The sequence below is a fragment of the Carassius carassius genome, chromosome 37, assembly GCF_963082965.1.
Source record: "Carassius carassius chromosome 37, fCarCar2.1, whole genome shotgun sequence".
In the NCBI taxonomy this organism is placed as follows: Eukaryota; Metazoa; Chordata; class Actinopteri; order Cypriniformes; family Cyprinidae; genus Carassius; species Carassius carassius.
In genome coordinates, this window is record NC_081791.1 from 12,386,816 (window position 1) to 12,675,173 (window position 288,358).

General features: G+C 38.3%; 9 protein-coding genes and 2 long non-coding RNA genes across 12 annotated transcripts in view; 5 read left to right on the top strand and 6 right to left on the bottom strand.

The window, feature by feature from the left end:
• myt1b (myelin transcription factor 1b) overlaps positions 1 to 21,196 on the top strand; it is a 37,365-nt gene extending 16,169 nt beyond the window's left edge. Inside the window, exons 3-23 of the mRNA XM_059527495.1 lie at positions 1,151 to 1,205; positions 2,343 to 2,373; positions 3,362 to 3,424; positions 4,075 to 4,352; positions 5,163 to 6,026; positions 8,142 to 8,276; positions 8,497 to 8,587; positions 8,890 to 9,009; positions 11,021 to 11,235; positions 11,473 to 11,663; positions 14,468 to 14,725; positions 14,814 to 14,968; positions 15,069 to 15,131; positions 15,340 to 15,408; positions 15,606 to 15,668; positions 16,318 to 16,401; positions 17,322 to 17,543; positions 19,806 to 19,897; positions 19,987 to 20,090; positions 20,215 to 20,358; positions 20,494 to 21,196. Coding sequence (XP_059383478.1) covers positions 1,151 to 1,205; positions 2,343 to 2,373; positions 3,362 to 3,424; positions 4,075 to 4,352; positions 5,163 to 6,026; positions 8,142 to 8,276; positions 8,497 to 8,587; positions 8,890 to 9,009; positions 11,021 to 11,235; positions 11,473 to 11,663; positions 14,468 to 14,725; positions 14,814 to 14,968; positions 15,069 to 15,131; positions 15,340 to 15,408; positions 15,606 to 15,668; positions 16,318 to 16,401; positions 17,322 to 17,543; positions 19,806 to 19,897; positions 19,987 to 20,090; positions 20,215 to 20,358; positions 20,494 to 20,637 — 3,441 coding nt within the window. The 3' untranslated portion in view covers positions 20,638 to 21,196. The remainder of the gene's footprint in view (positions 1 to 1,150; positions 1,206 to 2,342; positions 2,374 to 3,361; positions 3,425 to 4,074; positions 4,353 to 5,162; positions 6,027 to 8,141; positions 8,277 to 8,496; positions 8,588 to 8,889; positions 9,010 to 11,020; positions 11,236 to 11,472; positions 11,664 to 14,467; positions 14,726 to 14,813; positions 14,969 to 15,068; positions 15,132 to 15,339; positions 15,409 to 15,605; positions 15,669 to 16,317; positions 16,402 to 17,321; positions 17,544 to 19,805; positions 19,898 to 19,986; positions 20,091 to 20,214; positions 20,359 to 20,493) is intronic.
• A 5,475-nt stretch (positions 21,197 to 26,671) lies between these two features.
• Positions 26,672 to 34,170, top strand: LOC132118022 (protein-L-isoaspartate O-methyltransferase domain-containing protein 2). The gene is made up of 6 exons (XM_059527496.1): positions 26,672 to 26,842; positions 28,758 to 29,116; positions 30,218 to 30,320; positions 30,423 to 30,594; positions 30,967 to 31,090; positions 32,180 to 34,170. Exons 2-6 carry the CDS (start codon positions 28,810 to 28,812, stop codon positions 32,662 to 32,664), a joined length of 1,191 nt encoding a protein of 396 aa, XP_059383479.1. The 5' UTR covers positions 26,672 to 26,842; positions 28,758 to 28,809; the 3' UTR covers positions 32,665 to 34,170.
• Positions 34,171 to 34,573: 403 nt separating this feature from the next.
• kif3b (kinesin family member 3B) lies at positions 34,574 to 49,954 on the bottom strand. Its single transcript, XM_059527497.1, has 9 exons — positions 49,713 to 49,954; positions 46,224 to 47,734; positions 43,450 to 43,551; positions 42,935 to 43,057; positions 42,530 to 42,648; positions 36,969 to 37,085; positions 36,769 to 36,874; positions 36,411 to 36,628; positions 34,574 to 36,320 (listed from the first exon to the last, which is right to left on the bottom strand). The coding sequence occupies exons 2-9, from the start codon at positions 47,649 to 47,651 to the stop codon at positions 36,212 to 36,214; spliced, it is 2,322 nt and encodes a 773-aa protein (XP_059383480.1). The 5' UTR covers positions 47,652 to 47,734; positions 49,713 to 49,954; the 3' UTR covers positions 34,574 to 36,211.
• A 759-nt stretch (positions 49,955 to 50,713) lies between these two features.
• pofut1 (protein O-fucosyltransferase 1) lies at positions 50,714 to 56,661 on the bottom strand. The gene is made up of 7 exons (XM_059527498.1): positions 56,483 to 56,661; positions 56,192 to 56,313; positions 55,083 to 55,265; positions 54,807 to 54,919; positions 54,510 to 54,702; positions 51,530 to 51,772; positions 50,714 to 51,463 (listed from the first exon to the last, which is right to left on the bottom strand). The coding sequence occupies exons 1-7, from the start codon at positions 56,619 to 56,621 to the stop codon at positions 51,269 to 51,271; spliced, it is 1,188 nt and encodes a 395-aa protein (XP_059383481.1). The 5' UTR covers positions 56,622 to 56,661; the 3' UTR covers positions 50,714 to 51,268.
• A 10,436-nt stretch (positions 56,662 to 67,097) lies between these two features.
• On the top strand, positions 67,098 to 110,262 carry plagl2 (pleiomorphic adenoma gene-like 2). Its single transcript, XM_059527499.1, has 4 exons — positions 67,098 to 67,260; positions 104,721 to 104,797; positions 104,891 to 105,315; positions 106,224 to 110,262. Exons 3-4 carry the CDS (start codon positions 105,008 to 105,010, stop codon positions 107,695 to 107,697), a joined length of 1,782 nt encoding a protein of 593 aa, XP_059383482.1. The 5' UTR covers positions 67,098 to 67,260; positions 104,721 to 104,797; positions 104,891 to 105,007; the 3' UTR covers positions 107,698 to 110,262.
• A 2,659-nt stretch (positions 110,263 to 112,921) lies between these two features.
• tm9sf4 (transmembrane 9 superfamily protein member 4) lies at positions 112,922 to 122,793 on the bottom strand. The gene is made up of 18 exons (XM_059527500.1): positions 122,652 to 122,793; positions 121,296 to 121,403; positions 120,892 to 120,991; positions 120,580 to 120,748; positions 119,660 to 119,804; positions 119,260 to 119,383; positions 118,220 to 118,338; positions 118,013 to 118,124; positions 117,856 to 117,926; positions 117,627 to 117,759; positions 117,340 to 117,421; positions 117,189 to 117,264; positions 116,999 to 117,082; positions 116,280 to 116,455; positions 116,119 to 116,182; positions 115,918 to 116,037; positions 115,377 to 115,466; positions 112,922 to 113,631 (listed from the first exon to the last, which is right to left on the bottom strand). Exons 1-18 carry the CDS (start codon positions 122,682 to 122,684, stop codon positions 113,482 to 113,484), a joined length of 1,956 nt encoding a protein of 651 aa, XP_059383483.1. The 5' UTR covers positions 122,685 to 122,793; the 3' UTR covers positions 112,922 to 113,481.
• A 1,602-nt stretch (positions 122,794 to 124,395) lies between these two features.
• hck (HCK proto-oncogene, Src family tyrosine kinase) lies at positions 124,396 to 135,875 on the bottom strand. The gene is made up of 13 exons (XM_059527503.1): positions 135,733 to 135,875; positions 132,811 to 132,935; positions 132,175 to 132,211; positions 131,625 to 131,721; positions 131,424 to 131,519; positions 130,366 to 130,469; positions 130,060 to 130,206; positions 129,752 to 129,904; positions 128,524 to 128,706; positions 128,364 to 128,440; positions 127,237 to 127,390; positions 126,974 to 127,105; positions 124,396 to 125,122 (listed from the first exon to the last, which is right to left on the bottom strand). Exons 2-13 carry the CDS (start codon positions 132,925 to 132,927, stop codon positions 124,920 to 124,922), a joined length of 1,500 nt encoding a protein of 499 aa, XP_059383486.1. The 5' UTR covers positions 132,928 to 132,935; positions 135,733 to 135,875; the 3' UTR covers positions 124,396 to 124,919.
• LOC132118030 (uncharacterized) lies at positions 128,701 to 129,313 on the top strand. Its single transcript, XR_009425875.1, has 2 exons — positions 128,701 to 128,820; positions 129,028 to 129,313. It is a non-coding gene; the product is annotated as an uncharacterized LOC132118030 (long non-coding RNA).
• Positions 135,876 to 136,807: 932 nt separating the features above from the next.
• LOC132118027 (RBBP8 N-terminal-like protein) lies at positions 136,808 to 146,622 on the bottom strand. Of its 2 annotated transcripts, XM_059527502.1 has the most exons (15): positions 146,402 to 146,621; positions 143,921 to 144,025; positions 142,483 to 142,525; positions 142,293 to 142,388; positions 141,981 to 142,093; positions 141,569 to 141,644; positions 141,116 to 141,288; positions 140,891 to 140,943; positions 140,733 to 140,794; positions 139,602 to 140,307; positions 138,682 to 138,808; positions 138,570 to 138,604; positions 138,381 to 138,474; positions 138,208 to 138,286; positions 136,808 to 138,106 (listed from the first exon to the last, which is right to left on the bottom strand). In XM_059527502.1, the coding sequence occupies exons 2-14, from the start codon at positions 143,985 to 143,987 to the stop codon at positions 138,210 to 138,212; spliced, it is 1,722 nt and encodes a 573-aa protein (XP_059383485.1). In that variant the 5' UTR covers positions 143,988 to 144,025; positions 146,402 to 146,621; the 3' UTR covers positions 136,808 to 138,106; positions 138,208 to 138,209. The 2 variants fall into 2 exon arrangements, with proteins under 2 accessions (XP_059383485.1, XP_059383484.1); XM_059527501.1 differs by lacking the exons at positions 136,808 to 138,106; positions 138,208 to 138,286 and having other exon boundaries at positions 138,290 to 138,474; positions 143,921 to 144,021; positions 146,402 to 146,622.
• Positions 146,623 to 180,487: 33,865 nt separating this feature from the next.
• On the bottom strand, positions 180,488 to 187,623 carry gata5 (GATA binding protein 5). The gene is made up of 7 exons (XM_059527504.1): positions 187,321 to 187,623; positions 186,063 to 186,752; positions 184,125 to 184,294; positions 182,807 to 182,935; positions 182,310 to 182,394; positions 181,831 to 181,958; positions 180,488 to 181,320 (listed from the first exon to the last, which is right to left on the bottom strand). The coding sequence occupies exons 2-7, from the start codon at positions 186,580 to 186,582 to the stop codon at positions 181,201 to 181,203; spliced, it is 1,152 nt and encodes a 383-aa protein (XP_059383487.1). The 5' UTR covers positions 186,583 to 186,752; positions 187,321 to 187,623; the 3' UTR covers positions 180,488 to 181,200.
• Positions 187,624 to 282,076: 94,453 nt separating this feature from the next.
• The window catches only part of LOC132117696 (uncharacterized), a 21,807-nt gene continuing 15,525 nt past the window's right edge, over positions 282,077 to 288,358 (top strand). The window contains exon 1 of the long non-coding RNA XR_009425826.1: positions 282,077 to 282,819. This is a non-coding gene — a long non-coding RNA (uncharacterized LOC132117696). The remainder of the gene's footprint in view (positions 282,820 to 288,358) is intronic.

Here is a 288,358-nt window from a genome sequence, read left to right on the forward strand (position 1 = left end):
GTGCTGAAAAGTCGGCAATCAACAGGAAGTGGCACTGCCAGAGAGAGTGCGCAGAGATAAAAAAGAAAGAGAAAGGGAGCGTGTGAAAGAGAAACTCCTCTGTGAAAGTGCAGTGTGCCCTTGCCAGCTCCAGCGCTGTATTAAAGGCGGCAGCTGGGAGCGGGGTGAGCAGCGCTCGCCGAGGGTCAAAAGGAGAGAGTTTCGTGGATTTTCAAGGATTCCGTTCCATTTAAATCTCAGTAAAGTAATCAAAGCTAATGGCGCCATTGTGCCGCCAGAAAAGATCCAATGGCTTTACAGTGAGCAGACTTCCCTGAGTATGTGTGTGTGTGTTAGAGCGAGATTGAGAGGATTGACACCTGCTCCTTTTGTGCCAGAAAGCGCAGCGAGTGTTGCAATCGGGGACTCAGTGCGGGAGGAATTACAGTGATTTGGAGTGCCTGTGTTTGTCTTATTTCTGTCACTGCGGTTAATATTGCTATTGTAATTACCACTCGAGCTTGCCATGGGGCCGTGAACACAAATGGGCTCCTCTGGCAGATGCCATGCTCTGCTGTGTCCGTCCAATCAGAATGATTGTTCAGGGCCTCCAAATTATAAACTGATGAGGGGTACAGAAGGGTTAGGGGGAAGAAAACAATGAAAACGTACTGAGATTTAAAGGTTGTTCCATTCATCCATCCATCTATCTATCTATCTATGGCTGTCCATTTATCTATCTATCCATCCATCCATCCTTCCTTCCTTCCTTCCTTCCATCCATCCATCCGTGTCTTGTCTGTCATTTTTTCTCTCTCTTTTATTCTCTCTGTCTGTCTATCCATCTCTTTGTTATTTTGTCTCTCTTAATGTATTAGTGTTTGCAGTATAAAAGAGCAAAAGTTCTCAGTGAGTATTTACAGTATGAAAGTGTGCTTCTCATACATTATTCATGACTTCATTATCCCGAATGTATGGTGTGTATGTGTGATTCTCTGTGTGTGTGTGTGTGTGTGTGTGTGTGTGTGTGTGTGTGTGTATGTGTGACTCTGTGTGTGTGTGTGTGTGTGTGTGTGTGCGCGCGCACGTTCGTGCATGTGTTAGTTTGTCTCACTCTCTTTCTCTTCCATATATCGCTCTAGTCCTGACTCTCTCCATTTCTCTCTGACAGATGAGTTTGGATACTGATGACAAGCGCACTCGCTCACGGTCCAAAACAGGAAAAGGTCAGTGAACCCTCTCTCTTTCTCTTGCTCTGTCTTTCTCTTTTTCTCTCACCTCTAAAACTCATTTTTTTCACTGGTCAGCTGAGCATGTCTTATATGTTCGCTCTAGGCATATCTAATATTTTAGCTTCTCTCAAATAATCCTGCTCTTGGAGTCTCTAGAGGTCCTTTTGCAAGAAAATCCTATTCACTATGTAGCATTCAGTAAGCTGAATAGAGCTTTGTGTGAGAAAAAAAAAGAGCATTTCTCCAAATGCAATGTTAAAAGTTAAAGAAATGCTTTGAAATGTTGAAATTTTATTTGCTTGACCAGATTACCCAACTGTTTGTTTATGAGAGGAATGATCTGGGTTCAGTAAAAGTTCAGCTCTATGGACAGCATCTCCAACATACTGTCAGATCATCAGTAATTCTGACTCATCCTTCAGTTTGTAAGAAATTGTTTATAATACACATGCAAGAAAAAGCCTATGGGTTAAGCCATCCAGGAAGGTTAAAGCACTTTATTTCTGCCATACACAAGTGTGTTATTGAGCTGTAAATCATCCTTTCAGCATAGGGACTTTTATTATAGTCAGCAGAACCTATTGTAAAGTGGGAGGAGTTTCAAAAACTAGTTCCATACTATATAGTACTTTACAAAATAGTAATGCCACATTCACTTACATTCATGAATAGAGGTGTGCTGGTTTTAGAAATTCTAAATGCACTGAACCCAACATTTCTCTATAGATAATATATTGCATTTATTTCTTCTTTGCATTACTTTTCTCTGACAGTTTTTATTGCTTTAAAATAAATTGATTAGAGAAAGGCTGTTTTTAACCATCTGCAGTTATGTTCTGATTTCACCAATAAACTAAACTGTGATGATTAATCATATTTTTGTGCTGATTTGTGCATATTGTGCTTTTTTTCATCATCAAAGCGTGATGTTTTGGCTGAATCAGGTGTTTGTGTCTATGTATATATATGTACTGCATGTGTGTGTGTTTTCTCTTGGTAATGCAGTCATGAGTCTTACTGCATATGGCCTCCTGGGCTCTGTATATATTTGTGATTTATTGATTGTGGTTCTGTGCAATTATTAGATTTTTCTGCTTAATTTTATGTTCTTGATTGTCTCTCCCTCTGCAGTTCCCTCAGAGATTGTGGGACAGGAGCTGAGGTAAGACAAATTAGTTCTGTAAAGTTAAATATGCCATTTTGTTCCTCTGCAGCAATTTTTTCTTTATTGTTCAAATCCACGTTTGATCATGTTTTGGTTTGCAATGCACGCCACTTTACAAACAAAACCCATTTTAATGTAACAACCAAACCCATTTTCAACAGTTCTTATCATCAACAAATTTACTGACAACAATAGAAATCTACATGTATGGAGACCATGCTTTTTCTTTGCCTGATCAAGCATTTGTTTCAGATGGCCAGCGTCTGCTAGTTCCAATAGACCCAACAACACAAAATCTGTACCCTCATATTCTCAGCTTGTCAAGTTATTCTCCACATTTTCCACTAACGGTCAAGTGCACTATGTAGTTTACAAGATTGTAATTTATAACAGAATCAAAACACTCGCTAGCCATCAGGGTCACTGAAGCTCCTCACAGATCTTAAACAGCTTAAAAAAAAAACGACCTCAAAATATGCATTCATACTGCAGCAGAACAGAATAATAAATACTTCAAGACGTGATATGTTATGTATATAATTGGATTTGTTAGCCATAATATTCTATTATTGATCTTGTGTGTAGTATGTCTAGTACATTCAAGATCGATATTATGTTAGTATTTAATATTATACATTATATTATCCATATATTAAAATGCATGTGAACACAAGTTGAAATCTCAACCCTCTTTGCTGATAATAAACGAGAATTCCAATGAAACAAATGTACAAAATATTAGGGATTTCTGCGAAAGACGGAAGGTATTTCATGAAACGAAAGAAGAGCCGCCACAGCAAACAAAAATCAATCGCAGCTCCATCGTATTGACGAAACAATTGTTTTGCTAAATTTAAAAATCTATGTTTGTTTGTCCTGTCCTGGCTGTGGAAATGCGGCTCCTGATGAACTATTTAGCACACAAGCACCACGAAATAACAAAAGCTATAAAGCATCTCTAATTTGACCCCCTCTATCTGTTCAGCTGCCCTACTCCAGGATGCAATGGCTCAGGCCATATCAGTGGCAAATATGCCCGACACAGAAGGTACGACAGATGACATGCCCGTGTGGTGCTCCGTAGCCCCTGATTCACCTCCCTCTGTGGCCACATAGCCTTTCCTGATCCCAAACGCTGTTTAGCCCATAGACTAGATCATCTTAATCTTCATCTCTTCCTCTGATAATGACAATCTCTCTCTCTTACTCTCCCTAATAGAGGTCTTTAGGCAGGGTATTGATTATTGGAAAGATATTACAGTTATGTTTATTTACACGTGTATACATTCAGGAAGCCATTTGAGATGCTTCATGTTTATAGATCTATCTCCGCTGCCCGTCCGATAGCGAGACTTTCTAGGTGAGGGCTTTATTGAATTCCACCCTCCCTTGCTCCCTCCTCTCTCTATCTCTTTCTCTCTCTGTTTCTTATTTTATTGTGGTATAATTAAGTATTCCAGTCAACTGGCTGTGATTTATAAAGGCTAAATTTACCAAGCACACTGCCCCCTACAGGTCAATATCCAACACTGTTCCATTCCACATCTGAGTTTCCATAGACTGTTTAGCATGGCATGCATGGCTTGCATGTGTGTAGTGTGCATGTTTTCATTATTTTTACACTAGTACTGTAAAAGTCCTTAATGTTGTATTTCTTATCGAGTTTTCTAATTAATGCTCTTTCTTCTTCTCTTATAGTGCTTTGAGTTGCCCATTGGCCAGAAAGAGGCGCTTACAGGAAGCAGAGTCAGAGCAAACTGCTTCCAAGAGGAAATCTCACCCGTTAAAGCTGACGATGGATGAAGGATTCAATGCAGAGAGTGAGGGGAGCGGAGAGGAGACGGAGTTGAGGGAAGAAGAGGAGGAGGATGAAGAACAGGTGAAACAGAAACCTTGTGATCAAGTACGTGTTGAAGAGGAGCAAGTGAAACAGAACACAGAAACTGCCAATACAGAGGAGGAAGATGCTGATGAAGGTGAGTGATCAAAAATGGCCAAACAAATCTGAATATGTTTAACAGTCTTGTTTTGGGTGATAAATACAGTTATATTCATACACTGATTTGTTACACGCTCTGTGCCCGAAGTGACTGCTGTACATTTTTAGAAGTCACAGCCTGATTTATAAAGCAAATTTCATTCAAAGGAATTGCACTCAACAGCTAGTTGACTGTCACATCATTGACAATGACACACAAGCATTACACCCTTTCTGGGTTATTCTTTGATGTCAATGTTGGAGCTCCAAACTCTCTCAGGTGACACTAAATGTTAGAAAATAAGGTGTTGTGCATTCCTGTTAAACATTGAATGAAAGGAAAAAAAAACTGAACCAAAAACGGAGTTTTTACAGATTTCCTGAAAGTATAAAAGCAGTTGTCAAAAACAGTTTAGAATAGAATCTAAAAAGTCTTGAAAATATATACCTTCTTTCTTCTGTGAAACAGGAAAGAAGATATTTTGAAAAATGTCTGTTTATTTTATTTTTATTTATTTTTTGTATATACAATGAAATACAACATTGGACCCCTATCACTTTTATTACATGGAAGAAAACATTTAGACATCAAAATAACTTATTTTATGTTCCACAGAAGAAAGACATTCTGGTTTAGAACGACATGAGGGTGAGTAAATAATGACAACATTTTATTTTTTCATTACTTATAATATCTAGGCTTTACTTTGGACTCTTGTCCGTACAGACAGTATTCAATCTACTTGATGCTGTAGTATGTACTGTACAATTTGAGAGTCAATCCAAAACATTTGTGTCTCTCACACAGAGGAGTGCATCATAATTGAGGCGTCCAGCACAGAGAAGCCCAAGCTCTCATCCTCTGAGGATCTCTCTAACTATCAGCACATAGTGTCCAACTCAATGACGCACCTCAACAACCACAACAACGGTGCCATGTCACCCCAACAACAACAGTCCATCACAGTGGAAGAGAAAGAAGGAAATGAAACAGAGGAAATAAGGAACCAAGGAGTTCTGATGTCTAAAGAGAATGGAGTGATGAAAGGTGAAGAAGAGGACATGCACACTGAGAGTCAGAGGGAGTCAGACCATCAGTATTTTACTGAGGAGATGGAGACACAACACGCCGAAGAAGAAGAAGATGATGATGATGATGATGAAGAAGATGATGATGATGATGATGAGGTGTTGAGATCTGAGATTAAAAGAGAAGGGACATACAAGGAAGTTAAGTCTGAAGAGGAAGTGGAGAGAGAAACCAGCCCTTCGGTTGTCACTGCCACTCAGGGATGTCACGTAAGGGAAGACTATGTTTCTCACAAACTTACATTGCCAGAAAGCTACAGCTTTAGTAAAGCTGCCACGGCATCTCCTGTGGTTATCGAACTGCAGTCTGAGGAGTCAGAGAGGGATGCTGACTTGGAAGGTAACGATGACGATGGGGATGACGACAGTTTGTCTCAACGATCGACGGTTGCGGACGAGTCTGAGATGTTCGACATCATGCGGGGGAACTTGGGGTTGCTGGAGCAGGCCATTGCTTTGAAAGCCCAACAGGTCAAAGCTCATCGTGAGCTCAGCCGCATTCCCGAACACCACCGTTTCTTTCCTCTCGACGACCGGTCCGGCAAACACATGGAACATATCCGCAAGAGCTGCTTTGGAAAAGGTCAGATATTTGTCACTTTACCTACCAACCCCTACGGAATTTCTGTGTAGTTTTCTTAGAAATTCAATTGTGACTATTTTAGTAATAATGTTTTTACAAAATCTTTACAAAGTCTTCACATCATTTTTTGTCTAAAACTATTCTTACGCAGACTGCCGTGTCAATGCGACTATTTGAGCAAGCATGATTGTATGAAGACTTTACAGTTACAAAACATATTTTACATTAAATGTTGCATAAAGTTATGTTAAAATAGTTTTACATAAAAACAATATAAGGACAACAGTTCTTTCATAAACTCTTGCAGTAATGTGACTATTTGCATAAAAAATATATTTTTTAAAACCATGTAAACGGTCTTACCCGAAACTGGCTCATCAGTTGAATTCAAGTTTACAATTCACACTGAAATTCATTCTTACATAAATGGATTCACATTGGAAGATCCGAAGGAATCCTAGGTTAGTACAGGATAGGAAAAAAAAAACTTTTGTAAAGTTTATATAATCTGATGCAATTTATATAAGAATGCTTATGCAAAGTCTTTGCATAGTATCTTAATAGTTTTTAGAGGAAGAATGTAAACTGATGTATCACCGTGATTGTAAAGTTATGTAAAAATGCTTTGCACTACCATCCTTACATACATTTTTGCAGTAATGTGATAATTTATCTGCAAATGATTTTTTCATGAAAAACTATGTAAAGATGTTGCACAACCACTACTGCATCAGTTAAATTAAAGTCTATGAACAATTTGCACGAAACTAGATTTCTTACGACTTAACTATTTAAACAATATTCTTGTGTAAATTGTATTAACTGTAATTTTACACAGTTCCTATATAGACTTCTCATAGTATATTCATGAATTAAAAAAAGGACATTGTTGCATTAATGAGACAATTTGCATAATAATGGTTGTATGAATTAGATTGTTGTATTCAGTTGAGTCCAGTTGATTAAAGAATCACATCTTGAAAATGTCCACAACACTCATTTTGGGTACAGAAATTCCTCCTCCTTGTGTCTGAGCAATGAATTTATACACACTCTAATGCCACAAACCATTTCATAAATGCACTCAGAGTGCTTTTTAAACGTCGCACATATGCATTTTTCAACACACCCTACACAAGTACTCAAATATCAACAAATTCTCATAAATAAACATCCACACATGATTAATCAGAAAGCAGATTAAAATGGCAAGCTCTCGCTCAGGCAAAGAACTGCAAGATTAATAATGGGGGAAGCAGTCTGGAGAGTATAAATGGGTCAAATGAATTGGTTTCCATAGATAAACTCCAGCCTTAGTCTATAATTACTGAAGCACTTAGAAAGAGAGAGAGAGATTGTGAGAGAGTTGAAGGGGAGAGAGGGTGTGTGTAATTAGATTGGTTTGGCACGTGTTTATTTGTTTATTGGTTTTGTTTGTGGTGTTGTTCTGCTCTGGGTTGGCACCGTGCCCGGTCCGTGTGGCACTGGATTCAGCCGAGCGCTTGGTAGGGCTCCACACCCCGTCTATAACTGGCCTCCTCACGCTCCGACCAGTTTTAATTAGGAGGTACATGTCTCGTTAACATTTCAACATTTAATTAAGGAGCCACTGGAGCGCACATGCAAGCTCTTTCTCTCTCTACGTCTCTCACTTTCTCTCCTTTTTCTTTTTTTCTATCTGCCGTCTGTTTTTCATGTTTTTCACTTCTGCCTTTGTCCTTGCACTTTTGTTCATTTACCTCGGACCCCGCACACTTATTTACTCTTTTCTCCTGTCTAATATGGGGGTGTGCTTTGCCAATGGTAAAGTCTGTTTAATGAGCTCCATTTTTCAGTAAATAGTCCAATAAACCCCAGTGCACCCTCACTGAAGATAATAATCCTGTATGGAAACATCCACCTGCCCAAACGCATAATGACCGTAATTATCATCGTAAATGTGCCTTCTCATGGGTCCAGAGGCAACTTTAACAACTTCCAGCGAGCATGAAACCGTAGAGCGTGTTTGTGCACAATGTGTGTGGTAATATGCCCGTCTTTTGTACGTTTCTGTCCTGACAGAAGTGATAATGTCTTCAGATAGGGTTTGACTGACAGGTGTTTTGCTGCCCACAGAGAGTTCTAGATCAGAGAAGCGAGAGATCAAATGCCCAACCCCCGGGTGTGATGGAACGGGTCACGTGACAGGACTCTATCCCCACCACCGCAGTCTGTCAGGCTGCCCACACAAAGATCGGATCCCTCCAGAGAGTGAGTCGACATCAAACTACAGCCACATCTTTTGATTGTGTGATAATCTGCAGCTGAAAAGACAAAACACTCTACTTTAAACATCTAGTATTGTGTCCCTTCCTAAACCTCTCATCTCTTAGTTCACAATCGATGCTGGTAGAATTCGTTTTTTGGGGGGTCAAGAAGTCTTTTCATTGGCTGACATGTTCCTTTGTGTTCTGTGATTGGTTGTTCTCAGTTTTGGCCATGCACGAGAATGTCTTGAAGTGCCCAACACCAGGCTGCACTGGTCAGGGTCATGTCAACAGCAACCGAAACACACATCGCAGGTACGGAGTCTCCTTTTTCAGGATGGTTTTTTTTATGACCACGTGTTAGATCCCCAAATACATTTGGTCCACATAATGACAATAAAGGTTCCGAAAGGTGTTTTTTGTAGCGAAGCAAAAGAAGAACCTTTTTGGATTCCCCAAAGAACCTTTCGGTGAACCATTTTCCACTATAAAAAATGGAAATGTTTCATGAATGTTAAAGGCTCTTCATAAAACCATCAATGCCGATAATGAAGCTCTGTTTTAAAAAGTGTAGTGTATTTTCCTCACAAATTCTTTCACATTTCCTCTTCTATCAGTTTGTCCGGATGTCCCATCGCTGCTGCCGAAAAACTTTCAAAGACTCACGACAAGCAACACCTGCCCCAGCCTATGGCCGAGCACATCAAGGGCAGCCCAAACTCTGACCGTATTCTCAGGTGAGGCCTAAACCCCAACAAAACAAACCCAGGAACTGAAAACATCAGCGTTTATTCCTGTTTTTCCCAGCAACAGCAAACTTACCCCCTGTTCAGTCTCCTCCTGTCCTTCAGCTTCTTTGTCAGCAGTATGTGTCCGTCAAAAGTACATGCTGTGGTTGGTTAGCATAGCTGTCAGTCACCATAGGACTGAACTCACTTACGCAGCAGCACGATTGGTCAGGCGTTTTGGAATGTCGGTCCTCCCTTTCCTTTGCCCTTCTAACAAAGCACAGCCTGCCATTTCATGCAGGGATCGGGCCTCAAACCTGCTAGTCTAATTATGCCACTGATAAGCTAATTATGGGACTTACAGGGCATGGAGTATTGGAAAAATAATTACTTTCCTTCAGGAAGCATGTCTGTGGTCAGACAAAGCAATGCGGATTATGAAAATAATAAGCAGTCCTCTCTTATTAATGTTATTCTGATTTAAATGAGCGTCAGTTCACTGAGAAAGCCCATTAAGGGAAGATGTCGACAATGAGAAGTCACTAGAGAGACCTTTGACGGCTCTGCATCGCACCCCTGCTAATGGGATGCACTGACTAATAAAGAGACAGGAAGCAGAGGGTAATATACTTTACATGCCATTGTCATGCAGATCATAACGTGAGTGTGTGTTTTCCTTCAAACCACATCTGGTTCATGCCTGAAATCCGTTAATGATGTTAAATACAGAACACAGTGTCATAGTCCACAATGACATGCACACCCACATGCTAGCATTCTTTAGCTAGTTTCCAAAACCTAGCAAGCCGCCTACAACATTTGGAGCGTTCTATATGAGCAGCACTCTACACTGCAGCCTTAACTCACAATTGAGTTTGACCAAAGAAGGTAATTTCAGGATTGCAAGACCAGTTCCTACCTACTTGAATAAGGTGCATTACAAAATCTTAAAAACTGCTTGCCAAATTAACATTTCAAATACCTTATTCTGAATTAGCAACAAAGTCTGATAGGAAATATTCCACAAACTTATTTTTTTCAGTCAAATAATGTTAAAAATGCATATTTGAAGATGGTCCAGCCAATGCGCATGTACTGTCTCAAGTGTACGTTTCAGGAGACTGTCTGATTTTATGGAAATCGGAGCTTCTAATGGAAGCTGCAGTGAAGCAATTACTTTATCAATTGGCAATTGGCTCTTTTATTAGAAGGCAGAACTTATTTCTCCGTATTTCTTTCTCATTCATAGTACTATGAGTAAACCGTCTTGGTATAGTTGCTAAGTTAATTATTCTAATAAGCATAGAACTGCACAGCATAGAAATATTGAGTAAAATAATCAATTTTAATTACATTGAATAATATTCCTCGCATTATCTACCAATGCAATTCCTTTTGGGATTGCCTTCTCTGTGAAGGACACTGCAGCCTTAGAATTTAGTTCAAATGTGACATATTAGGAAGCTACTTACATTTTTTAAACAGTGTTCACATTGGGAGCATCTATGATGCTTTAAAATGCCGCCTCAGTAGGCAGCTCACTAGTTTCTAGAGCACAGCAAATGTCTTTTCAGAGGTTTTCTTTAGAACAGAGAAAGGGCCGCAAGGGCTCATGGTTCTTCAGGAAAAGGAGTCGGTTTTAGGGCTTCAATTCCATGCTATACGATATTCTAATGTGCTCAGTGCTGATAAGACACTATTTAATCCTCTTCTCCTTCTGTCACCCTGCTTTAAAATACTCTCTCTCTCTCATTTACTCTTTTACCAGCTATTTATCTGTGGGACTTTTCCTTCCTTTTTCTTTTTCGCTGTATCTTTGGCTCATTGTCAGTATTTCAATTCCACTTCTCTTCTGCTGTCTAATTCCAGCCCACTCTTTCACTCTTGATCTTTTATGCTCGCTTACACTTATCCTTTTATGCTTCTTTTTTCTTCACTGCAGGGATATTGATTCTTTTGTGGAGGGAAAAAAATGATGGAACCTTCTCTCTCTCTCTCTCGCGCTACTTATTTTTTGCAGGCCCATGTGTTTTGTGAAGCAGTTGGAGATTCCTCCGCACGGCAGCTACAGGCCTAGCCTCGTACCCACCACACCGCGCGCTAATCTGGCAAAGGAGCTGGAGAAGTACTCCAAGGTGTCCTTCGATTATGCAAGCTTCGACGTGCAGGTGTTCGGCAAGCGCATGCTCGCCCCAAAGATGCACACCAGCGAAACTTCACCCAAAGCCTTGAAATGTGAGCAGGATTAGTCATGGTTTATGACTGCTATGTATAATACACTCCTTGCAGGCAGAAATCCGGGTAAATGGTGTGCTTTGTGAATAGTACGGCTAAGGTTTGAGATTCTTTATTGTTGTACATCAAGGTTATCAGTAAGTGAGTTTGGTAGAGTGCACTTCAATGAAAGGATCAAGTACTATTTATAATACTAAAATTATTATTAACTACAGCAATGTTCTCTTTTCCCCATAGCTAAACCTCCATTCCCCAGGGCCTCCCCCCCAAGTCCCAGCTTGCATGGTGGTTATGGAAAAAGCTCCTCCAGCAGCTACGATTATTCCCATGATGCCGAAGCTGCTCACATGGCCGCCACTGCAATCCTCAACCTGTCCACACGCTGCTGGGAGAGACCAGAGAACCTCAGCATCAGACACCAAGATAAGGTACAGAACATTATCTCATGTAACAGACGAATCCAATCAGAGTTATATTAAAAAATGTCCTGGGTCTTCCAAGCTTTATAATGGCAGTTAACTGTGGATGTGATTTTGAAACCCAAAAAAGTGCATCCATCCATCATAAAAAAAGTGCTCCACATGACTTTGGTGGTTAATAAAGGCCTTCTGAACTGTAGCAATGCAGTTGTAAGAAAAATATTAATATTTAAAACTTTCTAAAAACTGTAATCTTTAGCTTCCACTAACTGTCGTACGTGCTTTCACGAGAGAGTGGCATTCAAGCGGATGATGTAGGACGTAATAGGATACAGTTTACTTCTACTGAAACTTCTTTCATTTAGCAAAATAACTCATTTACAAATGACAGCACTTACTAGCTAAAAACAAACAGTTGACAAACACTACCCAGACATTTCCAGTGCTTATAGATTAGAGTTTCTTGTAATTAACTGAAAGTAGTGATTCTAATAACTAAACAGAAAAAATGTAACGTTAGTAGCTTAGCTATTTTGATAATAGAGCAGGTATTAGCTAACAATCTTATTTTCCATACAAGGATTGGGTTTGGAATTTTCCATACAAAGGGTTGCTTTGACAAAACACAAGGCAATAATCAAACTTTTTCTCTCAAGTAGCATTAGGAAGTCATTTGAGCAATTTTGTTCATTTGGATTAATTTTCATTTCATTGCAATATACTGACTAAAAAAAAATCACAAATTCTTTTGATCTAAGTCTTTGATCAACAGTGTTCTCAGAAGTCTCTATAAAGAATGGTACATCTCTTTTGTAGTGAAATAAAATGTAGCTTAATGGAGCTGTTTTTTTATTCATTTATTCAAATTAGGCTTAATTCTAGTCTTATTAGCTACATTTAGTTTAGTATCTGTTCAAGTGTGATGCTGGTACTCTAATTAAGATCCTTATTGTTTCTATTGTGCCAGATGAATGCTGCTCTGATTTACTCTGATCTACTTTAAATTATGAGTAGCTTAGCAGGCTACAGTTTCAAAATTGCTTCTACAAGGTCACACCACGTGTAGATGTATAATAGTTAATAAAAGTGGTTGGTAATGGTTAGCATCCATCGACTGAAGTAAGTCCATCTCTATGTGTGATTGATCTTCAGCAGGGTTTGTATAAGATGAACGTAGCGTTAGCGAGAATGCGTTTGCTTGCTGTTGGGATCTTATTGCGTCATCTCTCCTCCCTTTCACCTGTCCCTCCGTTCGTTTCATCCTTGTCTCCTCTTCATGTTGTTATTGCATTAAGTTGATAGTGAGCTCCCTAGATAGGGCAGGACCAGGTGCTGCATGTTCTTTTATTCAATAATTCCATGGTTAATGCAAATGAGGGCATCTCTCTCTCATTCCCTCAATTTCCTGTCCCTTTTTTCTTTCTTTTATTTCCCTGTGCCTTTGCACACCCAAAAGTACAATCTATCAGCCTCTCACCCCCCTCCTCTGTCTGAGAACTCTGGGATCTATACTGTAATTGGAGAAGCTCTGTCCCCGATATTGTGATTTTTTTTTAAAAAAAAAAAAGCTTTCTCCTCAGCCCAGGGAGTGACTACTTCATCATTTTTCGATTTCCTGACATGTTTTTAGCAGAAGGGGATAAAATGTGAAGATTAATGGGCAGAAAGACCTAGTGTCTCAACGCTAATCAGACTGGGACTGCTCTGGGATCAGTGCCTACTGTGTGTGCACATCTCCGACTTCATATTCACACACAAATATGTAAACATGCTTATTTTAGCACTAATCCATGCATAATCCATCTACATACAATAGGAAAGTATGTAATGAATGTTTTAAAATGTATACTTTGTTGTTAAGCTTTATTCAGTGTTTGTTTGTTTTACTCAGATTTCATAATTGTAATTTTTTAAAGTTCATAATTTTACTTTTCTAAGCAATAGCATTACAGTTCCTTAGCCTACAAACACCCACTGCATTAAAAAAAACACCCACAACATCCTACAAGCACCCAATGTATTTACAAACACCCACCGCATTTACAAACACCCACAACACCTAACAAATAACCACATTTACAAATTCAAACAAACACCCACTGCATTTATAAACACCCACAAAACCCTTCAAACACCAATAAACACCCTACAAACACACACTGCATTTACAAACCCCCTTTAAACACCCACTGCATTTACAAACAGCCATAAAACTCACCTAAATAACAAACACTCACCACACCTTAGAAACACGCACCGCATTTACAAACACCCCACAAACACCAACCGTATTTACAAACACCCACTGCATTTACAAATATCCACATCCTACAAACACCAACTGCATTTACAAGCACCCACAAAACCCTTCAAACACCAACAAACAGCCACCTCATTTACAAACACACACAACAACCTACAAACATGCACCACGTTTACAACCAACCTACAAAATCCCACAACACCTTAACAATCACAGCAAATTGATAAAAAAAAATAAATAAATACAACACACCCAAGTATCTTCATAGCAACACCTTGGTAACTACCCACAACATGCTAACAACCAGTAATGCATTTACAAATACCTACAAACACCCACTGTATTTACAAACACCCTAAGCAGCTGCATAGCAACACCTTGGCAGCCACCCACAACATCCGAGCATTGTGACAAGGAGTTTTGTACTACGCAGATTATTTTGTGAAATGTAAAATAAGATTTAAATTCTGTAAAAATTTGCATCTTTTTCTTTACAAATCATCATAGCGAACCCAGTTATCAATTAAATTATTTTCTTTTTCTGTTGTAGAGTATGGAAATTGAGGTGGATGAGAATGGCACCTTGGACTTAAGCATGAAGAAGCCCATAAAGAGAGAAACGGGCATGTCTTGTGCCAGCCCTGAAGTGCGTTCCCCTGATCTGTCTTCATCATCTTCATCATCATCTTTTCACCATGGCAACAGCAGCATCTCACCCCACTCTTTACACACCCACAAACAAGAAGAGTGGGAGGGGCCTCTGGACTACACCAAACCCAATCGACAGAGAGAAGAGGAGCTAGAAGAGGTACAACCATTTTCTATTTCATTTAAATGAGGCCCGATCTATCTATTGTTGTACAAACCAGCATAATATTTATTGTATCTTCACACAGATGGACCACAGCACTCAGTCATTTGCTTCTTCTGACCCTGAGGATTGCGACATGATGCAGGACAGCCTTGAGGACAGGAAGTACCCCGGAGAGGTCACAACCCCCAGCTTTAAGGTCAGGTTCCAGCCCAAGGACAACAAGAAAGAGGTCCTGCTGTAAGTCACATCTAATTTGCATCCATTTACGTGCACAAATTGATATTCAGCACAATGGAATCATTTCACTCAGTCAGGCTTTTGTGTTTGTCCCCTGCAGGTGTCCCACTCCAGGCTGTGACGGCAGCGGACACATCACCGGAAACTATGCATCGCATCGCAGGTATACATGTTCGGGGGTCACCTCTCTGTTCTTATTTTGCCTTTAAATGGGAAATATCAAATAAAACAAGACATCACATAGATGTTATCTTTCGCTTGCTTAACTCTTGCCTGCTCTTTGCTTTTTACACTGACTTGGGACATTCTGGGTTCTTTCACTTTATCTTCTTCTTCTCTCTTTTTCCCTCGTTTCTTTTCAACATTTTTAGCCTGTCTGGGTGTCCTCTCGCTGATAAGAGTCTTCGGTCCCTCATGGCAGCACACTCAGCTGAACTTAAGTATGTCTGCTCTACTTCTGATCTTGTCCTCTGTTCTTGCTAAATGCTGCTTTAACTCTTTTCTTGATATGAAAACAGTACAGTACTTAAGACTCAACTTAACATTATTCTAAAATTCCACCGTGGCCCTGCTCTTGGTCAAGTTAATTTCAGGTATTATAAACCAACACATTTAACGTTTGACTTTACTTTCCCAGATGTCCAACTCCAGGATGTGATGGTTCAGGCCATATCACTGGTAACTACGCATCTCACAGAAGGTATGGCCCATTGAACAATCCCTCCCACATGCATACCAATACACAAACAGGACAGAGAAGTTTAGTGATAGCTGTATGTTAGACACACAAGCATATGCCACACTTAATTTATTACTCGTCCCCATTACTGAATAATATTTAAGATAGGAATCAAAGCCCGGATCTTGTGTAGTTTCTTTCTTCTCTGTTTTTCTAAAAGCTTGCTGAGGTCACTGTTTCCTAACCAGGCACGCAATATCAAGCGGTAAATCTCATGTCTTGTATATGTTGTGCTCAGTAGCCCTGCCTACACTGAATTATCATAGGCTCAAACTATCCTACTCCACATAGCTATTGAGAGATTCAGGTAAATTTGGCCACTTTTTGCCATCTCAATGAGGAAAATTGTCCCAATTTACCTAAATTTACCTTATATTACATATCAAATATGTTTCGATTGGCTGTGATTTTGTTCCATCATCACTTTCAGCATGGAATTGCTGGAGATTCGTTGCATCGTGCCTGGTTAGGATATGGTGTATGCTTGCATCTTTCTTGATACTATTTGAGTTTGGTTTCTCCTGCATTGCTTTGGGTCAGTAGTGCTGGATCCTTATTGTTCTGAGTTTCTAGCTCCTCTGATCATGAGCTGCATACTCTCTATTTTCAGTTTGTCTGGGTGTCCACGGGCCAAGAAAGGTGGAATAAAAACAACTCCCATCAAGGACGACAAGGAGGACTCCGAGCTCTTAAAGTTCGTACTGCATAGAAAGCCCAAGGCTTTTCCCCCTTTCTTACTGTACGGTAAAAAAAGACACAATTTAGGCGGGATATTGTAATGGAATGATCAAATGTTGGATAATAGGTTTGTCCAACCACACAGTCATTTAACAACAGTGTAAAGCAGTTTAGAAAACCTCTCTTTATTCAAACAGAAGTGATTTAATCAAACATTTCCATCTAGAACCACTTGTGATCCCAAAATACTGCTTGCGTTCTACTTTGTTAAATATCACCTTGGCAACCTTCCAAATAACTCACTCGTACATGAGCTTATGAGTCAGTGCATGGAGCCCCGCATGGCCAACTAGCACTAGTAATGTTCAAATTCTTTTGGGTAAAGGCCTTGTGTGTTTTATCCCATTGTACAACTTCTAAAAGCAAGAAAACAAAGACGCCTAGTTACACTGCTGGGGAAATAAAAACTGTGAACAATATATTACAGCACAGATGGCTCATGGGGTATTGAAATATTGCGCATGTTTTTGTTAGTAAGTCATCTGCAGTGCAATGTGTGGGTTTTTGTCTTCTTGTTTTTTTCTTGGTTTGTTTATTTTATTTTTTTTTGTGACTGCCAAGTGTAGAAGCTTTTTATCCACATGATTCCACTCCAGTCAATGAGCAGCCGGCATATGGCGGCACTCAAGCTCCCCAAAGTGTAAAAATGTCTTTTTTTCAGTTTATTTGAATGTTGTAATATTCACAGTCACTGTTGGGCAAAGTATGTAGCTAAATATGAACCTCTTTACAAAACTGAATATAAACTCGAGTGAAACAGAGAGTAAACAGATGGTGACTGTAGTCAATAGCAAGGTGATATTTCTGCTCTCACAAACTCTAACCACACTCATATGTTTTATTCCCTCTATCTTCATTTTTTTCCTTCTCTCACAGATGCCCAGTGCCAGGTTGTGACAGCCTAGGTCACATCAGTGGGAAGTATGCCACTCACCGCAGTGCGTATGGATGCCCGTTGGCGGCCAGGCGACAGAAGGAGGGTTTGCTGAACGGGTCTCCATTCTCATGGAAGGCCTTTAAGACAGAAGGCCCAACCTGTCCCACACCAGGATGTGACGGATCAGGACACGCCAACGGCAGCTTCCTCACACACCGCAGGTAATTGAAAGCTAGACAGCTATGTTGAATTTCAAATGCATTCGAAATTTACAACCAGTGGAGTGAGTTTGGGTGCGAAACATGTTTGGAAACAGCAGTGTTAATTTCGTTAACGAAGACGACGACGAAAAATATTCGTTAACAAACATTTTTTCTTTGACTAAGACTAGACGTTGACGAGCTAAAAATAAAATAATCTGATTACGAAATTATGCCGCGTTTTTGTTAACTAGACGAGACTGGACTATAATATTATTTGAGGACTACAGGACATTTAAAATGCATCCTATAGACTTTTGTCTTTCAAAATGTGTGTCCCTGTCATTGGATTGCGATCGGAAAAGGGCAGTTTGCATATCTAGTCAGCATAGCAGCCGCAGTGGATGGATAGACTAATAAAACGCGAACTGGCGATCTGAAACAATGGCCTCAGCACCCGAAGGGGTAGGGATAAGGTAACCAGACGTCTATTTTTTCCCGGGAATCACAATTCGTTGTCAATTAACTTAAAGTTAGTGAAGGCGGGATAGGCGAAATCACGCTGATAGAAGTGTTCTCTCGCGCATGCGTGCTCCACTTCCACAGTTGTCACATACAGCGCGCGATCAGTTCTCAGCGTTCAAATACACACACAACAGTCCAAATGTTTATCGTGTAGAGTATTGCACGTAAATACAGTAGGTTATGGATTAAGTGAACGTGAACAGGTGAGTGAAAACTGAACATGTGTCAGTATTTCATGGATGCCTTCCGTCTTAAAGGGACAGCATTCCAAATTAAATATCTTAAATATTGTATTTGTCTTATTGTGCTTCTTTAAATATATATATATACATTATATATGCTGCTTTTTCACTTTGTCATTGTCATATTGTCAATTTTCATAATTTATTCAAGATTTCCCAAATTCAGTCCTTGATTTAAGTTTTTCATAAGCTTAATTGATTTGGTCTAAAGAGAGAAAAATGTATGATTATTTTAATTTGAAAACTACATATAAAATAGCTAACAAAATAAATTTTGGTAACTACAGTTTGGCAAAAACTATTGACTAAAAGTAGTGACTAAAAGTTGACTATCTGAAATCTAATCCAGTCCAAATGCATACATCTGTGATTGTTGTTCTCATCTGTACTTTTCATGTCTTTCACACACACACACACACACACACATATATATATATATATATATATACTCTGAGGAGAATCAATATTTTAACGTATCTGTTACTGCATTCCTCTGTATTATTACCGTTCCAAAACTGTAAATAATACTTAATAATGTTATTTATATATATATAAAAAATTGCCAGACTATAATAGGCCTAATAATAATAATATTAATAATAAGAAAGTACACTGTTTTCTTTAGAAAAAAAAACTGGAAGAGATCTGGTATCGTTAGCCTTTAACCCACCGTGCTTAGTAACAGTCAATACATCATCATCTTTTCTAGATTATGGCCAGAAAGAAAAATCTATCAACACTTTAAAGACATTAAAGTATTTGTAAGGTATTAAAAAATGTTTGCTGCATTGCTAAAAAATGCTGCTTGTATAAGATTGCATTTTGAGAGTGAAAAAATATTTGAGAGTGTGTAGGCTCACGGAAATGACTTGAACTGTAATTCGTCAACTGGCCACTAGAGGCTGGATGCAAAAGGGAATCAATCCAATCAAAAACGTTCTTCAGATACCTATGGGTGACGTCACAGACTCTACGTTTTTTTATACAGTCTATTATCTAGATAATAAAATATTATTTATTAGGCTTTAGGGCTGGGCGATATATCTAACAATGTGATCATATGCATCTGGTCAGTAAATCTGGTTCCGTGATTACGGCTAAATCGCTATCACCTGCTTATAATTTGAGCAGCATTTAATAGACAGAGCCGTAGATCACTGACAAGCTATGTAGTATTGCGTTCATTATTGCCTTTGATGAATACACAATATGAACGCAATATTGCATAGCAATAAAAAATCATCCTTTACATCAGCTATATCAGTACAGTGAGGCATCACGCTGAATGCAACAGATTGAAAAACGAAGCAGTGTAACTTTTTATTAGTTTCTTTAACTGTATTTTATTTTGATAATGAACAGGCTGCAATGTCACAAAAATGTGTTGTGTGTGCGCATGAGATGATGGTTATACCAACACTGGTTGGTTATACAGATAGAAGCAAGACATTATTCAAAACTGTCGAGTGCTGTCGTGTTTTGTGTATAATAATTAATCAGTTGTGTTTGGCCCCAGTCTCTCAGGCTGCCCCAGAGCCTCCCTCAACAAGAAGAAAGCCAAGTTCCCCGGAGAAGAGTATCTCAGCACTAAGTTCAGAGCCAGTGATGGTGAGACATTCTACATTTTACCTCCAACCTCACTTCTGTAATATTTTGTGAGACACTAAATGTGACAACATTTCTCGTTCTCTTTACAGTGTTAGACAATGACGAAGACATCAAGCAACTAAATAAAGAAATCAGCGAGCTCAATGAATCCAACAATGAGATGGAGGCAGATATGGTCAACCTTCAAACACAGGTTAGCCACACAATCTAAAAGATGTGAGACTAAAGACCACATAAAAAAGCAACATCATAGTACAATGTTTTTTTTTTTTTTTTGGAATATGAAGTTTAAATAATTTACTTCTTTGCTTATTTAGATTACATCCATGGAAAAGAACCTGAAAAACATCGAGCAAGAGAATAAGGTGATTGAAGAACAGAATGAGGCATTGTTTATGGAGCTGTCTGGACTCAGTCAAGCTCTTATACGGAGTTTGGCCAACATCCGTCTGCCTCACATGGTAAGTTACACACTCCTACAGCAGTAAGTTACACAAGTTACACACTCCTACAGCAGCTTCCATAATTTTCCTCTCCTACATGAATTAGACACACCTTTTTAAATCCACCGTCCCCATTTCCGTTTACCTTTGCAGCAGGAGCCAATCACAGAGCAGAATTTTGAGAGCTACGTGAGCACCCTGACCGACATGTACACCAATAAGGACTGCTACCAAAACCCAGAGAACAAGGCCCTTCTGGAGACCATCAACAAGGCAGTGAAAGGCATTAAGGTCTGACTAAGCCAAAAGACGAGGATGAGAAGCAGAAGCGTGGAATAGAAATAGAAACGTGGAGCCATTGAGAAGAGCATACAAATGACACACAAAAAGGGCATTCAGGTTTTTTTGAACAACAATCCTAAACCTTCATCCCAGGGAGCATTCTGTGAGTTCAAAAAGAGGTATATAATATATAATACTGTGAGGACCAAAATCCACAAAAGCTGCTGGATTGGAAGGCGAAGATGGAACCAAATCCTTTATTTACGGAGGAAAGGAGACACACAAACATAGTTTTCTTTACAGTTTAAGTTGTTTTACATTCAAACAGTGGGAAGTTTTGGAAGAAGAGGAATCTGGGAATAGAACATCCAGAAGATGTGCAGCCCTGGCTTTAGGCGAAAGAGAGTCTTTTACTCATTTGTGAGGACGCTGCTCCTCTGAAAACAACAAAAGTGACGCTCTAAATACAAGTGATCCCTACGTGAGCCCCAGCAGAACAGACATATGTAGTGTTTGCTCCTCTTTCCTTCTTTTCCAGAAGAAAACCGAAGCGTTTTTGGGTCGTGGTGAAATGAGAAAAATGCGTGTGCAACCTTATCAGTGCCATGCGGTTGACTCTGTAAATTTCACCTGTTGAAACACTACTTTATCTTGGCAGCCATTTTTTTGTTTATTGGTGTGTTTTGTTTTAGAGCTACAGGCAGGAGCATTAGCTTGCTTTCATTTATTTGTAGTACTTACACTGTAGGAATATATACCCAGCATAGTCATATCTCGTACATATGAACAATGAGTTGCACTTCATTTCAGTCCATTCAACATCAGACAAGATGTTGGATTGTCACTGAACTACATAAATTATACAAAACTTGTCCAGACACTGCTGTAATTTATTAATATTTTGTTATAATTTAATTTTAACTGTATTATTTATTTGAATTCACCTATTTAAATATTCACAGCCCTTCTGTTTATAAAAGGTCATGAAAATGTGACAAGAAACTTGCCACATCAATATTTGGAAAGAAAAAAAATAAATGTACAACTGATTTTTATATCTTCATTTCATTTGACAGTAGAGTTTTTAAACATTTTTTAAGTGCAAATATTTTTAACCAACGTTTTGATAATTTTGTAAATTTTCTTTGTCTTTCTCTCTACCTGTATATCTATTTCTATTTGCATTTGTTTTCCCGAGTTTCCAACACAGCTGAAGGAGAAGTATCATCTCTATTTATTATTTATTTAATATTTATGATGAAATTATGAACTGTGATACGGTTGTAATGTATATTTATTTTGTAACGTCTCGGTGTGTTTGTGAAGTCATAGTAGCTTGAAGAAACTTTGGCGATATAAAAAAATAAAGACAAAAAACATGTTTTGGACTACAGAATAAAACATGATGATTATCAAGGTTTTCCTTATACCAGCATTACTTCCTATAGGAATGTAAAGAGAAAAAAAAGCAATTCCAGTACTGTGGAACCTACAGCTTTGACTCTTACCCTGTCCGTCTCGACAGGAGGAAGACGTTCCTCTGGATCCTCTTGTGTTTGTTTTTTCTTTTTTTCTTTATACCTCCTCAAGCTCTCAGTAGTGGCCAAAAACTGTTTCCACTGAACAACCCTAATGAATTGCAAATGGATTATTTTTGCTTTCTTGCTAAATTTATCTTTGTCGGACCATGGGAAGCGGCGGTCATTTTTGCGGCGGAGCACAGAAGACGAATACCAACCATCCTGACAGAAACTCTTGAACCACAATGCCCTTACTCGACTAGTATCAGACAAGCATATACCCATGTAGCCTTATACTAGATTTTTATTTCTTCGATGCACAAAGTGCCACTGACCTGTGCTTTCGTTACCGACTCCGCCCATTCAGCAACCACACTACCCTCGGGTCATGTGACCATGGCATAAGTGGGGATTGTTACAGATGCCTTTAGTCCTTTGCCGTGATGGCCATACCTACACAATATATCCATTCTGTATTTAAAAGAAAAAAAAGAAGACAAAAAAACTATATATAGTATATAAACATACATATATTTTTACAGTGTAATTGTTAACTCTTTTTCTCTTATAATAGCTAAACAAAAACAATATCTTTCCAAAAGCTGTGAGTACTACTACTGATAGAAGACTAAATAATATAAAAAAGACAGACCCAGTTTACTGTGGTTGCAGGATACGATGTGTTTTATGATATGTAAACATCCATTTCTAAAGCGAAGAATACGAGGATGTTTGTAGAGTTTCCTATTTTCTGGTCCAAACTCGCTGGGCCTCTGTATGTAAGTCAGCTGCATTAATGGGACAATGGTTAACAGATTAGTCTTAGGCTGTAATCGTTTAGACGCATTGTACTGTGCTGAAAGTTCTCCTCGGTGGATCTGTCTTTAATATTGTATGGTGTTGTGCAGTTCTGGTGGGACAAGCCACACTTAGATACGTGTGTAAAATGCCAATCATCGCAATGACATCTGTATGACTCATAATAGCAAGTTGTGAAATGAACATTGTGCCTCTATTCAGCCGGTCGTTTCGTTAAGTAGTACACAGCCCTCATGTTGTTCATTTGCTATTAAGGCAGGAATATTGTGATGGACAGAACATGTGTGCACTTTTCAGAAATCTTGAATGCCAACTAATGACCTTTCAAGCAAAAGGTTTTTCTTTATGTGCACTCGGGTGTGTGGGTGTATGTTAGTGGATTATTTTTCATTTGAAAAAAAGGTACAAATGGCTAACAGACAACCGTTTATTGCACCAACAGGACTGGGATCGAATATAACAAATGTCTTTGACTTGTTTGTTGTTGTTTAATGTGAACCTGTATCCTGTCTGAAATGTCAAATGCCCTTTGACCGACATGTTTTTGCCTTGTCGCCACTACAAAAAAGTCCAAAATGCGGATGTGCGGTATCAGATCTGTAAGCTTTCTGCAAAAAGCCCTTCGTTAAAATGAAAAAAAGAAAAAAGATGTGGTTTGAGTTCTGAGATTGTCATTGGCGTGTCCTCGCGCACGGAGAAAACGAAGGAGACGCTAGATGCATAAATCTTTGTCCATTTCCACAGAATGTCAGATCGGCCTCATTCGCCTCGTTCTGTGTAACCTTTCCGCAGGAAAGATATGTGCGTTGCATTTCAATACCACAGCATTTCCTTTGCTTTAAGAGCAATCTGAAGACGTTGTCTATCCGTAACGTCAGAGTTTTCATTAGCGTTCTTCCTTCTATTAAATTGCGTAGAGGGAAAACTCACTACAGATGTCATATCGTCTTATTACGATGGGAGAAACATTTCTATCTGCTTATAACTACTGACGTGAGATAGCCTAAAGCATGTGTGAATTATTCTTCCTCGATGCATGCTTCTTAAACGCCTGCTGTCGGTGATGATGAGCAGCTACGAATGTTGCGCAGCGAGGTCGAGTGTGTTGAATCTGCCTAATAATGTAGCATGTTCTCTGAAGCAGTGTAGCATCTGCAAATGCAAGTTTAAGCATATGTAACCCCTCCCCATGGAACCAAATAAGGCTTGATTTAGCACCTTGTACTTGAAAGTCTCGCCTTTCGGAGACTTGTGCCAACTGTAGGTCAATTAAAACGGTTCCTCTGTCATTTCATGAGAAACGATAACAGCTAAAAAGTCAGAAGGCACTGTTTGTCCCATTAAGCTGATAGAACCAAAACGGCCCTCATTCTGTAGGTACTGTAGCTTACAGCTCTGTGGTTTTCTCATGTGTGCCTTTTCTCGCTTCTGTCCGCTGCAGGAAAGGGTGTGTTTACATTTAAGGATGGGTTCAAATCCCACTCAGGATGCCAACTTTTTCTCCTTTTTTTCTTTCCTTCCTTGTTTTTAGGGGGGAGAGGTAATAGGAATTCAGCAAAGTGGTGAACATCAAGAACGGATCGCATTGAAATCGATATTCAGCTTGTTGTCCGATATGAAATAAACCACAAAACGTAACACTATTCTTCCCAAAACTGTGATTCTGATTCAGGTATGAAATTGTGTGGTGGGTCATTTCATCGAGTCTGAAATAATCATGGACCGCATCACAGATGAAGCATTTATGCACAGGGCATTATTCTGACAACAATGGGATTCTGTACATTTGTAATAAAGGACATTGTTGTTGTATTAAAGAATATTTCCAAGTAAATGCAAAAAGAAAAAAAAACCTTGTATTTTAACCCACGGCCAGGGCTTGTCCTCTTGTGTCCTTTTTACAGAGATCAGCTATTTTTACTGGTGATTTGTAGCCACAAAATTATTCTCCTTTAGAAAATGACAAAAAAAGAGAAGATTAATAATAATAATAAGCACTTTCACAGTGATAGACTACATGTTTTAGTCACTTTTGTAGCAGTGGTAGTTTCCTTATCGAGGTTTTGTTTCTGTAAAGCAGGACAAGCTATGGCTGTGCGTGATTCGAGCTAACTTTGGAAATGAAGTGTGTAGCTGGTTTTGGATTGTGACCGTGTTTGTGTATCCTTGTACCCGTGCTCATTGATATCAGTGTTAAAAGAGAACAATAATGTCTGTTTTGTGGAGGTATCGCTCATTTCAGTGTTATATATGGAAAACATAAATAAAAAGTCAATAATGTGATCTTTCTGAGTATACACTTCCTACATCATCTGCGTGCTGTGTTTGTTTTTTGCTTGTTAATGTCAGAAGTTCAGATACAAACGCAACTTCGATTTTTTTGTTTCACATTTTTTAGTCAATGCATGATTCCATCCGTCTTGATTCATGATTTGATAAATGAAATTCAGAAAATAGTAAGTGCATCCCAATTGACTAGTATTTTATATATTTCATCTTTGTCAGCATCATGTTGATGAGGGATTTGTACAGTCTGCTTGGCTTATAAATTAGTCTTTTTATAGAGTGACAACAAACAAATGGAAGTGATTCACAGTTTGTAAATCTAAGCTTTTTAGATCCTGACCCCTGCTGGAGACAAAGAAACACTACCACACTCAAAACAATACTATCTCAGCATAAGAAAGATGCATATGAAACTAGAGCGGTGTCTAATAACGAACCTGTTTTAGAAGTGGGATGAAATGATATCCGCATTTTCTAATCACAGTAGCCTACCTTACAGATATATTTGGGTTACTGCATTTAGATAAATCAGGTTGAATCTACAGGTTATTAAAAAGTCTGGAAGCCTCGCTTATTTGCGCCAAATGATTTCAGTTTCATTTAACCATTATTGTTCATAACAAGGAGAAAGATATACAAATAACCGTCGTTTGAGTGCACTGACATGAATGTGTGTGAGGGATTTTAATCTTGTAATTTAGCCATGTAAGTTAATCATGTAACGTTAGCTGATTTTTCGTTCGTGGATGTAGTTGAATAAGACTTTTTAGTAAACGAAACGTTACTGTTTCGTGCAGTGGTCGCATTTTATTCACTGTTGTGTCCTACCTTCGACAGAGAGCGACATGTGAGAAGCAGTAATCAGGTCGACGAGTCTGTGTTTGGACTGGAGTCTGACTCTGAACAAGATTCGGATCGGCACTGAACGAGGCATCTTTGGATCTGTTGACCGACTGAACGAGTCTTTGTTGTCTTGTTGGATAAAATGGAGAAATACAATTGTACAGTAGATATTCTACTATCAGAAAACGCGTAAAATACTTTTCCTAAGTTTTAATAAAGCATAAGACCCTTGGAACGAATGACAGAATTGAATGAATCTTTTAACGAATCGATTGAATTAATGATTCATTGACTCACAACACAAAGTCAAAACTCTCTGATTGCATCAATCGAAACACTGAACGACTACTCAACCACTAATATTTTTTCTCCTTTTTTCTTGTATTTGTAAATACCATGTGTGTGTTTGGTATGTGCAAATATGTGTTTATGTGTTTTTTTTTTTAAATCGATTTTTTTAAACACGCCAACGCTCGAATCTAAATTTAAACAAATACTTTTGGTGAAAAGATTTAAAAGAATCGATTCACTAAGATTAATCGAATCTCCACGAAATGCGGCGACAATGCATTCGTCGTCTTCGTGCGTGTGACGTCAGTGCGTCAGCTGGTTTATGTTTACTTCGCATCATTTTTTTCGCAGTCAAGTTAGACCTTATTGTGCCCGGATCCAAATACACGACAAACGCGTTAATGTAATCGATGGACATTGCTGGTTTGCATGACACAACCGCTGAGGTCCGAGATCACAGGGTAAGATGTAGACTCCACCGCGTCAATGAGTGTCAGTGTGGCGGAGACTCTTTTGTTTATGTCTTTCGGTGGTTGTGTAAAGCTTCTCATCGTGCATAGACAGACTGCAGTTAACTAGTACATGCATAATACGTGACCTACATATGACTGTTACTGGGTTACAACACGCGCGAATACATTTACGTTTTCTCGCTGCTTTGTGTTTACAGATGTGTTTTTCTCCAGTCATGTAACGCGATTGCTTTGCTACTGTTTTGCTGATAATGTGATGATCGGTTCCAAACACAGTGCTGTGGTGTCACATGTTACACGGTTGTTCGTTATAAATAGATAATGGATGACATCACGACCTCAATAGTTCATTGTAAGATTACATGACAAAAAGATAGACTTTGTGATATGATGTACATTTTATAACGAGTTCGATTTTAAAGTCTCATTGAAACTTATCTGACAAGTAAAAGCAGCGACCAGACCACCATTTTGCATTCCTGATAGTCTGTGGTGCTTTTGTTTTTACCTAAATTGTCCTATAAGTCATATTCAACATATTTGTAGATTGTTAACATGTCCTGCTATTGTTTTGTTAAAATCTATATTAAACCAAACAATACTGAACAATGCCATTTTTTAATTGTTATGCATGTATCTTTTAAAAGCTCATATTTTTCCAGCACATATTTAATTTATATATTTATTTTACTCCATAGCCCCAGTTGAAACAAATAAACAAACAAAAAAGTAGCCTATTTATATTTCTGGTCGCAATTGTAACTGTATGGAAGAGTCAATAATTACTGTGTTGCTCACTGCTCACAAAAGTTGCAAACAAAGTCATTTTTCCCATCAGGTAGTTGTAGGGAAAGGGTAAGCCTAACCCATATTTGTTTTTACTGTTGATTTGTTTCATTTATTGTAACAATACAATAAATTGTTAGTCAGTCAGTTATTTATTAAAAGTCTGACGTTTCCTGCAGTTTACAAATGTGACCATTGACATGTTAGCATGTGCTGTGATCATGGTTTTCCTTACTTATTACGTATTATGGCTTACATTTTTATTATTAATAACACATTAATAATAGTAACTTCAATATTAAATGTAGGGAAAATGCAACAAAAGATGGGGTAAGCCTTAGTTTTTTAATAAAGAAATCAATACTTTTATTCAGCAAGGACATTTCAAATAAATGTTTTTATTATTATTATTATTATTCTATTCATCAAATAATCATGGAATAAGATTTAAAAATAATTGAATAAAATGTTTGCAAAGGTAAAAAACAGCACCAAAAATGTACACTTTCACATATGCATTCATCTCAATTTGAGCCTAATTTCTGGATTTTTTTTTTTTAAGTCCATAGACATGTAATGTGTGGGCTACCCATGTGCTTTGTCTGCTTGGCCAAAATGAGCAAAAAAAAATCATATTTTAAAATGGAGGCGTTTCCAAGAGTTCAAGTCGGGACACAACAGTGTGCCACTTTTTACTTGGCATTGTCTGACCTCTTAAAATTGAGTGTGAGAGACGTTGAAGCCGAGTGCAATGAGTCTTATTGTCAAGTATGTCGGCATATCAGATCAGATATCCGACATGCTGGGACTCATTAAAGATTTAGCTGTCTTCATTATCATTCTCTGTTTCTTCTCACCTGCTAGACAACTTCTGTCGGAGGTGTCATTTACGAATAAATAAAACATGGTCCTAAAACAGTTTCATATATATATGAATATATGTATGTACATATGTATATATATATGTGTGTTGTTCAATTAGGAATTGTTCATGTTTGTTATTTAATATATCAGATTCTGTGTTTGTTTATACGTATAAAGCTCAATAAGAACGTTCTACTATTTTATTGTCAGCTTACTCTGGGTTTGATCTGAGATGCTTTGCTTTTCCCTCCAGACTGTGACAGGCACACCTCGGTACGGTCCTTAGAAGCTCTCCTGCTGTCATCATGGGTGGAGCCGTGAGCGCGGGTGAGGATAACGATGAGCTGATTGACAACCTGAAGGAGGCCCATTACATCCGCTCAGATCTGGTGGAGAGGGCCTTCAGAGCCATTGACAGAGCTGACTATTATCTGGAGGAGTACCGTGACAATGCGTATAAAGACCTGGCCTGGAGGCATGGAAACCTCCATCTGTCTGCTCCTTGTATCTACTCGGAGGTGATGGAGGCCTTGGACCTGCAGCCAGGGCTGTCTTTTCTCAATCTGGGCAGTGGGACAGGTTATCTCAGCACCATGGTGGGCCTTATACTGGGTGAGTGTACTTGCACTACAAAAAAAATATTGGTATTTTTGTCTTGTTTTTAAGTAAAAATATTGAAACATCTTTAAAAGGATAAATTTAGTTGAGAAGCGAATTTGTGTATTATAGGGCCCTATGATTTCCGCAATGCAGAAAACGTGGACGGAATGTCACGGAATTTGTCAAATTTTGAATGAATTAATCAAAAGTAGGTAATTGCACTTACATCAAATCGTGATATGGACTAATATCTGTAAAAAATTAGTCAGAAAAGTCTATTTAAATATGAATCCTGCATGTCTGTGTTAATGAAAGGTGCAGAAGCGGAAGCACGCGTGACACTCATGGTGATTTCAGCGTCTGCTGTCTTACTAATGAACAACATCTCCAGAACTACACTGAGAGTCACTTTATGAGCATTTGACCATTTGATTGAAGTAAAACTAGTGTCATATCACATACACAGAACTGTAAAGGTATTCATATTATTACAATTTTACATTTATTTAAATGTAATCAGAGTTCAGATTCACACAATCCTTCAGAAACTGTTCTAATATATTGATTTGATGCTCAAGAAACATTTATTGTTATTATCAGGGTTATTTGATTAATAGAATGTTCAAAAGAACAGTAATTATTGGAGGGTGTGTGTGTGTGTGTGTGTGTGTGTGTGTGTGTGTGTGTGTGTTTATAGTAATTTAGCAGATGCTTCTATCCAAACCAACTTACAAATGAGGACAAAGGAAGCAATCAGAATCAATTAAGAGCAACGATATTCTAGTGCTATTACAAGTGTGAATGCCTGCACTGACACTTTTATCACATTTTCGATGCCCTTGTGGACTGCAAATAATAATTTCTTTAAAAACTGACTTACTGACCCTAATTTTTATTTTATTTTTTTTTTTTTTGTTGATCTTGAATTTATATATTTCTTAACCAATTCACGATGTTTTTTCTTTGGTTATCCTTTTATTTTAGTTTTACTTACTTTAGTTTTACTTTTACTTTTTTGTTTGTTTGTTTGTTTTTTACCTAAAAGTAGTTAAGAGAGTCTACCAAAAAATACATATTTAATATAAAAATACATATCTGTCATTCTGTCGCCAGGTCCGTTTGGTGTGAATCACGGTGTGGAACTGCATGCGGATGTGGTTGATTATGCATATGAGAAACTTGACCACTTTATCAAAACCAGTGACAGCTTTGACAAGTGAGCCATTTCCTGTGATATAGCTTTACATATGCCTTTAGTTGTCCATTTTTTTTTTTTTTTTTTTTTTTTTAATGACTTGATTTTGTTTAATGGCCACAGGTTTGAGTTCTGTGAGCCGACGTTTGTGGTGGGGAACTGTCTGGAGATCCCTCCGGAGAGCCGGCAGTATGACAGGGTGTACTGTGGAGCAGGAGTTCAGAAAGAGTACGAGAACTACATGAAGAACCTGCTAAAGATTGGCGGGATCTTAGTCCTCCCCCTGGAGGAGAAGGTGGGTACATGTCTACTCATCAAGTTCATGTGCTCTTATTGCAGTGCAGGTTTTTTCGAGAGACTTTAAAGGGGTTTGATGAATTTAGTTGTATTTTTTGTGTTGACATTTCCTGACACAGAGAATGGCTTTAGGCTCACTTTATTGGAAAAGACCATGTGTGCAAGATGAGCTTTTAATATTTTTGGCGAATACTGCATTTGGCAAAAAAGAATACTTTGATTTCGTGGTGTCCTAAAGTCAATTTGTTTTATTTAAATCTCTTTGCTATTTTACTCACACAAAATCAAAGTTCACAGTACACACAAGTGTAATTAGTATTCACATGTGATGATGTGTAATTAGTGTAATTAAGTAGAAACTCTTTTGCAGTTGACCAAGATCACCCGCACAGGTCAGAGCTCCTGGGAGAACAAGAAAATCATCGCTGTGACCTTTGCCCCGCTCGTCCAGCCCAAACAGAATGTCAATGGCAGACCTAGGAGTGTTCCTCTACGTGAGTCCAGTACAAGCAAGGACACTAATTGCAAATTATTTTTTACACCAAAACTATTTACACCAAGGCCAGTGAGTTTTTGTATATCCAAATTAAAGCAAATCTCTGATCATTTACATGCTGTCATACAAAATACAACCCGTAACTACAGTGTAAAGGGTCATTTACACCTATACCTATAACGATAAGAGTTTTAATAACCATGCTAAGAGAATAGTGAAGTCCAGACCACAACTATAATATTAACAGCACATAGATACGATATTGTTGGAATCAATTTCATAATTTTTCTCCAGCTATTGAATGATAAAAAAACATTGACAATCAGATGCCAATCAGAATTCAACTTTTAAGAGTTCCAGCATTTAAAGCAGTCGACAACAAAAGCACAGTTCACGTTTATAATAAATATAATGTTATTATCTGTTGGTGTGGACGCCTATATAGTGATAGTTGATGTAAACAAGCCCTATTTGAGAATTTCCGCTTTTTTATTTTTAATTTTTTTTATCTCAAAATATTTTTTCCCTTTGTGAATCCTTTATATTTTTACACTAAAACTTATCCCCTGTTCTGGAAAAAAAAGGATATTACTTTTGTGAAAAACAGAGTGATCACATTACAAAATGACCTATATATATTATTTACAATAATTACTGCATTGCTGCAGTAATTCAGGCAAAAGGAGCCCCAACTAAGTATTGAGAGCTGTACATGCTCATACTTTTCATGTTCATACTTTTTAGTTGGACAAGATTTCTAAAAATCCTTTCTTTGTATCGGTCTTAAGTAATATTCTAGTTATCTGAGATACTGAATTTGGGGTTTTCCTTAGTTGTCAGTTATAATCATCAAAATTAAAAGAAATAAACATTTGAAATATATCAGTCTGTGTGTAATGAATGAATATAATATACAAGTTTCACTTTTTTAATGGAATTAATGAAATAAACTTTTTTATGATATTCTAATTATATGACCAGCACCTGTGTGTGTGTATATATATATATATATATATATATATATATATATAACTGTGCATTGACAAAAATAAGATCTCTGCTTTCCTCCTCATTTTCTACTTTGCAGCCATTTTTGAGGTGCGGACATTGCAGGACCTGTCCCGGATTGCTATTCGCCACACTCTGCGGCAGCCCATAGCTATGGGGGAAGGACACACAAAGAGACGGGTGTCTTTCCCAGGGGCCCGTGCCATGCAACGCTACGGGCCCCGCTTCGAACGCCGCCGCTTCTGCCGCCGTTTCTACCGCCAGTGTGTCAACTCCGTGGTTCTCCACGACTCCATGATTCCCACAGCCATGGACGACTGCAACTACCCCGGTGGAGTGGAAGAGGAAGACGAGGAAGTGGAGGAGGAAGAGGAAAGGGGTTGTCGCCGAGTGAGAGAAGACCTGCCCGAGGAGGACGAGGAAGGATGTGGCACCGAAGAGGAGAAAAGCAGAATTGGCTGCGCTCGTGCAGAGCCTCCCGTTAATATTCTGAGGGAGAAGATTCTAAGACTCCCGCTACCTGAACCCCTGAAGATGTATCTGCTGTATTACAGGGAGAAATGAGATGTGGCGAGGGATAATACGTGCAGTGTAGCACGTGATGAAATGCCTTTCTCTTCTTTCTCCTCCTCTCACCTGGATTGGCATGACAATTAAGTCCTCAGTTAATGACATCATGATATCCATATCCCTTTGAGAAGCAAAGCTCCTTGATTGGGGATGTACAGAGATGGAACAGAAGGACTGAGCTCATTTCCCGAATAATCAACGTCGCCCGAGCTCATGCAGCTCTTTTTGAATTCAGTCTTCCCCTCGATTGAGATGATCAAAGTGTACGATACGATACATTGTCCCTGTGGGAAATGCTTGTTGCTGTGAGCTCTTTTAGAGTAGCGCCACTTTGGGAAGTGGCATAGTTTGACTCTTTCATAGCTTTAAGGTGCGGTCACATTTTCCCTAGTTTGGTGAAATTCAGTCATTTCAATAGGATTCTGTGCGACTGGGAGTTTCGCGCAAGAATGGAAAAGTTCCTCACGAAGATTTCGCTCAAGCGAATTCCCCACAACCTAAAGTGAGCTGCTTGGTTTGAAGCGGTCGCTCTCGTGAGAAAAGTTTCTCGTGCAGATTCCATGTCAAAGCTGGTTACGCGAGTTTGCCATGTTCACTTAAAAAACTGCTTTGTTTGAAAGTGACTTCTGTTCTGACAATGGACTGTCTTTGCGAAATTTTGCTAATTGCTAACCTTTACACGAGACCCTAAAGTTGGCCCTCCACTGTTGAACTCTTTACCTTGCCTCTACTGTGTTCTCCAAAATAATGAATAACGTCTGCATGTGTACTGCCATAGTGCAGCTGCATTTTGTCAATATTGGATAATAATATTGTCAGTATTATCATGTAAATTTGATAACTGTTGCTGGTAGCATTGTAACTTTATTCCACGCTCGTATGATGGCAGACATTGTTCTTGCACACAATATTACTTGTCATTGTGTCATATTGCAAGCTTTACAAATAATACTGTAAAAGTTGTGTGAAAATAATGAGAAACATCTTTAGTAAAATTCTGTTTATTGGTAATCCACAAAAATTCAAGGTGTATGAAGCACTTGGGTATTTTTTACGAATTCCAATCGTTTTGCTAAGATTCTTTGCCCCTGCTCAGGAATACTTTAGAAAAACGTATACTTTTTAACTCCTTCATAGAACAAAAAGACCAAAATGTTAGGACCATTCAATTTTTTGACCAAAAATGTTGAAAATGATCTGTTTTTTTTATATCCCAGTGGTGGTAAAACGACCTCTGTACAGGAAAACTATTCTAAGCATACAATGGTGGGATCTGGTAATTCTATGATCCCAGGTTCGATTTCTACATTTCTTCAGGAGCATTGTTCTTTAGTTCTCCTTGATGAGACCAATGCTTCGGAGGCCCATAAAATTCAGGATATTATTACAAAAATGTCTTTACTCATCTGACGTACAAGCATATCTACCAGGTTTTGCTTGAAATGATTGTGTGTTTGTAGGTGACAGAATCTTTAATAAAGTTTAAGTTTGCACACTGGACAGCACATTACTTCTGTTTCTGTTCACTCAATATGTATTCTGTATTTGCAGTGTGTAACAAATTCCAAAACTTGTTTTATTTAGTGGAAATAATACTTAATTTGAACACTGGCATTTACAGTAAGTTGAGAAACCAGAATCAGGACGTTTAACCAAGGGGCACTGCTATGGTTTCCAGGCCCCCTGAACATCATATTGACTCATCAAAAAATACTATGATTTATCGCAACCAGAATTGGAAGCTAATGCTTCAGATTACAAGATCATTATGCTACCATAACATGGAACAGGACAAGGTTCAGGTGACACGTTATTTGTTGTGATCATTCATATTGTGATCTGGGTGGAATAAAAATCCAAGCAAAAATTTTGGGTGAAAAAACAGCTCTTACTCTTACCTTTAATTAAAATATGGTTAACACATTGAGGACATTTGCATTCTAAACAAATACAAATTCAAAAACATTTCCGTACAAAACAAAATCTGTGTGAACATTAAAATGATTTTCTCAGCATGGTTATTACCACTGAACTGTTCTGCATCACATGGAAGAATGTGAAAGTGGAATATTAGACTGCAGACATACAATTTTATTTTGCCTATAATGTTTTAGATGTTCTTATGTCATGCTTAAACCTCAAAAATAACGTAACAGCAACTAATGACTTATGCATTAATACAGCCAGGAGTGGCAGCATCAATATTGATTAGATAATGCATATTTACTGATTTCAATGACCAGCATCAGGATTTGCAGTACACATTCTGACAACCTGAAGGGTGTATGTTTACTAAATGACGACGTCTTCCGCTCTAAACAAAAGAACCCGGTGAATCACATGAAAATGATACTTAAATCTCATATGCAAAAATAAATTTGTACACAACTTTAAATAATATATATTCAAAAATAAACCATATAAATCTAAGCAAAGAAAATACGACTGTTAAAAAGTATCTACAATTGCGTGATTATAAAACTTACTAGTACGGTAATAACTTAGCCTTTTAATTATTATTTTGCATTTTAATACAACTGCAATAATGATGCAGATTTATTTACTAACATGTCTCTATATACATAAACCCTATGCTATGACAGAAGGGGTAAAAGAACCCTACAGTAGCAGCAGGCAATGGTATTACCTTCACTAGTTCAAGGTTTGACAGTTCAACATAAATAAGACTTACTCATATCAAACTATTGTTTACTGATCCCCGTGAACATTAAAAACAAGTCTGCCCAACACAACAGACTTCTAGTGTGATTCAAAGCATTCAGGAACCATCCAAAAGGGGTTTTGGTGTAGATTACAGGTTCTACTGTCCAGCTATCAGGTCAAGGGACTCTCAGACCAAACTTCTGTATGTAAAGAGAATCTAAGGCACCTTGGAACCCTGATATTTTTAGTATGTAATGACCTTTAAACCCCCAACTCCTTTCCTTACTGGATGTATACAGTGCTGACTGCAATGACAACCCGGTCAAGTGTGTGTTTCTGTCCCCTTCCCCCAGCCAAAGAGACTCAAAGAGTCTTCGAGAAAGGCTTAGAGGTTGTTTTGGGTCTTGGCCAATGACGTAATGTGCTTACTCTCTCGTCAAACAACAATACAGTGCTTTTGTGGCCCAAACCAGCATAAATCTCATCTCCAGCTACTTTATGTGAGAAATGTGTTAATCCTACAACTGGACACAGACAAAAACATTCCCACAATTACGTAACTAACACCATCTGCTGTCTAAATGACCTCACACACAAACACAAAACTAAAATAAATAAAATTTAGCTTGAGTGCAAACTAAATCTGTGGAACTTTATCTTGCGGTGAGCTTTAAGACTTTAAAGATCGCCATATCTAACTTTTTTGTGCTATAAACGAGATGTTGAAGCGATATCTAAAAACAAAATAGTATTAGGTCTGATTGGTGGGTTCAAATAAAACACCAAGATGTTCCACCTTTGTAAATCTTTCTAAAACTGACAACTTTAATGCCAAAGCCGGTCAGTTTATATGAAGCAGTGAAGCTTTTCACTATTTTCACTTTGGCACGAGGCCTCGGGATTGTGGGTAAAGAGGGGACCCTGAGCCGGACAAAGGGCTGTGAGCTGAAGTTGGAGTGCTCACCTTCTTGCCAGTTTTTGGCCGGCTGAAAAAACGAAAAAGTATATTAACCAAGGATAAACAAAGAAGTGAAAACTAAACAAAAGAGAAGAGGTTGGAAGGGTTGATTTCTCACCCTGACTTTGGTTTCTTGGACAACCCAGCAGCTGAGGCACTGAGGCCTGGACTGGAGCCCAGGCTGGCACGAAGACCAGAGGCGTCCACCTGGATCTCGTCCTCCTCCCTCAGAGCGTCCTCCAGAGCCGCAGCCACTTTAGGCGCGATCATCGGCCCTTCGTAGTCTTTTGTGGTCCGTGTGGGCAGGTCCAACTCCAGCAGCAAGATATTCTCAGACTGGAAGACGGACAGGGAGAATATAAAAAGATGAAGGCAAAATATTCTCCTGAGCTCTCACTGTAAAGAGTGAGGGAGCGCTGTAACTGAATCCTTTGTGTGGTGCCATGCAGGGGATTATGGGAACACTGTCAGCATACCTTGTATCTGACATCAGGCTGCATCAACATGGCAATACGGGCATGCTGACTCAGAGGCCGTCTGTAGCCCACTGCAGAAACAGGCCTTTTCATCATCTGCTGATCACTAAGAAAAAAAGAAAGAGAAAGAAGAAACATTATAGTGAGGATGTTAATGGCCATAAACTCCAGCTTCAATTTTCCAAAATAAGAATTTGTACTTTTGAATACGAGTGATGGGGGTCATTTTCCAAAGGTCATCTTCTTCATCAAAAGTAGCTCTTGTCACAATCTTGTTCTTCTCCTCCAGTGGGATGAAGTTCTCTATGATCAGATGTCTGGGGGGTACAACACAAATGTTAAAGGGTCAATGATGTAAACTTTTGTCAAAAAAAGATTTGTCAGGCTCTTTTGATTTACTCTAAAGGGATAATTCACCTAAAAATTAAAAGTCTTATTTTTTATGAAATCCAAGAGCTTTCTGACCCTCCATAGACCGCAATGGAACTACCACATTCAAAGCCCAGAAAGGTAGTAAAGACGTCGTTAAAATAGTCCATTTGACATCAGTGATTCAACTGTTTTATTAAGTTACAAGAATACTTTTTGTTTTGCGCAAGAAAACAAAAATAAGGACTTTATTTAACAATTTGACAGTATTGGTCGCACGTTCAGGAGAGTACCACAACCCATGCTGACGCAGAAGATGGTGTTCTGATGTACAGTGGGAAAAAAGTTGATTCCCTGCTGATTTTGTAAGTTAGCCCACTTACAAAAAAATGAAGGGTCTGTAACTTTTTATGGTAGGTTTATTTTAACGTATAGAGACACCAACCAAAAAATCCAGAAAAAAAAAATTATATAAAGGTTAGAAATTGATTTGCATTTCAGTGAGTGAAATTAGTATTTTGAAAATAAATATTTTCCCCACTGTAGAACACGGATGTGCTTTGGCTTGTTTACAAGCAAGGGAAAGACACATGCATGCATCATGATATTGTCATGAACACATATCATAGGACTGTCCCAAAGGAGAAGAAACATTACGGTTAAAGCAACGATGTCACATGGACTATTTTAACAATGTCTTTACTACCTTTCTGGGCCTTGAACATATCAGTTGCGTTGCTGTCTATGCAGGGTCAGAAAGCTCTCAGATTTCATCAAAAATAAAGGTAACACTTTATTTTGATGGTCCCTTTTGAGCATTCTGTTGACTGTAAGCAACTTTGCACCTACATGGCAACTAACTCTCATTAGAGTATTAATCGACTGTCTGCTTAATATCTGCTAACTCTTTATTGTGATGGTGTCCCAACAGACATTCTACTGACTATAAGTACATGTCAACTTATTCTAACCCTAACCCTACCAGTCTACTAATACACTATTAAGTTAACAGATATGCAGGTGCAATGTTACTTATAGTCAACTGAATGTGTTAAAGGGACCATCAAAATAAAGTGAAACCAAAATAACTTAATTTGTGTTCTGAAGATGATCGAAGGTCTTACGGCTTTGGAACGACATGAAGGGGAGTAATTGATAAGAGAATTTTCATTTTTTAAATGAACTCTCTCTTTAAAAAGCAATTTATACATAGAACAAAATCTTATATGAACATGCTTTAAAAAAATAATAATAATAAATTGCAGCATAAATTCCAAAAGGTCAGAGTGATACAATTTGTCCTCATTCACATTAAAAAAAATTTATTTAAAACAAAAATCTTAAAGCAGAAAACCTTGACATAAATATTTATTATTATTATTAAAAATAGTGAAGTCATTTTGATAAAATACTAATATATTAAAATACTAATAACTCCTGAAGACCCTCATAAACTTAAACTTGAGTCTTAAGTCGCTGGGGTATATTTTTAGCAATAGCCCAGAAAATATTGTATGGGTCAAAATTATCGATTTTTCTTTTATGCCAAAAAATCATTAGGATATTAAGCAAAGATCATGTTCCATGAAGATATTTTTTAAAATTCCTACAATAAAATTTATGAAAACTTAATTTTTGATTAGTAATATGCATTGTTAAGAACTTCATCTGGACAACTTTAAAGGTAATTTTCTGAGTAATTACATTTTTTGCACCCTCAGATTCCAGATTTTCAAATAGTTGTATTCTCAGCCAAATACTGTCCAATCCTAACAAACCACAGATCAAGGAAAGTATATTTAATCACATTTCAGAAGATGTATAAATTAAACATTTAGAAAAATTGACACAAGGTTTTGTGGTCCATGGTCATATATATATATATATATATATATATATATATATATATATAAACTGCGCTGTCCAGTTAGCATATGTCTTCAACAACATCTTCAACCTCTCTTTGAGACTAACAGTGATCCCCACATGCTTCTAGCAAACCACCATCATCCCACCCTGAACCCATTCGAATTTGCTTACCGCTCAAACAGATCCACTGATGATGCCATTGCAATGGCCATACACTCTGCCCTGGAACACTTGGAGGGAAGAAACACCTATGTGCGGATGCTGTTCGTTGATTACAGCTCTGCATTTAACACCATCATCCCTACCAACTTTTTAGCCAAACTGAAAGATCTGGGTCTTAACAGTCACTTATGTACCTGGGTCCTGGACTTCCTGACCGGCAGACCCCAGGTAGTTAGGATTGGCAATCACACATCCTCCTCACTCACCCTCAGCACTGGTGCCCCACAGGGATGTGTACTCAGTCTTCTCTTGTAATCCCTGTTCACTTACGACTGCTCTGCTAAGCATAGCTACAACATCACCCTCAAATTTGCTGACGATACTACTATCCTAGGACTCACCACTAAAGGCAATGAGACATCCTACAGAGATGAAGTTAATGCACTCACAGCATGGTATGCTGATAACAATTACAAACATCTAAACAATCTAAACATCAGCAAGACTAAGGAGATGATCGCGGACTACAGGAAGTCACAGAGAGAGAGTCACATTCCCATTCACATCTATCAGACTCGCTGCTTGAGATAGGTCGCAGCATCATCAAGGACTGCACTCACCCTGCTCATCACCTGTTTGCCACACTACCATCGGGCAGATGCTTACGATCCATCCGATCACAGAAAACCAGACTGAAGAACAGCTTCCATCTTCAAGCAATCAGACTCCTTAACAGCCAGCTATCCTTCACATAAAACCGTATAAATATAATTTATTTTAAAGTATTTTATACTTTTTACCTTGAAAAATAAAATAATACTTTCGATTTAGATGTGTACATTCACATGTACTGATTTGTATAAGGAAAATATGTTATTGCTACTACTTGACAGTAGGGGTGAGCACGGATAGTCGAACATTCGAATATTCGTTCTGCTCTAATTATTCGATAAATTAAAAAAAAAAAGTTCACAATAAAACCTAATTTGGTCACTTTCTGTGATTCTCCACGGCATATTTGATGATGTATGCAAGCAAAAAATAAGTAATTAATGAATAAGGGGCCGTTGACATATCGCGCCTAAAAACGCGTGGAAAACGCTAGGCGCGCCGCTTTCTCCTTCTTTCCAAAGCGCTCGGGCAGAAGCGCTTCTGAGGCGACGTGTTCTCTCCATGAAGACGCGGAAATTTCAGCAAAGGATAAATGGATTTGCAGCACAAAAAATTGCTTTCAGTAGCTCTGCTACTAAATTTATTCTAAAATGGCAATCCATATACAGCTATGATCAGCTGTTCCTTCATCTTGGCTGAGCTTTCAACGTTGTTAAGGGAAAGGATGAAGCTGAATGTTTAGTTGACCTGCGGTGCGCTTGCGGCATTCTGAAAAGTTGAGATGTTTTTAACTCGATGCTGTGAGGACGCGCCTGGAAAAAACGGGCGCATCGCACCGCGTGCGCATCGCGACCACGTCGCTTCCATTATGAGCGTGCATATTGCGCGCCTACATTGGAAATAACGAATTTGAGCGCGCAAAAGACGTGATATGTGAACGGCCCCTAAGAACTGCGGTCTTCTACAGTACTTCAAATATGCTGTGGAGAATCACAGAAAGTGACCGAATTCAAGAACATTGTTGCGGCATCTCTCAAGCAACGAATAAATACCGCTAACTTGGATAATGCAGTGAAAACTCCTCTTCTTGTTTCTCGATGAAAACATGAGAGAAGTAAGAAAAAAAAATAACTTTTTTGAGCATTATCAGAACATTTTCCTTGATGCGAGTGGTGCGGATGCAGCCGCCGTCACCGACAATGAAGAGGATGCAATGCCCACTCGTCGGAAAAGGCTGAGCCAGTTCTTCAGCGATGATTACAGAGAGTCCAGCCAAGACGAGTGGGAACAGTTCTTGCTGGAGCCATGTATTCCACCAGATGAGGATCCCATTCAGTGGTGAAACGAAAACACGAAGCGCTTCACAAAACGTATTCGCTTAGCACACCGTTATTTGTGAGTCCCGACCACGTCTGTCTCGTCAGAGTCCGTTTTCTCTGCGGCCAGCCTAGTCTTGTTAACAGACTAAGGAGCCGACTTTCCCCCGATCATGTTTACATGCCTGTGTTTCTTAACAAGAACATGTAAAACAATAGAAAAAAATAAAAAAAAGATTTGCTGACAGTTTAAAAGTTTCAAAGTTAAGTGTAGGCTACGTTCTACAATAGCCTAATTGCTGCAGGCTGCACTACGTTTTTTCTTTGTTCACTTTTTTTTTTTTTGCTTTTAATCTGTACTTTTGTTTGTTTGCACGCATTGTTAAAGGTTTTCAGCTACAAAACACGATGTGTTATGTTCAAGCTTGTTCAAAATGACGGAAACAATAAATGTTGCTGAAAAATAACGTCTGTCTCATTTAACTTAATTTAAATAAACGAATATTCGAATATTCGTTTTTTGTGAGCTCAAATATTCGAATGTGATATTTGCTGAAAACGCCCATCCCTACTTGACAGTTGCATACTACATTTTTAAAGTTGTTAAATTTCAATTTATCTTGAAAATGGTACAACAAAACCTTATGAAACTAACATACAAAAAGTACATTTCTAAAAACTTGCAAACTAGCAAATGTCTTCCCATTTACTTTTTTCTTTATTTTGAATCTTGAAAGATATTTGCCATTCACATCTATTCTGCTTTCTGGACTCAAAAGCAGCCTGTCAGATAAATCTTCCCTTAATGGACACTCTACCTCAGAGACTGAGTCTTAGTGTGTGTGTGTGTGTGTGTGTGTGTGTGTGTGTGTTGTGTGTGTGTGTGTGTGTGTGTGTGTGTGTGTGTTAAACAGTTAACATCCGTAACACAGTAGTGCTGTGTCTAGATTTCCAAGCAGTCAGACCAACACAACTTAATTAGGTCAGAATGCCTTTAGTGGTATTTTTTTTTTTAATTCAGCCTCCACACTAAACCAAACACTGACCACTGCACCCATATATGACAAAACATGCTGATTTTACAGTGGCAATGTAGAAATAATGGGAACTATCCAATAGCTAGAGGAACACGTATGTGTATCAAATGAAGTGACAACTGATTCAGGATTCACTGGATTCTCTTTCGATTCAAAAGCGATTCAGAGTGATTTAACCTGACTCGATTCAATTAACCAGCAATATGAATCAGTACATTTTAAAATGCATTTGTAGCAAAGATTCAAGAAATACTGGTGATTCTATGGATTATCAGCGGATATATTGGATTTATCTGTATTTATGAATTAATCACTGATATTGAATATATCCATTTTTTATTTAGTTCATTATAATGTTTTGATGCCTTCTGGTTATGGTTATAATGATTGGCATACTTAAGTTTGAGTTCTCTGGTCAGCTCATTCTGCGTCTGCTCCAGCTCCTGCCTGTATTTGACATGTTCATCCTGGGCGTCCTGAATCTCCGCCTTCACAGACTGCAGCTTGGAAAAGAGCTACGCAAGGGAAGAGACAGAAACAGAAGGCTCATTAAAAAAAATATGAGGCTCTTTACAGGAATAGGTAAGGCATTTGCTCTATAAACTCAAACAAAACTAGGTCAAATTCAGTCATATGCAGATGATTCTCAACAGGGAGGATGGAGATCTGCCAGGAGAGCTGTCCTACTACTAATGACCCCAGAGAATACAGCTGGACTTTAAAAATACATCTGATCACATGCACACACAGCCTTCCTAAAATCATTTTAACAGCAGCCTATCTAGACAGACAGACAGATACCTTTTTCAATTTCTTGGTCTTAATGTCAACTTCCTGCTGCAGGGAGCTGTACGTCTCCTTCAGCTCCAATGTCTCTTCGTCACGACACTCCATCTCCTGCTGCATCTCCCTTTCCCGCCTTTTCTGCTCACACACACACACACCCACACATTATGAATGTTTTAAACATCTCTGCATTTCAGACGCCTAAGTGGTACTGCTCATATAATGTTTATAATGTCCTAACAGTGAGAAATTGATATACATATTTCTGCCCTATCACCGTCTAGATAGAAATGAATTGTTGAACACAATGCCAGGTCACAAAATGAATCAGAATTTATTTGTAGATAGGACTGCTGAGTTATAAAAAAAAAAGCTTTAATCAGCACTTTTTTCTCCATTTAGAATCCAGATTCCCAAAATATCCACATAAACTAAAAGGAGGCTCAAATAACATGTCTCCTTAAAAAAACCTTGAGGACTGAAACACAGTCCAGCTCAATCTCTCTACAGTGTGTTATTTGAAACTGTACCTGTTCGGCTATCTCCTGTCTCTTCAGCTCCAGAATCCTCTGCTGCTCATTGGTGTGGTCCACAATGTTCTTTCCTCCCACCAGCAGCTTGCTCTCCATGGCCTGAAAGTGAAAAACTGCTTATCAGATAAGTCAAATGCATTAATTTATCCTGAAAACACAATAACACGATATTAGCCAAGCCAAGAGCTGGATTGCTAATGATATTTGTTTCTGAAACTAATTTCTAATCTTCAATATATTTCATTAAATCTGAGAGTTTGCAGTGTACATCAAACATGAGGAGAGAAAACAAATGAGTAATAAAATGAGGATAAACGTGTTTTTCTATTGTGCTGCAATAACAACATACAGTGCAATCAGTGTAGTCCAATTAAAAACAAATGACTTACAAGCTGGTTCTTTTAATGAATCAGTCAAAAAAAAAAAAAACACATGAATTCACAAAAGGACTCAACAAATAAATGTTTCTTTCCAGAATGACTAGTCAGGTTAACTGTTGTCACTGGCCCAAATAAAAAAATTAAATTATGAATTTAAATGTATATTTTTATTTTATTATATTTTATATATATAACAATTTTATGTTTTCAATTTTTAAATGTATCATGTAAATTGTATAATGTTTAAGATTTTAAAAGTATATGTTTTACATATATATATATATTTTTTTTATTATTTACAAAAAAAAATTACACGTTTTTTTTTTCTCATCACAGTATATTTGCAAAAAATTTAACTATATTTGTTTTACCAATTTGTTTACTACCATTAAAAAGTTTGGGGTGAGATTTTTTTTTTTAAGAAACTGATACCTTTATTCAGAAATGGACAGGAAGACATTTTTAATGTTACAACAAAAACTATTTAAAACAAAACAGATTTTTTTTTCTAATTACTAAGATTCCTAATATATATATATATATATATATATATATATATATATATATATATATATATATATATATATATATATATATGGATGGGTATCGTTAAGGTTTTAACGGTATTACTACTCTTACCGATACTGCTTAACGGTCCGGTACTTTAAAGGTATTGTTATTGGTACTTTGTGTTGAGTTACTTTTTAGGCAGTCGAAAACTTTGCATTTCTCTGTCTGCACATAATGCACTTTTGAAAGATGCTTTGACAGATTGCTTGTGTTTCCGCCCTTACATACAAAAATTTTGTTGCACTTATGACAACCATCGTTGTCTGCATCAACTCTAGTGAAGTATAACCACACTTTGGAACGTTTTGCTGTCTCCGCCATCGTCACTCTTTGTGTTAAGCAGGAGTTTTCGTACTGTAAGGGGCCGTTCACATATCGTGTCTAAAAACGCGTGGAAAACACTAGACACGCCGCTTTCTGATTTTTTTCCCCCAAAGCCTTCGGGCACTTACGCTCCTGAGGAGTCTGCCGTTGCTAAGCAACCATGTCCTGCTCTCTCCATGAAGACGCGGAAATTTCAGCAATGGATAAATGGATTTGCAGCACTAAAAACTGCTTGCAGTAGCACTGCTACTAAAATAATTAAAAAATCCACATACAGCTATCAGCTGTTCCTTCATCTTGGCTTAGCTTTCAACGTTGTTACGGAAAAGGTTAGGAAGTTACATGACCTGCGGTGCGCTTGCGGCATTCTGAAAAGTTGAGATGTTTTTAACTCGATGCGGTGCGGACGCGCCTGGAAAAAACTAGCTCGTCGCACCGCATACCGCGCACCTACATTTGAAATAACGGACTTGAGCGCGCAAAAGACCCGATATGTGAACGGCCCCTTATGCGTATGTGTGCGCCGCGCTCGGTCTTGTTATGTGTGTGACTGACAGACAGCCTCCGCGGCGCGCATGAGAGACCTCGCAGATTTCACAGACAAACGTCTTTATATGATCGCAAATTAGAAATGTTTGGTAAGATAAAATGTGCACGATAACATAATTAAGCAAATCTCTTCGCCATCGTCACTCTTTATTAAGTGGGAGTTTTCATACTGTTATGTCTGTGCGTGCGCCGCGCTCATTGTGGTGTGTGTGTGACTGACAGACAGCCTCCGCGGCGCGCATGAGAGAACTTGCAGATATATATATATATATATATATATATATATATATATATCATGGTTATCAACCGTTATCGACATTGAAAATAATAAGCATGTTCTTAAGCACCAAATCAACATATTAGAATGATTTCTGAAGGATCATGTGACAATAAAGATTGGAGTAATGATGCTGAAAATTCAGCTTTGACATCACAGGAATAAATACAATTTTTATAATATATTAAAATTGAGTTATTTTAATTTGCAATAATGTTTCTAGGATTGGGACGATAAATCGATGCAGAATTGATTTGTGTATCGATTCTTAGATTTTCAGAATGTATCGTGATTCCTCTGGAATCGATTCTGAGCTTAGATTTTAACAGCAGATGGCGCTCTAATCTAGTTTTTATCCGCACACTCAAATGCTCATGAAGAAGAGGGCTAAAGAGTGCTAATGCATTTGGCATATCATGTAATTTCACCTCAGTTTAGAATGATTTTATGCTTTTCAGAATCGATCCTAGAAAGAATAGCAATGCATTCAGAAAATAATTTCTCGAATCACGATGCATTGATTTATTTTCCCGGCCCTAAATGTTTCACAATACTAAAAAATTAATTTTTTATCAAATAAATACAGACTTGTTGAGCAAAAGATATTTTTTTTCATAAACATGAAAAATCTTTTGACCCCAAACTTTAACCTGAGATCTTCACTTTCTAACCTTAACTTTGGCCGCCAGCATCTCTGACGCTTCCTTCTCTTTGTGAAGATCATCCATTTTCTTCTCTTTCTCTTTCAGCAGCCGCTGCTTCTCCTCCGCCACCAGGCTGTGGTCCTCCATGATGGCCTTTCTCTCCTTCTCCAGCTTCTCTTGTTGTTCACGCCAATAATCCGTGGCGTTCTTATCGGCATCCATTCCTTCCTCTTCGTCGTCATCCTCCTCATCATCATCATCCTCCTCCCCATCTTCTAACTCCTCTCCTGCTTCTCCAACCCTCCTTCTCCTCCTCTTTCTCCTCTTCTTGCCAGACCTTTTCTCCAACTGTTCTTTTAAGCGGGCAATCTCCTCCTGAAACTCCCGAAGCAGTGCATCCTTGGGGTCTTCATTGACACGGGGTTTGTTCTTGATGTTTTTTGCGCGATTTGCATAGCGTAGCGTGGTCAGCGTCTCCTCCAAATTGTAGGAAGCAGGTCCGATGTTGGCCACCATAACCGTACGGGCATTCCCGCCCAAGGAATCCTGAAGCAGCCTTGTAAGTTTAGAGTCACGGTACGGGATGTGGGTGCTTCTCCCGTCCACCAGCGCTGAGATGACGTTACCCAAAGCTGACAAAGAGAGGTTGATTTTGGTGGCCTCTTTCAAACGCTCGCCCTGAGCACCAGTTTTGGTCTGTCTTTCACTTCCTGCCAGGTCAACAAGGTTGAGTTTCCCAACCCGAATATGGTTCTCTCCATCAGGACCCAACTCACTGCACTCAATGGTGATGACGAAGATCGCGTGAGAGCGAGAGCTGTGCTCGTTCATGTTAGTCGCACCAACCGAGCGGTTCTGATTCCCCACGTTCATCACATGCTCAATCTCACGAACACTTTTTGTGACGAATGAGGAGAGGTCTTTAACGTAGACACCCGTATCCGGCCTCTCTTTGAGCTCCAGACGGCGTGATTGGTCTTTCGATAGAAGGTCCTTGATCTCTTCTTGATAAATCTCTAAGTATGAAGCCCTGACCAAGTACTGCTGGTTCTGAGAGCGGGAGATGTGTGTGAAAATGTGTTCGAAGGAGTTCGGAATGACACCCCTCCTGTCGGGGTCGTTTCGTACCCCTTCCATCGTGAAAGTTTTTCCGGTGCCTGTCTGGCCGTATGCAAAGATGGTCCCATTGAAGCCAAACAGTACAGAGTCCACCAATGGCCGGAAAGTCTCATCGTAGAGCTCCATCTGCTTTGAATTCCAGTCATAGACTGAATCGAAGGTGAACACTTTTGGGTGCTCATGGGAGGACGCACCTCGAGAGTTGCGCACGGCCACTTGCCCAAACTTCACATCCACTGAGACCACCCTCTCGAAATTGGCGGCTCGCTCTTTCTCATTCATGGGGCGACAGCGCACCACTACCTTAACGGATTCAGAGCTTTTGCTTTTAGACATTTTGATGGCTCTGGCGTTTCTGCTGGCTTCTCCTAATAAGACTGTAGTTTATTTCACAATGTTGGTGCTGCCAGCATCACAGCCTGCAAAACATTATGCAACTCAAAGTCAATGTCAAAGTCAAGAGAAAAACCTGTGTTATGATGATACCAAACAAACACAGAACATATTTATCTAGGCAAGCAAATCTTTAGTAACCTTTTTCATAAAAACACTGAATAAGTACATATTTTGTAAACAATAAAACAGAATAAGCACATTTCTAGCTTACAATAAATATACAAAATCCCATTTTCATGATGAGTACATCATAAAGAGAAAATTAAAATTATTAAAACAGAAAAACTTTTTTTACGAATTATTTTATAACTATGAAACCAAATCATAATTATGAGACTATGTCATTGACAAAAACAATTAAAAAAAATGTAAACTGAGAATTTTAAAATAAACTTTTTATTTTATAATACTTTTTTACTTAAGAAATAATTATGACTTAGTATCTCATACTTTTATCTCTCTATCTAATACCATCATACTGTTGATGATTTTGGTGAATTATTATTTTTTTTTATTTCATAGCTATGAAACAAAGTCATAATTATGAGATACTATGTCACATAGATAAAAAGTTGAAATTGACCAAAAGAAAAAAAAACAATATTTACAAAAAGTTAAAATTAGAGACACCTTTTAAATTACCTTATCTCCTATACCATAAGTATGACTTAGTATCTCATAATCAGTCTCTTTATCTCACACCATCATACTATGAATGATTTTATATTTTTTGAATTATTTCATAATGAAACCAAGTCATAATTATGAGATACTGTCAAAATAATTATGAGATAAACAGCTGAAATTGACACACACAAACATTTTTTTTAATTAGATTTACATTTTTAAACCACTTTTATATCTCATAATTCTCATACTTTTGATTTAAGCTATAATTATTACTATCTCATAATTTTGTCTCTTTATCTCATACCATTATACTATTGATGTATTGATGGAATAGCAAAACAGTTCAACTTTTTCTTCTTAGGTTAGAAATAATGTCAGTTGGATGGAACAGTATATTGCAATATGTTTTACTTTTTTCAACTTTACAACTATTTAAACAAAGTATAGAGCTAAATTAAAGTGATATGCTTTAATTGGTTGCAAAGTAGGTACAGACATTTAGTTCCTTCTTTTTAATCTTTTGCTTCATGTTTTATATTTCACCTATATATATATATATATATATATATATATATATATATATATATATATATATATATATATATTACATTTTGCTCTTGTATTTTAATGTGCTTATTTCTATTTTGTATTTGGTGTATTCTACTGTTTTTGTATTGAATTCCTTTTTGTTTGTAAAGCACTTTTGAACTGCATTAACTAGTTTGGAAGAATGCTATATAAATAAACATTTGCTTGCTTGCTAGAGACATTTACAAGTCCAGACATGTAGAGTCGTTTATGACACTCCTAAATAATCATTTTCATAAGCAAACCTGTACTCAGTATTACATATTAAGTTTGTAGACATAACGTTACATACGTCTAAAGTAGCTTGTTATTCCCAAATTATCATCTTTAAAAGACTGATCATAACAATTTACACACACAGAAACACAATCTACTAACTACTAAATTAGCTGTAGCAGCAAAGCTAATATAACGTACACACGAGCCCATCCGAAATCATTTAATCTCAAACATCTCTGTAATTCTGTTTTAACTGAGTTAGTCTCAGGCTCAGCTGTTATATCATAATATAGCGAGAGATAACGGCGATAAACAGACTAAAGACTCAACTACGAGACAATAATTGTCTGTTCTCCTGAAAATTAATATGTTTGTTTCATCGGAAATTATGGTATTTTTATAGTTTGATACTATAATTTTGCTCATATTAGCTTGTAAAGATATATAAACGTATCTATGAGGATGGAGCTCCTCAGAGACTCAAACAAGCGGCCTGGCAACGGCAAACAAACCGTGTCATAGATACAGCACAGACTGTAGAAATACACACATAATGTAACTCACCTCTCCCCTCACGAACAACTGAACCTGTAAATTACGCCGAAGATCACCGTCGCCTTCATATCAGTCAGAAGCACATAGCTCTCAAATCTCTAAGCACTGAAGTATATGAAATCACCCGCATCTCTCGTCACGAGCTCCGTCAGCCATGACTGTCCCAGAGAGGAGAGAGAGAGAGAGAGAGAGAGAGGAGAGCTGTGCTGTGATCCCCCTGCAGGCCGGGATGGATCTGCTCCTGCTGCTGGATCGAGCCAGACTCGAGGTGCACATTCCCAAGCCATTTCAAATGGACACTATAGATTTGTATGTAGTTTGTATGTTTTGTTTTTAAAGCGATGAAATAACAACAAAGTACCACTAATAATAAAATTATGGAATGACTTAGGGTTTAATTAATAAAAAAAAATATATATTTTCAAAATGACAAATTAAAATTCAGTTGTTTTCCATACACAAAAATAATAAATATTGTATTTCATTCATTATTTATATTCATTTATTTTTTTTAAAGAAATTAATACTTTTACCTAGCAGTGATGCTTCAAATTTATCAAAGTTAATAGCAAAGTCATTTATTATGCTACGAAACATTTCTATTTCTATATATATATATATATATATATATATATATATATATATATACACACACACATATACTAACATTAGATTCACCTAAATTTGATTTTAAAAAAAAATGGTTTCCACAAGAAATTGAAAGCAGCATAACGGTTTCAACACTGATAATGAGAAATATTTATTGATCAGAAAATCAGATAAATAGCTTGGACGAGCATAAGAGACTTCTTTCAATTACATTAAAAAGTTTAGAAATGTGAAAATTTGAAATTGAACTGTAGGGCATTAACCATTCCATTTAAAGTTTTATTTATTCATTCATATCTTTTTTTTTAATGCATATATACTCATTTGGTTTAAATTTTAAAAGAAAGCCTTTTTAAATAGATCATAAAACCGAAGAACAAACATAAAACATACACACAAAATACTGCTTGTAATATTTTTAATTGTAAACTACCTTGAGGAATGTCTTTTAAAGTTGTACAAAATTACTAATAAGTACATCTTAAAACATTTATAAAACATTTCTGCAATTTGATTTGATGCAGACATTCTTGTCATACAGTGACACAAATGTTCATTTTCAGCAATCACTAGAGCACTGCACATCTGGATGCCTCTGGAGGTCTGAAATGGCCTTCAACTATAAAAAGTGCAATTTCCAACAACTAAAGCTTGAATTGTCTCTCTAGCAGAATTTCTCAACCCTCACAGGGGGCAGTTTTTACATCCTCAAAAATGCAAATGAGCCAGTACAAAAATCTCAATGATATCATGGTTGCTCACAGTAAATGTAGTAGTGCAACATGGGAGAAATGCAGCATCCAGAGAAATTATTAAGGAACTAACTCTTGTTCTCCCTTCATTTAATTACGTGAACCCTATATCCAAATGTTCTTGTTGAAAATATCACCAAACACCTGAAACATGCAAAACGTCAACCAGCTTACCAGTTACAAAAACGTAACTCTGTCATTTTATTAGAGTTCCTCTTTTCCTTTCCTTTTTCCTAGGTAGTCCATTCCAAAGAATGAAGAGGGTCTCCCGTGAACATCTCTCTCCCTTTTAACAAAGGCTGAGAAGGACGAAACACAGTTGCCGATGAAGTGATCGGCCTGACCAAGGACATACAGGTCAATCTGAGCAGTGTCCGGCTGCAAGCTCACGACCTTCACCTGCACAAAATCTGTCATCAGCTTTATTTTCTGCAACATCTGTAATGTTAAACTGTTAATCCTCACCTTGCCCTTGAAGAGTTTCTGAATCTCCGCGGTGTGTGATTCAGAGTCGGTGGCTATGTAAACTGACTGAGCGTTGGTGTTCTTCACCCAGAGCTTCACCGCACGGCGGATCTCAGACAGATCCGGTAAACACATGGTCATGGTCAGCGGCAGGGCAGTCTGCCGGTCATATCCCACACACTGTGGAGATGCCATGAAGTGAGGACCGGTATCACCGGACTTCAGAAGCTTGCAGGCATTTTGCTGGAATGGTAAAAAAAAAAGAAAAAATTGTTAGGAGGATGATGTGTATGATCCAGTTCAGGCCTAAAATTCTGCATTTTGTATTGGTACTTCAGGAATAAAACCATCAAAAATATATCAGTTATAACTTTGGAGCACAAATGTTATGATGAGATCATATAATTTACTGGAATTTTTATATCATATCCAGTAGGATCTATTTATTTAAATCTTTGTTTGTTATGCCATGTCTAAGACTATTTTAACCAATAACAAAGATATATTTATTATATATATATACAGTACAGTCCAAAAGTTTGGACACACCTTCTCATTCAAAGGGTTTTCTTTATTTTCATGACTATGAAAATTGTAGAGTCACACTGAAGGCATCAAAACTATGAATTAACACATGTGGAATTATATATGGAATTATATACATAACAAAAAAGTGTGAAACAACTGAAAATATGTCATATTCTAGGTTCTTCAAAGTAGCCACCTTTTGCTTTGATTACTGCTTTGCACACTCTTGGCATTCTCTTGATGAGCTTCAAGAAGTAGTCACCTGAAATGGTCTTCCAACAGTCTTGAAGGAGTTCCCCGAGAGATGCTTAGCACTTGTTGTCCCTTTTGCCTTCTGTCTGCGGTCCAGCTCACCCCTAAACCCCTAAACCATCTCGATTGGGTTCAGGTCCGGTGACTGTGGAGGCCAGGTCATCTGGCGCAGCACCCCATCACTCTCCTTCTTGGTCAAATAGCCCTTACACAGCCTGGAGGTGTGTTTGGGGTCATTGTCCTGTTGAAAAATAAATGATGGTCCAACTAAACGCAAACCGGATGGAAAAGCATGCTGTGGTAGCCATGCTGGTTCAGTATGCCTTCAATTTTGAATAAATCCCCAACAGTGTCACCAGCAAAGCACCCCCACACCATCACACCTCCTCCTCCTCCATGCTTCACGGTGGGAACCAGGCATGTAGAGTCCATCTGTTCACCTTTTCTGAGATCTCAAATTTGGACTCATCAGACTAAAGCACAGATTTCCACTGGTCTAATGTCCATTCCTTGTGTTCTTTAGCCCAAACAAGTCTCTGGGAAGTCGTGGCCTAATGGTTAGAGAGTCGGACTCCCAATCGAAAGGTTGTGAGTTCGAGTCCCGGGCCGGCAGGAATTGTGGGTGGGGGAGTGCATGTACAGTTCTCTCTCCACCTTCAATACCATGTCTTAGGTGCCCTTGAGCAAGGCATTGAACCCCCAACTGCTCCCCGGGCGCCGTAGCATAAATGGCTGCCCACTGCTCCGGGTTGTGTGCTCACAGTGTGCGTTCACCCATACTCAGAATTTGTGCTCTGCATTTAACCCATCCGAAGTACATACACACAGAGCACAAATTCTGAGTATGGGTCACCATACTTGGCTGAATGTCACGTCACGTCACTCTTCTGCTTGTTGCCATTCTTTAGCAGTGGTTTCCTAGCAGATATTCTACCATGAAGGCCTGATTCACACGGTCTCCACTTAACAGTTGTTCTAGAGATGTGTCTGCTGCTAGAACTCCATGTGCCATTGACCTGGTCTCTAATCTGAGCTGCTGTTAACCTGCGATTTCTGAGGCTGGTGACTCGGATGAACTTATCCTCCACAGCAGAGGTGACTCTTGGTCTTCCTTTCCTGGGGCGGTCTGCATGTGAGCCAGTTTCTTAGTAGCGCTTGACGGTTTTTGTGACTGCACTTGGGGACACTTTCAAAGTTTTCCCAATTTTTCGGCCTGACTGACCTTCATTTCTTAAAGTAATGATGGCCACTCGTTTTCCTGTACTTAGCTGCTTTTTTCTTGCCATAATACAAACTCTAACAGTCTATTCAGTAGGACTATCAGCTGTGTATCCACCTGACTTCTGCACAACACAACTGATGGTCCCAACCCCATTTATAAGGCAAGAAATCACACTTGTTAAACCTGACAGGGCACACCTGTGAAGTGAAAACCATTTCAGGTGACTACCTCTTGAAGCTCATCAAGAGAATGCCAAGAGTGTGCAAAGCAGTAATCAAAGCAAAAGGTGGCTACTTTGAAGAACCTAGAATATGACATATTTTCAGTTGTTTCACACTTTTTTGTTATGTATATAATTCCATATATAATTCCACATGTGTTAATTCATAGTTTTGATGCCTTCAGTGTGAATCTACAATTTTCATAGTCATGAAAATAAAGAAAACTCTTTGAATGAGAAGGTGTGTCCAAACTTTTGGACTTTTGGTCTGTACTGTATATATATATATATATATATATATATATATATATATATATATATATATATATATATATATATATATATATATATATAATTCATAATTTTTAAAATTGATAAAATATTTTCAATTATAGTAAAGACATTGTGAAATATTTTAACATTAAAAATTTCTGCTTAGATGTGTCTTAAAATGTAATTCATGTATTAATTGTCAGCTTTCAAAATTCAAAACAGCAGAATTTATTTGAAATAAATATTTTGTAACATTATAAAAGTCATCAATTTAACACACTGTTAATAAATTTATTTAACAGTTAGTTCCTCTTTCGTAAGTCGATTTGTATAAAAGCGTCTGCTGCCAAGTATTATTTTCATTCAAAAATAAATATTGAAAGGCATTATAATATTTTGTAAGTGCACTTCTGATAATAAAAAAAAAACATTTGCCATTTGAATCTGAATTATGGGAAATTCACATCAGGACACACAAAGCTCACCCAATCTGAGCCAATCCTCAGATGAATTCCTACGTAGGGTCGGTTTAGCAGGCTTCTGATGTGACTTTCTCCTTCCTGCACCATTTTTTCAGACCACACCACATACTCCTGCAGTCCAATGTGCTCCTCTAGAATGGGGAACTGCGCTGGGGCTCCTGGAAGAGCGAGAACTGGATGCTCTTTTGGGGGAAACCTGAAGAAATAGAGAAACACAGAGATTGAGAGTGAGAAAAGTAGGGTAGAGGGAGTCTGAGTGCTATAGTTTACATTCATGTGAGCCTTTCAGCTCAAACGTACCTTTTAATCCAGTGCGGCTGGTAGTAGGAACTGAATGACAGTCCTCCAAAAAGAACAGAGCGATCAAAGTCGACTCCGATATGATCCCAAAATGGACCGAATGGATTTCCGTCCTGCATCGGAATCGACAGGCTACATTACAAGTGCACTGTTATGTTATCAGATCTGCTAGAAGTCCAATAGATGGCAGTGTTTCCATAGCATGGGGCATAATAGTTTAGAAAAAAAAAGTTTTATGTCTGCCAAAGGTCCTTGAAGAACGAACAGTCATATTACCTTCATCGGACAGCTCTTTTTGTCTATGCTCCTGTGAGCTGCGGACTCAAAGCAGTAGGCCACTCTCTGACCAAGGGGCCAGTGCTTAGGAGCCAAGTGCTCCATGAAGTCCTCTAGACTCACCACACGGTGGTACTGCTTCACTGGCTCCAACTGGAAATACTCACTGTAGGGAACATGCACCTGTTCCAGAGAAACACAGAAGCCTACTGTACCTTATCAATTTATTTGTCCTTTCTCCTATTGATCTACTAGTGTGACAGCTAGTCATTAGTTTGATCAGCCTCTACGTTTCAAAACTAGCTGGTCGCTGGTGGTTTTCCAGCTTGGAACAACTTGTGATAAGTCTGGACTATCTAATGACCAATATGAACCAACCAATGATCAGTCTGAACCAATGTTGCTATTGTAACTAAACTAAACTAGTGTAAAATACTAAAACTATTCAAAACTGTTACTGGATGAAATATAAATATTAAATGAAACACATCAAATTAAAGGGGGGGGGAATAGAAAATTAGACAACTTGCCTTGGCAACTATCTAAAATAAATTTAAAGCTAAACAGAATTGTGTGTGTGTGTGTGTTTGTGTGACAAAAGCACATAACAAAAGGACTAAAACAAACTCAAATTAAAATGAAAACAAAGTTAATAATATTAAATAAAAGCTATAATAATATAAAATACAATAATAAATTAATATAATTCTAAAGCAACACTGGTTAGGGACCGCTAATGACCATCTTTGCCCAATGTTTGTTACAAATCATTTTTGACAAGTGAAATAAAGCTGAAATTAAATAAAAATAGAATTATGGAAAAACTTGGGTAAATCAAATGAAAATGAGTAAAATTACTATAAGCAAATTAAAAATAAAGCCAAATTGAAATATTATTTATCAAAATATATTAAAATATTACATTTTAAACTACAAATGAAAACAAAACAAAAATAAAACAATCCAAAGTATTAATAAAGACTATGAGTTTATATAAATAATACTAAAATAACTCTGGTTTGGAGCAGTTATAAAGCAGGCAGCTACTGTGCTCCAAACACTATCAGTTAAGTGTGATTTCCTGCTCGAGTGACAGGTGTAGTGTTTACATTTGTAAAAGGCGGCGAGTGATGGCGGTAAACAATCCACGGCGGAACCGCGAGTGTTCGGTTCAGCATTTTAGCAAAAGCCAGTGATCCGAGAAAATGATCCACTTGGTTTCCAAACCGACCTGAAGAAGAACATATAGGAGAAACGTGTTTATCATCCCAATACAACTCATACAATGCAGACGCTTTTTAACTGTACAGTCCTGGCTTCTGGTTTACACGCTTCATTTAACTGTCATTGAAGACTTTGAGCTAATGAGTAAACGTCTCAGAAGCGTCCTGCTCTCATACCCATGCACGGACAGTACAGGATGTATCCGTTTTCATCCCACGTCACGTCTGCGGCGTCGATAAATACGTGCAAAGAAAGGAATGTTAAATGCAATAAAGTTACAATGAAAAGTTTCAGATGCTTTGGTCTGGCCGCCATCGCTGATCATTCGCTATCCCACAATGCACTGCGAAGGGAAGGTTAACCCTTCACATCCTGCTGAGTTTTGCCACAAGAGTCTTTTAAAAACATTATATATATATATATATATAAATATATATATATATAAATGACACATATTTACAGATTTACAAGCATACAATAAAATGGTTAAATATATGAAAGAAAAAAAAATTAAATGTTTTTGTTTGCACAACACTTCTTCCCAGAGGTTTTCTGTCGATTTGAATGTTTTTATTTTTTTCTATTCAAGGGTCTGTGTTTCAGTAACACATTTGTGACCCTGTACCACATAACCAGTCATAAAGCTCAATTTTCTAATAATACATAAGCTTTCCACTGATGTATGTTTTGTTAGGATAGGATAATATTTGGAATACAACTATTTGAATATCTAGAATCTGAGGGTGCAAAAACATCTAAATACTGTGAAAATTGCCTTTAAAGTTGTCCAAATGAAGTCCTTAGCAATGCATAGTACTACTCAAAAATTAATTTTTTATATATTTACGGTAGGAAATTTATAAAATATCTTCAGGTAACATGATCTTTACTTAATATCCTAATGATTTTTGGCATAATATATATATATATATATATATATATATATATATATATATATATATATATATATATATATATATTTCACTCATACAATGTATAGTTGGTTACTGCTACAAGTATATCTGTGTTACTTATGACTGTTTTTTTGGTCCAGGGTATATACATATGCTTTGCATGACCTGACTTGATTCGACCAGCTTTGTTTCAGCACTTAAATGGTGCAGATGGCATTTCAAATAACCTTACATTTTGTTGAACAGTGTGCATTTTCTTAATTGCACGTCTTCTTGATTATAACCTAAAGTGAAAAGACTATAACTTGTCCTGTGTCTCCATTGCACTTTTCTTTTGCTATGTTTGATATGTATTGTCCGTTCTTTTGTTCAACTCTAAAATCAACTCAGACTGTGTCGAGCTGCTCATCTGAGGAACTCTTTGAACTCTTTTAATAACTTTGCAGAAGAAACTGATTAATTTCTGTCAGAAGAATTTGTTATTTACTCAAGAGTGACTCATGTGTGAGCCATTGATTGCACTGAATGGATGTCACATGTTGAATGTTGCAGTCTGAACTAGAACATGAAGCTTTCACTGCTGCTATGCATCTCAATACATATTAATTTAAAGAGAATAAACGTACAAATACAAAAGAATAAACATACACTTCTACCCCATGGACAATTTCACATGTAGTACAAACAATGTCAAAAAACGTTGGTATCTTAGTTCGTTTTCTCATCTACAGTAAGAACCATGTGTTTAAAGTGTATGTTCATAATTTATACATTAGAGAGGTTTTATGTTTATGGACCTGGACATATCTGGGGAAAAGAAGAGTGCTTAATTGTATTAAATGTGCAATGATGTGTTGTGTATTTTCAATCGTTATAAGTACAACTGCAGATGATATAATTAATTAAATAAAAGCTTTTAAGAGTGTAGACTTTCATGACTACATTTTTTAATACACTTTTAAAAAAATTACCTTTTCATAATGTCAAATTAAAGGTTTTACTTTAAAGAACATTTTAAATTGTTTCAATAATCTTGTCATGCATTAAAGAAGTTCACTCATTTGAATGCGTTGACTAACATACTAAAGCATATGTAAAGATGTTACACTTAAAGTTCATATATTTTAACTGTACTAAAATGCGACTTCATCATTGCAAATGATACAAATATATTTAAATACCTGTTTCAATAAAAATGGCATTAAAGTATCATACACACATTTCAAGCACATTTCAAAGACAGCAGATGTAATTACATATGAAGATGTACTTAAGCAGGTCGAAAACTTTTTTTTAAATATACATTTAAACTAAAACACATTTTAATTTATTGTATATATATATCAATATATGATGATATTAAGTGTTTGAAAGCATTGCATTTAAGTATATTCTTTAAAAAATATATTATTTCCTTTTTTTTAAGTATGCTAAAGTGTACTTGTTTTTCATAAGGGAATGAATTATTCTGGTTAATCTTCCTCATACATCTCTATTTTCTGAAGAAATTCTCTGACAGCACAACTAAGGGAAGCACATTTCCGCCAATGTAGCTCAACTGTTGAGTGCTGGTGATATTCAATGATGATAAAGTGATATACCATAAATGAAAAAGAGTTTGTGCCTAATCCAAAGCTCTTTTATCAAAACCCATCATTAAAAGCAACATGTGTGTGCAACATGGTTGCTCCACTCCAGCCCCCTCCATGGGAATTCACACACGCACTCCACATGGCTAAAAATGGCCCTGGCATGTAGTGATAAATTTGAGTGGATATGCACATGTAGTATCACCATTGTATCAATATAAAACATGTAAATCTGACACTTACACTATTGTGAGTATCAAAACACAGTAAAGTGATGTACCTGGTACCTATAAATTCACTGAGTGATAATGGTCAATCAAGTTATCACTGATGCAACATGGTCAAGGATATCAGGAGTGACTTCTGCAGGAAATATGATAATGTCCAGCTGAAAAGGGTCTGGTCAATAGATCGCTAGCATTGAACGACCATTGAAAAATGTCCAGATACTTTCTCCTTTTATCTTAATACGTAAAAAGAGCTAAAAGTAAATCCTTTCTGGATATATTTACCTTAAAAAAAAAAAAAAAAAAAAAAAAACTGCTGCCCTGTTGCTGTATCAAAACATTACTCTTGTTTGTTTGAGAACCTAACCTGCCCAGCAACAGCAACACTGGTTCAACTAATAGTGTTAATTTAGGGGCGTGGCTTTGTTTCTGACCAACCACTGAAAAACTCTTTGAGAAACCAGTTGGAAACCAGTCATTATTTTTCATGTTAAAGTTTTTTTTTTTTTTTTTTACTTGAACAAAATCATTTAATTTAGAAATTACCACATGAAGCACATTTTGAAGAATTACGTAATATTTTTTATAAGGTTGCTGGTACCTAAAAGTTCACTGAGTGAAGATTGCCAATCAAGTTATCACCAACGCAGCATGTTCAAGCATATCAGGAGTGACTTCTGAAGGAAATGTGATAATGTCCAACCGAAAAAGGTCTGGTCAATAGATTGCTATCACCGAATGTCCAGTAGGTTTCGGTGGGCAAGCCGTTAAGACCACAGGGTATATATATATATAACTCTGTTGTCTCGTCATATCTCTCAACGTTTCCTCTTGCACTCTGTCAACATGTTTCTCTGTTTCCTGTGCCTACTGCCCTCCCTTTATCCCTGCTCTCTAATGACCTGGCCCATCCCCCCTCCATTGAAATGTTCACATGTGCACACAGCAGACAGTGTTTTTCATTGTTAGAGATGACTGCGATGATAACAAAGCGGAGCGAGACTGGGTTGCTCTCGCTTTCTAACTGTGCAGAGTTCTGAAACTTCCTTCAGGTGAGGAAGCGAATCACATCTTCAAAGGCCATGAGATAGAGGTTAAAACAATCGGTTCTCATTCTCATTGTGTGCTCGAGCAAAGCCTGCGCTTATGATGAGAGAGGGGAACAGCAACTCCGAGAGAACAAATGTTTCCTCTAAATGTGAATGTAAAAAAACCGAGCTCATCCCTTCCTGTACGTAATTTCACACTCAAAGACGTGTTAGTGGCTTCGTAACCGCGAGGGAAAAAACATGGTGCATCAACCAGTTCACGGAGGACATGATCAGGATCATCTTACGGACGTCATGTTATCTGTTTCTGAAGATTAATAAGAAGGAGTGTGTGATGCATGTGCACAGCTCTGCTAGGTCCACCCAAGAGTCTTATCAGTGCTGAACAGAGCCACTGCAATGACGGCCTGACGGGTGAAATAGCAGGTTGTTGCTGTTACCTTAGGGCTCAGGCTAACCTACCTTCCCACACACTTTCCTCTTGCTTTCTGGACTTTATCTTAGAGCCATTAAAAAGTCAAATTATGACATTGAAACATTTCTAAAAATGGAACAATAAATAGTTATGTAAAAAGTGATAACATGGAGCAATGTCTACCTCCTCTAACCCTTAAATGAACTGGTGCAATCTAATGTAGTCAGGTTGATTTGGTCGTGTGTGAGTATATATATATATAAAGCTTAGAATTTTATTTTGTATGATTATTTAATTGTATTTGTCTACAGACATCCACAGGGAAATCTATAGTTCACCCAAAAATGTAATGAAAGCAGTGAATATGTCATGGCTTTTTATTTACCCATACTGTATAGTTTTACATTTCCTACCAAAATAAATAAAAAATAAAATAATAAGTAGAAAATATAATTAGTTTTTTCATAAACTGCTTTGCTTTAAATAATAAAATAAAAGTTGTTTTTATGCAATACAAAATTAATAAAATAGGTCGGTTCATCCTCAAATAGTCAATTTAAAAAAAATGTCCAAAACACATTTGAATCATCAGATTTTTATTTTATTTTATTTTATTTTGACATCTGCAGATTTAGACATCCTCGGTGAAATCTTAAAGGAATAATTCACCCTAAAAATAAAATTCTTCATTATTTACTTACCCAAAAAAAAAACATATTCCAAACCATAAGACTTTTGTGTTCTGTGTATCAGTGTTTATGTTTTTTGTCCATACAATATATGTGTAATTGACTTTCACTGTATGAGCAGCAGTTGAAACATTCACAAAACATGTTCTTATGATAAAAAGAAAGCCAAAGAATAGTAGGTCCGAATGTATGACATTTATTTAACATTACAGGTGAAAAGTACCCATGCCACAGTCTCTGAACACAGAGCTCGGGCTTCCAGGATCACTCTATTGGTGATTTGACAGTGCGTCAAAGATGTTTATCACCTTCCTGAGCTAATATAAACCAACCATCTGCTTTTAACCAAACAAAAAAAAAAACATGCTCCCCTTGACCCAATACAGTCCCCAATTTAGCAGCGCAGAGGGGGGAGAAGGCAACTGTAGAGCTGATTTTGTGTGGACTGTTCTGGTGAGAAAATCCACTCCAGATGTGTACAAAATCACCCCCTGCTTAATTGCCTTTGTTTTCATAGATGTTTTTTTATTTTATTTGTTATGCATGGCATTGGTAACTTTTATAGGATGTCTAGGATGTCACAGGATCCTTTGAATAAATGTGCTGGATTTTGTATAAATCAAGCTAACATTACATTTACATTTATTCACTTAGCTGACGCTTTTATCCAAAGCAACTTACAATTGCCACATATGTCAGAGGTCGCACACCTCTGGAGCAACTAGGGGTTAAGTGTCTTGCTCAGGGACACATTGGTGTCTCACAGTGGATTCGAACCCGGGTCTCTCACACCAAAGACATGTGTCTTATCCACTGCGCTAGCACCACCCCTAACAGAGCATCAAGATGCAAACAGGAGGAATTAGGATGACACCTGAACCTGTTAGAGCTTTGAATACTGGCTACTTACTCCTAAACAGCCACAGATGTTCCCCACTGCCCTTCTAACAACATCGGTCGGGCTTTTTTTAGTGTGCATTTCCCCCATTCTGTTTCCTGTCATCATGGCATAATAAAGAGCCAAATATTGGCTTTGTGAGTCCCATGGTTAATCACAGAGTAATTAGGAGCTGGTCCTGAAGGAATGGAGGGTTGACTTTGCTTTGAAACTCACTCTCCCCTTGTTCCTCATAATAGGTTTTTTTACAAGCACTTTTGAGGTGGAGAGAGAGGAGAGGTTTTACTGGGCCGGCAGTGTGGTGTGTGGCGTTTCACAGAGCACTTTAAAATCAATCTGGAGCATCTAAATGACAGACCACCACTCCACTGTAATCAACCTGAATGAAGCCCAGCCGCAAAGTCCGGGAAATAAAAAAAAAGAAGAACAAATAAACAAACAAGCAGATAATGACTCCTCAGCTAGCTTCTTTTTAAATGGGTGTTTTGGATTTAGAACTAAAAGACAAAGAATGAATGTGTGTGGATGCTGATGTCTAACAGAAGCTGTTTGTACAGGCTTGTGTGTGTGTGTGTGTGTGTGTGTGTGTGTGTGTGTGTGTGTGTGTGTGTGTGTGTGTGTGTGTGTGTGTGTGTGTGAGAGAGAGAGAGAGAAAGCGGCCACTTCCCAAATTTAATGAACTCTTTGATTTTTTTAAAACGACATCCTTCTGGACTCAATCAAGTTAGTCATGTTCTACATTTGGCCTCAGCATATTTATTTAGTGTTTTCAAACTACTATGTTGTTAGGCAAGCTTTAATTTCACCTAAATATTTGGTCATGCCATAAATACGCCGTACTTTTGAAGCATTCACCACAAGACATTTTCAGAAACTTTTAGTGGAGTTACTTGTTATTCCTATTAGCTGTTTAGGTCATTTTCATAGAACCAATAAGTGTTTTGTTTTTGTTTTTTCCTCAAAAAGAATTAACACAACTTATATCTTAACTAATATCTTAACAATGAACTTTGAATTCATGGTAAAAATAAGAATATCATGCGCTGTACTGATGTGAAAATTTGGAGAAAGTTTCTGAATCATCTTACAATCTTAAAATAAAGGAACATCCTTGGAATCTTAAATGCAGAAAAAAAATTTCTTTACATTGGAAAAGGTTTCTTTAAATTTTTTAAATGTTCTTCAAAATGGTTCATTTAAGAACTGTTCACTGAAAGGCTCTTTGGGGAATCAAAAATGGTTCTTCTATGGCCTCACTGGAAAAACACCCTTATGGAGCCTTTATTATAAACAGTATTATCTTCACTGCTGCATATCATTCCATGATATTGGAATATCATTAATTTTATTAGTCCATATGAGTCCAGTTCTTTTCTACAGTCTTCGATCCCTGAAAAAAAAAAAAAAAAAAAAAAACAGTTTAGAGGAATAGAAAGATTGTGAATCACTGCTTTAATATTTCTGTTTTTGTAGAATGCCACCTATTAGCATATAAGATCATCTCTAATATGTAAAATTATGCCAGCAGTAAACTTTGAAAGATAGTTCTTATTAGGTGTTTTAAAAAGTTAATTAAAAAAACTTTTTTTATTTATTATTAATTTATATACAGGTACTTTGAAATGTGAATTCTTTTGTTTGGCTAAACTTCCGCTGCTCCCCAGCTCGGTCTGCAGCACCCTCTCACCTTCACGTCACGGTGTGTGTGAAGTTTACCTGACCTTCTCTTCACAGTCTACTGTGTGCTGTTTGGAGAAGTCGCCTCTGACCGCTGCACTCAGAGCAGTTATGCTTCAGATAATCTGAACACACAATATATCTCAGATGTTTTGACACCATAACAATGGCTTTAAGCAAGAAATATGTCAGGGATCCTCAAATCTGGCCCACGAGATCCACTGTCCTACAGAGTTTAGCTCAAACACACCTGAGCATGCTTATCAATGTCTTCAGGATCATTAGAAAGTCACAGGTAGGTGAGTTTGATCAAGGTTGGAGCTAAACTCAGCAGCGCATTGGCCCTCCAGGACAAGATTTGAAGAACCCTGATATATGTCATTTAACCTATTACATTTCATACAAAAACAGTAAAAGTTTTATGCAGACAGTAAAAGAAAAAAAAAAACGATAGAATATGAATCAAAAACAACATTTGTCATTGCACAAACTTCTGTTCTAAACCACATTTTATATCTAAAGCAATATAAAATAAAGAAAATCTCTGTTCTGTTCATAAAGCGTCACATTCTTTAAAGAAAATTGGCCATAATATATTTAAATGATTTTTAATTTAAGGAATTGCACATATTGTGATTTATGGCAAGTTTCTTCAGCAGAATATAGAATATATTTGGTGGGTAAATCTGTAATTATTGGTCTGTAATTATGTTCATGCAGTTTAACTTCATTTTAAATGATCTGATTGTTGCACATGCATCAGATATGCATCAAAAACATCTTTAAACATTTAAGGAAATAAAAAAATAGATGAACACATTTAACCTACTTGTTATTTGATCAATGAGTAATTTGGGGTTCTTGCTGTGTCTTTTTTAATTGTATAAAAGCCCCAGCACCTAACCTTTAATCATCTCTTACCACACAGTGTACAGTCATTTGGGCTTTCCCTTTTGATCTTTCTTTCTTGTCTGCACACATAAGTCTTTTAAAATATCATTTCATCTATTTGGTCTAAATTTAATGTGGTGTACAAACTATTAATTTTCCAAGTCTGTCATTCTGATTTGCATTGTTTGTAAATGATGCTGTGTAGCTCACTATGTGAAAAAAGTGCTTTATGTGGTAACATCTAAATGTAAAGATATTAGTTTAACTGAATTAATTTATTATGACTTAATCAGGGTTACATTAACGGGTGTAATTATTATCAGACTTTTTTTTTTTTTAGAGTCCATTTAGCTTATAAGTAAAATCTCAGATCTGTAGCTTCTCATGTTCCTCTCAACCGACTGTTGGAGAATCTTTTAACAAACACTTTGTATAGGTTTAGACAGCTTTTATGTTTCCTGTGTAGCCTATAAATGTTGCTCGGAGAAAATGCATTTACTTTCAGACATTTAAATTATTTATTTTGAAATTAAAAAAAACTGTTTAATATTATTTATATAGGCTAAGTGACTGTAAGGCATTAAAAGAGAAAGGCTTAAAATAAACGTAGCAGAGTATATATCTTTTTTTTCCTTTTTAAATTCAGATGCACATTCCTGAGTTAAAACATCTCTTCATTTCAAACGATCTCGTGAACTTCCCCTCCAACTCACAAAACCCACAACAATTCCGTTTCAACCCTGATATTATCACTTCAAATTAGCATTCAATATCAAGACATTTTTGTATTATTATTTTTATTATTATTTTTACAATTTCAAAACAAATCTCATAAATTCACATTCGGGACAGAGAAGAAAAAGAAAGAAAGAAAGAAAAAAACTCCTGAAACCTTCGTGAATACATTTAATTTCACTCAGGTGCCAGAAGGGCTCCTGGAGGGTTTTCTTTTTCTTTTTTAAAAATAAAAACTCGGAAAGGTTTCGCCCCTTTGCATTGAGCATGTCGAGAGGCTTATTGAAGACCCCTGCTCCCCCACCCCCTCTCTCTCTTAGACACACACACACACACACCCGCTGGTCGGGGGGGTTGGGGTGGTGAGGAAACGGGCTGGTGTGCCCTGGAAGTGATTCTTCCCCCTAAACACAAGGTGAAACGGGACTATCGGAAACTACACGTGGGACCTGCCCTCTACATCTTTCATCAAATCAAACATTCGCTTCAGGTGTATAACCACAAGGCTATGCAGTTCTCAAACAGTATAAAATCTTACTATCTTAATACTTGATTAAATATCTAAAGAGAAACTATTTTTGTTAAACAATCGTTTGAGAATTAAATCTTGCCTGATCAGAATATTTAAGGACCATCCAAGATCGTTTGCTTGTGAATGACCTTGTTTATGCATGGTGTCTTGATTTCTATCTGAAGTAATTAATCATTCAGAATGACTCTCAATGCCTTCCCCATTGAATCAACATCCTCTCAACAATTTAGTTTGATGAATATCTGCATTTATTGTAGCCTATTTTTCTTGCTTATAATTTTTTTCTTCACTTGTAAATATGGTGGACATTGTAATACAAACATCCCATTTTCAGCAATAACATGAAATAGATGAAAACTTTTAATGTCAGGGCTTTGACAGACCAGTTTGTTTACTTGTGTATAACCCTTTGTCTTTCTATTTGATTTATATATATATATATATATTAGATTGAAAGAACACTGTAAATAGACAATAACTACAAATGTCCATTTTTTATTACATACAATGTAGATTTATTATGTAACATTTGTAAACCTAACCTGTACAAAAGTTACACTGTAAAATGTTTACATACATGTTTCCATTCATTCAACTTGCCACAAACAATTCTGTTATTCTACTCTGTTTTTTAAGTTTGCATAATAAATAATATTAGTCTAATATGTTTTTCGTGCAACGAACTTAGCACTGCATTGTGGAACTACTTTGATTTTACTTGCAGCAAAAACAAGTTAAAAAGTTGAAATGTTTACATTATATATATCAGTTAACATTCGAAAGAAACATCTTAACACCTTCATGCAAACCACTGATACTTCCTTCACGCTTTTAACAAATTCAATTCATAACTGGAATTATTGGTTTAATTGCTTAAGACCGTATATTTAGCTTCAATAGAAATTAATCAAAAGAGACATGTGACAAAATAAAGAGCTGCTTATTGACACCTTGCATTAAACATGCCTGCATTAAATAATTAAAAAACGCTATCGGCTGTCTCAGTCCTTTTACTTTCGATGCACATTCAGCGACGAGCCTCGTCGGCCCGCCGTTATCATTCGTCAATCATAACGATAAGAAAACTACAAGCCCAAAAACACACACAACACGCGCGCGCACACACCAGTTTACCAGCCCCTGTGAAAAGTTTGTGAAAGTGGCCTGACGTCACACTCCCACAATGCTCGCGCGCCCCATAACTCTGCTGCTGCAGCCTGAGGAGCGCGAGACACTCAGGCCCCGAAAAAAGAAAAATTAGAGAAAAAATTTTGAAAAAATAATAAAACAACAGATCAAGAGGAGAAAGACTGGGGACGGTGGCGTGGGGCTCCCACGGTAGGTTTGCGTTTATTCGGTGCTGGAATGTGACGGCGGTTCCTTGTGAAATTGACTAATGCGGCGCTGGAAAGTTTTTGGTGGCAACTGCTAGTTTTTTTTCTGCAAGTCCTCATAATGTAGCTGCACGCTCTGATGTGTGCATGTTTTTTTAATGAGATCCCGATAATTAATGCAACTCTTTCGGCCGCTGATCGATATGACAGATGATACACGAGACCTTCATAGTAACACGGTTGATATTTTCTCGCGAGCCGACGTCATTTATTTTTGGCTTATTTTGTAAAACATCGTTGAGGCTCCGGGTATTTAATTTTTAATTGCACGTTCGCAAACTTCATCGATAAGTACACGGCGGATGCATTTTGTTTACAAACCGATACTTTAGCATCTGATCGATCATCGGCTCGGCTGTGTTTACAGATGTTCAATAGGACTTTGGAGCGAATAGTTGAATTTTAAGTAATTTCTGAAAATGTGCTGTGGACACACACGAGCTGAAGCTCCGTTCCTGTTGAGTTTCAAACTCTATTGGTTTATACAAACGCGTCTGTCTATGAATAGTTCACTGCTTGATTTGAGAAAATAACACTGGGCTGTAAATATACAACTATTTTAGGCTAGTTTGTCTCGTACTACAACTCGGCCTCCATGGCTTATCTGTTGCTCGTCATTTGTTTGCCAGATCGGATGTTCTTGGGCGGATTGTGACTTTTCTATAATGCCTTCTTGTGTGAAAAACTGTTTGTTTGTGTATTCCTATCAAGAGGTACTCAACAAACAAGAGTGTCAAGCGGTGGGTTGAGGTGTGGGGCTCCTCGTTTTAATGTTCATTTACATATGGCTTGACTGGAGGGATGATTAAGCTAAGAATCACTCTTGTTTATGTTCCATAGTGAGAAATCGGTGCACTTTGTGTCAACAAATTTAACCCACAAAATTGAAAAGAAGTTTGTGCATTCACTTTGAGTTTGATGAGTTTATTACACTTTTATAACAACTCTGAATTGAAGAAAATATTGTTACAACTGGTACAGTTGAGGACAAATGGCTTCAGTTATGGACCGAAATATGGTGTTAGAATGATAAAAACGTGTTTACACAGAAGAGAGCTCACTGACATGCTTTAAGATTTAAAAATAAAAGTCATTTAAAAGTTCATTTTTGTTCTTTTGTTGCAGTTATGCTCATGAAATCTATTAATAATCCACCATTAAAGATCATCCCAACACCAGTCACATGAACTAAACACCTGACATCTTTTCCCAAATACCTTAAAATATTCATCCCACTAAACTGAAAACTTGAGTTTAACTGCTGCTTCAAATATGGAGTGAAATCAAAGGCACAATGTGTTTTTCAATATTTGTAACCTTTTTTATAATGTTACTGATAAGTAAAATGCATGTAAAATACTTGAAATGTATTGAAATGAATTTCTTAAAACATGTTTCTAGCATTGTTCATTAAACTGGTTTAAGCTATAGAAATTGTAATTCAAGTTAATTTGTCATTGCTTTTTTTATAAGCATAAGTGCGACCTATCTTTAAATCACCAGTCAGCATGATTGCAACACTATTCAAACACCTGTAGCCACGTGATATCTTTTTCTCAAATACCTAAAAATATTCATCCCACTAAAAGGAAACCTTGAGTTTAACTGGTGCTTTAAATATGGAGTGAAATAGAAGGCACAATGTGCAAGTTTCTTAGTTTATCAAAATGTTTTTCAATATTTTTGATAATGTTACTAATAAGTAAAATGCAGTTAAAAACACTTGAAATGTATTGAAATGAATCGTTTAAAACACGTTTCTAGCATTACTCATTAAAATGGTTTAAGGTATAGGAAATGTAATTAAAGTGAATGTCATTGCTTTTTTATATAAGCATAACTGCGACCAATCTTTAAATCACCAGTCAGCATGATTGCAACACTATTCAAACACCTGTAGCCATGTTCTATCTTTTTCTCAAATATATATGTAGTGATGTTTTAAACATGCATTACAGAGTGAAAGCTTTCATTGGCTTTGCTTTTTACATCTCATGCACTTGTTTGTGTTGTGCTAAAGTTATTTTTTTGTTGCTGTTTGCATTGAAAATAATCAAAATGAAATATTTCACTTTGGCTGGATTCATTGGATGTATGTGTAAAGATGGCTTTCTAACAGTGATTGATAAAGAACAGGTTGCAACGAGCTCCTGTTTGGTGGTTGTGCTCCATCATGGCCCTCCACTTCCACTGCCTTGAGCTACATAATAAGGAAATGGAAGTGAGATGGTCACGAGACAGTGCTTTTGTTATTGACATTGCATGTTGAAATGCATATTGTGATTTGTGAGACCGTTTCGTTTTTCAGCATGGGCTTTGGTTTTGCTTTTGAGGATCTTTACAAGGGTTTGACTGATTAAACCTCATTAATTTAACCTCAAGTGTTCTTGCATGTTAAATTTTTCACTATAAGAATTGAGAAATGAGTTTACAATATTTCTTTAAAATACTTCCAGCTCTTGATCCATCTCAGATGTAGTTGCATTTTGTTGAGCTTGTCATTTCTGGACACCTCATCAGGAGTTGTTTCAAACATTTGTCTGCTTTGAGAGATTATTTGAGAGCTGTAGATGTTGCGGGACGTTTTAAACAACGTTTCAGCGGTTTAATTTTCGTGTGTTCTCTGAAAAGGCGTCTTGCATGCTTGATTCAGTGTGTGAGTTTGAGAGAGAGAGAGAAAGTGATGCATGTGCATCAAGGGGGGTTTCTCCTCTGAAAACATCCCACAATTCCATGCTCCTCGGTGGGTAACAGGCTGATTATCATGAGAAAGCACATCAGAGGGGTTAATAGGTAGGACAGGCTTTGGAGAGCACAAACGCTACTTAATACCCAGTGTAGAATGGGGATCAGCCCTCATGTCTTGTATCCTTGAGTCCTTATATCCTCCACTTACAGCATTGAGGAGTAAACAGGGACGATGCTGTGCCTAAGATATGCATCGAGTTACAAAATAGCTATTTATTTTGCATTATGATTTAAGTGTTCTGTGACAGTAATATGGGCTTGTGGTTCAGCCGATGAGTTTGTTTGTACTTGCAGTCGTGAGTATATTATATGTGCTTGTGTTGTGTCTAAATCCATGTCTGAAATGTGCCATGGGGAGTGGGCAGTATGAACAGTAGCTGGTCACTAAGTCTCCCCATAAAAAAGGGAGGAGAGAAAGAGAGAGATAAAGTCAGGCCAAGTTCACGAGGGCATTAGAACTCCTCCGAGTGCCTTAACACCAGATTTGATTCTTATCAAAAAATAATTTGTGTCAGAACTGACAGAAACGTGAAAAATGGTTCGTTCAGGATTCAGGTTTGGAATGCCTGAATGATTGGAGAAACTTTTATTAATTGCAATCAGTTAAAAACAGTGTATTGCATGTTAAATTGTATTACAGATATCAATTAGTATAGTGCATTGTAGAAATTAATTTCATATGCTATACAGTTTTACTGTGTTTAAAAACCTTTTTGTTTATTAATAAATGTTTTTTTATTGTTGTTACAAATTGTTTTGTATTAAAGTACTTTTAAAGTTCTTTTTCACATAGAATATGGTCAATTTAGCAGAGAGGGTAATGTTATAGTTACAACCAAAACATTAAGATTGATAATAATAATGTGTACAATAATAATAAATTGATGACGTGCTATTGACAAATGTTTTAGTATTTTGCTCTCAAGATTTTGATCTTGATTTTAAATGTGTTGATTTAAATGAAAACATTCTCAGAAACTGATTTGGATCTGTTTGCATTGTACTGTAAAAAATGTTTTGAGATAACCGAAAAATTAGCTTCATGTGGTAACATGTAAATTAACCAATTTGATTGTAGCCAAAAATATTCCAAAATTTATGACAATTCTAAAAACAATCTAATTAAGATTTAAAAGGCAGAAGTCGTTTTGTTTTCTTGTTTTTACAACGTGGAACGTCATAAATCATACTGTTTATTAGTCAGAAATGACTTATTTAATGCTTTGTTCCTAACTGTTTATTATCTTTAAACTTTGACTGAAGTATTTATTTTTAGCTCCCTCATCAATCAGCATTTGATATGATATAGAACAAAGGAAGAAGATACAACTATAAGAAAGGAAACCAAATAATGTTTTCAGGGTCTAAACAGAACAGCGTTCAGAACGGGTATGAAACAGTCATCTCAGCAATCGCAAATCCAAGCTCATTAATTGCATGAGAAAGCGGCAACAATCGAACCAAACAATGAATGAAAAGTAACCCACACTTAAATAATACATCTGTAAGTACACACTAATGTTTTTGACACCTTTGCAAAACAAGTCCAAACACAAAGTACACATGCCACACACACTGTAACCAAGTCACACACGCACAAGAGAAGAGTGTCTTTTTTTCTTTTTGGTGGCGTGCATTCTGACTGCACTTGCAGTATGCTGCGCCTTTAGATAGTAAGAAGACGCTAGATGTTTGAAATGCATAGCGCCGCTGTACATGAGTAAAGCTGAGCTTTTGAAAGCAGCCAGCCAGGTGTGGCTTTTCAAGGCTCGAGTCTATCCATCACTGAACACCACTTATGCTGCAACCCCTCCTTCTCTTCCTTCAGATCCCCCTCGTCCATTTTTCCACCCCAAAGATGGGTCTTCTTCCCCTGCGAGCTACTGTCTCTCTGCTATCTTTGCTGTGAATTTATTGTCTTGCTTCAGGAAATGTACTGTACTGTTACTGTGCAGTAAATCTGTAATGTCTTTTTTTCATGTGATTACTTCACTGTTAAGAAACACGTTCTAATGGATTGTGTAAGTTCACATATAAAATAGACAAAAGATGCCATTAAATAATAAATTATATTGGAAGCTCTCTAGAAATTATAGAAATTATCCCACATTGTAATAAACGGTCTCCTGTGATTGTTACATTAAAAAGCTATTTCTATCTAACCCTCAAACTGTAAGAATTAGATTTAGATAAGTAATACTGAGTTTTGGTTTTCTGTTGCATCTCTCAAGTGACAGGCACAGAGTTGAATCCAAAAATAAAAGAGTCAAAAGGTTTACATGAGAAATTGAGTTAGTAAGAGAAGTAAAACCAAGAAATATGAGATTTAAGCACTCGTTTATTCAAAGCAACATCATCCAACAGCGACACAAGGAAGATTCAGAGGAGGACTCGTCTTTTGAGCTTGTTGTGTTTAAATAGTGAATTACAGCTGTGAAAGTCACGTGACAAGAGGCGGTACTTCTGTGTGGCTGTGATTGGCTGATCACACTGTTAATAAGATAATGCACACCTACTGTTCTTGGCTGGCTGCTTTACGAATGAAAGCTTTACTTTTTACTTACATCTCAAATGGCAAATACAAATAAGCATAATGTTATGAACTGTAATATGCGTAAAAGTGTGAATTGGTCAGTGAGGGCACGGATTGTGACTGTATGAGAAAACAAACAATCAGAAACAGTCATATGGAAAGGATGTGAAATAAGATCAAGTTTATGAACCTCAAACGGTTACCGCAGCGCTGACAGACACACAGTCATGTACGGAGAACCCAAAAGACCTTGAGCGTGATTAGATGACTCAGTCACAGAGAGGAAAAAGAAAGCTGCATGACGAGGGAGAGAGTCACAGAAAACATGTATCATTCATGTCGTCGTCTGAGTTGTGTCCCGCACATGTTAAAGGCACCTGTAATGAAGAGAGAGGGTGTGTTTAGTTGTGCATTGATGTATGAACTTGACAGTGTGTAAGTGTTGATCAGAAGTATAGTTATCCAGTGAGGTGTCAGGTGCTCACAGGGTGATAATGCAAGTAAAGAAGGAAAATTAAAGTTGTGTGTGCTATAATTTAATCAGTAATCATATAATGAGATGTCATTTCTTAATTTTCTTCACTAAACATGAACTATAACTATTAAGTTAACTATAAGCAGAACTGCACAGAATAAGGAATGAAAAACGACCATTTAATTATTTACACAGACAATGGTCACATTTTAGATCGGGGAGCAGTTAACTAACTATTGCCTCATTAAACTCATAATTTGCTGCTTATTGATAGTTGGTATAGTTTTTAAGTTTTGGGATATAAAATATGGTCATGCAGAAAAAGGCATTTATATACTAATAAACAGCCAAAATGCTACTAATATGCATGTTAATAAGCAAGTAGTAAATAGTGAGAATTGGTTCCTAAACTAAAGTGTTACTGAAAAAAATGTATGCGCTTAAGTTGAGTCTTAAGTCTTAAGCAAAGTACAATAAAAAAAAAAAGTTTTTACCGGTACTTTTAATACTTAATATATTTCGTATTGTTTGTATTTATTACAGTTTTATGTTATAATGAGTGGTTCAAAACCAATGGCCAGTTTATTTTAATTTTTTTTTAAATGAGGTTTAAAACTAAATGAATATATATATGTGTGTGTGTGTGTGTGTGTGTGTGTGTGTGTGTGTGTGTGTGTGTGTGTGTGTTTGACCCTGGACCACTAACCCAGTCTTAATTGTGTTAATTGTGTTAATTAAAATTTGTATAATTTATTGGGATTGTACAATATTTGGCCGAGAACTATTTGAATATCTGGGTGCAAAAAAATCTAAATATTGAGAAAATAACCTTTAAATTTGTCCAAATTAATTCTTAGCAATGCATATTACTAATCACAAATTAGGTTTTTATATATTTATGGTAGGAAATGTATATGCTCTTTACTTAATATCCTATTGATTTTTGCCATAAAAGAAAAATCGATCATTTTGACCCATACAATGTATTTTTGGCTATTGCTAAAAATATACCCCGGCGACTTAACATATATTTATCATGTTTCATATTCTCTCTTTTTCTTCTCCTCCTTCAGCTGCTCCCATTAAGTGATGCTACAGCAGAAATATTATATTTTATATTATTCATATCTATTGTATTTTTATATAATATTTAATAAGCGGTTCTTTAATAGCAAAGCTCAGTTTGTTTTAGTGTTTTCATATTTATTTTATCGCTTGGTTTTAACATTGAACACATCAACCATGATCTAAAGTGAGTCTAAAATGATTTTTGTTGTTGTTGTTGTTGTTGTTTAAACAAGGCTTTTACCTTAGAGATGCCAAAAACCTTCTTTTTCTTTGCTCATTGAAAGTACAATTTTCATTAGTGTATATAAAAGGTGATACAATTATTTAATGTTTTGCGATCATAGACACTCATTAATGCATCTGCACTCTTTCATTTGGTCGATAAGGGACAATTTCTGGTGAATGTTTTCTTATTTATGCTACCCTCATTTATTTTGTGACGATCTATAAATTGGCTTTATGGTTCTGGATCTCTGCCTACAGCTCTTCATTGATGTGTGTGTTTGCGCATTGGTGTTTTTACTCCAAGTGTTCATGCTGGCATAATTTGGCTTCCCGATGTGGGACCTGTGCAAAGTGCATGTTTGTGTTTGAACAGGAGCTATTAAAGTTGAAGATGAATTTCTGCTGATTTGATGTGAGTTTGCTGGAGAAATGTTTCCTGGCAGCACGTGAGAGCGAGGTGCTTGCCGTCTCATTGTGTGCGGTCAGGTGTGTGGTCCAGCGAATCCATTGTTACGTTTTCAGCTAGAAACCCTTGATGACGGTATTCACTCACAAAATATATGAGTGGAGGAGGAAAGAAAAATAATGAAATGAAAGGAATCATGTATCATGATGTGACTGCTTTATGTTCATCCATAGTTCTAATGCTCCTTCACTATCTCTGTTACACTTACACAGACATAATTAGCAAATAAATTAAGTCTGTTTATGCTTCACTTCTTTCTCTTCCCTCTCTCTCTCTTATGTAAGTTCTACTTTATTGGCATAATTAGTTTTTATAAAAATGAGCAAAAATGACAAGCACAGTAAATATCTAAAATCATATAAAATCAGTCTATCATTAAAATGTAGTGATAGGATAAAATAAGGTACCAGATAGTAATCATAATTAAAATAGAAATAACTAAACTGTACAGAGGTGTTTAGGTTGCTTCAAATATGTTTGATAAGATCTAAATTAACTTGTTTTAAGCCAGAAATGACTATGACTGACTCAGCTCATTTTTAAGCATCATATCTTGTAGAAATGACTCCTTAATGTAAATACTGCACATTTCAGAAAAATGCATTAATGTAAATAAAAAAGACAATAAAGTAATGTAATATTTAATATGAAAAACTATTATTTTAAGGGTCAGAAAAGGTAGAAATACAATGTGTAAATTTCAGAACTGCATAAACGAATAATTATGCAATAAAAAGATACCAAGTGCACTCATCAATAACTTGAATGCCATGATTCATGATCAACAGTATTCAAGTCAAATATAAAATGTAACATTCAAAGTAGTAGAAATTGCTCAGGGTAACAACTGCACATTTTCAAAACTGCATTACAATGAAATACAAACACAATACACACTCAGCAACACCTGTTGAATACCTCAATCAACAACTGCACATTTTCAAGACTGCATGCGATAAAATAAAAGCTGTTATAATAAAACAACTTAAAGTGCAGTGTTGAAATTTTTGAATGTATTTTCAGAAATGTTGCAGCTCAAATCTGAGGTTGTCTGCAGCAGATGCTCCACAGTAACACTCATCATTGATGCTTTTCCAACAATCTTAAAAAATATGTGGTGTCTCCCTCTCTTTCCTCCGTGTGTTCTCAGGCTAACCACAGCTCACTCCAGTGGCAACATAGCAAAATTGTAGATGCTGATTTCCTCTCAAAGGGACAGAGAGAGAGAGAAGAGGAGAAAAGGAGAGAACAAAGGGAAAGAAATGAAAAAGAGAGTGAGAGAGAAACTCTGGTGTTAACAAATGACCTCTGTTACTTGCTTTCTTCCTCTCTTTCACGCTCCCTCTCTCTTCCTCACAAAGTCCAGAACAACACCAACAGAAGGAGAGAGAGAGAGAGAGTGAGAAATGAAAGTAGAGAGAGGACTGTGGGTCTCTTTCTGTGTGCCCTCCAGTGGCAGCATGAAGTTTTCAGTTTGATTGAAGGGCCCTTTTCTCTGCTGTGTGGTGTGAAAGCTGTCCTAATTGAATGATAAAGTGGCCCGAGATGGAGTCCAGTGAATAGGCAACAATACACAGCCTGTGTGTGGTAAAGGGGTTTTTTTGGTTCTCGTCCAGGCCGTTCTCTCTCTCTAGCCCCGCTGTGAGTGGGGGTCCCATTATCAAGCGCTCTGCTAGATTCGGTCACATGACTCCTCCCCTGCCGAAGACCGGCCAATCAGACGACAGCAGGGATATTTCTCAGCGACCATGTGGTTGAATGCCCTCATTTAGCGAGCAGCTGACTCACAGCACATGTCTTTCTCTATCACACACTTCACCTGCCGGACGCTGGCGAGAGAGAAAGTGCCATGGCCGTTCAGCTTGAGCGAACGGCGTTAAGATTCAAGACTGGCTCTGCGGGCTCTGTAGTGGGACCGTACTCGATGAACGTGAAACGCTCTCTTCTGTTTAATCAGAGGCAGATGTTGTTCATCTTTTGATTCGACTGCTACTAATCAGGATGCAATTATTGTGTAGTTCACTAGTGGGTCACTAGCTGATTTTAGATGGTAATGCTTTATAATTCATTAGTGTTACATGTGTTACGAACTGCACTGGATGAGCATCAGTGTCATGTAGACGGCACGCAGATGTTCTGCTAAGTTATGTTATAAAAAGTGGCTAGATTTAATTTATTTATAGACTTGTTTTTAAATCACAGGTTTGGATCAAGGAGTTTTTAAAGTGTTAAAATTATGGAGATGTGATTTCCCTCCCAAATTAAACAGCATAGTGTTATGCAAGATGGAGTCAAAAGGCAGTATACTAAAATAAAAAAAATAACAAAGACCATTTGTATCACAAATGTGCCTCTAAGAAAAAGCCCACTCTTAAGTTTCGGTTTGTCATCTTTTAAAAGGAAGTGGTTTGTAATGTCTCTTGAAATTGTTTGTAAATTCACTAAGTTTTTTTTTGACCCAGCTTGTTTCAGTTTGTACTGCCAAAATAAATGTAGAGATAAATAATTGTTTATTTACATGGACAGTGTCTTCATGAATGTTTCAGTAACTGTGTGCTGATTATTGAGCTCTTTAGTGTACAAAGCTGACTTGTTTGTTTAGCAAAGACAAACACAGTCAGAGAATTTTTGTTTTCTATTAACAAGTACATGAGATTAATGTCAATTGTTATTATTTCCCCTTAACTCACAGACAAATATACCTGGAAATGTTTGGTATAAAATAATAATAACTAATTTAAAAAAAAAAAAAATTATTTTACAAGATTACTATTTTTGATTAAACAAATGCATGCAGCTTTGTTAAATATAAACAACTTTTTTCAAAAATGTATTTTTTATATATATTTTTTCTTACTGACCTAAAACTTGTGACCAGTAGTTAATGTGTATATACTTTTAGCAATACTTCACAGCAGTATTACAAAGTAAATAAATCATTTTCAAGTGAGAAATGACTCCACTCTGCTCTGTTTCTTCATCTTGTATTGGTTCACAGCACGCCTTTAAAAACCTTTTCTTCTGTTTACTCTTCTGGTTTATTTTTCAGTGTATTTCAGAGGCATCACAATTTCGTCAGTAACACACCATTAACTACGACTTTTGCGTGTGTCAATAGGTTTATTCTTATCCATTGCAGTTTCTCCACTATTATCTTTTTCACAGTTAATTTTCATCCAAATATTCAGTCTGTTTGTATCATTAAGTTTCAGGATTTATCATGCACATTTCTTGACTCTACTCAACTTCCTTACTGTACTCTTGTTGAACTTCCTCTGCTGTTTGTGCCAGTAACATTGCAGATCCTTCCTCTCATTCAGCTGTTGTCCACCTTGAGTTTAAATATCTGCTGTGGGATGTGGAAAGTCAATCTCATCATCAGTTTCAGGCATTTGTACCTGCTCAGCTTCATTGGTCATTACAGTAGTCTGAGTTTACCGTTGCTTTTCAACACTCTGCACTGTAAGAGAAACGCTTTGACCCTTTATATAAACCACTTTTAACCCTGGCTCCTGCTTCGTATAAAACTGTTGCTGTCTTGCAGGTTTCCTCACATAGATCTTTTTTTATATATACAATAACGATTCATAATGGCCAACAGGGTTGTCCTTCAGAATTGAATTTAGCATGCAGTTAAATTCCATTTCAGTTTTAAAGGAATAGTTCACACAAAAATGAAAATTTGCTGAAAGATAAGAAAGATCTGTTTCTTCTTCAGAGCAGATTTGGAGAAATGTAGCATTACATCACTTGCTTACCGATAGATCCACTGCACTGAATGGGTGCCGTCTGAATGAGAGTCCAAACAGACGAGAAAACCATCACACTAATCCACACGCCTGTCCATCAGTTATTGTATTGTATGAAATATAACCATCAAAACGTTTTAACTTTAAACTGTCACCTCTGCCCAAAATACAAGTTCATAAGCCATAATAACATTTTCTCCAGTGAAAAGTCCATTTCCTGTTGTCAGAGTGTTTTCGCACATGTGAACGGTGCTTGATCTGTGTATATTTCTCCCTGCTTGAGATGAAATTACCTTTTCACTGGAGAAAGCAATATTTAAAGATGTTAAAAATGTCTTAATGATGGATTGTTTTTTTTTAATAAACATGCAGCTTGTGAATTATTGTGATGTTTTTATCAGCTCTTTGGACTGTTTGGATTCTGACGGCACCCATTCACTTGGTGATCAAGTGACCAAATCTGTTCCAATGTAGAAACAAACTCATCACAACTTAGATGGCCTGAGAGGGAGCACAGTTTCTGCAAATTTTCATTCCTATTCCTTTATTATATTTAAAGTAGCCAACAGCGTATGAAGTAGGATGAAATTGATTTAATTATTTTTTTAAATGCATATGATTAATTTTTTACCAAAAAATAACAGTTTGTCAACTCTTTCCTAGGATGCATTACTTGTGCTGAATTTCTAGCTTTTGTGTGCAATACTAATTTAAAAACTGGCAGATTTGAGCATATTTTCACACTAAAAATCTGGAAGTAAAGCCGTAAATATCCTTGTAAAGAATGTGAAGTTGGTGACGGACCACAGACATGGAACTTTACAGAGGATCATCTCCTCCTCTTCTGTTCCTGGTGCAGTGCCAGGTCTATGCAGCCTTGCATCCATGTGCAACAGGTATGAGTAAACATCGAAGTAGTCCTATATAAACCACCTGCTATAACCTGCAAATCCTTGGAAGGACGCAAGCTCCTTGATGTTTCTGGGTCACGGCCAGGTAGTAAGGGTGGAAATCTTTTCAGGACCTGTCTCCACACCATTCCTCCATTCCCACATGGCCGAGATATTTGACTAATGTCCAAAAGTATGGCATGTCTCAGAGGACAGTTACATTCTTTCAGTGCACTGAATCCTCAAAACAAGCAATTCTATATTCGAAGACAAACATGGCATTGGCAGAGGAGACATTCATGCTGTTAAGCTCGACAGCACATTCTGGAAGCTGCTAGACCAGGGCCATTCAATTGGCGGCCCGTGGGTCAAATACAGCCATCTTCATCTGGCCAGAGTAAGTAAGTAAGTTAGTATGCAGGTCCAAATACAGTCGTGGCCAATAGTTTTGAGAATTACATAAATATTGGAAATTGGAAAAGTTGCTGCTTAAGTTTTTATAATAGCAATTTGCATATACTCCAGAATGCTATGAAGAGTGATCAGATGAATTGCATAGTCCTTCTTTGCCATGAAAATTAACTTAATCCCAAAAAAACCTTTCCACTGCATTTCATTGCTGTCATTAAAGGACCTGCTGAGATCATTTCAGTAATCGTCTTGTTAACTCAGGTGAGAATGTTGTCGAGCACAAGGCTGGAGATCATTATGTCAGGCTGATTGGGTTAGAATGGCAGACTTGACATGTTAAAAGGAGGGTGATGCTTGAAATCATTGTTCTTCCATTGTTAACCATGGTGACCTGCAAAGGAACACGTGCAGCCATCATTGCGTTGCATAAAAATGGCTTCACAGGCAAGGATATTGTGGCTACTAAGATTGCACCTAAATCAACAATTTATAGGATCATCAAGAACTTCAAGGAAAGAGGTTCAATTCTTGTAAAGAAAGCTTCAGGGCGTCCAAGAAAGTCCAGTAAGCACCAGGATCGTCTCCTAAAGAGGATTCAGCTGCGGGATCGGAGTGCCACCAGTGCAGAGCTTGCTCAGGAATGGCAGCAGGCAGGTGTGAGCGCATCTGCACGCACAGTTAGGTGAAGACTTCTGGAAGATGGCCTGGTGTCAAGAAGGGCAGCAAAGAAGCCACTTCTCTCCAAAAAAAACATCAGGGACAGATTGATCTTCTGCAGAAAGTATAGTGAATGGACTGCTGAGGACTGGGGCAAAGTCATATTCTCTGATGAAGCCCCTTTGCGATTGTTTGGGGCATCTGGAAAAAGGATTGTCCGGAGAAGAAAAGGTGAGCGCTACCATCAGTCCTGTGTCATGCCAACAGTAAAGCATCCTGACATCATTCATGTGTGGGGTTGCTTCTCATCCAAGGGAGTGGGCTCACTCACAATTCTGCCCAAAAACACAGCCATGAATAAAGAATGGTACCAAAACACCCTCCAACAGCAACTTCTTCCATCAATCCAACAACAGTTTGGTGAAGAACAATGCATTTTCCAGCACGATGGAGCACCGTGCCATAAGGCAAAAGTGATAACTAAGTGGCTCGTGGACCAGAATGTTGAAATTTTGGGTCCATGACCTAGAAACTCCCCAGATCTTAATCCCATTGAGAACTTGTGGTCAATCCTCAAGAGGCGGGTGGACAAACAAAAACCCACTAATTCTGACAAACTCCAAGTAGTGATTATGAAAGAATGGGTTGCTATCAGTCAGGATTTGGCCCAGAAGTTGATTGAGAGCATGCCCAGTCGAATTGCAGAGGTCTTGAAAAAGAAGGGCCAACACTGCAAATACTGACTCTTTGCATAAATGTCATGAAAAGCCTTTGAAACGTATGAAGTGCTTGTAATTATATTTCAGTACATCACAGAAACAACTGAAACAAAGATCTAAAAGCAGTTTAGCAGCAAACTTTTTGAAAACTAATATTTATGTAATTCTCAAAACTTTTAGCCACGACTCTACACCCTAAATTGATTTTGCACTAATTAGTTTGTCCACAAGGTGGCAACACTGGCCCAGGCCAGCAGGAAAAGAAAAGAAGGAGACGCAATAACTACAATCTACCAATGACGCAACATCAATAGACGACCGCACTGACAAGCGTGTATGAGGGAGTTATAAGATATCCAACACTACTCTGTTTTAATGGTTTTAAAGGCAGTGTTATCGGTCATAACTTTTGACGAGTGCCTACACTAGACGAAGATTATTATCATAGGAAGTAGCTTATAGAGAGTCTGCGCGTTCAGCTGTAATGTTATGCATATGCTATTCCACTTCAGACAATTTTATAGATGTTCCTGTTGGTAACATTATTAATATTGTTAATATGCATTTAGATTTAATTTATAATTGTATAAGCCTCCCCAGAAAGAGATTGGGACAGCCCCCTTCAAATTTTTCAGTTTGATAATCTTGTCCTCAGATGAAGATAATTGAATAGACCTGTGCTAGACTCATTTAAAACATTTGTTGGTGTCACGAAGGCAGATTTACTGTGGGCTGTTTTCACTAGATGTACCTTCACTACTTTTATCTACATCTCTGAAATGGAAGCATTGACTGTGGCGAGGGACTTTCCTCAAAGCTACACAACTGTTTAAGTCTTATTTTCTGGTTCTTTGATTGAACATCTGAAAATCTACACCTAGCCAGCTTGCGTCACTCTTGTTATTTACGACTGTAGTGGGAGATGTCAAGGGGCTTTCGGCGTTTTGGAGCTTCTTTAGGGTGAAGTGCATAATTATGTGTCACTAATGTGTCACATAATATTTCTTTAGGCTGAGGCACAATCTGACCACCTTCACTTTCCGTTTCTAGTTTGCAGTCGAGAAGTAGCTGACACTTGACCCTCATTAAATAGCTTTGACACTTTAGTTAGTTGAATGCAAATGCATTTGCAGCATAAATAGTGATAAAGCTGTGCGATCAGCCCGTCTTCGGGTGATAAGAGTTTGGACATTACAGTTTGTTCTCACTTTTTTTGTGAATAACTTTACTCATTGTCATGTGCTACAGATTGTGTGTCCTCTAGAACACTGTGCTCTTTATATACGCTCCTTTTTTCATCTCACTTTCAGGTTTTGTGTATCAAAGTCATGTCAGGTGCCAGCTACACAACAAACACTGTTAGGTTAAACATGGACATTGGTTAAAATGAACAGAAGACCTACTAAACAGATGCAGATGTTCCGTCACAGATCGAGCTGTTAGTGTAAAAAAAAAAAATGTGATAGGTTGTTAAATGATTTCACATGAAGGTTTAAATAAACTCTACAGCGGGGTTCCCAAACTTTTCCATTTCACAACCCACCTATGATCTATTTCACGATCCACCGAAATATTGGAGATCAAAAACAATTTATCTGGGGGGCGGGTTGTGTTACAGTTAACACGTCCCTCGCTCGTAGATATATCTCAGGTCTCACTTTCGGTGTGAGTTTGTGGATTTTTTTGTGCAGTGTTTTCACCTGTTTTTTGCCGGGCAGAAATCATCAAGATAAATCTCTTCTCAACAGGGCATGTGATTTGAAGTGTTGTTCATGCCCACACCACAAATCTTGCAATCTCATGAAGTTGGTTCAGTGAATCTCCAAGTGTGTAGAACTGTTATTGAGGCACAAAGTGGTCCATTTTTAAGAAGATAAAATATATTTAGGTAAATATAAAATATACTTAAGTGAAAGTTGCGAATACAAGTGTACTAAGTGTACTGAGTTATGAGAGTGAGTGTGTAGCCTATGTGTGGTCTTGGTATTCCTAACTTTATGGGGACTTTTTCTTGTTGCAGAAATTTTTGTGTGGGGGTAGGGTTAAGGTAATGCGATAGAAAATACAGTTTGTTCAGTATAAAAAACATATAATCCATAACATTTAAAGATTATGTCTATGGAATGTCCCCATAAAGCATGGAAAGCATCAGTGTGTGTGTAGGTTAATGTTGAATTGAGCGGGACTGAGGCAGCAGTCTGTTAACTATTTCACCGTTCATGTGAAACCCAAACCCTTTCAGCACATAGCCATTAAGCCACACACACACAAACACACACGCGCAGACTAACAGAAAGACATTCTCACCCTCTGTGTCCCGTTACACTCTACACACAAACACACTTTTATGTCGTTAAGTTTGTCCTGATCGTGTCTTTCTACTAGAGACTGATGTTTATGACTAAAACGATAGCCTATGGATTCTTTTAATCTTGATGTGTCTGATAATCATTATGCAAATCTATTTTTAATGGATTGATTTGTTTTTGCTTTGTGACACAATAATTCATTTATCCTTATGCTACTACAAAAAATCTTTAAATAATAATAACAAAAATAATTATAATGCATGTTCTAATAATAATAATAATAATGCTTGCTATTATTATTATTAAACATGTAAAATAAAATATATAATAATTAAATTATCCTTATGCTACAACATAAGGATAATAATAATTAATTTAATAATAATAATAATAATAATAATAATAATAATAAAGTTAAATTATCCTTATGCTACAACAAAAATATTGTACATAGAAATATATTCCATTTTTAAAACACAAAAAACTGTTTTAATAATAATAATGTATATTCTTGTTGTTGTTGTTATAATTGTGTACAAATTATGAAAATTATCTAAATCTAAAGATAAAAAAATATATATATTTTTATATATATATATATATATATATATATATATATATTATATATTTTTACATTTTTATATTTATTCAGTGCATAAAATAATAATACTTATATAATTAATAATAAATATATTTTTCAATTTTAAAATATTTAATATCTATATTATTATTTAATTTATTATTTTATATTCTTAATAATAATTGTCATTGTCATTTATTGTAATATACATTTAATACATGTACATATATTTGTAATATTTCAGTAATGATTTTAACAATATTAACAATAATTCATATTTGTTATTATTATCATCATCATCATTAAATATTTTACGTTTTTTATATCTATATTCTTATTTTAAGTTTTTTGTATCTATATTCTTATGGAATTTATAATCTAATATTATTCCTAATAAGGATTGTTGTTATTATTTATTGTAATATACATTTATACATCCTTCATACATTTATTTTTCACATTTCATTATTTCCATTTGTAATTTTATTCTAATAATACATTCTACTTAACAGATTTAAGTATCAAAAGTTCCTTCTTTTTAATGTCTTTGTGCATGAAAGGGAATTTATCTGCATGCGCACATGCACAGCAGCTCAGCGTTTGTGGTGTTGATTGGTGGGTGTAGGTAGTGGGCTGGAAGACCACCCCGGGTTAGATGGCCATTGAAGGGAGAACAAGTGTTTTTAGCTCCGGGGAAGGAGAGAATAGAGGAAGAGAGCGCAGCGTTTTAATGAATAACTGCTCTGCCTCGGTGTCTTTCACCTCACGGTCTACGGGGAGTCCTCCCCCCGACACACACATCGCTCTCTTTCTCTCCACGGCCCTTTCTTCTTTCTCTTTATCCTCATGCAGGATTTTCATTGCACATCAGTACGGCGAACTCGTGCACCAGAGCTTTGTTGCCTACATCAGTACACACGTCTTTATGTGAGTGTGTGTGTGTGTGAGGGAGGAGGGGAGCTGTAATGCATGATATCTATCTGTCATCAGAGAAGCTGCGAGAGATTGCTTATGGAAGGACCCCACCTCACAATTCACACTTGTTCTTCTCTGATAAGTCATCAAATATCTAAACACATGAATTCTTTGAGCTGCTTCTTTGAATCAGTCGTTCTGTACGATTCACTGATTCCAACTGAATATATTCACTGAATCAACACGTGACTCTTTACTGAACTGCATCGCAGACAGAAGAGCTTGGGGAAACTGTGGAGCAAAGTTATTATAGTTAACTGAAACTGAAACTATAAAAACCATGAACAGACTAAACTAAATATATCATGAAATATTAAATTCAATAATTTCATTTCATTGCCAAGACAACATTTCTCATTTGTTCAACTTAATGTACTAAAATAATTAAAACTGGAATAAAAATGTGTAAAAACTATAGACCTATTTGAAAAAAAAACAATAAAAGCTAAACTGATAAAATTACTAATACTGAAAAAAGTAAAAATATATAGACATATTTAAAATCAAACATACAAAAAAACTGATATATATGAAAAGATTTCAGTTTTGAATAAATGGTCTTTTTAACTTTTTTATTCATCAAAGAATCAAAGAAAAAAGTATCACAGATTCCAAAAAAAAAAAAAAAAAAGCAGCACGATAGTTTCCCACAAACACACGGCTGTCATTTCTCTGACAGAGCATCCGGCGGCAAGATGCAGAATCTGATCACGTTTCGAAAGAAATCTGAGGAATGTGTTCTGCTCCACAACCATTTTCACTGCCTGTTTATGCAGGAATGTTATTTTTACAACTTTCGCTCTCCCCTCCTCCTCGTCTCTCCTTTACTGCACATCTTCTAAATCCAGACGGGAAAGAAGAGAGAGGTGGGCTCTCCTCCAGTAAACAAAAAATGAGCTAACTTTGGAGTTGATTGACAGAAAGGCTGAAAGAGAGAGAGGTCTATTGTAAAGTGTTGCCGATATCTGTAAACAAAAGGGTTGTGGAAACAATAACTGTTGTTTTAAGCGGTGCTGACGAAGCTTAACTTAGAGATTGTTTGTTGCTGAACACATCTGATCTGAAAGAGAACGAAGGGAGAGAAGAATAAGAGAGCAAATTTCACTGTGCATATTTTCTCGTCATTAAAATAAAATCCACACTTGTGTGAAACACCGTTTGATTAGAGACGTCTAAATAGAACTTCAGATGTTTCTGTGAGTGAGTAATTAAGTTTTATTGTCAGGTTTAACTCATAAAAGTAAAATGTACATATTAGAGGTGATTAAAGTTTGCACAAGTTCATGATTAAAGGTTTAAGCGACGCAACAGTTTCAGCATCAGGTTTGGCTCAGTTACTTGAGACGATGATTCTCATCGTCTTATTTTTTAACTAAATCTACACTGCAGTATAATTAGCATCTTGCAATGTAAATATAAAGTTTAAGGAATATGGTAAAAAGATTGGGGTTGAAAAGGTTATTTAATGTTTTTAAAGTCTCTCATGCTCCCATGCATTTGACCAAAAATGCAGTAAAATCGGGAAAATTTTGAAATATTATTACAATTTAAAACAATTGCTTTCTATTTGAATATATTTTAAAATGTAATTTATTCCTGTGAAGCAAAGCTGTATTTTCAGCATCATTACTCCAGTCTTCAGTGTCACATGATCCTTCAGAAATGTTTTTGCTGATTTGGTGCTCAAGAAATTTTCAATGTTGTGCTCAATAATATTTTTCTGAAACATTGTTTCAAGAACAGCATTGAAATAGGATTTTTTTTGTATCGTTATAAATTAAAGCCACTTTTGATCAATTTAATGCATCCTTTTTGAATAGAAGTATAGATTTCTTTACCACAAAATTTTAAAGAGTAAAAGCGTGATTGAGATATAACGCAGAGACATTGAGAAATGTTTGAGGGATGCGGTAGGGAGTGGAGAGAGTGCGGGAGAGAGAGGAAGAGAGTGGGCACGTTGCCGTCTGGCAGGATGCCTGCTGTTCTGGAGCTCTGTGTCACCACCAGGACTCCCTGCCAGAAGGGGTTTCCCCTGACGCACCTCAACTCAAACACACACACACCATTCACAGTGACATCAAAATCAACCCACATTGTGAACCCCATATACACTAGAGCTACATAAAACCTGAGATATCTTTAACCTCTTATCTATCTCCACCATACTCTGTCTCTCTGTCCCCAGATCACCTGCTTATTTACATTTATGTGGAAACCAAAAGGCCTCAGTATCTCATCCCGTCTTAAAGTTGTTTTTTCAGCATTCACGAGGGGAATCTCTGAGGAAATCAGAAAGGCATCTGGCAGCAATATCTTTTAACTCCACACATGCCTTTTCCTGTTATCCAGCTCTTGTAGCTTCTGATAGCTTCCAAAATCAGACTTAAAGCAAAACACCCCTTCAACTAAACAACGATTTGTTTTCTCTGTCATTGCTCGGCCGCAAATTAGATCAGGGAGGCAACCCGCTTTAATTGGTCTTTGTTTGTGAAGCCTGTTAATTTCCTTTTACCTCCTTTTTTCTCAGGCGTCGTTAAGTGGGTTCTGTGTGTTGGCCAGATGTCTTCATGCTACAAGTATATTGAGAGCTTTTCAACGTGAAGAAAGGATGAATGAAAGGGGATACATAGAGTGCCGTTTACTCTGTGGCGTTTGTGCACCGAGGGGTCAATGGTTATAAAGTCAATGGAGCAGAAATGTTTTTTGCTGACTTTTTTGGTTTTGTTGATAATTTTGAATGTGTTGTTTTGAATTACAAAACAGATAGTTCATGTTGTGCTAAAGTGCACAATATGTTAACAGCTTTGATGCTAAACACTTCTTACCTACCTATTGTGTATATCACTGTTCGGCAGCCATGAAGCCAATTATTAACCTTGTTAAACCCATTTTTAGGTCATGACCCAATAGTGTAAGATCAGTTTTCTAGCAGAAGGATGGCTGTTTAATTTAATTTAACTTTTCCCTCATACAATATTAAAATTTTGATATGCATTAACTATTTTAGAAAAACAATAGAGCACTCAAAGCTGTGCTGTGTTGTGAATATAGTCACTATATTACATAGTGTCAATTTAATTATGGCTGTTTTTACAATAGAACACAACCTTGAATGCATTATTGCTTTAAAGGGCACCTGTTATGCAAAAAATCCACTTTTACATGGTGTTTAGACATAAATGTGTGTTAGAGTGTGTGCACACAACCACCCTACAATGATAAAAATCCACCCACTCATTTTTTAATCCCATTTTTACCAAGTCAGCCTCACAAGGCCTGCCGTTTTGATTTTCATCCAGTGTGATGTCACACTGCATAGGGCGGGGCCACGGGGGTTGATTGACAGCCCTGCATTGCTATAGTTTCCACCCTCAGCGGTTGTTCGCTGGGCTCCATTTTCTCCGTGCTCGTGCAGATGTAACATCAATAATGTCTCGCAAACAATCCTGATGCTCTGTTTTTGGATGTAAGACTGAATGTAAGAGCTGCTGAGGACGCTGTGGATTAATAAAATTTTTCAATGTAATGTGCCTCAAACTCTACCTAAATACAACCCGAATTCCGGAAAAGTTGGGACGTTTTTTTAATTTGAATAAAATGAAAACTAAAAGACTTTCAAATCACATGAGCCAATATTTTATTCACAATAGAACATAGATAACATAGCAAATGTTTAAACTGAGAAAGTTTACAATTTTATGCACAAAATGAGCTCATTTCAATTTTGATTTCTGCTACAGGTCTCAAAATAGTTGGGACGGGGCATGTTTACCATGGTGTAGCATCTCCTTTTCTTTTCAAAACAGTTTGAAGACGTCTGGGCATTGAGGCTATGAGTTGCTGGAGTTTTGCTGTTGGAATTTGGTCCCATTCTTGCCTTATATAGATTTCCAGCTGCTGAAGAGTTCGTGGTCGTCTTTGACGTATTTTTCGTTTAATGATGCGCCAAATGTTCTCTCTAGGTGAAAGATCTGGACTGCAGGCAGGCCAGGTTAGCACACGGACTCTTCTACGACGAAGCCATGCTGTTGTATGTGGTTTTGCATTGTCCTGCTGAAATAAACAAGGCCTTCCCTGAAATAGACGTTGTTTGGAGGGAAGCATATGTTGCTCTAAAACCTTTATATACCTTTCAGCATTCACAGAGCCTTCCAAAACATGCAAGCTGCCCATACCGTATGCACTTATGCACCCCCATACCATCAGAGATGCTGGCTTTTGAACTGAACGCTGATAACATGCTGGAAGGTCTCCCTCCTCTTTAGCCCGGAGGACACGGCGTCCGTGATTTCCAACAAGAATGTCAAATTTGGACTCGTCTGACCATAAAACACTATTCCACTTTGAAATAGTCCATTTTAAATGAGCCTTGGCCCACAGGACACGACGGCGCTTCTGGACCATGTTCACATATGGCTTCCTTTTTGCATGATAGAGCTTTAGTTGGCATCTGCTGATGGCACGGCGCATTGTGTTTACCGACAGTGGTTTCTGAAAGTATTCCTGGGCCCATTTAGAAAATGTCATTGACACAATCATGCCGATGAGTGATGCAGTGTCGTCTGAGAGCCCGAAGACCACGGGCATCCAATAAAGGTCTCCGGCCTTGTCCCTTACGCACAGAGATTTCTCCAGTTTCTCTGAATCTTTTGATGATGTTATGCACTGTAGATGATGAGATTTGCAAAGCCTTTGCAATTTGACGTTGAGGAACATTGTTTTTAAAGTTTTCCACAATTTTTTTACGCAGTCTTTCACAGATTGGAGAGCCTCTGCCCATCTTTACTTCTGAGAGACTCTGCTTCTCTAAGACAAAGCTTTTATAGCTAATCATGTTACAGACCTGATATCAATTAACTTAATTAATCACTAGATGTTCTCCCAGCTGAATCTTTTCAAAACTGCTTGCTTTTTTAGCCATTTGTTGCCCCCGTGCCAACTTTTTTGAGACCTGTAGCAGGCATTAAATTTTAAATGAGCTAATTAAGTGGATAAAAGTGTAAAATTTCTCAGTTTAAACATTTGCTACGTTATCTATGTTCTATTGTGAATAAAATATTGGCTCATGTGATTTGAAATTCCTTTAGTTTTCATTTTATTAAAATTTAAAAAACGTCCCAACTTTTCCGGATTTCGGGTTGTACATGTATCACTCCAGACTTCTTTGTGAATGTCACGTCGTCATAGTGGTTAGCGTTTTAACCATACTTGTGTGCATATATAAAGTTTTTTTTAACTGATCAGTGGCACACTTGTGAAATTAGTTTGCGCTGTTCATAGCGCGAGATTCGTTCGGTGGCGCGGCTTGGTCAGTTGATCCTCTCCGATGACAGGTCAGTACGGCGCGTGCTCGGTAACTTTGATTCGTTCCATTTAAAGTGCATTTGGCTTCCCATATGTACAGCTAAACACCGGTTCACTCGCTCTCAGTCATGTTGCTTCTACCGGCTTTTTATTGTTGTAGATATGCAATGCAGAGAGATGTATACACGATGCCTTCTGGAGGCGGAATATGCAGCTCTTTTGCATTTCACGAGTTCACGCTTACATATAATTAGCTTAGGTATGGTATGCATATTTGGCGTGCTGTCCGGGGAAGGGCTCCGAGCTCGGGAATGGCCCGAACCTAGAGTACCCCCCCTTCCCCATCTAATTATAAAGTGAACTCGAAGTGAGGAGATGGGGTGGAGGAGGGATGCTGATTAACCGTCAATGGATAGAGGTAGGTCAGCGATATTTATACTGTGGGATTGATTACTAGATTGTGGTCCACCTGTGTTGATTAGGCTAAGTATCTTACGCGCTCCTCCCGAACCTTGTTAACAAGAACACCATTTCACGAGTTCAGGCTTACATATAATTAGCTTAGGCGGACATATAAGCAACGCCGTTAGTTGGAGGGAAACATCCACTCGACCGGCACATCTCTTGCGGCATCTGACGGGATTTAAATACTCGCGGCATCAGACGGGTAACTGCTCCGGTAGTTTGTCGGAAAAGGCAAGGTTTGCTCGACCGGGAGGCAATCTGGCGGGAATTCAATAGTCAATGTATTGGATGGGTGAGTCTTGCCGGCAGTTGGAGAATGTATTTATTTTGTTTTATTATTGTTTTTATTATTATTATTTTTTTTATTGTTTTTTTTTTTTTACTGGGAGCGCTTTGCAACACCTTGCAGAGAGTTCAATACTCAGAGCAATTTGAGTTGTCTAAAGGGGATGCTATGAGGGTTACTTGCGTAGTGGTTTAGCAAATCCAATACACTGCTTCTGATAATGTCAGAAAATCTTTGATCGGCTTGCATTTGAAGTTAAGCGTACGACGAAATGGAATTCCCTGTCCTGTCAGTGTACCTCGAATAAGTGCCATGAATCTGGATGCATGGGCACAACTTAAAGCAGAGGTGATGTCATCCTTCCCAGCCGAGAGCTTGAGAATTATTTATTTATTTATTTTTTCCACTCATTCTCCATATTGATTGCGTGATCATTGTTCTACGGTTGTGAGAGAGAATTCATCAAGAGCCATCGAGATGGTTGTGTTTTTAAACAGCAAATTATATGGAGCTGACGGATTGATTAAGAGTTTTCAAATTCTTGGGTAGAATTTTCAGATTAACCACTCCAGTGGGCTAATGAGAAGACGAGAAGGCGGGGCTTCAAAAGGGTTCATGAGCAGCTTTTTTTTTTTTTTTTTTGCCACCTATAGGGGAAATCTGAACAGATTATTTCAGAGAATAGCTGAAACGTATAGCAACATTTGAGGTCACGACTTATGATTGCTGTAGCATGTCTGTTGTAAAGAATTGTCCAATATTAAAGATGGTGTACATTTGAACTAGATGTTTAGCAAAACGAGGACTAGTGATTAGTTAATTTTTTTTAATCAATTGACAGCACTAGTTTTTTTTTTTTTTTATTGTCTATAGAATGGAAGTCACAATACGCAACAGCTATTTGGCTACCGATATGTAAAGTATTCGGTTAACATTCTTAAAAATATCTTTCTTTGTGTTCCACCAAAGAATTAAATGACATAAGAGTGAGTAAGTGACAGATTGCAGAATTTTTTATTTTGGGTGAACTGTCCCTTTAAATGTTTCATTTGTGTCAGTATTTATACAGTGGCATGTATACTATTGAAAAAGTATTGTGCTGTAGCTCTGTGTATCTGTTCTGTCATGTTGCTGGGAGAGACATTCAGTGGAGTGTTTTTGAATGGCGTGATGAATTGTTTTTTGGCAGTCCTACCTCAATAGAACTTTAATCTGTTTATTTTTCTTTAAACTCACATATGTGCCAATTTTAACCACAGGAATGGCACACAAAGGGAGAGGGAGTGAGAGAAAGCAAGATAGCTGTGCTTAGTAAATATGGTCTGATTCTTTGTTTAATTTTTTAAACTTGTAAGTCATCACACAAAATAACCAGATTCTGTTGCATGACCTAAAGCATGCAACGTCAACTGGCGGCCCGCGGGCCAAATCCGGCCCGCCAAAGATTTCCATCCGGCCCCCAGAATAATAGCCTACTGAATTCAGGAATAGCCTTGTAAGAGGAAAAAGTTTAGGGCTGGTCCGAATACCATTTTTTTGAGCTTCGAAGCTTCGGTAGTAATGAACATTGACTATTCGAAGCTTCGGAGAGAGGGGCTGAACTTATTTTTCTCTCTAATAAAGGCAGGAATCTGTGTCTGTATTTCCGTTTGCATTTTTATTATATCGAGAACCGTTCATCCAATCGACTTCACAAGGGAGTGCAGTGTCGCATTTGGTGCAATATAGATGGACACGCAAGACGAGACACATTCAGAATTAATAAACTTTTAGTAAACTACAGTCAGAACAGCGCGAGCGGGAAGCGGCACACCTCATGCAGGCAGGGCTTATGCTCCAAGAACAGACACTGCACTAGTGATATAAAATGCACACACACAGGTCTGTTAAATTAAGCAATACTTTTAAGGTAGTCTAATATTTTTCTGACTAACAAATTGGCACAGTAAGGGTAGATTTAAATAAAGAAAAACTAAATTTAAATAAAGAAAAACGAAATTTAATTAAAGAAAAAACAAAATTTTATTAAAGAAAAAACGAAATTTAAATAAAGAAAAACGAAAATTAAAAACGAGATTAATTTAGATTGATAATAACGGGTAAAAATGCGAATACATTTTGTTTCTATTACTCTATTTTCCACAATGTCAAAGCAACAAAACACAAGCTCAGACATGCACTTCGGTCCATACAAACTGCGCTGTTCTGCGCTCTAGCCAGAGAACACTCCAGTTGCTCGGACACGCGTCGGTTCTATTTCTAGCATGCAAGCGTTTTCCGCGTGGCTCGAGCGCGCCTGAGACGCGTGTCTCAGTGTGCAAACTCCAACCTGTTTAATATGGGAGCCAAAATAAAAACGGACACGCCACGCAGCTGAGACGCTCACACAGCCAGTGTGTCGCCGGCCTTATTCAAGGGTAAATGAGAACCATTTCGCGGGGGATCCCAGGTGTGCAAAAAAAAAAAAACAACACGATTATTCAAAAGTCAAATTTTCAAATCGAATACCAACCCACCGAATGAATATTCGGGTCCGTTCCATATTTATTTATTTTTAAATCTAATGGGAAAAAAAGCAAAAGAGGCACACAGGTACAACATTTCTAACAGTAGGCACTATATATATGTACGTATCAGTCCATTTTTCATTAAAACTATGGTTCTCTGAATCAACTTTTTGCTTAAGGCTCTTTGAGAGTGCCATTTTTCATTCAAATATATTCAGAAGGCCTTTCTTCTAGTGTTCTCCACAAAGTACGACCTGCATGTGACAGTGATGGACAGCTTGACAGCCTCACAAATATTAAGCCTAAAATATCGCGATCGAATTTTATTTTATATTATGAGTATCTGGCCCTTACAGTGTCTGCAGAGAAAAATTCTGGCCCTTTGACAAATATAGTTGATGACCCCTGACCTACAGGGTCAAGGTGTATCTGGCAATCATGACCCTGTTTGCTGGTAGATGCTGCAACTACATCATTTTATAGGGGAAAAAATCATATTTTTTCTATAGATAGCTTTCAAAGTTTGCTGATTTTATTTTTCTTTTATTTTATATTAGACGGAGGTTTATTTAGTGCTGTCAAACAATTAATCGTGATTAATCGCATCCAAAATAAAAGCTTTAGTTTTTTTTAGCACACTTTATGTGTGCACTGTGTATATTTATTTTGTATATATAATACAAACACATAAAGTATATATTTAAAAAGTATTTACATGTATATATTTATATTCATATAATTTATATTATATTATATAAAAGATTATTTAACCTTCTGGAGTCGATTAAAGCGTATACATGTTATGAGGCATTTTCTCCTGATAACCCCATAAAGAACTTAAATTACACGTACAGAAAAGAGCAATACATCAATAGAATCTGTAAAGGGTCTACTTTTTTTGTATACAGACATAATAACAACAAAACTTTGTGCATTTAAAAAATAAAGATAACAAACAATGCTGTTCTTTCAATTAATCCCCCCCAAAAAACCTGAAAAATATTCTCAGCTCTTTTCAACATTATTTTTAATAATAATGAAATGATAACAATATATATATATTTATTTTTAGAAAATCAGGTTTTTGTATTCGGATAAAATGAAGTAGGCGGAGCTTGAACCGGAACTTCGTACAGTTATAGTTGCTAAGACGTTTATGGTTTTAGAGCCTTTGTTTTTTTTTCATAGTTATCACTGAACAAATATGCTGTGTTTAACTAAAAAAATTTTAATGATTATAACATTTATTTAAATATCTTCTAACAGTCGAAGCTGATACCCTTGTATAGACAAAGTTTCGAGTGCGAGTTCGAGTCCCATTTTGGGGACCTTTCGTGATCCATAAATATTTAAATATCTTCTAATTAAAACACTGTGTTCCTACGCAGTTTAGAAATATGAAAGTCGATTTAAGTAATTTCCAGGAAATGCATGGAAAAGGCAAGTGCAACACTGCTATTTCATTTGCGCTTATTTCATTTATAAAATTTACACACATTTGCTACTTTGCACTTGCTACTGCGTTGTAATATTAGAGGTTTATGTAAATCAGCATGATTTTTGTTCCTGCGCAGTTTAAAAAAGTAGCTATTTCCCGTACACAGAGTTTGGAAAGATTTTTGTGCTTCGACTATTTGCCCTATTCAGTGTAAGTATAAAATTAATTTCTAAAAATAAATTGATCATAGAAATAGAGAGCTTTCATGACAAACGTTTAGTGATCGTCTGAACACGACTATGGTATACTGTCCATGTCCAGAAAGGTAAGAAAAACATCATCAAAGTAGTCCATGTGACATCAGAGGGGCATGAAGCATCAAAAATACATTTTGGTCCAAAAATAGCCAAAACTACGACTTTATTCATCATTGTCTTCTCTTCCGTGTCTGTTGTGAGCAAACTCTGAGTTCAAAACTCTGCAGTGTAGTAATAGCCGGTTTGCGAACGATCGAACTGAATCGTTTTAAACGGTTCACGTCTCCAATAAGCATTAATCCACAAATGACTTTTAAGCTGTTAACTTTTTTAATGTGGCTCACACTCCCTCTGAGTTCAAACAAACCAATATACCGGAGTAATTCATTTACTCAAACAGTACACTGACTGAACTGCTGTGAAGAGAGAACTGAAGATGAACACCGAGCCGAGCCAGATAATGAACGAAAGATTGACTCGTTCTCGAGTCAAGAACTGTTTCTGTCAGACGCGTCAGATTTGAGAACCGAAGAGCGGATGATACTGCGCATGTGTGATTCAGTGTGAAGCAGACTGACACACAGGGTGTCTGAACCGAACTGATTCTTTTGATGATTGATTCTGAACTGATTCTGTGCTAATGTTATGAGCCCAGGTAAACCGGAGGCTTGAATCAAGGGCAATCATCGCAATCATCGGTGAACCGTTTTCTTCAACCGGTTTATTGAATCGAACTGTCTGAAAGAACTACTGGTGATCCGAAAACCGATGCAACCGGTTCTTGACTCAAGAAGAGTCAGTCTTTTGTTCATTATCGGTCTCGGCACGGTGTTCATCTTCAGTTCTCTCTTCACAGCAGTTCAGTCAGTGTACTGTTTGAGTAAATGAACTACTCCGGGATATTGGTTTGTTTGAACCCAGAGGGAGTGTCAGCCACATTAAAAAAGTTAACAGTTAAGTCATTTGTGGATTAATGCGTATTGGAGATGCGAAGCATTTTAAATGATTCAGTTCGATTTGGTGAACTGGTTCAAGAAGATCCGGTTACATCGAATGATTCGTTCACAAACCGGATTTCACAAACTGCTTTGTTTTGAACTCTGTCTCTCACAACAGACACAGAAGAGAAGACAATGATGAATAAAGTCATAGTTTTTGCTATTTTTGGACCAAAATGTATTTTCGATGCTTCAAAAAATGTGACCCTCTGATGTCACATGGACTACTTTGATGATGTTTTACCTTTCTGGACATGGACAGTAGATTGTGCACACAGTTTCAATGAAGGGACTGAGAGCTCTCGGACTAAATCTAAAATATCTTAAACTGTGTTCCGAAGATAAACGGAGGTCTCACGGGTTTGGAACGACATGAGGGTGAGTTATTAATAACATAATTTTGATTTTTGGGTGAACTATGCCTTTAAGCTTTCTCTGTGCATTAAAGACAATTTTAAAGGGACAGTTAACCCATAAATGAATATGACTTTCATGAATTTCCTCACTTAAATCTACTATATGACTGCAAAGCATGGACCACTTTTAGCAAGCCTTATTGTACTTTATGCCCTTTTTGTTGCTAGTCATCCACTTGTCACTGTGAGATTCTTTTGAAGAATCACACAGTACACTTTACCACTTCCCTTAGCAATTGTGAAGAATGAAATGCACCAATCAAATCTGTTCTAATGAGACAAACACAAGGCAGATGAGGTGAGCTGGCCTGCTGTAACGGTCAACCGCAGCGGGGCTAAATATAGCCAAGTTTCCCTGTGTTTGTGCCCAGGCTGGTGGATGTGTTTAATGTGGAGGGGGGCAGAGATGGTGCAGATTGTGGCCACATCCCGTGCTGGTAGCCAGGGCCAGTGCAGTGTAACTGTTGAGGGTTTGGCAGGGCTTTACCTCTGTGTCAGTAGGGTGGGAAGAGAGGGCAGCTTTCTGCTCTTCACGACCCCCGTTATGATCTCTGTACAGTCCAAACGGACACTGTTTGAGGAAGTGAAACCTGTCCGTCACAGCAAGCGCCACAGACAGCGCCGTGTGGGTGGGGTTTAGGAGTGTGACCAGAATGTGGTGCATTTAAAAAAAGGTGTTGATTTGTAACTACAGGTTCGAAATGACTTGGACAAAGTGCACATTGTGGTTTTTCACTGGCCTTCAGGTTAAAAGTTGTTTTTGTTTGTGTTTAAGCCCCTGAACATCAAGATAACACACACACACACACATACTCTCTGTCCCCCACAGGTCTCATATCTGGCATCTCCTGTTGCAGTTGCTCCCCTTTCCTCTGCCTGTCATCCCTTGTCAGTGTGGTCAGTAAAGCATGACCAGCCATCCTCCGCTCTGGAGTCTAAGTGACTATCACTGACCGAGAGCTCCTCCCTCCCTCCGGCCCTCTCGTTCTTTTCTTTTTTCTCTCTCTCTCATTCTGTCCTTCCTCTTTCCTTCCTCTCTGAAATTCTTTTCACTCAGTCTGTGCCATCTGTTGCTTTGCTTAACTACCACACTCTCGTAATCTCCCTCATCTTCCTCTCTCGAGCGTGCCTGTTGTCACTTTAGCTCAGTATGGTGAACTCACGGGCTATTTTTGGTAACTGAACTTCTTTTTTTTCCGGAACACGTTGAGAGTCGTGTGCCCCTGTGTTAATAAACCCCTCACAGACGTGAGACTCATGAAGATGGAGGCTTGGGTTCACACCTAGCCCTGTTTGTTTATTGAACAAATGTCTCAATTTTGGTGTTTTATTGGTTTCTTGTGACTTTTTTCTATTACTTTCTAATTTGCCTAGGGACAGAGTATACCTGGATCTCACTCATAAGTGAAACGGATGTGGTTTGCATGTCAAATTAAATATTTTGACTTTTGGTTTATGATTTGAGTGCATAGATTCTGTTTATTTGAGTCCAGGACAGGTGAAGTTTGTTCTTGTGTGCAGATCAAATTAAATCCTCTTTCTTGTTTGCAAGTCCCTCCCACCTGTTGGAAGTTCACCAGAAGTGTACTCACTGACCTATTGATGGGCTTTCTGATTGGGTAGATGTTTTGCAAACATTTGCATTTTTAAAAGTCACTCCATGACACGAGTAGGCAGTCCTAATTTCAGCTGAAATCATCTTCATAAACAAACATTCAAGAAAAGGCTCTCTTTAAGGTTTTATTTATGTACAGTACTCTTAATATTCTCTCTATTTCTTCTAATAATAAAATGTATTTTGTTGGAGTCAATATTATATCTTTTATATCTATTTAAATAAGATATTTGTAATACTGTAACAATTGTCATTCGGTAGGCTTAAAAGCTATGTTAACAAAATAGTTATAGAAAATTATTCTCCCAACTTGTGAACATCTTGTAAGCATTACTTCTTTTGATAGTTGATTGCATTGAATTAGGCCAGAATCTATTCATGCTAGCAGTGATACTTGTTATGCACCAAATACTGATATTTTGCATAAAAATTTAGGTTTCAATCAAATTACCACAGTACTGTGTTTAATGTTTTGAATGTTTAGGTCTAAATTTGCAACATTATGCAAGAAATTAAATTAAAATTTGAGAATTCATTTTCTTTTTCTTTTTTCTTTTTATACGTCTTCTGAAGATTTGATGTCATTTTTAGATTTTTTGTCAACTTCAAAATATTTTAATAGATAATCATAAAGGGCTGGTGAATGTGCCCTTGACTTTGTAAAAAAAAAATGGCTATGTTGGAAATGTGCAGATTTTTCATGTATTTGTCTATAAGCACTGTGGGTGTGTGATATGATGATTTTTGATCGTGGATAATAAAAATGTCTCCACGATCTGCTTTTGAAGAAATATTGTAGTATTGTGCTACAGCGCACATTCTATCAGCTGTATTTCTGGCACCTTCTTCATATACTGAACAACACCACACACATTCATAGCAGTGTTAATTCAGTGGTTAAGTTACTCTCTCATTGTTTGCATGTGCTTTTATATGTTTCATTCGTGTGCTGATCTGACCTGTGCTTTTTATGAGCGCCCGAGTACACCGAGTACACTGATTATAAAACTAACTTATCTTTTGTGCTAATACTGTCAAAACACACAAGGTTTACATGTAGACTCAGTTGGTTATGTCTAAAATGAAAGTGAACAGTTGAGAGGAAAACGAATATGTGTCTGTATATTAGATGTGTGCAGGTCTTAAAGGGACAGTAGGTCTATTAAACATGCAGCCTACTGTTCTTACTGTCAAGGGATTGATCACAGTAAAATTTCATCTCTGTCATTATTTACTCACTGTTACATTGTCCCAAACCTGTATTCATTTCTTTCTTGTGCCGAACACAAAAGAAGATATTTTTATGAATGTGGGTAACCAAACAGTTGCTGGTCCACATTGAATTTGATCATAGCAAAAAATACTACGGAAGTCACTGTGGATCAGCAACTGTTTTGTATTCCACATTCCTCAAAATAGCATTTTTGTTCAGAAGAAGACAAACTCATTCAGGTTTAAAACCACTTTTAAATGAGTATATTATGTTATAAAAATAAAACACTATGACAGAATTGACAGACAGCTGACAGAATTTGTATTTTTGGGATTAACTATTCCGTTAACGTTAATAAAACAAAACACAAAGAGAAAAATCACTCACTGCTCTTGACTGAAGAAATTATAAAGTGTTTTGTTTTTATATTTTTTTCATTCAATTTCTTAAACGCTCCTGCTAAATACACATATTGTACCTGAAAATAAAGCACTGTTTGTTTTATTTGTAAATCATGTGTAGTTAATTCATATCTTTGGTATTAAAAAATAAGAACAAGGATTTTAATTTTCTCCCTCTTTGGCCTAAATATCTGCCATTTTTTTTTTCTTCTTTTTTTACCTTGAAAGGCTTTGCCTTGGGAAATTAGTTTGGCTGTATTGCCAAGACCACTTGCAAATGAGTAAAACCAACATGACAAAGAATTGTGATAAAATTGTGAATTGTGATATAATATTTTTCCCATGTCGCCCACCCCTAATAAGCACTGTAATGATGTAATAGATCAGAATCTGGTACACTGTCTGTATTTGACTGTGTCTGTGACCTTGAATTAGCTGTTCTCTCACTCTCTGCCTTCGGACATAAGGGGTTAAATCTGCACACTGGAGGCAGCATGGTCTACACTGTGACCTCTGACCCCTGGGCCAGAGGAATGTGAAAACCCTTTAATCTCAAAACAAAACCTCAGACACACTCACGCAGCCAATATGGATGGCCAGTTCCCCCCTCTGTGGCAGCATCCATTGAGCGAGAGTTTGTGTGGCCTACAGAGAGGATGGTCATATATAAAGCCCCCACCCCCACTAACTGATGTGTCAAACTCTAATGAAACACTCCAAGACTGTACAGATTACCTGGACACACTTGTACGCAGAATTGTTGGTCACTTCCTAATGGATAGCTTTAAGACAGTATTTTGGAAATGAAATGGGTGTAGCGTCAGAATTGTTTGTTTTTGTGTGCAGACAGTAGGTTAGGTTAGGCTAGATGAGCTGTGTGACTGATGCGATGTATGCATGTAGAATGTTTGCGGTGGAGAAGCATGACAATGGCGCCAGAGGTGGGTAGTAACGAGTTACATTTACTTCGTTACATTTACTTGAGTAATTTTTTGGGGTAACTAATACTTTTTGGAGTATATTTAAAGATGGGTACTTTATACTCTTACTTGAGTAAATTTGTTGGGGAAAATCTGTACTTTTACTTCGTTACTGTGGGCGACGCTCCTCTCATTACTTTATCTTAATGCAATAAATGTTATAAATGCTTCAGTTTATTCCAAACGCGCCATCTACTTTTCTCTGGGCAATGAGCGATGCCCATTCGCGAATGATTCATTCTTTTGAGTCAATTCCGTTCAAAGGCTTGATCAAACCAATTGGCAAACGAGTGAATTGGTTCATGAATCAGTTTGAATGAGTCGTTCAGTTCCCTGCCGCACGCGCTGAGCGTCTGAAGTGGTTCACTCGGAGTTGTAACGTTTAACATCAGCAGCGTTGAAAACGTGGCTATGGAACTGCACTGAATTGAAAGCAAATCTGCAAAGCCTATTATTTGCTTGCGCTGGAGATCCTTATTAGATGAACACCGCGTGTGCTGTCTACTGTTTAACAGGTAATAACTTGGGCTACATTCAATTACAGTACACGATACCTGTGACATTAGTTTGTTGTACGTGTGTGGCTTATAACAGAGGGGAGTCAAGTTGAATGCAGCTTCCAAAAGACAAAGAATAGACGATTAAGATTTTATTAATATTAATACAATCACACAAGTACAATAGTGCAAGTACGTTCAGTGAGTAATATCATCAGCTGCTGAATTCAGATCTGTGATCGCTTGCTGGCGCTGAGCCAGAGATAGATGTGTTTTTACAGCACTGCGCATTATAACCAATCACACAAGATTCTTTTGAGCTTATTAAAGCATTGGCCAATCAGAGGCGTTCAGATGAGTCATCGCTAAAATGCCGGTGCTTCCTTGACTCGCTCACTGACTGAATACCTCTTTCTGGTGAATTCTCTCGTCAGAAACAACAAAGTGCAGATGTGTGTACGAATCTTTAATTAAGATATTGATTTCACAGTGTTAACAGTTTCAGTGATTTTAATGGGAGTTTCTGAGAGTGATTGAAATCTAGACTGTCAGTGAAAATGATCTTTGATAATGTAAATGTTATTTGCTCTCTTTCTGAACAATGAAAGATTAGTAGCTGTTTTTTTATCACATTGACTTTCAATGTTAAATTCACATTTAATATAAAGTCAGTCGTATTAAAAATATGTTATGGCATGACACCTATATCTGTTACTTAAGTAAACAGACAGGGTTTTATAATAAATTACTTAATTAAATAATTAGGCTACGTTGACCATTGCATATTATCGTTATTAACATTCTATGAAATGTGAGAATCGAGATATTTCATTACATAGTTCATGCGTCTGGGAATGTTTCTAATAAAAATGAAAAAAATAAATAAATAATGCTTAATAATAATTTGCCAATATGCTGTGGCTGCTGTGTCACATGATGACCCCCATATGCCTAGACACAATTAATTATGATATTTCCACAATATTTACGCTTGCAGAAATATACTTCTGCGTGCAGACAGAAGAAGATCCATCAATGTGCATTTGGTTCGTTATGTTCAGTTGTTCGGTAACTTAACGGTCATGTGAGGAGTTTTCACTCTTCTCTGTGTCAAAGGTTATTTATACATATATAATACACACTTTAAAATATAATTTATTTTGTGGTGCAAATCCGAATTTTCATCAGCTGTTACTCCAGTTTTCAGAGTTATGATCCTTCAAAATATAATTCTAATATATTGATTTATTACCAGTGCTGGAAACAGTTTTGCTGCTTAATATTTTTTTTGGAACCTGTGTCATTTTGTTTAGGATTAGTTGATGTATAGAAAGATAAAAAGAACATCAACATATTGGAATTATATGGCATTGAAGACTGGAGTAAAGGCTGATCTTTATCTATATATCTAAAAAAAAATAGGCTCAGTATATATGACCCAAAGTAACTAGTAACTAACTACTTGAGTCGATTTTTTATCCGATACTCTTTTACTCTTACTCAAGTAACTATTCAGACTAGTACTTTTACTTTTACTTTGAGTAAATATTTCTAGAAGTACTTTTACTTTTACTTGAGTACAGTTTTTGTACTCTGAATGGCGGAGGGCTCCCTGGTGCAGCTGAATGGAGTAGTGTCACCCCCGAACCCGCCCCGCTGGGTAACGACTGCAGCAGCGCCACACAGCTGTCACTTCCTCTTATCCACATACATATGGATAAACATATATAGAGGTTGACGCTCATGAGAGATCAAGAAAGAAACAATACTCTATATCATACCACGTACTGATAATTAATAGAGTGATGCATTCATCAGTTAAGGGATAGTAATGCATAATACTCCATACTGATGTTAAATGCTCAGTACCTAATACTAAAGAAAAGTAACAATCAGTAAAGAGATAGAAGTGTATCACTCACTGCTAAAGCAAAGGAAGTATGAATGAATGCCCCTAGAGGTGCTGATATGGCAGTAGCATGAGAAGGGTGGCACTGCGGTGGGTTTCCTGCTGTGTGAGTTTGGCTCTGTGTACAAAACATCATCTCAAATGTGCCTATATTCATAGATCCATAATCAATGAATCATCCATAAATCATTGACGATTGTCTGATTTTGTCCCTAACATTACATTACAGTAAACTGCGTGTTGACTTCACAAATAAATCATGTTTTTAAAATGCTCCAGTGTATCTAGATAATTCCCTGTCTGTAATTTGTAACTGGACATTTATTCAAATTTACAAATAAACACAACAATTTCAGGTTAATTATAAAACCTAGCATGTCTATAGACAGCTTTGAACTGTTTTATCACCTTATACCATGGTGTGTTGTTTCTTTTTAAGAGTAGAAATAGTGTTTCAGGTATTATGGTCTTAAACACTATGCTTAATAATTCTAAATGAATTAAGAACTTTTTTGAGCACCAGTGGACATGTTGTCTTGCGTAAGTGCACCAATGCAATAATCAAGGTCGTATAAACTAAATTTAGCCAAAATTACCAAGGGGTAATATCATGTGCCATGGTATTTTTTTTACGGAAGAGTACATTTGTCTGTGTAATGTGTAGTGCTATTTAAGGTCTAATTTATTTGACATCCCTAGAGGTAACTTTGTGTCTGTGTTTGCTTTAGGATTACAGGAGCCTTAAACTGTTTCATAACACTGGAGTACATGTACACGCATGACAGAACATGCATGGACACAAAGCTTACTTTGTGCACCTTAATTGCTGATGCGGTATAGCAAGAGAAGAATTGCTTTCTATTGATACTGCCCAGTTTATTAACAGTTCTGTACATTACTGCCCTCTAGCTAGTGTAGTGACACAGTAAATGTGTTTTAGAACAGTTAACGGTATGTCCACACAGGCAGTTGCAAATTTTCCCCTCATATTGATGTAAGGAGCCCATAATGTCACATCTGAACATAATGTCAGATAAATAATGCTTTTATTGTTGGAAATGTCTGTTGATCAACCATGAAGTATTTATTAATATTTATGAATGCATATATAATTATAAATTGTAGATTTAATGCAAATAATGGTAAAATGTACTTGTGATTAAATATATAATCAATGCTGTTAAAGTCTTGTTAAAAATTTTTAACAAACCTAAAGTGTTACTTTTAAATATTTGAAGAAAAAAAAACATATATATTTGAAAAGAAACACTAATCAATGATATGTCTTTTTTTATTCTGTTTTTTTCTGAAAGGGTGAAGATAATGATGAGCAGTACTGTTTCCCACTGGGCCCCAGTCATGGCAGGTGGAACTGGATGAGAGCGTGAAGGTAAACGGAAAAGACATGAAAAGCACTTAACTTAAGTTTTCAGCGCATACAAAAAAAGGTAATTTTTGGTTTCGTTGGTCACATGTTGTACAGATAGCAGAAAGTTTTGGAGCCGGCATCCCCTTAAACGTCGCCGCAATATTGAACCAGAGCCTGGAAGTCAAGGCAGCCACGGCCGAGTTTCAATGGCAACGGCACCCTAGGGCTGCCATGGCAGCAGCTGCCGCCGATGCCTCACACCATATTGCAACACTGACGCTGGAGGACGAGGAACGACGAGGCGCCACCAAAGTGTTTGGAGGTCCCGCTGCAGGGAGGACAGAAAGAGAGACAGAGAACGAGAAAGAGGGGGAGAGGGAAGGGAGAGGCAGTGGGAACGAGTGTTTGGTGTGCGGTGCCCTCTTCAGCTCACAGGACAAGCTCCGGCTCCACGCGTTCTGTCACACAGGAGAGAAACCTTTCCACTGTTCCCAGCCCCATTGCCCTAAGGCTTTCAGCTCCAAATATAAGCTCTTTAGGTGGGTGTCACTTGCATGTAAAGGCCACAGTTTACAGTTTAAGTCTAATGGAAGAATGAATTGTTGTGTTGTCATTTTAAATTAAATCTGGCCAAAACAGCATTTGTGTCAGTGGTTCAAAACACCTTGTCAATGCAAACTTTATGGAAATCTTTCCACTGGCTGTTAAATGGCTGTACTGTACCATTGGTCCATGGCGATTAAATAAACATAGATGGGAGTGCTCTGGGGCTCTACCTTCTTTAACAGTGAAATCTTTTCAGGTGTATTTCTTCACTCCGTTTGTTGTGGTCAGGCATGAGTGAAAATACGAAGCTCATCCCTATGATCAAATTCTCTCACTGCTCTCATTTTTGTTGCTTTTTGTGTTAAAAAGATGGTACATGAGGATTGGAATTGAGAACCACTGGTATAAAGGGGTATAGTCCAATTCTGTTCCTGGAGGGCCACTGTTCTGCAGAGTTTAGCTCAAACCCTAATTAAAGGGATAGTCCACCCAAAAATGAAAATTCAGTCATTAATTACTCATCCTCATGTCATTCCAAACACATAAGACCTTTCTTCATCTTCGAAAAACACAAATTAAGATATTTTTTATCAAACCTGACAGCTCTCAGACCCTCCATAGACAGCAACACAACTGCAATGTTTCCAGGTCGAGAAACGTAGCAAAGATATCTGTATAATAGTCCAGTTGTTTTGAAGAATTTCTGGAAACTTCCAGAGAGGTTTGCTGTAGCAGGTTGGAGCTAAATTATGCTGGAAGGTGGTCATCCAAGGCTTGAGAGCGTCCCCCTGCGGTCTGGCCTGAACTTGATGAATGCAATGATGAATTCGTTTAACAGAAATTTCTAATGTACCTCTGTCACCTAGTCTTTAGCTAAAGACTGTCTTTGTCTCTTTTGTAGGCATATGGCCACACACTCCCCACAGAAGACTCATCAGTGCTCATTCTGTGAAAAGATGTTTCACCGCAAAGATCACCTGAAAAACCATCTGCAGACTCACGACCCCAACAAAGAGGCCTTTAAGTGCGAGGAGTGTGGCAAACACTATAACACAAAGCTGGGCTATAAGCGCCACATGGCCATGCACTCAGCCACAGCCGGTGATCTTACCTGTAAGGTGTGCTTACAAAGCTACGAGAGCACGCCTGCACTCTTGGAGCACCTCAAGAGCCACTCAGGCAAGTCTTCAGGTGGTGCCAAGGAGAAGAAACACCCCTGTGACCACTGTGATCGTCGCTTTTACACAAGAAAGGATGTTCGCCGACACATGGTGGTTCACACAGGACGCAAAGACTTCCTGTGCCAGTACTGTGCCCAACGTTTCGGGCGGAAAGACCATCTGACGCGGCATGTCAAGAAGAGCCACTCGCAGGAGTTGCTGAAGATTAAGACAGAGTCTCCAGATATGTTGGGTTTACTTGGGTCTGGTTCTCCACCTTGTGCTGTGAAAGAAGAGATAAGTCCTATGATGTGTAGCATGGGACCTACCAAGGACTCGATGATGGCAAAGCCTTTCCATGGTGCCACCCCTTTTCCCATGGGCATGTACAACCCTCATCATCTCCAGGCCATGTCCAATCCGGGTGTGGGCCACCATCATTCACTGGTTCCAGGGTCTTTATCCACTGCCATGGGGATGGGTTGCCATGTGGAGTCCCCATCATCACTGCACCACCACCATCCACATCATTATCACCACCATCACCACCCTCACCATCATCACCACTCCCCATCTCCACACCAGCAGCAACCTCCCCTGCAAAACCAGCAACAGCAGCACCCTCAGCCACCGCCCAAGTACCAGCTCGGATCTACCTCATACCTGCTGGAGAAGCCCCTAAAGGTGGAGATGGAGAGTTTCCTGATGGATCTACAGAGTGGACTCCAGGTTCCTCCGCCACCCTCAACCGACCCCCACTCAGCAGCTTTGCCCAATAAGGAGGGTATGGAACCTCCGGCGGGACTGTCGGATGACCTTTGCGGGGACCCCCTCATGTCCAAGAGCCCCGCTGTCATCGCTGAGTCTTTGTGTGCTGCTAACATGGACTTTTCTCATCTGCTGAGCTTTGTTCCACTCAGTCTGCAACCCTATGGTGCCCCCATGAGTTCAGGAGGACTGGTCATGGGTTACTCCACATCCTCCACCGTTTCTTCCTCTTCTTCCTCATCATTGTCAGCATCTTCGCATGCTGCTGAACCACATGCTGCCACAGCCACAGCTGCAGTGCCTCTTACCTCTTTGCAACCTCAACCTCAGGAGCAACCAGGCTCCGGTGGGGGTCTCGGTCTTGGGTCTCTGCACCCATTCCCACCAGTGTTCAGCTCTAGCCTCAGTTCGACCACTCTGCCTCGCTTTCACCAGGCCTTTCAATGAGGTCCCCACCCCAACCTGGCCTGCCACAGGGGCTCAGGGCAGAGGAGCATTAGTGCTCCCCCTAGGGGTGGGGAGGTAGAACATTTGAACAAATAGAAGCCTTAACAAAAGCGCACAACAGCTTTGTAATGAGCTTGGAGGAAAACAAGCATATGAAATATCATGGAGCTTTTATTTAGGCTGTCTGAATATTAGTTATGATTTTTTAATACCCTTTTGAACCTCTCCCACCATCCCCTCTCCTACAATTTTGTAGTTAGACAGCAGCATCATAGGCCATAAGGCATGATACTGCATACTTTATAAAATAATAATATCAGTAGAAAAAGGAAAAGAATAATGTAGAAAAGATAATCTGTCTTTGAGACTGAAAGACTAGTTTGAAGTGATATATGAATTTCGTTTTCTTTTCCAAATGTAAGTCCTGACTTTGCTATATTGTCTCTATTCTATTAAGATTATAAGTCAGGTAATATCTGGTTGCCCTTAAACTAAAACCGTCTTCATGGCCAGGAGTGGAAGAATTAGTGAAGGAATGAAGGAGTGAAATTGGTTATTCCAAATGTTTATGTTTATTACTTCATATCTGGATCGGTCAAATCATTATTATTACAGATTCACATATGAATTTCAAAAGCAGTTTAAAAACTAACACCGTGCACCTGATTAGATAAAATATCACGTTCTACCAGTGTTTTTGTGTTGATAATACAAATGTACACTTGTTGGAATGGTCAGTATCTAGTTTTTATGTGAAAGAAGCAGAGGGACTGAACATAGAAAGGCAAAGAGGGTAAAAAAAAAAAAACAATTTGTTAATTTGGTACAATGTGATCACAGACAGAACTAAAGCAAAAAAAAATTACGTTATCTTACAGGTTTACAATTTTTTTCAAAAGAAGCACTTTGTTTACAGCAGAAGGCACTTGACCTCTTTGGGTTGCCAAGGTGACCCACTGAAATCCTCCCTTTTCCCACTCTACCTTCACACTTGCTGAAAAGAGACTGCCATTAGACACACACACAAAGTTCAAACAACCCAAGTACCTTTGAATACTCCACAGCAATCCGAGTCTCAAGATGCTTTTTCTCCTTCCAGCACTAATTTTAAGTCTCCGTGGCAACAATATCCCACAAGATCATGATATAAATATATGTATTTTAAGAATAAAAAAGTATTTTAGGTAGGTTTCTATTTTAGAGAGATACATTGTAATGATAACCCTGGTATATGTGAATGGAAAAAAGACTAAACAAAAACAAGAATTTTTTTTTTTCTTTGCAGTGTACGAAGTACCACATCAAAAATATATATTATAATTGCTTCTTTTTAAGTACATTTTGTAATTTAGATAGTTATATTAAAACATTGCTGATGGATTTAAAAAAGAAAAAATGTCTAGCAAGTTTACAGAATTATGTATCTTGCATCTTATTGAACAAAATGGATGAAGTATTAGCTTTTCCCTATAGCTTTTCCCATTCTTTGTTTTTCCATGTGAGTCAAAGGAGAAGAATAAGATGAGATTTTACCTGCATATACTAGACTAATAGTGGCATAATCCATTAGAATGGACTAGTCTTTAATCTTTAGAGCATGAACTAGATACCCGTAATGTGATCCAGGTTTCAGTTCGTGTATTTTGTTCTCAGTATTCGATCAGACCTGACTCATGCTGTCTATTTGTGTGTACAGTTTTTAACCTCCACGATCATATACACCGTCGCACTGAAATGTCTGAAACCGCAGTTCCAGTTGCTGTAGGTTCAGATTAATATTACGAAAACCGGAAATTTGAGGGGTTTTGTCATACAGTCTCTTACAAGTTTCCATTTCCCAGCAAGTGGACTGCACAAATTCTTACCAAATAATCATTCATTACCAAGGGCCATGTGAGGAAGAGTTGTGTGCAAAGAAACAGATGATGATCAACGTACCAGCAGTGAAAGCAGTGCCTCATACAAACAGATGTATTTCTCTCTCTCTCTCTCTCTCTCTCTTCACCTCATCCCTTTAGCTAAATCTGTTCTAAGTCCACATCTGTGTTTATAGTGAATGTGAATATCTCACAAGCAGGAAAGACCATAGAAAGGTAAAAGGCCACATCGCAAAAAACTAAGACAAAACAATATTATGCTGCTCTTTGTGCTGTGGTTGCCAGCAACCATAGACCACTCTGGAAACATTTTAACCTGCAAATGATCTTTTAGCAGAAAACATGCACAGTACACGTGAACTGTTTGTCCGTTTTCTCTGTTCTTCAGCTGCTTTGATTGGAATGAACATTTTATGAAAAGGGTCTGAAAAGAGACAAAGAAGTCACCAGCACCTGGTCTTTGACATTCAAAGCATGGGACATTTGATTGGGATAATGCCTAGTCGTTTTGTCATTATATTATTTTCTGTTTGTTGAAACAGGACCTCAAAACAACACAACGCATCACCTCATTTATTTGTTTTTTTGTTTATTCTTTTCATATCAAAAACCTGGGGAGAAGAAGCTTCTTTTTGCACAATTGCTATCTAAAGAATAATCAAGTTTTTGTTAGAAATAATTGTTTCATAAAAATGCCAAAAACACTGAGTTTTCTTCTACATCCTGCTCTGTTAGTGGGCTGATATTGATAGGCATTCATTGATTTTTTTTGGCATGTTCACATTAATAATAATAATAATAAACATTAAAGGTAATTTAAAATGAATTTGAACATATTGACATAGTTTGGCTTGAAGCTATCAAAATATATAATTTATCACTTATTTCTAAGAAATAGGAAGATATATGTTTAAACAGAATAAAAGAAGGCTATTGGCAATTTATGAGTTTGTCCTCCCTGGGTTTTCTATGAGCTGATCTGAGTTCTAGCACTTTTAAACCTTTAAAAAGAGTATTTTTCAGCCTTGTATGTTTGTGCTTTTAATTTTGTATTCGATCTTGTATGTGCCATTAGTTCAATGCGTAGAGAGAGTTTATTAATCTTTATGTAATTGTTTCTTTCCCAAAAGAGTTAACAGTATTTTAGATAGATTTTCATTAATATTAACAGCATTGGCCCTTTTCCCACGCTGTCACATTTGAGGAAGTCATTTAATCTTAAAATAGATGTTAGAGGAACATGCTCCGGATCATTCTCTGTGTCTGAATTCTGATTAAATCGGCATTGCCACAAACAAGGAAAAAAAAAAGTTTCCAGCTCCATCTATAACTGAGGTGTTTTCAATCAACATTTCTTATAACATGCTGGCAGGTTCAACTGGTGTGAAATTGTTCCCAGCTCTCTGCCCCCAAAACAGCACTTTTGGTTCAAATGAAGTTTTATATATTAACTGCCTGGATAGTTGGAGCTCAGCATCTGATTTTAGTTTTCAGAGGTGTTTTTTTTTTTTTTTAAACCAGCAATATTCTGCAACACAGACATATTAAGCAAATTAAATTGACCTTTTCCTCTCTTGTTGCAATGCACTTGTCCTTTACTCTCCAAATACTAACAAAAATATTAAGGGAAATTATTAGGTAACCAAGCTAGGGTAAAACAAAACAATCTGACTTTAAAGAAAAGGAAAAATGATTGAATAAAATGCTCTTTCGGCTTATAGTGAGAAAATGGGTACGTCCGCAGAGGACAAAATCCACTTGTAGTTTGATATATTTTAGCTTAATGTAAGTCTTGCATTCCAAGCTTTTTATGTAACTTGTTTAGCGATATAGTCGTTCTATTTTTAGTACTTGCTTATTACCATGACTTCTGGAAAAAAAAAAAGGTGAAAACAAAAAAATGGAACATTCATCCTTACACTATTTTATATAACATGGAGAAGATGATTGACGGGACGAATTGTACAAAAGAATTGCATAACGGAGACAAACTGCTTTTTTTGTTACACTGCTCACCTGCGGTCAGTTGCTGCATTGTAAAGTTGACAGATTTGTATATTGGTTGATCCAAAGAGATGACATTACAACAAACCTATTTACTTATTGTACAGTACATTGTACCATTTGACTTATGAGTTATGTTAAAATGATTAAAAGACGAACCCACGGTTTCATATTTCTGGTGTCCTTTTTTTAAGCGTCTGATTTCCTGTCTGCAGCGGTGGGAGAGGGTGCGAGAAGAAACGGGCTGTTATGGCTGAAAACTGCCATTCACATACCATACAGCCAGAACAGGAAACCACACCACAGCACACAAATGAAAAGACAAGAACGGCACAATTCCAAGTAATAAAAAACTGAGCTATAGCCAGGCTTAATTATAAAGTGGACCTCAAACCTATACTTTCGCATCTCAAAGAGTTGTTTTAGGCCCAAAATGCCCACCAACAATACATAACGCACCATCATTTCTCATGTGAAAATGACTTAAATCTGGAGGAATTTGAGGTTTTACAGTTTTGTCTTGTATTCCAAGAACAGCCAAGACTCTTGACTTCCAACTCTTCTGAGAAAACGCTCCCAAAGAGGGCGAATTGGAGAAAATGCACAACGTGCGGAGCAAGCAATGTCCTTAACAAAACTGGACGGTGTTTTAAATGTCAACATATTGGCATCTTTATTTAATACATTAGAAATTTACATTCTTAAAAGAGAAGGGGGAAAAAAAAGATTGTAAAGGAAAAAAAATAACATGCTTTTGGCTAAAACATAGAAATAATGGGACAAACAGCTCCACAAATAAAACCCTAAAATGCAACAATAGAAAGTACTGTATTTACACCACGAACATACACCGACACATTGATCCAACGCAACAGGCAGAATGAAGTACATCTGTAGGAAATATATTCTGTAGATCTTGCATTTATTCATAAAGACACCTGTGAGAACGACAGGGAATACAGACCAGTCCAAAAGGAGACGTAGATTTGGCTATAGTGTTTCAAACTACTGAATACTGCATCTGCTTCACTTTAGGGCATATAGAGACAGAATTAGGATCCAAATATTGTATCTTGTGTTTTGAGAGAGCTAAAAATAACCATTTTAAGTTCTGATCTAAAAAGTACCATGGAAGGAAGCAAATGCACGAATTTGTGTTGATACCCTTGAATTCTGGGGTAAATCCACCAGGATGCATCTGATTTTGGCTACAGCAAGTCAAAGGTGGTCAATACATGGCAGAAATATTTTTCTTTTTACAGAAAAATGGCTTCTCTAATGTGGCATATCGCAATAAAGAGTCTTTTTAGGTCCATTGACCAGCAAGCACAAGGAAACAGAAGGAAATCTACTTCTTTTAATGTCCTTGCCTCATTGTCTTTACATCCCATAATTTAAGTCCATGCCAACATATAATGATCACAGAGTGACCACACATTCACACAAACATACAAGACAAGCATTCAAGAACTCAGTTCTAAATCAAAGACATAGGAACAAGTTGAAATCAAATGTTATATTAAAAGGACACAAAGTTAATTTGTAAAATGATATATGCAACTAACCCTCAATTTCTTCAAAAGCATGAGACCCGGCCCAAAAATCCAACATCCCCACCCAAACAAAGAAAGAAAAAAATAATCAATCGGCACACTTTGGCCCATGTTGTGTGTGCAAAAAGATATACAGACATTAAAAATGGAACTGCTCATGTTGTATCTTTACATCTTTGCTGAGGCAGAGATAGCAGGACAAAGGTTTTGATAACAGTGTACAAAACACATCTCTGTTCATTATTCCAGTCCATAGGGGGGCGCTGCTGCGCCTCACGCTAGCAATTCACACACATCAGTGCTTGCTTCACAAAACAGAAAAAAAGGAAACAAAAACTGAAAGAATTATTTCAGTCGATTTTGACCGCAGCATAAATTTTCCGTATGAACACGTAAGCAGCATAGAAGCCAATCGTTCCCGTTAGCAGCCAGAAAGACAAAACCATCAGGGTTGTGTAGCCAAAATACAACAGAGAGGGAATGAACTCCACAATGTCCAGCTGGGAGGGAAAAAGAGAGAAAGAAATATGTAAATTTTGAGTACTTCAAAACAGATAAATGTGTCGTTGGATACAAAAAAAAAATAAGCTAAACACGTAAACGTCAATCTTGGACTTAATTTAGCTAGAAAATGTGTTTAACTAGGCCTATTACAATTGATGCTATGTCCATCTTTCCTTTTTTTTTTTTGGTTTTACTAATAGCACTTAATAAAAAAAAAAAAATAATAATAATAATAATAAAATAGTAATATGGAGACAGGCAGATCCTCAACAAGATCATTTTTGTGCAAATAGTGGCAAACAAAAATGTTGTTTTTACAAGTTTCTAACAATCTGCCCATCCTAAAATAAGTGAATGAATAAGCATTTTCAGAAGCACAAATTTTACTGTTAATTTGATAACATTACAAAACATATTTCAAAACTATGTTGCTCTTTTGAACTTCCTATATTTCAGTTTCCTGAAAAAAAAAAAAGTATCACAATTTCCCCAAAAAATATTAAGCAGCACAACTGATTTTAACACAGGTAAACAAATGTTTCTTAAGCACTAAATATATCAAAGACGTTAAGTTGTCCGCATCAAAAGAAATTTACAAAAGTGATTTTATGTCCATAGGAAGCACATTAAATGTAAGGGTCTACTTTTATGGTTTCAAATAAGTTTTTGGAGAATAAAATGTCAAAATTTCGTTGAAATAATGTTAAGTTATCATTCAATGTAACAATATATGTATAAAAAAAACCATGCTTATTCTGACTTGTACATATTATAATACATAAAATATTCTTTTTATGTAGGGAGCATATAAAATTTTGTGTTTTAAGGAGTAAAAAACATTCTTACTGAAAGATGAGCATAACCTAGGATAGTGGAAACTTAAAAATGTACAATTACAACTTATTAGTATTTGGGTTGAAAGCAATTAGTCTTTTAATGTCATAAATTGATTTTTGTTGTAAATATGCCTGACAAGATTGTTACAATGAATTACATTTTAATGGGTGTCTTCTGTAAATCAGGGGAAAATGTATGATATTTATTTTTTGCTCTAAAAAAATAAAATAAAATAAAATTAAACAAAACTTAAAAGTTTGGGAAAAACAACAATTTAAAGCAGTATAACATTTATTGTTTTTATACTTAAATCCTTTTTCGTCTTTGACCCATATATGGGCTGTCAGTTGTCAATCTAATTTTAATCTACACAATTTGTCGATTAATTAATCACATGAATCGCAAATTAGATTTGGCTGTAAAAATTACCCACAAAGATTATTTAAAGCCATTCTTGTGTTAAATGAGAAAGTACCAAATATTATTTACTTTACTGTTGTATAAAATCACATTTGAACTTGTGATATTCGGGATAAACAGCACTCGTGTGATATCGCTTATGATATAAATGAGACAAATTCATAGAGGGGCTTTTTTGGCCCCAATAACATGCATTTTAGGGCATAACTGCTTTTATGGAGTTGTTGCCCTTCTATATATTTGTCAACAGTCAACTGTATGAAATGTCAGATAATGTAAAGGTCTGGGGGCGGGGCCAGTGCATTAATGTTAATGTTTTAAACTGACAGCACTAAAATATATATGTATATACACAATGTTTTGTTCAAATATCTCTTTGATATCTCTTCTCTGCCATTAAAAAACACAAGGTGCTGAATAGGAAAGACACTTCAGAAAATAAAAGAGGTCTACTGTAACATGCTATAACAAGTATAATAGTTACCTTGTTGACAAAATAGAAAACGGCATAGACTAGGACATAAAAGGCAGATCCTCCAGACACAAGAAACGTCCTCCACCACCACCGGTAGTCCTGCAGGGGGAGGAGCCACAATGATTGACATGTTTATTCAGTATCTACTGACGCTGTGAGCTCTGTTCAAGTTCTACCACACCGAATGCCCACAGTTTTCCACAGACAAGCTCACTGTTCATTCAAATCAGGTGACCTTTACTTTTATCTTAACTCTTAATATTTGCCCTGTTTATCTTCTGTCAGAGTGTATTTGTATGTTTCAAATATTATAGAGGTCAACCGGTAAAACAGGAACACTAAATAAATGAAACAAAGCAGCATTTTAATCATAAAAAAAGTCTAAATATGGTCCAGAAACAAAAAGTGGATTTATGGTGATTACATTTAAACTGCATTATGCCCATGGTGTTGTGTTTAATGTATAACTGTACATGTAATAACTGGAAAATGTTTAGTGCTGTAAAATACTAAATGCTTCTTCCCTTCAGCTCTGTGACTGTATACTCACCTCTGCACAAAGCTGGAAGTACACCATCACAATGCTGATCTGAGAGCAGGAAACCACAAGAATGATGAAGACGAGGAAGAGGAAGCCAAACAGGTAATAAAACTGGTTTTCCCAGATAGCCTATAAAAGAGTATAACACACCACAATGAGCTTTAATATATAAGAAGAATTTACACGCAGTATAAAAATGATTCGACTTGCACTAAAGATGAAGAAGAGCTCGATAAACATGGCACCGAACGGCAGGATTCCTGCCATCAGGATACTAAAGGGAGAGATAAATACAATCTCATTAAGCATGCACTGATGAAGTTAAACAGCTAATGCAACTATTCACAGACTACACAAAGAGCGCCACATACCCGACAAACTTGTTCATGTACCAGCGTTGCTCAGGGACCTGCCGGGGAATCTGATTGGTACGAACTGGATTGTCATATGGCTGTTTCCGGAAACCGAAATAGTAGCCCAGATACACGAGAGGCATAGAAATACCAAACCACATACACAACAGAGCCAGCATTGTAGTGAAAGGAACCTGAAGAATGAGCGAATGAGAGACGGCCGTCAGTGTTCATGAAGATTCAAGCTGGATAAGAGGAAGCTGCTTGATGGAGCATACAGCTTGATTAGTTTCTGTCTGAAACGAATGGCTGTTCTTCTAATGAATCTTAGACTCATGAATTATCATTTGAAATGAGTGTTTAAATAAATATGATTCCTTTACAGAGTAAAACAGTGAAAACTATTTAAAAGTGATAATTGACACCACTGCTCAAAAGTTTTTGTAAATGAATACTTTTATTTAGCAAAGATGAATTAAACTTATCAAAAGTGATCAAAAATAAAAACATTTAATATAATTTAACACTGAAGTCTGGAATAATGAAAATTCTTAAAAATATTAAAAACTTTATTTTTAAACTTTATTTCTTTCAAAAACATTACTCATCCCAATCTTTTGAACAGTAGCATATCACCAAACTATTTTTTTTATTATTAATTATAAAAAAAATACAAATAGCCTAATATAGCATTTCTGCATAAGCAGCTAATTGCATCAGTTTGAAGAGATACTTACAGCACCAGAAGAGTGTTCTCCCCAGATGAAACAGTTCAAAACAAAACAGATGCCAAAGACAACAGCTGGGTACAGAGTTGCTGTCTAGAATGACACACATCCACATAACTGTCAATATATTTCCTTATTCTTTCATCCAGGTAATCTCATTCATTTTCATGCAACAAATGCATCAAGACTTTGTACTCACACAGAAAGCGCCTTTCTTCCACCTGTGGCCTTTAAGAGTGCGGTAAAGTCTTCCTGCAAAGAATCCTCCGAACAAACTGCAGGACCAGACAAATGCACAGTTTGAATATAGCCACATTTGAAAATGCAAAACCTTAAAGTCCATTTTTTACCCCATGAACATGAAGAGGAAGCAGGCTGTTGTCATCAGAGCTCCTCGACTGGATGGAGACAACATCCCCAGCATAGCCACAACTATAAAACAGTCATCATATTCATGACTCATAGATCAAAATTGTTAAATAAATGACCAAACAAGGGATATGTAGCATTGTATGAATGACAATCATTCCAATTATGCGCAAATCTTTTCTGCAGTTCTGAACGCACAGATTCCATACAGGTCTGGTCATCAGATTCATATGCTACCTTAAAACAAAAAGATCAGTGTAATACTCACAGATAACAATGAGAATCATGCAGAAGAGCTGGATGCCAGATCCCAACAGGGAGCTAAGAATCATGGGATACCGAGGAGGGCGGAACACATCACCATGGACGTTCTTCCAACCAGATTCCTCCATCGTGTCTTCCTATTAGTGACAAAGAGAGAGAAAAAGCATTGAGATCACATCATTGTAAGAGATATGAAACAAAGTCAAGCATCCAATCAGAATGCAGCATCTTACAATGTCATCTTCTCTGTTGTAGTTGGCAATGTCCTTCCTCAGTGTCCTTATGATGATCATACTCAGGATGCCTGCAGACATAGATTTGCTTAGAAGCCATGACACCAATGCAATTGAAAAGAACTAAAGTGAGGATGAAGATGAAGATCAGCCTCACCTGACAGAAAGAACACCACGACTACAGAGTTGACGATGGAGAACCAGTGGATCTGCACGTCACTCATGGTGAGGTACGTGTCCCAGCGAGACGCCCATTTCACTTCGCTCTCCTGCAATGAAGAACAGAGTGTCTGTTTCTGAGACAAACCAGAGCATGTAAAGCACAGACAGCATTCTTGACGGAGATGGCGACGATGTGTCTCACCTCCCAATGCACGGAGTAGGTGAAGAGGATGCGGTTCTCTTTAGTCGGGTCGATCTCCTGAGGGACGGGGGCAACCGTTTCAGGTAATGTGCATGTGTTTCGCCCGTCTGCTTTTATATCTAGAACACATGAGTGAAGGGAGAACAAACAAAATGTTAGTAAATAAAACAGACTGAAGAGATATTTTCAACATACTGTAGAAAATAATTAGATTTAAATATATAAGAAAAAAATACAGAGCAAATGTCTGGGATTGTTGAGGTGCTATTGAAAAGTTAAATGACTCCTAGGCTCACCAGCACTTCATACTTTTTTTTTTTTAAACCAATGTAATATTGCAACTCATTTCTTGTGATGGCAAAGCTGATGTTTTATCTTTAGTTTCATATGATCCTTCAGAAATCGTCGTAATACGATTTGCTGCTTAAGAAACATTTCTAATTAATGATGAAAATATCTGTGCTGCTTAATTTTCTTGTGGAAACCATGATCACTGTATTTTCAGGATCCTTTGATGAATATAAGGTTTAAAAGAAAATTTAGCTGAAATATAAATCTTTTTTTACATTAGAAATGTCTCTATCATCACAGAAATAATTCATTATATATAAAAACTTACTGACCCCAAACTTTTGAATGGCAGTGTATGAATAAAAAAATAAACTCATTAATTGTATATATGTATAATAATATATATGTATGCATTAGGGATGCACCGATACCACTTTTTCCAGAACAATGCTTTGTGGTACTTCATCTTTCATTTAATAGCACATTAGGGACATTAAATCTCAAGGTGTTTTCCTGTAATAATGTAAGGAACCACTCGTATCCTATCAGGCATTTTAACGAGTACAGGAGCGCAGCATCGGTATCGGTGCATCCCTAATATGCATTATAAAAGAAAACGAAATGACAACAGAAAATGTCCATTTTAAATCAATATGTGCGTGTATACACTCACATTCATTTAAAATTGACTTTAGTTTTTACATGCAATTTTACTTTTCTTACATTTCTTTCCATTACTAGTGACTTACCTTCCAATTTTACACTCTTTGGCATCACCTCAAAACGTACAACTCTGTAATTGTGTTCGACATCCTCCTCCACCTTTTCTTTGTGATAGTACAGGACGAATGACAGATGGTTGTGCAAATAGAACTACAAAGGCAGAGCAAAACAGCATGTGTCAACCAATCATGCAAAGGTCGAAGTGACATCACCAAAAACCATTTGATTTTTTATAGAGATCAAAACAGCCTTTTGTTTCCATAATAATGTCATTTGTACAATTTTCTGTTATGGAAATCAATGTCCATGAATAAATAATGGATGACAACCAGCTGAGTGAGAGGAAACATAACTGACTGCTTACTGTCTACATCACTAGACTGGCAGAAAATGATGCTAAAGGGAGAGGATGCTCTTCAGGATTACCTTGTTGTTTTCAGTGAAGCCGAGCCTGTAGCCATGCTCAAACTGGATATCCTTCAGTGTGTCCTTCCTCTGTTCCTCTTCCGTTCCCTCCTCTTTGTTTGGGTAAAGCTCTAGCCGTGTGGCCACAGGGAGGTTATCTGCAATACTGTTCATATTCATAACATATTAATCCAAGTGCAACTGACAGACTCTAACTATACAAATATTTGCTTCTATAGTTGCATGAACTATATAAACAATTCTGCATAAAATAATATATAAACCATTCAACATTTTGGGGTCAGAAAGATGTTTAAGTGTATGTTCATCTATTCTGCATTTATTTGATCAAAAATACAAATAAACAAATATTGTAAAATATTACAATTTAAGTAACTGAATAACTGTTTTCTATGTTAATATTAGTGAAATGTAGCCTATTTTGTTTGTCCTGTGATGAAGAAGCCATTACTCCAGTCTTCAGTGTCACATGATCCTTCAGAAATCATTCTAATATGCTGATTTATTATCAGCGTTGAAATTTGTGCTGCTTAATATTTATTGGGAACCCGTGATACTTTTTAACGGTTTATTCAAAGAAAAACGTACAGCATTTATTGTGCCTGAATGCACTGTAAGTTGCTTTGGATAAAAGCATCTGATAAATGTAAAAAGTATTAATTGCTAAAAATATATATATATATATATATATATATATATATTTTTTTTTTTTTTTTTTTCTCTTTTGACGTTTAATTTATGATAAAATACTTTTCAGGAAAACAAGTCAGCACTTCGCATTGAGCTTCATTCATGAAACACGAGCAGAAAGAATGTATGTAATCTCATTGAATGTGTAAGACTGGTTTTACAAAGAATTCAGCTCTGCTCATGTTTGATGAATGAAGTTAAGGAGTGTTGTGAGTAGAGGAGGGACTCACAGGTGCACATAGTACTCTTCTTGGATACGCTCAGCTAGCAGCTTGCTCTCTTCCACGCTGAGTTTGATGGGATCCTCAGGCTTTTTACACAACACCTCACATTTCTTGTCCAGATTCATGAGAACAGTGTACAGTGTGTTTACGATACGGTCTCCTCGCAACACCTCACCTGATCATATAACATTATCATCAAAATGAGAAGCATGTCAACGGCAACAAATCAACCTTCTCACTGCAAGCTTTTGTTTTAAACATATCTATGCTTAAATACTTCAGATGTGTGACTGCAGTTAAGTGACACACAATCCTTACCGAGGTTCTCTGCCTTGTAGAAGATGTTATCAGGCTTGCAGAAGGGAAGTGAATAGTACCCATAGGGCAACTGGGTTCTAGAGCTTGTCAATTTTACAGCCTGGTAATTAAAAATATGCAAATGTTAGAAACCCAAGCATAGAAATCTAGAAACCTGTGGAGAAAGAATCTATGAATGAATGAATGATAAAAATGTGTCAAACACAGTGGCTTGTATCTTGGAGTAAGTTGGAAATACATGGAAAACCGGTGGTGAACAATACACAAATAAACGGCCCTAGAACCTGCTGTGTGTAGAGCCAAAGTGTTTTCAACATTTTTACAGTGAAATGAATAACCATGCCCGAGTAAAAATTTAAATCCCTCTTTTGCAACTCAAATTCTTGAAAAGTGTGAGGCCTCACCTTTATTTCAACTGGGCTGTTTTGGTGGAAATTCATGGGCGCAACCCCTGGTACATAAAAGGGTGTTACTAAAGGCAGTGTGGACACCAGTAACAGTGCCCACATCTCCTACAAAGACAAGAAAAGACACACAAGGGCACATTTCTTTAGTTACTCATCCGGAATCTAGACGCCAACAGGAAAAACAAGGTGAATTTGAAATAGCCTTAATTACACATGCAGGAAAACTAGATTAATACAGCTCAATAATCTGTACCACAATCATCCAAATAAACAGTTTTACAATTCCAGTCCTCGGAAGATGAAAATCTGTGTCTGTACAGTACAGACTGGAGTATGTGAGAGGTGCAGAGTGGAAACACAGAGGAGTTTGCCAGAAGGCAGCGTAATAACGGAATAATTGCAGAGGCAATTAGACAAAAGTAGTGACATATTTTCTTCTGTAATATGGTGCATGTCTGAGTGAAACCAATTACCAAAAAAAAAAAAAAAAAGATACTGTGCATGGATTTTTGACTGGATTTTGAGATGTGCCTGTCGCACTCAAAGTAAAGTCAAATGTAAAAGAGGGACAGGTTTAAGCAGATTTAATTATTAAGAAAATAACGGTACAGGTCACAAGAGAAGTCTACAGTTTTACATATTACACCGTTATGATATTTGATTAAATGTTAGGAGCTCAACCGAATCACAAGCATACATGGATGAGTCCTCATTGTGAAGTGTGAATTTAAATTTGATTCCGATTTTAATCAATATCACACTCTCTTTTCAAAAAATAAAATCATTTAACTTTAACATTTAACTCCTAAATCAATACATGATGGCATTTATTCACTAGTTTCTATAAGCATCGTGGTGGTAGATAACGCAGTCTAGTGTTATCTTGCCATAATTACCAATTATTTTACACAAAATGACAAATTATATCCAAATTATATCGTCTTTGCTTTGATTTTTAGAGGCAGTAAATGATAAAGCAGCGCAAACAAACACATTACACTGCGTGCAGATACATACTCCATCATGTGATGATGTTTACTGTCAAACAGACGATTTTGTTCAAGTACAGAGAGCTGTCTGCTTCATATGGCTTGGGATTTTAGATTAGAACAAGATTTTAACTCGGTATCACTCTTCGCAAACACTCAATAATTAGCTGCCTGCTAAGTGTTTATGCTAGCCGGCTGTTTTTTAATCGGCAGCCACTGCGCGGAAATAGCTAATCACATCAAATGGCACACTTACAGTGAGAGATACAAAACAAAGGGGGTAAAATTTGGTCATGTCTACCAGAGTGCAATTAAACCTTTATTGAAATAGACAAACAGAAGTGATTTCTGCGTCGGTACTCACCAGCGCCGCCGCCATCTTGACTACACGTGTCATTGCAGACGTCACAGGAAGGATGTCAATGCGTCATCGTGCTGCTGTCATTTCACAGTCACGAAGATCACTTAACGAGACACGAGGAAGTCGAGGCCTATCATTGACAAGAGACGGTGGCAACAGCTGTGAATATTCTAGGTTCTTCAAAGCTTTTTCCTTTGGTCTGAACTTTGGTCTGACCTTTGGTCTGAACTGGATGTATGTATATATATACACACACACACACACACACACACAGACACACACACACACACACACACACACACACACACACACACACACACACACACACACACACACACACACACACACACACACACACACACACACACACACACACACACGCTGTGGTCTTTAATTTAAGTCAAATTATTTCCTGCCACATGAATTCAAATTCTGATAAACATTAATAATGTGTCATTGAAAAGTTTCCAGCTGGATATCATAATGCGTAGAATAACACACACTGCAGTAAAAGACAAAAAATAATTTGAAGAAATATATGACTGTGAGTAATCAACATATAGGAATAAATATTATCATTACACTGAACTGAAAATGACTAAATTCTGAATATATATATATATATATATATATATATATAATTATATTTCTAACATTACAGTGTTATGACTTAACAATGTGGTAATATCCCATGGTTTAATAAATGCATCAATAAGATAATTTAACAAGTTTGTATTGCTTTTACGAGAACTATAGTGAATGAGTTTTTTTTTCCTTTACACTACTCAAAATTTAAAAGAATGTATTTGTTTAATGGACTAATTGTTACATACACACTGCATAATATTTATAGGTAACTTTTTTGGAAAAGACTTTACATAAAAGTGTACTGAAAATCAGCTGCATTATCAGCATCACAGGGTTTTTTTTTTATATGAAGCCACAGCTAAGGAAATCAGAAAAAAAGAATGTCACATAAATCATTTACTATTTACTATTATTGCACAAAATTTCCAACAAATTTCAACAAAACAGAAGATGTACAAGAAAGATACATATCAAATGAGAAATTGCTTCACGCTTGTAAAAGTACCCCGGAGATCTGAAAAAGGGAAGCATAAACTTACAAATTCATAAAATAACAATACACAGAGACTCAAAGAGAAAAATTCATAACTACCTTAGGTACAGATGCTATTTTTTCTGAAATGTTTGGAGCAATGGTTTAAATGTGTTTTTTTTTTGTTTGTTTTTTTACTGAGCAAATACATGCATATACATTTCCTAATCCACAATAACTTCTTTGAAACCTAATGTAGGTTGAATTTTTAGAAATTATCTTTTCTTAAAGGGGTCCTATTATGTTTCACTTTTTCAACTTTAGTTAGTCTGTAATGTTGCTGTTTGAGCGTGAAAAAGATCTGCAGAGTTACAAAGCTCAAAGTCCACTTCAAAAGGAGATATTTTATTTAACAGAAATCACTTTTCAAAAATCTACAACGAACGACTCATTTGGACTACATCAAATATTTTCTGGGATTTCTGATATCACAAATATTGACAATTGGGCCAAGACCTGGCTGAGATGTACTAGAGAAGGCACCGAGTGTTATCACTATGTCGGAGACACGCTAGCTTTCCCAAGGCACATTTTGTATTTCAAAAGGAGGGCCTTCATTTGATACAGGAACTATCAAGCCTTCATGCCAGACTGGGGAGAGAGGTGTTGTTATAATGTGAAATATATGAAAAATAATGTGTTTTTTGAACAACCTCGTATGAGAGCCTGTTCTAATACACCACCAAAACAAAATCAAGACTTTGTAAAGGAGCATAATAGGACCCCTTTAAGCAATCAAAGCTACAATTTATTTTATTGCTCTATGTGTACTCTCAATTAAAATACACACACATATGATTAGCTCTAAAATACATCCGTCATCATCAGGTTTTTACAAATAAATCAGAAAAGCTATAACATGAAAAAATATTATTTCTCACATTTTATATTAAAATTTTATATTAAAACCTTATATAACTACTGTTGTGCAACATTCAGTGTAAGGCAAAGGGCTTTGCATGATAGGAATAAAACTTTGAAATTGTATTAATTTACATATCATTAAATAACACACTGTAACCTTTCGCATTTAATCTCACTACATATGTATAAAGTCAACAGGTTTGGCATGGATAAGTTGCATATGTGTACATTTCTTCCTGATCAAGATCAAGGTCATGTCTAAATGTGTGTGTGTGTGTGTGTGTGTCTCAAGGCTGTTGCTGATACTGGCTCTCTGTGGCAGTGTAAAAGTCCTCCAGTATACTCTGCAGGTACTCAAAGGTGGGCCTGTCCTCTGGCTTGTTCTTCCAGCACTCCAGCATGATGTCATAGAGCTCTTGAGGACAGGAGTCCAGACGCTGCATACGGTAACCTCTCTCCAGAGCACGGATCACCTCGGGATTTGTCATACCTAAACACACCATAAACACAGAGTTTCTAGCATCAGCTCTCACCATACATTAGTTGTGGGTAATTCTGAAATCTGGAAACTCTGCAATTTGATCTTAACAATTCAGGATTTTTTAAAATTTTTATTTAAGGTTATTGTTGAAATTTCAAGAAATCGTATTTTCTCACTTCATACTCTAAGACCATAGCAAGCTAGTATTACTGCACCTGATATGATGATACAGCCTGAAACCTACTTCTGTTTGAACCAGGTGGTGAAAAATTATTTGATTCCCTCAAATATTATGACAGGAAAAACAAACTATTATTATAAAAATAAAAAAATTCACAGTACAAGAGGGCTGAAGAGAGATTTTCTTAATGATGATTATGAAAAGATGCTATTCAATTGAAAAACAAAGATAAAAAAATGCACTGTAAAACTATGAAAGGAAATGTATTAAATAGACTACCGTTATTTACCTTTAAATATAGTATTGTTACCGTTATAAAAGTTTGAGGTTGGAAAGGAATTCAACAAAGATGCATTAAATTGATTTCTATTTCATATTCATTTTCTATTCATTAAATAATACTGACAAATATTATATTTCACAATATTACTGTTTATAATATATTTGCTCGAAAATCTTTCAAAATTTTACCAACCCCAAACTTTTTAACAGTTATTGTATTTATTTATATTATATTTATGCATTTAGCAGACCCTTTTATCCAAAATGACTTACAGTACATTTAGGCTAACAGTTTTTACCTAACATGTATTCCCTGGGAATCGAACCCACAACCTTGCACTGCTAAAGTAATGCTCTACCACTTGAGCCACAGGAACACATTATTACTGACTAAGTTATGTGAAACCAAGCCAACCAAGAAGAACTGAAACAGTTACTGGACTCTGTTATTGCTAGTAGTTAATTCTAAGACATTTTTGTTGGTTTATTTGATGCGTTTTTTAATGGGTCATGATGGGCCTTTGTTATTTTATTTTGTACTGTTGTTTGAGGTAAACTAATAATGTTCTCAAGATTTTTGCATCAAAAACACCAAAATTTAGAATAATAGGCTATTTTCTGTTCTGTTTTTGACCTTCCTCATCAGAACACTCTGTATGGCTGACTCTTTTTTTATAATTCAAGACTGGTCATAATTTTTATTTTTATTCAGTTATGAAAAGGTAGACTGGTCTTATTTGTATTGGAAAAGTAAGACTGATTCCCCTCCGTCAACTACTGGTTGGTCAAACTAGTTCTTAAGACAAAGTCTTAACATGGTGTTTATGTCACTGGCCCCAGGTTCTTACTGATGTGGTCTAAATTTTCATTAAAAATAGAGTTAATCAAATAAAGTTTATCTTTTGGTTTCCACGTAGACCTGCATTTGCAGCTTTTGTCATTTTCTTACTATATTAATCGGTGGGCGGGGCTAAACAGGCAGTGAGGTCGAAGAAGGCATTGATGATCTTCCGCAGAGGCGGTGCTTATCCACGCTATTACATCATAGAGTGGTACATTCCACAAGCTGTAATTTGGGCAGACTGCCTTCAATATTAGCTGTTTTTAGACTTATGAGAAAGTTTGAGTTCTGAAACTTACAGGATGTATTTATAGTACTATGACCGCTTATGTCAAAAGATCAAGGGAATTTATGTTTCTCGGTTCATGGTTTCTCAGTTCATGGTTTCTCAGCCCTTTACTGATTTTCACAAAGTTAAGTTTTATCTACACTTATAGTTAAATAAAGTTTATAGTTTCATTTACTGTCAAGATACAAAACCAAGTAGGCACAAATGGCACAGATTCCAGAGAATTACCTTTTTGCATATTCACAGTGCACTGTGGTGACCACTAACCTGGATACGGTGTGCGCCCATAGCTAATGATTTCAGTTAGCAGAATGCCAAAGGACCAAACATCTGATTTAATGGTGAAGGAACCATAGTTTATGGCCTCTGGAGCGGTCCATTTTATGGGGAACTTTGCACCTTAGGTCACAAAAGAAAAATTAACATGACTTCCTCTGACCATAACCTGTAAACAAACATGCATGTATCCAGTTTACCAACTTCATTTAACTTGGTTTCTCAAAACTATTGTTGGTGCATATCCCACTAACCTTCTCTGGCAGTGTATTCGTTGTCCTCTATGATACGGGCCAGTCCGAAATCAGCAATCTTACACACTAAACTCTTGTTGACCAGGATGTTGGCAGCACGAAGGTCTCTATGAATGTAGTTTCTCTGCTCAATGTAAGCCATGCCTTCTGCTATCTGAAGTCAGAGAAAAAAAGAATGATTTAGTTACGTTTAATGATGTGCTTACACGGGGTTCGTGTCACTGAGAGCAAAAGGTGCGATAAGCTATAATGGTGTGTGTGTGTGGATCCTCTTATCAGTGAAGGCAGATTCACATCTGTCCTGTTAAGTGCTTGCACTTCTCTTCCTCTTTTCAATTCATGATCGCACCCTTTTTTTTGCAACTGCCACACACATACGTATCCAAAATCCTCACTTGAATCAAACATGTCATATTTAACTAATATTTCCTAATATATCTTTTTGTATAACTTCATTATTACCTGATTCTGAATGTATATTGGTGGTCCAAAATTTGTTATAATGATTTTATGTTTTGAAAGAAGTTTCTTATGCTCACTAAGCATCTTATGCTCAGCTGCGTTTATTTGAACAAAACTACAGTACAATTTTAATAATGTGAATATTCTCACAATTTCAAATAGCTGTTGTCTGTCTGAGTATAATTTATTCTTGTGATGGCAAAGCTGAATTTTCAACTTCATAAATCCAGTCTTCAGTGTCACATGATCCTTCAGAGATCATTCTAGTATGCTCAAGAAACATGTATTATAAGTTGAAAACAGTTTCATAGCTTAATGGTTTTCTATAAATGCAGTCTTTGTTAGTATAAGAGACTTCTTTTTAAAAATTTGAATTATTTACTTCTGATTTTAAAGAATCGCTTGCACAACAGAGAACAAACTGGTATTATCTTGGATTAACAGTGACAGTAAATTAAAGGAATTGATTGTCATGTTAATGGCGGATTCAACCCTCTCTCTCACACACACACCTCTGTACACAAATGTTACTGTCTGTCGGTTATCACATTTGAATATTAAAATCTACAAAGGCAAACCTGTCGTCCACATCAAGGGAACGCATGACTCTATATGTAAGAGGAAAGCACATGAACTGAACAAATGAGATCTTCAAATCGCCTCACCTGTGCTGAGAAGTCAATCAGTTTGGGCAGCTGGACACGATTCCCTTCATCGCTTTTAATGAAGTCCAGTAAACTGCCTGTTAAACACAGGCACACAAACAGATATATAACAGAAATATAAAGCCATGCTCTGCACAGTGGAGTCTGGAGTCACACACACCTTTCTCCATGAACTCTGTAATGATGTATATGGGCTCCTCTTTGGTGACCACAGCATTGAGACGGACCAGTTTGTCGTGCTGCAGGGATTTCATTAAGTTGGCCTCCATGAGGAAAGCTTCCACAGACATAGTGCCAGGCTTCATAGTCTTCACGGCCACTTTTGTGTGCTTGTTGTATGTTGCTGAGAAGCAAACAGAGATGAGTTAAGCTGGAATTCTTCATTTTCTTAATTTCCCTGCCCAAAGCGTGACAGGACCTGAAAAACTGCTGGGTTTCAGATTGGGTTCAAGATCAGGTCAGTTTTTTAGGTTCAGCTTCAGGTTTGTGTTTTTTCAGCTTTATAATTACTGAAAAGCTTAAAAAAGTTGTGCGCATCCCATAAATCCGTAAAACCTTGTTGGTCTTGAGCAGTTCAACTGTTTGCTGTTCTTCTGAAAAACCCTCCGGCTCCTGTGCATTCTTTGGTTTTGAACCCTTCCAACAGTGACTGTATGTTTTTGAGATCCACATTTTCACACTGAGGACAACTAAGGGAATCATACACCGCTATTACAAAACGGGAAAACATTTACTGATGCTCCAGAAAGCAAAACAATGCATTAAGAGCCAGGGGATGTAAACTTTTGAACAGAACGATGATGATATGTAAATTCCTTTAATTTTGTTTAACGATCATATTTTTTAATTTAGTACTGCACTTTAAAAGCTCCATAAATACTTACATGTTTCCCAGAAGACAAAATAAGGACAATTTACACTGATCATCCAATTAAAAAAGTGTACACCCCCCCCCCCCCCCCCATCTCTTCAGTGCATTGTGTGGCCTTCTTGAGCACCAGTACATTTTCACCTTTTGCAATAGTTATGCAGGAGTCCCTCAGTGTTAAAAGATGGATTTCAAAATCATACAGTCAGTGTTGGAAAGGGTTCAAATATGCAGAAGATGCTGGAAAACCAAAGAATGTGCAGGAGCTGGAGGATTTTTCTGAAGAACGGCAGGCAGTTTAACTGTTCAGGACTAAAAGGGACTTGTTATATATTACTTGGCATATTAATATAAGATGTTAGTTCACTGGCATTTTGCTGCTAATATATGGACAGAGTTCTGTATTTTACCCTGGACAAATCTTTCAGATTCTACTAAAAAAACCAGTCTGCTGCACAGCACCAATTTTTGGAGTAAGCAGACACATGAGAAATACATATTATAGTCTTTCTTGTCTTACCCATCCAGACCTCTCCAAACTGGCCTGCTCCCAGACGTTTGTCCAGTTTGAGGGACTCACGTGGGATCTCCCAAGCATCTTTTTCCCAAGGTTTCTGAGGTTTGGGACTCAGACAGGGAACAGTGAGAGATTGGCACAACCCGTCGCTCTGCTCTGTAGATGCAAATTCATAAAGTTTGTTATAAACCAGCCAGTCACTGTAAACCAGCTGAGTAAACAACCCTTCATGACAAAGGTTGTTAAAGATCAAATATGTATATTATTCAGTGAAATGTGTCCAGATATTAGCATTTTTGTATTGTACTTACTCTTGTAGTGGCTGACCAGATCCTGCAGGGTGCTGAAGGTGTTACGAGGAGAAATATAGAAACCGCCATTATCCAGCGTGCGGATCTTATAATGCTTCACAGTGTCTCCTGTTCGGTCGCAGTCTCTGACAGACAGAGAGTAGCTTCCTGAAGGGGAGATACAGATGTTTTTAAGGGCAGATAAGGATCTGGTAGACGTGTAGCTGAAGTAAAAATGTTACCGCTGTAAGAAAATAACACTGCTAATGCTTCAGTATTACATTCCTTGCATAAAACCCTTCAGCGTTAACACTGTGCTGAACGTACCCTGGGTGGTTTCACTGTCTCTGATCATAAAAGATCCTATTTTGTTTCCAGATGCCAGCAGCTGTCTCTCTGCATCCTTTCTGCTGACACCTTTAAAAAACCACCTGTAGACATATACATGAATAGATAAAAAATTAAATGAAAATACCATAAACGTTTAAAAGTTTATTGTGCTCAGTAAGGCTGTTTATTTGATCGAAAAATACAGTAATATTGAGAAATTGTGAATTTCCTATTTTAATATATTTTAAAATGTAATTTATTTCTGTGTTGCCAATTTGGTGAAACATTTCTTAATATTATCAATGTTGAAAACAGCCGAATATTTTTGTGGAAACTGTAAAACGTATCTTTTTTCAGAGTTCTTTAAAGTTCAAAAGAAAAGCATTTAGTTGAAATATTTTGTAACATTTTAACTCTTTACTCTCACTTTGATCAATGTAACGTTATTATATTATATTATATTATATTATATTATATTATATTATATTATATTATATTATATTATATTATATTATATTATATTATATTATATTATATTATATTATATTATATTATATTATATTATATTATATTATATTATACAAACTTATTATTATATGTGAGCCTGGACTACAAAACCAGTCATAAGTGTTTAAAAAAAAAATGTAATAAAGCTTTTCATTGATGGTTTGTTAGGATAGGACAATGTCTGGCTGAGATACGACTATTAAAAAATCTAGAATCTGAGGGTGCAAAAAAAATCTAAATTTTGAGAAAATCGTCTTTAAAGTTGTCCAAAATGAAGTTCTTAGCAATGCATATTATCAAAAATTAGGTTTTGACAATTTACGGTAGGAGTATCTTCATGGAACACGATCTTTACTTAATATCCTAATAATTTTGGCATAAAGAAATCCATACTTTTGATCCATACATTTATGTGTTTTTGGCTATTGCTACAAACATACCCATGTTACTTATGACTGGTTTTGTGATCCAGGATCCCATATTATAAACAACCTTTACTGTGACATCAAGGGCACCACTACAAATGTACACAAACTCTATTTACTCACTCTTCAGTTTCCAGAGTATCCTTGGCAACATAGTTACTGGGGATGAAGCCCTCCTGACCAGTGCTAAGAGATGCTGCTTTCCACCATTCACCTGACCTAAACACATCAATCAATCAGTCAATCAATCGATCTATCAATCAGTCAAATAAGTGAGATGTGAGTGCATGTTAAATCCTCATTCAGAATGACAGGTTTACTTACTCCACAAGGATTTTGAGTCTGTCTCCTTTCTTGAAGCCCAGGTCACCTTCATGCATAGCTTCATAGTCATACAGAGCTATGGCAATGTTCTCTGAAGCTAAAAGCAAAAGGAATCTTTGGTGTGAAAGAGCTGTAATCACACATTCACTATGGTTCTGAGTATAACAGACTGGTGTCACACAATAACAACATATGTGGTGAGTTTAGCACGATTCCAACAGGTTGCCACGGTTTTAAAGGGATTAAGGTTGAGAATTAATAGCAGGTTTATGCACTGCCTGTGCAGCAGCACACACTGAGGTTGAATGAAATGCATGTGGAAAGCAGTGTACTACCTGCATCGCCACTTAACCTCAAAACAAGCTACTTTTTCATGTTTATGACACATTTAACACCACATCACTGAATGTTTTACTCTTGCTAATGTCACGAGGTCTACCGTATAAGTGGAAAAGTGTATTTTTTTAGCATTTCAGTGTTTTACAAAACGCAAACATTCTGAACGAGACATCCTACCAATTTACTAGAAACCAAAGAGAATTTCACTTACTCTCTGGCCCAGGAGCTGGGTTGGACGAACTTCTGCTCTGTAGATGGTAGAAGAGGTGCAGTATTTAAAACAGCGAACTAGACATTTCAGTTCTCTTTTCTGAGCACAAAAACAGACCTCTCTGAGGCAGTCTTTCAAATAGAGGATATCTGTTTAAATAAATAAGTATTTCAAGCTCTTTTGAAGGTCATTATGTAAATCAGGTAGCAGCAGCTAAAAGCACAAGCACAGAGCGGTGTTGATACTGTTAACTATTAAAAATGATGTTTTCAGTCATTGGAATAAAGCTGAACTGAAATAAAACATTGTATTAGATGATAAGCATGAGAAATGTTAAATTAAGTCAATCTAAAGAGAAGTATTAAAATAATAATAACAATAATAATAACAACATTTAAAAATAACTAACACCTGGACAAAATTCAAATTCAAATTATATATAATATTTTTATCAATATATGCATAGTCAAGAGATGATCATACAGCTGAGACTACTCTGTCTCTCAGACTTAGAGAAGTACATTATTTGAATCACAAAATGTGCTGAAACAGCCAGTTCTGTTGGTTTAGCACAACTCAGCACTTTTCAGTATGGAATAACCCTGAAAAGATGTCTTCCAAAACGCTTCTACTTACAGCTTTTGAGCCTGTCGTTGGGTCTTTGGTGTAATGTGCTGTCTGGTTGCGATTGTCATCGCTGCCCATTGATTTACCAACAGGATCCTGCTCCGGCTTGGTCCCCACACAGCCCATGTTGAGGCCTGAAGAGTTAACAACAGAAGACACTAATGCAGGTTGTTCCTATACATTTCAAAATAGAACAGCATTTCCAGTGTAGAAAATATGCAAAACATGGGCTGTTCTGAGTTCCCACTAAACAACGGTTATTTTTACTGATCAAAAAGCATGAATGGAACAGATTATGATGTTTGTAATATGCCATATATAACTTTTTTGGCCTACTGTACAAAAAGATAAGTGGTAAGTTGATACATCTGATTGGAATTTCCCATATTATGAGTAAGCCATATATAAACATGATTTCAAAATCATCGTAAGCCTTTGTAGATTGTAGAGACACTTGGTGCCATTGGTTGCTACAGTCGCTGTATGACTCTTTTGGGAAACGTAACCTTGACCTGTTAATGTAGTGAAAGTCAAAATAACCGGTTTCTCTTACTGACTTCCACGTTGTAGGCTGCAGTTCTCTCTCGCCTGTGGTTTTGTCATTAACTCACTCACACATGCACATGCGGAAGCTGCTCAGTGGAAACTGTGGTTGGTTAAGGCCTAATGTTCAAAGTTGATTCAAATCAGCTAGCCTTTACACCCTAACACTTTTCTGAGAACGTAGCAGAAATTAATCAACCAAAACGTAAAGAACACCCTCCCATCAAAAATAGATTCCAACTTGGTGGATTGTTGGATGAAAAAACAAACTTTTGAATGAGAGGTGAGCGGACACCACATGTTTCTGAGCTCTTGGGCCTCTGTGTGGCTATCACTTAAGAACGAAGGACCTTCGACTCAAATCTTGGCGTGATAATGCACTACAGGTTCATGTTTCATTACATGCTTGATAATTAACATATTCATTCTTAATCTGGACGTGCATGACCCTACACAAAACCACAACCAAAACACCAAATTTCATATCAATTGTCAGTCTGTTTGTTCTGAAGATAACCAAGATAAAGAAGTAAATTGTAGAAACGTCATTGGAGAGTCTATCAGCTGAACGCTGAATCGTAATTTAAGAACTGCTAAAGTTGCGTCCTTTAGTAGATGCAATGAGTTTGAGAAATATGTGGCGCATTAAAAACTTGTTTCCTGTAGCTTGTTCACCCATGTTCTGCTTTCTCTTTATCTGAAGTTGTTTCGAATGCCGAAGTCTTACTGTGCTGACTTTAACGGGATCAGGTCCATTGTAAAAAACAAGTGCACTCAATTTTATTAAATGTACACTTGTAGTATACTTCAAATCTTCAAAGTATATTTTAAATAAACCGTGCTTGAAAATAATATATTACTGCAGTAAAGTCTACTGAAGAGAGAGTACTCTTATGACAATGCTTCCTTTAGAAAAGTGCACTCTGTAATCATGTTACATTTTTAACATTATAAATGATAGATGTTAATGTTTTACTCATGTTTCATAAATGCTTGACAGTACTTCAACCATAATTTAAAGATAATAGAATTATGAAATTGCACACACTATAAAGACTTAAGCCCTATTTATGTGGTTCAAAAAAGTTCAGCTAATAGCATTTAATATACATTCGGACATTCGACTGTAAATAACACGCTGATGTCCGAAAACATAACGACATTGTGACCTGTATTTTTCTTTTTTTACAAGTACTCTATAATGAAATGTATACTAAAGTAGTTCTTTTCACGGGGGAGTTGATGTTCAGCTCTCTTCTTAACCTGCTTAATTGCTGGTTTGATCACAGGTACATTTCCTTCTTCCGAATCCGATAACTGATCATACCCGGAGGATATTTTCAGATTTGCCTTTCGACAGTGCCTCCCATCCCACCCAAAGATTATTTTGTCCCTCAAAGCCCCAGAGCTGAGAGGAACCACATCCACTTTTCCCACAGGAGTGCAGGGAGACTCAGATCTACAGCTCTTTTCATTTGACCAGACATGCAAATGTGAGATGTGTCAGTTCCACCTTCCTTTTCAGTACTCTCTTATTGTTATTTGTTTTCTTTCCCAGAACCGGAGAGTTACGAACTGTCAGAAAACACCAAAGCTGATTGACTTCAGCAGGCCAACAGCCAATAGAGAGACGTGAAAGATTACTGTAAAGAATGTTTTAGAGTGTCCTTTTACATGAGGAGATGGATTCTCTGAGGAGGAAGAGAGATATTTAAATGTGTCCTCTGATATTATGTTCTGTAGAACTATAGAACTAAACCATGGAAGTATCAGTATCAGTAACTAAAGTTAAAGCATGATATTATTTCCCAGAAACATGCGGGTTCCTCAAACACATGACTGTGTTTAAAAAAGAAAAAAAAAGATAAAGGGGTAACCTATTGGATTTAACACAGTGTCATCCTTTAGAAATGAATAATAATAATAAAACAATTCAGCAGTAGAATAAACAGTTAGGCCTAAATCGTGTGATGAAATATGGGTCTGATTAAGTCATTTTCGCCCCTTATCATTATTAATAAGCTATTAACATAGAAGAGACCAGATTCTAGTTTACAGAGAAAAGACAAAAACAAGCCGGAAAACTATAAAAAGTAGCTTATGACAAAAACATATTAAGTAGACATATTAAAATAATTTTAAATGTTAATATTAGGGCTACTATTTAAGTAAGGTTGATAGGAAACCTCGTTTTAATAAACTAACATCGAAAATCAGCTGTAGGGTCTGAATCAATTTAAGTCCTAATCGTTCATTTTTATATAAATTTAAAAAAAGAAAAGAAACAAAACCTAACTAAATAGGCTAATAACTGTAAGGAGATAGCCTACGTAAAATAAATAAATAAATAAATAATAATAATAATACAAATATTTTAAGCGAACTCACCACTTAAATTGTAATCCAGAAGAAAAGTATCTTTCTTTATTGACAAAATGTCGCTAGTTAACCGAGATGCAGAAATGTTGAAGCCGCTTCACACCGGCTCCTCCATCACACTGATGAGCTTCTGAGAGACTTCTGAAACTGTCACGCTCTACTGTCCAAGAGGAAGTCAAGGGCCGTGCTTCAAAAACTGCTGAGACGCCTTCCTAGGCAACAGTTTAGAACACCAGGCACTCTCCGAGTCAGCTCAGCTCATACATACACTCTGAACCCATCCAATTCATAACGAGCGGGTAATGGCAAAAAATACAAATCAATCAATCGAGCTCTTATAACGCTTAAAATGTTGTCTAGGTAGGGAGCCGAGTAAGTATTGAGACACTCTGAAGTCAGAGGAAATCTGTCACAAATATTCCGCTTGAATATCCGCATGCCCTTTTCACGCAATAGTCTTCGCAAAATACTGTAAAACCAGGGTATTTTGTGTGAAGGTTGCAAAAAAAATAGCTGTTTAAAACCTTTTGCAATGTCACCACTTCTGAGAGATGGAGAGAGGGAGGGAGGGAGAGAGAGAGACAACGTTCAGTCAAACAATCATTGAAATTTTGATAAATGATAAGAGCGATTTCAAATAAAAGTGATGGCATAGTTAAAATAAATGGGAAAAATGTAACAAAAAAAATAAAAATGAAGGCAGATTTATATAAGATTATCTTGAGAACAGATTAGAAGAGCGAGCTGAGTGTATCTATAGTGCATAACCACAGACAGAAACACAGATGTATTCCTGGATTGGAAACAGACAAACAGTTGGTCTGGCCTCACAGTTAAACAAGGACAGAATAATCCTCTATCAGATGATGAGATTAAACGCCCTCTTCTTTTGAAAGAGACAGAGAAAGAGAAACATAATAAACAGGCAAATATAATCTACCTCTTATTTAAAACAGCTTCATCCTTGATGTGCAAATACTAAGAAATCGGACAGCTAGGAATATTAAACAAAAAATATGTGTATGGATCAAATAAAACATTCCTATTAAAAAAAAAATTAGAAAACAAAGTCAGGTGTGATCTGTTGATGCAAGGGTTTTAATTAAGATTTCTACCTTTGTACTTTAAACTCATACACCTTTGTTCAGTATACAAAATTAAGCAGGTCGAGTGTTATGGTGATTGGCATATTCAAGAGAAAATTCTGAATTGTTCCAACGACACTTGATTTACGAAAATGATTTACGCTCTTCCTGCAACAACGCAGGTGTTTCCCACATCCTAAACCACTACGGGTGATCGTTCACAAAGTTTGACCACAGCCATCAGTTTATGCAAGGCTCTTATAATTGAATGTAATTCGATATTTGTAGTTGAGGAACTAACGATACAGAGTATTTTAGTATTAGATAATCTCCAAATGATCACTTAAAACCATCTAAAAATAGTGCAAAGGAAAGGTTTACAGCTAATTTGAAACGACGGCACAGAAAGTTCCAAAAAGTATACCTTTTTCATCAAAGTTTTACCCTTCCTCCTTTTGCAGCTGCAAGTGGAAAATTCACTATTACAAAATATATGCTTGACATCTCAAAAAAACCAAAAGGGGAAGCTGATGGTTTTTCTTTTTTCTTCACATCTGCAAGAAGCAGGCTGTAGTGCTCAGACAGAGACAAAACTAGACGAGATGCGACCCCTTTTACATGATAGAGAGAATGAACATACAGTAAACTGAGAGCCGACATGACAATGTTCACAACACAAGACAGCAAGCAATTATATGTACTCATGCTATATGTGCTTATTAATAACCTGTGATGTTACAAAAGAAAGTGAAACAGAGGAAATTAAAACATATCTAGCTGATAAGTTTATTAACAGTTAAAACTTCCTGTTTTTGCTACAGCTAAAGATTGCTGGGAAATTGACTCAATGAATGAATGATGCATTTATATAGCGCTTTATTGTGTATTGCTGTATACTCAAAGTGCTTTACAATCATGTGTGTTGGGAGGGGGTTGGGGAGGGATTATGGTCTCTTCTCAACCACCACCAGTGGATTATCCAGTGGATTTAATACTTCATTCATAATCAATGAAGTAACCAATTCATCCAGCACAAATTTACCCATGTACAGTATAACGATATAGCTGCACATGCTACTAATAAATCTTATTTAATTCCAGTCTGGACTGCATTATGTATTCTCTCTTTGATACATGAGAATTATGTTGACAGAGATGAAGCTGAAGTCTAGTGTTGGTTTTTCTGGAAAACTAAAGCGAACACCAGAGATTGGAACTTGGAAACTGGCAGCGAAGGGTGGAAGGAAAAATGGGTGTGTGCATAACCACAGCAACTAGATCATAGCTGAATCCATTGCCTGTATATATAAAAAAACATATACATATATATATATGAAGAAAAACATTTGTGAAAATACTTAAAGCCAATTAACGTAAAACAGAGATAAATAAATGAGACCTTCATCCTTGCTCCGAGTCTACATTTTTTCCCCGGTTCAGACGAATTTTCTTCTCCTTTACTGAGCACTGGGAAAAAGCTAAGATACAACAATAAAAGTTACATAATTTAGAAGATGCTTAATGTATTAGTTGAATAAAGAATAAATAAATGATTAGAATATGATCTCTTACCATCAGTATCCTGCCCAAGTCTTTTTCTGCTTGTTTCAAGGTTTTTGTTCTCTTTCTCCTCTTGCTCCATTGGTCTGCTGCCATGATCAGACAACTTCACCACCAGCCACAACAAAGCAGAAGTTAGAGCTGATCTCATAAATGTGTTTGAAATTAAATCACATAACATAAATTCAGTGCTAAGATTACCTGTACTCCTGATTTAAGCGTCTCCATTACCACAACTGTAAGGCAAAACAGTCCAGTTCAACATAGCACAATCCAAATAAACCTAAACCAACCAACAAGAGTGAAGCTTTACCTGGTTGCAGGGAAATGGTTAGCGGTGGGATTTTCTTCTTCTCTGAGCTGACAGACGTTTCAGCTGCTGGAGATGTTTCACCTTCCTTTACCTCTTCCAGTTCCTGATGTGTTTCCTGTGCTTCCTCCTGTTGGGTAATGTGAACCGAAGATCATAGGCCATTTAATTTTACTCATAAATACAATTTTGTACAGAGTTTGTTGCTAAAACATGAATTCATTCATTTTAGGTCAGTCGTAGCCACTCATCTATATATGACTCTCTATTATAGATCAGTGGTCATAACCTTGTTGTGCTAATTTGCTCTTTTATTTAAATTGTGGCCACAATGTAACTACGTTAAATGAAGGAACGAAACAATACAACATGGCCTTGATTTTACAAAACCACAATATCATTTTTTTTCTATATGCCCAGGCCTTCGTAAACAGGAACAATGCAAACACAAAGAAACATTAGTATGCAGTATACAAAACAAAGACAAAGCTGAAACTTTTCCATGTCAAAGAGCAAGGACTGCATTATATTGTATTAGCTCATAACTTTTTTTTTCTACACTGGTAGGCTACCATGGTAGCCTGCTTTAATGAAAGCAAACTAAAGAAAGGGAAAAGTTTAATTTGTTGTTTTATGGTAGTTTAGCCGAGTATTTCTTAACCAAGCTAGCATTAAGCTAAGCAGTTAGCTCACAAAGTGAAAACTAACTGAAAGCATTAAAAAAAGAAAATGTTTAACTTGTGTATTTTTAGCTTAAATGGTATACTATGATACGCAGTTTATAAGTATAATTAACATATTTTCATGATAGTAATTTTAATAAGATTTTCTGTTCAGGTATTAACAAGGTACACTCATTAAAACTGTCTAAACCAAAGGAATGTCTTTAATGAGGAGATATTTCAGCATTATTTGAAGTTTACCTGTGTATTATTGTCTGGTGTTTGCTGGTCACTTTGAGAGCTTGATGGGCTTTGAGATGACGATGAAAGTGTAGCAGGTGGTGAGGAAGATGAAGACGAAGATACATAACTCTGTAAGTGTGTTTTCTCTTTCTCTTTGCTTTTTGAACGGCCCGACTCAGACAGGTCTAACGGTGCTTCCTCTTCATCCTCTCTCAGATTCTCTCCAAAAACCCTCTCTGGCTGCACTGCTGAAGGCTTCCACTGGGGCGGCGCTGTAACAGCTTCTGTCACTCTATTTTCTCTACTCTCTGCATGCTCTGACAGGTTTCTGCGGGACCAGGGCCTCAGACCGCTAGGTGTTGGGCCATGTGTGCGAGACTGGTGGCCACTGCTTGGTGGGACCAGTTTAGGGAAACGCAGTATGTTTGAGCTGGGAATTGGGGTCTGGCTTGGGTGAACGGCTATCCCGCTACCAACACCAGAGCCGCCAGCCGCTACCGTTACCCAGTCAGTAGATTCTGAGAGCGACCACGGGATAGACAAGCGACCGGTCTTGATCGGAAGTGGTCGAAAGGGGACGGGGGTGTGGATTTGTTGCCGGCTGCTACGTTCCTCAGAGCCAACAGAAGAAAAAATAGGATTGTTCTTCAGTAGTCTAAGAGGGGATGGAAGAGAAGGAGACAAAGGGGACTGTCTGTGCTCAACCGAGTCCACGCTGGAAGGTCTGTGGATGTATGAGGGGAATAATTAAGACGCATCACCTTAAAGGAGACATATTATGCCCCTTTTTAAAATATGTTATATATAAAAAATATAAAATATGTCCCCAGAATATGTTTGTGATGTTTAAGCTGAAAATACCCCACAGACCATTTATAATATAATTTCCACTCAAATGCCTATTTTGAGTGGAAGCAGAAACACGCTGTTTTCGTGCATGTATCTTCAAAAGAAAAAGAGCTGCTGCTCCCCGCCCCCTTATCCAGAATAGAACAGTGTCTTTACAGCTCGTAACTCAAACACTCTGCTAAAAACATCTGTTTGGTTTTGGTTATCATGTAAATAGCACGGAAATCATGCGTTTGAAACCATATTAGTTTAAACTACTGATATACGGTTTTCTGAGCACACACAAAATGGCTGTCTCACCTTTTTTCAGCACCGTGGTCTGTGCCCCATCTTGAGATGGGCAACACGGGCTTATTCGACTCCTGAAAGAGAGAAACACAAATTTCAGCAAACAATGAAACAAGATTTACCATAAAACAACCAATTTCAAAAGAGAGCAAAAACAAATTATATCTTACAAATGAAAACACCCTGCCCCAGCTTTGCATAAGTTTGTGTTCAGAAGCTTTTTCTGTAAAGGATAAAGAACATTATTTATAAAATAGTAATAATAATCAGATGTGACAAGCTAAGATATAGTCAAGATATTCAGTAGAGGTAAAGTAAAATCTATAATCTATGATCATCTAAAGTATTATCAGAATAAAAGAGCATTGGTTGTCAGAAATTCTTCCGTAACTTACCCAGGCTGTGTGTTGGGCTGTGTTTGACAGATGCTGCAGGCACAGTGGCGTCCCCTGGTGGAGTCTGGCTGGACTTCAGCCCTGAGGCCAGTAAAGTCACAGCAGCCACGGCCGAGTCCGGTGACACCTTGACCTCTGGGGTGATTGCATCTTCTGAATGACCGTTCTGCTGACTGAAAGGGGAAGCAGGGAGTTTATTTACACGTCTATTATATACAATACATTGTACCAGTCTGTTAAACGGCTCTGACCACAAGTGACTAACATCGAGCGAAAGATATTTTAACAAAATTTGGTGCAGACCACAGTATGTTGGCTAGTGCTGCGTGGTTACAGGTACAGTAAATCGGATCGTGCCACTAAATGATAGGATCAGGACTTGCAAATGAGACACAACAGGAAACACTTGCACAAATATGGCAAGGAAGCATGATGAGGAAACTGGCCACTTACTTTGATGGATCCCTCAAGCCCTTCAGCTCCTCTCTTAGTCTGTTGTTTTCTTTCTTTAGTGCATTCATCTCACTCACTGCAGCAGTAAACAAGAATATCACTATGATTTGTATTTTATTTTAAGAAATTAATACTTTTGATCAATTTATGGATCCTTGCTTGATAAAAGTAAATAAAAACATAACATTATAAAATAGATAAAAGGTATTTCAAACAGTACTGTTTACTGTATTTAAAAAAAATAATGTATTTTTTTCCGTCTTTTATTTTTATTTTTATGTCACTAGGATATTACAGCAGCAACATAGCATGTGTGTAAAACCTGATTAGATTAGTGACATCTCAAAAGAAATCTTTTTGTGATTTTTGCATAGAACAAATCAACATTTTTAAGGCTCTATTTACAGCTCACCCATTAGAGAGATGTGCTGCAGACTCTGGAGCTGGGAGTTTTCATACTCCTGTTGCCTTTTTTTAGCCACATCCTGAGTGACTGTACACCTGTCACACAACCCGGCCCGCAACCTGAGGATCGACAGACACATCCAGTGTGGGCAGTGGTGCACGAGATCACATTTAAGAATGACTCTCTCTCTCTCTCTCTCTCTCTCTCTCTCTCTCTCTCTCTCTTTCTCTCTCTCTCTCACACACACACAACACACACACACACACACACACACACACACACACACACACACACACACACACACACACACACACACACCTGTTCTCCAGCTGTTTGATGTTCTCAGTAAGAATCCGATGCTGTTCTTTCATCTGCTGGTTCCTGTTGTAAAGTTCTTCCATGCGCTTTGCATCGCTACAACAGAATGCCCATAAACCATTATTGAAGTAGATTTCAATTATGATGTCAGTTATGTTTTTAGCTTGAAAAATATGGCATTCACACTCACATATTCTTTTTATTTGTCAGCTCCAGTACTTTCTCTTGCCATCCTGTAGAAAGAGAGAACACAGTGAATCTGGACAGCTGGAGTGTGAAGCATTAGATGGCACATAGGAAAGAAGTGACAGCTCTTATGAGTTAACTTTAAAGAAAAAGTCATAATTAAGACATTTTATCTTTAAACTGTTGTTTTCGAACAAAATACAAGTTAACATGCAGTTTATTACTACTTCACAAGTTTGATTGACTGGAGGTGTGTGGATTACTGTGATGTTTTTCTCAGCTGTTTGGACTCTCATTCTGACGGCACCCGTTCACTGCAGAGGATCCATTGCTGAGCAAGTGATGAAATGTTACATTTCTCCATATTTGTTCTAATGAAGAAACAAACTCATCTACATCTTGGAATGCCTCAAGTTGAGTACATTTTCAGCTCATTTTTTTGGTCAACTATTCCTTAAAATATCAAGTTCAGGCTTATTTATGCTGACATTTTTGGGTGCTTTATGAAACATTAATGTCAGTCACGATGTAATGCCACAGTGTTGAATCCACCCCACCTTTATTCATTAAACTATCGCCTTTTGTGTTCAGGAAAAAAGACAAAAGTCTAAAAGGCTTGGAATGACATGATGGTTGACTATGTCTTGTATACACTTTTTTCTGAAAATTCCTGTCATTTGCACATAAACTGATCACCACGTATAAGCTACTACTAAATATTGTAGAAACTTAATTTTCTATAAAGTTGCTTTGCAATGTTTTGTATCGTAAAAAGCGCTATACAAATAAACTTGAATTAAATAATGTCAGATTTATACTCAAAATGCTCCTAATTTAAGTGTTTGTGAGTTCATAACATTGTTTTATTGATTTAATTTTTTTCTATTGCTTGGTTGGAACAGCAGCTACACTATTTATGTCTCTATTTGTTTATCTGTTTCTGCCACATCCCATGGTAACTAGAAATTACACATGCATCAGTCTGGATCCAGCCCTAACAAAGACCTGAGATGACCGAACACCTGAGAAGAGATGATGCCAACCTCTCAGAAGACCTCAGATGATGCCAACCCTGAAACAACATAAACTACCAAATTTTGATTGCAACAATAGGTCCAACATCCATTTATGAAGCAAAACTCACACAGAAGTCACTTTCAAACCAAGCAGGTTTCTGTTTGTCAATGCGGCAAATTCATGTGACCAAGAGAAAAATCTGAATGGGGATTTTTTTTTTTTTGCCCTCAAGCGAAACTCCTGAGCTTGCAGATTCCTATTTGAAATGACTGGATTTCATCTGATAAATTTTGTTGAGCAAGAGTAAATGTGACCAATAGTTATCTATTTGTTTTTACTGTTCATAGTTATTACTGGTCATTGGTTTGAGAAGATGCCTATTGGCAAAATCTCAAAAAAAAAAAAAAAATATTGGCTGGTCTTACCCTCTAACTCGTGTTCATGCACTTCCCGCAGTTTCTGCAGGAGTTCAGGAAAGCTCTCCAGAGCCATGCTAGTGTTCCTTCACACTTGCCTCTTCACTCGTCTTCCTTTGAATAAGGATAGGAAGGAATAATAAAAGGAAAACATTAAAAAATAAATATTTGTTAAATCAATGCATGGTTAGGGTACAATTGCTGCCAGATCATGTTTTGCTGTTGCCCTGGCAATAATACCTGTTAAAATTCGAGCTTACATTTCTACACTCATATATACCAAGGCTATTAAAACCTGCTCTTGCCAAACTGGTTCTGCAAGTTGTACACCGCAGGCCTAACTTTATTTGTGTATGCATGCATGACTGTGTGTAGAAGAGAGAAGGAGAGAGTAAGAAATAAGGAGAGACGGAATTACCACAACATGATTGTGATAGCATCTAAAAACAAACAGGATAAGGAAGTTTATTTATAACCCTTGTAATACGCAGATAGCTTACAAATGGGTTTCAATTTGACACATACAACATTAACATCTAAATAAGACAACGTTCAGCTTATCTTACCCGGCCTGTGCTATCTACAAATGTCTACTCCTACACCTCATAAATGACTGCCTTAAAGATCTTTGAAACTAAATTCCAGATGATCTCCATGGTTGATGTAAAGCCCTAGACGCAATGGCCAATGTTTAATTGAAATGCACTGAACTGTGAATGTATTTCATATACACATTACCATTTAAAAGTTTATGGACTTCTTTTTTTTTTTTTTTTTTTTTAAGAAATTTATACTTTTCTTCAGCAAAGAACCATTGAATTGATCAAAAGTGACAGCAAATCAGTATATCAGAATGATGTATGAAGAATCATGTGACACTGAAAACTGTGTCAGTAATGATGCGGAAAATTCAGCTTTTCATCCCAAAAATAAAATACATTGTAAAATAGATTAAAATAGATAAACAGTTCTTTTAAATTGTAATAATATTTCACAATATTAGTTTTTTTTTTTTTTTGTAGTTCTGACCAAATAAATGTAGCCTTGGTGAACACGACCCCATACTTTTGTACAGTAGAGAGCATAACTTCTCTTAAAACTGATGGGACACAAACACACTTTCTAGTAAAACAGGGTGTTTCACTTAAATGCAAAGTAGGAACTGTATAACAACATCTGAATACATTATAATGACTCATTATATTTTTTAACCCCATCTGCATGACTTCTGCCTGTAAACATACAACAAGTCACTGAGGGCTCTTGGGAGGGTGTGGTTACCCCCACCCCCCCACCCGCCCCAATCTTTTTTTGCATTTTGATCTGAGTGCTTTTCGCATGCTCCTTCGCTCTCTCTGCATGTCGGGATACGTTAAATAACAGTTTTGAACGTTACAGCTGCGGGAGCAAGAGGGAACCTGTCTTTCAGAACTGCAACTTCACTTTTCACACACGTCTACACACACACACACACAAACCAATGTTTTAAACACACTCCTTTGAACTGACTTTTTGCAAAAATGATAACTAACAATTTAGAATATACCAGTACATAGGTACACATCTGACCTCTGACTCTCAGTACCTTTGACATTTGGGGTCAGAGGTCATTCACAGTGTCACTAAATAATTGGGAGATTATATTTAATGTATACTGTAATTGATCTACAAATACTACTGATCTACTGTATCTACTGATACTAAATCAGTCAGTTAAGTCAACCCCGATGGAGAAGTGGAGTCTTTGAACAGGCCTGTGGCATACTATTATTTATTAATATACATGAGGAAGTATGCTTCTGAGATAGATTGGTGGATCAGGTCTGACATTGCGCAATCTCTGCCTATGATTTTGCCAGGGTTTTGTTTTTTGTTGGCAGTTGACGGATGTTTGTGTTTTACATGTTTCAGTTTAATACCTGTTATATTACCAAGGGCAGGACAATCTAAATATGAGAGAGATGAGAGACAAAGATGTGAGCGAGTGATAGAGAGAGAGAGAGAGAGAGAGAGAGAGAGAGAGACAGAGAGACGAGAGAGGGAGAGGAAGTTGCAAACAAATGTTAAACTTTGAGAATCTGTAATGAGTTTATGATACAATATCAATGCACTCAATCTTATCAGTATTCAATTATTACTTTTAAATTGTTTTTTAATGATTATCATATCAAAAAAATGGTTGTGATTATTTAATATTCTAAATATTTTAATTCATATAAAGAGAGAAACTTAGTAAACAATAATTTTATTACTTAAAATAGTCATGTGAACGGAAAATGCTAATTCATATCACTGATCAAATAGAAAAACATAACACGTCGCCCCACCCAACTGAAATAGCTTAAATAATAAGTGATTGTGTTTTTGTATGTATGATGTGTTGCGTTATTGATGACTGATCACATCATGCAACAGTTCAGTAAACAAACACCAAAACACATAATATCTTGTCAATACAGTGTGTTCAGGAGAAACGAGCAGTCCACTCACCCTGTGCCACCTTGTGGACGTCAATCACGTCACCTGCCAATCACGCGATGCTGTCGGCCTCCTCGTCAAGTCAGTGTCACCCGGAGCCCCCCAGAGAGCCAAATCAATATCACATTGAAAACTAATGGGAATGAGAACGAAATAGAGAGGAAAGATTAAAAAAGAGTTACATACAGTACGCCCTGTGCTCCTCTCCTCCTCCTGCTCTCCAAGCAGCCCCTCCTTCTTCTCTCCACTGACGAGGAAAACAGGTTTGAGCAGTTCCTTGCCGCTGCACACAAACACCAGTTCTGCCCTGGATAAACCGGTCCTGCTGAAATCCCACTAAACCTGCCCAGCCACAAAGAAAAAAAAATCCTCAGAAGGATATAGAGAAGCTTTAGACACACAAAGCCTCTTTATTATGCTTTGATTTGCTCTTTTAATCTCAATGAACTAGCGATGCATTTATTCAACTTTGTTGCTGTAACATGGGAAAGTTTTTATTAGCATTTATTTACTACATACTAAATAAAGAGGAGGAAAATTTGTCTTTTTAAACCCTCATATTTCATGATAATAAATCATCATACTGAATGATCTGTATTAAGTCATATGTCACTTTGCAAAAACCATGCCATCAAAATGACAGTCTTGAAGCAGCATTGGAGCTTTCCTCTGATCTCCACACCTGAGAACCTCCTAACAAGGTGACTCCTGTCCTACTGTGCACCCATAGGTAAATGATCCATGGTTTTACTATAGTAACTACTGTAAAAACAATGATATACTGTATGGTGTAAATGAAAAACAACCTCACGTTTAACTATGGTTTTACTACATTAATCATGGCTAATAAATGGTATTTGTAGCAAAACCATATTAATCAGATATTTGTAATCACTCTATTGTGGTTACACGTTCTTATGACGTTGCTGTCACTCGCAAGTTTTTAAAGGAACACTCCACTTAAAAAAAAAAAAAATAGGCTCATTTTCCAACTCCCCTAGAGTTAAACAGTTGTTTTTTTACCATTTTCGAATCCATTCAGCCAATCTCTGGGTCTGGCGGTAGCACTTTTAGCTTAGCTTAGCATAGATCATTGAATCTGATTAGACCATTAGCATCTCGTGTACTAAGACCGATGGAAAACGAAAAGTTGCCATGGGTGCAACAGGAGCAATGATATTATGCAGTGCCTGAAAATAGTCCCCTGCAACTCTGTTGTTGCTGCAACTACACAAAATCGCTGGTATTATCACTGCACTTGCTGCACCCATGGTACGACAGCAAAGTTCCTTATTACGCCGGAATGAGAGCATAGTTCCTAGCCATATTGGCCTAGAAAATCACAACTTTTAATTTTCCGTCATTCTTAGTACACAATGTAACTACAGAAGAGTCAAGTTTTAAATAGGAAAAATATAGAAACTCTTTGGTTATTTTTGAGTGAGATGCTAACGGTCTAATCAGATTCAATGATCTATGCTAAGCTAAAAGTGCTAGCGCCAGACCCGGAGATAAGCTGAATGGATTCGAAAACGGTAGGGGAGTTGGAAAATGAGCTATTTTCCACTATTTTCAAAAAAGTGGAGTGTTACTTTAAGCATTGCAGTTTTAAAACAAGCTATTTTAAGCTGTTGAAACGCAAACAGCCTAGTTTGACTCCTAACCCTAGGGTTGTGGGTTCGAATCTCGGGCCGGCAATACCATGACTTAGGTGCCCTTGAGCAAGGCATCGAACCCCCAACTGCTCCCTAGGTGCAGCAACATAAATGGCTGCCCACTGCTCCGGGTGCGTGTTCACAGTGTGTGTGTTCACTGCTCTGTGTGTGTGCACTTTGGATGGGTTAAATGCAGAGCATGAATTCTGAGTATAGGTCACTATACTTGGCTGAATGTCATGTCACTCAAAAGAGAACTCATTATGCTATATGCATGTACTGTCTGAGAAACGGTTTCTAAATGCAGTCAGAGAGGCTTGCACATGAAGACAGAGCTTGGGAGTATTGAGTTATTTTTGCCACTTTATAAGCCTTGAATCGTTAAATACGCACGCTTGTATGTGTCAGAATGTTCACCTTTGCAAAAATCCTCATAAACACAGTGATTTAAAAGGCCAGCAAACAGCTGAGAAAGAAAATATGTGTAACAGTTTGGATCCAGGCAGCTCTTAAAGTGACAGCAGTCTAATATTACTGCTGTCCGTCATTCATGTTAATCATCAAACAACAAAATCTTGACTAAATCACTTTTGTAAGTATATATCTATATCTGTAACTATAACTATGTAACTATATGCAACTACATATCACTTATATATTTATTTTACACAGTAAAGAATGTGCATTTTTTTATAGATTTGATTACAAATCTTTATACAGTGTACATCTCTTATTTATTGCTTCTAATATTTTCTTATTCTTATATAATCATCAATTACGGTTTAGTTTTCTTCAGTGACCTTTATTTTTTTAGGGTAGTATTACTCTTTTTGTGATATTAAAACTGGTGGGAAAAATTATGAAATTTTTATGGTATCAAAAAGAGATTTTTTTAAGGCCTTATTTAAAGCATAAATAACTATATTGTGACATATATTGTTACCGTGAAATAAAATTACTCATATTGTGATATTTGGTCATATTGCTCACCCCTACACACATATATATTTCAATCATGAACACTCTTGAAGATTTTGGCATGGTGATGGATATGACAATGTTAATGTATTTGGTCTTGGCGGAATAGATCTGCTACGCTGCTGCTGCTGCTGCTAAATTGCTGCTGCTGTTGGTTATTGCTGTACTGTAGTTGTAGATTATTGCTGCTGGTGCTGCAAGAAAGTACAGGAACTTGCTACTGCCAATGCATTTGGCGATAAGGTGCTGTGAGTACTGAGGGTATACTGCTACTGTATAAATAGCATATAAAATCTATATAGGTGGAGCTGGGAAAGGAGAAGGGTTTCAGAGAAACTCTGAAAGTGAGCTGCAAAAATCTCAAGTGAATGCATTGGTATATATAAATTTATGGCAGAATGAAACAAAATTTTGCAAATTTATGTTTTATTGATCTGTTTGTGAATCAATCATCCATGTGTATATTTCATTTTTTATCTCATAATTTTACTCTTGATGCATTCTGGACTTCTCCAATCATTTAGTTCTCTTAAACTCTGCCCCTTATTACAACTGACTGGAAGCTCACGTTCAGATCTGCCTCCATTCAATCAACAACCAATGGACAGAACCAAGTCACTGCTCTACATTTTTGTCGTTAACCCATTTAACTCAGATGTACGTCACAATATAGAAGAAGAGATCTGTCGCTACTTCTGTCTCATTGTGCCTTTAAACCGCTCTTTATGATGCTGTTACTGATATAAGCACTGACAGGAAATACAGCTCTTATAGAAACCTATGGGCTCCTCAGAGAACCTTTTGAAAGTGTGCCTAGAACACTACTGTTGGTCCATAAATGATCGGTCATCATGATATGTTGATGACAAATGCTTCCTTGCAATTTAGTAATTCCTCATAAACAGGTCCATATTAAATCTCAACTCCATCATCCCATGTTTTTTAACCAAAATCAGTGCAAGACATGAGAAAAATCTGCTTCAAAACAGAGACACACTTCATATATCCTGGCCGATACATTTGAAGTAAGGAATCACTTTAACAACACACACACAAAAAACTTGGGTCTATAGGAGAATGAACAGGCCAGGTCACCGTTAAGCATATTAAATATGATGAACCAGCTGGGCTCTGGTCCAGTGTGAGTTATTCAAACCTATACAATGCAGCTCTGAGAGAATGACACCAGAAGTCAGCAAGACATATGAAGGTAATGTCAGATTCTGCAGGACCAGACAGACCAGGTCAGTGAGCTGTGCATCTCCACCCCAATAGGACTGTTAGTCATATGCAGCTTATGAGCACACTATTCCACTCTAGACTAAACCAGATTTATGTCAACTTTATAATGTGTCTATTTTATATAATTACATTTTGGAGAATAACAAATGGATTGGAGAATAACATATATGGATTGCATATATGGATTTATAGAGGGGCCAAAAAGATCCAATCTCCAAATGGTTACAGATGCAAACTGGTTTCTCAGGTTCATGAAGCAAAGTGGAAAATCTGCAAAATAGCTGTAGAGCTCTGAGATGTGACCTTTTTTTTGTCCACTGGGTGGAGTTAACAGCACAGGTTTAAACAGTGTAGAGGCCTATGGGGTCGACACATGTACCATTCATCAATATTCACATACTATAATGAACAAAGACAGGGATTGCTTTTAAATATTGCAAATACGGTTGTAATTATTAACGGATTTCATATTATATAAAAAAGCAGCATCAATAGCAGTATAGTACTGGGTGTGTTATTATTTGACATAAATTGAAGTTGAACTGACTTGTATGGTTAGTCTAAAATGCACTGGCTTTACACATAAAGAAATAGTTATTTACCCTCTCTAATAACAATAGTTTGTTTAAAATGGACTGGTAATAAATACATACATACATATCAAAACAAAGCAATACAATCCAAAGTTGCCAAAGTACGATTTATACATGTTAATGCACAACTTTAAATAACTAACTAAAAAAGTGTTTTATATTTTAGAATTGTAATAATTACATGGCTCGATCATTCAATAGTAAAATACGCACCAGGGTTTTCTGGGCCTGTTCATAGTGCAGGAACACACACAAGCACACACAGGAGGGACTGGGATTCCACAGGATCAGAGCAGCACTACGATCCATGTCTGGAGCCAGATAAGACTTCAAAGAATGAGACAGATTTACAAGACATGGTGAATCCCCCTTTAAAAAATACTGCTGCATAAATGTTTATGTAACTCAAAAGACGTCTAACACCGCAGAAACAAGCTCAGTCATCGTAAAATGGCAACTCACATGAAACAACAATGGGCTACCTGTGTTTTGCGAACAAAGCATTATTACTTTGCTATAAAAACAGATGCAAATAATTGCAAAATTGATACAATGGGATCCAAACCTGTAATATAATTGGTGAAAATGCTTACATTGAGGATTATACTAATTGAATACAGGTATATCCCCCACCCCATTACATATTTTAAACATAAAAATTTGGTTGAAAAGTTGACTGTTTATATAAAAAGTGTTCTATACCTGAACCTCAAAATGTCTTTTGAACCTCAAAACACAGTCAGACTGCATTGTGTAAAAGCTCATTATGTTCTGAGATGATCCAAAGAACATCTTAAGGATAAAAAAAAGAAAGTATCTGACTGTTTGTACAGAGTCACATGATCAATGTCACTATTTTATACACTAATCTAACATTGCGATGTTTTTATGATTCTAGATCCTAAATTAGGTTCATTCCTAGTCCTAGGTTCATTCTCAGCTTTTCAGTGCAGACTTTTAGGCTTACTGTAACTTGTTAGAAACTGCATGATATACTCATTGGAGTACAGAAGTAAATATTTAAAGTGTTGATGCAGTTCGGCTATCAGTCACAAGAGGGCGCTGTACAATGATTAACCTGTGAGACTTATTACAGCAACTGAACAGAGGGTCAATCTAAACTCAAAATGAATGCTTAACATTTTTATCACACACTGTAGAGATGCTTCATATAAACAAACACGTCCACACACACATTCATCAGTGGCGGCAATATATGATTTCCCATTGGAAGTTGTGATGTCGTTTCTGCTCTTAAACTACTTTTGATGAACTCAAAATAATGTCTTTAAATCTGCCGGTATGGGAAGGATGGAAACCAGGTCCATTGCTGTTTAGCAGCACAAGGCATGGCCAGATCGCTCTGTTCCGCTACGGAGCAAAGGAATGGATGTGTCTTGATCATTTGTCTGTAGTGCTGCCAGAAAACAACATGATGGAGCAGTCAGTCAGTCCAAGATCCGATACCGTCCAAGCCCACCCAGAGACTCCACTTACAGTGACATCAAACAAGAACGAGAGAGGAAAGAAAGATACAGGACCGGGGTCGGGAACAGGGGAGCTTTGGTTTCCAATCCCCAAAGAATACGGTAATCTTAACACAGAGATCCACAAGTCACCATTTCTTCGTTTCTAATGATGGAAAATTACCGTAGCATAAATAGATATATTTCACTTTATGTGTATTTCAAATGTAAGCCTATATCCTAAATCATTAGAACATTTGTTTGGACGTGCCATAGATTTAAAATCTTTTAATCTGTCACATGCTTCGGCAAAATGCAGTGTGTTTTCCAGGTCACAGGTGACCTCACCGATCCAGACGGTCTCTGTTTGCCCTTCAGTCCCAGTGACAGAGGCTGCGCTTGAGTATTTTGTTCTGGTAGCTGTATGAAAGCGTAGGCCAATGATGTAAAAGAGTGCAAACAAAACAAATCTGGTGATAAGTTCTTAGAAAATGTACTCTTTCTATTCTTGTTGGTTTCATATGGCTTAAAAAAAAAACTTTTAGAACATTTTAAGAAAAGTTTCAGTTTAATGGCTCTAAAAATGTCATGTGGTATAACCAAGCAAAAGTTAATAACATTTTTCTCACAACTTGAATTTGTGTGAGTGTACACATCTTGATTATTAATTCCAAAAATGTTTTTAAATATATATTTCAAGATTATTTGTAACAATTAATGCATACATTTCGCTAAGATGTAGTCACGCCACATGACATTCTGCATCCTCAATATAGAATGGATTGTAAGTGTGCACATCTCAATTGTCTAAATTACATTTATTTTTAAATAAGTGCTTTAAAAAAAAATAATCTCAAAACTATTATTTTTTAAATATCAGTTCATATGAAATTGCACTTCATGACATTTTACATCCTGATTACATGTTAGTGTACAGATCTTAATTGTTATTTCCACAAATGTTTCAATATATTGTTCAAGAAAAGTTTTTTATTATTTATTTACATATTAGATACCACACATTATTAATTAAAAGAATGCCACAATGTTTCTGTGGAGTTGACAGCCGGAACTAACTTTACATGACTTAAAATGTCAAATTAGCTGATATTATAATTATTATATATTTAATTATAAAATTATAATTCAATTATATGAGGGGGGGGGGGGGGCGTTATTATCATATGATACCAGTATCACCCTGGCTTTATCTTGATTAAATATCAAAATAAATTTTAACAAATTGATGAACTAATTAATTAGATTAATAAAATAGCATACTTGCATACTAAATTACATTTATACTTTTTTAAAATATATAAATACCAGGATGGAGTATCAAAAATATCACATTATTGACCCATAATTGTTGATACCATTGATACCAAAACCCCACTAAACACACTTACGTAGCCACATTTATAACAGTTACACCGTGTAAACAAATACTGAAGCAGTCTAATTGACTACAGGGTGCAGAAACAGAATGCTGAGTGTAGAAGGTGGCAGTGACTTACAACATGTACAACAAGACACGTGCTCATTCCGCGGGGGGAAGCTAGTGGGTCTCCTTTCGCGGAACCAACACAGGAAGTTCTGTGGCACAGAGAGGAAGTTGACTAAAACAGAGCACAAGAACACCCCCTCCTGATTCCTGTGTCCTAGGACGTGTGTCTACCCACACGACAGACCCACCACGTACACCTCCGCCTCACAGACCACTAGACACGTCGTCTCTCAGTATGCATGCGTGTGCGTCTGAAACAGTTTCTCACAGAACATTAAGGCGTATGAATGTTTGTATGCTTACGTGAAAGTAATAATTCACTATATCTCTCACAAATGTACAATTTTTGCTTCCACAGAACAGAACAGAAGTGTCTAAGCAGCTCTTTACTACAAAACACAAGTTTTAAGTTGAAAACCCAAATAGAAATAAAAAAGGCACAAACGTTGAGCATATATATTACTAATTTTCAACATTTAAAAGAACTGTTTTGTTTATAAATATACATCTTTTGTAACAATCTAAATGTTTTTTATTGTCACGTTCTATCAATGTAATTGATCCTTGCTGAATAAAAATGTTCAACACTTTCAAAAAAATTTAAATCAATAAATAAAATAACTAACCCCCGTTTTGAACGGTAGTGTATATTTAAAAGAAATACATCATAAATAAAAAGTTAAAGCAGCTGTAGAAAAATAATTAGAATGTGAAACATACCCAAGACCTTTTCAGGACATTAAAGAATGGCAATAAAGGTTCAGAGCTCCGCCCTAATCCATAAATAACTGACTGTCCACATCCATCTTCATCTGGACTAACAGGGATGACGAGAGATGGTCTGATGAGCAGAGAAAGGTAGACTAAGAAAGGAGGAGGGAATAAGGGTAATGTTCAGATTTGCATCCATCACAGGCTATTTTCAGCACTCCTGTTGGAGCGCTAGATGGAGTGGTGAGGGGAGGCTGAGCAGAGGGCAGCAGGTGACCTTTGACCCCAGAACCTCTTCAATATAAACTTTATTAGCTTGCTGCAAAACATGTTTGAATCCATTGAGGCAAGTCTTGGTTCCTCCTGCATATGAACTCTTAGTACAAACTGATTCGCTCACTGGCTAAAACCCCTTTACACACAGGATTTATACAGCCGTCTATCAACATGATCCATCGCATGCACAAAAATGCATAAGAACATGGACATGTTGTAAAGACTAATGAAGGCAAATCAACAAACATAACACATACCCATCAGTGAAAGCTCATAAGATTTGATTAGTGCTTAAGAATGTGGTGTCCCATATCTCACCCGGCTCACCCTCATCTGGCCCCATTGGTTGTCAGCATGGCCATTCATCCTCAGCCCGGCCAATCAGCTGCAGTGACAGTGCAGCCTTCAGCCTATCACAGCATAGGAAGCCTTGACAGTGAGGGAGATACTCATATGTGTTTATGGCCTCCTGCCTCTATGACAGAACACAGAACCCTTCAGAGAAAAATCAAGCAATTAGCCAATTACACCACATAGGCCTATTAGAAACCAAACATCCCAGTGTTTTCTTACCCTTTATACACAGCGATAAGACTCGAGCTGACAGAGTGAGCGTATCATGTCCCACGGAAAGAAGGAAAAGTGATGGTTATGAAAGAGAGGTAAGGAAGATTAGACGTATTTGCAGGGAGTCTCTCTTTATTTGAGAGAAGACAGATGAACTGAACTCTCAGTAACGCTTTGACTCCTGAGAAAGAGATGTAAAAAATTAAGTGAAAAACTAGTGCAGGTGAAACTGCTGCATTTGGATTATTAATCTAAAACCAATATAAAGCACTGTTTATCTAAGGGCAGACTGATCCATCATATTAGCTCACTGAATTCCCTTGAAATACTGTTCAATAGACTTGAAAATGAAACAAAACACAGTCCAAAAATCTTCCGTAAAAAAAAAAAAAAAAAAACCTTCTTCAATGTGTACAATGAGACGTAAGAGTCTTGCAAACAGGCAAAGTTTAAGGTAATTTTTTTGGTCATTCATATTTTTGTATTATGGCTCTGACCTCATATATGATTTCAAATTGTGATAGATTTATACATGACTATAGTGTCTTAATAATGCTGTTTATTTAGAATGTTGATTAAAGTGCCACTATTAAACAATTTTTAAGGTTGCTAATATTGTTTTATGATTCTCCTAAAACAGTTTTACATGCATGCAAGGTCAAAAAACACGTTAGTTTTCACAGAAAATATCTTACATTTTACCTAATTTAGAAATGATTCATAAACGACTCGTGCGAAGCAGTTCAAAGAATCAGTCTATATATATATATATATATATATATATATATATATATATATATATATATATTGATACTGACGCGAGTATCGAAAGTGTTGATACTCAAATAAAACATATTGATACTAAGGTGTGTTTTATTTACCAGTGATTTTATTTAACAAAAAAAATAAAAAAATAATGCATACAATATGCATTCAATAGGACAAATAACCAATGTTAACAATAATTGTGCAGGATATAACTATTTTCCTTCTCATTTGAACACACGCAAATGTTGCAAGACAGAACCAATCCATCACAGAGCATATTCACTCACTTCTGACAGTACATTCAAACAGTGCTGCGTTTCCCGAAAGTATCATAAGAAAGCATTAAAGCTTTTGGGAATGGCAGCCCTGAACAATGCTTATCAGAGGACAGGAAAAAAAACACACACACATATGTTATGTGAGTTACATGAGTTATTTCACAATAAACAAATTTCAGTTGTAGCCTACATAGTTTGTGCAATTGCATTTATTTAAATTTAACCTTGAAAGATAATATTGATCATGTCCTGTTAGAAATCATACACTGTCAGAATAAAAAAGGTCAAAACAGCCGGTCACTGGCAGTCCCTTATTAAAATGAACCCTGGTTTTACTAAAGTGACTATAGTTCAACTGTAGTATTTGTAGATTTGAATCATGTGTAAACAAAAAAATATATATTTGAACCAGGTGTAAACAAAAATATAACCTAATAAATTACAATGAAGGCATATTGAATGCGTTTTAAACAAAGTTAAGTGGTTATCAGTACTCATTTTACTCTTAGTAATTTAATTTCATAATTTAAAAGTTTATAAAAGTAAAGAAAGTATCATATCGGTATCGGTATCGACGATACTGCCTTGAAAAATATCACTAACATATCGAAAACAAATATAAATGGTATCTCCCACCGCTACTCTCTAAACCCCTCCTTTCCATGAGCCCTCACTGCTGTGATTGGTCAGATGGCGCAGTCCTTTGTGATTGGTCCGGATTGGTCTACCGCGTACAGCGCGTGTTGGAAACAAAATGCCTCATTGCCATGACGGAATGATAGCCCAGCATAGAGACTTGTCAATACATAAAAAAAATAGTATGGATTGTAGTTTACCAACTTGAGCTGGAGTCTGATGATGAAATGGTTGAACTGACTGATCAACAAGAGACTGATTCACAAGCACGACTGGAGCAGGAGGTTTCTCATTGGTAAGTGTCAAGTGTTGACAAGTTTGTGGTAATTATGAGATATGATAAAACAAATTTACTTTCACAGCGTAAGATACATCGTCTTTTTGACATGATGTTATTGCAATTGCGAGCCGACTCTTTTTTTTTGACAGACAATAATTTACTTATCGATCACTGTCGGCTTTACAACTTTGCAGATAGTTTATGTTCACATACAGCTACATGACACACTGCATGAAAGGTAATAGTAGAAAATGCATAATAGGGGCACTTTTACATTTAACATTCAAAGTCTGCATTGATCATTTCATGTCCAGGCCTTCCATTAGACTGAGGTTTAAAAACCTCAAGGAGACTTCTGGGCAAAATATAGATAACATAACATAACATATTGATATGGACTGATTCAAATTGTTATAAAATATTCACAAGTACATGTATGTGTTTCATGACAGTCACTGGAGGAAGCAACTGCAATGCACACATGCACTGATTTACTGATTTTAGAAGAACAGGGACGAAAAAAGCACTAACAGTAATAAATTAGCCATTTAAACCTCAAGTGACTTGTTGATTAATAATAGCATTGTTCTGTTCCTTTTAACATAAGGACTATATTAGTCATGGGGATTAAAGTGTGTCTAGAATGTACTGTATGTAATACACACACACACACACACACACACACACACATAAATATATATATCCTTCTAGTCACTTTCAGGCTACATGAAAAACATACCATTGTGTGAACAAAATATTACAATTTAAATAATAACAAAATATTTAATTTAAAATATCACATCAGAAAATAAAAAAATAGAAAAAGCCTAACAATTTATTAGGTTTGTCTAATTTCTAGTTTCAAGATATATTTCACTGAGACACAAGACTGTATGAGCTATTTGATATTTAATTTGATTTAATATATGACTTTTTTCAGCGGTACTTCGATATTTTTCACTGTAAAATAAAATAGACAATTATATCCCAGCGCAAATCTTTCAACACCTGCACATGCTGTAAAAATAATAATAATAAATTTCCAGCTAATGACCCATTTGGGCCAACTGGAAAGCAGCAAAAAAAAAAAAAAAACAAACAAAAAAAAAAAAACATGTTACCAGCTTAAAATTGATTATTCATATTTCAGATTTTCTTTCCAGACACTCTTACAAAGATTTGTCCAGTTTATAAAACTGCTCTATCATACTGTCCCTTCGAATAAATGACAGTTTCCTAATGCTCTTGAGGCGTTTATACAGCACTCTCTTAGCACTTTCACAGGACTCTCAAAGACCTCTCACAACCAGTAACCATTGCTATAAATCTCACACACAATGAGCTCTTAAACACTAGGGTGGTCTTCTCTCTTGTCTCTTTCCTCTCCTACACTTTCTTCTGTAACCATCTCAAACTTTCTCTCACTCAAAATGAAACATCCATCCTACCCTCCATCCTTCAGACTCCCTACCCCAGCAGGCCCAAGTCTCCCTTTACCCTCCAAAGGTCTCTGTGACTCACTGTCCTGGGTCTTGCTCTTGGGGAGGAGGGGTCGGTTGAGTTGTGAGTCGTCCTCTCCACAAACGCGCCATCTCAGAGGGCCTGATGTCCACTAAAGCCGTTTCAAAACTAATAAACAATTGTCAAGCGAGAGGTAAAGCAGAGAGCTGTATGGCCATTCTAAAAGCACATCAAAGGGTCCGCGCTAAGAGCTGTGTAGAAGAGAGATGTGAATGACCTCTCCAACGCACACACGCACACATACACAAATCACATATGCACCTCACAAATATCACATGCATACATAGCAAACACTGGGATGAAAGTATTTCAAAATTACAGACAGAACAATGACATATAAATGGAGCTGGATTCACTTTGAGTTACTGTGCAAGTCACTTGCTGGAGGAAATGACATATTTGGTGCTAGATAATTTTGGTCACAGTTTTTAGTAAGTCAGGAAGCAAAGATTCCGACTCAAAGATTGAACTGAAGAAAAGGATACAGCTCTCTTTGCATGGCATTGTATAATAGTTTATAGTTTAAGTCAGAATAAGTAAAGGTAGGACAGGATAGGATAGCCCAAGACAGGAACAGGGATAGGATAAGTCAAGTCAAGATAAGATAATATAAGGATAGACCGGGATAGGACAGGGAGAATAAGAAATTGTAGGATAGCTTGGGATAAATCAGGGCAAGGTAGAATTTGATTAAAATAATTTTGGAACAGGACAGGATAAGTCGGAGCAGGAACAAGTAAGGTACAACAGCACAGGATGGGAAAATTAAGAGCACTGTGATAGGATAGGCTAGGATAGGATAGGATAGGATAGGATAGGATAGGATAGGATAGGACAGGATAGGCTAGGATAGGATAGGCTAAGATAGGATAGGATAGGCTAAGATAGGATAGGCTAAGATAGGATAGGATAGGATAGGATAGGATAGGATAGGATAGGATAGGCTAAGATAGGATAGGATAGGATAGGCTAAGATAGGATAGGATAGGATAGGATAGGATAGGATAGGCTAAGATAGGATAGGATAGGATAGGATAGGCTAGGATAGGATAGGCTAAGATAGGATAGGATAGGATAGGCCTGGGCAGGATAGACCAAGATAGGGTAGACCAGGATAGGATGAGTCAGGACAAGTTAAGATGGGATAGGATGAGATAAATCAGGGTGAAACAGGATTGGTAGGATAGGATAGGGAAGGAAAGGATAGGCCAGGATAGGATGGGATGGGAAAGGACAGGATAGGCTAGGCCAGGATATGATAGGATAGACCAGTATAAGACAAGACAGGACTGGATAGGATCAGAGAGACAATCTGAATAGCATCACTATCCCTGACTGTCCACTTAACACCCTGCATTTCATTTCAGACCCTCATATTCTTCACTGATACCAGCATTCTCACACACGCAACACACCCTGCTCACTCTGGCCGGGTCTGGGTGTTGGGCAGCAGAGGAGCCAGGATGGCTGAGCCCTAGAAAGTGGGAGCCAGCTCCTCAGTGTGTGTGTGTATGTGTGTGTGTATGTGTGTGAAGGGGGAGGAGATAAGTAAACTTCACAACCCATGAAATAAATCAAATCATGACATGACAGTAGGACACTGAGCAGGACCACTGATAAAACCAGCAGGAGGGAGGGAGGGAGAGAGAGAGAGAGAGAGAGAGAGAGAATGGAGAGAAAGTAAGTGGGAAGAACAAGGGTCATGGTAATGGGCGAGGGGGTAGAGCGGTTGGAAAGATATATAAAGAAAGTCTGAATGTGTTTGTGTCAATGTGTGTGTGAAAAGAAGAATCAGAGAGAGCGAGAGATGGACGGAGTGGGGGCTAATTTCCAGATTCATGAATGCATTCTTCCATTTCAAACAGCTGTCCACCTAAATCTTCACTGGCTGAGAAAGGATGCACCCCCACTATATGCATTATGATTCACTTTGATCCAAAAACACTTTTAAACTAAATTTACTGGTTTTCCCCCATTTTTGCTGGTGCTAGCTCTTCATAACTAAGATGGCAGGTGATGCATCATTTGATATACTGATCTTTCACTGACACGCTAACAAGGCCATTAAAACAGCTGTTACTCACAATGTTACTGCTATATAGCAGCTTACACAAATCAAGGACTGTGTATCATTAACCGATCCGCTCTGGACGTCCCTGACAATTTGACGCGATGTTCGTCGTACTTATTAGCTGTTGGCTGAATCAGACTTGACCGTACATGAATGAAGTCTCCGTAAACTATCTGACATCCCTGCTCCACAACCTAACCTCCGTGTTTATTCTACAGCCCAATTATAGAGAAAAACAAAATGTCAAACTGTGTACGGAGAGCATTCATTGTTTGTGTATGGTGAGAACACATCAATGGCAGCACTTCATTGTGTAGTTGATGTCTGCAGTTTAATTTATGATCTCCTATTTGTGTAAAATGTAGGCCATAATTTTAATATGTGTGAAAGTAAGAAGTAAACGGAAAGTGGGTAGTTTATGTATTTTCAGGACTCATTTATCTCTATTGAAACTGGCTGAATGAGCCTGTGCTGGCTTGACCCTTAACAAGTATTGTGGTGGTACCACGGTACAGTCTGCATGATGTTATTAGTTGGCAACACCATGACATTTTCTTATATACCACGTCACTGAATGATTACGATATTAGTGTTCCATGGTTTTTAGATGGTACTTCAAGCCAATTCAAAGTTGGACACAGGGTATTACCATAGTGCATGTCAAATAATTATTTTATTTCCATAGTACTTATCTAAAAATTAGTATAGTAACACTTTTACTATGGTATAACGCCCTAGGAAACATAGTAATGCCAAGACTTAAAATGACATAGAATGACTCTAAACAATTTGTTGCTAATGCAACAGTGTTTGATAGCCATTTGCTTTGATGCTAATGAGCTGTACACTACACATAATGCGCCCACATACATGACACATACAAGACCAAATGTCATAATTGAAATGACTAATTCCACACACACACAATCCAAAAAACCAACATGGCACAGTGCCCTTCACACAGGTACACAGCCCCTCTTCTCTCTTATCAGACCGCTGTGGGACATAGCTTGTTTTAGGAGTAGGAAAAACTGAACAGAGCACATTAAAGAAAATAGGAGTGCGTGTATGCAAGACTGTTTTCCTGGCCAGACTTTCAGTCTTGTAGCTGGAGATAGCAGCTGGAACAGCCATGTGAAGCAAGCCTCCACCATTCCCCTCCCTCTGCCTTATACCTGAAAACATAATACTGCTGTGTTACACATAATCTCTCTCATATACACAAAAAGAAATTCTGCCTTTATGTTTACTGCAGTAAGGTCATTGCTGTATTTAAATTTACATTTCATCTCAGTGTTCACATATTTGTAATTTTGATAAAAGAAAACTACCATGAACTGTGATTGGGACATGAAAATGCAGTGCATTGTCAGAATATAAAGCGCTAGCATCTTCTTCACAAACCTTTACATACACAGTCACGGAGTTGGAATAGAGTGATAAAGTAATTCTGAGAAAGAAATTGAGAAAAAGGCAAAAGTGAGGAGGAGTGTGTGTGTGTGTGTGTGTGTGTGTGTATGTTATAGTGCGTATCTGGCCGTAGTGGAGCCCGGTCCATGTAGTCTGCATGCTGTCAGTGTGAGTGGCCTTATCTTCCCCAAACATTTACTTAACCCTTTGTCTTACAGGGCCCAGCACAATGAGACACGGCCAGAGGAATCCCAGCGGGACTTCAGATGGACAGGACTGCCGCTCACTGATACACTCACAGTCACACTGACTGCAGTCTAATCTGCACACATTAAACTCACATTACAGCGATAACTACAGCTCACCAAACTCACTTTGCCTTTAATGACATCACTTAAATCTTGCTTTTTCCTTTTCCTTTTCATTTATATAACAGTGGCTGACAGATGAAGAGTCTCAGCCAATCAATCCCAGCACATAAAATAATTTCAATGCAATAAACTAAAAGGACTTTTGCGTAAATGCTCTTCTGTCGTTTAATGCACTATTGGTTTATAAGCTCTAGATTCAGGCCATTTTTTTAGGAGGTAACGGGTGAAGTGTGCTATAAATACCTTTCTGTTATCTGAGCATGTGTTAAATTCTGGGTTCAGAAGAATGCAGCAGTCGGCCTTTGTCTCTGTGTCCACGTCGTCAGAGAGGAGCTTATCAAACCCAACAAATACCATTACAGTGAGAGAGAGATCCATTACTTTCAGACAATCATTTCTTCATGACACATGCAACCTTTCTTATGCAGGATGAGATGGAATTTTTTCATTGAGAATGGAAATCTGTAGAATTTTTCAGAATAGATTTAAACATGGTACAAAATATATTTTAAAAACAAACAAACATATAAATGGTATGTGATGGGATGTTTTGAAATCCTGAAATGATGGCTGTGGCTGGAATACACTACACAGCTTTTTTACATTTTAAAAAACTACACGTCATACACTTGCTGACCTTTTAAATGGTTACAGAGGAAAACTTTGCCATCGTACACAAAATGACTGAGGATCACATATTAAAAGACTTTTAAGTCATTCTGAAAAAAAAAACTCATGTAAACCTCATGAAATATGCGTCTCATTGCTAGAAGATGCATGACAAATTAAAACAACAAGTTTTCTAAAATCATATCAAAATATTAAACATGTCTGATATTTTCCATGACTAGATGGAGTAAAAAGTCTGAAGTTAAAAAATGTGAGGGTATATTTACATGACAACAACTTACTAAAACCAGAAAAGTTTTTAATTTGCATATAGACAACTATGTTGTCAAAATGATTCCTGTTCACACACACGAAAATTGATAAATAACACTTATTTTATAGATTTTTAGTTTAAAACTATGAGTCTGTACCCATCATACACCCTACAATTTCCTGTGAAATCTGTCAACTCTGACTGCACAAAATCTGTAGACTGGCTCTGACTTTTGGCAGGTAGCACTGACTCATCCGACTGCAAATCAGGCCAAAGATGTGTGTAAGTCGTGTAGTGTTATTTAGCCTTAAAGAGATAGTTTAACCAAAAAATCTAATTACCCCAAGATTTACTCACTCTCAAGCCATCCTTGGTGTATATGACTTTCTTCAGATGAATACAATTGGAGTTATATGCCCTGGTTCTTCCAAGCTTTATAATGACAGTGAATGACGGTCGAGAATTTGTCCATTCCTGAGAGAGTGGTGTTTGTGTAAGAAAAATATTTAAATCTTTATAAACCATAATCACTACTTTCCGTTAACTGTCCTATGCTCATTCACCAGAGAGAGGCATTCCAGTGGATTACGAATTAGAAGTACAAAACGAGGATTTGTAAAGAAAAATGCACTGGAAGCTCCAGTGAGAATATGCTAGTCTCGTGAGAACCTTGTTATGTTTACAGTAAAGAAAAACCAGTCTCCTCTTGGCTTATATCGAAATCCTCTGGCATTTTTCTTTAAAAAAAAGCCTTGTTTTGTACTTCTAATTTGTGACCGGTGTATGATTTGCTATCTAATCTGCATTTTTTTTTCCGCATTCGTCACTTCTCAGAGGTGCTATGCCTACATCTTACGTCATCCATTGGAACGCCTCTAATGAATGCACGTCCAACAGTTAACGGAAACTAGAGATTATGGATTTAAATATGGATATTTTTCTTACACAAAGCACATAAATTCGCTTTTGAAGGCCTTTTTTCTTCTAAGGCATCGCTGTGAAGATCCTTTAAAGCACCTTTATTTTTAAGCGAGTGGCTGCCTCAGCGAACAAAAAGAAGCCATAAATGTAAGCATTATTGGCACTAATAAAGATTTTAATAAAAACTTTTTCTCAAATATTGCCAATTCGAGAGAGAGAGAAAGACAGAGAGAAATGAAAGTTGCATATATGTGCGTCTGTGCATCTCTCTTTAAAATGAGTGTGTTTACTACAAAAACAGAGATTTTATGCTCGCGTTGCTGGAAGATATAATGTAGCGACTCTGTGTTATTAATAAAACTAATTGGGCAGTGTTGACAAGTTTCTTTGCTCCTGGATGTGTAAGCTGCGGGATCTCTGTATAGGTGTGTGTGTATTGTAGGATTTAGATGACGTATGATAAGGTGTAACGGTATAATAGTGGTGTCCCAAGCCTTAGGGGATAATATTTTCACCCCATAGGCATAGGCAGGGGTGTAGCTAGTGGGGGGGAAAGGGTGAAAGAGTACATAGAGGTTTGTGGGGCCCCAGCGATCGTCGCTGCGTCGCTGTGATTGCGAAAACTCCAAAATAAAGAAACGAGAATTACAATTCAATGCATTTGCTGAAGAGACTCTATACTGTAAGAGCATAAATAGGTAAGAAAGACAGTGATGTAGTGTTTGTGTGTTAGGGGATGGAGGGGGGGGGCAGAGTGAGAGACAAAGAGACAGAGAGAGAATTCAGTATTAAAGTACTTCCAGCTCACTCTCTACTCCCACACATAATCAAACAAATCACGATTAAAAATATTTCAAGGTCCAGAGTCACTTCTATAAATCTGGAAGTTTCTCTTGAAGATATAGTCGGCAGACACAATCCCCCCCCCCTTACTTTCAGCCAACTTCTTTTGGATTTAACCCACCAGAATATATGTGTCTTTGGCTTTCTCTCTGGCTCTCTGCGTCTGCTGTGTTCTTACAGTAAAATAAATAGGCTGCATCTATCTGTAAAGTGCAGCGGAGGGTCTGAGAACAGGGTTAACCAAAGTGCATGTTCAGAAGCAGTGCGATAGAGAGACAACAGAATGAAAAAAGGATGAGAGATTAACCCGAATAAAGGAACATGAGAAACAGACAGACAAAGAGTAAAGAAATAGATAGACAGACGGAGACAGGAACATAAGGAAATCCTGCATGGAGACGATGAAGAGGGGAGAGGGGAAGAGATAATGAAAGAGAAGAGAAGGCAAAAAAAAAGAGAAAGAAAAAAACGTGCTCCACATGTGCAGCAGGCCCTTGTCTTTACGATGGCTATGATTATAATTTAGTGCTGCTGTTTCAGGGCTGACATCATCAGTGTAGCACCAATCAGATGGCACAGAGCCTATAAATTAATGAGTGGGCTAGAGTTCAGCTGACCGGGGCAGGGTCAAAGTTCATTCCACTCATGAAAAAGTTTCTAATGGAATGTGACTACACAAAAATCAGTCCAGACTAGAACTACTTTGCGTGTGTTTATCATAAATAAAAATAAATAATAATTATTATTATTATATAATATAATATTAAATATATATATATATATATATATATATATATATATATATATATATATATATATATGACATGTTTACTTGAAAATTTATATACACTTAAAATTATAAACACAACACTTTTGTTTTTGCCCCATTTTTCATGAGCCGAACTCAAAGATCTAAGACTTTTTCTATGTACACAAAAGGCCTATTTCCCTCAAATATTTTCCCCAAATCTGTCTAAATCTGCGTTAGTGAGCACTTCTCCTTTGCCGAGATAATCCATCCACCTCACAGGTGTGGCATATCAAGATGAGCTGAAGTTTGGTCTTTTAAAAACACTACCTTAACGAATATAAAGCCAGTTTACGTGTTGTCCGTGAGGTATTCTATGGGAGTAAAATGCTCAGTAAATACTCAGTATGGGAGTAAACGCATTGCATTCTTATGGGCTCATCTTCTTGTCTGTACAAGTATAAATTACTAATTTATTTGTAAACTGAGTTATGTCTTTTAAAAACACTCTCAATTAACACATTAAACCAGGCTAAGAATTTTAGAATGTCACCGTCAAGGTTGCGTTTATTACTATAGCAACAGTAGACTCACGAAGCTTCTCTAATGGATATACAGTATAGAAGTCCCCATCAAGAGTTCTATTCTGCCACCTGTTGGCACAGTTGTGTAACTTAGAGAACAACCTTTGTTATGTCGAGATCACAAGAAAAATAAGTCGTGATCATGAGAAAACAACTTCTGTTATGTTAATATAACAAGAAAATTAAGTCGTGATCATAAGAAAACAATAAAGAAAAAATATATAATAATGCATGGCCGCTTAGCACTTCCATACGATATTTTTTTTAATCTAATTAATTACATGATGTGTTGATTAATCAAATTAATCGCAAATTACATATAGCTGTGAAAATACCCCCCATTAATGATTTTTTTTTCTAATATTTATTGCTATTTTCTGGCGTAATAGTCAATGAACTTTGCTGCCGTACCATGGGTGCAGAAAATATTATTAACTAAATATTTGCAGTCAGAGCAATCACACAAGTGCTGTGCTGTTTTTGTCTAGAATATAAGTTAATAATATAGTTAAATTGTGTTGTATTTTAAACACAATATTGTCTATTTTTGCTAGGTTTGGCCAACAGATGTATTACCTACAAACTAAAGCCACAGCAGAATTGTTGAGCATCTCCAAGCAACACAACACTGTTTAATTTCTGAATGAATCTGCATTCTGAACGAATTGTGTGAATCAATGATTCAGAGGCCCATTCATAAAGAGAGCCATTTACTTCATTCCAGAATGAATCAGCCGTTTAAATGAATGGAAAGGAAGACTCATAAAGACATTTAACGCCACCTGCTGGCAGTTTTAGTTTCTTAAAACTAGCTTTCTTCCACCCTCAATACTAGGTCTGGGCAAAAAAAAAAAAAAAATTTCGATTTGTTTTTTTAAATGACATTGATTCGATATAGATTCTAAAAAGCCAAGAATCAATAATTTCTGGTATTTTCAGCACACATTTAAAACAAGATTTGATTCATGTAAATCTTATCATTACTCTTCTCCATTAGATGTCACTCTTATTCACCTTGCGCGATGTTACAACAGAAAGCCTGTCATTCATTCAGCACTTATTATGGTGGAGATACTGTTGATGAGAACCAAGAACAAAGCCATACGCGTGATTCGCATTGCTCAGGTGAAATGCTATATGAATACTATAAATCTGCAGAAGCATTTGATATCACACATAAGACACCATGATTTCTGCAATCATTGAATGAATGGCAGATGGTGCAGTGCACTGTTTTGTTTACTAACGTAACTTGCACACATACTAAAGTGCGGAGTGAGATTCACTTCATTCACATTTGACCGTTTTGAGAAAACTACCATCATATCACATACACAGCAGCTGCAAGTTCCTCACAGCAACCCGTCAAAATAAAAGTATAGTTTAAAGTTAAGAAATGTCAGAATATATTTTTTTTTTGCAGTTTTAAGACTTTATAGCCCCTCCTTGAACTGCCACCTTAACGTGGTGGAGGGGTTTGAGTACCCGAATGACCCTAGGAGCTATGTTGTCCGGGGCTATATGCCTCTGGTAGGGTCTCCCAAGGCAAACAGGTCCTAGGCGACGGGTCAGACTAAGAACGGTTCAGAAAACCCTTATGAAGAGATCATATCATAGGACCGTGACGTCGCCCGGTATGGCGCAGCCGGGGCCCCACCCTGGAGCCAGGCCCGGGGTTGGGGCTCGTATGCGAGCGCCTGGTGGCCGGGCCTCCCCCCACGGGGTCCGGCTGGGCTCAACCCGAAGGAGCGACGTGGGGCCGCCTTCCCGTGGGCTCACCACCTACAGGAGGGACCATAAGGGGCCGGTGCTTAGAAAATCGGGCGGCAGTCGAAGGCGGGGGCCTCGACAGCCCGATCCCTGGACACGGAAACTAGCTCTAGGGACGTGGAACGTCACCTCACTGGCGGGGAAGGAGCCCGAGATTGTGTGTGAGGTTGAGAGGTTCCGACTAGCGATAGTCGGGCTCACCTCTATGCACAGCTTGGGCTCAAGCATAAGGGTGTCCATCAGTACACGTGGCACCAGGACACCCTAGGCCGTAGGTCGATGATCGACTTTGTGGTCGTTTCATCTGACCTCCGGCCGTATGTCTTGGACACTTGGTGAAGAGAGGGGCGGAGCTGTCAACTGATCACCACCTGGTGGTGAGTTGGATCCGATGGCGAGGGAGGAAGCTGGACAGACTCGGCAGACCCAAACGTACTGTGAGGGTCTGCTGGGAACGTTTGGCCGAGTCTCCTGTCAGAGAGATCTTCAACTCCCACCTCCGGCAGAGCTTCGACCGGATCCCGAGGGAGGTTGGAGATATTGAGTCCGAGTGGACCATGTTCTCCACCTCCATTGTCAAAGCGGCCGCTCGGAGCTGTGGCCGTAAGGTCTCCGGTGCCTGTCGAGGCGGCAATCCCCGAACCCAGTGGTGGACACCGGAAGTAAGGGATGCCGTCAAGCTGAAGAAGGAGTCCTATCGGGCCTGGTTGGCTTGTGGGACTCCTGAGGCAGCTGACAGGTACCGACAGGCCAAGCGGACTGCAGCCCGGGTGGTTGTGGAGGCATAAAACTCGGGCCTGGGAGGAGTTCGGTGAGGCCATGGAGAAGGACTATCGGTCGGCCTCGAAGAGATTCTGGCAAACCGTCCGGTGCCTCAGGAGAGGGAAGCAGTGCCCTACCAACGCTGTTTACAATAGAGGTGGGGAGCTGTTGACCTCAACTGGGGATGTCGTTGGACGGTGGAAGGAATACTTCAAAGATCTCCTCAATCCTGCTGTCACGTCTTCCATTGAGGAAGCAGAGGCTGAGGGCTCAGATGTGGACTCGTCCATCACCCAAGCTGAAGTCACCGAGGTAGTCAAGAAACTCCTCGGTGGCAAGGCACCGGGGGTGGATGAGATCTGCCCTGAGTACCTCTCTCTGGATGTTGTGGGGCTGTCTTGGCTGACATGCCTCTGCAGCATCGCGTGGCAGTCGGGGACGGTGCCTCTGGGATGGCAGACCGGGGTGGTGGTCCCTCTTTTTAAGAAGGGGGACCGGAGGGTGTGTTCCAACTACAGGGGGATCACACTTCTCAGCCTCCCTGGGAAAGTCTATGCCAGGGTACTGGAGAGGAGAATCCGGCCGATAGTAGAACCTCGGATTCAGGAGGAACAGTGTGGTTTTCGTCCAGGCCGTGGAACACTGGACCAGCTCTATACCCTCTACAGGGTGCTGGAGGGTTCATGGGAGTTTGCCCAACCAGTCCACATGTGCTTTGTGGATTTGGAGAAGGCATTCGACTGTGTCCCTCGCGGCGGCCTGTGGAGGGTGCTCCGGGAGTATGGGGTCCGGGGCCCTTTGCTAAGGGCTATCCGGTCCCTGTACGACCGGAGCAGGAGCTTGATTCGTATTGCCAGCAGTAAGTCAGACTTGTTCCCGGTGCGTGTTGGACTCCGGCAGGGCTGCCCTTTGTCGCCGGTTCTGTTCATGATTTTTATGGACAGAATTTCTAGGCGCAGCCAGGGGCCGGAGGGGGTCAGGTTTGGCGACAACACGATTTCGTCTCTGCTCTTTGCGGATGATGTTGTCGTGTTGGCCTCATCAAGCCAGGACCTTCAGCATGCACTGGGACGTTTGCAGCCGAGTGTGAAGCAGCTGGGATGAGAATCAGCACCTCCAAATCCGAGGCCATGGTCCTGATTCGGAAAAGGGTGGCTTGCCCTCTTCAGGTTGGTGGAGAGTTCCTGCCTCAAGTGGAGGAGTTTAAGTATCTTGGGGTCTTGTTCACGAGTGAGGGAAGGATGGAACGGGAGATTGACAGACGGATCGGTGCAGCTTCTGCAGTAATGCGGTCAATTTACCGGTCAATCTACGTTCCTACTCTCACCTATGGTCATGAGCTTTGGGTCATGACCAAAAGGACAAGATCCCGGATACAGGCGGCCGAAATGAGCTTTCTCCGCAGGGTGGCTGGGCGATCCCTTAGAGATAAGGTGAGAAGCTCAGTCACTCCCGGCTGGCCTGGGAACGCCTCGGTGTCCCCCCAGAAGAGCTGGAGGAAGTGTCTATCGAGAGGGAAGTCTGGGGTTCTCTGCTTAGACTGCTGCCCCCGAGACCCGGCCCCGGCTAAGCGGAAGAAGATGTATGTATGTATGTATGATGTCTTAAGACTTAATGCTACTACTGCTAATAAATATTAATAAATCTTATTTTTGTTTTCTTTTTTTTATTTTAACAGTAAACCAATGTTGTGCGGCACTTTGTTTGCCAAAAAATAAAAGGGTTTAATTTTCATTTGATTAGGATAAATTAAATTAATGTTTTATGCCTTCATCTGATAACCAGAAAAAAATAAGAAGAACATTTTATAGGGCCCTATTATGGTAAAAAAAATGACCCTATACAAAAAAAAGAATATGATTAAAATAGAGGCCTGTGGTTCTTAATTCTTTTTATTTTTTTATTATTAATTCACCATTTGTAAACAGATGTTTACAATTTTTTTGAAATATCAATAGCATTTTTATTAAAACTATATTCACTGAATGTAATAATAATTTTTTTAAAAATCTAATCGGAATCGAATCGATACCTAGACCTACTCAATACCCATGGCTGAGGTGCCCTTGAGCTCCCTGGGTGCTGGAAAAAATAGCTGCCCACTGTGCTTGGTTAGATTTTGGATAAATCAGGGATAGAATGAGTGTATTATTTAGTATTTTTTATTTATTTATTACAAATTCATAATCACATCAGTAGTCTAAATGTATTAGTTACTAGATACACAGACACATTAAATGCAATAATTTATGTTTTAAGGAGTGTGCGTAAATCTCTGTGGTATATTTTGGCATACTCAATCACTGATTGCTAAAATGGTTATTATCTCCACATGGATTATGCTGTAATATAATGAGCTGGGAATGAAAGGGCTCTAGAGTGAACACCCATGTTGAAGTGAAAGTGGAATCAGAGTTCAGAAAAAATTGGACTAAAATGCACCTGCATAAGAGGTGTCTAAGGTGTGGAACTAGTACATGCTGTATTTTTGCGTGTGCATGTGAGAGCATATGTTTGAAACCTGGGGGTGCGATTACCTGACTTGATTGACAGGCTGATGGCGCTCTGTATGTTACTAGCTGTTTTGACTCCTGCTCCCCGCTGGAGGCCAACATCAAGAATAACACACACCTCAGTAACGTCTCACACCCTGCATGAAATGCCTGGCACTTTGGAGACGAGAAGGTGAGAGAGAAAGCAGTCCTGGGCCCTATCACTCCACACTTCACCTGAAGAGAGAGACAGCAAGACACACAGACAGACAGACACACACAGAGAGGGTGACATGGAGGACATACTTAAACTAGGGTCATAGGGCAGCACAGGGTCTCAACTTACAGCAATTCAACAAACTTAAACACACAATATTAAAAGGTGTAGAACAAATTTAATACTGAGAGGGACATATTAAGGTTTTGAATGCATTTAAAATTTAATGCAATTATTGTATTATGCAAATGTCATAAACATTAGCCAAAGTTCTTTTTTTTTCTTTTTTAAATTTATTAAATATTTTTTAATAGAAAATCCTAAAAAAAGGCACCATGGTTTTCACAAAAATGTTGAGCAGCACAATTGTACTAATGACTGATGAAAATTTGCCCTTTCATCAAATAAATAAATTAAATTTTTAAATATATCTACATAGAAATCTGTTTTTTTTAATATTCTAATAATATTTCACATTTTCACTATAATTTTGTATCAAATAAATTCAGTCTTGGTGAACATAAGATAATTCTTCCAAAAACATAAGAAAAAAAAACTTACATACCCCAAACCTTTGCATGCTAGTATATAATGAGATGGTTATATATTTAAAATAGTAATTTTATAACTAAAATGCTTTCTTAAAATTTTTAAGTTATATAAAAATATTATTTCTGTTAATGTTCACAACGTCCATCTTTTTTATAAAGATATATTATTTGATTATGGTTATATGAAAGTTGCTGTGTCCCTAAAAATATGCAAAATACACCGTATTTACCATCAGAACTGACATGTTAAATCAAGACTCCAGAATCACAACCTTTCAACAAACTAAAAACTAACCCAGCAGAAGCCAAACAGTTTTTCTGCAAAATGTAAAAGTAAACTGTTTTTTGCCCATAAATTAGTATCCGTTCCCACTGTTCCTCGTCATAAGCGTCAATCTATCACTTCAGGCTCATGTCCTCTCCTCCCCATCCCTTCACGCCTCTCCCTGATTCTGTCCATCTCTCTAGAGTGGAGGAGATCGGGAGGGATGCTGGGGGCTGGGAAACCTGGACTTGACCCCTGAATTCTAGGCTCCACAGAGTCTCCTCACCAAGCCTCCCTGATGACAGATGAATAGACAAACATTCTCTCACACACCAACACATACAAGGCTACTGCAACTTTGGAGATTTTCATTAATGCTCTGTTTTCTGTTGTTTCTCTCGTTGGCTTGTTGTAAGTATATTCAACTGTTTTTTTTTTCTTCATGTACCACAAGTTAGATAGTCAGGGTTCAAAGTTGAAGGGGAGGACACTTAAGTGCAAAGCATAGCTAAGAGGAACCTATGCCAAAAACATCTATTCAGAAAATAAAAGAGATTTCACAACAACGTCACATCAGGTATTATAATAAAAATGTCGCCGCTTGACTTGCTAACTTATCGTGACAAAACATAATAAATACATGGTCTGTAAACAATATAGTACATGCAAAACGAGCTGCCATCGTGATTCAACTGCATGTTTTGGTGTGAAGTTGTTTAACGGGGCTTTACCGGGAGGTGTGAGCCAAATAAATAGCGAGGGATCGTAAATTATGGCCTGGGAGATGGGGGAGGAGGAGGGGTGCATTGATCGTAGACAAAGATCGAGTTTTTCTTTCTTTTTACCCCACACCTACCCTCAACATTTTTCCCCTTCCTGGCTTTTTTTCCACGGCAAGGAAACAATCTTGCTCCCGGCCACGGAAGTCATCGCTCTCAGACGTCTCCGTCTCATCGTTTACAATGCTATTTTCCTCCTTATTTTGGCATTTTCCTAGTCGGTCTGGTTATTTGTTGCCATTTCTTTTTTGTCCACTCATGGACAAACGTAGATAATGAATCTAAGTTTAGTAATGGCCACCTCTAATAATACCCACATGAAATGGCATTAATTCCCACAACAGGAAAAATAGACGAGGACACGCGCGCAACAGCCTCTCCCACCTTCTCTCACACACACACTCAAGATATGGCAAGCTGGCTAAATATTTGTTTGCACACTATATATATATATATATTTTTTTTACATTCTTAAAACTAATTAGTAATACTAACTAGTATTGAATTGTATATATTGATTCATTCTCTTACTAGCACATATGCCCATTTGATTTAGTAAGTAGCCTAATGGACTTGTAACCAGCATATTTTTCAGTTTCTCTAGCAAATATTCCATAGTAGTACTTATTCGTTAAATGTAATGAATTAAGTAAAAACAGCCTACATATTTCAAATGGTGACTAGTATCTAATTAATTAGTCGCTACAAGTACTTACAGTCTTTCAAGATTTTCTCTTGGGTTGTAGTATTGTTTAAAATAGGGCTGGGCGATATATCTAACAATATGATCATGCGCATCTAGTCAGTAAATCTGGTTCCGTGATTACCGCTAAATCGCCATCACCTGCTTATAATTGGAGCGGCATTTAATAGACAGAACCGTAGATCACTGACAAGCTACGAAATATTTCGTTCATTATCCCAGATGAATCGCCTTCGATAATGAACGCGATATTCCATAGCTTGTAAGAGATCTATGGCTCTGTCTATTAAATGCCACTCCAATTATAAGCAGGTGACGGTGATTTAGCGGTAATCACGGAACCAGATTTACTGACTGCGCATGATCATGTATTTAGATATATCGCCCAGCCCTATTTTAAAATATTACTTGAATTACAGATAATTTTTATTGAAATTAAAATATGAATTTAAATAGTTATTAGATACAATTAAAAAGTGAAGTACTAATATTCATATCTTCTAGAATAGTTAAAAAGTAGCAAAGGGATAATAGTGAGATGAATTAGAAATGCTAATATATAACTACAATTAATTCACTAAGAATTGAGTAGATAGCTTCCTAGTCAATATTAGAATAAGTACTAGTATCTTATGAATGGTTACTAGTAAAATTGAGGATGTTAATCAATACCTGTTAATTAGAAATTGTGCTAGTTAATTTTCAGAAGTAAATGTTAAAATTGCTTGCCATACTCAAGGTCGTCAAAGTTGGTAAAACATTTACTTATGTTTGTGGACATAGGTGGGATAAATGGCCCAGCATTGCAGTACAATGTGATATGAATGGTACAATTAATGCAGATTTATATTTTTGAGCATGTTCTTACAAATACTGCTCATGGCCTTCATTATAATCCATCTTGCAATATATTGCAAAAAATCTAATTAATAAAAATAGATGAAGGAGGAAGACTGGCAGGGATGATGTACTAAAAATACATGCACAATGTCAATATATGCAAACCCTACAGCAAACCTTTCACACATTTTCTTTAATAAATCATAAATTCAATGGAATTTTATGATTTAAAACATGTTAATGAGTAACTCACTGTTGACTGTGATCATGTAACAGGCAGTGGTTATTTGATATATGTGTCTAATGAAGCTGACTATATGCCAGGTGTGTGTCCGGAAAAGCATGTGTGCGCAAACACCAACACTGAACACCTGTCCTACTTTGTAAATGTGTGCATGATTGCATGTGTGGTGTAGCTGCAGTAGTATCTATTTGAGCCTGTACTAGCATTACATTTCAGTGTGTGTGCATGTGGCGTGCTGTGATAATTTTGTACATAGATGCACTTTGTTTTATGGGCCTTTAGTTGTAACACGACCTTTGGCCTGAGCACACCTTGACCTTTGGATAGGCAGGGTCACCGTCTTGTTTTTGTATTCGTGAGTGCATGAGGGAAGAGGGACTCTCCTTTAATCACCCTGTCATTTAAGGCACATCCAAAGGGACTGGACTTTTTTTTTTTTTTACCACATTGTTAAAGGAACAATTCACCCAAATATTAAAATTGGTTGTTATTTACTCAAACTCATGTCATTACAAACCTGTATGACTTTCTTTCTTCTTCTCCATCTTGGAGTTCTACTTGTGATAACTAAGGTCTACTTGTAATAACTGTATTCAGCTGATTGTCGTCAACTGTTAATGTACATAGAAAAAGGGTGAATGTTTGTTGTAAAGCAAACACTGAAAATAGCAATGTGCTGAAACATCCGCTTGCTCATGTCCACTTGTTTTTAACTAACATGCACCCTGCACTTTTTGCACGATGCAATTTATAAAAATGTAAAATGTTTTGCTGGACTTTTTCAGCCTGGATTGGATTCAGTGTGTAGTTAGCCACTTTCCTGTTCACTTTCAAATATTACTTTGGGCCTACACACCTGCAGTAAAAGGACTTATTTTTGTCTTATTTGGAGAAAAAAATATATATATATTATTTCTCAATTTTGTATGATTTTCTTTCTTCTACATGTTTCAGTGTTTTGTTTTGTTTCTGTTCAGTTTGGTTTTTGTGTTGTTTTGGACCCCACTAACTTTTGGACCGTAAGACCTCTGTTTGACTGTGTTTTCTGCATGACTCAGTGGTTTTGTTTTGTTTTGTTTTGTTTCTTGTTTTCGGTCCCATGTTTGGTCATAAAACACCCTGTTTAAAACTGTTTCTTCTCTTTTGTTTTGAACAGAAAACCTTTTTTTCTTTCTTTCTGTCTTTTTTTATTTCTTTCTTTTGCATGTTTTAGTGATATGTGCTTTGTATTGTTTTGTTCTGGACCCTGTTGACTTTAATTGTTTGGACAAAAACTATGACTTACATGTTTTACCGAGTTACAATAATACATGCATGAATGTATCGCCAAAATATCTTCTTTTCTGTCTAGAATTTATTTATCTAGGTTGTGGATGCTCCCTTTAACTGATAATATTGAAAATGATGTTCTTTTCAATAGGGCTAATGCAAGTTATTATTATAATTGCATCACAGAATGATAATGTTGCCCCATGAAGAATAGGTTCATTTGATCTCTCTGAATTGGACCATTTGTTCCAGGTACTCTGTATTCTTCCAGAATGTGAAAGGTGGGGTCATATTCAAGAACAGTGTCCTCAATTACAATATAATAGGAGTCCTGTGGAGAACCCCCAAGAGCTACTAACACAAACACACTAGTGCAAGTGACAGTGTGTGTCTTAGGGAATGTGGGGTTGTTTTTTTAAGTTGCAGGGGGCCAATAAGGCAGTCAACTGGTGTGGTGCTGTGAAGAAAGAGAGACTGCAAGAGAAAGATGGAAAGAAAGACAGCCTTGGCAGACTTAATAGTTCACAAACGCTATAGCTTAAAGTACACAGGGCACCGCTAAGGTCATTTTACTGATAGTGTGCTCTGAGAACTGCAAACTGGCAGAAATGTTGACGCAACTAAAAGGTGAGAATTGAGAACACCACTGCTGGATCCTTCTTGTTCACATAGTAGTATATAAAAGACAAAGTCTAAGAAAACTCCCTATCGAGCATTTCTGAAGACCTCAGCTGGATGCTAGACTTTGGAGCAAGACTCATTATTATTGCTGTATTATTGTCGATTCTTTCCCCCTTTTTTCCAGCCAATGTCTCTCTTTCTCCCCCACACTTGGCTTGTTCTCTGGCCCAGGCTTTACAGTGGGGTTATATAAAAACAAATTACAGTTTTAGTGCATTCTGGCTCTGGTAGCTCTGGCAGCTCTGATGTCTGACTGCTCATTCTCAGGAAATCCTCAATATGAACAACCCTGAAAATATGCAAGCGTACACATGCACAGGTGAACAAAATGAAGGATTGGTCAATCATAAACCTCTATGACTTTTTAAAATCTGTAAATTTTTTCTTGTAAAAATATCTAAATCTCTAATATAACTACCGGTATTAATTCTAAAATGAATAAAATGTATTTGAGATTTAAAAAAATATTACTTTTTAAAATAAACCACAGATTTATGCTTAAATTTATTTTTAAATATTTGCCAATAAGAAAAAAAAATACATACCGATTTAAAAGACAGTATAAATATCATTATTTTTTTATTATATTATTTGAATTCAACTCTTTACAACTATTTACGATTTACATATTGTTCAAAAGTTTGGGATTGTTTATAAATATAATTAAATATTTTGTACAGAAAATACACAATATATTGATCAAACATTTTACATTATTAGCAAAAAAAAAAATAATAATAATAATCAAAGAATCCTGTTTATATATTACAGTCCCACAAAAAAAATATATATATATTAAGAAGCTCAGACTGCTTTCTAAAGACTGGTATAACAGTTGCTAAAGTTTTTTGAGTTATTTTAAATTGTAATCATATTTCACAATATTACTGTTTTTACTGTTTTAATTAAATAAATGTAGCCTTGGTGAGCACAACAAACTTATTTCATTAAATAAATACTAAAGCGTAACATAAAAATCAAAGATTAAGTTAATAATAAAATGATTGAAAAACATTGTACTGTATAGATATTCATACATAACTTTTTTTTTATTTGAGAGAGAGAGAGAGAGAGAGAGAGAGAAAGAGAAAAAGTGATAATTTGCAGTCTATAAGGAATTTGAAATAAAAGCCTTAGTTAAGTCCCCAAGAATCCATGGAGCCATCCCCGAAATTCTGGTGATTTCTGCAGTGGTTACAGACACAGTCACCAATATCCATAGCCACACATCACATTGTTGAAACACACGTAGTCAAAAAGCAAAAATCCTTCAGCTGAGTCCACTGTCACTGTAGGATAAATTGTCACCCCCTCCATAACTTCCTTCATGGTCAAAACTGCTCTACAATATCCTGTTTTTACCGCAGGATAGAGAGTGCAGTGCAGAGAAAATGAATAAAGGAAGGTGACCCTGGGAAACCTCTGTCTTTGGCCTCAGTAACGCTCAACAGAAAGAGAAAATACTGAAAAGAGGAAAATAAGCTATCCATCTTAAAGAATAATGGAAACGAAACAAAGAACAGAAAAAAATAGTTTGAAACTGCCTTAACCTCAAGCGCTTTTGAAAAATCATCATGGTTGACTTTTGGAGATGTTAAATTATCATAGAATCTAGACTATGGAAAATGTGATAATAGTATTTAAAAGTCATGAACTCTCCTTTCTGGGAATCTTTGCTGGGAATCTTTGAAATTTTTATTTAATTTATTTTTTAGTGTTTTATTACTTGTAATGTCAGTACTTGAATAGATACATTTAAACATTTGTTGGCCTTGTTTTTGTATTGTTTTACCATTTACACAGCATGCCAACTGTTTCCAAGCTCATCACCAATCGCTGCGCTCAGTAGTAGACTCATTTTAGAAGTGACAATTATTCATTTCAGTGAGTTGTGTGATGGTGATTGCATAAGCATATAAAAAACAGTGGATGAAATATTGCTTATGAAGCACTTCCTGAGGTTAAGGTTATGAACCTGATGCAACAGTTTCTTGAACCTGCACCTCAACACCTGGGCAACAAAAACTAAAACACCAAGAGATAACGCAAGCTTATTTGGCCAATAGCAATAAAGGTGGATGGCGGAGCCTCTCTGTCACCGTGGGGCTGTAAAGTGGGTGGGCTACATGCTGACATGCCCACATAGAGCCAACATGTTGTAGCCCAGCCCAAAACCTTAGCACCATAAAGCCAAGCTGGAACGCAACCTTTGATCGCCAACACTCTGTGGAGAGAGGTACGCTCAGACACCGAGAGTCATTCACACGAACCCTATGAGAATACAGGTTACACAAAAGAACTATATAAGGTCATAAACATCAAAGCATTCATATACAACTCATATATGGCCTTCATCTTGGCATTATAAAGTCAGGAACGTTTCAAAAATGAACACTTTTAATCACCACATTTGAAAACAAAACAAGAATGGAAGGTTTTTTTTTTTTGTGGAATTAATGCTAATATATATATATATATATATATATATATATATATATATATATATATATATATATATATATATAACTTTTCTGAGATAATGAAATAAAATAATACTCATATTCAACCTGTTCTCTTGAGAAAATATACGTTTTTTATGAGGTGGCAATTTCGCATGAATTCACAAGATGAGATTCACACAAAGACATGTGATTTTCAGAAAAAAAGCATGGAATTCTACCCCCAGACCTAAAGTATTAGTTGGGTGTAGGTAGATCATACAAAAAAAAAAAACATTATGAATGAGATACAAATGTATTCATATAATTTTGCCACCAATTTGGCAAAAAATGTAGAAATTTATGTATTGCCATGGGAGTAAATTAATATATTAGTTTAAATCCACAGAGTGGTTTGTGGAAACTGAAAAAAAAATAAAAAATACACATATAAATCCATGAAAATCACCCCACAGTCCTCATTATAATAATAAACAGGGTGATATTGATGTCAAAATATGATAATCTTCTAAAACACACTGTGACCTGTTTGACCATCAACAGCCCTTAAAAAAGAGGCTTTTTTTTAAATCTACATAGTTCTGAACTTTTTTCCATTAATTGCTGTATGAAACCCAAAATGTATATATATATATATATATATATATATATATATATATATATATATATATATATATATATATATATATATAATAACATTTTATAGTGTAGAAAAAAATGAAAGGAGAATGATGATATTTAGTGCAGACACAAAGCAGATGTTTGGCAATTTTATATGCAATAAAACAATGATATAATTCCAATATATATCAACAAAATACAGCAAATAAATTTAGGTTAACATATTCAGACAAAACGAAACACATAATTTCGAACAATTCATATAAATGTGCCCCTTTTCAAAATCTGCTGAAAAGTGAGAGCCATTGCACTTTGGATCATCGGAGGAATACAGTATTAATTAAAAGTTTCTGGAATCAGCAAAAACAACAATGAAACTTGTAAAAGCCTCATCCAGGGAATGTATGCGATCTAAAGGCATAACGACCATAAAGATGCATTCCCTGAAGGATAAGGGGAATTATGGGAGAGACTTGTGTGCCTCCACCATTCTTATCTCAACATAAATAATGTATCTTAAAAGTTAATCATTAACATCTAAGCCATGAAACGTTCAGAAGCCATAAAAAGCATGTTTTTTGTCCTCCCGATCATTGCTTAAGGAACTTTAGAACTGTTGCCGAGTCGCTGCTTGTCGCCTGCTGTATTTTGGCGGAGTTGACCGTGACATCACAGACAGCTATGCCACGATAAATCAACAAGGCAAAGTAGCACAAATTACAGTCAATCTCTTGCATTCCTAAGCTCTGTCTCTCTACATTTGTGTAAAGGTTCTAATAGGTAGATCTTGTTAAAAGTCTTTTTTTTTCCAGAATGCACTGGAGAGGTTTAGAAAAGGTATGTCTCACATCACGCTTGGGACAGCGCACACCAGGAATTCTGTGGGGCAATTGACATCGGGGTGTATGTGTAGTCTTCATATTTGATGTCCACATGTCCTGAACTGGTACTGTCCAACTGTGTCGATGCCTTATAAAGAACAAAGAGAGATATTGTTAGATGCCCAAACTGATCTTAACAGTAGAAGGGCTATTTTTAAAGCGATAGTTCACCCAAAAATTAAGTAAAGTAAATCATGACAGAATTTTCATGTCGTTCCAATGCAAAGTGTTAGCTGATTTAAAAGTGAATTATGTTGTTTTGGACTTGGAGAAAACAGCTGGAACATTGTTCAAAATCTGTGTCCCACAGAAGATAGAAAGTCATCACAAGTTTGGAACAAGAGTTCCAAATTTAAACAAACAAGATTTCAAAAGGTTTCAAGATTTCATCATCCAAAGAACCTTTTGTCCAATGGAAAGGTTCAATGAAGGATTAAAGGTTCTTCATGAAACCACTGATGCCAATAAACTTTATTTTTAGATCGAAAATGAACTCTGGAATCAATCATTTATCTATCCCATCTTTGATATTTGCCTTTCAGCGACGGTGACATTTACAAAGAAAGAATACAGTTCAGTCAATCACATGAGTACATACTTGTGCGACTGAGACAACTGTTTGGCCTGCATACGGCGAAGCTGCGATATTAGGTTCGCTCTTGATTGTAGAGGCGTTCTCTGATGCAGGCAATGAAGTGGGAGACGCAGCGCCAGACACTGTTGACCCTGAAGACAAACAGAACAAAATGTCACTGACAGCCACAATAAAGGAACAGCATACTGGACAGGTTATTTTATAGGTTATTGCAAATGACAATTAATGGCGTCAAACATTGGCTGCCGTTTGTCCTGGTAACACACACACACACACCACATGTCGACTAAATGCAGAGAAAAGTGCACTCTCTCTCTCTCTTTCACTCCCCTTTCCCTCCCTTTACTCTCTCGCTCACCCCATATTTCTCTCCACACATTCTCTGACTCACTCACTCCCACACTTCCATCCAAATCACTCATGTCTGCTTTCGTCTAAAAACAAAAAAACATCGCTTTTAAAATGCTTTTCTCAACTCTTACCTGAGGATGCTTTGGTTTTGGGCATCTTTGGTTTGCGTTTTCTCGTCTGAATGCTTTCTTTCTTCATTGCTAATGGCCTTGGTATCTAAAACAAGAGTACAGTAGAAGCATTATAATTTAACTATGACCAATTATTCATTATGCAATCACTCAAGAGTTGGTGGTTTAGTTATAATGGCGGTTGAACTGGGTGAGAACATGGGTCTTGTTGTTGCAGTTGTAACTAGATTATATTTCCTTTTTTCTTGTGAGAGTCAGTTTGGCAGCGGTGAGTTTATAAAACACTAGTTTACTGATCAACTCCCCTTCCATTCTTCGTTCTCATTCTCTTCCGATAAAACACACCTATGACCTCAGTATCACGTGGACTACAGGTTTGCACACACATACCCGGGCTGACGTGCTCATACACACAGCATGCACCCTCCCAAATCAAGCTCTAGTAAGAAATATCAGTCTTGTGTGGCACAATAATGCCGACTGAATCACACACTCACCCCGTGGAGCTTCATGTACAGTCCACAGGCGTTGCAGACGGGCTCTCCCTCTGCGTTTCTCCTCCACAGTGTGGTCGTACTGGTATGACAGTTAGTGCAACACAGACCTGCTCGTCGTGATGTGCTTTGCTGCGGAGACAAACATACAGAATTTAGGGAAGTGATAAATATGGCAGACTTTGATATAATTTTACAAAGCTGAAGAGAGGAACTGAGACAGGGAATGAAAGAAATAAAAAATACCCCTCAAACAAAAGGGGAGATCAATGAAAAAACCTTGAATCACAAATGTGTTAAAAAAATTTTTTGCACTGGCTAAGATATGTAAATGTATTATACAGCATTTATTTTCAATGCAAGCAACTATGGTCATAAATAATAGAGGAAATGGATGGGAACTCTTTGATCAGGCCTGCAATATTCACTCCAAGCATAATTTTATGAATTCAAAGGGAGAATTAAAAGGTAGCTACACATCATTAATATTCTTCTAGAGAAATAATGAAGCTTCTCAGCTGAAATTCAGCATAAAGTTTGGCGTTGTTTTGAGTTTTGCGCTGCTTGGGCTAAAAACAGTCCAACCCAAGGACAAGGTCATGAATGCAAAAATGAAAACAGAGAGGTAGAGACGAGTGAGAGAACTGTGTGTGAGAGAGTTATAAAGAGAATGTGTGTGTGTGTGTGTGTGTGTGAGAGAGAGAGAGAGAGAGAGAGAGAGAGAGTGAGAGAAAGAGAGAGAGAGAGAGACTCCTGGGAAACAGGACAGCAGTGAAGGCTTTGCTGAATTTCTCTCTTTCAATGGCCTTCCCCAGTATACTGACCCTAAAATAAACCCACTACCCTCTTAACATGAATATAAATGAGCAAAAATAATTTCATAAAAGTTTCAGCTAGGTATTTCCAAAAAACCCACAAAAAGGGAACATAAGGATATTTTACACTTTTCCTTCTAAGCCTGAACTCTTTATTTGTCTTTAAAAAAATTATTTAAAGTATTTGCCAATGAGGAATAGGCCTACTTTACATTAAAAAATGATTTGTCTGGAAATTTAGAAGAAAATTTTGCTTCATGTTTTAAGATCTAAATCAGCTGCTTGAATGATATAATTTAATATGACTGTATAAATCATTATTTAATTGAATAAATGTTTATATTAGGTCAAACCAAAGCAAGTCATTTTAAAGGGTTAGCAGGTAGAAATAAATGTTTAAAGTTACACTAGGCACCTGCTCACTTTTTACAATGTTGCATTGGAAAAGTTCGTGTAAAACCTAAAGAAAAAAAGTTAATGACGACAATTAACATATGGCTATTCACCAGGCGTTTCTGTGGTTTGATGAGGGGTCGATTGATGCCGTTCATCTTGTGGTAGAGGCCGCACGCGTTGCACAGGTAATGTCCGGTCCCGTCTCTCCTCCACAGCGGCGTTGAGATGGAGCCGCAGTTCACACACTCACGCCCTTCACCCGGCAGCTCTTCCAGCATGTCTGAAAGCACACACAGTTCGTTTTTACATAGGGATGTTTTCAAGATGTAGCCTAACTTGTGATTTTTGTTGTTTCTTCCTGTTTTATTTCTCTAAAAGGCCAAATATCAATCAACTTAAATGGACAAAATAATTAACGATGTATATTGATCAGAAATCATTTAGACGCTGCGTGTCTTTAAATATGCGCCGTTCCCACTTTAAATCGGTGACTTCCTATGTTCAGTCCCACAAAGATTTATTTACGTGTTCCGCAATTTCCGACTAAATGTAAACATTTTAAAATATGTTCACAATTAGGCATAGCTATAGCTACCTTTCAAAAGTAATAGGACTCACTCTAACATTTTATGTATTTGTAGGCTATATGATTTTTTTTTATATAAAGGGAGTGTTCTAAAAGGTTTGCGCATATAACACAATATAGCCTAATTTAAAGAGGGAGAATGTTCAGATAGGCCTATAATTATTATTTCCATATCCAATATGTTCACATTTGCTCAAATAAATTAAATGAAATAACTAGTCTTTAGAAAAAGCCTAATGTGTTATAGAAGTTGTTTTTTATTTTTTGAAGCCCTGTAAAAACTACACTTTGGATTGATTCACCTATAGGGGAGACCTGGTGTTTTCTGAGCATCAGCGGTATATGGAATGTGACAAAAATCTAGACGGAATGAAAAATGGATTAATAAGAGAAAATCCAGGGTCACTGGAGTGTCTATTAGGGCGGATGACGAGGCACGAGGGCCTCAGGCGAGAGGAATGTCAATGGGGCGCTTATCAGTGTTAAAGATCCAGGGGTCACCGATCAATCAAGATAATGACAAGTGACGCTCACCAACAATTTATTTCAAATAAGATGTGCGTATTAATAATCTTTCTAAAATAATGTGTTGTCATTTAGCAGTTGAAAATGTCTAGGCTATCTAATATTGTTGAGTTTTTCCTGATGGACTGCTGTAATCTAAAATGCAGCTTTACTCAAGTTTATTAAACATTTGTCGTAGCAAAACAACAGAATACGCAACTGCTCAATATCAAACGCATGAGCCTTGTGTAAGCCCGAATAAATCGCCCTCGGTTGTAGAAAGAAATGTGACGTTTTATGGACTATCAAAGAACATGCGTCTGCCTTAAGCACTGAACTTCAAAGGGAACGGCCGCTAAATGTGTATCTGCCCGTAATGGTCTGTTTAGAAAAGTTTGATCAAGGTGACAGTAGCTTGGATAGTTCTCACAATTATGAGGTGTGCACGGGACCCTTTCATCAATCCACAAGTGGACAGACAAAAGCGGGGAATTAAATTAACATTTAAATGATTGCATTGCCCATTGAAATATGTGTATTATAGTGGAATAAGATCAAGTTTTGTTTTGATAAGGTTTTGTAATGTGCCTGTGCACCCTAACCAAGCTGGTATTCGAGTGCCTTCTAACAAGGATAGTCTAACATAAATACCAAGACAGCAATAAATAACCCTGAAAAGCACTGCTATAAATTGTGAGATCACAGCATTAAACGAAACCCCCTCCATTCCAGCCATTTTTTGCCTGCTGACTAGAAAGATGGATTTTAAACTATTGTCAAATAGCGACCTAAATGTAATAACTATCTTTAAATAGGACATTTGTGCAAAAGGATAGAACAGAATCCTAAACGAGATTATTTTAGAAGCGCGTTAAAGTGATGCACTGTTTTGTCAGTGTTTTGTTAGTGTAGCCTACACCAGAGAGAAACAATAACTATAACTGACGAATCATTTTACCTAAACTGGACCTCCTTCCCGGTAGCGTTCCCTGGCGTCCCTGAAGACCGATCATGCCGCCATCGAAGGGCCCTGGCGTCCATGAGGTTGCCATCTCTGGGCTCATGTAGGCCGCGTAGGGACTGGAGTACGAGCCACCGACGGAGCGCACCAGCGCACTTCCATATTGATCCGCCCGGCCGCTGTTACCCAACACCAGCGGATTCTGGTACGCGGCGTCCCTGCCGGTGCTGCTGCTTACAGGCGGGCTGTGCGAATAAGAGAAACCGGGAGGAGGATGAGGGCTGCCCGGGTTGAAAGAGGAATTCTCCGTGCCAGTCTGTGGCCAGCCGTGGTGACTGCCGAGCCCGTGGGCTTGATGCGTGGACTCACACGTCTGTAGGTAGGGCAGGGTCTGGAGCATGGCAGGGACACGGGTGGTGGGCACATACACAGGTGAGCTGGCGGACGGATGGATGTAGTTCCCGGAATCGTGTGCGTAGGGGGACGGGTTGGAAGATAAAGCCAGACTCGAATACATAATGTAGACTATCCAATGACTAAGCTATCCTTTAAAGTTTTGAATTCTTAAAATTAGCACAAATTGCAGTGAAAGTCTCGGTAAAGTCCCGAGACTTTTCAAAAAAAAAAAAAAAAAATCTCCAATGCAACTGTTCCGTGAGCAGCGGCCTCAGGAAAAGGAAATCACTCCTAATGAAAAACCAAAAACAACAAATCATATGATTTTCGCAGAATTAGATGGCCTAAGGTTAAGAAAAGAAGGAGAATAAAACTGAATTCAGTGAAACACATAGATACACTGTTATGGACTAACAGCATGCTATTCCAACATTCGCAACAATGCTTTGAAATCAGGAATGTAATAAGTCGAATTTTATAAAGAATCATAAACTGTAGGAAAAACAAAATGCATCGGCTATTGGCTACAGTCAAGATGGACAAATCGTTATAATTGTCATGAATTTTCGGTTATCTGTATCTTTAGATTTGTAATTAATAGACTAAAATGTAATTAATTAGCCTACTGTCCATATCTTTACGTATGGATATAAATAATTATCAGCAGCAGTCTCAGATATCCTGGGAAAACTCTATACCGGACCATTAAATCATCTGTGGGGATCGAATCAATCCGCACTGTAATCTCTCTAACATCTATATTTTTATCATTGAAAACGCAGATTACATAAAAACGTTGATAGCTGTAAGGAAAGGGTTTATATAATTTCATCCAAGAGCTCTCGCTGTATTATCTCACCAGATAAGGAGAGTCAGTGATAAAGTCAGGAACCCTCTATTCCAAGTGACTTGATTTAATATCGCCGTGGAAGTTCCCACTCTCTTCTTTCTTCTTGATTTTAGCCCAGAATCCAAACTTCAACGAGTCGGCGACACACAGAAAACTTGTAGCTGTCCTCTCCGCGTTTGGACGTGTCTCTGTGCCTTGTCTGTTTCTGGAGATAGCTGCTGCTGCAGATAATGCCTAATATAACTGTTCTCTGATTTGCTCTCTACTTTACTGCGAGTTATTTGTAAGAGCAGAACCACGTGACGCGCTCCAAAGGTAGGACCCATGGAGGAGGAGAAGAACGAGGGATAAACTAGATGTTGTGTTGCGGAGGAGGGGTGTGCTCCTACCTGTAAGATCTATATTTGCTGAGTCCACTGTATTTTAAACGATTGTGTTTTTAAGTCGATGAAAGTTAACTTTTAAAAGACATTTAAAGCAGTTGGAAAATTGCTTTGATTGAAGCACCAAAGCAACTATGATCCGCAGAAAAATCACACATTGTTCTATAGTGCTTTAAACCATTGTTTTAATTTTACTTGTTATAATTTTACTACTTATTTCAAATAATTTAAATGAGTCTAAATACGTTTCAAACAATACCAAAGCACTGGAGTAATACGCGTTTTTCTCGCGCTACTGTGCACACTATGGATTTTGTTTGTACTTTCTTGTAAAATAAAAATGTTGTAGTAAAATAACCTTAGCTGTCTGTAAGAGAACGTAAAGCTCAATTTTATGGCCCGATAAATCTGGATGTGTTCTCTATAAAAGCTGTAGAGAGATAAGAGATACGAGCTACAGCTTGTGACGATACAACAATAATCACACTCATTATACTCAGTTGGAAATATTGTTATCTTAGCGGTATTGTTAGAGTTATCACCCCTCCCCCCTTTTCGGATAAAAATAGAGTTTTAAATATGTATGTAAATAAATACATTTATAACACGTGTTAATGTAAAGATAACACCCAGTAATAATTTTTTCAAATAAAAGTGCATCGATTAGCCAAAGCAATAATAAGGGATGATACAAAATTCCAAACGCACGTTTTAGATTCATTTAGACAAGGGTTGATTAACGAAAAGCTCTTCTGTGCAAATAAATTGGCTCAACAATATAAAATAGGGATTTCACTTCTCAGATAGGCCTATTCAAGTAGGCTTAACCAAATGTTTTAAATTTCTCTTAAATTTCAGAAAGGTGGTCGCCAATCAGTCTCCTCGACAGGCCGCTGATAATGAGATTAATAAGTGATGTTGCGACCTGTGAACTCATTGCTCGCGCCACAAACGCGTGGAGAGGACAATTGAGCACACACCCTGTCTGCAGTGAGGGAGCCAGAGACTGTTTGATCACTGGAGAACCTACACGGGTTAAACAAATCCCCCTTCACCTCCCAGGCGTTTCATTTGATCAAATCCGTCTTTACCTGAGAGTAAATCACCACAGAGGATTTTCAATTGAAGCCGTTTGGTTTTGTCAATAGATAGGCCTATAAATGATGTGGTCACAGGTTTGGCACATAACCCAAACTTGAAATAAAAGTATATTAAAAGTATATGATTATTAATGTGTGGGAGCCTACCCGAATCTACACCGTTTTATGAATTGTTAACTTACGTTACATTAGTATTGTTATTATTATAATTATAATAATAATAATAATAATAATAATAATTATTATTATTATTAATACTTATATTTGGGCAATCTAGCAGTTTATCACCTGACATTAATGCAATTATCCTAAACAGGTTTTGAAAGACACTCTCTGCCACACAGTCGTCCAAAGCAAGAACTTAATGACGCAGAGAAGAACTGTAAATTCTGTTCTGCATGAACGGTCACGCGCAATGCCAAGTGCTTTAGTTGTGTGTGTTTGTTTGTGTGTTATTGCTGGGGAAAACACACGCACACAACTAAAACACTTGGCATTGCGCGTGACCGTTCATGCAGAACAGAATTTACTTTTCTTCTCTTTACAGTGAAACCTCTGTTGTCTATGTGAAATGGTTATGCTTTCAAAGATGAACTTGCCTTGTTACAGAACGGCTTGACATATTTTATACGCAAATATTTTCTAAATAAATGTAAAGATGTGAGAAAAACGTTCGTTAACAATCATAACTGGTCAATTGCAATTAACACGTTGTGGTTAAACATAATGAACTACGAATCATACAATAAATTAAACAAATTACGCTGCATTTTACATTCTGGAACTCATTTAAACACATAACCCAGCCTAGTATTATTATTAGCCTATTTAAATGACGTAGCCTATGTAAAAGGAGATACATATTTTACCATTAGCTAAACAAAATAAACAAGTGTCTGAGTATACAACACTGTTTGTAAGTAATAATTCGATTGAATAGTTTTCTAAAATAAAGTATTGGCAGAGATTATACTGAATGACGTCAGACACAGGGAAAGTCGAGTCATGAATCCATCACAGACTACTTCTATTAATTGACTAATGACTATTAGCCTAACTGATTTAGCGTTTCATACCATTCACGACACCTTTCTGATTGCTTGAAACTTTTTCTGCTTTTGTCCATGTTAAAACATTCCTACACGTCCTAGAATAAGATTCCACCATACTTTGATCAGCCTTTCAAAAGTGTTGTTGGTAGCCCATAAAGAAGTATACAAATAAATCGTTTTTTTTTTCCTTTTTTAAGTGAAATTGAAAACAATGCCATGTTTGCTACACGATTCTTAAATCATGATGTAAAAATCCTACAATTAATTACATTTTAATCCCCTCACGTCGTTTGTTTGTTTGTTTATTTAGTATTTAGGCTAGTATTTATTGAACTTTTTTTTGTTTGTGTCAGGATAATGAGGGCAGTATTTAGAACTAAGAACGATAAACAAAATACGAAATTAACGGACAAAACTGATCACAATTTGAGGGAAACAATTTAAACTCATTGTAGAGGAGGAAAGTCTGGGTACAATTCCAAAGAACAAGATCAAATTTGCCTGCAAAGTTGTTCCCGAAATCATATCTGCCTCTGTTTATCTTCCAACAACAACTAAAAACCTAATCGTTACAGTTTTTATTAACATTTTCTGTTGAATCAACAGTATTACTATGTAGACAACTATAGTCAACATGATAATTTTCGTAAGCACTATTTACATAACCAGAGACTGACTGGAAGTTTGATGGACAGCTAATGAGGCACGCGCGGAGAGGGCCTCACGAGGCACCTCATTCATAAGCGCGCGGTATCAGCCGTCCCCTCCTGAGAGACAGGCATTAAACCCAGCCTTAACCCCCAGCGTTTAGTAGCCGCTGAAACACTCAGGATGAACCTATTCCGAATCATGAAGGGGTCAGCAGGAGATTAATACTGCTCAGTGCGTCTTAATGACTGAGTCTGAGACTGAGAGACCTCTCTCCGAATACTGTGCTCCTCTTACCTTGTTATTAAAGGAGCCACACGTCTAATAATGACGGTCGTTCTCGATAAACAGCGTTAATCTTACTATTATATCGGCGTTAGCGTACGTCAAAGTGTCCAAAAAGAATAAAGATTCTACTTTTACTAAAGAAGATTCTACTAGGATATAATAGTTAGAAACGTTTAACGATTTCTCTTTATCTTTTCGTTTTGCACACCATCATGACCTCTTAATTTCAACTTCATTTTCCTCACCTAACCCAACTAAATTCAAACTGGTTGAAAAAGTGTATGATTGAAGGCCCTCCCTTGATTTTATTTAAAGATGCAAGGCTGCAAATAAAGGTAGCTTTCCAGTGTTGGTGTTTTTACAGTGATGCTTTGATGCAATCGTTTGTTAAGAGCGCATTCCTTCAATGTAAACGGAATTTGAGTCTTCAGGTTTAGAAGCAGGCTGATAACTCAAGAATGCTAAGAGGTATTTACTGTCTATATATGGTACTTCTCGACTAATTTCACCTCCACTTGTACCTTACATTGTGTGTTTGCAGAGGAATTTATCTCTCCATCTGTGTCTGACTGAAATTTCCATCCATTTCCTGCATATTGTTTTAATAATCAACTACATAACACATATAGTTTTGTTTTCACACAAATTATAAAACTCCTACTTATGTATAGGTTACTTACTTTTCTGTATCAATAATGAGAATAATAGTATCAAATAGGCTACCCTAATCTTTCCATTATTCTTGTCATGTGTCTTAGGTATAAACCAATTTGTATGACATAAAGTTTCTGTAATTCATATTTATTTACTGTTTATGCCTATTTTTCTTATTATGTCCTCTTTTTTTGACTGTTTCTGTAATTCAATATTTATTTATATTTATCCACTTCCTATTTATGTATAGGTCTCTTATTTTTATATATATTTATTATAATACATGAATACATTAAATCAATGCATGATTTAAATATATATTTTTTTAAATATTAAAAAAACTAAAGCATTTTATTATTCTGTAGCCTATTATTTCAGTCCTATATTATTTTTTTTAGGCTATCTTTCTTTTTTCTTACTATTTGTGTTAGGTCTAATAAAATTTCCATTACAGGAATTACATTTTTTGCTTTTGTTGTTTCTGTAAATCACATTTTGTTTTACTTTTCTTCCCACTTCATATTTCTGTGTAGTTTACTAATTTTTATATATTTATTATTTACCAAAAAAGAAATAATATATGAATTTAAAATAAATGTTTTAAATACTAATAAACTAAAGCTTTATATTAAACAAGAATATTCTGGATGTTATTTCAGGCCTATCTTATATATCTTTTCTTTTTGTCATGGCATTTGTTTAATCAAACTTGCATGACGCGCATGATGTTTTTTGTTTCTGTAATTCATTTTATTTATTTATTTATTTATTTTTATCAAAGAATACAAAGATTAAATCAAATATTGTCCTTGATCAGAATAAAACTGTGGTCAGTCTGTTGTGTTTTTTGTGGATAGTTCAGCTCATAACGAAAGACACTGCAGCCACTAATCAAAGTTTATGATGTAGTGTGTGGCTGTTATGACTCTGTGTGTGTGATAATGTAGTTTTAGTACAGAGATTATGAGGTTTTGGAGTAATGTCACAATGACTTGTATTAGAGATTATAAGATTATTCTGATTTCAGTTTGACGCTTCTTCATTTTGTTCTTCTCCATCATGTTCTGATCGGGAGCTGATTGTTTTTTGATTATTAAAGCAATGGCTGTATGTAACTGAATGATGTGTAATGTCACAGCCTGTGTGTGTGTGTGTGTTGTTTGGTCCAGTGCATGCGAGCTGGGGAATGCGGAGCTGGAGTCAGGCTAATCTGTGAGAGCAGAGAGACTGGCTCCTGTCTGCCTGTCTGCCAGGCCTCTATCTGTGCGTCTCAGTTCACACCCTCCCTCCGTATCTCCACTGCAGTGCTGAGGCACAGCATGGGATTCAGCTGGCCTCCACAGGGCCACGGACTACCAGTGTGCACACACACACATCTAAATCATCTCTGCTATATATGGGGGAAAAGCATCCAACATACACTTCTGAGTTTTACATCATCTGTATCAATAGACATAATCGAACTCGTACACAAATACACAACATGAACTTTATGTTACACGTATGCACACTAAGATGTGTATGTTCTGTCAGAAACATGTGGATTGAAGAGTTGATTCTAAATCAGTGTTATTCTTTTAATAATAAAATGTATAATAATGATAATAAAATAATTATTATTTAATAATAGTTATAATTATAATCTCAAGTTAATAAAAAAATAAATACACAAGAAATATAATTTAAAAATAATAGTATTTATGTATATTTTTAATCAATTTGATTTGGCCATTTGAAATTGTAACCAATATTGCTGCACCACTATTCAAAAAGATTCAGATTTCAGATTTATGAATGATTGATTGAATGAATGAATGAATGAATGAATGAATTAAATTAATTAATTTTATTCAGCAAGGCCATTGAAATTAATTCCAAAGTTACAGTAAAGACATTTATAATGAAAAAAAACAACTAGAAAGCTATTTTATTTCAAATAAATTATATCATTTTGAACTTAGAATTTAACAGTCCTGAAAAAAAAATGATTTCCACATAAATAATAAGCAAAATCAGACCTGATAATAATAATTATCATTGATAATAATATGGGAATAATAATTATTATTTGAGCATCAAATAAGCTTTTTAAAAATTATTTCTAAAGGATCATATGGTACTGAAGACTGAAGAAAAAATTGCTTTGCCATCACAAAAAAAAAAAGTTAAAATATATAATATTAGAAAATGGTTATTTTAAATCAGTAATATTTCATATAATAAAGTAATGATATTTCATAATATTACTATTTGTCTTGTATTTATAATCAAATAAATGCAGCCTTAGTCAGCTACAACAAACGTTTAATCACTTTTATCTTCTCTTTTTGTCTGCAAATTCACTTTAGTGAAGTTTTTTTATTTGAAATAAATTAAATTTTAATGTGGACTTTTAGATCCCATGTTATACTGCAAAATATGACATGCATGGAGGTGGTCTGACTACATGGCTCAAATTTCTCACAGATAATATAAAGTTATGTGTACTTTATCAACAGAGAAACCGGATTTGTAAAGCCAAATACCCTTCTTTTTGTTAACAGCCACCAATATGTAATATAAATGCAACTGCGACAAAGCGTAAGACGAGAAAATGTCTGCAATCTTTCCAAGCCCGCTAAGTCATTCCACTAAAAATCAGGAAACTACGTGATCAAATCAATACAACACCAATATGTTCTCTACTTAATACCTTTCAATTAAGATCAAGGGCACTCATGTGTTAATGGGCAGTTTATGTGTTAGTGTATTGGCACAACATCAAGGCAGCTTCATTCAGTGGCTCAGTAATGCAGTACTTTGTGTAGTCTGTACAGAGGAAGTCCCTCTCCCTTTCTAAACAACTAGAAATGTGTAACTGAATAGCACACGGACTGAAGCTGCTCTAGGTGTGAGGAGGAAGAAGGGTTGTGATTCAGTTTCAGACAGGTATGGCACTCGTGACGTGAGTCAGAGAGGTGGCACAGCAGTCACTGAGGCACAGGTCACATGAACATATGGCCATATCCCAGCCAAAGAATCTCATTTTTAACTGTGTCATTGAGAACATATGCTGTATTTGCAGTATTGAGCGTTTGCAGTACACATTTGCAGTCTCCAACCCTGCTTTGTGTGTGTGTATGCATAAGGTAAACGAGTCAAACATTACATTTATTCAGTCATACAAATTTAACATAGTCCTAGTCTGCACAAAAGCCAGACTCTTATTCAGTTCTTTCTTCATTTTCTAAATGCAATCAGCCAGAATCCCTTGAAGGAGATAAATAGCGGATGTATGGCGAATAGATATGATTATGAATGGATATGAAGTACGCAACCTCTCTACAATACGACTAACCTCCCATGATACTCCATGCATCCAAACATAATTCATCAACCATTCACTGTACCAGACAAAATTGTCGTCTATTACTGTGGGCAACTAAGGAATGTAAACAAAGGTAGTCTTGTGTTTTGTAGTGTTTTTTTACATATTGCACATAATGCATTAAATGAAAGCAAATATAAGAGGTTAATATAAATTAATGCACCACATACTTTATCTGTACAATGAATGTCCAAATGTTTTGTGACTGTGCATGTAAAATATACATTTTTGCTAATTATTGAAGGAGAAATGGATAAAAATTAGGGATGTGATGCACTGATAATTCTGAAATAAACAGAAATTTAATTAAGATACTATATCTCAGTGAATATATATATATATATTAATACATTAAGTTATTATATATTATATAATATTATATAATTTATTATATATATTATATATATATATATATATATATATATATATATATATATATATATTATATGACATTAAAATTACATTTTATTTTGTCTAAATAAATGATAAATAAAAAAACTACTTACTTCAATATTAAAATAAAACACTAAAACATAAAATCTGTCAATTTGGGCATCTAAACATAAATAGACAATAAACATAAATCCCCATAAAAATATGAAAAAAAAATAGATTAAAGATATCTACAAAAATTACACAGAGTATTAATAAGTGTATAATAATTTATTTTAAATAATGCTAAAATTAGTCATTGATATTTATAATAATACATTTATATAATAAAGTTTTTAAAGATTAAGGGCAGCAATATTCAATATCATATAACACCTCTAATCCATATCATAATATAAATATTATAATATAATATTATCTCCAATATTAGCCTATAACCAATATGTTATTGATAAAGTGTGTATCTCTAATAATCGTAAAATCTGCTTATCAAAAAAAAAATCCCCACCAAAATAAGTTATAAAAAAAAAACACACAAAAAGTGTCAAAACAGCATACTAGATAAGAGACGCTCTGCAACTGAGAAAGTGTTAAATGTTGCTTGAATGCTGTGAGAACCCTTTGAGGTTTCCGTTCTCTGAGCATTCAGATAACTTGAGTTATCTCATGCAACTGAATGACAAGAAGGAAAACAGACTCTAGCACACAGAACGAAAGATGGAGTCTCTGTGAGGTAAGAGGGCTTTTAACAATGAGCTCACCAGGAATAGCTCTGGATCATGACGTCGGCACACAGAGCTTTGCACAAAGTTACGATTCACTACACCAATTAAAGTCTTGACTGTGATAGGGCAAAAATGTATGAAGTTGAGCAGTGTAAATTGTTAAGCTCATTTGTCCAGTAATTATTAGCTTCAGGAACCGTCTTTGTTCTGCTTTATGTGCTGTAGTTTAACGCTTTCTGCCGTTATCATTTCACTGCATAATTGTCCAAAGACAGAACATTTTCCCTGCGTAGTGACCAGCTGTAATGAACAGTTAAATAGGGTGTGAAATATCTCCCCCTGAGGCCCCATAAAAAACAACTTATACACACCATTTAACCCAACCACACACACACACACATACACACACACACAGCCTACAACCAACTGTCAAAAAGCCTATTACTAATCACAGACTATAAGTACTAATTTAAAGGTTGGAGAAACAAAGAGGGACACTAATGTGTGTGAAGTTACTGACAGGTGTGTAAATCTTCATAGAGAAAACTGGCATAAGAATTTCCAAACACATCTGGGTTTGGCCGATGCCTAGAAAACTAACTGTTTGTAATTGTAACATAATTGATAAACACATTTTAAGGTGAAAAGTTTGGGGTTAAGGGGGTAAGATTTGTAATGTTTTTGAAATAAGTCTCTTGAGCTATGCTCACAATGGCTACATTATCAAAATAAAATAAAAAAGTATAAAAGTAATCATTTCTAACTTTCAAAACTTTTTGAAGGAAATAAGAACCCCATACATGTGTATATACTCTAGAGCTTTTACGGTTATACCATGAAAAAACAAAAATGTTAAGAGGGCAGTTTAGTGTGTTTATATTTAAACAAAATTTAAAACTTTAATAAAATGTCATTTTACGAGTTGTAAAAATCCTGACTGTAATATGGCCTTTGATGTTTGTGATATATTACTGCATTAGATCATGGCCAGGTTTTTTCCAGATGAACGCATTCACATTTCTATATGAGCGTGCATGTGTGTGTCTGTGCAAGAGAGAGAGAAGAAGAGAGAGAAAAGGAAGAGAAGTGTATAATTCTCCAGCAGAAAACAGACCAGATCACGCAGAGGAAGTCTGAATGATATCAGCATTAGAGACCTTAAAGTCAGGAACTCTCTGGATCTATAACAGAGAAAAGAACATCAGCGCATGTATAACCCTGAATATAACAAACAAATTCTGATAAACTGCTCCAAGCACTACCAAAATGATCCGATTTCTAAACCAACACATCCAGTCAGCTCAGATCATGGTCAGCTTTACTCTTCACTGCCTCTCTCAGCGCGTGAAGCCATTACTACAACTGACTTGATCTGTTAACCATGATGTATGAGAAAGTTTACAAAACTAGTGTGTCCTGAATGTAGCTTGGTAAGAAGATAAAGCAAGAAAATCCTGTAAACAAGAATGGAAATGCTGTTTGAGATAAATGAAAAAAAAAAAAAAAAACGTTAGTCAAGTATCCAAAATACTAGTCCGATCAGTTCATATGCTCTTTTTTAAAGCAGCAATTGCTGAACATATGAAATTAATTAATCGTTTGTGAATAGTTGTTACTAGTTGTTTATGTAATTACTAGCAATAATCAAAGGACAAAGATCCAGTCTCATAAATCATTGACAGTGATAAAGTGAAAGAAAATTCTTAAAAAATATAATATTACAAAATATTTTTATTTAAAATACTGTTTTTTTACTTAATATATATATATATATAAACTATAAAACAAAAAAGAAAAATCATTATAATAACTAAAAATAAATTAAATTAATAATAAAAAACACCAAATCAGCATGTTATAATGGTTTCTGAATGATTATGTGACACTAAACCTTTCCAAAACATACAAAAATACCAACCTCAAATTTTCTAAGAGTAGTGTATATTATTCCATTCATTGTCATTGTAGCATTTTGCCAGATTTTAGTTATTGATCTATTTAAACTTCATTTATGTTCCTGATTTACTTTTTAATACACTAATCTTTTACAGTCACATTAATAAGGTTTTGCTCATTCTCGTTATGTTGTCACTAATTACACGAAGGAGTGCATTAGGTAACGTTTCATTACGAAAATAAATTGTAAACATCTCACTACAAAAGCCGAAATGTCAAAGTTCACTCCATGTTTTCCCAGTTCTTCTGGTTAATTAAGGTGACAATAGTGACTCATTGACAGAGAGAATTGAATTTGCATTGAATGGAGTCCTTCCCCACTGGTGCTTTAAATATCCCCTCGTCTGTTTATTTTCCCATCCATGACCCTAAGAAAGAAACGAGAGAAAGAGAGAGACAGCGAGAGGGAGGTCATCTCTGGGCGAAAAGAAAAGGTTTATGCATGTATCTGTTATAAACGCCACTCACTGATGTGTTTTCACAGAGAGTGTGTGTGAGAGAGAGGTGGAGCTTGCTTGATGTGCTACAGAGGAGTTGCGCAAGTGTCACAGGGCCTGAGCTGGCAGCTTACCAGACTCATTCTGCTGAGAGCTCACATTCCTTATCACACACACACACACACACACACACACACACACACACACACGCGCACGCGCACGCGCACACGCACACGCCCACACACACCTTCTTGGAAAAAGATGCTAAAGCTGTAAAACTGCAGGTCTGTACATGTGTGATATTTGTTAAGATGTGGACCCTGCACACTCATAAATCATTCAGGAGAAAGAAAAATATCCACAACACCTAAAGTTTCTGATTAGTGCAGACTAATTATTAAATGGCATTGTGCTATTACTGAGCCCGATGTTCTGGATAATACACAATACTTCATGAACTGAACCACAACATTCAAAATCATATGTGATCATTTCAGGAATCTGCATATAAACCCCAGAGTTAACATCACAATTTCACATCTCCTCAAAAACGTACAATCGAGTCCCGACCTTACATTTGAACACCAAGGGTCAAGAAATCAAATCTGTTTATAGATCTAATTACATCTAACTATTTAAAACAACAACATGTAGCTACAAAAGCGTGTAAAAATTCGACGTGGTAACTTGAAGGTCCAAAGGTGCTGAACTAAGGTCGAAACTTTCGTGGAAAGTCCAAAAAATGCAATCAAAAGTGAAAACGGCACGTAACCTATTCTTGTGGTTTCCTTGTTGAACGTAATAAATACAATGAATAATAATCAGGGCTTTGGCTAGAAGCGTTTCACATAGAGATATAGTCCACAGTTCTGGTATGAGATGCATTTATTTACGGCGTGAAGAAAAATAAATACATAAATAAACCAGCCTCGTCATTCACAGCTTTTCAAAGCTGTTTCTTCGTCTTTCAAACAGTAGGCTATGTCATGAACACTAAAGGTTTTCCATGAACTTTTTGGAAAGTCACATTTCAAAAGCGCAAAATTAATCTCGCGTTGATCTTGTTTAAACCATAAGCCTTATTATAGCATGTGGAAATTATTTAATTGAAAAGTGAAAAACAAAAAAACGGATAGATTAAATTAACAAACAATAATAATTGCCTAAAATGTACCTAAACATTATTTATTATAGTTTGATAAGTAGCTTTTCCGCAACTAATTTGAGTCGCGCGTCAACGCTCCTGCATCATTTGCTCTCAAACAGCCCTTTCCTTCTGAACCCAGCAGGTGGCGCACTTTCACAGTATTTACGGCCCCAGACATCATTAGACCGCGGGTTCTGCATTTTACGCCATTATTCACTCTTTATACACGATATAGACGACATATCATCTCCAGTGAAGTAAAATAAAGTTTCTTTTTTTTTATTCATTTAGAAAGGCAAAAACACAAGGTTTAGTAAAGCACTGCAAGGAAGGGAGAAACGTTTTTTTTTCTGCACTGCACAACTAATGCACCAGTTTGTAAAGTTTATTTAACTTCTCTCAGATAAAGATGTTTGTTTTAATCTAATCATGAAAAAATGAGGTTGAGAATTTGAATATTCTGAGTATTAAGACTGATTTATTAAATGAGCAATATAATACATATGGATTATTCATTATCATTTTATGCATTATTAATTTTATTCATTATTATTAATGCATTATTTTATTTTATATAAACACATTTTTTAAATGTTTTGTTTAAAATACAAATATATTCACTAACAGGCTAAATAGGAAATAACAGGGCAAATTTAAAGATGTGTCAAAGTCAGCACCATCCATCCATCCATCTCTCTCTTACTCTCTCTCTCTCTGGTCACAGGGGACTGATTAAATGGTTGTGTGTGTGAAGAGCTGAGACAGGCGAACAGGGTGCTTTAGTGAATGCTCCGTAATCATATTAGCTAGCACTTCACCAGATAAAGCAGAGGGAGCAAATCACCATCAACACATAATGGACCTCAGAAACCTCATCAAACACAAAGAGGGAGGCAGGAAGGGATAGATAAGAGTTCGATTGAATCCCATCGTCCTAGTACATATACCTCTGAGCCAAACACACTCAGACATGCACACACACACACATACACTTCTGCCTTTTAGAAGAGATGTCACCTTTCAAATACAGTTGTGATCATTAGTGTGCATACACTTTGAGATGTAAGATGTTTATCATTAGCAAACAGAAGCGTGATCAAAAAATTGCATTTGTTTTTAGTACTGCCTCGAGAAAGCTGCATAACAGATATGTGTTTATACTGACCACCAGGCAAATTTAACTCAAATTATACAAATGATTCTGTTCAAGGGTTTAAATACCCTTGGTTCATTAACAGCCTCAGGCATCAGGGAACGGCTTTTATAATAGCCTCAGTTGAATCCCTCTGTTGTTCTGAGTAGCAAATCGGGTCTTCAAAATCTTGAAGTAATTGTAAAGGAAACAACACATGATATTAAGATACTTACTTTTGAATATGATCATTAGTATATCAATTATTTTGTCTAATAGTTTCCTCAGGACATATTTGTGTTAATATATTGAATATTCTGCCACAAATTGTAATTGCTCAGATAATCAAATGATATAATTTGATTTGATTGTTGATATAATCAAAATATAAAACCACAATTAACAGAAAAAAACGGTGTACTTGATTTTAACTAATTAATTGCTTATGTAAGACAAACTACTATTCTTAATTAAATGCATAATTTAAACAATACAAAAATAATCAAAATAATAGATAGATAGATAGATAGATAGATAGATAGATAGATAGATAGACAGACAGACAGACAGACAGACAGACAGACAGACAGACAGACAGACAGACAGACAGACAGACAGACAGACAGACAGACAGACAGACAGACAGACAGACAGACAGACAGACAGACAGACAGACAGATAGATAGATAGATAGATAGATAGATAGATAGATAGATAGATAGATAGATTTATCAAATGATAAAGTGAGAATTGTTCAACATGAGACTAACTTTAGTAATTAAAAAATAACTTTCTCTCCTATATATATTCCTTAAAGCCCAAGGTTTCACTGCTAAAGTTCAAGCAAAAAATATCATTTTATTGTCCCTGACTGCTTGTAAAAAATATTCCACTTAGCACACAAACACTAATTCCCCAATGTTTCTGAAAAGCAATGGAGACACAATTTTAAAGTTGATATGCCATTGTTTACGAGGGAGCCACGTCCAAAGCAGCTGGAAGTGTCCAGAGGGAAACATGGTCCGGACAGAATGGAAAAGCAGTACGTGTGCAGTTTGTCAGAGATCCCGGTGGTCTTTATCATACTGCTGGTGTGTGTGTGTGTGGTGGGGGGTTAAGGGAGTTAAGGGAGTTAAGGGAGTTAAAATACTCTCTCTCCTGATGTATTTTGGGGCACCACCTTATGAAGCACAACTGAGTCTATAGAGACACACCACAAAAGCACTAAGTGTCTCTCTCACACAGACACACACACACAGTGTGTATCATCACTAATCCTGAGCTGTGGGCACAGGCCAGTTGGGCAAAAATATACTTGCTTTTTCATTTACCCTTACACAACAAACCACACTGAAGTAGGGGTTTCCATTGCTTTATTTGGTCCAGACCATGGATGGTGACAAACTGTTTTCTATGAAACTAGATTAAATAAAAATGTTTGTGATTGAAAAACACCAACAGGCCAATTGACTTTCAGTGAGGAGAACAGAACTGAAACTTTTACTCATACAGTGTGACAAATTCCCACTGTTACTCAGATTCATCGCAATTATTTCTGCAATACTATCGACTTTTTCAGAAATCACTTAGTGTCAAAAGCTCTACAATCCTGTTTGCAGTCAGACAGGAGTATAAAATATGTGGAGTGGGCATTTCCTGGAAGAAGTCATCAAATAATCAATGTGTGAGAGGGTCAGTGTTTGATCGGAGAAATGCAAGCTCCAGTGTTCACATGTTTCAGACAGCACTAAAGCGTATCAATATGCCATAGATATACCTGCAGAGGACTGTCTAAACCAAAACTCTGAAAATGCATCCAAAGGTGCTATATTCACTATAACATCAATGCATTACTTCATGAACCCTCAGAATAGATTCATTATAGGAACCGGCAGTCCTAACGCCTGTAAGTAAGTGATAATGAACAGTTAGTCAGCCCAACCGACAGGCTAACAGGGTTTATTTTAAAATAATGTCCAAATGGTCCATCCATGTTCTCCAAGTGGTTGTGGTTTAGCATCAGCAGTAGATGACCAGACAATGATAATGATACGCAAGGGAAAAAAAAAACATCTTTCAACATTAGCTGTCATACAAATAAAATAAACATACAAATTGGCAACATATAAATTTATATATATATCTACCTTTAAACTTGTTTTTCCCTGTGAATTTAAGTAAAAAAAAAATAATAATAATTATATGAAGCTAAAATTACACTGACCTGTGGGTCGTACAGAACCATCATGTAACAACCTCGGAGTTCACAGTAAGTCTATTAAAGATCTTCATGCCATTTTTAAAAATCAATGTCTCTGTGGAGTAAAGGAATTATTATTTCATTAATTCATTCACAATGATTATATTATGTGGATGTCAGTTAGTGCACTATAACGAGCAATCATAGTTGCATTAACCTTTAGCACTGGTGGAGTTATATATAAACAACACAAAGTAATTTCGCAATGGCAGATTACTTCCAACAGATAATCACGGCTAGTAGACAACAGCGACTTCTCGCGATAGTTTATGATTTTGCCAAAAGCGAAGAATCAGCATCTAAAGTGACAGAGAGGGACGGGTTATAGCCGACAAAAGGGGACAAACTCGCCATATCTTTAATGAACGCTATAGTTGAATGAAAAAGGGCCTCGCTGGCTTGATCTCGGTCCCAGCGGTCCGTGAAATGAGCGTGTGCGCGCGAAGTAAGCACATTTTCCGCGCGAGGCTAATTAAACCTCCACAGAATAAGTGGCGTCCTATTAGCGCTTCAGAAGCCCGTTTCGTTTATAAAGCAACCTGGATCGATGACCTTCATTACCTGGTGTGCGGTCCCTCTCTAAATAAATGCTTAAATACAGGATAGCCCAAAGCTGTTGCTAGTGAAACAGCGTTTTAGAAAGATATCCAGTCCAAACATATTCGTTAAGTTAACGTCGTGATTACACATGCCACATGTGATCGGTGAGCTTTCCTTTCCTTAACATTGTAACTTAACTTTCCCCCTTTACTAGTCAAGTAAAAGTAATTTTTGGACAGTAGGCTATAAATTTTGAACATACATAAGGTCGAACAAATCTAGATATATGTGTACAGTATGTTTTATAGCCTATACTGTACAACTGAGTAGGTTTTTACGTGTGTGAGCCTGTTTTATGAAGCAAAAATGTCTAGCTTAAAACCCCAATTCCAAGGTTCTTACATATTTTTAAACAATTGTTTTAAATAAGAAAAAACTGCAAATAAATACAAAAGTTAATAAATAAAATTAATAAAGGTAATAAAAGAGCTGATGTAGACTTATAGCTATAAGAAGGGCTTGGACCAAGTGACCTCTCGGGTAATACCTTGCACTAAAGCCTAAAAAGGATTGTAAGCAAAAATGTATAGAATAAATTAATAACACACAATGTCATAAGGGAATAACATTCTGTTAACACGGGCACCGTGCAAATTTTCTTTTTAATGCCCTCCACATCAAAAGAATAATTTATTCATTGAGAATGAATTTACCAGAGTACAGGCAAGAACCTTATTTTCCCATCCTCCCCTGAGGCCGTCATGGCTGACTTGTGTCATATTTACTGTGTAATTGATTTTTAAATGCATTCTTCATCTTGTTTGCCTCCTGTTTCCCCACCCAGAGCAATTGATCTCTCTGCACTCGTCTGCCGCTCTCCTTTCTTTTTCATAAAGGAACGGAGTTTGATAAAAAGCAATTTTGCTTTCCTTTTCATTATCACTTGCTCTCTCTACCTCATTTGCCACCACCAAAAGGACACTCTTAGGGATCCGGAGCTGAGAGGGAACTGCAGAGCGGAGGTCAGTGGAAAGCAGACGCAGTCTTCACACCCCTGGGAGAGATCGCACGAGATCAGAAAGTGCCGGTATGCACAGTACTTCCTGTAGGAGGTGGATGGGTGCACAGAGAGAGAGGCATTGCTAATCAATCCATGGATGCATTGTAAAATCAATGCACTGTATAATTAGGGCAATCCAAGGGTAAAATTTTTTTGCTGCTCTGCAGTTTAGTCTCTCTGCAGTCACAGGCCTCTCTTTAGAGGTGGACGGCATGCTTTACCTGGAGCATTGCGATACCTCTCTTCATTTTAGATATGCACAAATATATATATATATATATATATGCACTGCTTTGCTTGGGTCTCTGACCTGGAATCAAACATTTTAATTTTGTTTATCCAGCTCAGATGTGACCTGAGATTTTTGGAGGGCAAGCATATATGCGTGCTTATTCATGGTGAGATTGCTTGCATTTTATGTGTGAATGCTGTCGTAACTCTGGTGCAGTTTGAAGGATATATGAATGCAGTGCAGATCAAAGACATCTAACAAACTAAAAACAGGATGTGATGTCACAAGATGTAACCCTAAAAAGGACAAAATGCTCAACCACCGTCTCCTTGCAGCCGAACTCTGTGTGCAGTGGAGGTATTCCTGGCTCCATTTGGACTCCTTTATAAATTTTATAAGCTCTTCTTGAGTTCTCAGCTGGTAAAAATACAACCATATGTACGCAATACAATGAGAGCATTTAGCCCAGCACAGAGCAGTTTTAGATATTCAGTAAACACACAAAATACATATCAGAATAGTTGTGCAAAATAGGTTGAGACTGAATCTTCAGTGTTAAAAATGACAATGGACTGGATGTATCATTTGTCTGCCAGAACATTATTTGTGAAGTCTTTTATACAACACAATGCAAAAATACAAAGTGTGTAATTTGAATATATGGGTAAAATGCCTGTGAAAAATAAACACAGAAAATTCCTTTATACTAACACAGTACATTGGGCTCGGTTTTTACTGATGTTTCTTAAAATATACATAGATAAATATATATGTCTATAAAATATAATGTTTTTTTTCTGCACATACAAGACACAATAGCATTGTACAACTGTAATAAAATACATAAAAATGAGTTTATATACCATATATACCACAATATACAGCATGTGAATCTTGCTCCAGGGTGATTTGAAAGCACATGGTGTTGTAAATACGGCTTCCCAAATCACAAACTTCCCAGGAGAACATACATCTCCATGTCATCCTTTGACCACATTAAAGATAAATGGCATTTAAGTGGTTAAAAAAAATGATGTGTGCTGTTAACAGTCCTGCATGACAAAGTACCAGGATTTTTGTACACATAGTTGGAAAATGTTGGTGGTTTTAGTGCCATCCCCATTTAACAATTGAAAATCAACAAGCAACTTGTAGTTACCAAAAAAAAAAAAAAAATAATAATAATAATAACAATCTGCGTTAAAGATTATCATTTGATTTTAATGTAAACCCATGTGATTTACACAAAATATTGTCTGTACACTACAAGTGTAAATTGAGATCCCAATGATCTGTTCTTGAGTTGCCATCACCACCTTTATCATTCTGAACACATTCTCCTGCTGTCCTTCAGTCAAACCAAGCTCAATGGCTTTGGCACTGGTGACCAGGGACTGATGTCTTTCTTATTGAATTCCTATGAAGTCCTCCAGATGCCCATTAGTGAGAAATTCTCCTCATATTAAAAACAGGGCCACCTGACAACTAATCCAGCACCTCAGGTCTCTTCTCTAAACCATCAGCCATCCCTTTCCTCCCTCTCTTCCACAGCCTGTTTAATCACTCTAAAGCGTCCTTTCCTCCTCTTTTACCTCTGTCTGCTGTGGTCTAATTTCTATTTTCAGTCCTCCTCTGGTTCTTTGTAAGTAGGCCTGCAATAGAGAGATTCACACCTTCTCTGCTGAGGTCTCAGGTTTCCGATATTCAGTTTAACCTCGTACAGGACAGTGCAGATTCAGATTTCTAGTGGGTCAATACAGAATTAAGGAAGCGACGTCAGGAACTTACATCAGAAGTTGTTTCTCCATTAGGAACATGCATGTTTCTATATATATATATCTTGGTGTAGATCAATTCACAAAATTAAGGTCAGTTAGATCACTAGATCTGAAAGAGAGAAATACTTTTATTCAGAAAGGATGGATTAAATTGATCAAAAGTGACAGTAAAGACATTTATTACTTTAGAAATTTTTTTTTGATTTCGAATAAATGTTGGTCATCACGAAAATATTAAGCAGCACAACTGTCTTCAACATTGACAATAATACAAAATTTCTCTTAAGCACCAAATCAGCATATTAGAATGATTTCTGAAGGATTATGATACTGATAACTGCAGTAATGGCTGCTGAAAATTCAGCTTTGCCATCACAGGAAAAAAACAAAAAAACATTTTTAAATATATTCAAATAGAAAACAGTTATTTTAAATTGTAAAAGAAATACAATATTAGTGTTTTTATGCTATTTTAAATCAAATGAATGCAGCGTTGATGAGCATAAGTGTTATTACTCAGCATGTGATTTCAAAACCAATTACATTTTATACAACAGCAGAATTTCAGATGTCCAAAGAGAAGACTTGGGTTAGATGTGAGGTGTTACCCAGAAGCTTGGATTGGGATGCAGATAATTTATTAGGGAGAGATTATACAGTGTTATTTCCTATCTTAGAAGCATTCGCTTGTGCTGCTCAAGCCTATAAATCAATGATGTGTGATGCATTGCACATGAAGGAAAACAAAACAATACAAAAAGTGTAAATATGAATATCCACATTGTATTATTCAAAGTATAATTTCCAGGAATGTATTAAATTACATAAAATTTAATTTTATATATAAAATAAGTGACACTTGTCATTTTATGAGCTCTTTTTGGTTGTAATTATTTGTAAAATATAGAAAGAGGACAGAGAAGAGGTGACCACTGATTGGTCAGCGAAGGCGTTTTGTCAGTGTAAGCAGGTTAACAGTGTTTGCAAAGGCATGAGTGACATCATCATCTAGTGTGGTGTATTGCGGAGCTCCAGTGTAAGGGGTTTTGCTGCAGTGTTCTCCATACTGTTGCGAAAAAGCCTTTAATGCAGGCGTTCCACTCCCAATGCAGCAAGATACAGCAGTTCATCTACTGGGATGCATGTATCGTTTCTGTCTAATATCATGCCCACATCATGAGATGAGAACCACATACAGTAGACAAATACATGCACATGCAAGGACACACAATGCACTTACAGAGAGGAAATTGACAGCATATAAATACTCTATAGATTCAGTTATGTGCATCCTTTTCTAGATGTGTGTGTGTGTTTATTTCTCAGTTTGTTCATAAGACACTTCACCATCGGTTATGTGCATCCCACTTCCTTTTCTAGATGAGTGTGTGTTTATTTTTCAGTTTGTTCATAAGACACTTCATAAGATCTCCTTCTGACAGAACTCTCTGACTGTGTTTCCCAGTGACGCAAGACCTCACACTTGAAGTTTTGGGCGATGACCAGCAGAGGGAGACTACCCTCAACCTCAAACCACCCTCTGAAGAGTGCAGAAGCACAGACTGAATCGATTGTAATTATGTAGTCATGATGTCTTACAGGTTTATTGGCTTTCCACACAATTGGATGCATTTAAAATACACAAGAACGGGAGATTTTGTGCTTGAAGTTATGTGGACATCGTCCACCGTCACCAAAAACTGCTGGAAGTGAGATAAAGATGGTTTTTTTTAAACATAGCAACGAATGACATAAAAATGATTTGGGAAGGAATTGGGAAAATAAGAATGGAAGCATTTTTGCCTGATGGTTGGAGGATTATGGGAAAGAGAGGGGTGTAAAGTGAGGTAGAGTGCTGACTCCAGCCGAGTAAAGGCCTCCTCTCTCTGCCTCTTTCTTAATTACTGCATTGATTGTTGAAGCACAAGGCTGAAGACCTGACGTAGAGAGAGTAGGGATGGAGAGGTGGATATGGGTTGATCGGAAAGTGGGCAAATATATGTCCGTCCCATGCAACTCACTCTCTTCATCAGAGGATGTCTGTGCATCTGTCTAAGGCTTTTTTCCTGTAATTTCTAGAGGCTACTGTCCAGCCATTTTTACAGTATAAATAAACTCCTTCCACACCATTAAACAATTACAATCAATATGTATCAACAAGCAACCTAATTAGTTTTAAGAGACAAGAAATTAAATATTAGTGCCCTGTGTAAACAAATTTACTGTCCTAATTCAATAACAGTAAATATCAAAGGTGATACACGGTCAGAGGGTTTAACTGTTCAGGACTATTTCGCTCCAACACACATACAGTTTGGAATTTGAAATATAGGCTTGTTGGGAAAACATGCCTCTTCCTACATGTTTGCAAAACTCCAAATACTTATACATATCACTTCAGTTTTCATTTTAAATGACCACTAGGGGTAGTAAAACTAAACTACACAGGAATTTAGATTACAGTGGCAAATTATTGATTAATAAAAACATTTTTGCACAGTTACTTGCATAATACTATGTTAACATGATGTAATCACATCTATATATGGCTTTTCTGATGTAGTAAACTTGCTCGGTAGCTCACCTGGTACAGTGATGCAGATGACTCAAAGACTCATAGAATCAAGATAAAATAGTATAATTGCTTTGGCAAATGTGTTTTTATTTTATGTTTGCTGTTGTTAACACTATCGGTTAGGTTTAGTGTAAGTGGTACGTTATTTTCGACCATGATAACGCATTAATCTTATTGCACCAGTCACAGGAACGTTAGGTCATTAATTAGATGGACCCTCTGGGTAGAGGATCAGGTTTGATGGTTTGACCTCTGACCTGTTCTATAACCACCTGAATGATTATAGATCGAGGTGCCCATTGCTATTCCCAGTGGATTTCTAAAAGCACAATCGATTTCAGAACATCCTTAATGCAAAAACGCAAACACACTATTCCTATTTAGTTAATTATACTATTTTTTAACTGAAGACAAAATTGAAAAAAAAGAGAAAAACCTAAAACTTTCCCTGGGAAATGAAATCTTTAAGACTCAATAAAACTACAAAAGGCCTGTCAGTAATGTAGCTAAAGTACCACTGCATTCTGAACTAAAACAAACGCTTGACATTTGACTGCAAGACAAAGTGCTGTACAGCTCTGAGAACTGAAAGTCAATAAATCACGCTCCAATAAGTTCATCTTACAAGCTCCTTTAGCATTCATTTGGGCTGCCCCTGACATTTGGGTTGCCCTACAGTCCCTCCCTGTGCTAGTCCTATATTCTCTCTGGTTTACATGAAGAGAATGCCTGACATGGTCCGTCAAACAGGCATATTTAGCATGTCCCATAAATAAACCCCTGACTACAGGATCTACATGCACACATGATGCCAATGGCATTATGCAGACCACAAGACGTTGCAGTGCCTCCGAGGTCATACAGGATCATACAGAACTTTTTTTTAAAGGTGATGTGTGTATTAAAGGTTTTTTCAGTGGTAAACTTTCTAATATTCAAGCTTAATATACAGAGACAACTGTAAGTAATTTTTTGGTGGATTGATTCTGCAGAAAAGTGTAAACACTGTGGTGTTTTTAAAACACCGGTTTGTTTGAGAATCTGTCCAGCAACGGTTCAACCAACAGAATGAGTTTTTTTATTGAATGTATATTTCCATTGCATTCAATAAATAAATAAAATACAATAAAATAAACATATCTTTTTGTTAAATAAATGAGCAAAAATTGCTGGGGCAGATTTCAATTGAACAATCATTCAAATTAACCGATTTAAATGACTGTACTATTTCATGTATTAGATGACCATGGAGTTTTAGTAAATGAATTACTAGATCAGTAGAAATATATATATTCATAAGAACAAGTTCCTTGATTATAGAGATTTTACTAATGCCCATGACTTTTACCAGGACTCATTCTTTGAACAGGTCATTATTTCTGCAACTTTGGTGACACTAAGGTTTTTTTTGGTAGCACTTTAGTTTACACACTTTAGTTTATTTTGCATTACCAAATTCTACACCCTTAATCCTAGTACCTAAACTGAACAACTACCTTACTAATTAGGAATTTATTGAGGCAGAAGTTGTAGTTAATAGTTAGTTAATAGTGAGAATTGAACATTTAAGTATGAAAGATTTTTAAAAATGTTTTTAATGAATCTCTTATGCTCACCAAGGCTATAACATCAACATTTGAAGTGGATGGTTTTAGAACCACTTTTCGATCCACTTCAGATGTTGACTAGTGTAATTTGATCAAAATTTCAGTAAAAACAGCAATATTCTACAATATTTTTACAATTTAAAATAGCTGTTTTTTAGTTGAATATACTTTAAAATATCATTTATTCCTGTGATGCAAAGCAAATTTTCAGCATCATTACTCCATTAATCAGTATCACATGATCCTTCAGAAATCATTCTAATATACCGATTTGCTGCTCAAGAAACATTTCTTATCAATTTTGAAAGCGTTGTACTTCAACTTAATATATTTTTTTAGACCATGGTGCATTTTTATCTTTGGATTCTTTGATGGTTAGAAAATTCAAAAGAGAAGCATTTATTTGAAATAGCAATCTTTTGTAACATTACAAATGTCTTTATTCCCACTTGACTAATTTAATGCATACTTGCTGTTTCTTCAAAAAAAAAAAAATTTCACTTTCCCCACATTTCTGAACGGTAGTGCAACTTGACAATTTGTAACAACACAATATGTAACAGCCATAAGCTGAAATGTTTATTCAACAGAGCAGCACAATTGTGTGAAAGTGTAAGGGTACGTAGGGACAAAGAATGGAGAGAGAGATCTTTAGGGACTGAGTGACCTGAAAAACTCAAACAGGATTCGCAGGTAAGATTGCAGACTCACACGCAAATTTCAGCCAAGAAGAAAGGGAGAGCAGTTGGGACAGAGGAAGAGAGAGAACAGAAGAACCCAGTGCATTGTCCCTGTTTGTTTGTGCAAAACGAGTCCAGGAGATGGGACAAAACCCAGGGTTTTGAGACAAAATATTTGAAATGTGAAACTTCTATTAATAGGAACAATGAGACATAGTGCCATTCAACCGCTAGGCCACAATTGCATTCTGGCTTAATGTTATATCCATTTGATTATTATCCATCCATTTTGACATTATCCAGTCTATATTTTTAAATACTTTTCTGCTGCCATAATCAAATACTTTAAATCTCATCACAGACTTTAATGTTTGTCTCTTCTCGGCACCATCTTTTCTGACATATGCGTGTACACACAGACACAGAGAGAGTCTGCTTACTGAGACGCACACACCGCCATGCACACCCACACATCTTTTAAATTGAAACACACTGCCATAAATAAAGCTAAACTGCAAGCTAATGAGAAAGCGAGAGAGAATGAGAGGAAATGAAAGTGTCTTCCCCTCCCCAATCATCCCATGCACCATCAGAGGAATGCATGCTGGCGTCCTGCTAATTTGTATTTAGCTGTCCTCTGGCCTGACAGGATGCTGTGATAGATCCATTGCGCATTGACTACATTTCACACCAAACAGCTGTGTAGCAGATATTGTCCCACTGTAATCTTCCTCGATTTAATGCTGGGAGGACTCAATATGCTGAAGACTGGGCTGTCCTGACACAAAGTCCTTATAGCATTGCATGCAGTTTACTGTGATAAAACTAAACATCATTTTCATGACCTACAGAAAATTTGACTGTCACAGACCCATCTACACTGCAAGCAAGCAGTGCAAGAAACCTAAAATCCCCTCTTTCTTTTTAGTGAAGCTGTCCACACTGCAAAAACGTGGCTGCATCATTCATTATAACTGGAATGATTTTGTTGCAGTGCAGACTTGTAGTGTGCGTACAGTGTAAAGGAGATCGTTTCTTTTAGGTTGGCTAATTAAGTCATGCAAGAATAACCAGGAGAACATGAATCTATTTAACCCCATGATTTTATTTCTTAACTGATTAATCACAGAGATACATTAATTTGACATTGTATTAATCAACTTATATTTAAGAATCAATACAGCAATGTAATTCAACAAGCACTTCTGTGAATAAATAAATAAAAAATACACCCAAAAATATGACTTTATTTAAACCCATGATTTTATTAACTAATTCATTACCAAGACACATTAATTTGATATTGTATCAATCCATATTTTTGATAACCAATGCAAAATATTTATACCTTATTTATCAACCATATATTTATAACTTATTGCCTTGCTACATGGTGGCTAAACAAACAAACTATCAACATTTTATTTAACCAATGATTTTGTTTGAACAAATTACCAAGATAAATTAATCTGACAATATATTAATATATTAATATATTAACAACTTTAGTTGACAACCTACATAAACGAATAAAAACATTAAATAAATAGAAAACCTTCTAAAATACGATTGCATTTAACCCCATGAATCAATAAATGAATCACATATCAATAAGTTAATAAGTACAAACCAATACAAAACTTCATTCGACAACCTACATAAATAAATAAAATGGTTTAAATTAAATGATATTATTTAAGCCCATGATTTTATTTTAGTGAATGAATCACCAAGATAAATTTAGAATTGAAAAACAAACAACTTCAACTGACAACCAACATACATAAATAGGCCTATACAAAAAATAAATTGAATAATAAAACTCAAAAGCATGATTTTGATATTGATTGTGACAAATGAATAACCAATTAATCTGACATATATCAATCAATTTCTAACTGAGAATCAATCTGGATTCAAATAAATCAATTTCTGGAGCTGTGGCTTACTTTTTAACGCAAAGCAGAGGATTTCAGCTCAGGTGAGAGTTGAATCTGGTTAATACTGCTGTTGTCCTTAATTGCGACAGTGCAGCAGGTCACCACTATGCGGTATGTAGACCACAGAGGCCTCAGCAGAGCCACAGGCTGGATTTAGACGCTTCCCCAGCTGGAGGGATCCCTGGTACGCCAGCGCTGCCAGCAGCAGTCAGGCAGGCTGGGTTTCACTGCAGGCATGCCCCACAACATTCCTCAAGAGCCTCGTTTAGCCATGTTAAGAGCGACCTTGAAATGTGACACGGAACAATAAACTATAAAATGGCATCCAGGCTTGTGGAGTGAAGGAGGGACAGAAGGAGGGGAAACTGGGTGACACCTGTCATTCTGTATTTGTTTTATAGACGTCAGTGGGCAGTTGGGTCGCCGGGTTTCTCCTGGTTTTTTCTACACCCCCCTCATTCTCCCTCTTTGGGTGGAGTTTGGCAGACTCAGCAGAACCAGAAGCAACGCTTCAGTCACTGACCTTCGGGGGCGAGAGAGGGAGGTGCGGCCAGACAGAGGGGTGAGAGAGAGAGAGAGAGAGAGAGAGAGAGGGAGAGAGACATTGGCAGCTGCAAGGAAATGCTTTACACAAATGCTAGGGCACAGGCCACAGTGGTTCAACAACAGATTATGTGACCTGCTGCTGCCCTCACCTCTTTTGCTTTCTTTTTATGTTTTTCTTTCTTCACTGTATTGTTCTTTCTCTTTAACCTCTGCCTGTACTTCCAAGAACCCATGAAACAAAAATCAAAGACCACACACAAAAAATATGATAGAAATGTCTACCAAGGGCACAATGACACATTTATATAGATAATATAAAATATTTAATGGCTATATTGACCAAGACTTCAGTTACATACATGCAAAACACTCATTTTGAGTTGTCATCATAAGGGACTTATGAGGTAATGAAAAACTGAGATTTCATTTGTAAATAAAATATTACCAGGGACTTTGCCCATGGGTAACTAATTACCAACAGTAACATTCATAAGGCATTAAACTAATGGATGCATACACAAACATGTACACATTGGTTTCCACAGATGTCTACATTTTTATGTACATTTATATTTAAAGGAGCATTGTGTAGGTTCTGAAATTTCTAACTGTTATTGACACCAGTGGCTGTTAGAGGAACTGCAGCCAGTCTCATGCCCGTTCTCAGTGCGCATGCTCTTTTTTTTTTTTTTTACTTACGAGGAGTGTCCGTGGGTGTCTGAATTGTGCTGGAGGCTGGTCGCTTCTTTCCATCCGCAGAGTCCATTTGAAAACACTATAGCCGCTGCTTACTATAATGGCTGGCGTGCCGTACGGTTGTAAGCCCAAGTAGACGAGAACCCGCATGACGTCACATTTTGTGAATTTTTGCACCAATTCGGGCCCTACTCCTCCACACACAATTGAGCCTACAGGCTGATAGAGGCAACCGTGGTGGACAGTCGAGGTGTCATTCTTTTTTTTACATCATGGTTGGCTCATACATGTACAAATGAAAACTCTATCTTAAAGATTTTTTTTAAGTAAAAACCTCCACATAGCTCCTTTAATCATTTAGCAGATGCTTTTATCCAAAGTGACTTAGAAATGAGGAAAAGTAGCAATTTATCATACAAGAGTCTCCAAAATCAGCTGCAATACTGTAAATTGGAGTATACAAAAACTGGAGAAAAAATGCAAGTAGTACAGGAAAGAGAGGAGAAAAATAAGTTTCCAGTATGCCGCGTAAAACTGGGCAAGTGGTGTGACAGAGAGGCCTTATGAAAGAAAACACTCAGCAATATCAACTAAAAAGATAAAGTCTTCATGGATTACATTACCATAATTTTTTTTAATATTTATATTTAGCCGTTTAGTTGTTTACATTTTTTTTTTACATGACAACTTACAGTTTATGAATTTGTTCATTCATCTTAATATTTTACATTTTAACTGTCTCAACTAGTCCGTAGGTTGACAAAACCTCAGCTTAAAAAATGTGATCACTATCTTAACATAACTTACTGCAAGATCTCGTAAAGACCATTGCCGAAAGAAGAAGTTCGACTGCCATCTTGGCGAGCTTCTCAAGCGAAATTGAAAATGTACTAAACACATATTTAAAGCAGACTGAGCTGAACTTTCTTTTACTTTGCATTTCATTGTTTATGGTTTAAAGATACCTGAATATCATGCAACATTCCCATGTTGGCATCTGCTTGATTTGACAAGCTTCTACCAAATGATAAATATATTTTCATCAAAAAACTTTACATTTCAACTGGACACAGTAAATTTGACATTACAACCAATAATATGGGAAACGCATTTATTATAGCAAAACAAAAGTCAGAGAGGTGGTGGAAGGATATGAAACAAGTCAAATGTGAATATTGTGAAAAGTCTACAGGTGTTTTGATAGCAGGAACAGAGGAGTAAATGGAGAAGGGTGTGTATGAGTGAGTTTGTGGCATTTTTTTGGGGCCTTCAGTGAGGGGTCTAAGGATAAGTGTGTCTGCGTAGACAGAAGGGAGGTGGAGGTGATAAATCTCCAACAGAAACAAGCATGTAAGAAGCTGCCATGTTTTATGAAACGCAATCATAAGCAACACTAAGTGAAATGCATTAAAGTGGCTTGGGTTTGCCACTGCAGCCATTAATAAGCAGAAATACACGCATGGCTAATTTATTAACGCTCTATGCCTGACATTCATTATGAGCCTCAGCGCTCTCTCTGGGCATATAAAAAGAGAGGGAGATTAAAAAAATGAAAGCAAGCATTTGGAATGGGAGAGATTTGGCAGAGGGACACGCGAGGGTGTCAGCGAACTCGTCTGATTCACGCGCGGTTATGGTGGAACTTAAATCAATGCGAGACCCCCAAAAAGACAAATTGGATGGAGGCCAAATTACAGATAGCGTGCTCTTAAAAATGTGCAATTTTTTTAGGTGCTTAAACATAAATTAGCACTGATGGGAGGGAAAGGGAGAGGGAAAGCTGGGGCAAAATGAGCTGACAGAACAAAAGTTGAAAAGTGTAACAGATCAGGGGTCAGAGAGCACACGGTTTGCTTGACTGATTGTCAGCCTCCTCATTACAGTTTCATTTGGGAAGATGGAATTGGAAACTCTCAGAACCCATTTGATGTCTAAAGTGGAGTTATGAAAGGTGCTTGAATTAGGGTAAATGCCTAATGATAGATCGAAGTAAAAAATCTCTTTTATTTTTTATTTCCTGTTGCCGTATGCATCTTCGTGCTGAAAACGAGTTAATATCAATCAGAGGAAACCGAGTTCAGGGGCTTTCCTCATTCCAGCCACTGAAGCGGATCCGTTCAAAGCTAAACGAACAGCCTGACTAAACTGCTGACAGCTGAACAGATAGCATCACGTCACAGGCTACACACACGTTTGTTTTTGTGAAAAGTGGGGACATCCCATAGGCGTAATGGTTTTTATACTGTACAAACTGTATATTCTATCTCCCTTCACCAACCCTACACCTAACCCTTACCCTCACAGGAAACTTTGTGCATTTTTACCCCCTCAAAAAAACTCATTCTGTATGATTTATAAGCGTTTTGAAAAATAGGGACATGGGTTATGGCCTCATAAGTCACCCTCACATGTCATTATACTCATTATAGTTGAGTCCTGATATGTCACAAAAACAAGAGCACACACACACACGTACACAGAGTGCGTTATGACACTATGTCAACTCTAAATCCTGGTTGATGGGAACATTTTCATTCACACAAATTTGTGTTTTGTCAAATGAAAACCCACAGTTTACTGCAGTGGTTTTTAACAGTAAAAATATACAAAAAAAAAGAAAAAAACATTTGACCAGCCCACAACCACCAACACCATCTTAAATCGCCATTTTTTGGCACAAACACATACAAAATACTTTTTTTCCACCCGGGGAAAAAAATTGAAAAAAACTAACAGTATTTTCTTTGTGTTTCCTGTTGCAGTTTCTGATCGATTTTTTTTCTTTACTGAAAAATGTAAATAAAAACTATACTTGCTTTGTTAAATAATGAAAAAGGCAAATTATACTCTTCTGTGAATAAAATTTAAGCAAAAGAACAGTCACTAGGCTTATAATGTTACAGTATATTCTGTAAAGCAATAATGGTGTTAAAAAAATTTAAACCTATAAACAAAGGTTATTCTTACTGTCAAGACTTTGTCTCCAAAGAAAGTATAAAATAATTGACAAATAATTAAATACAAATAAATACAAACTTTTTTCTTTCAGAAAAATTGCAGAAAAAGAAACTGCACATAGGCTTTTTTGTTTTTTATTCCATCATCAAGTCTGAAAGAGCACAACTGAATTTAAAACAAAACACAGTTGTTGTCAGTTGCCATCAAAATAATTCTAGTTCACTTCTCAGTTTGTAAATATGGACATAAAACACCTTTATCATAATGCACTTATATTGAAAGTGTAGCATGCAACTTGCCTTTCGAACATGCTATACACTTACAAGTCACTATATTATAATGTATTATTACAAGCACTTCTTTTTTCATTTTAAACTACAGCATTGTACTTTTTTGGGGGAAGTCGTGGCCTAATGGTTAGAGAGTCGGACTCCCAATCGAAAGGTTGTGAGTTCGAGTCCTGGGACGGCAGGAATTGTGGGTGGGGGGAGTGCATATACAGTTCTCTCTCCACCTTCAATACCACGACTTAGGTGCCCTTGAGCAAGGCATTGAACCCCCAACTGCTCCCCGGGCGCCGCAGCATAAATGGCTGCCCACTGCTCCGGGTGTGTGCTCACAGTGTGTGTGTGTGTGTGTGTTCACTGCTCTGTGTGTGTGCATTTCGGATGGGTTAAATGCAGAGCACAAATTCTGAGTATGGGTCACCATACTTGGCTGAATGTCACTTTCACTCACTTCACTTCACTTTCACTCAAAGCATACTTCACACCAAAGTGAAAATTTTGTCATTAAAGGGTAACTAAACCCCTGGTAAGAGCCTGACTCCACCCACTGACAATATTTGAAAAATGCTGAAAAGTGGGCAGATCACAGCAGAGATAGAGGGAACGAACCGAGGGCGGGGCTCAGCGAGTGCAGCGTGAACCGGAGACCCGCAGTGACGGATTGATTGACAGCTGCTGTCAGAGACGCTAAAATGGAGAGTGATTGTAATGACGCAAGTAGCTTTGCAACAGAGCAATCATTTGAAGTAGAGGACTTTTCTCACCTACCTTCACCTGAAGTGGAGGATGTCGAGGTGTCTGTTCATATCAATTCGAGCAACTGGCTCAAGCTGCGGTCTTAACTCCCGCATCACGTCGCTTTTCAGCGCGAGCTGTGTGGAGAAGCCCATATCCATCTCCATTGCGTTGGAGAAGCAATCCCGTGTAAAATGCAGTTTGCACACTCGAGCTCTAGGCGGGAACTTGCGGTCTTCCAGGCCAAGTGCATGCAACCACTGGCGCCTAATTTTAAAGTCTGCTGGAAAACTATGCAGCCCAGCAGTGCTGTCACAACCAGCAACACACCTACGTACCATCCTGACCACTGTACTAAATACAGATAAATCTACATTAACTTTAAAATCTAAATAACTATATAATTGATATGCTAAATAGATGCTATAATAGTCTATCCTGATCGTTTCAATACTCGCAATTCCAGCTCCTGACTCACTACAGTGATTTTGATGGTTTTATACTGTCAAGGGCAAGGGCGTGGTAGCTCGTACCAAGGGGCGTAGTGAGCTGGAAAATGCATACGTCACCTGCCACCGCTTACGTCACTTGCCACTGCAACATCCAATAGGAAAAATCAACTGCAGTAGCCACCGTTCAACCTGAAGAGGGCAGCACTCAGACGTTTTACACCATATTTTATATAATTAAAACACTTTATACTCAAATGTCAAAAAAGTTACCTGAAACAATGAACAGCACTAATAAAGCCCCATTCTTATAGATCATTAACTAAAAAAAGTTGGTTTAGGGTTTAGTTACTCTTTAATCACTTTCCCCCATGTCGTTCCAAACCCGTAAAATCTTTGTTCATCTTCTAAACACAATTTAAGATATTTTGGATGAAAAATGACAAAGGAATTGTTGAATAAAGTCATTATTTTTGTTTTCTTCACTTACGAAAAGTATTCTCGTCGCTTCATAACATTACGGTTGAACCACTGATGGCAGATGGAGTATTCTGACAACGTCTTTCATACTTTTCTGGACCTTGACAGTTTTATTTACTTGGCAGTCTATGAGACAGTCTCAAGCCTCCCGGTTTTTATCCAAAATATCTTAAATTGTGTTCCGAAGACAAACAAAGCTTTTACAAGTTTGGAACAACATGGGGGTAAGTGATTAATGACAAACTTTTCATTTTGGGGTGGAGTATCCCTTTAACTTGGATTTTTTTCAAGTCCAACCCAATGGACCTGGCCAACAGTTATAAATACACCAGGTATTTTTTAGACCCACAGAAACACTCCCATTGTCAAATCCAACAAACTGGATCCACTATTACACATAAAACAACAACAGCTCATACTCTAGAACAATCTCATAACCCTATTGCGCTGAAGCATAATATAGCCCAGCTGCAGCCAGACAGGTTATCAGTGCACAGCTCAGGGTTACAATCAGGTAATGCATTATAAATCTGCTACATCAAATCCTATTGAATTTTTTTAAGGTTCCAAAGTGGCAGAGAGCAGCTCTGAAGCACTGAAGAACATGCATAAAAGCCCTTTATAAAACACCAGTGTGTGAACTTTAAAGCTGAGCTGATATGCCAGACTCGTAAATTTGGACCACATGACATTTCTAAGCGAAGGGATTTTTTTCCCATCCGTTCTTTGTACTTACTTGGCATGCGTGCTATCGATATTGCTGAACCCAGTGAGAGTGGAATATGAGGAAGAGGTTTTAATGACTAGAGCCTCTGCCATCAACTATCTTTTAAAAAATAAAAATAATATTCTTGAGTGGTTTACAGCCAACTACTAGGAAGATGTAAGAAAATGAAAGAGACAGACATATCTCTACAGTAAACTTTAATTGGGTTACTCCACTATGGGTTGCAGCAGGGATCGAATGGCTATAAGGAGCACCCGAAACCCAATTTAGATTGTTTTTAATGAAGTGTTTTTCATCAGAACAGATTTGGAGAAATTTAGCATTACAGCACTTGCCCACCAGTGGATCCTCTGCAGTGAATGGGTGCCGTCAGAATGAGAGTTCAAACAGCTAATACACAATAATACTGCACAAGAATCGCAATAATCTAAGTAATGGATTGTAATGAAGTAATCTACATGACTCCAGTCTTGTGAAGCGGAAAGGGTTTGTAAGAAACAAATCCACCATTAAAGGGTTACTCCACCATAGAATAAAAATTTTGTCATTAAATACTCCCCGTCACGTCGCTCCAAACCCATAAGACCTCCGTTCATCTTCGGGACACAAAATAAGATATTGTTGATGCATTCTGAGAGCTCTTTGACCCTCCCATAGACAGCGATGTAAGTAACAAGATCAAGGTCTAAAAAATATTGTGTAGTTCAAACAAAAAAAATCAACGCAACAGTTTGCATCAATATATTTGCATTATGACAACTTCTAATAACATTAAGTTCAGCCAACAAACAATATTGAGTTAGACAATTTACCCTTTACTCTTTAGACAGAGGTATTTTTAAGTAGCATAAACTTTATGTTGAGTACTTGAAAAAAATTTTTTTTACATAAATTTGAAAATGTGTTATGTACTTAATTACTATAATTATAAATGCAAGTTTTCAAGTTCACAACCTATAAAAAATTAAGTTGCTTTAATTGTTTAGCTTTTTTCTTCTTCATGTTTTTGTTCATTCATTTAGTTGCTTGTAAGAAATTAATTTTGTTGCTTGTAAGAAAACAATTTTGTTAGTTAACTTTTTATTTTTATTTTGAACTGCAGTTTCAAAAATTGAGTTTCAAAATTTTGCACTTTGCACAATTTACAAAACAAAAATCCCCACAAATTACAAACTGGCCCTACAGATTTGCCTTTAAAGCATTCGTATGCATACAGTTATGCCATCACAATGAATTAATTCCAACACAGCAAAGTTATTGACATTTGCATATATTTCCACAGTGTCAAACAATCTGTAAAACTTTACATTTTAAAAATATTTCTTCAATGCTACTGACATATATATTTTAACCTCAGTTTTTCAAGCAGGATGAAATATGACACAAAGATCAGCCTACAGGAAAAAAATAATAATAACAAAATTTCCTCTGGCACAAGTAGACATTTCAGAAAATACTGTTCTTCAGACGCATTACTTTTGCACTGGGTTTCAGTCCATCAAGTTCAAGAAACAGCTTCTGAAACAATTCACAGGTATATTTAAGTGCCTTGGGGTAACTCATATATTATGCCCATCAGCAAAGCACAGCACCTTGTCGTACTGGTCAGCCTAAAACATGTCTGAACTTGCTCCTTGCTCATTAAGTGGGGGAGGAGCTTTGAAATCCTGAACAAATCCTGAAAAATTAAGTTATCAAGCCAATTGCATTGGGTTGCTACAACATAAATATTGGTTTAAACTACTCAACACATATATTTATTTTTAAATTACATACATTATTAAGTTGATGTAATTATCAACATTATTATGTCATGACAACTCATTAAAATAATGCTGGCAACTTAAAAGGTTTAATCAAGTTAACAATTTAGAATTTTTAATTTACAACAATGTATTAAATTATGTAGTGGTAACAGATCCCATGAATTATTTTTTAGAGTGATAAAACGTAGCAAGATTGGTAAAACAATGCATCCGTGTGGTGCAGTTGACACAGAACGACATACGCTCAGTGGATACTCTCCAATATGGCACTACGGTGATATGAGGTTGAGTAATTAATGACAAAATTTTGATTTTGGGGTGAAGTAACCCTTTAAGGTGTTTTCACTGTAAACCATTACTTCAGGCATCCACCATAGGGGAAGTCGTGGCCTAATGGTAAGAGAGTATGACTTCTAACCCTAAGGTTGTGGGTTCGAGTCTCAGGCCGGCAATACCATGACTGAAGTGCCCTTGAGCAAGGCACTGAACCCCCAACTGCTCCCCGTGCGCCGCAGCATAAATGGCTGCCCACTGCTTTGGGTGTGAGTTCACAGTGTGTATGTGTTCACTGCTGTGTGTGTGCACTCTGGATGGGTTAAATGCAGAGCATCAATTCTGAGTATGGGTCACTATGCTTGGCTGTATGTCACGTCACTTTCATAATCCAGATTTGCTTGCCGATGATGTCATAGGCCTGTGAGCTCTATTAAACAGATTTTCCCTCTGTGCAGAGAGATTCCCACCTCATTATATAGTTCAGAGTCTCCTCATGGACAACTGCTTCCACAGTAAAAACATCTATCAGTATTGCTTGAACAGGAAACTTACATAAAATGACATTTTCATTGTTCCCAGTGGGATGCTGTGGGCACACACACACACTCACAAGCAAAGCTGCTGCTCATCAGCAAGTCGCATCAAACTCATTTTCTTCAGCACATCTCATTTCATGTCATGCTTCAGGACCAAACACTGGCTGGAGGGTGTGGTTGTAAAAAATGACCAAATAAAGAGATAGAGGCAAGAAAACAGACAATGGACCCCAATGGTCCAGTTTCTGTCACCACACTGTCCTCTGGATTCAAACTGAGAGACATTTTTATTCAGGATGCTTAAATTTTGCTAAATTTCACATTCAGACTTCTCTAAGGAAACTATTTTATTATTATTATTATTATTATTATTATTATTATTATTATTATTATTATTATTATTATTATTATTATACCTTTATTTAACCAGGGAAAAAAATCACATTGAGATACAAGTGAGCCCTGGCCAAGGTAACAGCACACAGTGAACATGATAGAAACAGACAAAGTAAAATAAGTACATAAAACAATAATCACAAATAGTCACAATTAAAATTAAGAACAGGTGCAGACAGTTTGGAATGTTTGATTGAGATATGACTTAAACTCATTGACTGAAATAAGTACAGGAAGTTTCAATAATCTTTGAATCTCATTCCAAGCAGTTGGTGCACTATAAATAAACTCTGTCTTCATTAAGGGAACATTTAAGAGAATATATCTATTTGAACGCAGATTATACCTTTGACTATTAACAGTTAATAGACTAATCATATACAGAGGAAGCTGGCCAACTATGGCCTTATACACAAGTATAAGCCAATGCTTGTATCTTCTTAAGTGAAGTGAGGCCAACCTACCATTTCATACAATACACGATGATGAGTGTACTAATTTGTATGAGTTATAAATCTTAAAGCAGAGTGATAAACAGAGTAAAATGATTGTATAAGAGCATTAGTGGTAGTTCTGTAAAAAGAACATCTCAATAATCTAAGACAGGTAAGAAGGTAGCTTCCACCAACTTTCTCTTGGCTGACTGTGAAAAACAGGCACTATTCCGAAAATAAAACCCCAGCTTTAACCTTAACTTAGATAACAATTGTATAACATGTAACTTGAATGATATGTCTTTTCCAAAGCCTAGGTATTTGTAGGAGGAGACCAGTTCTATAGATTTACCCTGCAAAGTGTAAAGAGGTGGCGGAGAAGATTCACACTTATGTTTTCTAGAAAAGACCATACATTTTGTTTTCTTATCATTCAGATCTAATTTTAAAGAGAGGAGGTTGCGCTGAACTATTACAAATGATTCCTGCAACTTTGAAATACAACTTTCAATGGAGGATGCAAAACAATAAATTATGGTGTCGTCTGCATATAAATGAATACTTGCATCAGTTAGATTATCACCAAGATTGTTAATATATAATGTAAATAATAGGGGACCCAAAATGGACCCTTGTGGCACACCAGATTCAATACTGAGCCTATCAGAAAGAAACCCCTCAATTTGCACCCTTTGGCACATATTCTTTAAGTAGTTCCTAATCCAACCTAATGCGGTTTCAGAAAGACCGATACTATTTAGTTTAGTCAAATCAATAAACACTGCAACACATGAACTTCCATTATCTAGGGCGCAGGTAATATAATTTAGAACTTTCATAGTGGCAGTTACCGTACTATGATTCTTTCTGAAACCAGACTGAAACCTAGACAAAATGCTGTTACTAACCAAAAATTAATTTAACTGTTCACTGACAATAGATTCTAAGATTTTGGCTATAACTGATAGCTTAGAAATCAGTGTATAATTATCTAAGCTGGTTGGATCACCACGTTTCAACTGGGGTACAACCAGAGCAGATTTCCAAACATCATGGTAAGGTATTTTTCTATTTTTCTCCATATTCAGAACTATTTAATAATTGTATAAAAAGAATGTAGTATTAAAATATTTTTATTTTTACAAACCCAATCCAAACCATTTCCATATTTATTTATTTATTTTCAGTTTTGGGGATGCAATGGGTATATAATATCAGACACAAGTGTGGTAGTGTCATTCACTGTGTATTGAATGTTGAATGAGCATAGTGGTCATTTTAGCTGAAAACTGCATTTTTGTACAGGCATGTTTTTGAAGCACTGCGACTTAAAAACAAAAAAATGGCAGATTCATTCCTACTCATTTGATTTAAACAACAAACCAGAGTTGCGAGCAATGTGACCAAATCTAAAACAAATTCTTAAGTTTCACACTTCTGAGAATTTTTGAGCAGATCAAAAGTTTTCAAAATAAATTGCAAATCCTGCCATCTTTTGACAGTTTCAAAGCTGAGAATTGCTACCCTTTTTTGGTTTTCTGACTCTCTCTAAATCTTTAGAGGCTTTTTTTCACATCAAGTCCTGGACACTATTCAAATGCATCCAAAATATAATTAACCTCAGGGCCCAATCAAGATATTAAAATGACAACTAATTAATAGTCAGATAATTGGCTGATTTGAAGAGCATTAACTATGATTTTGAACAAGTGTCTTCTGCCAAAATCCTAGAGATGGATCCAAGTGATATTATTTAAAACACACAGGAATTCATGTCAAAGAGAAAAAGAGGAGAGACTGTGGTAAGGGGGAGGGAACTGCCAGTGTAGTTCAAGTAGTTGTAGCAGTTCATCATCAGTGTCTAGAGGAGGAAGAGAAAAAGGAACACAGCGTAACTTAAAGACAAAGAGGCGTAAACAGCTGGCACACTGCTGCATCATCGCAATGCCAACGAAAGGAAACTCACCTGCCAACAACCAAAAACAGGGCTAAAGAAAGATACCACCAGCGGAGAGCCAGAGGATTGTGGGAGATGCAGATCCTGGCATAGACAATAGGGTGACGAGGCCAATCCTCAGGGACAACCTCCTCATTACAAAGTCAAAGAAAGGTCAGGTGACTGACTTCTGCTTTTCTTTCACTCCTTCACCAATTATCATCCCCCTGTCCCTACCTTTTCCAGCTGAGTTTGTCCCACTTGCTTGTTTTCCATGCACTCTGGATGATTCCTCGACAGTTCCTTTCATTATTCACGTTTTCTTTAGTAAACAGCTCTTGGCACAGTTGTGTCATCATTTGCGCTCTGCTCGCTGAAGCGGTTTGGTGCAGTGGCAGACACGGAGGCCCGTCCTCAGGCAGATGCACTGCGACTGGAGAGATGAATGAAAAGCGCTTGGATTAATGAAGCGATTTCAGAACAGTTGAAGTTACTGACAGCTCCCCTAAACTTCCCACATGGCCTCCTTTACCATGAGTAATAGTCTCACACAGTTGCTGATACTGATCACTGCAGTAAATGCAGATATACGCACACACACATAGGCACACATGCACAGACAATAAATGATATTAATGAGCAAGCATCCACTTTACAAACATTTTTAAATCTCAATTATGAATGGGGTTTATTTATGATAAGATGTATGATTTAATGCTAATGCATGATAATAATGCATGGTACCGACAGAAGTTCTAAACACATTAGCTGTATTTAGATGTAAAATTTTTTTTTACCCAATACTTGGGTGTACTGTGCGTTTTTATGAGGCATTTGATTAGCTAAGAACAAAAAAGAAAGAAAAGTCTGATTTTCCTATTAAATATGAGTATAAAATGATGATAATATTAAATATAAGAAAAAATAATAATGAACTAGTATTGGTACATGATTATTTAAACAATATTAAAATTATCAATCAAATGAAATAAATAAATAATACTTTTACAATAATACTAGAAGAACTCAAAAATTACAGTGGTAATATTTATGGCTTATTTCTAAACTATAGAGCTTTTATTTTGGATGAAACCCATTGGGAGACCTAAAAGTTTGTGTTAAACAAAAACTGCAATTGTCTTTTCTAACCTATTGTGATGTAATGAAAATCCGGGGCAAAACTGACAACAGGCTAGGATTTGATTTTGTCCATCGGGAACTGATTTTCGCTGTTTGCTTATTTAAACTCTAGAAACTAAATAACTCTATTTGTGTGGCAAATGGAGTGACTGCCTCCATAATATTAGTGTACTAAATCAGTCATTTCGACATTCCATGACAGTCCCTTAGAAGGCAGCTGCCTATCTAAGAAGAAAGGCCCTTTATAATACTTTGAAAGAGAGCACATCACTACAAAAGTGTCTTTGGCAGAACTGAAGTTCCATGTATTTTATATGGCACTGCTTATATGTGTGTTTGTGGGTGGGTGTGATCACTGCTGTCTGTATCTTCTCCACTGTCTGTTTACTGCAATGCAGGAGTTGCTCTTTGACTGTATTCAGTGGAAAGCTCACCCGGGATTTTCACAGAGACCTTTGTGTCAGTTTCTACTGGTGCATGAGAAAGATCGTTGCTTGTTTTCTCTTCTGTTATTTACAGGCTCCATTCATTGATAAATCACTTCAGAAAGGCTTAAACAGAAGAAACAGCACTGAAACGCTAATTTGTCCTCATTCCTTGTCTTTCTTTCTCTCCCTTTCTGTTTGTCACTCTCTTTTTGTTTATCTGTCCCTCTCACTCAATGTGTCACAGACTCTGCCCTCTATAGTCTGTAGAGCAGTTACAAAATTCCCTCCAAAAATGATCTGTTAGTTTTTCTAAAAAGTTACTACAGTTCTGGTAAACAGTCATGACCTGCTAGTTGATTTCTTCAAATATACATCAAACGATGGCAGTTTGTGGAAAGTGCAGCATGGGTGGTTACAAGGGTGCTAGATGGATACTTAGGTTCTGTGTGATTGTTTGCTGTTTGTCAGAACACATCTAAAGACTTTTTACATCTGTTATCATTCACCAAATTAAAAAATTGTAAGTATTATCACTTTGAAAATTAATAATACAACTATCTCTAAAAGAAACATGATTTGAGGCATAATTGATCGTATGCAGCACAAACGCTGTGGGAGAAGTTTGTCAAATTTCAAAACTTAGGGTTGGGAGTTAAGAACAAATCCCTTACTCTTAATATGCACAATAATAATAGTCACGCTTGCCTTAGCAAGCACCACTAATGAAAATAATGATAAATTCAGAGACATTAAATGTGCTGGACAGGAAAGCATGCTGTGGTGCAGTATTGCGTGTCAGTATCAGGGTGGGGACTCAGGACTGCTGCTGGAATGGTGAGAGATGTTAGTTTTAGAACAAATGCAGTATACAAATGAAATGCTTCTTCTAAAATGAGAGGAAGAAGGTGAATAAGCAGGGACCATGGCAAGGTCTTATATTGTGATTTTAGTACTAAAAGGCATTGTGCATTAAGGAAAAAATCTCATCAATGTAAAAGCAGAAGAGTAGAGTTGGGGGACTTTGACTCAGGACTCAGACTGGAATTGTGAATGAGCTTGGACTCTGGTGCAAATTTTTCAGATTACAGAAGAACGTCTCAGGTTATGAATGTAACCATGGTTCCATGAGTAGGGAACGAAACACTGTGTCCTCTAGGGGTCGCTATGGGGAACACCTCGCTGTGACCTGTGTCTGAAGCATACATTGAAAAAACACCAACGATTAGGCCCTCGACAGCACCTGATGTCACTACCGGCGCAACTATGGATAAATAGGCACCGGGAGAACACTTCTTTCACTTCTTCGTCTGAAGCTTGCGTCCGAAGCATGGTAGGGAGCTAGAGGACGCAGTGTCTCGTTCCCTACTCAGGGAACCATGGTTACATTCGTAACCTGAGACGTTCCCTTTCAAGGGAACTTCGAACTGCGTCCTCTAGGGGTTGCTATAGGGAACAGTATTGAGAATGAGGAGATGCGTCACGGTAGCTTGCTGTCACGTGACGAATTGCGCCCGTCCACCATTTTGGGAGGATACGCTATCGGTTGCCAGGGGCAATATATATATAAATACATATATATAATATAGAAATTAAGAAGAAATGGAGAAGAATGCAGCAAAAGAAAAGGGTCCTTACAGGGAGAAACTTATTACCAATGCCAGAGGTATTTAGAGAAACTGGCTAATTTAAAAAACGTCGACCCATACGAGCTGCCTGCAGCTGATTGGAACAAAGACCTAGACTCTTTACCACCTTGCACTTACATGGAAATAGTTAATTACTTGGTTTTTGGCATCAGTTATTACACTATGCTAGAATTCAAAAGCCTGAAATCCTTGGAAAGTTACGAGACATTCTGCTGCGGCTGGGTGCGCGACTTGGTCATCTACAAGCCCCCAAACTGTGAAAACACCTATGTACTGGCAAAGGTTGCTTCAAGTTGCTTCACCTTTTGTCAAGTCAAGTCACTTTTAATTATATAGTGCTTTTTACAATCCAGATTGTATCAAAGCAGATTAATAATATAATAATAATAACAGTAAAAAACTAAAGTTTATTTCTGCTGTAACTTACAGCAGCTCTGGATCAAACAGTGATGGCATTCAGTTCAAATGAAATAGTGTCAATTGGGGGTGTAACAATATCGTGTCAAAATATATTGCAATACAAAAATGCAACAATATATATCGTGGATAGTGACAATATGTAGCAGCTAGTGTGTATAGTTCACCCAAAATGAAAATTACTGTGTGAGGAAAAAAAATCAAGTTTACAGACACCCAAGAAATCCGACGTCTCTTTGTCACATCGGAGACGTGCTCTCCCTCATGCTTTTTCCATGTAGGGAAACAAAAAAACTGTAACAAATGGTTCCTACGGTTTCCATGACAATCATGTGAGACACTGGAGCAGTTTTTTACACAGCAGTGTTTTCCAGGCATTCTAGAATAGTGCGACAACCTCCTCTACTACCAATGTAAACAATGAACTGTGCTGGCGGGTATCCTCCCAAAATGGCGGAAAGGGGAGGAGACGCGGTCTCTGGGGGCGAGGCGCTGTGTCGTGACGACATCTCCTCATTCTCAATACCCACGCCGCCATGCTAAGTGGAGTGCAGGCCAGAATCATGGCGAACACTAAGTACCAACTCAACCATATCCATGGGAGTTGCCCCTGGGATGTTTAGACGGCTGTCTGTGACATACCTAACTTATTTGATAGGGCCTCGACCCGGGGTAGAGCTGAAGGCTTGGTATCAAGAAATATTCCTTTAAAGGGATAAGGCTAAGAACCTAGCATTTTATACTAAGTTTTGTCTGTCACACAGAGGCTACCGCTTGCTCTTGCATAAGCTTGCTGAAGGAGCTGTCTCAACAGATCTCTAGTAGCAACACTCTGTTTAGATAGGTATCCGAGGATACATAGGTGGAGTGGGGCCCAAGATGAATGGGGCTTTTACCAACTCAAGAAAGGGCACGAAGCAACCAGGCGAAGCCCTCACCTTATAGGATTTTAAAAAAGGATGCAGAGCACTAGCGTGCGAACTTACCACAGTGTGGATTTCAGAAAGACTTCACGTGCACACTTACCATAACATGGATTTTAAATACTGTTCTAAGGAGGGGGCTCTCGTGGTACTCTGATAGAGCAGCTCATAGATGGAATGGTGCATCCCAAAACAATATGTTTGAGAGTCGTCAACTTGATCTGTGGAAATAATGCTGGAGTACTCTGGGAAAAGAACAGAGAACTCAATCTACATGAGAGGAGAACTCCGAATTCAGAAAGAGAGTAGCTAACTCACAGGCGACCCTTCTTAGTAAAGGGGAGCACTGCTAAACTACCACAAGAACCGCCCAAATAGCCCCTCATGTTTGAGGGAAGCGATGCTTGAAGTGTATAAATAAATACAAACTGGCTGAGTGGAGCCCAAGGAATCAAGATCTAACCATCTCAAGAAAGGGAATGAAGCTGAGCGCATAACCCTTACCGTAGAGGATTTCAAAAAGTGCGCAGAGTCTTGCGTGCATACCACTTACGTAGATTTTGGAATGTGCGCAAATTGTTCACCATGTGGTTTTCAGAAAGTACACAGAGCTTAGCATGTGTACTTAAAGGTTCCTAAGCATCGCAGAGGTGCCGAACCGCGCGGGATAGGCAAGCTCAATTTACAAACCTCTGGCGAGGGGAGCATCACCTGAGGCAGCATATAACAGAAGACTTCTGTAACTGCCACCTCCACTTCCCACTTGATGCATCAGCAACATCTAAGAGGCCAGGAAGCCCCTCAGGGTGACCTGGCCGGACATACGTGAAATTCCTTGCAGTGCCATGCCGGGCCTGATGATCAAGAAGGCTCCCGCAGAAACCTGTGATCTGGCCGCCTGATACCGGAAACATGAAACCAGAATCAGGGCTATCATACCCGTCATGAGTCCGGACCCGGTGTTCCTCCCTCTCACCACCAGAGTAAATTTACCTTTACTCCACACACCTGGTCATAAACTCATCACACCTGTTAACCCACTCACACACTCACCTGTTGCCCTTTGTCACAGACTTTACATTCTCCTCTCACTTACCACTCTGTCTGGCTGGATTACTTGTTTATTGTTGTTCGTGTATGTGTGATCCTGTTGACCTGTAACCTTCCCTGCATTTGTTATGTTTTGCCTTGTTGGCTTTTTGTTTATTAAAAGAAGTTTTTCCCTGCATTTGGACCCAGACCCTGTTTCTTCCTTGGCTAGTTCTGCCACGGCGTGACAGAATCCAACCAGCAACATGGGTCCAGCAGGGAAGTTCCTCGATGTCCGCCAGGGAGATCAGAGTATCAAGGATTACGCCAGGGACTTCGTGGGAGTGGCTCGGTTGTTGGCTGCAGAAAGGACCTGCCTAATTGTCTGTTTCTGGGGAGGCCTATCCGAGCCCTTCAAGTCCCTTATGCCATTCTGGCACCCTGAGGAGAGGCTGGAGGATTACATCAACCTGGCTCTGCAGTTGAGCAGCTCAGCCGTCAGGGTAGAGTTAGCTGCAGAGCCTGCTCAAGGTTCTCCCGAGGCAACAGTCCAGGAGTCAGCAGAGGCCTCGTCTGCTGCACCCAGTGCCTCATGCCTGTTCCCGGAGCGTCACGGGCTGATAAGCAGCATACAGGAATCACCGCTGATGTCAGTGTGAGCAGCGTGGTCAGCTCGCAAGACTCACAAAGTGGTGGCACGCGCTGATGTTCCCTCTGAGGCAGCGGGGCTCACTGCTGGCCTTCACGAAGCAATGGATACTGCCTTCGATTCCCCCAACGGTGGCAGCTGCTCACGATTGCCCCGAGGCGGCGGTGTCCGCTTAGAAAGCACCAGAGGCAGCGGTGTCCACTCACGAGTCCCCTGAGGCGGCGGTGTCTGCTCACGATTCCCCTGAGGCGGCGGTGACCACTCAGAAAGCTCCAGAGGTGGCGGTGGCCGCTCGCAATTGCCCTGAGACATCTGTGTCCGTCCACAAGGTTTCCGAGGCGACGGTGTCCGTTCACAATTCCCCTGAGGTGGCAGCGTCCGCTCGCGACCCTCCCGAGGTGTCGGTGTCCGCTCACTACCCTCCCGAGGTGGCGGTGTCCGCTCACAACCCTCCCGAGGTGGCGGTGTTCACTCACAACCCTCCAGAGGTGGCGGTGTTCGCTCACGAGTCCCCAGAGGTGGCAGTGTCTGCTCACGATTGCCCCGAGGCGGCGGTGGTCACTCAGACAGCTCCAGAATTTCCCAGAGGCGGCGGCGGCGTCCCCTCTCAGTTCCCCTAAGGTGGCGGCAGCATCCGCTCACAGTTTCCCCACTGTTTTTAAAAAAATAATAAAAAGTGATGGGACACAACTTCAAACTTCTGAAGGTGGCAATAACAAAAGATACCCGCATTGACCAGCACTTGTCTGAGGAGATTAAGAGATACACGCAACTCTAATTTAAATGAGTTAAAAGGCATTCAAAACTTCAGGAGAGAAATGTACAAAGATGAAACTGTTTAGTGCCATGTGTTGAGTGCCTGTGTTGGCACACACTATCAAATGAAGCATACTTTGAAAGTCTATGTGTTTGAATGTATGCTTACACCAAGAGTTCATATCAAAACTGAAGTAAACTTTGATTAAATCTACATGTGTTTTGTTCTAAAGCTGTCACATTTAGCAAGACATTTTGTTAATCACTTGGTTTCTTTTTCTGCGCTGTTGCACCAGGAGGTCTCTTCCACCTTGAAATCTGACTAGGCCAAAATCCTGCTCCATATCAGCGACCCAATTTCATGAAGTCATAAAAATTAAAAGGAGATGACATACTCTTGTATTTAGTGTTGTTGGATTGTATAGTAAATACAAAAACATCAATAGAAGTTGTACATGATATGATCATAGACGTATCTTTAAAGCTGACATTAGTATTTATTGGGCTATTGTCACCAGCAATGCAGACAATTGCCCTGCTTGCATAATGTTGCACATTAAAACAGAACACATGGTAGTATCATGTAAGGCTAAATAATCAATTTGAAATATTGATGTTTATTGTCAAGTTCAACCAAGTTAGGATAATTTTCTTGTCAAAACTGGCAACCGGCCATCGACAAAAATCCAGATGGAAATTTTGATTGTGCTACTATTCGAAGCCAGATATGACAGACGCATGGACTGTGATAAAGGCTCTTCATTAGAGTAAAGTGGGACAACTAGCCTCAGTCTCCCCTATTTCTATAGGCTCATACAGAAGGGCTATTTTGGTCCCCTGTGAACATTTAGTAAACTCAAAAGGTGCCAAAAGACTATTGCAATTGTGCCAAACCTCTACAGTTCACACTGCTAGAGGGATGTACACCGCTTTTCAGTGGTAGTCACTGTAGTCGAGAACTGAAGGCATTAACATTCTAGTGTGCAGGAGAGTCTTCGAAGGTCTGGTATCAGTCAAGCTGTCCTTTTCAAGCCTGAATAACCGGGCGGTGGCAGAGGAGGCCGCACGAGAGAGTGGGAGGGACACCCACACACTCCTGCCACTTTCCTGCGGCAGCCCGCAGAAGAGGAAGAGTCAATTTAACAGCAATCATCCCCCTTGATCACAGCCCGCCTGTAACCTGCCATCTCCACAATGATTTTATCATCCTCGCTCCCTCACGCGCTATCGCCACTGTCTCTATTTTGCTTTGAAAGTCCTCCCTCTTCACTGCAATATCAGTGGAATAGAAACACCTTTTATAGTTTTGCTATTTCCTAAATTGTTTTACTCTTTATTATTCTATAATTGCATGTTTAATGTGACAGACAACTTATCCCAATACCAAGTGTTAGGAATTTTTCTCAGGCAATAATGATTTAAATGCTCAATAGCTTTTTGAAAGCCAGTTCTTTAAGGTATGTGCATCTAAAGAAATACTCATAGACCACTCAGTAGGGAAAAGTGTGACAACTAGACCCAGTCTCCTCTATTTCTATAGGCTCACAAAGAAGGACTATTCTGGTCCCCTGTGAAAGTTTAGTAAACTCAGCTGGCCCCTCTGGCCCATATCCTGTAGGTCTGTGGCAGCGTGAAGAGCGAGAACTAAATCATAGGCTGACAGGGCCCTTTCTTTTAATAGATGCCCCCTGTGTAACCAGCCCAGAAAAGGGAAGAGAGAAGCAGCCATTGCTACACACACACACACACACATACACACACATGCATTTGATTTTACGGCTCAATTGTGTATGCATACTGTATATGTGTGCATGCACAAACACACACAGACATACCTAAAGGGGGTAACTATGACTACTTGTTACTTTTTTGTACTCTGGTGAATATATCTGAGAGTAGGTTTATTTTTGAAAACCATCTGCTACTGCTGTATAGGAAAATACCTGAAAAATAAAGACAAAAAAGACAAAAAGAAAACCCTAATTTATATATATGGTTAATGTATATGTTTGTGTCAGTATAACTAATAAGTTAATAATAAAGTATTTGTGTATTATATTATTATATTTATTATTTTTGTATTATTAGTATCATTATACATTATATTTAAATGCATATATTTTAAAATGTAACCTAAAATGTAATACATTACATACACATACAGTATATTTACACACATATAACAAGAAATGAATAATAAATGTAAATATTTTATATAAATGTATGTATTTTAAATTCTGCCTTAAAATAAACAAATGAAACACCCATTTTTATAAATAACACATTTCACCAAAGTTTTAGAAATGTAATAAATATGATAATTTACAGAAATGTGATTTAAAGTGTAGTACATACATATTTAAAAAATTGGTAACACTTTATTATAGGGATCAATTCTTTATATTAACTAGTTATAAAGCACATAATCTGCATGAACGGTTAATGTGGTTAATGGTTTGTTAATAGTGAGAATTGGACCTTAAAATAAAGTGTGAACAAACAATTCTATAAATTATTAATTTATTAACCATTGAGGATAAATGGGGAGAAAAGGGAGACTGAATTATTACACAAAAACACTTCATGATTCAAACTCTGAGAGGAATATGAAACATTACACACACTCACAATTGATCTCTGGATTCCTAATATCCACGATCAGAGAGCAGCAGAGATTTGTATTTTTACTTGATGTTGTTGCTGCTTGCTCTGAAGATGAACAGTAATATAGGCAGTATTTATGGCTTTCGGATATTTGTTATAGTGCAATTATTCGACTGTAATACTCTGGGCATGTTATGATGATCTAAGAGCATTTTATTCCCGCCTGATCTGCGGGAAAGATGAGTTAAACCACTTTACAAAGAACAAAATTGAATTGCCCTGGGACAAGCAGTTCTCATTTCATCTGCAAAAGAAAGCTTTGACCTTTGAATAGCACTGAATGTAAGCGTGTGAATGTATATCGAAGTCTAGGTGCACTTCAAGTAAACAGGAACATATTGAGGAGATTGAACTGGAGACACACACACACAAATCAGTACACTATTAGACTGCGGTAACACCAGACACCTAAAACACTATTACTGTTATTGGCATTGTAGGACTACTGACATTGACGAGGAAAGCCATGCCTCCCTTCCCAACATCCTCCCCCTTTTTCCAGGGGGGTCAAAGTCCTCCAACATATGGTTAGCACTGGCAGTTAGCCCCTGCTGGAGCAAGTCATAACTACATTATAACATTACATGAGCAAACCACATCTTTGTCCATTAAGAGACATTCTAAAATATCAGTCTATTCTGACAAAATCAGTTTAGCAAACAACATAAACAAGAATAACCTTATTTATATATGTAATCTATAGTAAATATTTAACCAGCAACCATTTACTGACTTTCTTCAACAGAATAAGAAGATAGTTTAGTTAATATTTGGTTGGGTAAATTAAATACAGTAACTTTGTATAAAGCTGCAGCATACAGAAGTAGGCAAAAAGGCATGTCCAAACCCAATAATCTTGTCACAAAATACCTTCAGCTGATTTATGAAGGCAGCATATATGTATCATTTGCTGCCCGTGATATCCCGTAAACCTGTGCGTTTAGTACCATGACAGGTGAGCTAAATAAATGACTGTAAAATTGCAATGCTAAAATTTATGTCCAACCCACTTGGAGCCCTTAAAGATTCTCTTTTATTGACAACAGCATGTTTAAAAGTAGATCTTGTGGGAAGTTTGGAAAGATGGTTGGCACCTGCGGTGTTCCTGAATGAACGTGTGGAGAGCCATTTACTGCACCAAGCCGCTCTAAAAAGCTGAAAACACCAGATCATGAGCTGCTCGTGTGTAAAAGAACACATTGCCATGCCTCACTCTAAAACACACTCCACATACAGTTCTTTAAATTCCAGACTTTGTGATTTGATATTGAATTTTGGTTTAATTTTTAATGAATCTTGCAGCCCTGCTTGCAGGACTACTGTACATTCACCAGCTGAGCAACCACCAGTGAGATCAACCTAGCAACACAGTAATTCATCACTGTAAAAACACTCTGATCTAATCCTCCTGGACTGACTGGCATTATGGACATAGAATGGAATTCTGTGGCAATTACAGCCCTTGGATAAAATATCAAGGTCGCAATACCTCGATAGTGTCTGTGTCAACAGATCATTTTTCATTTCCGCGTCACTACAGGGTCAAATGCATTTGACGTCCATTTGTTACTTAAAGTGTTGGTGATGGTGAATTGAGGGAGGGGTTTTACACAGAGATGGGACCAAGTCACACATGTGCAAGTCTCAAGTAAGTCTCAAGTCTTAACCTTCAAGTCTCAAGTAAGTCCCAAGTATTTTTTTCTTGGGCAAGTCAAGTCAAGTCAAGTCACAAGTCATAAAAATAGCGACTCGAGTCGACTCGAGTCCAAGTCACCAAGTCACAAGTCCCCATGTCTGGTTTTACAATGATGGAGAGAAGGGGAGGTGAAAATAAGAAGAGATAGACAGTGACATCTTGTCACTTCCTCTAATGGAGCGTCACTCTTGGTGTGGTACAGGAAATCCACACAAACTCAATGCACACACACTGTCAATACACCTTAGAGAAATAATCAAAACAAGAACAACCCCTGCTCATCTGCTTTATGAGCACAATAACATTTCATATTAAAAGATTTTTAAAAATCAATCAAGTTATGCAGGGAATCATATCCAAATGGATTTTCAAATGAATATCTGACCTAATTTCTTTTCATGAAGTGGACTATCTTCTCTCCAGTGCCAATTTAGAGGTGAGATGAGAGCTGCATTTAAAGTTATTTATTCTCAAGGGTTTGAAAGAAAAAGAAGAACAAAAAGAGTAGATAAGTAACTATATTAGACAGGACTGTTCTAAAAATAAAATATTTAAGCAAATATAAATTTCATTATGTTTTCTCTTCCTCAAAACTAGTTAGAAAATAAGAAAATATAATAAGATTTATTTTACTGTAATGGTAGTAATTGTGTTTGTTAAATGGAAATTTGCTATTTCTTTATTTATTTATTTTATTTGTTTGTTTTGGGGTGAAATATGAACCACTCATTTGAGATGCACTTATGAAAGCCCTGAACATTCATCCACTCTTCATTCCTGAAATTATGCTTTGCCTCATTTGATTGGATGAGTTCTGAGATTGATCTCCTGTGTTTGGAAAGGGCTTCTAAATGAAGTGCAATCATTACTATGTTAGTACTATGTTACACACACACAATATGCTAAATTGATAAGTGCTGAGTGAGGTTAAAGGTCAAGACATTCTCTGTTCTCACTCATTTTCATCCAGTAGACTAGTGGAGAGCACTCGATAGAGACGTAGATGTATTCTGACCTCACTGTCCTGTCTCGCCACATCATGGGAAGATTCATGAGCGGCTCGACAGAGACGTAGAAAGACAGAGTAAGCTCAGCCCTGAACCAGGGGGGTTCCACCGGCACACATAAAAGTCAAGGAGATCCCTTTGACAGATCAAGAGAGAGAGATTTAGAAAATTCTCACTGTATCGAGCAAAGGGCAAAAGGATAGTTCAAACCACAACTGCTCCCCTGAGTGTGAAACACAGGTCTCTGGCACTCTTCAGCACACTGAGTAAGAGACTTACTTCCTTTACCCCAAATATGCAGTAAACGATAAAATGGGAAGTCAGCGCAGAGCAAGAAAAGATATAAAGAGGTGGTAGCAAGGGCAGAGCGTTAGAGACAGCGGGGACAAATAGGAGGAGGAATAGGTGCTTTCTGATAGATGATTCTCTCCGTTTTTATATACATTTTTGTAGTGATAAGGAGATGAGTTCCTGTGGACGGGGATGAGGATGGGTGCTGTGGAGAAAGAGAGAGAGATTACACTGAAGAAGCTTATGCCTTTACTAATAAGATGGTGGCAGCAATGGAGTAACCCGTCCTTCACATGTGACCACGGGTTTTGTTTCTGCACCTACATCACATCTACACACATACATACTGATGCACATTTTTGTAGCATAACCAAAAGTGTCCACATTTCCCCCATTTTTACATCTGTGCCCAGTTGCAATAAACCCTTGAACTCTGAAGTGTGATATTTCTGTACTGCTTGCGTCACCAAAAAGAACTGCTCAGTTGGACTCTTTGCACATTACTGGGTTTGAAATGTAGAAGTAAACCATAGCAGGAAAAGAGATGGATTACGACAGGAGAAGACAGATTTAAACTCACTCACTTTTATTTATTAATTTTTTAATGCTGGGGTTATATAGTGCAATAAATGTATGCATTTTTTCCAAATGAATGATTACACAATTAATCGAGTTAAAGCCATTTGTATAGCTACATACTGATTTTTTTCCAATTCAGATTGTCTTTTCAATTCTCTTGGTAATCCATTCCATAACTGTACTATCTTCACTAAAAAGGATAACTTTAAAGAAATAAATTTTATTGTGTTAAATTAAGTATTTAAATAAATGGCTATTTAATTTAACATTATAATTAACAATATATGAAAAGGTCTATGAAAAGGATCTATAATGATTTTAAAGAGGTGTACCCTCATTTGCAGTTGGCTTCTCAACCATTTTGAAACAGTGTTTGATAATGTATTTACTGTATATGACAAAGTTGTTCGTTTTCAAAAAAAATGCAATTAGCAGAAACTGGAAGTATTGACTTATTTAATTAACCACTTTTGTTCCTTTTGTAATTGACCCTTAGCAGGGAGTTTGATTTGACAGGCAGTCTGACCAATCAAAGTTGAATCTGCCATTGTTGTCCGATAAACAAACCAGACTTCAGTCAACTTGAACTTGAAAAATGTCTTTCTGTGGTTGAAACGAGACACTTTCTGATGTTCATTCGTGTTAATTTTGTAACTAGTTCTGTAACTAGTAACTAGTAAAGAGGAAGAGATGATTCCTTCATGTGCCGCTTGAACTGAGGTGTGACAGCGATCTGTCACAAGTTCACAACACATTAAAGAGCCACACAACCTTATTTATTATTTGAATTTCTTAAAAAAATAAATAAAAAAATAAAAAACAAGATGACAACATTTTAAACAAGAGTCTTTGTTTCATACCAAAAGTAACCTGTCCTGTCTTGTCTGTCGGGACAAATTCAATATCGTGTTTGCTCCGCAATCTATTTTTCACTGCATAAGAACATGATGTGTGGCGTGAAAGTGCTACTGTTGTACATTGCAACAGTAACGAAGTGGGGGTGCCTTTGAAAAGTTCTAGAAGTTTCAAGAATGTAACCCTGGTTCCTTGAAGGAGCGAGATGCTGCGTCGAGCGCTTTGGGGAACGTCCCTGACGAGACCGACTCTGAATATCGTGTGCAATCTGTCCAACGGAAGGGCGTGATGTCACGGGCGGGGTGACGTAGCGACCAGGAAGCTATAAAAGCACGTGCCGTGCAGCTGGCTTCAGCTTCGAGTAGGGAAGCAAGCACTGCGCTGCTGTATGGCTCTGCGACGCAGCGTCTCGTTCCTTCAAGGACCTTGAGTAAGTCTCAAGTAACCTTGAGACGTTCCTTTTCAGGAACTCGAGCTGTGTCGAGCGCTTTGGGGAATGATGTGCCCACGCTGCCAGACTTCCAAATCCCTGCCTAGTGTGTATCCGAAGAGCACAGCTATGGCGAGAGAACAGAAGAGCCCGGAGTGGCTCGCATATCAAGGTCATAAAATCTGACAAATGTAGAGGGCGTGGACCACCCCTCAGCGTTGCAGATGTCCAAGAGGGACACACCTGCTGAGAAGGTCTTAGAGGCCGCCATACCCCGAGTGGAGTGAGCCTTGGCTCCCAAAGGAAAGGGAAGACCAGAGGACTCATAGGAGACGTTGATAGCCTCGACTATCCAATGACTTTGGGTCTGCTTGGAGGCAGGAGACCCCTTTTTAGGAGGACCATGGCAAACACGCAATTGGTCAGATTTTCTCCACAGGGCAGCTCTGTGGACGTATGCGTCCAGTGCTCGCACTGGACACATACAATTTAGCTTTTCCTGGTCTGGCTTCCGAAAGGGAGGAGGGCAGAAGGCCTGCAGTACGATAGGTTGTGGTGTAACAGAGGGAACCTTCGGAACATAACCCGCTCGAGGGTATAAGAATGCTTTGGCCATACCAAGAGCAAAGTCTAGGTAAGTAGGGGCCACCGAAAGGGGCTGAAGATCTCCAACTCTCTTTAGCGAGGTGATTGCCAGTAACAGGGCAGTGTTAAGCGTCAGATGTCTATCTGAGATGTCTTGTATTGGCTCAAATGGAGCTTTACAAAGAGCCTCTAAAACCCCAACCAAATCCCAGGGGGGAACACGGGATCGTACTGGAGGTCTCAGCCTCAGCGCACCACGGAAGAAACGTGTAACTAGGGGGTGTCTACCCACTGACTGATCATTGAATGGGACATGGTAAGCAGCTATGGCCGCCACATACACCTTTAAGGAGGAGTGGGTTAACCCTGCAGAGAGCCTAGCTTGTAGAAACTCCAGAACTGTACCAACTGGGCAGTTAACAGGGTCAAGATGGCTGTCTCTGCACCATGAGGTGAAGAGTTTCCAACTCAGGGTGTACAGTTTCCTCGTAGAGGGAGCTCTGGACTGGAGGAGGGTCTCAACAACCTCAGTTGAGAGACCGGATTCTATGAGCTGTGCCCCCTCAGGGGCCACACCCACAGTTTCCACAGCTCCGGGCGAGGGTGAATTATCGTTCCCTGCGCCTGTGAGAGTAGGTCCGTCCTGATCGGTATCTCACACGGCGAGCCGTCGAGGAGCGAGACTAGATCTGCGAACCATACTCGGCCTGGCTAGAACGGGGCTACTAATAACAGACGGACCCCGTCCCGGCGTACTCTCGCCAGAACTCCCGGGAGCAGAGCGATAGGGGGAAATGCGTACAGACGAAGCCTCGGCCAGGTCTGTACCATAGCGTCCAGTCCCAGAGGAGCTGGATGAATTAGAGAGAACCAGAGGGGACATTGCGATGTCTCCTGAGTCGCAAAGAGGTCCACCTGGGCTGTGCCAAATACTCTCCATATCTGCTTCACCACCTCGGGCTGAAGTTTCCATTCCCCGGGCCTCGGCCCCTGCCTCGACAGTATGTCTGCTCCCACATTCAATCTCCCAGGAATATACACTGCTCTGAGCGAGAGGAGTTTGCCCTGGGACCACAGAAGGATCTGGTGTGCCAGCTTGTACAAGGGGCGTGAACGCAGACCCCCCTGGCAATTGATATAAGAGACCACTGATGTGTTGTAGGTGCACACCAACACATGGTGACCTCTCAGGTCTGGGAGGAAATGTTTCAATGCTCGATAGACATCTAGCATCTCTAGGCAATTGATGTGCCATGTCAGATGGCGACCACTCCACAAACCGCGGGCAGGGTGGCCACTCATGACCGCACCCCAACCGGTGAGGGACGCGTCTGTCTCTAGCATTACACGGCGACAAAGAGCTCCCAGCACCGGGCCCTTATTCAAGAACCAAGGTTTCTTCCACATGTCTAAGGCACCAAGGCATCGCCGCATGACCTTGATAACTCGAAGTGGAATTCCCCCTCGGGAAAAAGCCCTTGGACTTGAGCCACCACTGCAGGGGTCTCATGTACAGCAGGCCAAAAGGTATCATGTTGGACGTAGCTGCCATCAGACCTAACAATCTCTGAAATTGTTTGACAGTGAGTGACTGGCCTTCTTTGACTCTCTCGACTGATGTGAGGATCGACTCGATCTGAGCAGGAGACAGACGTGCCTTCATTGTGGTTGAATTCCACACTACGCCTAGATAGGTGGTTCTCTGAACTGGAGAAAGTCCACTCTTCTTGGCGTTTAGTCTCAAACCCAGCTCCCCCATATGTGCGTGAACGACATCTGCTCTGATTGAGCTAGAATCAACCAATCGTCGATATAATTTAGAATGCGGATGCCCTGCATACGGAGGGATACCAGAGCCGCATCTACACATTTCGTGAACGTGCGTGGTGAGAGTGCAAGGCCGAAGGGAAGTACTCGAAATTGATAAGCTTGATAAGCCCCCGAAAGCGAACCTCAGAAACTTCCTGTGTTGTGGAAGGATGGATATGTGGAAGTATGCGTCTATGAGATCTATTGTGACAAACCAGTCCTCAGATCTGATTTGAGCTACAACCTGCTTGACAGTGAGCATTTTGAACTTCAGTGGCATAACTGAGCGGTTCAGGTGACGTAAGTCATGAGGAGCCGGCATGTGGCGTGGGCATCTCCCGCCCAGATGCGCCACGAGAGCGACGAGGGGGGAAATTCTGGAATGCCGCCACCTGTTTGCATGCCTCCTGGAACCTGTCGACGACAGTATTGACTGTGTCGCCAAACAGGCCAGAAGGCTGAAGCGGGGTGTCCAGGAGGCAGACCATGTCCCTCTCTTTAATTTCTGACAGGGTCAGCCATAAATGCCTCTCCGCGGCCACTAAGGCGGCCATAGACCGCCCAATCGCGCGAGCGGTCTCTTTAGTGGCGTGGAGGGACAGATCATCGGTACTTCTAAGCTCTTGAATATCATCAGACTTGATCCCCTCCCCCTCGTCGATATCTCCCAGCAGGTCAGCCTGATATGCTTGTAGGACCGCCATAGTATGAAGGCAAGCCCCAGCCTGACCTGCTGCCATATAGCCTTTGCCCACCAGTGAAGATGTAACTCTGAGAGGCTTGGTGGGCAAAGTCAGAGCCTTTAGAGACGATGCCAACCCGGGCGACAGATAGCCCGCGAGTGTCTGTTCAACCCGTGGCACCGCTCTATAACCCCGCTCTCCCAGCCACATCACTTTGCCATAATATAGTGAATCGGGGCCGAAGAGGCGGGTCGTATATGGGTGATTCCACGATCTTGCAATTTCGTCGTGGAGATCGGGAAAAAATGGAAGGCTCCGACGTGGAGGTGGTTGCCTCGGCCACAGAAAGCGTTCATCTAGCTTACTTTTCTGCGGCTCAGTATGTTTCTCAGCGGGCCATTCGATTTTTAATCTATCAACCGCGTGAGTAACCACCTCCAAAAGCTCCTCATATTGGGGCGACAGGGGTGGCGAATCCCCAGCAGTCTCCACATCAACCTCCTCGGAGGAAGAGAGGTGAAGAGCTGATCCCTCACCCTGGGTGGAAGAAACCGACGAGCGTGCTTCCGAACCCAGGGATTGGGTGCCGGATCTGGCAGATGAGGAAGGAGATAAAGACTGGCCCGTCTCCATTCCCTCTGACAGATCCACCTGCGAACCCCACGAGTGCAGCAGCCGTTCTGCCTCGGCAGAAGCAGGGCCAGCACCGCGGGGAACGCTGCTGAAGGCTCCCTCCTCGAAGAGAGCCCTCCGGGATCGAAGCGTCCGCATTCGCAATCGTTCACAATGCGGACAACCGGCCCCCTCAAGAGCCGACTCAGCATGCTTTGATCCCAGGCAAGCCACGCATAAACTGTGTGCACGGCACGTGCTTTTATAGCTTTCCTGGTCGCTACTGTACGTCACCCCGCCCGTGACATCACGCCCTTCCATTGGACAGATTGCACACGATAATCAGAGTCGGTCTCGCCAGGGACGTTCCCCAAAGCGCTCGACGCAGCTCGAGTTCCTCAAAAAGGAACAGTGCACTTTTAGCATTTTAATTTAGATTTGAGTTTGATTTTTAATAATAAATAAATGATTAATAATAAATAATTAATTTAAATACTTAAAAGTTATCATGTGGTCCCTTTGAAGGTTTGGTAATGGGCCGCAGGACCCACAACAGTTACACAAAAAATGATTTTTTATTAGAAAATAAATATTTCTAGTTTAGTTAGGAATATATTCAGTACATATATTGTGGATTTTTTTGTTTATTGATTAACTAATAAACACAATAAACACAGTCTCACAATGCTCTGGATTATTCTGTATGCTTTCTCTATCTCCAGGAAGAAGGGGCCCAGGTCTGATCTGTTTATGGAGACGACAGATATAGGGAGAGTGGCTGATATGGAGCTGTCTGTCTCCTCTTAATATTGGATTGTGTTTCTGTGTAATCCCTCCCCAATCATAGTCTATAAAACCCCTCCCCTGCCCTGTAGTCCTTCTCAGAGGAAGCACTCTAATACTGAAACTACTACATCCGTTCTTTCACAATTTCCATGGCTGGGTAACCTATGAGTGGGAAGTAAATTCAAATTTAACAATCCTTCTTTCTTATAGAGATTTACCATTTTTACAGGCCTCTAGAGCTTTACAACTGTAATACTAAAAGGGGCATTCTTCCTCATTTGTGCAATAGAATCATCTGACATTAACAGTTTTCTTCAGCTCAGGACACTGATCAGAATATTCATAAAGCATCGATTTGCTTGGCTCTTTCTCATCACATCCTCCAGACTGCGATTCCCCTCCCCCACTCATATTAACAACCCTTGCACTCTTCTCTTCTGGGGCAAAGGTTAACTAAAGGAAAAGATAAAACTGAAGAACAATGCAAGATGTAATTGGGCTGCAAAGGAAATTATGTTACATCGTTTAACTTATTCAGCTCAGCTCTTCTGAAGGGCCTTTTGCACTTACTGTTGTAAACTGTTGCAATTAGAATCTCATGCAATAAGTATATTTTAATTAGCAATTTTGGTGCTACTATGTCTTTAATGTTGTTTTTCTTGAGTCAGGGTTGTCACAATGTAAAAAAAACTCTGGTTCACTATTATTTAGCAGATGTTTTCCATCAGTGCTCCGTTTGAAAATTAATAATCGCCAGATCCAAAACACCAAAAAAAAAGGTGCTGTGACCGACACTGACAATACAACTTCAGGTTTCCTGGAACATTCAGTGACGTCACTAAACGGTGATGTCACAACTATAGCATCGATCACAATTTCTGCATGGACCTAATGTTAATAGGGCACAGGATTTCAAACCCTGGGTCGCCAGGATGATTTAAGGAAAATGTATACCTAACATACATTAAAAATAAAAATAACATTCAATCATAGTATATATATAGTCTATATATATATACATATATACAGTACAGACACACCTTCTCATTCAAAGAGTTTTCTTTATTTTCATGACTATGAAAATTGTAGTCACACTGAAGGCATCAAGGGTTATTTGACCAAGAAGGAGAGTGTTGGGGTGCTGCGCCAGATGACCTGGCCTCCACAGTCACCGGACCTGAACCCAATCGAGATGGTTTAGGGGTGAGCTGGACCGCAGACAGAAGTCAAAAGTGCCAACAAGTGCTAAGCATCTCTCGGGAAACTCCTTCAAGACTGTTGGAAGACCATTTCAGGTGACTACCTCTTGAAGCTCATCAAGAGAATGCCAAGAGTGTGCAAAGCAGTAATCAAAGCAAAAGGTGACTACTTTGAAGAACCTAGAATATGACATATTTTCAGTTGTTTCACACTTTTTTGTTATGTATATAATTCCATATATAATTCCACATGTGTTAATTCATAGTTTTGATGCATTCAGTGTGAATCTACAATTTTCATAGTCATGAAAATAAAGAAAACTCTTTGAATGAGAAGGTGTGTCCAAACTTTTGGTCTGTACTGTATATATATATATATACAGTACAGACCAAAAGTTTGGAAACATTACTATTTTTGATGTTTTTGAAAGAAGTTTCTTCTGCTCATCAAGCCTGCATTTATTTGATCAAAAATACATAAACAATGTAATATTGTGATATATTATTTCAATTTAAAATAATTGTTTTTAAATTTATTATACTTTAAATTATCATTTATTTCTGTGATGCAAAGCTGAATTTTTAGGATCATTATCACATGATCCTTTAGAAATTATTCTAATATGATGATTCATTATCAAAGTTGGAAACACTTCTGCTGCTTAATATTTTTTCAGAACATGTGATACTTTTTTAGGATATTTTGATGAATAAAAAGTAAAAAAAAAAAAAAAAAAAAAAAGTAGCTATGTTTTTAAAATATAAATATTTTGTAATAACCACTACTGTACTACTATACACTACTGGTCAGTAATTTGGGGTGAGTAATTTTTTTTTATTTTTTTTTAATAAAATCAATACTTTTATTCAGCAAGGATGTGTTAAATTGATAAAAAGTGATAGTAAAGAAAATATATTATTAGAATATATATTATTAGAATTTTTTATTTTTATTTTGAATAAATGCAGTTCTTTTTAACCTTTTATTCATCAAATATATTAGACAGCAGAACTGTTCCCAACACTCATAATAAATCAGAATATTAGAATGATTTCTAAATGATCATGTGATAGACTGGATGTTACATGTGACACTGAAGGCTGGAGTAATGATGCTGAAAATTCAGCTTTGCATCACAGGAATAAATTATTTTTTTTAAATATATTCCAATAGAAAACTATTATTTTAAGTTATAATAATATTTCACAATATTACTGTTTTTTCTGTATTTTTGATCAAATAAATGCAGGCGTGATGAGCAGAAGAAACTTCTTACAAAAACATTAAAAATAGTAATGTTTCCAAACTTTTGGTCTGTACTGTATATATATATAGCTAAAATGCGGTATAAAAAAGGTTTAGCTAAATATGCAAAAAATATATGACTTAAAAAAATAACCATTTTAAAACATATGCAAATGCGTATCCATGCTTTATTTTACAAAAGCACAAATGTTCTGTTGTTCTGAGTGTGCAAAAATAAAAGTAAACATTTTGCGCTTTCAAATTATGTCTTACTCTTATTTGTATGACCAAAAAATTCTGTACTTTATGTTTCAGCTGTTCGATCATACCAGCGCCTTGCATGCTCACACACCTACACACACACACACACCACATATTCGCAATTTAAACTTGAGATCGCAGTCTGTTCATTATCAAAATAAAATAGTCAACCAAAAATAAAAAGTTTTCAACGGTCAATTTAAATAGTCTGTGGTATAACTGGTCCACTTTGCTGTTATGCCACGCACATTTTTGCTTGTGTGAAGAGGATATTTCTGTTGAACACATGTGAAGTACAGAGCTTCTCCTTTTTAAATAGTTAATAACTTAACATTCAAATTAGGGGTGACTGACCAAGTTGACGATTCAATGTTTAGATTCGAGGAGCCTGATTCGACAACCAATCTCACAGTCGAATATTCGCAGGGTGTTATGATTATGCCATTTTGACTATATGGGTGGGAGCTCAAATGTCTGATTTCACATGGAACTACTGATTTTCTCCCAATAAGTTAATATACAGGCTATTATGATAAAGCTGTAAATAAGAATTTGAAAAGAAAGGAGCTTAAAATAAATATATTAAAGTGTGTGAATAAATCCAACCAGAGACTGGATTTTTTCGACCAGGTATGGTACAAGTGATTTCAAAACAATCCAGCCTGTTTAAATATATCTACATAACAGGCTACAGGCTACATAACCTCCAAAATACATCTAAATAAACCTGCGCTCACTCTCATATGCACACACACACACACACACACACACACACTGTCACAATCTAATGCCGGATCCGGCTCAAATTTAGCACTGCTTTTCATCCATTGTAGCTGTAGAATAACAACTGAGAAGATTTGTTTCTCTCTAGTTTATGGCTGCCTCTGGTTTATAAGCTACCAGCCAATATTCTCAGCCGTTTGACTATCACTATTAACAGCTCACTAAGGAATAATAATGGGAACAAAAGAAACGACTGGGGCTGATTTAAAAAAATACAGTGGGGTCTAAATGTCTAAAATTACTTATGAAAATACAAATAGCATTTTTAAATAACAACCTAACTGTTATTTTTAGGTTACATAAAAAAATATTGAATGCAACCATTTATTCATTTTTTGTCAAATATTTTTATAAATAATTTATTTTAATGACAGCAGCACTCCAGCTATATGAACAAATAAAATAATTAATTAAAAAGGTATAAAAAATGAGATATTTTGAGGAAAGGTGGTGATCATTCCTACAGTAAATACATAGTTTCACTCTTAATATGTCACTAATAATAATGTAAAAGTATTTTTCTAAATGTTGGATTATTCTCTAGACTCTGGTATTCACAAGGAAGAGTTTAAATAGCTATTTCACATTGTAATAAATAAATGTCAATAGAAGATGGACCAATGAGCATGAAATATGAAAAGCAGACTTTCCTGTTTTAAACACAGTAGAATCACATAATGACTTTAAACGCATCACTAGCCCTGCCTCTCTCTTACACACACACACACACCCACACACACACTCATTGACTACACTAGAGAAAAACCCACATCTCTTAGACACGTCTAATCCTGCGTAATGAATTGGAATCCTTTCTTTCTCAGTCAAGTAAAAAGGGATTAACTGTAATTAATTGTGTAATATTATAGAGTATAAATGTCTCGCAGTAAAAGATGAATGTGTTTAATGGTGTGGAATAAAAGAATTATACTAAACAATTACTCCTGTGAAAACAGAACTAGAGCTAATACTTTGTCCAAAGGCCTTGAGAAAAACAAATGGTGATTTTTTATTGATCAAATTGGTTCATTAAGAATGAAGCGTGTATTTTATGTGGTCATTTCCCAAAAACACTACAGACGTCTCAGTGAGCAAGGTTTAATGTGGCTGATTATGTTTGGAAGCCCTAACTGTAGTGTTCGAACAACTATATGACCTTCCTCTCTTTCACTCTTTATAATGGCTTAATAGTTTATGATCTCTATCTACAATGTATGTACATGTATGGTTATTGTCAGGTATATTTCAGGATTTAAAATAGTTGCATTTACATTTGTTTTGTTTGCTCTTGTTGAAAGGTTTAGTTACCTGCTGTTTTGTGACATTTGGAGTTTTTCTGGAATTTTCTACTCCAAATAACCAATTCATACACTGATTGTTATGCAGTCATTGTGTATTGTTTTATAAATATTGAGGTTGCTGTGTTTATTTCATTAACTATGTTGTCTCACAAGTTTTTTTAGTAAAATTTACAAACTAAGACTGAGTAAAATGTACTTAAGTAAACTTCAAATGAGTAAGTAAAAATTACTCAAACTTACTGGCCAAGTTAAATAAAAATTTTTTTTTTTTTACAATTTTACATAACTTGGGGAGGGAGGAGGGGAGCAAAGCAGAGGAAAGTTTTCAGAAGAGTCAGTGATCTAAGAATGGGGACCTTGGAACTGAGCTCAGTTTGCAAACAGTACAAGCAATGGCAGGTTGACCAGAAAGATAGAATTAAGGAAAGGGTGTGTGTGTGTGTGTGTGTGTGTGTGTGTGTGTGTGTGTGTGTGTATAGCTATGTATGTTCAGGAGAATCAGCATAGTGGCAGCAATGAAATGTGACAGGCTCAACTGTTAGAGGCCATGCAGAAAATAGCTGCCATACAGCTGTGACAAGCACAGGGTGACAGAGCTACAGTTACACTTCTGACAGATCTCAGTTTCTCTGTATGTGTGTGTGTGTATGTGTGATGAGAAGGGGAATGGGCAGAGAAGAGTGTGCACATGTGTAGAATTTCTGCAACTTGTGGCCCTGTGTTTTATTTTTTTACACTCTTGTTAGTTTATTAAATATTGTCTACTAACAATGTCCCACCATGAACAGGTATACAGTATATAGTTTATAACTGTAGTATACAGTTATACACATAACTATAACAATAGCTATACTATAATCCACACCAAAACACAGTAACGTTCAAGTCAGTTTTGTCATCTGTCAATTTTTAAACGCTTAAACTCTTCAAAACAGGATGGATTTTATCGTTCATTAGAAAATTTATTGTTTACAGCAAGTGATTTCTCTGTGCTGTTATTGCTATAGTTGTTTTTTGGACTCTGCCGTGATTTATTTAGAATGTTATCTTTGGTGTAAATGGGCCATTTCCTTCTGAATGTAATGGTTATTTCCAACACAGTGCAATTTCCTTCATATCTCAAATACTGTATTGTGTTTTATAAAATTTAATGGTAAAAATATAGAAGTAAAACTGAATTTGTAACTTTTTAAAATATCATGGCAGATTTCGTTGTCTTACCAAAGCTGTTTTCATAGTTCTGTTTTTGCTGTTCCTATACACACAATTAAATATTAGCAATATTTGCATAATTTGCCAAATTACAGAAAACTAATTACCAAATGATGACCAAATTACCAAAACATTCTGCTCACAAGACCTGGGTAATAAAATTGTTGTAGCTGAAGAAACACCCATGACCGATTTAAGGATATAAGAAGAAAAATGGAGAGAAAGAAAGACTGAGGGGCAGCATGAGGATTAGAGGCGTCCAAATGCGATTATCTAGATGGCAGTAGCTGCATAATTGCATTTATTGACAACTCTCTTCTTTATGTCCACGTCTTTACTGCATGCAGCTATGGATGAAATTGCTAAATGTGTAGTCAGCTAGTCCAGATGAACAAAGTGAAACAAGTGAAGTGGAAAAAAACGAGTACATCTTGTATCATCCACCCTCAGGGAAAATATATAAACAAATCACTCTTTCTCTCCAGCAGCATTCATTTCCAGATTCTCGGAACCATTAGTCCACGTGGAAATAATACACACATTTTCTGCACTGGTTGTGTGACAAAAATATTGTAAATAGATTTAAATATAAAATGTTTTTAAGGATTAGTTTGTGCAAAAAAAAAAAAAAATCCTTTCAAAAGCTACAAACAAACACTGTACAAATTGTGAGTAAAAAAGGAATGGAATAATTTACAAATATCATAAACTTATATTTTATTCACAATAAAATATAGATAACATATCAAATGTTGAAAGTGAGACATTTCGAAATGTCATGCCAAATATTGGCTCATTTTGGATTTTATGAGAGCTACACATTCCAAAAAAGTTGGGACAGGTAGCAATAAGAGGCCGGAAAAGTTAAATGTACATATAAGGAACAGCTGGATGCAACTTGTTAGGTCAATTGGCAACATGATTGGGTATAAAAAGAGCCTCTCAGAGTAGCAGTGTCAGTGGCAGAGGATCACCAATTCCCCCAATGCTGCGGCAAAAAATAGTGAAGCAATATCAGAAAGGAGTTTCTCAGAGAAAATTTGCAAAGAGTTTGAAGTTATCATCATCTACAGTGCATAATACCATCCAAAGATTCAGATAATCTGGAACAATCGCTGTGCGTAAGGGTCAAGGCCTGAAAACCATACTGGATGCCCGTGATCTTCGGGCCCTTAGACGACACTGCATCACATACAGGAATGCAACTGTAATGGAAATCACAACATGGGCTCAGGAATACTTCCAGAAAACATTGTCAGTGAACACAATCCACCGTGCCATTCGCCGTTGTCGGCTAAAACTCTATAGGTCAGAAAAATCTAAACATGATCCAGAAGCACAGGCGTTTTCTCAGGGCCAAGGCTCGTTTAAAATGGACTGCGGCAAAGAGGAAAACTGTTCTGTGGACAGACGAATCAAAATTTGAAGTTCTTATTGGAAAACTAGGACGCCATGTGTCATCCGAACTAAAGAGGACAAGGACGACCCAAGTTGTTATCAGTGCTCAGTTCAGAAGTCTGCATCTCTGATGGTATGGGGTTGCATGAGTGTGTGTGGCATGGGCAGCTTACACATCTGGAAAGGCACCATCAATGCTGAAAGGTATATCCAAGTTCTAGAACAACATATGCTCCCATCCAGACGTCGTCTCTTTCAGGGAAGACCTTGCATTTTCCAACATGACAATGCCAGACCACATACTGCATCAATTACAACATCATGGCTGCGTAGAAGAAGGATCCGGGTACTGAAATGGCCAGCCTGCAGTCCAGATCTTTCACCCATAGAAAACATTTGGTGCATCGTAAAGATGAAGATGTGACAAAGAAGACCTAAGACAGTTGAGCAGCTAGAAGCCTGTATTAGACAAGAATGGGACAACATTCATATTTCTAAACTAGAGCAACTTGTCTCCTCAGTCCCCAGACGTTTGCAGACTGTTATAAAAAAGAAGAGGGGATGCCACAATCACAATTGGTTAAGTGTTGGGTTTAGTGTCCCAACTTTTTTGGAATCGGGTTCGTAGATTTTTAGCCAGAACCTGCACAAATCTCCCTTTAAAAATCCCAGCCAGGGGAAGATTGTGCATATGTGCATTTCCACCCTACCTCCTACCTGAAATAACCATATACAGTATGGAGTCTAGTTTTATTATGCAAAACGTCTCAGGTTACGACTGTAACCTATGTTCCCTGAGAACAGGGAACGAGCCACTACGTCAGAATGACGCTTTGGGGAACGCCTCAGGCGTGACAGGTGTCTGAAATCACTATCAAATCACGGCAATCATAATGACCGGCGACAGCCCGTGAATCATTAACGTGAATGATTAACGTGCGACCTGCAAGTATAAAAGGGAGCCTTGCAAACATTACAAACATCCTATCGTCTGAAGGGACTGTTGCAGGCAGGCCCCGAGGCATGGCAGGAAGACGTAGTGTCTCGTTCCCTGTTCTCAGGGAACATAGGTTACAGTCGTAACCTGAGACGTTCCCTTTCGAAAGGGAACTCTACACTACATCAGAATGACGCTTTGGGGAATGATATACCAACGCCACCATGCTAAGGGGAGTGCCTGCCAAGCGGCAGTGACAACTGACAGAACTAGCAAATTCAAATGAAACGCTAGAACCACTCACCCTCAGGTCACACTGGGTTGTCAGTGACAGCACTCCCTACGGTCATAGCCCAAGCTATATGATACCACAGAAAAACCTCCATAAACATAGTTTTAGTGAAAGGTCTACCTGGGCCTGCTCAAGGGCCTAGGACCACACTTCAACTTCTTAGAAGGGGTCCCTTCTAGGGAATGTGGCTAGGGAACCTGAGGGAACCCCAGCCAGTCACTATTCAGGGGAACGTGCCACCTGAAATGCCACCAGGCAGGCCTGACCTGGTGTCACCATACAAGACACTATAGTCTGGCCACTTCCTGTCTGTCCGAAGACAGAGCCTCTGGACACTTGCCTTTAGGAAGGCATCCAACCCGAGGGACTGCGAAGCAGGCATTGAACCACTCGGACCGGATCTCAGAGACGGGATATCCTGGAGAGTATGACTCAGCATAGTGCATTACAACCCTTGCCAGCGAGGGGAGTTTCTCTACTCGATCCACAGATCAACCCAGTGTTTGTGTTTCAAAACACTAAGGAGGCCTGTGAGGGCCTAAGGACTGCTCTAACTGGGAGGCCTCATGAGAGGCCTACGACCGATTGATCAGACTCAGGAGACCACATACTCATACTGACCCTCAGTGAGGGGAGCATTAGATCTACCTGGTAGGCAACCAGGCTGTAGCAAGATAAAGAGGTTCCAGGAGGGAACCCGTAGCAGAGAATAAAAACTTGAGTCGAGCCAGGGCGCAAGCTCACCTTTGGTAGCTGCCTGATAAGGTCTGCTAAACTGAAAGTAAGTGGCCACTAGCTTACAAAACCCAGCACCACTGTGAAACTACTCAGGGAGACCTGGAGAGGCCTACTACCTGACAACCACAGTATGTGGGAGCTCACCATCAGAGAGGCCTGGTGCAGCCTACTATCTGATAACCATAAAACGTGAGAGCTCACTTTCAGAGAGGCCTGGAGAGGCCTACTACCTGAAAAACCATGCTCAGTGGAACACACAGTAAGTGGGAGCTAACCTTCCAAGGAGGCCTGGAGAGGCCTACTACATGATAACCACAGTATGTGGGAGCTCAACTTCAGGGAGGCCTAGTGAGGCCTACTACCTGATAACCACAGCGCATGGGAGTTCACTTACAGAGAGGCCTGGAGAGGCCTACTACATGACAACCACAAAACCTGGGAGCTCAACTTAAGGGAGGCCTAGTGAAGCCTACCACATTACATAGGAGTTCGCTTACAGAGAGGCCTAGAGAGGCCTACTACCCATTACCAGAAAACCCACATTAAGTGGAAACTCAAAGTATGTTGGAACTCAACTCCAGGGAGGCCTGGTGAGGCCTACTACCAGAGAACCATGACATGAAGGAGCTTACTTTCAGGGAGGCCTGGAGAGGCCTACTACCTGAAAACCACAGCTGACAGTGGGCCAGACTGGCAGTCCAGTTGACTGTCTATGGGGCTTTGCCTTCAGGGAGGCCTTATGAGGCCTACTACCTGATAGTTCAACCTCAGGGCCACTTAGTACCACAGTATGAGGGATTCAGCCCTCAGGGAGGCCTAGTAAAGCCTACTACCTGATCTCCACAAAAAATGTGGGAGCCCATCTTCAGGGAGGCCTGAAGAGGCCTACTTCCTGAAACGGTCTAATCAGCTGGATGTGTACTGCTGCTGGGGAGTCGCCTAACAGGGAGGCCCGGTCGAGCCTACTAGCTGATAGCGAGTCTTTCTGCTACTTTAATGAACACTGCTGGAACCATACTAATAAAAAACTTTCCTAAAGTTTTGACCTAGTGTATGCTCCACAATGTTGTGACCCACCTCCGAGGAGGCCTGTTAAGACCTACTACTCGGTAGTGAGTCTTCTGCCCAAACTACCAGGGCCAACCACCAAAGGTGAGCTGGCCTAGGAGCCCTATCTTAGGGGTTACCCAGTCAAGGAGGCCTGCTGGGGCCTACTACCTAACTGTGCAGCCTTCAAGGCAGAAAAACTGTTACTACAGCGCTTACAGCATCCTGGTACCTAATCACATTGCCAAAGGCAGTGTACTCAGCAAAAAGCAATACCCTCATAGCAGGGGAGTACAACATACGCCACTCTGCCTAGTGGAGGCCCCATTTTAAGGGCCTACCTACTAAATGCAAGGGCATCAGCTCATGGCAATGCTCTGGCTTCAAGGGAGCGGAGTTCAAATACCGGAATGAAATGTAGTTAGAACTCCCTGCTCAACCGGAGCCATCATGGTGTGAGGTAGATAATACAGAGCTGAGAATGGATTACTCAAAACTACCCTGCGTTAGCGGGGGAGTAACACCATATGCCCCTGAAATGTTAGACAGGGAGCGGGCCTGCAAGTGGCTCCAAAGGGTGACAGGGATTTGTCCTGTGCCCAGCCTGGGGGAGCGGAGCTTGCTTGCAAGCCAACCAACTTTCACCCATCGTCCGAGCAGTTCAGCTCAACGGGCTGAGTGGAGCCAGCTCTAGAGGCCTAAAAACAAGTAGCTCTGTTCGGCAGGGTCTGGCAAACTATCACATCGCAGAGCGAAAAACAGCCTGACCCGCCTGAAGGATCATACCTCAACTACCACCCTGCATTACTCTATCACCCCTGAATGCAGTGAAAGGGGCGGGCTTTGGCCAACAACTCCCATTTAAGGGAGGAGGCTGAAATCTCGGGGAGGAAGCCTACACATAATAAAATGCGGCAGCTATACTTAGCAAAACGCCTCCAACATCCCAAACATAGCCTAGGCCAGCTACAGAGGCGGCCCGGGTTAGGGCCGACCTACAAGCATAGATCTACCTGAGGGCTCGGAGGAGCCACAGCCTACTTGATTGAGAGGCTGTGAAACACTCAACCTACTGCCAGGGGAGCGAAGTACTCAGGATACCAATGTCACAAACCGAAAGGTAGGACATAAGATCTATCTGAAGCGCCAGCGTCAGTGTAAACCTAAAGTAAAAAAGTTTTTTTTTTTTTTTTTTTAGGAAGACCAACTACTCTACCCCTAGGCAGCTTAAAGCCCTGAGGCTAACATAGAAATGAGTGGTGGCCCACCACGCATAAAAATGTCATGACAGGAAGGCCATCACCTACTCACACGGGAGTCAAATCTTTTTTTGAGCTTCTCCCTAAATCGTTCTAGCCACAAGCTGGGGGGGGGCTTCAGGGCCCTGAAGTTCCAATACCTTACCTCATTGCTCCTCTAAGAATGACTCCCTAGGTCTATACAGGGAACAAGGTCTGTAGAGAAATACAAATCAGTGTTAGTATACACACAGAAATTATATTAAAAACCAACCAGTTCACCTGCGGCGTGCAGAGTGAAGACTCGCCAGAGAGTTCTCTATGAACCTGGCGGCCATCACTTTACATGCCTGAAAGAGGCGCTCTCACCAACCAAGCCGAGGCGGGCCATCAGAACCTTGTTCTCATCCTAGACCCAGCCCCAGGCCTGGTGTAAGAAACGCCTGGGGAGTCGGGAAAAAGAGGAGAGGGCTAGGATAGTAACAGCCCTCCAGGAGATGATCCATCACTAACGCTGTGATCGTTTGTACTGGATCACCTCCCTCAGATCCTTCTTTTTCCTGCGGGAGTCACGCCTCCTCTGTTACCTGCTCCTACATGGAGGGGGTGCACGAGAGGCGACACTAGCTCTCTGGCCCTGTCTACGGCCCTCAGGTCTGGGCTCGGATCCGGATCTCAGCGGTATACAGGTCTTAAACGCCGCTGAGCGCGCCTTCGCCTCCCTGAACTTTCCAACCACCGCCTCCACGGAGGTGCCAAAAAGTTCAGAGGGCGAAACCGGTGCATCAAGGAGAAAGGCCTTCTCTTTCTCCCCGATGCCAGCCAGGTTCAACCACAGATGCCTCTCCGTGGCCACCATTGCCGCCATCGATTGACCGATCGAAGCGGCAGTCTGTTTAGTGGCCCGGAGAGCAAGATCTGTGGTGCGGCGCAGCTCAGCCACCGCCTCAGGGGACAGCCCTGCCCCCTGGTCGAGATCCCCCAGCAGGTCGGCCTGGTACGCCTGCAACACCGCCATAGTGTGCAGGGCAGCACCGGCCTGACCCGCTGCCGTGTATGCTCTGCCATTCAAACGCGCTGTGGTCTTGAGCGGTTTGGATGGCAGGGCTGGAGCACTCAGTGTCGACGCCCGCCCAGACACGAGATGGTTCGCAAACGTCTCGTCAATGGGCGGCATCGACACATACCCATACTCGCCGATCCCCTCAACATCAGCGAAACTAGCCCGCTGATGTCGGTGGATCCGAGATGAGTATGGGTTCTTCCATGCCCTCTCGATCTCAGTATGGAGATCAGGAAGAAATGGAAGGCTCGCCTGAGCTGGTGGTCTATGGCCGGGGAGAAATCGATCGTCCAGCCTGCCACGAACAACTTCTCCCCTAACGCGCCGCCATGGCAGTTGCAACCTGTCAGTGGCGCGTTCCATTACATCCAGCAGCTCAGCATACACGGGGCAGGGTGGCTGAGAGGGTTCAGGGTCCACCTGAATGACCTCCTCCTCATCCATCACCTGCCCGTCCTGAAGAGCATCTGTTGCAGGAACAGTAGGAGAAAAATCCTCTTCGTCATCCACCTGCAACTCACCCTCTTTCATCCGCCGAATCATCTGAGAGGTTAACACCCCTCTCAAGACGATCGGCGAGATCCCTCTGGGAATCCCATGACGCGAGTCGGCGCTCTGCCTCAGCGCGAGCGGGACCTGAGCCATGAGGTACAGATGGTGAGCCCTCCTCACTCGAGAAGAAGGCTAGACGAGAGCGGAGCGTTTTCAAAGCAAAACGCTCACAGTTTGCACAGACAGCTCCCTCAAGAGCCGCCTGTGCATGCTCTTTGCCCAGACAGAGAACGCACAGTTCGTGTGAATCACCCGGCGTCAAATACCTTGGGCACGGATCCGCACACTTCCTGAAACTTTCAGCCTTCTCCGTGCGTTTCATTTTCTTTGCCGACTTTTCCAGCGATATCAAACAGACAGTCCCTGAAGACGAAAAGATGTTTGTCATGTTTGCAAGGCTCCCTTTTATACTTGCAGGTCGCACGTTAATCATTCACGTTAATGATTCACGGGCTGTCGCCGGTCATTATGATTGCCGTGATTTGATGGTGATTTCAGACACCTGTCACGCCTGAGGCGTTCCCCAAAGCGTCATTCTGACGTAGTGTAGAGTTCCCTTTCGAAAGGGAACTTAATCTGCATATCATTTCCATTCATATTCCCATCCACACCACACCATGTTTAAAGGGATACTCCATACCAAATTGAAAATTTTGTCATTCTCCATCACCCCCATGTCGTTCCAAACCCATAAAATCATCGTTCATCTTCAAAACACAATTTAAGATATTTTGGATGAAAAATGGGAGGCTTGTGACTGTCCCATAGACTGCCAAGTAAGTTACACCATAAACAGTCACTGTCCTTTACTTCATTACTTTTCTCATTCCAGGAAAAAAGTGTGTTTGCACAGTCAAGAGCATCAATACTGTGTGCACATGTTTGCGGCAAGTATATATATTTTATAAATCCAGATACATGCCTTGAAAAAAGCGTACGCACATTTCTATGTCCATTTTGTGTGTACGCAGCGTTTATACATGAGGCCCCAGGTCTTTGTTTGAAACTTTTTGCCTGTTATTGTTTATACACTTAGAGGTGTAGAGTTTTTTAAAAAAAAATGTATCTCAATCAATACTAAAGTATAATGCAGTTTACCTAGTATAAATATGCTAGTCTGAATTTCAGAACAGGAAGCAGATCTTGGAATGGTTATGGAATAATTGACATTAAAAAATGAAGAGTGATTAGCATTCTGTCTCCAAGATTTGAGTGCAGTGGGCTTGTTTCTATTTCCTTTAGTCAGGGCTTATTCTGCGAGAGAGAAAGAGAGAGAGTGATTAAACACTGCTCAGGCTCAAGCGGGCGGCAGTGGTTCAGTGGTTCATGTAGTTTGTCTACAAACCGGAAGGTTGGTGGTTCGATCCCCGGCTCCACCTGACCAAGTGTCAAGGTGTCCTTGAGCAAGACACCTAACCCCAGCTGCTCCCGACGAGCTGGATGGCGCCTTGAATGGCAGACACCACAGTCGGTGTGTGAATGAGTGTATGAATGGGTGAATGTGAGGTAAATTGTAAAGCGCTTTGGATGGCCATGTGGTCTGTTGAAAGTGCTATATAAATGCAGTCCATTTACCAGGCTGTAATGTGTTGCATGCATGATAGAGATTCCAGGCTGACCAGTACTCCTCTGCTTTGGGTTGGTGGTACAACATCATGTTTGGTTAATAACTGTAGTGCCTGGCCGATGTGTTCTACCTTGCTCTCTCAAATAACATATTCTGTCTGTTATGTATTTGTGTATATATGTGTCTGTGTGCACGCTTTTGTTTAACTACAACAGAGCAATACTATACATTTTTAAAACAGGGTTTTACAATCCGGGTTTCGTGAGGGAACTGCAGGGGTTTTGTCAGATGATGAAAAATGAATCATTGAATAATAAAAGCAAAAAGAAAATATAAATAATTTAAAAAAGAAAAACAAAGAACACTTACTAAAAAGACTATTTTATTTGTTTACCTCCATGTCATGTAACCATTAACTGAGGACTTGCGAATGTGTTGGTCAACCATTGGATATTAACAAAATCTCTTCCATAAAAATATTTTAGGTCACAATAGGTTCGGGCTGACGAAAAACATTTGGGAATCCTAGCTTTGGATTGTGGAGTGAGCGTGTTTATGCATGTGCAACTGCAAAAAGTATATATATTGTTTAGATGAAATACAAACTCATCTAGAGCTTGGATGGCCTGAGTTTGAGAACATTTTCTTTTTTGGGTGAACTATTCCTTTAGAAATAATTCAGAAAGTATGGTTAGCAACACTATAAACAATCAAATGATGAATAAATAGTGGTGATGCTAAATTCTGATTGGATAAACCACGTCGAACACATAGTGCAGCTTTTTAGTACAAATAACTTGGCCAGCCTTTAGTTGATTTAGTGATCAGGACTGTAGCCTTCTGATTGATTTAGTCACATTTACAAGATAAACGTTATGTTTGTTTTTATTAGAAACGGTGTTAAGCAGTCTTGTGTACTAACCATGAGTCTGGCCAATCAGAAACACATATATTAAAGCATATTAGAGAAGAGCCAATGACCTGTTAAATCTACATCTGCTACAACATAACGAGATGAGCACACAATCATGTCATCTCATTTGTTAAATGTTCATAACCTAAATCAGACTCGTCAAGCAGCAAGTATTCATGAACTTGATCCAGTCTTTGTATATACAGTATTACATTGCCACAATTAGACGTTTGTTTGTTGTATTTAACATAGTATCAGACACATTTACAATAGTACTCAAAACACAGAACTAAAAATCTTTGAATCAGAAGTATAAAGCTGTCAAAAGAAGAAGCTGCTTAAAGAAGATGAACCATAAAGAAGTAGAGAGAAGTTCTGTAAGATCCTGCAAAAAACTTGTCACCAGGGAAATCTAACCATTCTTTGTTCTGCAGCTCTAGGAAAGAGCCAAAGGGCCGACACACACACACACACACACACTCTCTCTCTCTCAGCGAGTCCCACCTGAGTCATTCCTCCATATGTAACACTGTACACTGTCTCTGACATGCCCAGACTACAGTATATAAACTCTCCTGACACGGACATCATTGGACATTATAAAGCTTGTTCTCATACTTCCATCTCTCTTTAGCTGTCTGTACCCTCGGCCCGATCTCTCAGACAACTTCTGCTTATTTTCTCAGACCTACAGGGGCTCTGATCTCCAGGAAGTGTCATAGAGAGCATCATTCCAGCAATACTTTCTGGCCCGTTGGCTTTTCACAGCAGAGCTCTCGCTGCTACCCTGGATCATTAATCATATTGGTATATCAAGACACCTGAGATTAAAGAACAGAAATAAAATGGAAATGTATATATAAAGAATAATGAAATACACATTACATTTGCTCAATATCAGCAACTCCTGCACCCCCTTTTTTCAGTTTCTTTTTCTTTTTTTGCTATTTTTTCTCTACTTTGTCTGTAGTTTCTATCTTGTGCTGCGTCTCACTAATTTCAGGACCTTGAATAAAATGTTGGTGATAAATCAAAGCTGCCACAGCAAAAACACACACAGATTCATCATAGGATTAGCGCTCCACTTTTATTCATTTTTCTTTTATCACCCTCCCTTCTCCTCTCTCAATCTATCTGCTCCTACATTACTAAATATGCAGAGATGACACACACACACATACAGTAAAGTAAAGTACACAGAGACAAACGCTGTGCCCTGCTCTCACCTGTCTGTTGCTCGCTGCTGTTCAGCTGTAAAGGTGCGTTCACAATGACAGCGATTAAATCACTGGAGGTCACAAAGTCACTGTAATATAGTTTCCAGCAGAGGATGTGAGTGGATCTGAGTGACAAAGATGCTGTTCTCACTCTACTCCAAAGCCACTCCAACTTTTCTATCTTCTTCTTACTGTTTTATGTGTATTATTATGAATGTATGGCAAGATATGAAGCGTTTTCCTCATTCAATATATCAACAACTAGAACTGTGTTATTTTATTTAATAGTAGTAGTTCTAGTACTTAGTAGTATTTAAAATCTATTTATTAACATTTAAATTATAATAATTCAACAAATCAAAGAAAAAAAAATCAAAGAAATTGAAATAATATTATGGTATATAGCATTTTAATAAGGTAGAGCTCTTTGGATTAAGATCCCTTGCTTCTGTATGATATGATTTTTTTTTTTAATTTTGGAAGCCTTATTAATCATACATTGTTTTGTAACGCTTTAGAAATAACAATAATAATACAGCAGCAAATATATTTAATGTTTTTATAAACAAACTGATGTCTGGCTTTATTTTTACTAACCTATCAAAGCCAGAAGATGCTAAGGTCCACTTTTAATTTATTTACTAAAAAACGACTTATTTCGCATTTCAAGTTTATTTTGGTTTTTAAATTTTTAATGACTTATTTTTCACCCATTTACATTTACACTGTCACATTTATGCCAGTTTGTGCACCTGTTATAAATATTATAGAAGGGCAATATCATGTTAACAGTGTGATCAGTTGATAACTATTTTTTAATATATATTTAGTTCTATTAATTTTTTATTTTATTTTATTTTATTTTATATTTAATTTTATTTTTCTAATTGTTTATTTTATCTTATTTTATTTTATTTAATAAATTATTTTGGAGTAAAAAACCTGGGCTGATAAATATATATATATATATTTATATATATATAAAATATTATTTTTATTATTATTATTATTAAATATGTGAGAAAGCTACTGTTTGCAGATTTGCACATTTGCAGATTTGACCAAAACAGCATTTTAAGAAGCTGATTAACTGAAAGACCAGAATATACTACAATTGAGTTTTGCACAAACACCCCTGACATTTTCTTCATAAAATGTTCTGTTTTAGCCCAATCTTTCTATGGAAGTCCACACAAAAACGGTAAGGGAGACAACAAATAAAAAAAGGACACACCTCCTTGTCAAATCCAGCAGTAAGAGAGAAGTGCTGCATGTGTTGAGTTACCACAGGGAACAGGAGTCTGCTGAAACCTTTGGGAAAGGAGAAGGCCTGGCTGTCACACTGAATTATGGTCTGATCAAAACAAATAGACCCAAAATCCCTAAACACACACACAAGCTCTCACGCAAGTGCACTAAAAATGGCTGGTGCATCAGCGGATGCTGGTGCTGGAGTCAGTGTCCAATCTGCAATGTTTTCACCACTGGAAAGTCAGAAAATTGGCCAGGGAGCGAGAAAATGTCCAAACCCAGAAAAGTGAGAACAATAACAACTCAGTCTGACATGACTGATGCAAAACATACAAAGTCATCTATCAGAAGCCAAATAAGGCAGATTCTAATATAAACATCTAACCCAAGACTGTATTAAATACCAGTGCGATCTTACACAAATATTATTTTTCTAGTCGGCAATTTTGTATGAACTTATGCAATTTTATTTGTACTAAAACATAAAAATGCTTAGCATGAAGGTTCACCCTTAGTAGATTGTACAAAAACATACAAAAGATAACACACAAATTCATCACCAATTTGTCAAAATGTAAAATAGCTAGTAATTTTCATGAGACTCATTAATAAATAAAGGTTCATCTGGAACAGAAATTAACAGTTTGTAATGACAACAGATATAGCATAAACCCATCAGCATTTTAAGGAACTTTCATAATTCAACTTTCACAAAAACTTTCAGTTTTCCTGTGCATATACAGTTTATGGTTAACGATTTATGTTTATTCATGTTTTGGATGTGTCATTTATTGTCCTATGTGAAACACATCTGAGAACCACAGATTTGGTGTAGATATGGTTTGAGAGTTAAAAGGAGGCCTGGTGGCTTATGATTGGTGGGACAGATCGAGAACGGGACGTGTGAGGCAGTTTGGCTGATACAGACAAGTGCTGCCCCACAGAAACCAGAGAGCCCCAGTGATAGCCTGAGAGATGCCTTCCTCTGCATTACAGCAGCTGTTTCCCTCTCTCTCTCTCTCTCTCTCTCTCTCTCTCACACACACACACACACACACACACACACACACTCCTGTTACTGCCATTTACTGCACTTTGATTTATACACTCACAAACCGTCACCTGTCACATCTGAGATATGCATGCTCAAATATCAGATGACACACACATTTTCATTTACAAACAGTTAACTGTACCTCACAATTCCTTTTTGTGTACTTTGAATGGACATTCATAGAAAGATCTATTTTTTTTCTTGCTCTGTTGCAGAAGCCAGTACTATATTTAGCTGTCTTTATTGATTCAGGTCTGACACATTACACTGTGCTATTCTCCATATCTCAAATACACTGCGAGAGTCCAGACACCCCTCACAAAAAAAGAGAAAGAGAGAGAGAGAGAGAGAGAGAGATGAAATATTGTTACAAAACAGCATAGTCTTATTGATTCGATTTGCAACTGGAAAGAGATTGCAGTAAGAGAGATGTATTTTTTCATTTCGGTCTCTTTCCTTCCCTATTTCATATGATTATCACTTCCATGTGTCAGGGTGACATTTTTGTCCGCTGAAATGCTTTGAGCTGTGCCGATGTAGCGGAGATTTATGGTGCTGATCAGAAAGCAGTTTGTGACAGGAATTTGTGAATGTGATTGTGCCATGCCATCACACTAAAGCAATTTGCTGCTTGATCAACAAAGGAATGGTAAATATTCTCACAGGAGCAAACATAGCGTGCGTTCTTGAAACTGACATTTTTACAGCCTATCAGTACGGTCCTCATCATGCCTGATATTACATGACTCCAGGGCTTTCACACTTAGATCCTGAGTTATCTTGCTTCATGTTTCACCCAGGTCATACTTTACCCTGGGTTAGTGATTTGTCTTAGGCAGACAGGTTTCAAGATTTCACACTGTACATAAAAAAAATTAAAATAAAAAAAAATAAAAAACATTCCTGTAAGTGTTGCTGTTTGACAGTTTGAGTTGAAAAATGTGGAAGATGTAAAGTGGCAGTAAAGAATTTTATAACTGGAGATTTCTATTTCAATTAAAAGCTGTTCTTTTGAACTTTCTATTAATTAAAGAAACCTAAAAAAGTATCACATATGTATCATGGACCATTAAAAATGTATTATGGTTTCCACAAAAATATAAAGCAGCAAAAACTATTTCAACACTGAAAACACAATATATAGATAATATATCTTTCTTTGTGTTCGGCAAAAGAAAAAAATGCTAAATGTTTGGAACAATTTAAGGGAAAAGTGACTTTAGAAATAACCCAGAGTGACAAGTCAGTAAAACACAGATGTCCAGTATCAGCCCATAGCAGCAGTCTTGAGCAGAGTGTGTTCTCAGTGGTAATTCCTTGCTTGGCCGTGTCCTCCGGTCCTGGATCATGCTCAGTTTGGAAAGGCACCTGCCCAAACCTCACTAAAGGGCAGTGAGACTCACAGAGCGCCTGCAGGCTGTTTAACCTCTACTGTACTGACCTGCTTCTGCTACACACACCAGCTGTTTCCTCAGGATCACACGCTCTGACAGGAGTCTGGTGGATTCTTTAATTACAGTTTTATTATTAAAGAATATATTAAAAAAACAGCCCTTTTCTGTTGCACAATACAAATTACAGCATATTCTCTCACTGGAGTTGTTTCTGTCATTTGAAATCAGTGAAATTAAATGACAAGCACAGTTTTTTCCCCTTTATTTACTATTAAGCAGGAAGTTTGAAACAGGAGAAAAATGCAGATTACGGTTTATGGGAGGAGTGTTCTCATTTTACAAATTGGATAACATTTTTGTAATGCAGGATTATGTTAATCCTTCTTTGTAAAAAATTAACATTCAATTAAAGAAAAAAATAAAGGTTTATACATATACACAGACATATGCATACACATAAACACATACTGCATTCACAGACTAAACAGAATATATTGTGACAAATAATTGCTTTGAAGTGTCTTTAAATTAATTCATTACTGTTCAAAAGTTTGAGGTCAGTTTTTAGTTTTCTACTTTTAAGGAAACTGATACTATTATTCATCAAGATGCATTAAACTGACCAAAAGAGCTAACCTGAATCCTGAAATCCTCAAAAAATGTATTTCAGTTGAATGAAAAATAAGCCAAATCACCAAATCAGTATATTGGAAGGATTTCTGAAGAAATTGTCACTTAGGTGAGACTGAAGACTGACTTGAAATTCAGCTTTTACTTATTTTCTATTACATTTTTAAAATGTTATTGTATTTAGTGTATTTTTGATTGAATAAGTAGGATGGGTGAGCTTAAGAGTATTCTTGTAAAAACATTTTTAAAAATCTTATTGATCCCAAACTTGTACATGTGTACATGTAAATTAAATGCATATGATATGATTTCATTAAATACTGCTTAAAACACCATTTGTGGGGGATTAAAATCAACATGTCATAAGTGAAGCAACACACTGTACATCTGTAAACCTTGGGCTAATGATCTTATTTACATATTTATGAGATCAATAACATTGATTGGACAAATACAATTTATAACATGCACATGACTTGTTAAAATAACTGCTTGTTCATCAGTGAAAATGACAATATCACTCTAGCTGTTTCACCTGAACCAATGTTTATTTATTTATTTTTTTTAATTTGGAAAAGTATATACTGTACCTACAAACATTCGAAATATACACATACAATATCAGAACGCTTATTCAAATGTAAGCTTTTCTAAAGATTCAGAGTTCTTATAAAATATCAACTATAACAGTTTATTGGCATATTAAAAGTGGTGTCAATATATAAATGTAATATATATATATTTATATATATAAATATATATATATATATATTTATATGTGTATATAGTTATTATTATTTTTTTTTTTTTTTATGTCGCAACTATTCAATCCCTATTCAATATATATATATATTTTAAAGTCACTTTTTTTTTTTATTCACTTATGTTTAAACAAGCATTTGGAAACTCTTACAACACTGAATCAGCTTGAGCTGTTACACATACATACATTTAGCTCATACAGTACATGTGCTTACATTGAGTAGAAATGGCAAATCAAAGAGTCCACACAAAAACAATAGAGCAGAAAATATATATTAGAATTTATATGGCAAAAAGATGCTAAAAGTTTCTAGAGACACAGCTGGCAGCTTTATGTATAAGTTTAAAATATGTTGTAGCAGAAAATCTTTGAGGACGCTGAAGAAAAAGCAAGTATCATTGAGGGGAATAAAATGTTCGATCATAGCAACTGATAAAAAATCCTGATTTACTGCCAAAAACTTGCAAGATGACCTGATAAAACGAGGAGAAAACATTTCAATGCAGTATATAAGAAAAACACTAAACAAGCATGGCCTTCATGTCAGGACACCTTGCTGAAAGCTGAAGGCTGACTTGAATAAGCTAAAAGTAATTTGGATAGACCTTTGGGGTTCTGGAAGTCTGACAAAACTGGAACTACTGAAATTAACATGGATCATGCAAGAAAGTCAAGGTTTGCAAGCAGAAGAACACCATCTCCATGAAGGACATCATGGATTCTTTGAAGTATTAGGCTGTTTTGGCAAAGACTGTGATGCCTTTGGATCACAGACTGAAGCTGATGATGGACTTTCTAGCAGGATAATCTTCCCAATGTACATATCCAAATCTACTTATGCTTGGTTCAGGGATAGGTTGTAGAATGTTCTTGAGTGGCCTGTTCAGTCTCCAGACTTAAATCTTATTCAGAATATTTGGCAATATTTGAAGAAAGCAGTAGCAACATGGAAACTGAAGATTTTTATTAATCTGGAGGCTGATTCAAGCGAGGAATGCACCAAGATTCCAGAAGAAGGGTCTTAAAAGCTTGTAAGCACTTAGAGGCGTATTGGAGGTCATAAAGAATACAAGATTCTCCACAGACATTGACTTCTGGGGACTGAATAATTTTGTACATGAATATTTAAAGCCAATTTCTTTTTTTAAGAATCTCAATACTCAACTTAAACTAATACCTAAATGTGTATTATTAAACTTTCTATAATAGATTACTGATACATTTTTATAACCCAGCATCAAAATGTCTTGCAGGTCAAGGGGGTTGAAGAATTTTGATTGCAAGTGTTTGTAAATTAATAAATCTTATATAGAGCCTTAAAAGCAACACAGAGTTTGGTTCAGATCTTTTTGGCACCGACAATTAATGAAAGTGACAGCCTGTGTATGGAATCAATGCTGCAAAACACACAAACCCTCTCTCTCAAATTAGTCCAGAGGTATGTGTATGTGTGTGTGTGTGTGTGTGTGTGTGTGTGTGTGTGTGTGTGTGTGTGTGTGTGTGTGTGTGTTTGAGAAAGAGTGAATGTGTGTATCCACACTGTAATGGAGAAAGAGCATTCATCTCTTAGACCATTACACACAGTCACTAAAGTGGCATTCCCCTGGGAAAGTTAACTGCACCCTGTGCTGAAACACGCTAACGTGCTTCACACACACACTCAAGCATGTTGAAAAACACTTTGTGTTTGCTTCAGTCTCTGTAGTTTGTCTCTCTCATACCAAGGGGCTGCGGCTCTTAAGCTTTTAGCATGTATCACCTTCACACTCTCCTTCAGAGTCACCTGTTTAAAAGACATGCACACACACGTTCACACATGTACACATACACAGACAACCTGAGTTTGTATGCACATACAGCAAGCTAAAATACAAGGATGACACATAGTCATATGGATAGAATAATAGACACTCCATTTCTTTATACACACATATATAAATTGAGATTCAAGTACACAATTTGTGATCAGTCATAGTGTTTTTCTAAAGTTCATACTTTATGTGCTTGCTTGACCGAATCAAGTGCAAAAAATTAAAAAGAATAATTTGACTTATTGAAAAATAAACAGATTGTAGAAAAGTTATTTCTTATTAATTTGTTGACCAACCCAAATTTAGAAACTGCCATTTTTTGTCACCTGCCATTTTCTCAGAAAAGTGTTTGCTCTTTTTCCAGTGTAAGGGAATGGAGAATCTGTGTGTTTAAGCACACTTTTGTGGAAATGATCCAAAAACATGGTAAAATATTGATGAAAATGTAAAGATTATATCAAATTAAATAACACATTTTTATGGTTCTGTGGGCTTAGTTAAATACATGCTCAAGAAACTTGCTAAAAGCCTCTTTATGCATTAACAACAAAAAGACATTGTGATGAACTGTACAATGAAATTGGGCAAATAATAACTACCATAGCTAGTTTTGAACTGACAGTCTCATTTGCAAAAATAAAGAGTTAAACATAACAACAGTCAATGTTAGGGCTCTCACGAGTTGAAAATGTGTTTCACATCCATCTTACGCAATTTGTTGTCCATTATAAACACTGAAGCATTTTCAGATGTTTGGGTATACACTAAAATATGACACAAACTATCCAATTACTACTTCATTAAATATGACATGGTCCACTTTTATACAAGACAGTTGGCAAAAAAAGTAATCACTAGTCACTTAATCTTATGCCACAGCTACGTTCTCTCAAACTCTAGCATTTGAATATAAACTGTACTGCAGTGCTTTTCAATAATCTCTTTTCCACAGAGCACAAAGAACAAATACAGAGAGCAGTGAGCAAAACTTTGATGAACTTTGTTATTATGGAAATGCACAGTGTGAAAAATGCCATGCACATAATATATACAAATTTCTGCACTGCTGATTTGGTTACTCATTTAGCCGGGCCTTTTATTCAAAGTGACTAACAGGACACTAATTACATAGACAATCAGCCCAGAGCAAACCAGGACTGAACACCTCACTCAAGGGCACAACGGTGACAACAATCCTTTGGTAACTCTCCAAATCATTAGTCACTCCCACCTGGGATCGAACCTATGATATTTGCATTTCTAGCCCAGAGCTTTAACCAGTAGTCTACCACTGTTTAAGACACTGGATTGAGAGCATTTAAGCACTCACAGAAGAATAGAATCAGGGAAATTTAACTTGTGTACACCTTTAATGGCACTTGGTGTTGTAATTTAAGACTAGTGATTACAGAGCCTAGGAACAGAAGAGACATGCTGTGTAATAATAAGAGTAAGAATAGATACTGGCATTGATACCCCTCCATCTCTCTCTCTCTGTCACTCTGTCACTCACTTTATGTTGTGTGGTATTTTTAGATGTTACTCTAGGTCTGAGTCATGCTATAGACGGATGGATAGAACAAACAAATGAGCGATAGATAAAAAGGCATTAAAAATCATTGAATTCAAGACAGAACGAACAAATGAGCAAAAAAAGATATAAATAAATGATTGAAATAACAAAGTGCTTGGAATTTTAATTAACAACAGATCATACAGCAAAGCTAAAGGAATGCTCAAGAAACTAGCTGAAAGTAGACTAATTGTCTTTATATTTAATCTTTTACAAAAAAAAAGACATTCTGAGGAACTGTACAACAAAATCAGCAAGAAGACTGTAGATAAAATAATGAATGAACAAGCAAACAAACAAACAAATAGAACATTACAGCAAAAGAGCATTAGACTGACTGAATGGATGGATGGATGGATGGATGGATGGATGGATGGATGGATGGATGGATAGATAGATAGATACATATGGGTTGATGGGAAAATTGTCCACTGGGAACAGTGTAAGGCAGCAGGTTGACTCCAACTCTTTCATAAAAGAACTCAACTAGCTTCACACACATGTCACACCCAGGGGCTGGCTATGCTTTAACTAAGCCACACCCCTTCTCAACTTCCACCTCGAGGAGGTCCCCAAACCCGACCCAATGGCCAAGCAACACGAGAACAAGTAAGTGATAAAACAATCTTTATTTAAATATTTAAAAATAGCTTAGGGAATAGGGAAAGGGCAATTAAAACTAAACTCTGACTCGGCCCTCCAGATGGGCTATGGCCGGGAAGAGGTCAGGGAGCAAGGGGGCCACGGGGATCCGGGGCGTGGGGCTCGGGCCCCGGCCTGAGTCTTAGGTATTCGTAGCGCCCTCCTTCTTCCTCCTCTTCGCTGAATACAGCTCACGGTAAGTACTGGTTCACTCAGTTCGTTCTCGAGGTGCCCACTCTCTTTCTCTTCCTCCACAGGCAACAGCTCTTCGCTGATTACAGCTCACAGTAAGTACTGATTCACCCAGTTCGTTCCTTGGGTGCTCACGCTCTTTCTCTTTCTCCACAGGCAACGGCTGGGACACACAGGCACAGTTAGTTCAGCTTGGTTTTGCTCTCACCTCTTCGCTGATTACAGCTCACAGTAAGTACTCGTTCACACAGTTCGTTCCTTGGGTGCTCACTCGCTTTCTCTTTCTCCACAGGCAGCGGTCGCTTTCTCTTTCTCCACAGGCAGCGGCGTAAGTACAGGTTCCCTCAGTCTCTCCTCGTGTTACCCACTCTCTCTCCTTTTCTCTCCACAGGTATCAACTTGGGCACAATAGCACAGTTAGTTTGCTTTGAATGGCTCTCACCTCTGGGCTGGACACAGCGTACTGTAAGTACAGGGTTCGCTCTATTCCTCCTCGTGTTATTCACTCTCTCTCTCCTTTCCTCTCCACAGGTATCAACTTGGGCACAATAGCACAGTTAGTTTGCTTTGAATGGCTCTCACCTCTGGGCTGGACACAGCGTACTGTAAGTACAGGGTTCGCTCTATTCCTCCTCGTGTTATTCACTCTCTCTCCTTTTCTCTCCACAGGTATCAACTTGGGCACAATAGCACAGTTAGTTTGCTTTGAATGGCTCTCACCTCTGGGCTGGACACAGCGTACTGTAAGTACAGGGTTCGCTCTATTCCTCCTCGTGTTATTCCCTCTCTCTCCTTTTCTCTCCACAGATATCAACTTGGGCACAATAGCACCGTTAGTTTGCTTTGAATGGCTCTCACCTCTGGGCCGAACACAGCGCACTGTAAGTACAGGTTTCCTCTGTTTCTCCTTGTGTTACTCACTCTCTTTCCTTTCCTCTCCACAGGTATCAACTTAGACACAAAACACAGTTACTCTGCTTTGGATGGCTTTCACCTCTGGGCTGGACACAGCGTACCGTGCTATCTCCGGAGATCTGAAGCACGCTCACAACATATACTGTACTGAACTAGGCCAGGACCAGCAATCTCCTTGTCCTCCCACGCCGAAGTGCGTGAAGGCGGGGGTTTATCTGACAGGACACACGGCAATACACAGCAGCCCACAGCAATATACAACACCACGTCAAAATTATAGGTTTTCACAGCACGAAGACTCACCCACCACACTCAGTGTACGGAAAGGACACCCGTCTTCCTTCACTTCGCTTGGTTCGGATCTGGCGATGGAATATGCGGCCTAGCTAGTGATGTCGTCGTTGCGACTACTTCAATAAGTATTCCTTCGGCTCTCCCACCACACTATATTAGGGGTAGGGCCACCCTCCTCCTCCTGGAGAGATCTACACAACGCCAGGTCAATATACAGGGCACTTTCGACTGGCTCTTAGTACTCACATCAATGCCACTTCCAATCCCCTTTTTCACGTCGTCTCAGTTCGCCGTATAATCTGTTCACTTCTCAACCTTTAAGGTTCGCGATGTCTTCACAATCATACAATTCCAGCCTGAGGGAGGGAGAGAGTTAGACAGCTACCAGCAGCGTACCAAGACGGGCACAACCCAGTGCTTCACACACACCAAAGAGAGCTTCCCAGACTGTAAAATAACTTGGCCTTAAGTACTGCCTTGTCCAGCGTATCCTCCAATCACCAACCGCTGTCCCTAACTAGGCACAGGTGCATCGAATTCCCTGATTTTCCTTCTTACGGCGCTACCGGAAGTTCCGGTGTTCTGTTTTTCCGGTCCGGGCGGAAACACTTCCGGGCGGAACCAAACTTCCCGAATTTTGGTTCCGCCCCTAAAGATCGTCACCTTGTGACATCCTCCCCCGCCAATCCGTTCTAGTCCCTAGAACGTCCTCGGGCTGTCCACTCCCCATAGCGGGCAGGGGGTCGGCCTCGGTTCTCTCGCTGGGATCGTCTCACTGGTGAATCGGGCTCAGCTTGTTCAGGGGCTGCTTCTGGTTCTCTCGGGGCGATCGGGGGTGGTGCCACCACGGGTCTCCCTGGTACCACAGCCCAACCTTCAATCCAGGGGGCCGCTGGTACAGGTTCCGTGGGGACTTCTTCCACGGCTTCAGGGTAGTTAGGGCATGGGCGAATCATGTTCCGGTGCACCACACGGTCGGGGCCTGACTTCCCTTCTGGCCGGATGGTATAGACCGGCTGCCCCGGCCTCTGCTGCCGGCAGACTACATAAGGGGTGGCCTCCCAACGGTCACTCAGTTTCCCCTTCCCCTGCCGCCGATTATCTCTCACCAACACCCTCTCTCCTGGCAGTAGAGGGGCTTCTCTAGCAGTCCGATCATACAACCGCTTACTTTTCTCTCCTGCCGTCTGTATCCTTTTCGACACCTGCTCGTAGGCGAAATGCAAGCGCTGGTGATGGCGCCCCACCCACTCCGTTACACTTGCTTCCTCTTGGTCGGCTATCACTCCTAGGACCAGGTCAGTAGGCATTCGTATGTGTCTGCCAAACATCAGGTAAGTGGGAGCGTAACCCGTAGTACTATGTATACTGTTGTTATAGGCCTGTAGGAGGTTTGGCAAGGCACTCACCCAATCGTCCTGCCGTTGTTGGTCCAAGGTCCCCAGCAGCCCCAATAGGGTCTGATTGAATCTCTCACAGCCGCCGTTCCCCTGAGGATGATACGAAGTGGTGTGAGTTTTCGTGCAACCGTACAACTGGCATAGTTCTCTAATTACCCTGGACTCAAAGTTGGCTCCTTGATCGGAGTGCAGAAACTCCGGGCATCCGAACGTCTGGAAGACGGCCCGCCATAAAACTGTAGCGGTGGTGGTTGCAGTCTGGTCGAGGGTGGGGATAGCCCAAGCGTACTTTGTGAACAAATCCGTTATTACCAAGATGTTCTGGTAGCGATCTCGTGGTCGGCCCAGTGTCAAGAAGTCCATAGCCATGATATGAAGGGGGGCCTTCGCATGGATGGGTACCATTGGCGCTCGGACCTCCCGTCTGGACTTAAACAATATGCATCTCGGGCAAGCTTGAATTAGGGCGTGCACCGATGCCTCTAGCCCGGGCCAAAAGAAGAATCTCCTAAGCAGGGACACGGTCCTCTCCTGTCCCTGATGCCCCAACTGGTTGTGGTACGCCGAAACTAAAGCCGTTACCTCATCTGCGGGTACCACGATCTGGCGTACTTCTTCGCCCAACTTCGGGTCACTGACCCTTCTGCACAAAACGCCATCTCTCAGCTCCAGCCTGTCCCATTGCCCCAGCAGCCTCCTCCCAGTATCCGTCTGGGCTAACCTCTCCGCTGGCGTCAGCCGTCGGCCCTGTTCCAGCCATTCTCTTACCAGCCGCACATCTTGATCCCTGGCCTGTCTCTCCCTCCACCGACGGGGATCCCATCCCCAGTTCTCAGGCACGGCCTCTTGTCTGCTGCCTGGTGCCTCTACTGCTCCTACCATATAGCCCTCCTCCGGGCTGGCCCCTCCGGGGCTTTCCGCTTCGGGCAGCCTTGAGAGGACGTCCGCGTTCATGTGTTCACGCCCTGGTCGGTACTGTAGTTGATAGTCAAAGTTGGCCAGTTGGGCCACCCACCGCTGCTCCACGGCTCCCAGCTTCGCCGTCTGTAAGTGTACTAATGGGTTATTGTCTGTAATGATCGTCACCTTGGCACCCCAGAGGTAGTCTTTAAATTTCTCACTTAGGGCCCACTTCAACGCCAGCAGCTCCAATTTGAAAGAACTATAGTTCGCATCGTTCCTCTCGGCTGGGTGGAGGCTCCGGCTGGCGTACGCGATGACCCTCTCAACTCCGTCCTGCCGTTGAGCCAACACCGCTCCCAGCCCGAGATTGCTGGCATCTGTATACAAAAGGAATGGTTTTGTGAAATCTGCGTATGCCAAGATAGGGGCCTGTAGCAGCTCCTGCTTCAATGTCTGGAACGCCGACTCACAATTTGCATCCCAGTCTACGTTGGGCGACCCCCGGCCCCGGTTACGACCTGTGCCAACCAGCAACTGATTAAGGGGTTTAGCAATTTTTGAAAAGTCCTTTATGAAACGCCTATAGTATCCCACAAATCCTAAAAAGGATCGCACTTGCCTCACTGTCCTCGGGGCCTTCCAGTCCTTCACGGCCGATACCTTTCCAGGATCTACGGACACTCCAGCCGCACTGACCACGTGGCCCAGAAAGTTGACTTCTCTCCGTAGTAAGTGACACTTATTGGGCTGTAGTTTCAATCCGTACTTCTCCATGGCCCGAAAGACTTCCTCGAGGTGCCTCAGGTGTGAATCAAAATCTGGGGAGTAGACAATCACATCATCCAGGTAAACTAATACTGACTCCATTAACTGACCTCCCAAGCACCGCTGCATCAGCCGCTGGAAGGTGGCCGGAGCGTTACAGAGCCCGAAAGGCATCCGGTCCCATTCAAATAGTCCAAACGGGGTTGTAAAGGCAGTCTTCTCCCGGTCTGCTTCGGCCACCTGCACCTGCCAGTAGCCACTGGCCAAATCTAGGGTAGAGTACCATGCCGACTGCGTGAGGCTGGCAAGCGAATCTTCGATCCGTGGCAAAGGGAAAGCGTCTTTCTTAGTCACGAGGTTCAGCTTACGGTAGTCCACGCAGAATCTCCAAGCCCCCGTCTTCTTTTGCACCAGCACTATGGGGGCCGCCCACGGGCTGCTGCTTTCCCTAACAACTCCTTGCTTCAGCATGCCTTGCAGGAGTGTACGTACCTCGGTATACAAAGTGGGCGGAATTGGGCGATACCTCTCCCGGCTGGGCCCTGCATCCCCGGTAGGTATATGATGTTGTACCACCTGGGTGCATCCGTAGTCTTCATCGTGGGTGGCGAACACATGCTGCCATCTCCGAAGGAGGGCCTGTAACTTCTGTGTCTGTGCCTGCTCTAAATCCTCCCCTTGTAACGACTCACCCGCCAGGTGGCTCGGCACACTCCTCTCCATACCACCCCATGGGGTGTCTACTTGTGTCAGGGCCACCTCGATGACAGTGGGGCACACCTGACGAAAACTAATATCCCTCTCTTCCCTTACTTGGTGGGATGTAACCGTTGTCAGACGGGCTAATCGTTGGTGCCGATGTAGTTGCACCGCGTATGGATGTACATTCCGTATCCTCACGGGGACTCTCCCCCGCCGGACCGTCGATAGTCCTCGTGCCACTTCCACTTGTGGACAATCCACATGGGGCTCCACCAGCACCCACTCTTCTGGGCCCGCTCTTCGGGGCGGTACTCGCGCCCACACAACAGCCTCACTTTTTGCGGGGACAGACAAAGCAAAACGACACATCACTCTTCCTACCTCTTCCTGTTCCCTGCGGACTTGGCTCATTTGCACCCTTCGACAGTCAGCTACCACACACTCCCACTTGGGCCTCTCTGCAGGCGGTATCTTCGATACGGGCCTAGCCCGAAATAGCTCTTCCCAGCAATCAGCGAGGACATTCATGCCCAACAGGGCTCGATGTGCACCCAGACAATGGTCTTGCACGATAATCACACCTTTCTGGGGGACCATCACTCCGTGAACCTCTAGGTCCGTCAATCGGTAGCCAATATATGGGATGTCGAGGCCGTTTGCGCCCTTCAGAGTAAGCCAGGGGGCCTCCGCCCCTGGTGCCCCTTGTTTCCCAAACACTTCTTCGGATAAACTCTCAGCAAACAACGTCACTTGGGAGCCTGTGTCTACCAGGCATTGAATCTCCTTGCCGCACACTCTCACCTTCGCCACGGGGCTACGCCCAATCATCTGGCTCCTAGAGCCATATCCTCTTCCAGGGTCTTCTCGAGGGGTCCCGGCCACACGACCCACAGTGGCCGGCCGACCTAAAAACCCCCTTCTGACGCCCTGCGGGGCCCACACTGGCGGCTATAGTGACCTGGTTTGCCACAGCGGTTGCAGATGGGTCGCCCTTGCTCGTCCCATTCGAAACGGGGCCGGTTAAAGTGGTTCGGGCGCCTGAACGGCTCTCGGCCTCCCTCTGAGTACACTCGGTCTCGGGGCGCCGGCCGTGGTTCCTCCCGCGCCCGTCCTTGGCGCAATTCTCCTACGAGGGCTTTAGACAGTTCAGACATCTGATCGCGGACATCTTTCAAAAGTTCAGCCTTCAGTGCTTGCTTCCAGTCAGGGCCTCCGGGTTGTGCTGGTGCTACTTCACTGACAACCGCACACACTGGGGAACCACTCACCTCAGTCTCATCACCTTCCAGGGCCAGTGCCTCTTTCTTCAGATCTTCGAACGTAAGACCCGGGTCCCTTCGAAACTGGATACGTAGGCTCTGTCTCACCGGACCCTCCTTCAACCCCAGAAGAAACTGGTCCCGCAATAGAGTCTCTCCATCTCCCAACCCGTGGTCCCGACGGGTCTGTAGTCGGGCGAATTGCTCTCGCAACCTCAGGGCGAAAGCTCTAATCGGTTGGCGGGGGCCCTGCTTACAATTGAAGAACTGGGAGCGAAGGACAGCTACGGGGGTGTGGTCACCATACTGTTCAGTGAGGAACTGGAACACGGTTTGGGCGTTGGCTCTAACGGCTTCGGGGGCGGCATGCACCTCTCGCCGCGCTTCTCCATCCAGGGAGTTTAACACAAATTGAAGCCGCTGGGCTGCACTAAGGCCCTGTAGGTCGGCCAAGTACTCTAGTTGAGCCTTCCATTCAGACAATCGTACCTCGGATTCTGTCCCCCCATATTTTTGAATCCAGGGGCTCCCCATAAAAACGGGCATGGCACGGGGTTGGGCTGAAAGCCCCGCGTTGTCGGTCATTGGACGACCTTGGTTACTCAACTCGAGGTGGAAACCCTGCCGACTACGCCAAATCTGTCACACCCAGGGGCTGGCTATGCTTTAACTAAGCCACACCCCTTCTCAACTTCCACCTCGAGGAGGTCCCCAAACCCGACCCAATGGCCAAGCAACACGAGAACAAGTAAGTGATAAAACAATCTTTATTTAAATATTTAAAAATAGCTTAGGGAATAGGGAAAGGGCAATTAAAACTAAACTCTGACTCGGCCCTCCAGATGGGCTATGGCCGGGAAGAGGTCAGGGAGCAAGGGGGCCACGGGGATCCGGGGCGTGGGGCTCGGGCCCCGGCCTGAGTCTTAGGTATTCGTAGCGCCCTCCTTCTTCCTCCTCTTCGCTGAATACAGCTCACGGTAAGTACTGGTTCACTCAGTTCGTTCTCGAGGTGCCCACTCTCTTTCTCTTCCTCCACAGGCAACAGCTCTTCGCTGATTACAGCTCACAGTAAGTACTGATTCACCCAGTTCGTTCCTTGGGTGCTCACGCTCTTTCTCTTTCTCCACAGGCAACGGCTGGGACACACAGGCACAGTTAGTTCAGCTTGGTTTTGCTCTCACCTCTTCGCTGATTACAGCTCACAGTAAGTACTCGTTCACACAGTTCGTTCCTTGGGTGCTCACTCGCTTTCTCTTTCTCCACAGGCAGCGGTCGCTTTCTCTTTCTCCACAGGCAGCGGCGTAAGTACAGGTTCCCTCAGTCTCTCCTCGTGTTACCCACTCTCTCTCCTTTTCTCTCCACAGGTATCAACTTGGGCACAATAGCACAGTTAGTTTGCTTTGAATGGCTCTCACCTCTGGGCTGGACACAGCGTACTGTAAGTACAGGGTTCGCTCTATTCCTCCTCGTGTTATTCACTCTCTCTCTCCTTTCCTCTCCACAGGTATCAACTTGGGCACAATAGCACAGTTAGTTTGCTTTGAATGGCTCTCACCTCTGGGCTGGACACAGCGTACTGTAAGTACAGGGTTCGCTCTATTCCTCCTCGTGTTATTCACTCTCTCTCCTTTTCTCTCCACAGGTATCAACTTGGGCACAATAGCACAGTTAGTTTGCTTTGAATGGCTCTCACCTCTGGGCTGGACACAGCGTACTGTAAGTACAGGGTTCGCTCTATTCCTCCTCGTGTTATTCCCTCTCTCTCCTTTTCTCTCCACAGATATCAACTTGGGCACAATAGCACCGTTAGTTTGCTTTGAATGGCTCTCACCTCTGGGCCGAACACAGCGCACTGTAAGTACAGGTTTCCTCTGTTTCTCCTTGTGTTACTCACTCTCTTTCCTTTCCTCTCCACAGGTATCAACTTAGACACAAAACACAGTTACTCTGCTTTGGATGGCTTTCACCTCTGGGCTGGACACAGCGTACCGTGCTATCTCCGGAGATCTGAAGCACGCTCACAACATATACTGTACTGAACTAGGCCAGGACCAGCAATCTCCTTGTCCTCCCACGCCGAAGTGCGTGAAGGCGGGGGTTTATCTGACAGGACACACGGCAATACACAGCAGCCCACAGCAATATACAACACCACGTCAAAATTATAGGTTTTCACAGCACGAAGACTCACCCACCACACTCAGTGTACGGAAAGGACACCCGTCTTCCTTCACTTCGCTTGGTTCGGATCTGGCGATGGAATATGCGGCCTAGCTAGTGATGTCGTCGTTGCGACTACTTCAATAAGTATTCCTTCGGCTCTCCCACCACACTATATTAGGGGTAGGGCCACCCTCCTCCTCCTGGAGAGATCTACACAACGCCAGGTCAATATACAGGGCACTTTCGACTGGCTCTTAGTACTCACATCAATGCCACTTCCAATCCCCTTTTTCACGTCGTCTCAGTTCGCCGTATAATCTGTTCACTTCTCAACCTTTAAGGTTCGCGATGTCTTCACAATCATACAATTCCAGCCTGAGGGAGGGAGAGAGTTAGACAGCTACCAGCAGCGTACCAAGACGGGCACAACCCAGTGCTTCACACACACCAAAGAGAGCTTCCCAGACTGTAAAATAACTTGGCCTTAAGTACTGCCTTGTCCAGCGTATCCTCCAATCACCAACCGCTGTCCCTAACTAGGCACAGGTGCATCGAATTCCCTGATTTTCCTTCTTACGGCGCTACCGGAAGTTCCGGTGTTCTGTTTTTCCGGTCCGGGCGGAAACACTTCCGGGCGGAACCAAACTTCCCGAATTTTGGTTCCGCCCCTAAAGATCGTCACCTTGTGACACACACACACACACACACTAAAAGACACAGATAGTAGCTCACACTCTTTTTGTCACACACGTCTGTTTTCCCAAGAGCACTTGTGTGGAGATTGCCTTTTTAAGGTGGAAATCAATAATTTTCTTTTCTTTACCTCCTCCTGCTGCCCCCTCCGTTTTGAAAGGATCTCTCCCTTTCATTGTCTCCATTCATATTTCTCTTTCTTTTGCTCCTTTTCTCTCTTAGTTAGTCAGTCACATCTTTTCACACTGTATAAACAATTCAGTTAAAATGTATATTGTACGTGTATGTATAGTACAGTGGTTTTTGCAATACAAATTGTTCCCTGGTATAGTGTCTTATAATCACCAGTGAGAAAATCTCCCTAAAGCCCAGTGCACTTTTTTCTTATCACTGAAAGCCCAGACACACCAATGCAATGTCGAAAAACAGTGGAGACAAAATGCAGACTGTGAGAAAAGAACAAATGTTTCACCCAGATGCAGACTATAGCTAACAGACAAGTATGTTCTTTGCCTGAGTGAGAAGAAATTACTTTCTATACCAGCAGGCGGCAGTAGTCTGTATTCGTTATTCAAAATGGGATACTGGAAATAAACAGGCAGCGCTGGCTTACCATTTTTACAAACCACATCATTAATTACAGACAGGTTCAATGAAAATCATCACAGATTAGATGAGCTTTCCATGATTGCCATCTTGACTTCATAGGTACCATTCATCACATGGTTCACCAAGCTAAACATTCAATCATAGTGATCTCTCACACCAACAGGTGCCACTGCCAATTCAACACACTCAATCAGCCAAAAAGCCATAGTTGAGGATCCGACTAGTGCCAACAGTGCAGAACACATTACAAAAACAATGGACTGGGAATGGCCAGTGATGGACTATTTGATGACTTGATGAGTTTCAGAAATGTTGGGTTGAAGTTTTGCAGTATAACAGCAGATGTAGAACTAATAGCACCTGACAATGTTCGGATACCTTTGTTGATACCTTTTCCTTCATTTTGCAATAGTACTATCAAATTTACCTCAAGTTTGCTGTTAAGAATGAGCAGCCAACCAACTCCCTCAACAATTTTTTTTGTTTTCCAGGCAAAACATTGGTAAAATTACTGCAAATGCTTACATGGTTTGTCTGGTACTATTTTATTTTTTGCATCAATGAGCATGTCAGAACGAAGTCCACTGTGAGCCTTAAGTCATAAAACAGGGGGGGGTCCAGTCATGTTCCTGCAGATTGCAGCTCCAACCAACCAACACTTGCTTGGAAGTTTCGACTACTGCTACTTCCCTACTACAGTACAGTAGTTTAAAAACAGTACATTAATCCAGGTCATTCCTCATTAAATGTACTTTGATTTCAGATCCAGTAGGTATCCTGAACACTCTGTATAGCTGACTGGAGATACACTCTGCAGGATAGTGCAAGGAACAAAATTGAACACCAATGTCCTCAGTCTGATATAACAAACAGTTCATAATGCATTTCTAGGGTCATTTTGTACAATCTGACAACAATAATATATATGTTTCATATCGACAGAGTAGGTACTGAGCTTAAGACATTTAGGTAAATTGAGGAGGAAACCTCATGAGGAACCAAATCTCTACAAACAAACATACACATCTAAACTGCTTACAGAAAAGGACACACAGAGACTACACAAATCACTGTGCAAATGATTAAACACTGCATCAATCAATTATTCAATGACTAAATTAATAAACACACAAACAAGACTCAGTGGGGGAAACGACTCTTGCTGGATTGTGTGACTCAAATTAACTGGCTTTCTGTAACATATAAACAAATATAACAAGAATTCCATTTCATCAGTCTGATGCACAAAAGCACTGCAGTGACTCTCTGCAACTCTCTCTGCAATCCCAGTGGCTCTGACCATAGATAGCAGAGCACACAGAGCCACCAAACTACTGGGTGGTGCAGGGCAGGGCAGGGCAGGAACTGAGCGCACCTCTTTATTTGGCTTGCCTAAAAATACCTCCCAATTGGCCATTAGCTCCTCCCCCATTGCAGGCCCCACCCACATTTGCCCCACCCCCTGCAGATCAACTTGAAGGGCTATTTTTTGCCCAGCTTCACTAAATAAGGCCAGGCAGAGTAGGGGAGTGGGTGCAGGGCCAGGGGGGCTCCTCTTTGCTTTGACCCTCGGAGTATAAAAGCTTTGGAACAGTGGGAGGCTCCTCTGACCAGCCCCTCAGCACACTCCCCGCCTGTCCTGTCCAAACGTTCGGCATAAAACATGTTAGAAGTCAACATTATGACAAGTATTTTTTTAGCTAACATTTGTTGTTTTCGGTGACGTGGAGGCATATCAGTGACGTCATTTTTCCCCTTAATGGCTGCCGTCTCTCATGTGATAGGACAAGGACGTTTATTGGACAAAGTATGGACAGAACTGTCAGAAAGGATGGAATACACAGTGAGGACAAATGAGAAGAACGAGAAAAAAAAACTGAGACAGCCTCAACTCTAGCGCTTTTTTCTGATCTTTTCTTTCACTCTTAACCTCATATCAACTTCATTCTTGCTCTGTCTTTCTCACTCTTTTTCTGTCTCTCTCTCCGACCGCCTGTCTCTCATTTAGTGCTGTCAGCATACTGTCCATACTTTCTCCTGCTCACGTTTTCGCTGGTATTGGGAGGTAGCTTTTTACATAGCAGGACAGGTGGTGAGTTGTTACCGTAGGTTTTTGGGGCCATTTTATCTGACCTGGCCATTTTAGTCCAATTTTTTTGATAATTCGCTCTTCTATTAGTGCCGAGAACACTCCGGTATTGATGACAACGCTCTGCATTTCTCTTCATCCCCATCACTTTCTCATCTGTCCATACCCCCACCCCCCCCTTTCTCTCATTCTCATCCTCAAATTCTCATGCACTGAATCAGCTGCTTGGGAACGGACGCTCCCCCTGCCTCTTGGATCCACAAACAAGCTTCCTCACCCTAGTGAGTATGTGTGTGTTCGTGAGTAAATACATATACATGCACGTACTGTAAGTGTGTTTTACCATGTTTCAGCCTGTAGGGAGCTCTGCTTTTCTGTTGATGTATCAGTGTGTATGTGAGGATAAAAGGGGAACAATCATAGACAGCATGTGCAGCCATCCGGCGCCTATCAAAGTACTTTTAGCAGCAGTGTTAGCATCAAATCGTTAGATGACCTAAACTGAAAACTGAGTGATTCTGACATGTTCAATTTCTTTCTTGAGTACACTGTAGTCCTTCCACCACTGTTGGCCCCTGACATTGATATTTAGCCATGTGGTGGGCCAGGGAGATGCTTACTTTTCTTTTTCTAATTTTACTTTGATGGCTCGAGGACAGGCATTAGCCCCTGGGCTGTCAGTCATGTTTAAATGTGGAGAGGACAGGAGCTGGGATGGATCAGGTGACATCAGGATGGCAGCAGCTGTTGCTGGTGGATGGAGCTTTCTGAAGCTCTGGATGTTCAGTTAGACGCAGGAATGGTACACCTGCTTCTGTGTATGTGTGTTGATTGGCGTTCGAGCCTATTTCCTGGTAATGCTGCTATCTATGGCATTGAGCTGCTGGGGCGTCGACTTGTATGAGGAGCTGGCCATGACTCTGTGTGTCAGTGTAGGGTCATATGGGTCGATTTACACAAACCACAGACTGAATCCTATAAGGAAGGGATGATGAGAGAGATGGGTGAAATGGGAGGAGTATGTTTGATTTATGATGAGGACTTTTAGTTTAATTACTCAGGAGGACAGTGCTGATGCAGAAAGAAGAGCCACGATTTACTTAGCTATTAGCCGTAAGCGACCTATCGCTGCCTCTGGCAATGCGCTGTTAATGCACCCAAACAGAAAATGAATTTCTAAACAAAATTAGTTAGTTAGTTTTTTTTTTTTTTTTTCTGAACTGTAGTTGTTTAAGTGCACTACCAAGACTGTTATTTCTTATGCTGCCCAATTTTAAAGTCATAGTCTTTAACAGTCCAAACTGAATTGAACTTAATTGAATTGTCCCTGAATGTAACACAACAAACACTCTTAATCACATTTGTTTGCTTACAAAATTGTAATTGCATTAAATTGTCTAAAACTTACCTATTTTCCCCTCCTATTATCAGTTTTAAAGTATAAATTCAATGGAATTTTAATTGAACGTATTTAATTCAAAAAGGCTGAATGCTCTAAACAATTAAATTGTACATAATGAACTAAAAGAGCTTGATTTTTACTGAAGTCACAGTCTTTTTATCAGTCTAATTTGAACCTAACTGAACTACACTACACTATAAAATGAACCCTTCATAAATAAAAACAAATGCTCTTAAATTACATAAAATGTAGTTCTCTTAACTAAATTATAATAGTCTATGTGCACTGGAAGACTGTGGCTTTATATGTTCTGAGACGGTATTTGTTCTTTTGCTCCTATTAAAGTCAAAGTGCTTTTAACAGTATAATCTTAATCAGACTAAAAAGCACAAAACATGTATGTACTGGATAATAACAAAATATGCTTTAAATTTATAATTATATTGTTTTACCCAAATTTACAGTGCATTAGCAAGACTGTTCTGTTCCTCCTATTAAAACAGGGCATTTTCAACAGTCTAAAGTGAACTGAACTAAACATTTCCATGTGAAAATGCATCCCAATCCAATGACAGAACAAATGTACTGTCAATGCTCAAGCAGCATATTGTGGTCACACTGAGATGACTATGTGTGAACATTAGACAGACAGTGTTGGATTGTGGGACATGTGGAGTGTGATGGGAGAGGCTCTGATCACATGCATAAATATGTCCTGCTCTGTATGCACGCTATGACTCGCCGAGCGCCTTTGAATTCTCATCTACAGCGCACGCAGCATGTAGGCTAGTGTGTTTAAGATGGTATCAGATCACTCACCCACAATCCCTCTTGCATTTTTATAACTATTCATATTTTTCTCTTTTGCTTATCTATGATCAAAAGTAATTAACGTTCGTTCCATAAAGGACTCAGCCGCATGGTGTTATAAACCACATGGTGGCATTGGATCAGAGACGCGGTCTGTTCCTCCTCTGACTGTCCTCTGCTGTAATTATCAGTCACATATCATTCACACTATCTCTCTCTCTCTCTCTCTCTCTCTCTCTCTCTCACACGCTCATTGAGTACAACTGCAGCCATATATTCCTGCAGTCTCGCTCCTTTACTCATAATTGTCTTATTTTTACACAGGATGGACTGGTAAAACCCTTTTCCTCTCTAACACACACAGTCATATGCAAACTAACCCTCGGCAGATTTGCTTAACACTCTTGAGAAAGGCTTCATTAGTGGAGTGACATCAGCGACGGTCTAATTCATTAAAGGAGCGAGTCAGCTGAGCAGCATTTGCTTATAAATTGGTATTGATTGAGTGGGAAGAAGAGCAGAGGGGATTTTCAGGTGAAATAAGCTCTTAACACACGCACACACACACACACACCTCTATAAGGACATGCCATACACTTATGTTGTTTTATATAAAGTAAAAAATATATATATATATTGCCTATAGGACAAACCATGACCCTATATTTTGTAGTTATTAAGTTCTAAATTCCAAAAATGTTAAATAATTAAATGGATAGATAATTTTACTTCTAAGAATATCCACAAATTTAGTTCACTTCTAAGGACAATATTGTTCTTAAATTACAGCTGTGAAAAACCACACACAATATCTAAATAAACATGCTATTGACTTTTACTGTTTGTTTATTAAGCTAATTATTATTACTAAAAACATACTTTGAACAAAAAATCTATAAATCTATAAAATAATAAATTAATGTTTAAAAATGTATTTTAAATGAAGATTAAATTAAGATTATTCCTTCAGTTTTTGTCATTTTTTTGTCCAGTTTATCTATCCTCTGGATTCATTTACATAGGTACATAAATGAGGATATGCTACACCCAAAGGATTTTTAGCATTTTTAAGATTTTTTCCCCCTAGAATTTTAGTAAGTTAGTTCTAATATCATAATTAAATAACTTATTGAAATAACTTTTTTTATGCATCCCTTTACGTATAAATAAAAGTCAGAAAAGTAACCTTCAGTTTACACACTTGTCATAGCTAAATATCACTGTTTGAGAAAGGACACACATATTTGTATTTGATAACTAAAGTACACTGTTAGAAAAAAAAACCTGCTAAATTAACTTAAGGTGTAGCACATATCCTGTAAATATTGTACATTATGTTTTTCTGAGGATGTTGTGCCTTTAAAGATATTTTTTTTTTGTGTGCATATTTTTATCTTAGTGTACATCACCGCACACTATTTTTATATTTTCTTTGCACCCAATCACCTAAGCATTACAATTGTATTTGCCATGCCAATTAAGCACGTTATACTGTAAGAGACTGGAGAGAGAGAGAGACAGTAAAATGGTAAGACACAGTGCTTGCATGTGTCAGGGGTCACAGAGACCCAGAGAGAGAGGGAGGGGTAAAGGTAGAGAGTGAATTAAGAGGAGGAGGAGTGTACTAGCTCTATAGGCTGTGCATTATAGATGATGAGAGAGAAAGAGAGAGAGAGAGAGAGAGAGAGAGAGAGAGAGAGAGAGAGAGAGAGAGGGAACTGGACAGGAGAGATGTAGAGAGGGCAGGTCAGGCACGTTTATTCCCCATTCATTTCCAGACATCAGAAGATCAGGGTGCACAGCAGCCCTCCGCTACACCTAAACTTTCTCACTACATGCATGTGAGGGGAGAGAGAGAGAGAGAGAGAGAGAGAGATGGGGCAGAGAAGGGGGGAGGGAACCGAAAGAGTGTAAGATAGAATGAGAGAATGTGAGGTAGAGAGAAATAGACTTAGATAGCAGAACAGAGAGAGAGAGAGAGAGAGAGAGAGAGAGAGAGAGAGAGACTGCAGAGGCAGCACCTGGGACACTGAGAGGAAAAGCTAGAGCACTTCTTCCTGTTTGCCCTTTATTGTTTTATTCCTCCTCGTGGTGCATTGGCCCATCTGAAGCAGGGGGACTCTACCTGACAGCTACCCACTAGGTAAGCACCAAATCTTTCTCTATCTTTCTCTCTCTCTCTTCCTCTCCTCTCGCTGCAGCTGTACCTATTGGGCTGACAGTCAAGGTGAATCGTGTGTGGCTGCGCTCTGCGTAGACTAAGTGAAAAACTGCTCTTCCAGTAAAACTAGCACATGCTGCCTGGTGTGTTTGGGTGTGTGTGTGTGTGTGTGTGTGTGTGTGTGTGTACAGCAATGCAGTTTTTGCAGGGTGAAGAGGAAAGAAGAAAAACTGTATAATTCTATCACATCTGATAGATTCATATTTGCCTTTCTGGAGTATAAAAACGTAGAGAGCACCTCCTGATGTTATTTTTACAGGCTTCGGCTGGCTTATTAAAGTGAAATGATGTGTAAAAAACCCTCAATGTTTGTGACTTGACCTGTAAAGTCACAAGACCATGCAATTTCCGAGATATAATTGGCAAAAAAAAAAAAAAGACACTACGCTTGTCCGGCGTGAAAATTAACTGTGCCGTCTTGTGACATTTGTATGCATATTGGATGTAAAGTTTTAAAAGTGTAAAGGTCGCATATGTGTGTGGATTTGTGTGCCATTCAGTTTGTAAAACAGTAATTAGTGTTCATCACCTTTGCGGTTTGGCCCGTAAATGCTGATATTTGTGGATTATTACTGTAGGATTGAATGCATTACATTTGTCCATGTGCCCATATATCCTGCTTGGTAGACATACTTCTTTATATGCCCATATGAACAAGAGCAGCTATGGAATGTAAAGAAGTATGTATCCCAGGTGAGAGAAAAAACGGGGCTGAGGAACACACACATGCTTAAGGAATTACTGAATATCTACAAGGACCAGTGTTTTTACTATAGGTTTGAGAGGTAATTTTGTGTTTGAGCGGTTGGGTGTAGAATGCAAATTCAAATTTGTCTGACATGCAGTTATGAAAGACGACTCTAGGCCTAATAGTGAGTGTATGTTACTGTTAAATTGGCTATTAAATAATGATGTACAGGGTGACATGATGAAATGATCGCAGAAGCGCTTGGGTATCTATGGAGTAATCAAAGGTGGTCACCTCATGTCGAAAACACACAGACAGCAGTTCAGATGGTGCAGTGAACAAATGCTTACTAATGAATAAAATCGGGGAGAAAGAGAGACAACGAAGAATAGAGAAAGAGATAGAGCTTTCACAGAGCATCAGAGTGATACTGATGAAGCTGCTGGGGTGAAGCGTCTTCAAAATAATTTATAACAAAGTCCAGTTGTTTGACTATTGGACATTAATGTCTGTGGTTTCTTGCTGAATGTGAACATCCCAGTTTTGACACAACTGGTTATGAGGACCTCTGCTCATCAATGGGAACACATGGGCCACTGCTATCTCAGTCTATTTATCCTACTCTGTTAGTTGGAAAGGATTTTTACCTAAGTTTTATTGTTTTGAAGAGATGTAATTTTATGATACAGAGGCTATTTT

Coding starts and splice junctions, on each gene's coding strand:
- LOC132118022 (XM_059527496.1), top strand. CDS start 28,810: ATGGGTGGAGCCGTGAGCGCGGGTGAGGATAACGATGAGCTGATTGAC. Junction 29,117..30,217: donor CATGGTGGGCCTTATACTGG/GTGAGTGTACTT, acceptor TTCTGTCGCCAG/GTCCGTTTGGTGTGAATCAC. Junction 31,091..32,179: donor ACCTAGGAGTGTTCCTCTAC/GTGAGTCCAGTA, acceptor TCTACTTTGCAG/CCATTTTTGAGGTGCGGACA.
- kif3b (XM_059527497.1), bottom strand. CDS start 47,651: ATGTCTAAAAGCAAAAGCTCTGAATCCGTTAAGGTAGTGGTGCGCTGT. Junction 42,649..42,934: donor AGACCAAGAAATTGAAAAAG/GTATCTGTCTGT, acceptor TCCCTTGCGTAG/CTCTTTTCCAAGCTGCAGTC. Junction 37,086..42,529: donor ACCAGAGAACTCAAACTTAA/GTATGCCAATCA, acceptor TGTACCCCCCAG/ACATCTGATCATAGAGAACT.
- pofut1 (XM_059527498.1), bottom strand. CDS start 56,621: ATGGCGGCCAGACCAAAGCATCTGAAACTTTTCATTGTAACTTTATTG. Junction 55,266..56,191: donor ACTCGCCGCCTTTTACAAAT/GTAAACACTACA, acceptor TCTCTGGAACAG/GTGCATGTTCCCTACAGTGA. Junction 54,703..54,806: donor CAGCCGCACTGGATTAAAAG/GTACGTTTGAGC, acceptor CTATTTCTTCAG/GTTTCCCCCAAAAGAGCATC.
- plagl2 (XM_059527499.1), top strand. CDS start 105,008: ATGGCAGCAGCTGCCGCCGATGCCTCACACCATATTGCAACACTGACG. Junction 105,316..106,223: donor TCCAAATATAAGCTCTTTAG/GTGGGTGTCACT, acceptor TCTCTTTTGTAG/GCATATGGCCACACACTCCC.
- tm9sf4 (XM_059527500.1), bottom strand. CDS start 122,684: ATGACACGTGTAGTCAAGATGGCGGCGGCGCTG. Junction 116,183..116,279: donor TACATGAACAAGTTTGTCGG/GTATGTGGCGCT, acceptor CTCTCCCTTTAG/TATCCTGATGGCAGGAATCC. Junction 116,038..116,118: donor AGCTCTTCTTCATCTTTAGT/GCAAGTCGAATC, acceptor ACTCTTTTATAG/GCTATCTGGGAAAACCAGTT.
- hck (XM_059527503.1), bottom strand. CDS start 132,927: ATGGGCTGTGTGGGGACCAAGCCGGAGCAGGATCCTGTTGGTAAATCA. Junction 131,722..132,174: donor CCCAGCTCCTGGGCCAGAGA/GTAAGTGAAATT, acceptor TTTTGCTTTTAG/CTTCAGAGAACATTGCCATA. Junction 125,123..126,973: donor TGGGCGCACACCGTATCCAG/GTTAGTGGTCAC, acceptor TGGTGTGTTTAG/GTATGACAAATCCCGAGGTG.
- LOC132118027 (XM_059527502.1), bottom strand. CDS start 143,987: ATGGCTCTGGAGAGCTTTCCTGAACTCCTGCAGAAACTGCGGGAAGTG. Junction 142,389..142,482: donor CTGACAAATAAAAAGAATAT/GTGAGTGTGAAT, acceptor ATTCTGTTGTAG/CGATGCAAAGCGCATGGAAG. Junction 138,475..138,569: donor CGCTTAAATCAGGAGTACAG/GTAATCTTAGCA, acceptor CTGGTGGTGAAG/TTGTCTGATCATGGCAGCAG.
- gata5 (XM_059527504.1), bottom strand. CDS start 186,582: ATGTATTCGAGTCTGGCTTTATCTTCCAACCCGTCCCCCTACGCACAC. Junction 182,395..182,806: donor TGTACATGAAGCTCCACGGG/GTGAGTGTGTGA, acceptor CTCTTGTTTTAG/ATACCAAGGCCATTAGCAAT. Junction 181,959..182,309: donor CAAAACCAAAGCATCCTCAG/GTAAGAGTTGAG, acceptor GTTTGTCTTCAG/GGTCAACAGTGTCTGGCGCT.